The sequence below is a fragment of the Electrophorus electricus genome, chromosome 24, assembly GCF_013358815.1.
Source record: "Electrophorus electricus isolate fEleEle1 chromosome 24, fEleEle1.pri, whole genome shotgun sequence".
Lineage (NCBI taxonomy): Eukaryota > Metazoa > Chordata > Actinopteri > Gymnotiformes > Gymnotidae > Electrophorus > Electrophorus electricus.
In genome coordinates this window covers 2,423,728-2,667,520 of record NC_049558.1, presented here as the reverse complement: position 1 = coordinate 2,667,520, position 243,793 = coordinate 2,423,728, and the positions used below count along the sequence as shown (strand labels likewise).

The following is a 243,793-nucleotide window of genomic DNA, read 5'->3' as shown; positions in this document are numbered from 1 at the left end:
CACTCTCTGGGGCTCCATCAACATACTGATTTGATTTGTCATCACCCCTGTCTGTTGAAGAATCTAAGCAAACAATTAACATAAAATACAAAGAGTTCATCACCGCAATACCAAGTAGTGAAGTCTGACAAGTTTGTAAACTAACAAAAGATGGGATATGCATTAAACAACTGTTTCTACTTTTTTTCCCCCAAATGTTTTGTTTTGACATTTGACAAATGGTGAGTGAACTAAGTGAACTAAGGTGAGCTAAGGTGTACACACACACACACACACACACACACACACACACACACACACACACACACACACACACACACACACACACACACACACACACACCTTTTAAAGGAAATGCTTTTATGTTTAAGAGCTGCTTAAGCACTGCTAGTTCAGTGATACACCATCTAGTCTCCCCTCTCTGCTTGTTATTAATGCTTTGCATAGAGCAAGACCTGCTCCTCATAGCTATGACAGTCCTGTTATCATAACTGCAGATGGGTCTGTAAACACCGCTGTTAGAAATGAAGCATGCAGCATGAATAGCATGCTATGGTAGACGCCACTAACATTTAGGTAAATCTCAGTACAAAACGAGGGGGGTGTTTTGTGACCTGACGTTTGCTGCTGGAAGCAATTTCTTTAGTGATTCCTTTTCGTGTCCTGTTTAATGTGATGCCTAGCATTGTTGAAAGCGTGAAATTAGCCTGACTGTTCATAACCATGTGATTATGTTAATACAAAGTCAAACCAGGCGACCGCGTTAACGCTATTTTCCATGTTGTCTCTCTTACTCTCTTTCTGTTTTCTTTACGGAATACATATGATATAATGATGATATAATGTAGGAAGAGGGGCCCACACACACACACACACACACAGAGACCCCCCCCACACACACACACACACTCACACACTCACACATACAAGAACCAAAATAACCTGCCTATTTTGAAGTCTGTTGCTGCAAGCCTGAGAGAAAAAAACCCTGCATGGCTTAGGGAAGGTGAGGCTCAGCGGAATTAGGGGAACAGAAGCGAAGCTTTACTGAGTCTTGCTTTCTTTCTAAGAACATGACAAACCCAAATCCTTCTGCCCCTTAAAGAAGGAAAGGGGGACTTCAGGTTCTCCCACACACAGTCAAATATAAAAAGGTGAGTGATCTCAGCAGTAGAAACAGCTCTTTGGAGTCTGTTGTTCTGGAATGCCTGGTGAAGTTACCTTTACACCTCTATTTGAGGTGCTATTTTTAAAATGTGAGGGATTCACTGGAAAACCGGAGAAGATACAAAACTGTAACGAACAGGAGAGACCTTACTTTATACAAATTCTCAAGTGCTCTCCTTCAGCAAATAGGCAGGCAAACCAGGAGTGGAGCCAAGCTCCATTCATACCCAGGAAGAACATTCTGTCTATATCAGAGTTAAGAGGATGGACGCCTTCTGGAAACACCTCTATTAAAAAAATGCTCTTCCCTCAAACATTGGCTTTTCCGTCCAGAGCATCCACAATAACTTCACTATTCCACAGAGTAACAAACTATAGGGGTGGTGCTGGTGGGGTCTTCCACTTTTCTGAGCCAGTTTGTGTATCACCACAGAGAAACAAATGCTCTTTGTATCGCATTCCAGGAAGTGACCAAAGGCGTCCTTAGTTCATAGAGCCATCCATTTATAGTAGATAGCAGTTTATCGGTCTGTCTGTTTGGTTAATGAATAATACAAAGACAGGCCTTGCATTAATGTTAGGGATTTTATTATGAATTATCCCTAATAATTAATTATGAAATTATTTAATTCATTTTTTGTCACACACATTTGCTACTGATGCGGTTGTCTCAGTGGGAACAGTGCCAGAAATGGTCAGACTAGAACAATGAACTGTAATATTCATGGCTATTTCCCCATTGCCTCATCTTGCATTGATGAGTGTATTCAGAAATGGCCTGGGGAGCTATATTCATTCATGCACTGCTCTTTAAAAAAAAACATGTATTCAATTAACCGAATAACAATATCATGTTAATGAGTGCATCATTTGGAAAGTAACTACACACATACTATTAAAATGATCTAGATGTCTGTGCCACACAGAACAAGTAATGATGGGCCATTGTAAGAACCATTACAGGGACAAGTTTAGGTGCCAAGATCATGGATGGAGAATGCTTAATGTGGAACAGCTAAAGCGAAACGGCAGCCACAAGCATTGATCCTAGGTGAATAAGTACAGTGGGGCCAGGACAAGACAGCCAGAGCCATAAACTATCCAGTAAACAAGATATACCCTCTGTTTTGGTCAGTAGTAAATATTCACCACACATATTAGTTGTGTAAAATATCAGGTTTAGCATATTTATAGTATGCATGTATGAAATTAAAACCACTAAACAAACTATCAGGTCAATAAATAAATCAAATGCCAGTGATTTCTAAGCGGAGGAAATGACTCACTTTACAGAGAGTTTAAAAGGCACGACCACGCCCACGTTTATTTATGGTTGCTTACGACATCACGGCCAAAGTTAATTATTTTTAAAGTCGTGGATGTGCAGGCATATCTGCAATAAGACACTGTAAATTCAATAATAGTAATATTGCTAGAATACAATAAATACACAAACAAACAAATAGAAACAAATAAAAAGAATAATCAACTCACTGCCATTGTTACACAATTTAACATTTGTCAGTATTCTCAGTAATAAATTGGTCCACGATTGACCCTGTGGTCACTGTGCAGTCTTATAAATAAACCACGATCACCATGTTGTCTTAAGTAAAGGCGATTATAAAATATTTTTATTCCAGCAGATCGCATCCCCCATCCCTCCCCAGATCTATGTTTAGTTGTATATCAGCCTGCACTCTTACAATAACAGCCCTGACGTCACCCAGGCGTAGCTCCCGTTGGATACAGCTGCAAAACTGCTAGAGAGAGAGAGAGAGAGAGCGAGAGAGAGAGAGACAGAGAGAGAGAGAGGGGGGATCGAACGGTGGCGGCTCCGGCAGCCATTTTAGAGCTATCTCGCTAACCAATATACATCTTCTGGATATTTCTTCATAAAGTGAATAATATTGCACGGCGTGAAAGGGGAGCAGTAACACCGATTCAGCCCTTTCGTTCTTTAAAACAAAGACGGGATGCAAATCCGTAGGTATAAACCCCTCGTTTGTGCAATCGGACTGGTCCTTGGACTGTTATGCGTGGCGGAGGCATCCAAAGGTGAGCTTTAAAACCACGCACGCATCAGTCGATGTGTTTCCTGTGCTTTCCACTAACCGAACCGCGTCCTCGCGAAAAGGAATGTCAAGGATCTTTAGGATCCCTTGAAGGATGCGGCGTCGGCGTTCCTGACAGCGGGATCGGTGGGATAACTCGAATCTGGGACGCATGGATGTTGCGACCCCCGCGCGTCCGTGTAATTTCGCGTGACACAGTGTTTTCCTTTTGAACGCGACAACATTGCTGCAGCGTTGTGCACGCTTTGATTTGACAGCCTGTGTGAAACACGTCGTCTGAATGTGATTCTGATGTTCGTAGCTGTGCTCTTTCTCCGGACAGCTATCGCTAGCCCATTTAAAGCGTCTTCGCCGGCAACACCCTGTAGCCACGCATGGGGTAACCCTAAGCAAGCTAGGTTAGCTGTGTGTGTGTGTGTGTGTGTGTGTGTGTGTGTGTGTGTATAAGGGGGATTTTTGTACAAGGGAGGTTTTTGTAGTTCGTCCAATTTCTTGTTGTGTGCGATCACAAATCACGACTCAGAGATGCCTGTATAAGGTAGGAGCAGATAGCAAGCCATCTGTATAAGGTACCATATTTGGTGGCGGAGAGGTGGGGTCGTCGTAATAAAAAAAGTCAAATGGCACAGTGTTAAAGAAAAGCAATTACGCATTGCAGATCCTGCGAACAGACTCCTTGTATAACCATTTAAAAATGCGTGTCCGTAATGCGCGGAAGGGCATCGCTGCAGGTGCACAAGCAGGCGCTACGACAGTGTCGGAGAAGCGTGGACTGCCCTCTCCAAGCCAGGGCCAGCGTGCTTAGGCTTCTGCTTCCCATCGCCATGTCCCGGGAAAACGCCTATGAGACGTTTCCCCATAGACCTGCCGTGTAAAGGCAGGCGCTGCTCAGCGGAGAATATTAGACAACCTTTCGCTTGCGCTCGCTTTTCTTTCCGCGCGCCTGTTCCTGCAGCGTGTGAAACGATACGTGTAACGTTAAAGCAGTGTGTCGGCTGCACATGCCATTTCACATTAGGCCACGTCGAGGAAAGAAACAAACATCTCAGATGGGATCTGCTTTGACATACGAGGACAATAATGGGCTGAAAGGGTGGCAGTAATTGTCAAGCATAATGAAGTTGCCATGCGATGCAGCTGAGAATGCATGAGCAGAAGCCACCAGTGAAAACACTGGATAATTAAGTAATTGTGCAGAACAGTCATGATGGGCTGGCTGCTCAATTCCCTGGTATCATATCAGCTTACAGAAGAAGACTTTCATTGCTTTTTATATAGAGAGCAGAGAATATGTTTTGTATATGCAATTTATTGTTTGTTTGTTGTTGGAAGAGGAGACCAGTGTCTAAGCTTTGCTAGATATTTTGGCAAAGCATGCGTTTAACGCAGGAAATGATGAGAAGTAGACTTGTGTGTGAGTTATGATATTATCCCAAGTATTAAGGATCTGTCACTTGTTGATTAGTTGCTAACCATACAAATCATGAGCTGCACCAAATCACTGTTCCACGGTCCCTGTGCTATAACCCAACTTCCATGATTTATTGCCATTTGTGTTATTGGGTAAAGTGAGCAGTTTACTACCTTTGATGGTTTTGACAAAGGCTCTGTGTTTGACTACATCAGCACACCTGTTCACGTCCCTTTTGCTATCAGCTGAAGAGCACGTGTGAAGCCCAGCAGAGACCAGGTCAGGTCACACGTGCGGTGTTTTTTTTTTTCTCTTTTGTGCATGCCTTATTTTTCACTTGGTCCATGCAGATATAACAATGAAAAGGGCTTCAGGACCCACAAAGAGCTGCTCATTTTGCGTGTCTGATTCATGCTCCTCTCGGGCTTCAAGGAAGGACTCTTTCAGATGGTATACTTTTTCACTCTCTATTCAGACATTTCTAAAAAGACCATTGTTCCTCTTTCGCACACCTCAGAGCAAACAACAGAACGTATGCTATTGAAGAATGGCAAAATTTTAAGTGTACACCACCCAGACAAAAAACAAAAAAAACCTATTCATATAACCATGATGTCATTAACATCTCTAAATGTGTTTAAAGAGTAATACTCCAGTGTAATAGGGGCTTATGCATAGCTATATTATTGCTTATTGAGCTTGTTGAGTCACTGTGACATGATTTGCTTTTACACAGGTTTTACACAAATTTACACAGGTTTGCTTTTAGGCTGCTGCTTCCCAATATAAGCTTAACACCCCTGTTCTCAAAAAAACCCAAAAAACCTACAGATAAAATGCTGCAAATTGGCCTAGATGGCTTATTCATGGTTGCTACGTGTGAATTTCTTGGCTTCTGTCACGGCCCTTTAGAATATTTCGAATTAGAGTGGGTTAAGTGTAAACAGCTGCATGCTCATTGCTGAAGGACTCCGGCCTGCCTTGGCGGAGCAAGCTCAACTAGAAACTTGGCGTGAGGCATTTTCTGTCTTAAAGGCAGCCTGATGGGTAATCTCGAAGCATCCTCTGTCCCGGAGCCCACAGTCTGGCCGGTAACCGAGCTTGCTCCGTGTGGTTGCGTGGATCACTGAGCACATCCTCAATGGCACCTTTCTGCTCTATCAGACATGGAGGAAATGTAGGCTGAGGGCTAGGCCTCGGCGAAACAATGCCAGGCAGAACGAACTCTGCCTGGATGCTGGATTGAAATAGCTAACCATGCATGCCCTCGGGATAAAGACATTGCTTTCGTAGTTCTCCTTGATGAGCCGAGGAGAGTGAAATTGCATGCCTTAAATTTATATCCATGAAATTCAATTAGCAGCTATGGAGAATGCAGTGCACAGGGTGGAGTTAGCAAGACATAGTAAATTATGACTGCCATATAGAACTTGGACAAGGATGTAAGATTTTTTTTTTTTCCTGAAAATAATCTTTGAAGGGTCACAGAGTTGTTAGTATGTATTTCAGTGCCAAGTAAACTTACATTTGGGATAATATTTTAGTGAAATTAATTGGCTGATGGATAATATTTACAGAGACGCTTAGTGTGTTATTTATCAGGATGTATAACCTTTTGGCATGCAGAGTGCTAGTTTTGTTTTCTTCTGTTTCTTCATCCTCCATAAATGTTTAAATGCTGAATTTTGTCTCTCCGTATTGCAGATGCATTATATCACTTGTTGCTCTATGTTTGTCACAGGATCTAGACCCTGTGGAACAAAGGGCGTCTTGGCCTGAAGTTCAGGGCTGCACACTGGAATGAGCATGCCACAATGCATCCACTGTTACTAGCATATTAACTCAAGCTCTCTGCATGCATTCTAAACCAGATTCTGAACATGATCGTGCAGTATGGTTGATCTTTTACAGCCAAAAGTTATTATTACGACTCAAGAATTTTGACAGTTAGCTTGTCCTGTAATGATTTTTGCTTTTTTTTTCTTCTTCTCTTTTGTTAGGATTTGAACTAAGTCCAATTTTAAAACATCGAAAAAGATGTAATTGCAAGTATGTCCAGTGTAGGAGTAGGAGCTTTTTCCATTAATGTATGCAGGGTTAACTGAAATAAATGTGACATTTCTTTGTATGTTGCCCATATAATATGACTAAATATGAGTGGAAATGATGAAAATGTAATAGCATTCCATTTGATGAAGGGCAATACAATCACAGTATTACCTTTCAAATGAAATCAGTATATTCTCAGAGCTCATCTGAGTAGTCTTTGTCTGTGGTGGAAATGTGGCCCTTTGCCAGTTTGCGCCCGTCTGCGTCAGAACAGCTGACTCCATGGGAACAGGTAACCAGAGAGCACGTTACCTGCAGGTAAGGGTGCTCTGCGTCTGAGCCACAGGTCGGGCTGAAAGCCAACCTTGTGCTGTGTGGCAAGATTTCACTCTCACTGGCTCTTTGTGCAGCCCACAGAGGCTGGACTGAGCTCTGTTCACACCCACCCTGCCCCCACCCTCTGTGAACCGGCACTGCCTTGTGGTGTGTGTTGGGATTGCTTTGGTGGACAAACAGACGTTTCCTTGAGTACATAAGGACCCCCTGCCCTGCTGCCTGTCGCCAGCACTCCCTTTGGGGCGACAGGGGCCCCAGGCCCGGATTTGCCTACATGAGGTTAAGGTTCGGAGCAGCCATTGCCTGAGAATCACTTCCACACTATCTCTTTATTCAAATGCAAACGCTTAACTTTCTTGGCTATCATTAAGTCGGCTTATTGAAGGGGAATCTATGCTTGCCTGGAAAACCAGTAGAAGACCTAATTGAACTGATTAGCAATTATTTATGTTGTCAGAAAACCACTGGGTCATGGCCGTTATACGGGCTTAATTGAAAATCCTTGAGTGAGAGTGTTGCACCATACCAGCGCTTGCTGATCTGATGTGATGTAACATTCTGCAGCACGATTTGAGTAGGAAGGACATCTTCTGCACGAGAAAGTCGGAGTGTTATCAGCCGCCGTCTGCTGCTGGAGCGAGAGTAGGAGTGTGGGCTGACGCACGTTTTCGTGGCGCTCCGGCCCACTCTCGTGCATAAGGTGTGGTGTGACTGAGTTACCCTGGGAGCTTTCTGTGGAAGGAGCCCATTGTAATGGCGGACCAGAGTACACCATTGTCCTTGGCTTATTCTCATCGGAGAATTTCACACCGCCACAGTAACAAATTTTACAATTATACTTTGAATAGAGGGGCTTCTTTGTCAAACCTTTTAACATCTACCTGCACAATCCATCAAAGTGCAAATGCAGGTAGTTTGAGAAGGAAGCTGCGGTCTGGATCACAAAGTGCTTCGCTTTTTTGTTTCACTGTGAACAGAATTGTAGCTGCGACTGCAGACTGCATGCTTTGTGAGATCTCGCGGCTCTCTTACACTTGAGGTGTGAAGGGAGGGGGGTCAAGGGCGTTAATTGGCAACGGCTGTCGTAGCTTACGCTATAGTTGTCTTAACTTTCACTGTGGGTGGTACCGCTTGTACCATACTGATCTCAAACAGCAGCCTTAAACCAGGCCATTGGAAGGTGCAAGACACTGGGCCGTCATGTCCAATACACAGGATACACTAATTGCTGCCCCTTGAACTTTCGTTTTCTGCACTTTTTAAAGAAATAGCATATAATTAACAAAATAACATGGCTTTCCATTAGTATCCCTACAATATGTGGGTTTGTGCAGGCCAATCACACGCAAGAGCGGCGAGCTATTTTTCTAGAGAAGGGTAGCTCTATAAGTATTGTTTCACCAGCCGGGTTAACATTGTAACCTCTAACTTTGACTGATGAAGGAAGAGGCACACACACGCACACGCACACGCACACACACACACACACACACACACACACACACACACACACACACACACACACACACACACACACACACACTATGTTGCATTCAGTGCTCCTCTGAATACATATGATAATGTAGCATTGACATAGGAAGAGGGGCCCTGTGTACATGCCAGCACTGGACAGGTTCAACAAAGGAACTTGCTAAATTGTTACATGCTTGGTTGCAGCAGATAAGATGTCTCTTGGGCTCTGTGTCCATGTCCCTTTAATTGTGCATATTTCCTATTGTGGATGGCTACTGATAACTTGAGCTAGTTCTCTCCTAATTACAGGAAAATGACTTCCATTATTCAAAAAAAGGATAATTTATGTTTCCCTCCTAAATGCTGTTGACTTTTCACAAAATCCGAGTGACATACATACTGAATACAACATATTTTATGAATTCTCCCTCCAAACGTTCTTTTGCTCCCAGTATTTCACAAGCAACCTTATTATTAGCAAGTGTGTGTGCTCCAGCACAGCTGGTGCACTCTGTTCCTTGAGGCATGCATGTATATCTTGACTAACGGGACCTGAGCCGGTAGACGCCTGCCTTAGGCTCGTGTCGTGACACAACCTGTGTGACACACTCCTGTATTCCCAGACACTTCCCAGACCTTAGCCATGAACATAACAGGCTCATCCCATTAAAGGATTAGGTGTCAGTGGGTCTACATGAGGGGAAGAGGATCACATTTCTCGTCTCCCCCAGGCACTCCCTTTGCACATGCTTCCTGTACTGCGATGACGTCGCTCATTGATTTGCTAAGTGCTAATGCCAGAGCGAGTGGCAGTGGTGGGTAAGGCCCCAGAGCAGGCCAGGCTGCCTCCAATATCTCACCTACATCAGCAGCATCCAGCCTTGACTGCTGAGGTTAGCAGTCAGAGACCGTTAGGCAGTCGTGTTCCGGATGCCTCCACTTCCCTGGGATAGATGGGGCTTATTTACCCCCGATGTCTCCCTCTCTCTCACACACACACACACACACACACACACACACACACACACACACACACACAATCCCCTGACTTTGCTCGCGGTTTCCACTGCACAGGGGCCCCACACAGCTTCAAATTGAGCATGTCTCCGTTCTCTCTGTCATTAACTGTTAATTTGAGTATACAGACTCCCATAAGGGTTTGATCACGAGTAAGTGGTGTGATTGTGCAATTTTGTAGATTTCACATGTATTAAGGAAGTCTGGAATTATGACTAACCATTCTCATTAATCATAACGGGCGAGAAGAACAGCACTAATCAGACTGATATCTCTTCCACCAGTTTTGGAAAGGAAACATTTTTAAATATGGTCTGTGTGATTTAAAGCATGTATCAACATTTTTCATTGTCAAAGTTTGGTACGTTCATTCCCGTGATGATTTTAAACTTTTTGAATCCTTTATGTCACGGTGCACAGTGTCATAAACTGAATGATATCAGGCTACCATCGAAGATGATAAATAATATAATAATATGACATTTTAATCATAATAGTATGATAATAATATGGTAAGACTATAAAACTGCATACATTGCTTGGGAACAGTATTAATGTCACAAAATATCTTGACTGACATTAACAGTTTACTGTACAAGGCTGTCTCTTAATATAACATTGAACTATATTGCCCATATGTGCGGATTGCAGTATGGGTAGGCTGCTATAATGTCCACTCTATTTGCAGCATAGGAGCATAGGACATAGGAGCTTTACTAGGCTAATAATAACACAATGCAGTGCTTTCAGAATTCCACGTGTGTGCTACTGTATTTCAGTGAATTGGGAGATGTGAAATGCACTAATGTTTTCATGTTGTTTTCATGTTGACCTTAGTATTCAAAAATAGCTTGAGTATTCAAAAACGGTTCCCTAAGCAGACCTTTAAATCAGTAATATTTGTGTGTATTTAGCGTCGATGAAATGAGAGGCTGCTGCTAATTTGTCTGTCTTTAGCAAACAGCTGTGTCTCCTGATGCAGTTTTATTTATTCTTGTGTGTGCGGTGCAGTCCTCTTGCCTGGGGGGATGGGGGGGGGGGGGGTCCGTGCATTTTAGGTTAATGGTGCGGCACATCGCGTTAAGCGGTTCTGCGTATTGTGGGACTGAGGGGAGCCGGCTGGCCGCCGGCCCTGCCACGCTGCAGGCATGGGCCCGAGCGGCAGAACTCTGACAAATTATTGGCCACACCAGCGTTTCCTCTGTAATCTAATTTCCCCACAGCCCAGAAGCGAGCCCTCTCCCAGAGACTCCTTAGGACTCTGCTGTGCAGCTGGCACTGTTGCCCAGAGTCACTTAAAGAAGCTAATTTACTACAACGTCTGGGGCAACTTGTGGGTTTGGTGCCTTGGCAAAGTATACAATGGCAAGATGTCGTTTGGAGCCGGAACCATGGCCTTTTTTGGTTCCTGGTTGTGTTTTTCCACTTGACTTGTTGCACCGTAACCGCTCCTATAATAACCGGGCCCTGGTGGCATTTCAGATGCGTTCAAATGTGTTTCTAATTCCAGATGGGTCCCTAATAGGCCAATGCTATGGCTGTTCAGGCTGGGAGCGAATACATGCAGGAACTGGAAGGGCTCTGAACGTGAGTGAGGAACAGTTTTCCCCAAGGTCCCACCCAGACCACGAGCACTGCCTGATCTCATAAACTGAATATAGGAAAGCTTTATAGGACATGATGGTATGTAGAAACAAGTGTCCCTGTGTGATGCTAATGCAAAAGAGTTGTAATAAACCAGCATTTAAGAAGTTCATTTGATATGTTATAGGAAGTATATTTTATATGTTATAGGAAGTGTATTTGATATCTTATAGGAAGTATATTTGATATATTATAGGAAGCAAAACCATTAGCGCATGCAAACGCTGACGTAACGTGCAATCTAAGATACTTGCTGTATCTAGCTAGAAGGATCATCACATTCCAGTAAAATTGTTCAGGAAAATGAAAATTATGACCTGCTTGATTTACATGGCTATTTTGCAGGAAGAGCCATAAGAGTTACAAAGTGAGGCTGTTGTGCACAGGAATAATCTAAGACGGTTTAGCCTCAAGGGTTTGCCTGCAAGGCTGTGTCACATATATCGTACCACTGCAGTTAACTAAGCAGGGCACACCATTAAATGTCCATCATGAATAACTGAATGAATAATTTACCAAATACTAATTGTTATGTTCCTCCTTTGTAATTTCTTACTGTGTTCTGGAGTCATTAAAAAACTTAACAGAGGCATTTTATTGTCCCCCAAAAAAACCAAAGACTTGTAAATGCTCTAATTAAAGGTAGCGTTGTATCCTAGTCTGCCCTTGGGAGACATGTGGCTTAACTGTGTGCAGGCTCTTAAAGTTTTACGAACCCTGGACTCTAAAGGGGATTATGTGTGTAGTCTGGGCTGACAACCTGTTCAGAGACAACCAGCTGCAGCAGTCCGTGGGTCACATGAGCTTTGCTGTTATGACGATTTATGAGGCAGAACCACAAATGACTTATAGACGGTAACTACCGCACCATTTTGCTACGTACTGTTGTTGAAATTCAAAGGAGAACTCAAGGAAATCAAAGAGAACGAGATGATTGTGAGAAGTACAGTACATGGTGATGTAACATATCATAGCACACACACACACACACACACACACACATATATATATATAAAATGAGAGAGAGAGAGAGAGAGAGAGAGAGAGAGAGAGAGATAGAGAGAGAGAGAGAGAGAGAGAGAGAGAGAGAGAGAGAGAGAGAGAGAGAGAGATCATATGCATATATACACAGTACCAGGTTTGGACACACCTAATCTGTTTATTTATTTATTACTATCTTCTTCATTTTACAAAAAGAGAATATGAAATAACACATTTGTTATCATGCTCTGGTAGACAAATTTTGTTATTGTCTAAACAAATATCTAAGTATATATATAGTACGTGCTATACATTAGGAAAAATATTTGTAAAAGAACATATAATAAGATGCAGTAATTACAACATTACAAGAATGCATTCATTTAATACTGTGTTTGCCATATGAAATTGAATATGGAAGCGCCTACAGGGGTGATATCTGATCTGTTATGATTTCTGAAGAGCCTCCCCATGCATGCTCAGGTCCTGTCAGATCCCAGGAAGGAGGGCACAGCCCATCAGTCACCCCAGGCTGTTCACATATGTTAGACATAGCAGCTGCGCAAAGTGTTCCCTGCTTGCCATGCCTGTGTTCCCTGTGGAAATATACAGGTGCGTGAATCAAGGTATGTCTGGCGCGTGTGATTGTAACTGGTTATTGCTATTTTCACACACAAGCTGTGAGTTCATTCTCAGCCATGGAATTTGAAAGGGCTGTCCAGGAATTGCTGATGAAGTCTTTATTCATGGAAATTACACACGTTTCCTTGTTGACAAAGTTAAAATGGAGCTGTACATGCTCCAAAGGTCAAGATGTTTTCTCATGCTAATGTTTCAGACAGGAGGAAATGTAGCAGTTGAGCAGTAGGTGGCATGTTGGAATGGTTAGGGAAACTGATAATGCACTCGTACAAGTGCCAGTCGGTAGATGGACACGATGCATCATTATCTTCTTGGAGGCTGACAAGCCATTTATGAGCGTGCAGTACAGGTGCATGGTGGGACGTGGCAGAAAGGGATGTGAGACGTGAAGTCGCGCTGTCGACTAATCAGAAGGCCTGTCAGTCTCTCGTTTGTTGTTTTATGCCTCTGTACGGCTTGTTCCTGTTGGTATACAAGAGGAACAGGGTGATGTGCACCAAATTGTCTGCAGGAGAACTCTTTCTGATGGGGGGACCCTTTCGTAGCAATGCTGTGAAAAGAAACCATTGCCACATGGCCTTGGTTGTGTCTATGAACCCCCCTACCAAAAAATCTTTTCTAGAACTGTACAAGAATTTTTCCATAAGAGTGTTTGACAGCCCTGTTGCTATCCATTTTATGTGATTCTGTAGCGCTGGCAGTCGTGTTCGGCAGCGTGACGGCCTGCCATGCCGACGGCTCCCGTGCTTCCTGCTTCCTGCCCCCTGGCTGCTTCCTGCCCCCGTCCGGCTGTCAGCGTGGTCCGCGTGCAAAGACCTGGAGCGTGGCTGGGGTGACGGAAGCAGGTTTTGGTGCTTATGGCCTCCCGTTAGCCGTGGAAGCGGGCGTGGACCAGCGCTCTGCGTGGCGTTGCGTTCCAGCCTGAGCAAAGCCTGACTGCCTGCAGAGGCACAGCTCTCATGCCCTGCTGAGCAGAGGGCTCCCTGTCAGCATTAATGAGCCGCCTCCATGCTGGGCGAAAGGCTCATTGCCGGCTCTCCCTATGAGTACCTGTACGCCACTGCTGCTGAGAAGCGAGACAGACTGGGGAGCCATTAGTGTTCAAGGCCGAGGGTGTCCTGCGCATTTAAAATGCCATATCGCTATTTAACTGTCACATTGTGTCTTGATAAGCGCAAAAGGGTACACGGAATTAATTTGAGCCTTTGTCTAGGAGAAAGATTTCATACCTGTTTTTTTTGGTGTGTGTTTTTGTTTTTTTTTACAGTAAATAAACATAAGCCATGGATTGAGACCACATATCACGGCATTGTCACGGAAAATGATGACAAAGTTCTCCTGGATCCTCCACTCATAGCCCTGGATAAGGATGCCCCGTTGCGCTATGCAGGTAACAGGAACCTTCTTCTTACCTTCTCATCCTCTCTCAACCTTCAGTTGTCATTTCATAGCAGTGTTGATACTGTTGTACAAATATATAAAATATGTGGCTGCATGCAACTGCTTTAATCCTGTATGTGATCTCAAAGTTTTAAATTGGAACAAATTACACCAAAAAACTTCACAACCTTGTGAGTTTGTTGGGTAATATGACAATCAAGCGTATCAAGCGTGTCAGTCATTCAACCAGAAACCATATTCAGGGCAGGGTAGTTGAGGAGAGGTTATTCACGATCATGTTTCTTTGCTCCGCACTTGCAAACACTTTCAGTGACCTCTAGTTGAATAGGACCTTAATGATGTGATTGAACCTTTTCTTAGAGAGATTTCTCTGTGCATCTGTGCAATCCCAAAATGCCTCATGGCTTCAAAGCTTAATCACATTGCTTCTTCTCTAATGTCATTATACTGCAGTCAGACCTGCAGTTTTAAATCCTAATCAGTATCGTCAGCTCTTGCTGGTTGGTTATTAGTTTGGCAGACATACTTTTGGGCTGCGCTCTCCCAGGTTAAATGAGGCTATTTGCTTTGGTGAAGTATTCAAGTTGTAGTGTTGGGTGCTGTAATGCAGAAGGTTGTTGTATGTTGTACATCCTCTAGCATGTTCCAAATTTACACCATCCTGTTAATACCTTCATATTCATTATTTTTAGATGTACGTGATTTTATGGTTAGTTTGTTTGTTTTGGTGTTATGAAATGCACACGGTTTATTAATAATGGTATTGGTGTAATTTATTGCATAAATCTGTCACATGCCCCTCCCTCATCTTCCACTGGCTGTTTCATCTCAAGATCAATGAACTTTGCTTATGGATTGTTGCCTCTTATATATGAGAGACAAAAGCGAGCTGCTTTGAGCTGCGGCCTCTTCTAATCTCTGAGATTTACTTTGGCCTCATTTCAAAGCCTTTATGGGGGCCGTCAGGAATGCCGCGTCTCCGTTCCCAGCGCTGGGGCCCGGCATCCACGCTCGCCCAGGCTGCCTTACACCTGGCCAATGCTGGAACGTCGGAACGCCAGAGCAGTTCAGCTACTGGGGAATCCTGTACATCTGCTGCACTCTACAGTCTAACCTCCTTTAATTATTGCACTGCATTAAAGGTTTTAGTGCATTGCTCATGAAGTGTGTGTGTTACTTTTATTTTTAGGGTTTAATGTTTAATGTAGATGCTGATTAGATGTTGTTGGACTTGATGATCACTTTAAGGAAGCCTCTCAAGGCTGTGTGGGTGATTCAAGCCAGGTTAGCCAGAGGCGGGGAGCATGCACACAGACTCTTACCCTGCTGTTGAACTACTGGGCCCCCAGTAATGCAGGTCTACTGTCCTAATAATTCATGACTGTCCACTGCACTTGTTTTTTACACACACACACACACACACACACACACACACACACACACACACACACACACACACACACAGAGACAGAGAGAGAGAGAGAGAGAGAGAGAAATATGTGCCACACTAGCCTTAGCTTTGGAACCTTAGCTGGAACCTAACCTTAGCGTTCTTAGCTGGATGGCAAATGGCTTTCCATTTTGAAATTATGACACTGTAATAATCCTTTCTCAGTGGAGTCATGAAACAAATGTTTATACATCTTACAGACTACAGCACTGTGGGAATTTATTTATTTCTAATTTGATCTAATTCTTAAATTTTCCATTGTAGCAAAAATTCAGAAATTCAGCCTGGGTGATTTGCCTCTCAAAATCAATAAGCGCACATAACCTGTCATGCTGGTTTCCAAAATAACATCCATATTTGGCAAAGACTTGTAAGGTGGTAGTTTGATCACAGGGGTGAAATAGCATATCTTAGATATGATTCTCTTTTTTTTTTTTTTTTTTTCCCCCCAATTTTATGTACAAACGAAGGTGGTATGGGCTGGTTTTCCAAATGCATATCGTCTCAAGTTTGGGTTACTTATTGGAAATCAATTTTTAGCCTTTGACTATGTTTAACAATGTCCCGAAAAGCTTTGTCCATATAGATGCCTTTTCATGGCTTAAATATGAACATGTACATTCTTATGTCATCACAGAAATATGTGGTATCATGAATTCTATTTTTTTTTTTTTTTGACTGAGCTTTTTGAATAAGAATCCAGGGGCATTTTAAAGGGGCGTATAGAGGCGTTTTAAACAGGCCAGCATGACCGCTGCTCAGATGAGCTGGCATAAACAAGCTCCAAGTATTGAATTATGCTGCAGACACAATGCAATACAGTCTGGGCTTTTTGCCTGCAGTCACTTGTGAGACTGCTGTATGGCGCTATTTCAGTGCCAAGTGTCTGTCGGTTTCCAGTACTGTTTGTGACTCATAAAGATCAAGTCCTTAACAACTTTTAAGGCCACCGGAGTCATCCTGCAAAAAATGAAAGCAAAGTAAACAATGAAAGTGTATAAACAAGTGGCCTAACACTTTGCCAGTCTCATCTTTCTCATATCTCATATAGGCATGATAACTGACATAACTATTGTTATGTGCTGACTAAACAACATCTCCAGTATGGATGACCGTGGGGCAGGGGGCAATACTCATTGTTCATTTGGTGTGCTGGGAAATGGAGTCTTTGGCAGTGGGTGTGTGAGACGCAGCATTGGGTTGTTGCTGGGGAAAATTGCCAGAGGTGGTCTCGGGAGGTGTGGAGTCCACTGAAGAGGTTCAAAACCTCTCTCCCACTTGACCCACTCAATAACAATGGCCAAAGGCAGCTACCCTACCCAGGACTTGAACCCAGGTCCGGTAGGATGTAAAGATGAGCGCTGAACACCGGATCAAACAGCCAGCACGCCAGCTCGTCCTTCCTAAGTGAAAGTCTCCGTCACGCAGCGCCTTATAAAAAATCCATCTCTAATTGGTGGAATGAATATGCAGATGACTAGAGGCTGGTGATCGACAGGCAGCCATGGAAAACTAACCCAAAGAAAATGACCACTAACGTCTGTGGACTGTGTCCAGCATTATGTCAGTGTAGAACCAATGAATGACCACCTATAAAGTAGAACTTGCCTGCAGTTTAGAGCATTCCCCACCTGTGAAGAGGATCATTGCTCTGGTCTGACTGAGGTTTTATTGTCTGGTTCTGGTAATGTGACTATGCTTTTCCTAACACTTGTTGGATCATTTAGCGGTAAGTTATTCTGTGAGTATGAAGAAATTGCTGATATTTTCAATCACAATACACAGTGCTTTTTAGTAGGTGGCTTAAATCTTACTAAAACTCCTTTTCCCCCCTTTTCTGCTAAACATAATTGGCTGTTTGTTGGTTCTGTGAATGTGCATCTGAGACATAAATAACTAATGATGTAAACTTGGTACATTCCATGAACAAACATATCAGGGCTTGAAATAAGCAGTGAATCTCCACCATCTGCATCATAGAGCAAATGGCAGACGCACCTGGCCCTGCTGAATACCTGGTACTGAAGTTGGTTAGAATAGATACCAACCAGAACTACATAACACATACACCCCAGATATATTTCTAGCCCTGTATATCCATAGGAATGTGATCATATCTTTGTCTCTCTTCCTGATCTCGCCTGAAGCGCCTCCATTCTCTGACTGACCCGGGTTTATCTTCTCTCCCTTCTTGTAGACAGTTTTGAGGTGACCTTCACCAAAGAAGGTGATGATGGCCTCTTTCTTCTGCCTTGTGAATTGTTTTATTAACCCACTAATGCAAAATGGCCTTGGCACTTCACATTGAAACTCCTGTCATTGTCTTTAATTTCCACCTTCCTCTTTATGGTTTGGATTATTTTGCTTATACGGACACCCCCCTCCCCCCCGCATTTATATTTCACCAAATAAATATAACTGGATGAAAAGTTTGATGTGGGGTTAATTGAAACTAGAAATATCTGTGCATGAGACATCCATTGTAGTTTGAATGTCCTAAAAGTACCAGGAGCAAACAAATTGGACACAGGCATCTGCACTAAATGACAACATAAAACACTGAAACAGTCTGTGATAGGTGGAATCAGTTCTATTCTTGAAACCATACAGTATTGATCATAGTCACATTTTGGAGCTATTTACTGGAAATAAAAGGCATCTCGTGTGATGTAAATAATGCTATTTCTAGTAACAAACATTCCCTTAAAATACAGTGTATTCATGTGCACATTAGATCTATTGCTATTCAACTCTTGACCGATTTGACCTGCTAAACGAAGAATTTTGACTATGGTGTGGTCACACAAGAAATCTGTTTCTACTCGATGCCTAAGTAACATTTCTGAGCGTTGTAGCTGTGGCGTACTCTCTCTGCTCAAGTGCGGGGCGCTGCACCCACTGGTAGTGCAATCTTTTCTTCTTTATCTGCACGTGTAGTCCGGGTGTTGGCATGACTGCTGCTGCTTTGATGTGGATATTTCTAACCCCAGCACTCATCCAGTGGTCTAGCTCCACCTCTTCTATTCTCTCCTTTACTATTGTTTCACTCTTTTTCGTTCCCTAAAGGCTGAGAGAGACGACATTACACAGGATGACTTCCCTACCACCAAAAGTTAGCTGTGACAGATTTTTTTATTTTTTAAATCTGGGTTCTTTTTATTTGTTTATTTGTCTTTGTTATTTGTTTGAAGGTTTTGAACCGGTGCAGGACCTCTGTCGTAACTCATCACGCGCACTGTTAATGTAACATTTTAACTTTGCTTTCTTTTCTGTTTACTCTCACTAAATCCATCGAGCAGGTCCCTGTAACGCACATACTTGATATTCCTAAACGGACCGCTCAAATGGAAGATATGCAACAGATATTGGCTAGCCATTCCCTGCCTTTATTTTAGCTCCTTTCCTTTATCCTTCTCTGGCAAGTATTCCTGTGAAATGCCTGTCCACATTCTGGGTTTCTCACTGCATGACTGGATGCAATGCGAGCAAGCGGCTTGGACAACATGCTGAGCCCCTCCCTAATCCTCCCCCACCCCAACCCTTGTAAATACTCACCCATTCGACAATGCTTCTGGCTTCCTCCACAGACCCTAAAGTACCAACCCCTTTTGGCTGCCAAAACAACGTTGGCTGTTCTTATTTTAGTGTGGTGTGCTGTTTAAATTATTTCTTTTTGTTGTTGTTGTTGTTGTTGTTGTTGTTGTTGTTGTTGTGGGTTTCTTTTATGTTGCGAGCAGTGGTCACTATCCATCTTGGAGGCAGCTTTGGGCTGATCCGGTGTGGGTTGTTTTTTGTTTTTTTTCCTTCTCTCGCCGTGTCTAGGGGAGATTTGTGGCTTCCGGATTCACGGCCAAAACGTGCCATTCGAGGCGGTGATGCTGGACAAGTCGACGGGAGAGGGAGTGATCCGGACCAAGGAGAAACTGGACTGTGAGCTTCAGAAGGAGCACACGTTCACCATCCAGGCCCATGACTGCGGGGAGGGGCCTGATGGAAGCAACATGAAGAAATCCCACAAGTGTGTAACTGATGTTATCCAGCGTCACCTCCATTTACATCCTGATCTTTTAAAATCCCAGATTTTAAATATTAACACTATATTATCTAAACAGCCTTTATGCATGCTTCTGTGACTGACTGGTGATATATTAACTTATTAAGGCTGTTCTAAAACCCTGGAACACATTCTAGATCTTCAGATCCCTGAAGTACATGCAGTATAATTTTTTTAGCTGAGCCACACAATTATTTCTTTTTTTAAAGATTTGTGAGATTCATTACTGCCCTAGCATTGCTGTGAATGTCATGTGGAGATGGATGGTTATATTCCAGTGCTGGCCCAGTGCTGCACAGGTGGCGTGGTCAGGACCGTTTCCTCTGCTGCTCTGCGCCCTCTGCTGACTCTCCTCTTGTCTCTGCAGGGCCACCGTCCACATCCAGGTGAACGACGTGAATGAGTACTCGCCCGTGTTCAAGGAGAAGACTTACAAGGCCACAGTCATCGAGGGAAAGAAGTACGACAACATCCTGAAGGTGGAGGCGGTGGATGCTGACTGCTCCTTCCAGTTCAGTCAGATCTGCAACTACGAGATCGTCACTCCCGACGTGCCCTTCACCATCGACAAGGATGGTGAGGCGCAGAGATGTGGCATACACACACAAAACACAAAAGCACTTATTTATAGAACACACACAGTCTCAAATTGCATTTTTATTTATTTTGCTGAAGCTGAAGCTGAACCTGAAGCACCAGAAACGGACACACTGCTTTTTGTGGGCCTCTTTTGGCTGGGACATTTGTAACAAGGTTCGATTGATATGTTAATGTTGAAAAATTAAGCTTTATCTTATGTTTGTCTTTGGTGAAGTCAGACAGTGAGAGCATATTTTCCCAGGTCTCAGGACTCCTGACCCTGCGAGATGCTAAAACAACTTCTCGGTTAGACTTTGAAATGGTTTCTCTGAGTTATTAACACAAACTAAGAGGCGCGTGCAGCTTGAAACACTGCAGCAGACCTAGTGCTGACGTGAGCGCCGAAGAAAGGGCGCATTACACCTGTTTGAATATACCAGCAGACATTTCAACATCCTACATTCTTCTTAAAGGACTCCAGATCTGGCAGTGATATAGTTTTACCGTTGTTATTTATGTTCTTTTTAAACATACTTCGGTTTCATGCCATGCAGGAGAAGTGCTATTTAAATGAAGAGTTTGTTTGTTTGTTTGTTTGTTACTGAAACTGCTGCTTTTCTGCCATATGCAGGCAACATCAAGAACACAGAGAAGCTGAACTACAGCAAGGAGCGCATGTACAAGCTGACGGTGACAGCCTACGACTGTGGCAAAAACCGCGCGTCGGAGGACGTCCTCGTCAAGATCAACATCAAACCCACCTGCAAACCAGGCTGGCAAGGTAACGTGGGACACTTTTAAGCACTGAGTGCTCCAACAGCAGCTAGTTCCACCATGAGTCCTGACGTACACTTTGTTAGATATGGTTCATTTTTTTTGTTTGCAATCAGTCCAATTTAAAGAAATCAAACTGCTATGTGAGGCTTCATGATGCCACAGTCTACTGTTAGCCTGCTTGTTGAACTTCATTGTACAGCTGGTTTCTGCACTATGGAGGGTCACATGACCACTCATATTTACTGCCTTAACTGATCTGCAGTTTGCTTTATTATTTCCAGAAAAGATCAGGCATCAGGTTTCAAAGAGCTGAATGTGCCGTGTGTGTGTATGTGTGCGTGTGTTCCTGTGTGTGCGCATGTGTGTGCGTGCGTGACCACGGCAGGCTTTAATAAACGTGTGGAGTACGAGCCAGGCACAGGCAGCTTGGCACTCTTCCCAAGCATTCAGCTGGAGACCTGTGAGGAGCCCATCACCTCCATCCAGGCCAGCATCGAGCTGGAAACCAACCACATCGGCAAGGGCTGTGACCGGGACACCTACTCAGAGAAGTCCCTGCACCGGCTGTGCGGTGAGTCAGAAAGCATGGGGCAGCGGATGGGGCTCAGGTGACATCCCTGCTGATTTCTTTCTGATTTCAGCTAATTTTAATGTGACTGATTTGATTTGATTTCATTTGATTTTGTGTTTACCCTCATTCATCATCAGGGCTGTCATTAAATTTACCCCTGCCTTTTGAAATCTGTTCCTTTTATTGTTATTGCCTTCCTCTTCTGGCAGTATTATCTTTATATAATATCTTTCCTCAACACAGTGTGATCATGGTAGTGCCTTGGCCCACCGCTGGGTCACTGATGGATAACTTGTGTTTATCTGCTGGGTCACCGCTGAGTCACTGCTATTTAACTGCTGTTTATCCAGTCGCACACTCCTGTGTAACCGTTGCGTAACAGCTGTGTAACTGCAGTCCGTGTGTTGTTCAGGTGCCAGCTCAGGCACCGTAGAGCTGCTGCCTGCTCCGAGCAGCACTGCCAACTGGACTTCCGGCGTGCCCACCGACAACGGGCACGACAGCGACCTGGTGTTCGAGTTTAACGGCACCCAGGCCATCAGGGTCCCCGAGAGCATGGTGAGCACCAGCCTGAGGGAGCCGTTCACCCTCTCTGTGTGGATCCGACATGGCCCCAGCAGCAGGGAGAAGGAGACCATCCTCTGCAACTCCGACAAGACAGGTGAGAGCAGCCGCTCCATAACGCTGAAATGTACCGGGATTATATTCCACGGGATCATGATATGTTACATGTTACTCAGCGTTGCAATCCGTGCATAGTGCTCATATGAAATGTTCAAGATCACTCAAAGGTGTAACGACACCACTCACCAGTGATGTTAGGGAAGGACGCAGAGCGTTTAAAGGGCTGAGTGTTGGAGAAAAGGGTTAAAGCCGAAGGCTTGTGTAAGAGGAGCTCCATCATGCGGACGGCCTTGTGTGCTTCACGGAGAGCAGGCACGTCCGTGCAGCCTCGGGCAGTGTGCCCAGGCACCTGTTTAGATTAGTGTGAGTGTAGCTGGAGCACGTGCACTGACCCAGACGCCGGACGTGTTCGCACACCACCGATGTTCCGCAGTGCACCGCCCGATCCTTCCTCGTGGCTTCGGCGAGCGGCACAAACCGCTGCAAAGCTGGTAACGAGGGTTTTGTCAACGCAGCGGTTGTCGGAGGCTCAGACCACACGACCTGTCCGCAGATGGTTAAACGTAGGTGTTGCATGTGTCTGTGTCTCCTGTAGAGATGAACAGGCATCACTATTCGCTGTACGTGCACAACTGCCGCCTCGTGTTTCTCCTGCGCCAGGAACCCAGCGAGTCCGAGAGCTACAAACCAGCAGAGTTCCACTGGAAACTGGACCAGGTGAGTGAGCAGGTTTCTAAGGCCCGTGTGTTTGCGTGCAGACGCATGAGCAGCTCTCCGTGTGTCCGGTGACTGAGCTACTTTGCGCAGTATATGAGCTTCGACACAAGCAAGGCTTAGGATTGCCACCACCTCGTCCTTAAAGTTGCACGTATGAGATAAAAAGCTAAAGAGAGTGCCCAAATATTCAGCCTGAATGAAGTATTGTAGGATGGCTGACCGGGAAACCGCTCTGAATGTAATGTTATTTATATGAAGAAATTTGGGAGAGTAAATGTTAATTTTTTACATACATTGGGGCTTTTCATAATTATTTCTGCGTAGTGAGACAAACAGGTTTTTTTTTTTTCTGCTGCTGGAACCCTGAAACGTCAGCCCTTGTCTGCAGCCTGTATGGTTTTGGTGTGGTGCTGCCTTTCTCACATACAATCCTGAAGCCCTTTGAGAAAGCCGAGCTGGGGGTAGCGAGCTGTCCTCGTAGGCGGGCGGTGAATGTGCACTGCACGGCCGTCCCTAACAGTGTGTGCAAGCGCACATGCTGAGCTGTTGCCTCTGCTCAGGTGTGTGATAAAGAGTGGCACCACTACGTGCTGAACGTCGAGTTCCCCGCCGTGGCTCTGTTTGTCGACGGTGCCTCCTTTGAGCCGTTCCTGGTCACAGAGGACTACCCTCTCCACACCTCCAAGATCGAAACGCAGCTCACTATCGGCGCCTGCTGGCAAGGTACACCTTTCAGTGAAGCGTTTTATTCCATCTTCAGAAATGATCTTTTTGCTAGAGCTGAAAACTGTTTTCTGCCTCTAATGTTCTATTGCAAATGGAAGCATGAAGAATATTGGCGAGGTGGCTTATAGATTATAAAGTAATCTGTAATTTACCTCACCGATATGCCTCGTGCTGTACTAGTAGATGTGATTTGTACAGTCACAGACTGTGGTAATAGTAGTCATACTGTCAACAGCGTGCGACTGAAATGTAATGTAATGCATGGCATCAGATCAAAACCAAGCTTACCTTTTTTTCTCCTGACTAAAGCAAATGCTTTCCTGTCCCGACTCTTCTGTCTCACCTCCCCAGACCTATCAGGACACGACAATGACAGCGTCTCAGAGCCTTTCACAGGTTGCCTAAATCTTTCCCAGTGTGTTCGTGAATTAACATGGCGCTCGCGCGGCTGACGGCAGCCCCGCCTCAGCTGGCTGAGCGCCGCGCGCCCTCAGCGTCTGTTCGCGTAACATTCCCAGCATGCAACGGTCCTGGCCAGATGCTCCGCCGCCCATCCCACCTGCTCCTACGCACCGCTTTATCTGTTGTTTGTTTTTATGTACACCAACTGCTTACGCTTTGAGTTTTGCGTGCAAATCCGGAGACATATTGCCGATAGCACAGCAGAAAGTGCTATGGAGTCAGACCAACGGCGGCAGACGTGTTGTGTGTGATGTGCTGTGGCGTGTGGTTTACCGCTGCTTGGGCGGCACTCTGGCGCACCTACCTGCTTCGTGACCCCGAGGTCGCACAGCTGTGTAGGTCACAGTGCAGCGGATCTGTCTCCAGGACAGAGGGGCACAGTTTCTTTGCACAGTGCACACTTGTATTCACATACAGGAGCTGCAAACACGTCAAATATAGCAGCCGATCATTTCTAACGGGCTGAGAGATAATGCGCAGGCGTTACTAAGATGTATTTGCTTTGCGGAACGGGAAACATAACTTGAAGGCTACCCTCCCCCTTTTCACTTATCCCTGCTCATATTAATTTCCATTCATCTTCCATTGTTTGACCTCCATGTTTCACAGTAATTACGCTCCCTGCCTGGGGGAGCTGCATGAGGCTGTCCATCCGTCACAGCTGTCTCTGGGTCCGTGGCCATGGCCCCACCTGGCCCAAGCAGAGCGGCCGTACTAACTTGCATGGGCAACAGTCACGTTTGCTTGTGCACGTGGAGACGCGGGGCATGCTCGAGACCCTGGCCCTGCCGATGCTCACCCCTCCCCCCCCTCTGGGTCTGTACAGGAGGCAGTGCCCACATGACCCAGTACTTCCAAGGCAGCTTGGCCGGCCTCATGATCCGCTCCGGCAAGCTGGAGGACAAGAAGGTGATCGACTGCCTGTACACCTGTAAGGAGGGCCTGGACGTGCAGCTGCCCGAGGAGGTGGCTTCTGCCGTGAAGGTGAAGGAAACATCGAAAAGGAGAAACTTTCTGGGTTGATCTAACATCAAAGGCTAAATGGCAGGGAGCTGCTATTTGAGATGAAAGGCTACGGGATTAAACTATATTTAGATGCAGAGCTGAGAAGGCAGTGGACTGAGGGTGTTCTGCTGCAGTGACTCAGCAAGTCTGATTCTGTACTCCCCGCTGTGTGCCTGCGCAGGTGGAGTTTAACCCCAACCAGGCCTCGTTGACCCTGGAGGGGGATGACATCGAGAGCGTCGAGAAGGTCATGCAGCACATTTCTTACCTGAACTCCAGGCAGTTCCCCACGCCAGGGATACGGCACCTCCGCATCACCACCACTGTCAAGTTAGTGTCCTGCTGCGCACTCTCCTTCAGAACACACTCACGCTGACAGTAACATCAGGCTTCTGGGGAACGTCTTCTGTCTTTCTTGTCTCCGAGTGCGTAGAGAGGAGGGTCTGCGTATAGCGGCAGGTTAAGCTCATGCTTGTGCCCTTTAGGTGCTTCAACGAGGAGACGTGCATCTCCATGCCCGACGACGAGGGCTACGTCATGGTCCTCCAGCCCGAGGAGCCGAAGATCAGCCTGCGCGGCATTGACCACTTTGCCCGCAGCGCCGTCGAGTTCGAGAGTGTCGAGGGCGTCACGCTGTTCCCGGAGCTGCGTGTCATCAGCACGATCACGCGCGAGGCCGAGGCCGAGGCCGAGGGGGAGGACGAGCCCACAGGTAGCGCCCCCCGGTGGCCATCTGCCTCACTGCTGGTGAGGGAGGATGAGGGACAATAGAGAGGGAGAATGAGAGAACCATGGAGGAGGCCAAAAGGCTTTATTGCCTTATAAGAGCTGGTGGTTGGGTGGGTGGCGCAATGACCTCTGTCTCCTGTGTTTCTGTTGAGAGGAGGAGAGGAAAGATTTTCAGGCTAGACACGTTATGCAATACTGATGCTTATGAAATTCGATAGAGGTGAAATGCAAACTTTATATATAGAATGAATATCTCTTGACTTAAGATTTTAAAAAGTATTCATTTGCAATGCTAATATTGGAGTTAGACTCCTTGGAGAAAATATGACCAATGTAATATGTACCAATGTAAAATGTGTCTTTGGCAGTGCAAGAGACTGTGGTTTCTGAGGAGATCATGCACAACCTGGATACGTGTGAAGTAACGGTAGTGGGGGACGACCTTGACGGAGAGCACGAGAGTCTCGAGGTGGACCTGGCACAGGTGCAGCAGAGAGGCCTGGAGGTCAGCTCCACCAACGTGGGCGTGGTCATCACTGGTATGTTTCTCTCTTTTCCTTGGGTCCTCGACCAGAGCCCTCGGGACTTGAGGGTCCTGCGTAGTACCTTAACTGTTCCCAGGACAGCTCCGTGCACACTTTTTGAGAGAGATCTCGGATGTTGTTCCTGGGATCTGGAACCACTGTTGCCTTCGCACCTTACTTACACACACACACACACACACACACACACACACACACACATATATGTGTGTGTGTGTGTGTGTGTGTGTGTGTGTGTGTGTGTGTGTGTGTGTGTGTGTGTGTGTGTGTGTTTAATACATATGTATTATATTACATCAAATCAGTATTGACTAAGGCTGACCAAAAGCTGAATTTGTCATTTTTTGTCTGATAATGTTAAAAATGTGAATAAAGGCAGAACTTCTATTCTCTTTTCCAAATCGCAGTCCAATGAGCAAGGACGTAAAACAGTTCTGTGTCTAATTTCAGATGGAATCTGTCCTTTGAACTGTGTTTGAGTTTCACTCTAGTGTGGCCCTGAGATGGCTGTTACTTCTGCGGTTCTGATGGTGTGTTTCGGTGGTTCTGGTGGTGTGTTCTGGTGGTTCTGATGGTTCTGATGGTGTGTCCTGGTGTTTGGTCAGGTGTGAACACCATGGCAAACTACGAGCAGGTGCTGCACCTGATCCGCTACAGGAACTGGCACACGGAGACGCTGTTTGACAGGAAGTTCAAGCTGGTCTGCTCCGAGCTCAACGGCCGCTACATCAGCAATGACTTCAAGGTCGAGGTATTGCTGAGCGTGCAGTCTCGCACTGATTACAGCTTTCACGTCGTGTTTTCTAAACGAATGCATTGCAGTGAATTGCATTTTTATGTAAGCGCATATATTCAAAAACACTTACATTTTCAAGCACAGAAAACTAAGCGTATTTATGCAGTTTTTCTTCCATGACCATGTCAGTATCCAGTATCCTCAACATTTAAAAATAGCTCCCAGGATTCAATTTACCCCGAGTGAAATGTGTGTTGCTGTGGGTGTGCTCCCTCAGGTCAGCATCATCCACACAGCCAACCCCATGGAGCATGCTAACAATGCCATGTGGCAGCCTCAGTTCATCAACCAAGTCAAGCACGCGTCCGTGGACCTGTCCGGACACAACCTGGCCAACACACATCAGGCTTCAGGTGCCCCAGCATCCATCTGGGCTGCTCTCCTACGAGCACCCGTCCGTTCAAGCATGCCGCAGTTCCCGCAAGCATTCCGACTATCTATGGGTTGCTCCAGTTCTCAGTTTACAACTCATAATCCAGCTAAGAAGGATTCGTAATCAAAGCAATAATCTGCTTAATTTCAAATTTATCTTTCCTAGAGCCAAATCAGTTAAAATCTGGGGTAGATAAAGATTTTTTTATGGTGCATATTTGCACACCACTTGTGACATCTGGATGGCCAATCTCCATGTCACTCTGTCCAGCTGTCCACAGTGTCTGAGTGGTGATACCTGAAGTTTGTCTATATTATGATCTCCTTTGCTCTCTCTTTTCTCCGGTCTCCTTACTCTTCTTTCCCTTGTCCTCTCTCCTCTCTCTGGTCTCCGCTCTCATATCTCTCCGGTCTCCTCTCTCTGGTCTCCGCTCTCATATCTCTCCGGTCTCCTCTCTCCTCTCTCTGGTCTCCGCTCTCATATCTCTCCGGTCTCCCCTCTCCTCTCTCTGGTCTCCTCTCTCCTCTCTCTGGTCTCCACTCTCATATCTCTCTGGTCTCCTCTCTCCTCTCTCTGGTCTCCGCTCTCATATCTCTCCGGTCTCCTCTCTCTGGTCTCTGCTCTCATATCTCTCCGGTCTCCTCTCTCTGGTCTCCGCTCTCATATCTCTCCGGTCTCCTCTCTCCTCTCTCTGGTCTTCTCTCTCCTCTCTCCGGTCTCCTCTCTCCTCTTTCTGGTCTCCACTCTCATATCTCTCCGGTCTCCTCTCTCCTCTCTCTGGTCTCCTCTCTCATATCTCTCCGGTCTCCGCTCTCATATCTCTCCGGTCTCCTCTCTCCTCTCTCCGGTCTCCTCTCTCCTCTCTCCGGTCTCCTCTCTCCTCTCTCTGGTCTCCGCTCTCATATCTCTCCGGTCTCCTCTCTCCGGTCTCCTCTCTCCTCTCTCTGGTCCCCGCTCTCATATCTCTCTGGTCTCCTCTCTCCGGTCTCCGCTCTCATATCTCTCCGGTCTCCTCTCTCCTCTCTCTGTTCTCCGCTCTCATATCTCTCCTCTCTCTGGTCTCCTCTCTCCTCTCTCCGGTCTCCTCTCTCCGGTCTCCGCTCTCATATCTCTCCGGTCTCCTCTCTCCTCTCTCTGGTCTCCGCTCTCATATCTCTCTGGTCTCCTCTCTCCTCTCTCCGGTCTCCTCTCTCCGGTCTCCGCTCTCATATCTCTCCGGTCTCCTCTCTCCGGTCTCCTCTCTCCTCTCTCCGGTCTCCGCTCTCATATCTCTCCGGTCTCCTCTCTCCTCTCTCCGGTCTCTGCTCTCATATCTCTCCGGTCTCCTCTCTCCTCTCTCTGGTCTCCGCTCTCATATCTCTCCTCTCTCCTCTCTCTGGTCTCCTATCTCCTCTCTCCGCTCTCATATCTCTCCGGTCTCCTCTCTCCTCTCTCTGGTCTCCTCCCTGTCCTTTCCACCCGTCACAGTCGTGCCCAGTGCTGCCACCATCGTCATCGTGGTGTGTGTGAGCTTCCTGGTGTTCATGATTATCCTGGGTGTATTTCGGATCCGGGCCGCACACCAGCGCACCATGAGAGACCAGGAGAGCGGCAAAGAGAATGAGATGGACTGGGACGATTCAGCCCTCACCATCACAGTCAACCCTATGGAGGTAGCAGACAGCAGATACAATTTACCTTGTGGCTAAACTCTGTGTCCCACTCTCCTTGGAAAACAAAATATAAACAAAAAATGAACACCGCGATCAGCTAAACCACATTCCAGACAGCTCTAGAAAAGCATCAGTCTGAATGTATTCATGTATTCGAACTGTGATTACAAAACTACCAGCTTTTCAAAACCAATGGAGCCCTTAAAGGCATTTAAGACCTCAGGGAGCCAAACTGTCAGCACCTTCGCAGTCGCAACTAATTAGCATGAACAGCGTGAAGCTGTGATTGTGATGGCAGGCTGCTATGAAGGAAGTGAGTTTTTTCTTGCAACAGTAACAATTTGTTACATCATCTCCAAGCAAAACTAGAATCAGAATGACAGGTTAGAGGAAAGGCAGTGCTCTGGACTGGCAAGGGTTTCTGCAGGATTCTATCATCCCAGAAGACTGCAGAGGAATCCTTAAATGGACACACTGAAGCCAGTGGGCTCCTGAATTATGTAACGGAAATGAAAAAAAAAATCATATTCCATCCTCATCACTCCTTTTTTTTTACTCTTTCTTTCCCTCACTCATTCTCTCCCTCTTATCCTTTCTCTCTCTCTCTTACTGTCTGTCTCTCTTTCTCCCTGTGTCTGCTCCTCGGCAGACTTATGAGGACCAACACAGCAGCGAGGAAGAGGAGGAAGAGGAAGAGGAGAGCGAGGACGGCGAGGAGGAAGACGACATCACCAGCGCCGAGTCAGAGAGCAGCGAGGATGAAGAGGGGGTGGAGCAGGAGGACCAGCAGGGCACCAGCCGACAGCAACAGCTGGAGTGGGACGACTCCACCCTCACCTACTGACACACATGACCTCCATCACACGCACACCTGTACACACACCTCCACCTGCTTATTCACTGTCTCACCTCTCCACCTGCGGGGAGTCCCCTTGCCTACCTACAGAGCCATGAGTTCAAAACAACAAAAATGTTCTTCAGGCTGAGAACATGAATACATATATATTTAGTGTCTGTGGTGACAGATGTTGCAGAGTCAACTTCATTTCCATTGGCCAGGGCTTCTCTGGTATCAGCTTAGTGGTGATATTCAGTGTAGTATAGTTATCACATAATAGCTGAATGCAAGTTTTTAAATTATTTCTTGTTTTTTAACCAAGGGAAACCTGGCCTAGATTTGTTTTTTTTATTTCTTATTTGTATTACTAGCTATGTAAGGATACAGCCTTGCACTTTTTCCTTTTACATGTTAAGTCTTTCAAATTGAGAATGATTTTATGTATATTGCACATGAATTTGTAATTGGTTTGCTACAGGTCCTTTCGAGAAGCTTCGGCGTGCTGTTTTTCCCTGCGTGTGCTCTGTCCTGGAGACAGGAAGGCCAAGACGCTTCTTGCTCACCGTTGACCTTTTTCTTCTGTTTTTTTTTTTGGTCCTTCTCTCTATAGTGCATGAGAAAATTTGCAAAGTCCTGCATAGAGAAAAAGAAGATTGCTTTTTGATATTTTGTAAATACAATGAAACCATGTAATTAGTTGTGTGTCAGTGCGAAGCCTAACCGATGGTGTCCAGTATCCAAAGCGCCACAGCACCCGCTGTATGATTAGCGTCACAGAGCCCACGGCATGTTTCGGACAATTTAGCAGAGCTCTTCCATCATGCTTGTGTGACATGTCTTCTTGACAGAGAGAAACCCATGACAGAGGCTGAGGTTTCTGTGGCAAAATGTTGCTCATTTGGTCTTGTTTCTTGGAGGTGGGTATCTATTGCTTTGTTTTATGTTTTTATTTAAATGGAGTGGGTGAGCGTGGACTCGGTTCAGTGTTTTGGTTATACTTTAAACAGTACAAATACTATGACTGAGACTCTGATGATTCTAGTTCTCATGAAGGTCCGTTGTTGGACAGAGGTTTCTGTTTTGGAGACGCTGAATAGTCACGTTCAGGTGATGACTATACATTTGTTTTATGAGTGGTACTGTGTGTTGTATAGTTCAGGCACACTGCAGGCGTTTAAGCCAGTGGTAGCAAGAATTTTTCCTATAATGCTGTCTGCTCGGTCACGATCCATTCGGACCGCACCGATCTTACTCAAGTTTGGACAAAAGGAGCTTCCATAGTTTGCCAATTCTGTTAGCTTTAATTCTGCTTTCTGTAAACAAAATTCCTGCTGAAAAATAATCAGTTAATTGAACTGCTAAAATTTCATGGACGCTTGTTCTTTAAAGTCTGTTTAAGCTTGTTTTAAACCTTTATTGGCATTCTGTCCTTCCTTGGCCTCAGAGGAATCGTCCTTTGGAACATACATTAATATGAATACTTGAGAAAACATACAGGTATTCAGCAACAGGTAATCTTAAAACACCAAACTTTCTTTGCAGTACTTTACTAAGTTTTGCTGTACTTGGAGCTCTACTGTACATGTTTGTTTACGTTTGGTATATTTTTTATCCTCCTGGTGTCGGTTTGAATCTCTGCAGGCTGTGTGCAGGTCATTTCCACATAGATCCTTCTAAAGTATCACTTTTGTTCTTGTTACCTGCAGTGTACAGCCAGGCCCTTGGAATTATGTCCGCACAATTATAGGCAGTCTGAAGAAAATTAAGCTTTGAAGATAATGTTGGCTTGCAGCATCTTCATACATGGTACTTAATTCAGACAACTAGTTTCTTGATTCCTTGGAATCTTTGGACATTCTCAATTTATTGCAAAACAAACAAACCGTAAACATATATACTTGTCACAGATTAGTAAGAAAAGGTCTATTTTATGACCCGGTGAAAAGGCAAGTATACTGATGTCAAAAATTATTTCCTTTATTCATGTTTCTTTCTTCCTTTTTTTTTTTTTTGGTTACATTCACAACCAATAATTCCCCTTCAGAAAAAACCCCAATAACCCCCCCCCCCCCCCCCCCCCCCCGAAAAAAAACTAAATAAATAAACAGGGCCTGCGGGCTCTAGATTTTAGCTGGCGGAGTTGGGAGTGCCTTTTGCCTATCACTGCGCATTACTAACATAACTAACTAAACACTCATCCACACTATTCGAGCTGTGGCCATCTCCTTCTTTTGTAATTATTTAATATTAGATTTTACAGTTGTAGGGGAATGATTTTTGTTCAAATAGGGGGCTGCAGCTAGTTTTATCATAAGTGGTTGTTTTAATTGTCCTACATAGGTGTCCTGTGTTCATGTTGATGTGTAGAGAAAGTAGGTCCATATTGTATCATCAATAAATATTGTACTAAATCATGTTTGAGTAAATCCACTTCTAAAGAGATGTATATTATTGAAGTTCTTTAGGCGGCATATGTGGATATGAATTTAACAACCTGTATAGTGAAAGCTCATTCTGAAGTGTAAAATCTGACTTCTTGACCAAGACTCAGAGGGAAGCATAAGCTTTATAACTGGTAAAATGACCTTTTCCCCTCCACACACATTTCTTGCGCAAACTATGTAGCGAGCTCTGAGATCTCTCACATGGTTTTCATAGGGTATTTTGTACATGTAACTTTTTGTGCAACTTTGAAACATTCTTTCTTAAAACCATCAGATGATACCAGACCATTCCATGAAACCAGGTTTGAGTTAAAGGAAAACTGCAGTTAATTCTCTTCCCAGTACAGTTGGTCATATGGGGGTAGGTGAGCCATGACCCTCTCATAAGATTTCCTGAGCAAGTTTGCCCATTTCATGCCCATCAAATATTCACATCATTCTGTTTTATATGCTAAAGCGTCCATACCTGATCTAGAAATCTAAACACAAGTGTGTGAATATGTGGGTATGTAATGGGCCATTGACTTTGCATGAATAATTCAGATACATTTCTCATGCATTATACACAGAACTGTGGACTTCAGAGGGTAATACAGAGACTATACTACTGAATCAAAGCTCGCCCATTTCACAGATTCACACCTTTCAAATGTCATTGTCTTTCAGATTGCTTTTATTTTTTGCTCTTAAAACATAAGGTGGGGAGTGGTCTTGAAATGTTGGATGCTGCCCTCGTGCTCATTCACTTTTCTACCGTTCAAAGGCAAACTGTAGTGAAGTTGATGCTTGCTCATGAACAAAATAAAGGATGAGGAGATGGGATTAAGTGTGACGCTGCAATTTTTTTGTTGTGCATTTCTTTCCAAAAATAAATAACTGGAGATACTAGAGGCCATGACTGGTACTTATCTGTAGCCAAACTGCTTTAACTTGGGAGTCTAAAAATGTCTGTTTTCAGAGTTTAAATGTTCAATTAGTTTAAATGAGAAAGCATATAGTTTATAAACACTAATTCATTATGGGGCATTCATTATTTAGTAGTGTTGATCTTTCCTCAGGCACACCCATCTTCCGCGATGATTGTAGACTGTCATCTACAAATATTTGTTGAACATCGCCCTCTAGTGGGAGACTGAAGTATGAAGTGGAATAGAAATATCTGCAATCTCATTCTGCATTGGTCCTAGTGATGCAGGGATGTGGTTATACAGTGGGTCTAAATTAATCATTTATTTTTATTCTGGAAACTTGGTATTGCTAAAGGTTCTTCCTTTAAAAATAATGAATTTGCATTATGTTAGCACCCGAACAAGGCAACCAGATTTAAGAACTGCAGTACTCATCTTCATTCTCTGGAAATATGTCACATATGATGTATAGAGCACGAGATATTTAAATCACTTGAATGCACCCATGTTGTTCATATCGAAAGACTTCCTGTTTTAGGTACGTTTCCCCCCCTCCCCAAATACCATTTCACAATTAGAGAACATACCAATGATAAATGCACATTTTATGTATTTTTACAAATGGTAAAACAAAGAAAAAGAAATGACTGCAACTTTCCAGATGCTGCCATTTCTGAGCAACTTTTGTACTATCATACAAAACATTATTATTCAACATTAGTTGAACCACTTCTATACAGAATACATAGAAGATACAATTATTACTCATTTTATAACCACGCAACCATAACTTACATGGCCAGAGCCCAATACATTCCTAATAGAAGCAAAGCAAAAGCATGCAGTTTTGAACACTCAAAACTGTTGAAATCTGTCGACCGTTAGCTGAAAAATGTGAAGGGTGTTGCAAATGTACATACTATACATTTCATCTGACATTCTGAGGATTCCTGATCGCAGCTATCGTACCGAATATGTATACAAGCATACATTAGTTAAAAGAGATTATCTTGAGTAAGATTATTCAGGTTGACTGTCCAAATAAGTACATGATTTAAAAACATATTTCGTTGAATGGCACCTAAAAATTGTGATCTGATCTGTAGGACTACATATCACATTAAAACACCTTTAAGAATTAACAGCATTTATATAACATCAGCATCCCTAGGCTGAGGTCTTTTCAACTCCAGAACTTGCTAAGGCCATTATTTTATCTTCTGATCCTATAGGAAATTTAGGGGGAAAAGGATTTGTTACAGTACATTTACACCATCACCTGGAAACAAAAAGGTGCTAAAGGTAGTGTTTTCCAAACACATCAGTCTGTTTTCATCCGGGGACTCAAATCAATACGGACAGGACAAGGTGGTATTTACTGAATTTGTATGTGGAACACGCAACTAGTTACTGTGCAATTGATACCACAGGAACATAATTCCACATCCTGATGTTAATGCAAAAGGTATCACAGCTCAACTCGGCAACTGTTTGCCTACTGTTTGTGCTTCTCAAATTTTCTGGGAAAATCCCCACGACTGCAATTAAATTGACCTGAATATAGCGAGACAGAATGACCCTTCAGCACTCACCCAGGTTAGCAGAAATCTTCTCAAATTGGCTGAGAGTTGCACTAGCATTTGCTGCAAGAAAAGCATCATCCTCAGTTGTAAGCTGCGATTTTAAGAGAAACGTGATGGTGAGGCAGGATAACAGTTCAAAGCTAGGAATGACAAACAAATCAATTGTTTATTTGAAAAACATCATCAAATCATGCCAGCAGTATGCCTGTCCAACTATCTAAAATTCTGCCTTGTCTTGAAACTTGTTTTTGAAGGCAAGAGAAAAAAGGGGGATTTCCTGCCACTCTGTCCCCAACATTAACAAATGGATCAGAGTGGAAGAACCCAGGCACACACAACTCACCTTCTCTCCCAGTTTTCTCAGAGCTGATAGGATCTCTACTTTCTGCTCAGTGTACTGGTCTCTAGGAAGTTTCCCCACCATCATATCACGGTCCATCTGAAGACAAAGCACAGTAATGGCAACCTGCATCAGGAACATTAGGCTAGCCACACTTAAGATCATATTAACACCTACACCCGCATGCATTACCTCTGCTAGCCGTGTCCTTAACTGTCCGGGCTGCTTCTTAGCAAACAGTCGAATAACTTCAGGGGTCTTAAACGCCTGGCTAATGGCAGCTTGGATAGCCTGACAGAAAACAAAATGTGAAATTAAGTGTGCGCTCTGCTTTACCAAGCTACAGACCAGTTAACATCAGAACTCAAAATCTTACCAGTTGCATCCCTCCTAGTTCATCAACAAGGGTCATGTTCCCCGACATGAGCTTCATTAATGACTCATTGAACTCACTCAACTGCTCCAATGTCTCTTTTTTTGTTTCCTCGTATTCCTCATTGTCAAGCTCTTCTCTAGAATATAAACATAAGTGAAGCAAGGTGCCAGTCTTCCACTAAAGTCTTCCACAGTATTCCACTAGTTTGTTAAAACAAGCCCTGAAAACCAGTCCCATTTCTGAAAAGCACAACTGTTCAAATTAGCCTTACAAGTTATATTCTACTACATCCGTGTCAGTATGCTCTAGGTAAAAACCAGCACTCAGTGCTAGTAGAAATGTTTATTACCTGCATTCCTCTAAATCTTGAAGTTGTTGCATTAGCCTATCCAGTTGCTCCTCCATGTTCTGCTTTAGCTTACCCGTTTCTGATTTGCCTCTAGAAGCCATCCTGTGTCCCTTTATTGCAGATATACAACAAACACCATTAGCTAGCCTTGTCACTACAACTCTATTAGCGTTGCCTATTCACACAGCCAGAGAGCCAAAACTCATGCAGGACTATAAACCCCAGGATGGGTCCATCAAGGGACGAACTTGTTCAATGTGGGACCTGTTTCAATTGGCAGTAAAATGCGTTCAGATAGCTAACCCTATCTAGGTTAAATGACCACCTAGCAAGACAGCTACAACTGTCAGACTGTAACTTCGTCGAGTTATCATTTTAAAGAGCAATTAAACAGAGATCTCACCGATTCGCTTTTCCAAAGCACTTCTGCTTTATATGCTTTAGACGTACCAGATTAGGTAGCGTTAGGCTAGATTAGCTAACCGCTAGCTAGAGAAACAAGGATTTCTGGCTAAATTACACTTTACCAGCCTTCATAAAGTAAAACAATTTGCACAATTACTGCGCCACACTGAGGTTTTAAAAAAAACAAATGGACAGCCTTGGATTGTTTCTCGACACTTTTTATCTAAAAAAAATCTGTCTGATACATGGTCTTGTTATGTACAATAAAGCAACGTGAGGTAAAGCCAAGACATTAAATCCTCTCACAGCTTCCTGTGGCGTTGTTGGGCGCGCCTAGAAACCAGTCAAAGGAAACGTTACTTAGAACCAATCACAACATCGCTTACTTACACAGGAAGCTGAGGAGTGACGTGATCTGTTTTGGTAAGTAATGGGGAAAGTATGCGTGTTTGTTTTATATGTCTAATCTAACAGCACGCAAATTACTTAACTAAGGTCAGCTATTTGAATCCACCGAGATATATTTCTTATACATAAATGTCAACATCTTAAAATATTTTTTATTATAGTTTTACTTTTTTTTTTGTTTTATGCAGCATGGCTTGACTAAGAAATGAAACTAAATACCTCACTATCTAGCTAGAAATCGTATTCGCATCTAGGTGTTTCTTATGATATAGATTATAATCTAGTCATTAATTAAGAAGTGTGTTCAATAACGTTCCCCCGGTTCTGGCTTTACCAGACATGATTCTACACGATTCAAAATCTCTGGTGACATTCGAGCTGCTGAGCTAAGACTTTCTGCTAGTACTTCACACATTAGACGTGTGGCTGCTTGGAAAAGACCCCACTAGACAAAAAGAAAGTTGTGTCCGTATAGAGAACAGTGTACATGCGTCATCAAAGGAGAGTCGTCCCCATCCCTTCCCCTCCCAGTTGTCCCAGTATTAGCATAGAAACTGCGGTACTGGTGCCCTTCTATTAAGCAGTGTCCGAGTCAGAGGAACTGTCTGATAAGGACAAGACACCGATCTGGGAGGCGGATTTATTGCTACAGTCTACAGCATCTTTTGAGATGCTGATTTTTGTTGTTGTTATTGATCTTTTCAGATAGAAACGATTGTGATTGGCCGAGGTGTTGGCTGTAGTACGAGTCATAACCAGATGTTCTTTAGTAAAACTAATGTAATTAAAAAGTATCCAGACTTTAAAAATATTGCCACTTAAACAGTGTATTAGTTTGTGTTTAGTAAATTGTTTTAACTTGATTAACTTCTCCAACTATTGACAATTGATGAAATATTTTCTCAGGTCCAGAATTAGTTCTCTCATAAGATCTCTGGCATCACCAATGGCACTGCAGGAGAGAATCAAAGTGGTTCTGTTAGCCTGTGGCTCTTTTAACCCCATCACAAACATGCACCTACGTATGTTTGAGCTCGCACGGGATTACCTGGAGGACACTGGTACGTGGAAAGTGCACAGACAAATACTGGTTCTTTTGTATGTAAATGATATACATCTAACTGCATAGATAGAGATTTAGTTTTGTGCAAGATTGTTTTAATATACTACAAATTAGATTTGGATCAAGTGGAAAGCCACCTTATAAAGTTCATATTTCTTTGGTATACAGCAAATTCAAAGTTTTTGGGGGGATTTATGTGTGTGGTTTTTTAAATTCACTTATCTATATACATTTATTTAATTTTATCTTTTCATTTTATTTACTTTTACAATTATTATTATTATTATTATTATTATTATTATTATTATTATTATTATTATTATATAGGAAGGTACCAGGTGGTAAAAGGCATCATCTCACCTGTCGGTGATGCCTATAAGAAGAAGGGTCTGATTGAGGCTCTCCATCGGGTGGAGATGGCCAGACTGGCTACGGAGACCTCCAACTGGATTACTGTGGATGACTGGGAGAGTCAGCAGGCCGAGTGGGTGGAGACAGCCAAGGTCGTCAGGTGAGGGCCTCTTTCACATACTTGTGATTTTGGTGTCAATCGTAAGATGGGCAAGAATGTGTGTGAGTTTCTGGGGCACCCTAATGCAGTGGGCATCGGTGGGCCTTGCTTTATGTATTTCATATTCCTATATAATCAGGGACATGCATCACGTCGGAGGGTTTTATGTTTAGTCCCTGATTCTGTGGCTGTTCTTAGGACAGAAGCACCTATTAAAGTAATATAGTAATCTTAGGATTATGTCTCTCTAATTTAGATTCTACTAATTTCTTATTGTATGTTTTATCATTTTATACGCAGACAATTAGTTTTTTTTTTAATTGTGTCATGGCGCATTAATTTTACTTGTTTGGATGAAGAAATCCTGTTTTTTCAATTCTTCTTTCCATTGTGTCTTCAAAAGGCACCATCACGCTGAACTGTTTGCAGACAAGAATCAAGCTGAGGTGGACACCGTGAGGTTTGGGAAGAGAAGCAGGCTGGAGGAGAATGATGATATATGCCAAAGTTCCTCTATAGATCCCAGCAGAACAGGTACTGTGCGAAAGCAGGAATGCTCTCTCCAATGGCAGTGTGCTTTAAGACTCAGAGGACCCTACTGCAAAGCAACAAGAGGGAGTTTGCTTTCTGTCACTCACTCATATCTTCTAGGCACATGTAAACCCACAATTGCCCTAGAGATTTGTTCGAATATTTAAAATAAATGTAAAAGATTTCATAACATAATTTAGTATCAGTGTTATGCAGTTGTGTTCTTAGAGTAGAACTCAATTATGTACTATGAACTGCCGTCAACTGAACAGCGGTGTAACACTGTATCTAACAGCTCACACTACAAAACAATATAATACTAACTGCAAGCACATGTCATTGTTTATACTGTTGCAAGAGCAGAAGCCCGGAGAAGAAACCTACAGATCATGTTTGTTTTTTTTGTATGGGGGAGGTTTCTTCTTTTATCATGTAGTTGGCATAATACTAATTGTTAGTTATAAGCTTCAGTTACTTGTTAGCTAGGCTAGCCTCATAGCTCCATTACAAAACTAAAGTTAAGTTTTGACACTAAAGAGGTTTTGGCTTTTCACCTTAACTTTGAGGCTACCTGTTTGTTTGTTTTTTTTCAGTAGTTCTTGGCGTGAAAAACTGATGCAGGTTTGCTTTTTCAGCTGCTCCTGAGCTGAAGCTGCTGTGTGGAGCTGATGTGCTCGAGTCTTTCAGCGTGCCCCACCTGTGGAAGCACGACGATATCGCCGAGATTGTCGGCCGCTACGGCCTGGTGTGCATCACCAGGAGCGGCTGCGATGCCGAGAAGTTCGTCTACCAATCAGACGTGCTGCACAAGCATCGCAGGAACATCCACATCGTGAGGGAGTGGGTGACCAACGAAATCTCAGCCACCCACGTGAGACGCGCTCTGTGTAGAGGCCAGAGTGTGCGGTACCTGTTGCCAGACCATGTGCTGGACTACATCCACCACCTGGGCCTGTACAGTGATGAGAGTGAGAAGAAGAACGCCAATGTTATCCTAGCTCCTCTCCAGAGGTATACTGGCACTGCTGACTGAGTTGGAACTGTAGAACTGGCATCACTCGCTGTGTGTGAGTGTGTGTGTGAGTGTGTGTGTGAGTGTGTGTGTGAGTGTGTGTGTGAGTGTGTGTGTGAGTGTGTGTGTGAGTGTGTGAGTGTGTGTGTGAGTGTGTGAGTGTGTGAGTGTGTGAGTGTGAGTGTGTGAGTGTGAGTGTGAGTGTGAGTGTGAGTGTGTGAGTGTGAGTGTGTGAGTGTGAGTGTGTGTGTGTGAGTGTGTGTGTGTGAGTGTGTGTGTGTGAGTGTGTGTGTGTGAGTGTGTGAGTGTGTGTGTGTGAGTGTGTGAGTGTGTGTGTGAGTGTGTGTGAGAGTGTGTGCGTGAACTGCCAAATACTATCCTCCCGCTGCTGTCCTTGCAACTCAGAGCCAGCACATGTTCTTCAGGCCAGATCAAAAAAATGTTTGTCTCCATTTATACACAAATGCTTTGTTTGTATTTGTTTTGACAGCACATTTTAGAGCAATCATGTACACTGTCTTTTAAAATTGCAACTTTTGCAACTGAAATGTACCTTGAATTGTAATTAATGTTACTTTTTTTTTTTTTTTTTTTACAGTTTTTTGTTCTTTGAAATCCACTGAGGCACGTTTTTGATGTAGAGTTACAGTATTTTTGATAGTGGTATTATTGGAGTATCTTGAGATGTTGGGCAGTACACATTTATTTGGACTGCTTTGTTTTTTAAAATTTCAATAAAAATGTTTGTATTGCATCAGTCATGATCTTTGTGGCCTCTTTATCTTTAATGTTGTCTTACTTAATTTGCATACACAGAAATGTGCCAGTGTTTTCTGAAAGCATTGTTTTGGACAGAGTTGTAAGACAAGTTGATGGAACCACAGATTTGCTTCAACATGCTGAAGTAACCAGACATTTGGGTGAGTCAGTCTTACAGGCTCCACATGTCTAAATGTGATTTAATAGATGATCAAAAATACACCTTGCCTCACTGGATGTTAAATGTTCTGCTATATTGCTGGACCTATATTGTTTTATTGCCTCCTTGTAGTCATGTAAAAAAAACAAAAACATTCTTTATACCTACGGTTCACACTTTTAGGATTTAACATTTTATACAGCACTCCACTCCAAAGGTGAAAGAATCATATCACCTGTTGTGAAAGTTAACAATGCAAGTTATGTAAAAGGGATAGTCTTTGTTTTTTTATGTGTGTGGGAAGAACCTAATACAATCATGATTTCCTCATGCATACAGAGGAAACTTTAAGTGTATTGCTATGATTGGATGACAATGTAATACAAGGAAAAATCCAATAGTGTGGACCTCTTTACAGCTTGGAAGAGTGAAATTTGATTTTATAATGAAACTATTCTAAAGACCTGAGAATTTGAGTGTATTTTTTCTGTAACATCTGTTCCACTTATTTTAGCTGCACATTTCAAAACATACTTTCTCTGCTGGGTCAATGACTTGTTAAAAAGAAATATTTGGTTTATATATCAAATCTTTAATTCAGATAATTTATTTTAGCTACATTATCAATTTATACAGCACCCAATAATTTATGAAAAAGTGCATAAGAAAAAAATTCAGACTGATTTGTCAATAAACCTACATTATGCTCATATAAGATAATTAATTTATTTCAAAGCCTTCATTTTTGATGCTGTATCCTGCGGAATGTCATTATTGCCTGAGTAATTGCTTTGTAATCACTAATCATTTAAAACCTGAGTAAGTACACCAGGATTAATTTTGTGTTATAATGTGTGTTCTGTCCTACCTGTTTGCATACAATTCCTCGTCTATCGTGCGTGTGTGTCAGAGATATGCCAGACCACTGCCTATTCACAAAAGCTTGTCACAGCACCACCCACTTAGTGCATCTCTTTTTAAAGCCTGATATCTCTACCTATTTCTTACACTCACATTAGTCTTGTTTTTCTTTCTTAGCAGTTAATTGACAAATTGCCGGCCAGCCTTTGTTGTACATGGGATCTGCTTAGCAACACCAACTTTGAGGGATACATGATAGCTTTGGGTGAGGCTGTATTTACTGCTAAATTAGTTTGTGAATATTTTCTCTAAGATTATATGCTATGCAAACCATTCTTTGAAGATAACTGATGGTGACTTCAACTTATTATGTGTTTTCTCATATGCCTAATAGGTAAAATAAAAGGCAGGTTTCCCAGACTAAGATTAATGAGTCTTTGACAGTAAATCACCACAGACGTTTTACTGTAGTTCAAGAACATGCTTAATCCATGTCCAAGAAATTGGCCCAAAATATTGAACATAAGCCATAGCTGACTGAAACTGTTTGCTTTTTAAAATGTGCAGTGAAATCAGTGCTCATTTAATCTTGCGCTCCCCAAGGGGTTAGCCTGTACACTCGTAAAATTGCTCTGAAGTTAAAGCAATGTAAGGTGACTGAGCAGGGCGCTGATGTCTATGTAATCAAAACTCTCAGTGCTTTAAGAAATTATGTCCTCTCCTTCAAAGTGGATGAGGAGTTTGATGAATTCACCAAAGGCTTGGATAAGAGGCACTGCAGGGTAAACCATTAATTTCACTCTTTAAGATAAAATGACTCAGTGATGTATTGGAACTTTGAAGGTTACAGTTTTCATTTATAACATCTGTTCATAAAGTCATTTGAAAGAATTTTGATTATTACCAGTGGTCATAACTAACAGCATAATGGGGTTTCTCTGGAATTAAATCAATGGATTATTTTTTAGCTCAGTGACAATTTTGTACATTCAATTTAAATCACTGTGCCAGAACAAATCCACTTTTCCTCCTATAAAGTGACAGATACATGAATTATCTTATATTTCAGAAAAAAGGGATAAAGTGCATATATGTTCTTTTAACACACACACGCACACACACACACACACAACATTCAAATATTTGACATGAAATAAACTGTAGAAAAACAGTAGGATCATGGACTGTTTGAAATCCTATCATGAATGATTTCCAAATTTATTAATTGTAACAAATTATATTCACTTGTAGTTTTTCACTTTCCATAATTACTCAGTTTGTCAACTTAATAAATTTTATCATGAAGTTCAATTTCAGATTTTAATGAAGTCACAGTTTTTTATTTACATAGCAATTTTGTGTGGAGTGTTAATTTTTTATGACGCCTCTTGAGTGTTCATTTTAGTTTGTAATGTTGAGGAAAGCAGAAGATATATGCATAAACATATTGCCATAATTAAAACTTTATATCTGAAAATCAAACATCAGCTTGTGTACCTCAAACAAAAAATAAAATAAATAAAGCCAGTGCTTAAAAAAAAGAAATGATGAAACCTGTTTCGTTACAGTCTCTGGTCACCTGGAAAGGGAAGAAACAGGTGTGCACACAGAATGGGGAAAGAAGAACAGAGCCTGGGCACACTGGATCGCGGACGACAAATTACACCTGGTATGAATATGACCTACAATTTATTTTTTAATACAGCAAACAACCTAAAAACCACAAAGAGTTCTAAAAGCACCATGGCACAAATTGTGGTTGTGTTTCCTCTTAAAATCAATTTTCCTCAAACCCCAGTAAAACTGAGCTTCTGTTCATCCCAGGTACTCCCAACCCTTACCATGACCTCACTGTTTCCTTTGAGAACTCCCTGGTATCACCATCCAAAGCTGCCCGTAGCCTGGGCGTAACTTTGGACAACCAGTTGTCGTACTCAGCTCATGTTTCTAATCTAACCCAGGCTTGCAGATTCCTCCTTTGTAACATACGAAGGATTCGACCCTTTCTTTCGCAGGAAACTACCCAGGTGCTTGTGCAGTCTCTTGTGATCTCAAAGCTAGACTACTGCAACTCATTACTTGCTGGTCTTCCTCTAAGAGCAATCAAACCTCTACAACTTGTCCAGAATGCAGCAGCACGACTGGTCTTCAATCTTCCGAAGTTCACACGTTACTCCACTGCTGCGCTCCCTTCATTGGCTCTCTGTAGCTGCATGCATCAGATTCAAAACCTTGATGCTTGCCTACAAATCCAAAAATGGACCAGTCCCTTCATACATGAGGTCAATGGTCAAAGCCCGATCTGTACCTCAAGTGGACGACAAGCATCGAGACTATTTTCTGTCCTGGCTCCAAGATGGTGGAATGAACTCTCACTTGCTGTCCGGACAGCAGAGTCCCTTGCAGTCTTCAAACGCAGACTGAAGACCCATCTATTTGCAGAATATTTAAAGAACAACTGACACTGCTCCCTTATTGACTGACTAATTTAGTACTTATTGTAGGGCATTATTTATGCTTTTTAACAAACTCTAGCACTTACTGTTTAAAGCATTTATCATTGTTTAAGATAGACCTTATGTATTTTGCACTTCTAGGTATCAGCATTCATCCCTGTATTCTACAGTATTCTAGTTCATTGGTATTTTTTAATTCTAACCTACTATACTGTACTTGGATATATTCTATGAGTAAATGACAAAGCACTTTTGTAAGTCGCCCTGGATAAGAGCGTCTGCTAAATGCTGTAAATGTAAATGTAAACTTAAATCACTTGAGTCTACCTATTAATTTTCGATACTCTGTCTTACATGGAGTTGTATTGTGAGGACCAAATCTGCAAACAAGTTTTCAAACGGACGCGAGAGTTTGAATCTCGATGAGGAAGAAGTGAAGCACTAAGCTTTAATAATGGAGAAAGTGAGTGATGTTCTTGAAAAGAACTAAACTGAAAGAGGCACAGGCTTCCTAGTAGTTGAGCCTTTTCTAAGCTTATCCAATGTTATGTCATAAGAACACACCTCAGATTTATTTTGCACATCATATTCAGATCATTTGATAGTTATCAAGCATTTCAAGAGTTGGGAGTGGGCCAGAGCAAAGAAAACCCAAAACCGTGCAGAGACTTGCTTTATATGGGCTGCTGGAAATCCATTTTCTGATCATTATGCCACCACGAGAGGGCGACGTATGGGCCCGTATTAGTAAAATCGTGCTATTTTGCTAGTATTTGTTCTTTTCTTGGTTAGTTATTCGTACAACCTTATTCATCTGACCTTTTTGAACGTTGGTAGTGGTTTAAAGTTTCACGAAAACACCGTTTTTAGAAAAGGGGCCCGATTATTTGGGGAAAACAGTAAGCCTACATGGAGTACATAGACTGGATGTGAACTGGACAAAAGCGTTATAATAAAACATGCAACAGGTTGTGTGCTTTCTGATACTCTTTGCTGTGACAGTAAGTAGGCTTCCAATTTTCACAGCCAATTTTCTAAGCCATTGTTTGAGTGGTGAAATTTTGTGGAAGTTTACAGTGCAACAGAATTTGGAATATGATATAATGGTTGATCCAAGGGACATTTAAGCCTAAATGATAGATCACATTGGCAGGGAGAAAGAAAACAAACCAAGTGAATAGTGTATAAAACTGGCACCTGTTGATTAGAAAAACACGCTGGTTAAATATATTATCTAGATATAATAAAGGCATTAATCTCTCTTAGGTCTGAACACTGAAAGATATTTTATATTTTGATATATTTACACCACATATAGAGGGCCTGCAATTTGCGCTGTTAAAACCTCTTGGAAAAGAGAGGAGCGGTAATTCCCTCTTGGGAAGAAAGGAGAGGTTATTCCCTCTTGGAAAAAAGAGGAGAGGTAGCTTGAAGCTTGAAGCCGCAGCTTGAAATGTGTCGTGGCTGTGTCACGTGACCACAGAGCCAAAATGGCCGCGCTGGTGTTTTGACGAATAATACTTTTGTGTTTGTTTCATTCTTTAAAGAAATCGAATAGAAAACATATCAACTGCTGGAAAACACCCATATACTCAATGTTTTAATTTAAAAGCGTCACATAGACAATCACGGCTTATTGTTACTTGTTGTACTGTTTAGACTATGCACTTTTGGTTTTTATAAGATAGCTATAGCTAGCTGACTGGCTAGCAAGATTATTTAGCTTAAAAATAAAAAGAAAAGCGATGGAAGAGCTCAGCGCCGACGAGGTGAGACTTTTAAATCGTGTGTATACACTTATGTACGCCTCCTATTTACACGAGTAACGTAACGCTAGCGATGGTTGTATGCGTTTGGGTCGGTGTGTGTCACCCTTTCAGTCGAAGCGATGACTTGCTTGGTTAGCCTGCGAGCTAAGATGAAGAGACGACTCGCTGCGGGCTGCCCGCAAGTGTGTGTGTGTGTATGTGTATGTATGTATGTATATATATATATATATATATATATATATATATATATATATATATATATAAAATCAGTGTGTGTTTTTATTTCCATCTTCGAGTAATCTTATGTGGTGTGTGTGTGTGCCTCTCGTTTGGGAGAATTACACCTGGCCAAGCCTCAGCGAAACGATGGCTAGTGATGCTAACTAGCGTAGCTGGATCGTTAGCCTGCCACATTAGCCACTATATCTGATCGGGAGCGGGTAATATTTCCCTCAGACAGTCTTTTAAGGGGCAACTAATCGGTCGGCTTTACCCCTCTGCCCCATTGTCGTGACGTTACTGGAACGAAGCGTGGGTTAAAGAGCCCGAAACGACCGTGTGTTAATGGCGATGCGTTGTGAACAACGTGCCGTACCACTTGGTGTTTAAAACCAAAGCCGTGCTCCACAAGCTTTGGTCGATATGTGGCCAAGGCAACTTTGAATATTCTCTCCGGTGTTATGCTTTTGAGAAATTGATATATAGTTTTATTTAGTGGTATCGCGTTAAATGATTCTGTCGACAGAAATGATTCTGTCGACAGAAATGATTCTGTCCCCGTTACTGATGAATAAAGCTTAAATAAAAACATGCTTTAACCTGGCTACGTCGTACTGGTGCAATGTCTGCCCACATTTCTCTGGTTACTGCCTCAAAGTGGAAACGCAGATTTAAACAAATCCTGTTGCAGGTTTTTACTCAATACCATTACACTACTTCAGCATCTACTAGACCGTTAGGCCAGATATGTAAGGACAGAATTTACATACTTCTAATATCATCTTCTATATGAAAGCATAGTCACCATCACAGGGTAGCTACAAAGTTGGTGAAGAAAGAAAAGCAGCGCTTGCAGTTGTTACAGTTTGGGTAAACACATTTTAGGTGATGTGTCGATTTTGCCAGATTTATTAAACTAGCTTTGTAGGTGACCAGCTGACCACTTTGTCTACATCTTTGTGCTATGCTTTCAGCATCAGACACAAGCATTATGCCTCATCTCTGCTTTCAGAATTGTTTTAAAATGTATAAATAGATGCTGCTTGTAGATAATATAGTAATCTGGCCTACCGTACATGTTTATTTACATGTATAGCATTTAGCAGATGTTTAACAGACATTCTTGTCCACAGTGACTTACAGAAGTGCTTTGTTTATTCTTGTCGAAGTACCACTAGGCCCAAGTATAAGCATACCATCAGGCTAAAATATACATACATATAAAACAAAGGAATTTCTAAGATGATTACTAAATGCAGGATTAGGGATCATCTAAGTGCCTTTTGAAGAAAATGGTCTTTAGTCTACATTTGAAAACAGCAAGGACCTCTGCTGTATGGACAGGCAGTTCATTCCTCAACTGCTCTCTAATACAGACCATGGTTTGCTTTCTTTGTGGTTATCTGTGAAGAAATGAGTATTCAGATCTGCAATGACAGTATACATTCCTATAATTAAACTGCTAAAGTTCTGCTAACTGCTTGTTACAGATTTTTGGATGCACAGTAGACTGAACGAGGATGAGGCTAAATGATTCCAACATGCATTCATCTCTTAGCATATTGCTGTCAACCATTAGCTTATTGTTATATGTTCTCCAGCTCCTCTGAGTCACTGGAATGTGCAGTGATCACCCTAGCCTCCTGCACTATTTTGTTGTTGGCCAAAACATAACAATGATGGTGCTGAAGACTGAGGAAAAACTGTGCTTTGCGCCCCCCCCCCCCCCCCCCAGCCTTGGGCTTTTGTCAGTGTGTACCCTGTGTTTATGTGCTTTCACTGTGACTGGGTATTTCAATATTTAAGTTGATTTAATCTGAGTCATGAAAGGGGAACTGATTTAGCCACAAGGTATGAAACAGATTTAACCGACTGTTGTCTGATGCAGATCCGGAGAAGGCGACTGGCCCGGTTAGGCGGAGGCCAGACATCCCAGCCCACCACCCCTCTGAGCACCCCCCTGACGTCACCACAGAGAGAGACCCCCCCAGGTCCACTGCCAGGGCCCTCGGGGGCCTCGCCGCAACCTCTGCCACCAGCACCATCCCACACTCTGGGCCTCAATGCCCAAAATGTCACCCCTGCCACTTCTCCGATGGGGGCTTCAGGTAATGAGGATCTGGCTCGCCACCACTCACCACAACCTCCTCCGCCTAGCAGTGTGCAAAGATTTCTGCTTTTCAGAAAGTGGCTTTTATGTTTGGTTTTTGTATTGTGTTAGAAATCTGTTCTGGGCACATCCTGCCTGCTTGCAGCTTCTTCGGATTACTCCTCTTTAAACCGAAAGCAAGCGAACTGATATATTTCTTTACATGCTGCCTGTTGTTGCAGGAGAATGAGGGCTGCCCTGACAGCAATTGTAAATGGTGTGTTCAGGCCCACATTCATCAGGAACAGATTCAGTTAAATGCCACTGCACACTGCTTGGGCAGTATCTAGCGAGTCCGGTTTAGTCAGGCTAGCTCATGTAATGTAGGGGCAGACTAGCGTACCCTTTAGAGTCTCCTCTTGGTATTGTACGGATTCCTGTGTAACTGTCTTCTTTCTGCAACTCATGGAAGGAATCATTGGAGAGCATTTTAGTATCCAAGCAAGTAAAGTGTACCTGCCGTGTCCTGCTTAACATTAAAGGTAGTGGTCACCTTAAAAGTCTGCAGTTGTACTAGCAGGTCTCAGTTTACATTTACATTTATGGCATTTAGCTGACACTTTTATCCAAAGCGACTTAGTTATGTTTGAATACAGCCTGAGTAATTGAGGGTTAAGGGTCCTGACTGACTTATTACAACTGAAGAAACAGGGGTAGACTGAGATATTAAATCGTCAAATCCATTTTAAATTCAGGATGATGAGGCCTATTCTATAGTTTCAGTTAGTATATCAACATATCAGGCTGGTGACCCAAACTAGCTGAGCCTGTTAGGAGATTTTTTTAAACATTATTTTCTGCTTTGATTCAGATCCTTCCTCTGATGACACACAGCCTCTGTTATCTTATATTTCTGGGTACTAGGCATTTGGGGTGCATCCCAGCTTGTGCAAAATTTAATTTGAGTTGTCTTCAAATAGAGCAGTGTGCTATTGAGGCTGCCATTCAGTACAGCTGAGCTCGGAGCTCAGCAACACATGAAAGTGCAGGTTTAGCAAAGGCAAAATTGCTGCAGGGTTGTGCAGCTTTTCTCTACAACCAGGGGCAGCAGCAGCTAGGTGCATTCCAAAGCTCCCCCTCGTTGAGCTGTTTCTCTGTGACACTGTTTCTGGCATGTGAGAGCTTTCTAGACAGTTCTATGACTGGCTATTACAGGTCACGGCTGTCCAGTTGTATCATCAAGGCAGCTTGGATTTGCTAATGTCATGGGGCAGGGAGCTGTTTTAATAGGGTCGCTACCTTTTTAATGCAGGCAAGAAGGACTACCAAGCTCTACCCAAAATGCATATGGGTGACAATTGGCTGTTTTTATTGAGTATTAACTCCTGCATGCATTAGTTTTAAGTATTTCACGTTGCCAAAAACATGTTTCCACGAGGGACTGGCAGCCATAGACTTAGTGCTTCTGCTTCTGCTCTTTGCTGTAGGGGTGGCTTACCGTAGCCAGAGCAGCGAGGGGGTCAGCTCCCTCTCCAGCTCCCCGTCCAACAGCCTGGAGACCCAGTCTCAATCCCTGTCCCGCTCTCAAAGCATGGACATCGACACAGCGTCCTGTGAAAAGAGGTGAGGCTCCTTTTAGGCTCCAGGCTCCTGCTAATGGCTCCTAAAAAGTGAGCTAAGGCAAATGGGGGTGGGTGGGGGGGGGAGAGAATGAGACCAGTTTCAAATGAAAGTGCTTCATCCCCAGAACCAGGTTTCCAGAGTTGGGCCACTCTTGCTGGCAGCTCTTTCCACACTTGGCATTTCAGACTTCATTTGTCCTTCAGCCTGATAATGTGTGGAGACATGTGGAGGTGTCACTCACAAGACATCTAGATGTGCACCTGGCTCAAATCTTTGCACCTTTAACTCTGCAGTGGTTTAACTCGGTGCTGTTTTATATATCACTTGACTCAAAATTCTCCCTTGATGGTTGTCATGTGATTTACCTACTGTCATTTCCTAGAGCCATTACTTAAATCCGTGTACGTGTGTACGTGTGTACGTGTGTACGTGTGTGTGTGTGTGTGTGTGTGTGTGTGTGTGTGTGTGTGTGTGTGTGTGTGTGTGTGTGTACGTGTGTGTACAACCCTGTCCTGTGTTCCTCAGCATGTCCCAGGTGGATGTGGACTCAGGAATAGAGAACATGGAAGTTGAAGACAGCGACCGCAGGGAGAAGCGGAACCTGGCTGAGAAGGTGCTCTCAGACGGCACAGTGCCATCTGTCTCTTCATTACAACAGTAGTTGAGTTTTTGTAAATGCCTTGTTCAAAAGATTACTTACTAACTCTAAGAGGCTGAAGTGTTCAAACATTTGCTTCCCGAACCCATCAGTGCTGGTAAATGTGCAAGCAGCTTTGTTCATGCTCTTACCATTGTGCAGGACTCTTCATCTAACCCTGATGTGTCTGAGGAGCAGGCCTTGCAGCTCGTCTGCAAGATCCTTCGTGTCTCGTGGAAGGAGCAGGACCGCGATGTCATCTTTCTGCGCTCGCTTGCTGCTGAGTTCCAGCAGAACCCAAAAGATGGTGAGAGAGCACAAGCGCAGGGAAAGAAGGGAAGAGCTACTAACTGATGGATGCATGTCCTTGCTGTTATGGCCATAATAATGATTTGTTTGCCTGTGTTTTCCTATTTTTCTTCCTCCACTAGTCTATTCTGACTTCAAAGACCTGATTGGGCAGATCCTGATGGAAGTTCTTATGATGTCTACTCAGTCACGTGACTGCAACCCTTTTGCCAGCCTGACCGCCACATCACAGCCAATTGCTGCTGCCAAATCCCCAGACCACCACCTGACGCTTGTCCCGCCTTCTAGCCAGGGGAGCAGTCCCATGATGCCCTGTGGAGGCTCATTTGGTGCCAGCTCTCTGTCCAGGCAAGTGTAGGCAAACAATGAAGCCCATTCATGACATTTGTGCATGTGTCAATTTTTTTCTTTTTAAAAAATGTGCTTTGCAGCAAGTGAAGCCCAGTGTGTCTTGTATTTTTGATGTATCCAAGTCTTTTACGCCACATCTGACCTGCTCAAACATATTTGTTCAATCACCCATATTTCTGAGCACTCTAAATCTTCATTACCATTCACTTGACCTATTTTAATAGCGTCTTCCGATGTCTTCTCGTTTGTCATTTCCTATACTTTTCTATGTTTTATGCTCTGTGATTCTTGTTTTGTTTTCAGTCTGTATGGATGTAGTCCACACCCTCTTGCTCAAAGCTCTGCCAGGATGCGCGCTCCGCCTACACCCACACCCTCAGCCCCAGTTGTAGAGCCTCCGCCTGCAGCAGCCCTGCCCGCAGTTGGCTCGCAAGCGTTGCCTCGTGTTTCTCCCGGTCCACCAGCTCCACGCCTTCCCCCGAGCGCGCCCTCTGCTCCCTTGCCCATCTCTCAGAGATACAGACCCTACTCACTCAGCCCCTCCCAGGGCTTCTCCATACCCACGAGCTCCAGCCCCAGGTCTGGCCATGCAGGGCCCTCATCCGGGCTGCTCACTCCTACCCAACCCCCGGCTGTGCCCCCAAGCCCACAGCCTGCTCCGCTGACGTCCCCCCGACCCCGTACTCGCCAGCCAGCTGTCCCCTTCCCCATGTTGCCTGCCTCTCCCACCACTATGGCCAGACGGACTGCCGTGGCCGCCCGGATGCCCACTAGGTATCTTATTGTTGCGTTAGATGTGAAGCTTTGCCCGCTAAACCAATAATAACCCAACGCCGCACTCTGATAAAAGGGAAAATGTGCGTTGTTCTTTTTAACGAATCTGAGATATTCATGCATCAACCCGTTCTTTCGATAAGCTTACTGCCGTGAGCCACATTCCAGCAGCAGCTAACCTGCATGCGGTAAATTTTTAGGTGTTGGTTGAAAACCTCTAGGTTTTAGGATGTAGGACTTGGAATCAGTAGGCGTTTGTAAACCTCCACCCTCAGCCAGCTTCTCTGAAGTTTCCTTTATGTCATTCGCTCCTGCTCTGAAGTGCTTGATAAAAAGCTCACGCGCATACTTCAGCCTTCATCCTGCACGGTGGCCTTTGCAGTCAGTAAACGTTAAACCCAACGTGCCTTTGATAGCAGTCCGTTTGTGCGTTCTGATCGTGTTGAGAAGTGCCATTAAAGCCTCTCCTCTTGTCCGTCTCCTCTCCTCCTGCCCTGCGCTCTGCCACTACGCCAGCCCGTTTTCTCTCCTCTTCTTTGCCCTGTCTGACGTGTCTCAGGACAGCAGTGATGAAGAGCTGGAGGAAGAGGAGGAGGAGGAGGAGGAGGATTTTTCTGGGGTTCAGTTTGGGTCAAGGTACCAGTGCCAGTGTGTGTTGCATGCTTCAGCGTGCTGCCTGGCCACTAACAGAAGCACATTGTGCCCTGTGCTGGCAAAAAACAGAGCTGGGCGTAAAGACAGCGTTAAGACAGCCCCGCGGCTTCAGTGAACCGGTATTTGATGTAGGTGGTATGTGTTTTGTTTTTTTTGTTTGTTTTTTCTTCCCCATTTTCATCATGCATTGCATTTTTATGCTGAGGTGAGCAGAGAGAAAAAAGATGCATATTTTTGCCTTCCGCAACAGTGTTGTGGCAGATGGTTGCTGAGGCCTTTGTTTTCAGACAATGTCAACAGCGTCACCAGGATTTGGAACTAATGTCAGCTTGCGGCATAAAAATGATGCAGCTGAACTTAACACCTTAGAACACCTGTTTGTGTCTGTCATTCCCTGTCTGTGCCCTTGACTTTAGAGCTGCCCTGGCCTTTGGGTAGCGGCTTGTAATACGCAGTTTATGAGCTTAATCCGTGCGGAATGGATGAATAACATGACTAATGAGAGAGGCAGAGGTGTGCTGTGGAGTGTGTCCTCTCACCTGGGAATCCGCCACTAATGCATGCTGCATCAGGCAGGAGGCGTGTTCACTTCTTGCAGGCTGCTGTTTTCACTGCCATGGTGTGAGGTGCTTTGCTTTGATTGGGTCGTGCTTCTTTGGTGCTGATCAAAGAGAATTTGGTCCTTTTTGTGTCAGGCTCTTCTTTGTGAAAGCTGTTAGCTACCTTGAGAAAAAATAGAAGCAATGAAAAAAGCTATTTAAGGTGTTTTTTTTATTGACCAAGTTTTTTTGGGGGTGGGGTTGTTCAACCTAATAAAAAAGGAATTTTGTGCTTTTGCACACTGCATCTACCCAGGACCTTGGCTAAAATGTTGCTTTTAAACAAAGCTTCTCAAACTTTTTCCCTACAGGATAGCCTGCGATTGCATTATATATAATTTCTCCGAGCAGGTCTGTGTTCTGTCCCTGGGTTGTGATGGAATGCCTCCATCTCTCTGCGTCTGTCTCCGTCTCTCCTCCTCCAGCCTGGGTGCTTCCACTGGGGCGATGACCTGTGACTCTGGCGGAGACCGTTTCACCATCGAAGCGTGCAAAGAGACGGAGATGCTGAACTACCTCATCGAGCGCTTCGACAGTGTGGGCATGGAGGAGAGGAAGGCTCCCAAGGTAGCAGCTCTTCACATGTAGCCTGTGTGTAAAACCTGACTCCTGAGACTATGCAAAAATAAGACCATGGCCAATAACAAGAGAGAACACAACTACAGCAAAAATAAGAACAGCAACAATAAAGGGATTGAATATGCAATACAGCTAATATGAGTGGACTTCAGTGCAAACAGGATTAATAGGCAATAGTGCTTTCAGTGTATGTTTACTGTTGTTTCACCATGTCACTACACTTCTTGGATCAAAAGAGAATTTCCCTCCCCCAAGTTATGTGCACTCTTGTAGTGAAAGAAAAACTCGTCTCACCACTGAGCCTCAGGGTACTCCGCTCCTCAGGATGGGGGTTGTAGCCAACTGCTGCGTTTCCTTATTATGGATGACATTTTGTGATGTTGCAGATGTGCAGTCAGCCAGTGGCGAGTCAGCTGCTCAGCAACATACGTTCCCAGTGTATTTCCCATGCTGCTCTTGTGCTCCAGGGTGCCCTCACCCAGCCCAGGTCAGTGCGTGCAGGCAGCCTTTGACCCTTGCTACTCCTTTGGTACCGCAGTCTGTGTAGGATGGCCTAAACAATCGTTTTTAACTCTCAGTATCAGCAAAGTCATGAGTCATCTTAATCCTTTCATTTTTTTCCTCATTTTTTCCCTCTTTTTAAAACAGTATGGCATCTTACTTTACTTTTACTTTGATGTATTTAGACATGTGGGGAGTTTGAGCTGGGTGTGACTTTCATGGCCAATTTCTCCCAGGGCCCCTCTGCAGCCTTCCCTGCTGGTACCGTACATGCTGTGCCGGAACCTTCCGTACGGCTTCATCCAGGAGCTGGTGCGCATGACTCACCAGGAGGACGAGATGTTTAAACAGGTCGGTGGTGCAGCGCACGCCACATGCTGATTTGGTTTCGTGTTTGAAGCTGAGGGAGAGCAGGATATAATTGATGTGGCATTCTTAGTGGCATTAAATTCGCTTTTGAAGACAGCCAGACTTGTTTTCATGGGGGAGGAGAAAAAAACAACCAGAAAGTGTCATGGTCAAAGCCTGATAATCCTCACCTTTTGAAAGCATAACTTTACTTAACCAAGGTCATATCCAATGTCACTTTCTGTGATACGTTCTTACTGCGTCATAATGCAGCAAGGTTGTGCAGATTTACAACTTGCTAAAGTGCGTCCGTAGTTGTTCCCGTCATGCATGGGATTGTTTTTTGGTAGCGGTGGCTCCATGTTCTCCTGCTTCCAGCACGGCGGACTGTGACTCTCCTTTCCTCTTCCAGATCTTCGTCCCCATTCTCCAAGGGCTTGGATTAGCTGTGAAAGAGTGCTCCTTTGACAGCGACAACTTTAAGTACCCTCTGATGGTAAGAGAAGGATGGCCATCCAAAGCTTAATGTGCCGCGCGTTATGTAGTCCAGTAGCAGCGTGTCCTCAGGAAGAATGAATGCAGACTATTGATTTATCTCTAATTGCTTGTTTTTCCTCCCATAGCCTAGACTGACCTGCTGCGTTGAATAAAGTTGCAGACTAGATTACATCGCAAACCATGTCTAGAACAGATTGAGTCCAAAAAAAAAGGGTGGTAGATTTCATCTTGCAGAATTTTGGCATCTATAAAAATGAGACACGCTTTCATGCAAGGCCACTCAACAGGCACTTTCATACAGCATATAGCCATTTATTGTTTTGGTGTTGTTTTGTTTGTGAAACAGGCTTTAGCTGAGCTTTGTGAAATCAAGTTTGGAAAGACTCACCCTATGTGCAATTTGGTAAGTCAGACCAAATTCATAACTGGCAAGTTTTAGACTGGCTAGAGTGAATATGAATGGTTTTGGAAAATTGTGTGTGTGTGTGTGTGTGTGTTTCTCTAGATCACATCTCTGCCACTGTGGTGCCCTGATTCTTTGAGTCCTGGTGCAGGCAGAGAGATACAGAGGCTCTCTTTTCTAGGAGCCTTCTTTAGTCTTTCTGTCTTCGCAGAGGACGATGTGAGTCCCTTTTTTAAATATAACGTCCAAAGTTAACACAGTCAACATGCTGTGCTGCTCAGAAGTGGTCCCTAACGCAATGCATGCTGCTTTGTTAGACCAAGGTTGGAGACAAGTACTTCTCAGGCCCTGCTATCACCATGGAGAACACACGCGTGGTCAGTCAGTCTCTGCAGCATTATCTGGAGTCAGCCAGGGTGAGTGCTCCAGCTTGGCACTCATGCATTTTTAATCAACCGCTCCAATCAATCAGGGGGAACATTGGCTAGAATAGTCTTTTTATAGTGCAGAGGTGCTGGTGGGTGTTTTTGTGGGGTGGGGGGTGGGGGGTCTTTTTGCCCTGTGAGGAAGAACTAGTCTGATAAATTAAAGTATGCCTCTCGCACATTTTGTCTGTGGCTTTGTGATCTTCAGGGCGACTTGTTTAAAGTCCTCCACAACCTCCTGCTGAATGGAGAGACGAGGGAGGCGGCTCTGAGCTACATGGCAGCTGTGGTGAATCGTAATGTGAAGAAGGCTCAGATGCAGGTATGACTCATTTATGACGAGGACACTTGCCAAAAGCAAACGTGAGCTACTCTTGCCAGATAAGAGAGAGATCCATACATGTTTTGACACTTCTGATATGCCTGCACAAGATATCGTTTGTTCGTCTTCATCAGTACCATGGCCTTTGCAATACTAATGTCTCAGAATATGCAAATGTCCCTTCCCACAAATCCCATGTGTGTCCCCCCTCTGTGCACTGTGAGCATCTTGACTGATATGAGATATTCCAGATAAATGCTCCATGGGTGTTTTTGATGAATCATGGTATTCATCCAACACATGTAATTATCCAACATATAATCCAACACGTAATTACTTTTGGTTAAAATAATGCAGGGTAATCTTTAACCAAATTTAAAAGACTTGCCATTGTGTTCTAACATAGTTCACGGAACATCACAACGTAATTGTTTCATGGTGCCGGAGTAACTTCAGAAGTTCCACAGGCGGACAGTTCCAGCGCATGCTGATGTGTGTTTGATTCTCGCCTGGTGGACTTGACTGCAGACGGATGACAAGCTGGTGTCCACGGACGGCTTCATGATGAACTTCCTGTGGGTGCTGCAGCAGCTGAGTATGAAGATTAAGCTGGAGACGGTGGACCCCCTCTACATCTTCCACCCCAAGTGTCGACTGAATGTGAGCCTCGAAGAGACACGTGTCAAAGCCACCATAGAGGAGCTGAAGAGCTGGCTCACAGATATGCGTGAGTGCGATGACCCAGGGCCCACTGTGTCAGCCTTTGATTAGCCGCTCTATAACCGTCACTCAGCTGGGTGGAAAATATCCTCAGTGCCAGGCAAGGTTTTAGGTCTCTTCGGCTGCTAACACACCATAGCTAGTCTCATCAAAAGCTCTGCAGTTCCCTGGTTCGGGTGTATGGCAAGCTTGGACATGGCAAAAACCTGAACTGGACTGGGTTGAGATCACGAAGATTGTCAGGTTCTTTCTTTGGACAGCTACTCTGTATTTGTGACCCGTCTTTCTGTCATCCACCCCTGTCCATTCCGCAGATGAAGACCCTTCCAAGTTTTGTGAGCCCAAATTCCCTACAGAGTGTTTTTTCCTGACACTCCATGCACACCACCTGTCCATCTTACCTGGGTGCCGCCGCTATATACGCAGACTAAGGGCCATCAGAGACCTAAACAGGTACATGTGCAGCTACCCAGATAAAAACATCCATGTTCAGAGCTTCAGAAATGGAAAAATGTTTTTGTCTGTAGGATCTTGTATTACACTTTTAAAACGATGTTTTAAGTGTTTGAAGTTTCTGAAGTGTTTGAGAGCTATACTGCTGTGCTGACTACACAGCTCATCTGATTTGCTCCAAAAGCCTTTCTTGTTTAAGCCAACGATGAGCTGTCATTTTTGTACTTTTCAGGTGGTTTAAAATTTGTTTGTTTTCAAATAATACCTGTAATTACACCTTCTGTGGACTAATGCAGCATTAGACAGCCAATCAATCCTCTTATATTAGAACTAAAAGGAGATTGCAGTCATTGTTGGTTAAGTTGTTTTTCCTGATGCTAGTCTCTTCTGTGTGGCTACTTCCCCCTACTGTTGGTCCCCATAATGACCCTCCCTTGATTCTTCAGGATTGTATTTATTTAGAGTTGGGACTAATGAAGGGGTGTGTGTGTGTGTGTGTGTGTGTGTGTGTGTGTGCATGTGCATGTGCGTGTGTGTGTGTGTGTGTGTGTGTGTGTGTGTGTGTGCGTGCATGTGCGTGCATGTGCGTGTGTGCGTGCGTGCGTGTGTGCGTGCGTGCGTGTGTGTGTGTGTGTGTGTGTGTGTGTGTGTGTGTGTGTGTGTGTGTGTGTGTGTGTGTGTGTGTTACAGGACTGTAGAAGAACTGAAGAACAGTGAGAGCCAGTGGAAGGACTCCCCGCTGGCCAGTCGGCACAGAGAGATGCTGAAGAGATGCAAAACCCAGCTCAAGGTTTCTCTTCCAAGTGAAAAACTAATAATCCGCAATTGAGATCCACATATCTAATGAAAGCAAACTCTTAACGCACACTGTATAATCTCGTCTAAAAATGCTTGTGGTTGGGGTTTAGTCCATCGGTCATAATGATGCTGTGCATCTCTTGCTGCGCTTGTAGAAACTTGTGCGCTCGAAAGCCTGTTCTGATGCCGGCCTGCTGGACGAGAGCCTGCTGCGTAGATGCCTCCAGTTCTATGGCATGCTCATTCAGCTCCTCCTACGCATGGCAGACCCCGCCTACCCAAAGTCAGTTGCTGCCCACTTTACCTCTAGAACCTCCCCTTCTCTGGGTCTGCTTCGCATATCTCCCTCACACTCTGCTCCTGTTACAGCGTCGCCCTGCCCCTCAGTCCTGACATCCCCAAGAGCTTTGCCGCCCTGCCTGAGTTTTACATTGAAGACGTTGCCGAGTTCCTGCTTTTCATTGTGCAGTAAGTTGACCACATTACAGCTGGGCATATGATGAATGAATACATTATTAATGTCTCCAGGTGGGGGGAGGCGAGCGTTTCAAAAACTAAATTGAAATTAGCCACTTTTACTTTTGCGGTGAATTTGGGAGCTGCCGGTGTTAAGTGGCTAGTATTCCACTCTCTTCTCTAGGTATTCTCCTCAGGTTCTGTATGAGCCCTGCACTCAGGACATCGGAACCTTCCTGGTGGTGTTCATCTGCAGTCAGAACTACATCAGGAACCCCTACCTGATCGCTAAGCTGGTGGAAGTATTGTTTGTTACTAACCCGGCAGTGCAGCCCCGCACCCAGCGCTTCTCTGAGATGATCGAGAACCACCCCCTGTCTGTCAATCAGCTTGTCCCCGCCCTCATGAAGTTCTACACGGGTTAGTGGGCTGGCTGCACTTGTAAACCTTTTGGTTGACTTTCAGTCTTTCTCAGTGTTCATATAAGCTTTTTGTAGGATGCACTCTTTTTGTCATGCAAACAGCTGTCTTTACACATCCTTGTAATCTGTTTTTTTTCTAGTAGTTCTAAGTATTAATTTTAAATAGTAATGGAAATATGAAAAACAAACATTTGGTTTTCCCTCTTGAACTTTAGAGGAAACCTTGGCACTGAATGTTGTGTGTTTTCTTTAACAATTACATTTTTCTCTCTAGATGTGGAACACACCGGAGCTACAAGTGAATTCTATGACAAGTTCACCATCCGTTACCACATAAGCACCATCTTTAAGAGCCTTTGGCAAAACATTGGCCATCATGGCACCTTCCTTGAGGAGTTCAAGTGAGATTATTTTCTGTAGCTTTGTTTCATTTGTTAAGATACAAATGCACGTGCAATTAAATCGGCCACTACAATCGAACTATTTTTTAAAGTAGTAGTAGTATATAACTCTCTCTCGCTATAGTTCGGGGAAGCAGTTTGTGCGCTACATCAACATGCTGATAAATGACACCACTTTCCTGCTGGACGAGAGCCTGGAGTCGCTCAAACGCATTCATGAGATCCAGGAGGAGATGAAGAACAAAGAACAATGGGACCAGCTGCCTAGGGTGAGCACCCAGCGAGGCCCTCACCCTGGCCTTCACCCATCACTGAGTGGCGATTTCTGTTAAAAGGCATTTTTATTCTGTGATGAAGTCTGAACTGTGACCAGAAAGCCAGCTCTTAATTTCATGCTGGCCCATGCCCTTGCCATTAAGCTCTGTCCTTCCCATGCATTGATTTGATTGGTCGTGCTCTCTCCAGGAGCAGCAGCACAGCCGCCAGTCCCAACTGACTCAGGATGAGAGGGTGTCTCGCTCCTACCTGGCCTTAGCCACAGAGACCGTGGACATGTTTCACATTCTCACCAAGCAGGTCCAGAAGCCCTTCCTGCGCCCTGTGAGTCCTCGCCCAGTGCCCTCATGCTGCCTTAAATGCATCCTGTAACTGATCAGTGTCAGCCAAATCTGAAAAGAGCGCCCTATATTATAGTGGTTTCTGTGCAATCCAGCAGGAGAGGGGCGTTGTCAGTGACAACATGGCTCCATATCTGGGTCACGAGAGTGGATAGCATGTGAAAATGAAATGAAATGAAGTTCTAATGGTCAGTTTTGGTAAATGGGTAACAGCAGAGGCTTAGTCTGCACCTGTTCTCATGTAAATGAAGCTTCTGCTCTCTGATCACTGCAGGTATTTATAGGCTCATATGAAAGTTGAGCTGCTGCCAGCTATCGCCTGAAGTTTATTTAGAGAGGGTGTGAAAGGACGCCTGCTCACTCTTAATAAGTGAATACTGTGTGCACGGACTAATTATACGCTGTGATTCAAATTACTGAATGCCTTGTTGCGATTGCCGAGATATTTTCTGCTGTACCGGACAGGAGCTGGGCCCACGGCTGGCTGCAATGCTGAACTATAACCTTCAGCAGCTGTGTGGGCCCAAGTGCCGTGACCTGAAGGTGGAGAACCCAGAAAAATACGGTTTCGAACCCAAGAAGCTGTTGGACCAGCTCACTGATATCTACCTGCAGCTGGACTGTGCTCGCTTTGCTAAAGCCATTGCTGATGATCAGGTGTGCTCCAGGTTGCTCATGGCCTGAGCAACAGCTTTAAAATTACCCTCTGGGATTTGGTGTAAATGTTCAGTTGTACAGAATCAATAGGGAGAAATCAATGGTTTGTCCCTTGAGACAACAAAGTAAAATGTTTTTTTTCCTCCTCTTTTTTCCCCCTCCTCTTTGCTCTTTCTTTGTGTTTTTTTTTTTGTTTCTTCACCTACCATAAGAGATCATACAGCAGGGAACTCTTTGAGGAAGTGATTTCCAAAATGAGGAAGGCGGGCATTAAGTCCAGCATTGCAATCGAGAAGTTTAAGCTGCTCTCGGAGAAGGTAGAGGAGATAGTGGCTCGCAACTCCCAGTCCGAGATGGACTACAGCGACGCTCCTGATGAGTTTAAAGGTGAGGGAATGAACTTCGCCGTGCTCTGTTACAGTCCAGGCAGAGTGGCAACGCTCACTGAAAGATATGGGCCGGAACCTTGAACCACAAACTGTACATAATCTACTAGTATCGACTAGTATCCACCTGTGTTCCAGACAGCGGATCGCTGATAATTATTGTGCTGTGCGCTGCTTTAGCTTGCGCAGACTGGCCCACAGACTCCAAAGATCATGTGTAAAACTCAACTCCAGCAAGAGGCTTTAACATGTTCTCATACTCCAAATAAGGAGTTATTTTATAGTTTGTAAAAGTTAACTAGTTGACTGTTTTTTGCTTACTAATGAGAATGGCCTCTTTTAAACAGTTGTTTTGGAATATCCTGCATTAAAAAAAGTCAATTTTTTTTCCTATAAAAAGAAAATTGTAAAAATGTCACAGTTGGTGTAGTAGCATCAGTTTAACTTTTTTTTTCTTTGTTTTATTTTGTTTTTTTTTGGTTTTTTCTTTGTGCCATGTAGTGTGGCTGACGACTCTCTTTCAAAAGGGTAGCTTGGCTATAGCTTCTCTGCTTTAAATCATAAGTAGCTTGTAGCTGCAATTTGAAAGCAGTTCTAGTTTCTAAGTAACAGTAGGGTCGGATGCTACTGGATCTTGTCAGAAGTGACAAATAACCCTGGGCTTTCCCCCCTCACATGACAGACCCTCTGATGGACACCTTGATGACTGACCCTGTGCAGCTCCCTTCTGGGAACATTATGGACCGAGCCATCATCCTGCGTCACCTCCTCAACTCGCCCACTGACCCCTTTAACAGGCAGCCTCTCACAGAAAGCATGCTGGAGTCAGGTACACTGTGGTTCCCCATTGTGCACTGCCCCTTGTTTCAGGTCTCTAAGGTGGGGTGTGGGTGAGTGTGTGGGGGTGGGGGTAGGTGTGGGGGTGGGGGTGGGGGGGTTTGGGGGGTTGTGGGTGTGCATGCTAAACTGTGTGTTTCTGGTCCAGTTCCAGAGCTGAAGGAACGCATCCAGGCCTGGATGAGGGAGAAGCAGGGTGGACGCTTTTCCCAGTGAGCCACTCTGCCTGCTGTTTAGGGACATTTGCACCACACCACAATTTGACAGTGAGCAGATTGAGGGGGAGGGGGGGATGCAAAGAAGAAAAAGAAGAAGAAGAAGAGGAGAGAAACTGTCATGAAAACTAAATAGATTTTTCTCCCCTGGTCCTTTTTTTGTTTTCTTGGGCCGTTATCTTAAAGTCTCTAGGCTCTAAATTGAAGCAGCATAATAAAGTTTAGACTTTTAAAAGGTTTTGCTTATGACTTTGTATATATTACCTATATACATATATTTAATTGTGTGAATGCATACAAAGGTGTAGCAAGACTAGGTTTCACAAACTAGACCTATGAGGAGAAAAAAAATTAAGATGTATTTAAAAAAAAAAATCCTAAAGTCAGATTGGTATACATCCTGTTTTCTTTTGAGTTTAAGATATTGTATTTGGCTTGAAGAGTGAATTGAAAGTAAGGGAAAATGTTTAGGATGGGAGACAAAAGCATTTAATGCATTTTGAAGCCCTTTTGAATTTTGTTAATCCAAAACCATTAAACCTAAGTGCTTTGGATAAAATACATTAATTCTAAGTACTGGTCATAGTCATAACGTTTACAAACCCTGGCTTCAGATGTGCCCTTAACATATGGAAAAAATTAAAGCAAAAATCTTGGAAAATGGGGGAAACTTTTTTTTTTAATTTATTTTTATTATTATTTTTTTTTTTTGCTTGAAATGAACATGTGGTTGTCTTGTAGGAAATGCAAGTATAGATGTTGATGTCATTTGTGGATGACAGAATCTATAGTGAGAGTGTCATTTCCCTTGTTGCTCTCTCCGATCATGTCTGCATGGCCTGAAGTACAAGGCCCACTCGAGCGCCTCATCTTATATTTCCATAGTGTTAAAACCTGACCAGGAGAGAGAATGTGAAAAGTTTGCTTATAGCATGATGGTTGTGAAAAAAGATGCCAGTGCACCAAATGTATTTTCTTTGAACTTTCACAGTTTTATACATTGAAAGATTCATCAAATCTCGCTGCTTATATTAACCTTGGCTGTTGAACGCCGGCGTGGGTTATGAATGAGTCATTTTCCATTGACATCAAGGTTTATGTACAGGAATTTGCTTTCTTTGCTAGAAACTTTTTTGGACCCAGGACTTCAAACTGTAATAAATGGTAATCCACGCACATTAAGAACTGTTTGTAATTGCTTTTGTATGCAGTAGCGAATGCACAAAACCTTTGGCTCGGCTCTTATTATATAAGTAACTAGCGGGTTGACGGAACTGCATTAATGGACCAGATATAACAAAATTGATCTGTAGCATCGCAATAAACAACTGGAGTCTTTAACAGAATACTGGGGTAATAACATATGACGATAGAAACCAACGTCAGCGGGGCTTTTTTAAAATCCAGGCTTTCTGCTGTATATGACCATTTGATCTGCTAGGCGGCGTCCTTCGCTTTTTCTGCAGGACAAATGCGCGTCCCAGTAGAACTGCAAGACATCCTGCAGTGTGGCGTCACACGCGTCCAAACCCACCCGTGCGGGCTTCTTGATGCTCATTGGTTCAATGACGCATTCCGCCAACGTTGGTCAATTGCTATTTGTTGCCCGATGTTGTCAGTCACGATGGTGACGGGGCAGTTGACGTAATCGTTCGGGTAAATCCAGGCGTTCAGCCATATCATAAACTCGGCACAGGACCGATTTTTCCCCGACACCAGCATCCACCGTAGAAGACAGCCCTTAAACATAACCTTAGAGTGTAAGCCCAAGTGGAGGAAGGTGAAGTGCGGCTATAATGGGTGTATATAGCAAAAGCGGAATGGTTGAGTGTTTTTCTGTCGGTTTTCACTGATCGTTGCTGATTCTGGTAGAAATCAACGCATTTCTTCGCATCTCGGGGCTTTTCTATGGTGTTCTTCGTCCTCTAGAGTTTAGTCTGGATTTTCAGAGGTGAGTTATGCATTCAGTACTGGTTTACTGAGCTGGTCTACGGGTCGCACAAATAGATTTACGGATTTATTTATTTATTTATTTATCTATTTATTTATTTATTTATTTATTAGTCTTGATTACTGTTAAAAGATATTTTGCTTTGTTTGTTTGTTTTTCTTCTCTAACGCTGCTTTATTTATTTTGCGTCGTGAAAGTATAAACTGGAAATTAAAATGTGAATGGAGCGAGGTCGGCAACAGCAAGTCTGCGCAAATGCTCGCTGCTGGTTAACAGCGCTAGTCTCGTCAGACGGTGCCCCATTATAAGGTCACTTTGTTACAGGTGACTTTTTTTTATCGGTTTGTATCGGCTTGTCTAATTTTGCCTCTTCAACATTAGTTTATTTGACCCGTAATCTAATGAAGTTGCTACAGTGATACTACAGTAGGTGACAGTGCGTGTGTAGTGCTATGGTAGTATATGCAGAAGTTGCTTTTTTTAGGTCGGTTTTATCTAATGAAAAGTCCGTTGTTTGCTGCTCTTGTTGCAGGGTTTAGTGTTTTGGGTTGGTGTGGGGAGAGGGTATAAACTCACAGACTCCCTGCCTTTGCAGCAGATCGGGATACTTTTGTTGTCTACGGCCCGGTCGACAGATTTTATGGGCGTATGCCTCTATCTGCAAGGACAATCGTGAAAGCCTCCACTTTTTGATTCCCAAGTGACTGATATGACTACATGGCTCTGCTCTGATGCGAAATGCATGATTTTATATAGAGCCAAAGGTAGCAGTGGAAATAACAGGCCAGTGTTTTACATTTGGTCACATTTTACAACTAGTCTGACTAAAGGCATCGCAGTTGATCTGTGGCGACTAGGTCTCCAGCATCCGATGTGTGTTTTTTGACTTCCAGACATCCAAGTATGCGCCATGTCTTTGCGTCAGTGTAACATATGTAGGATTTAATCGTAATGACTTGATTTATAGCTAATCTGGAGACGGCGCCCATCCCTGCTGCAGTTTACTGGCAGCCATGTTCGGCTCATGAGGGAATCGTCTAATGGATTTTAGCTCTAGCACGCAATTGTAAGCCCTGTATCACTTATGGGATATTTTAAAGAATCGTCTGCCTTTTCCCCTATATAAATATATCTTTTAAAATTAGCAGTTCTTTCCACAATACAATAATTACCACATGTCATTATTTTTAAATTGGGGTGTTTTATGTAAGCAATTTGCGTCTCTCTAAGAGAATACTAGCGAAACGTATTATTGTGGATGCTACTGTTACGTTAGCTTTACTAATAAACTGTGGGCACTATTTTTTTTTGTATGTGATGAAGTTTAATGATGACAAAATAAATTTGAAATAAAACACTGTTCTAAAACAATGTCTTAAGTTAACCTAATCTTTTTTCTTTAGTGTCTTTAGATTTATCTGTGACCCTATCAACTTTCAGTTAAAACTAATGATATCAGGCAGAGATATGTACTTGAATAAAAAAAAAAAAAACGTGTATATATACATACATACATACATACATACATGCATGCATGCATACATACCTACCTGGTCATATCAGTTTAACAATTGAAAGAATATGAATTTCTTTCCATGTAGGAGCCAATTCAGTGGGATCACGTTGTGACAAACCAGAGCTCCGACAATGTCCGGGGCCTCAGTGAAAGTTGCTGTCAGGGTTCGCCCCTTCAACTCAAGGGAGACCAGCAAAGAATCAAAATGCATTATTCAAATGCAAGGAAACTCCACCAGTAAGTATCTGGGTTCTTCTGAGATTCTTTGAATGTGTTGCTCTTGGTGTGTGCTGTGTAGACTGTTTTTCATTTCACATTCCTGCAGGCATGTGACATAATAGTTGTCTGAGCTGGCTATACTCTTAATGCTAGGCTTTGAGGTGAAAGGCTGATCAGAAAATGGCACAGATTTCTATTAACTGTTCAGTAACACGAGTCTCTCTGAAGATGCCAGTTTGAAGAGCAAAATTTAAAGGAATCAATTTAACTTTCTTTGAGAAGCAGACTGAAGGGTTAGACTCTTGGTCTGAGAAGGGTAGCATAACTGCTAAACTCATCCACTATGATGTGTTCTCTAGTTGTTGGTACAGGCAAAGAGAGAGCATTAGTGGACTGCTTTGCTTATCATGACATGCAGTGAACTGGTGAAAGGAAATGAGTAGATCTTCTGGCTTGTAAGGCTGTTATCAGAAGGTGTTTGTCAATGATAGGACTTGTTTGAAGAATTATGAAGTCTATCCCTCACACATCACTATAGTTAAGAACCTTGAATTCCAGGATACTTCACATTGGACCACAGTGGAAGATAGCCTTGTATGATCTACTAACTCTAAGATTTGCAGTGGGGTGCAGTAAACCCGAAGGTTAAAGAGATAATGACCTTAGGTGGTGGGCCTATTTGGTGCAGCTCTCTGGTGAAGGATGGCTTATCAATAATATATCTGATGGAAATACATTATTATATATGCCAGTGAATGCTGAGTGGTGTACAGGAAAGGACATAAAGGTTGCTTATCAAGAAGCTGTTTTAATTGGTCCAGCAATGAAGTGACTGACCTGCCTAAAGACACTTAATTCAACACATCAGTTAATTGCCAGATTTACTTGGTATGTTTATAATTATGTGGAATGTAATGGATTATTTTAGTGTAATGGATCGTCAAGTCAGTGAATGAATGGCTACATTATTAACCATTGTTCATACAACCTTATTACATCTATAATATTACAGCCTTAGTACATCTATAATACCACTGTGAATTCAGTGCAGATAACATGTCTAGGTAGTGTCCTTCAGTACTAACCATGTACTAAGTAATTGGACAGGATAACAGTAATAATTAAATAAAATGATCATGTTTAGTGCTTGGTTGCAAATCCTTTGTAATCAATAGCTGCGTGGAGTCATTGACCCGTGACCATGGCCAGCTGCTCTGTATCTGCTTTGGTGCAGCTCTGCCAGGTCTGCAGTGCAGACTTTGCTGAAACGCAACATGCACTCGTTCCACTTCTTTCCAGCGCTTTATGCATCTTCAAGCCTCCTGCTTTGTCATCCATAAGTGAAGTGCAAGCTCAGGAGCGTTCTGGCTGGCCAGTCAAGGCCATTGTGCTCTGCCACCTTCTAAAAGCCCATATGTGCTTTGGCCGTGTGTTGGAGGTCACGGCGTCTAGGTGAAGTGCCGTCCAGCGAGTTTTGAAACATCTGGTTGGTTCTCAGCAGTTGGGATCCTTCTGTTCACCCCGTAGTTCTCCTTCCTGCTGCTTTCAGCTGTGGCCTTGTAGACATGATAAAGATATCAGAGTGAAGCGGCTACACATGCAGTCAGGCAAACTTGTGTTGCCGTGTTTCAGAGATGAATTGGAGTGTGCTCGTTCTTTCCACATAAACGTACATCCCCTCGAAAAGCACACAGTCTGTATTTGAACTTCATGCTTATGGTTTAATTTCACATACAGTGTGCTAAAGTGCAGAACATTAAAAATTACATAACTGTCCAGTTAATAGAATTTTGCAGTTTTAGGTTTTATCCATCTGGAATTTATCAAATGTTATGAAGTGTTATGTAATATGTACAAGACCCACCCAGTTTTGTTTTAAATGGTTATATTTCTTGCTTGTTGATCGTTTATACTAATGGGTACTGTAAGAATGCTTTTGACTGTGAGTTATTAGTAATTAGTGATTTGTCATGCATGTTCTTGGATCTGATTCACAAGCTAGTCACACACATTGTTTCTGTTTACCACATAATAATCTTTGACCATCTAATGTGTTGCCGCGTCGAGATGAGCAGTGGCCTCTTCAAAAATATGCATAAAGTGATTTTATGAGTTCATAATTGTTGTGAGGAGCCATTTTTGTAAATTGTGAGGTGAAAAGATCTTGTGACCAAATAATCCACTCAAATAGAAATAACCAGCAGCTTTGATTTAAGGGAAGCCATTAGGTTTAAAGATTTCTGCAGTTCAAGGCATTTTTGACAAACGTAACCGCTGCTGGTTGTAAGTTTAGAAACAAAGCTGTAAAGCAAGTCACAGTCTGCGCTCTTGCTTGTAGCCACGTGCTCAACCTTTGCTTTCTGAGCTCAGCGTCTGAAAGCGAGGGAGCAGCTATGTGCCCCAGAGGTGCTCAGCTCCGGCGTCCACCTCAGCTTTTGTTCGGAAGAGGAAGTGGAGCCGAGAATGAACCGGCCTTGCGTGCATGCGCACTCAGGAAACACGCCCCCAGGATACTGTATGGCTGGCGGCTGGCCCGTCGCTCCTGATTAGGAGTCTCCAGCAGATGGTATGCTGGGAATGTTATCCTTTTACAAGGCTGGACCGTGCAGGCCTGCTTGTGTGGGTGGGACTCTTAACGGGGTGTTGGAAGTCCCCCGTGGTGTGGGGAATGTGAGGAGATGGTGTTTAAACATCTCACCTGACCCTCCGCTTGCTGCTTGGTGCTGGCTGAGCGAGTCACTGGTCATTTGTTTTACATAGAACCGAAAACCTATTTCTAGCGTAAACCTGAGGCAGGGTTTCCATTGTGTTAGAAATCAAGCATCCTACAGCATTAAACACAGTACACCCTGTGCAACCTGTTTCATATTGATGTGAAAGGTCGTGGGTGGATTTGGACCAAGGACAAGGCTTTTTCTCTGGTTGGTGACTGATATTGGCAGATTGGTATTGTATTGCAGTCAGATGGCAGTGCACTTCAGAGGAACTGCTCTGGTATTTCCCACTTCCTCATAAAAGCTCACCAGCTGCTCAGCACTGTTTCTTTTTTCTTTCTTTTTTGATGCGCCAGAACAGAGAGAAAGTGTTTTGAAGATAAGTTGTGAATTAAATGGGATGCGCCTGGTTTATTGCTGCTTTTATGTTTTCCTCCCTGCAGTGTCGGGTCAGTGCAGAATGAGGCATTTTTCTGGAGCTGGTAGATAGCATTGCCAAGGCTTTCACCTCACTTCTGCTGAATCTCTCATCTCTGAACATCAGGCAGGGAAAATGGGCCAGATTTCTATCTAAGCAGGAGCGAGTGTCAGTGAAAATATTTATGACTTGATGTGTATTATGCTCTCCCCCTGCAACGTGCCGGGTTAATCCGTGGTTTTCAGTTATGGGTTTGGGTAAGATGGTTGTTTTGACTGGGCTACAAACTGCCGTCTTTTCCCTTGACTGTTTTCTATGAGGGCAGGAATAGGGTAGGAGGTTGGAGGAAGCAGGAGCAGGCAGGAATGTTCTGCGCATTCTCAGCCTTTCCTTTCATTACCACAGGGTGCTGGAGAAACCATGAGCAAGGGGTGGGGGGATTTGGAGGTGCAGCGAATAGCTGGGGCTCTGTGGGGGATTGTGTTCATGCAAAGCAGCACAATGGCAGGCCACCCTGTCCTTCCCCATGAGCTCTGCAGCAGCAGACCTTTGCTAGTCCTCCCAAAACAAACTGAATTAGTGGGACTAGAGTAGAGGGGATGCTCTACATGGGTACGATGGCACAACGTAAAGATACGAAGCTAAGGCCTGACCTCAGTGTGAAAGTCTTCTATAACCTCCCCATTGCTTATTTAAGATGTTGTTTCACTCTCTTCAGCTGTATAGATTATTGTCCTCAGAAATGTATCCTACTGGAAGGTTGGTTTCCTTTACTAGATAAAAGTAAATTCGGTCCCACAATACTTGGCAGTAAGCAAGATTTGGCTTATATCTCTAAATCCAAGTAGAATGCGTTGCTTTAGGGCACGGTGGAAGCACTGCTATTTGCTTCTTACAATTGGAAAGCTCCTGGCAATGTCTCTGCAAGGATGGCTGCTGCTGAAAGAGACAGAGAAACACTTGAGTCAGTAAATGCCTTTCACGCTGATTTGAGAAACAGAGAGAGAAGTGGGGGGGGTAAGAGAGCGACCGAGCGAGTGTGAGAGCAGGCAGCAGAATGAGTGTGACTGAGGAAGGGTTGGGACTGTTTGGTTCAGTTTACCCTGGCTGAGTGGCTCTGGCACCAGAAAGGGCTTGCGCGTGAGCCTTAATTGTAGAGCCAAGCCACTGACCCAAATAGGGGTATAATCCTCACCTGAGGTCACTGAGCTGCAGCCCTAATCCTCTCAGTCTGTTGCAGGTGCATACCTGACCACTCCATGTACCACTCCTCCTCCCACAGTGCCCCTTAACCGCAGGCCAAGGAGAACGGCGGTCGCTCAGGGTCATGCTGCAATCTTACTGCAGAACGGCCAGAAGAACTGTTGGCGGCGTGATCCTTGCTCCAGAGTGAGCTGTGTCTTCACGTGGTGCTGCGTTGTTAGCATGGTCACATTAGCCAACCCCGGCCATTGTATGTTGTAAAATATTACGGTATATCACTTTATGAATTATATGTTTTAAACATCCTTCCGTTCTGCTGAAATGTCCATCCCTTCACCAGAAGATTACTGGAGGATGAAGTTTAAAACTGTCCAAGGTTAATTAGCTAGATGATGATGATGATGCACCTCTGGCTTCACAGAAACGTACACTCACTCAGTGGCAGTTAATTTTGAAAATGTTGACAGGAATGTTTTGATGTGCCAGGCCAGAGTTGCTCTAGTCCAGTGGACATCACTAGCTGTCCTTGTTTTGATTCTGTGCATGAGGTACTGCTGCTCCTACCAGACGTATTCCCAGAGCATCACGCTGCCTTGCATCATGTGCACTAACTAGTTGCGGTGTCCATGACAATCGATACCAATATGCCTCGCGATGGCTGCTGGAGGCCATTACAGATGAGCTCGTCTTACATGCCGTCTTCATGTGCATGTGGACAATGCACTTGTGTGCTATCGCGCACGCCTGTTTTCTCCACCCATCTTCTGGAATCCTGCTTATCTGCTTACAGGCTGTCCCTGAATATGCTTTTATATAGAAATGTGTCATAAATATGTAAACATGTAAGACTCTCCACTCGTTGCCTGTCAGTGGTGCTACTGAGTGATGATATTCCACTGTTTCATTAGTCTAGGTTGCCAGCTGTTTTAAACCTCCTCGTAGGCTCCATTTCCAACGCTTCTCATTTTATTCTGCCTTTGTCATACTCTCATACTCACCTTGCATTTGTATAATGAACACAAATATTTTGTTCACAGTGAGTTGAGGCTAAAGGCTTTAGTATCTGCTCATGTATGGGCGGAAGTCAGACGAAGGCCACTCTCAGACTGGAATCAGTTGTTTTGTGGTGGCCTGGGAGGTGCTTTGGTTAACCATGGCATGTCTTTGCCAAAGGATCTTTTTTACTCTTGATTCAGTATCGCTGTGAATTTAAAATGTGGCATTTGTGGACATGACTGTGGCCAAACCCTCGAGCCGGCTGGGAAAGCAACAGGGTTTTCGCTGGATTGCTAATTAGTGGTTTTCTGATGTGATTTATGTGAGAACTCTGGTACACAAACAACAGATTAACAGTAATAAGATGATATTAAACTTGATTTATATATTCCAATAGCCATTCTCATCTCATTTTTTATACGCTGAGCTTGGCTTATCTGATCCTATCTGCTTTAGATATTTTTGAAAAGTTGTCATATACTAAAAAGTAGTCATATTCCACTTTATTCCTTCATATATGGAAATTGTTTGTGTTTTTTTTCCTCTCCTAAAAGTTGTTTTTATGCTAAGATGTTTATAATTAGGAACATCATGGAAGCAGGCTGACCTCAGGCCTGTGATCTCCAATGTATGGTAATCTCTAATTAGGAATGCAGTGACAATGGGCTAATCTCAGGCCTGTGATCTCAACTATGTGTTGTAATTTGTAATTAGGAGTACAGTGAAAGTAGGCTGATTTCTGGCCTGTGATCTCCGTTGTGTGTCGTGATCTAGGTGGGAGTGTTGTGACATTGGGTTGGACTGAGGCTTCTGTTTCTTGTTTGGAGAGTGTAAGGGGGGGGGCTCCACCATGTGTGCAAGGGTGGGATTCCTGGCCCCAAGCACTGGAATTGTGGGGCTTTTCTGCTGTAGCAATGTCTGCATAGAGAGCAGCTCCTGCTAAGTTAGGGCTTGGAGGGGTCACAGATTAGCTCTCTTCCTGACTTCTGTCCCTTCTCTCTGGCATAGGAGCAAGTATTTTGGAAGTGTCTTGAAGTGGGTGTGGAGTTATTTTGGCTTGGCCCCATACTCTGGTCAAGTCTGTACCGGTTAATGCAGAGATTGGGGCCAGTTCAGTCTGGGTAAAAGCACTGTTCTGCTGGACGTCCATGAGCTGAAGATACCAGTGCAGCGTCGGATCTTCTGGCCCAGTGTTCACGAAACCACAAAATAACGGCCTAGTTAGAAAGCCAGTGTGCTTTAAAAAAATCGGACAATAGCTTGTACTTCCACGCACTCGCGTGCACCTGAATGGCACTTCTTAAATTGCAAAAGTGTGCAAGGTGCTGGAGAGGCTTTGTTTGTATGCTTTTAAGCTCTTTATGCATTTCTGTTTATTCTTCAGAAAACTAAAATGTATTTTGTGTATTCCAAAATGGTTGTGTAAACCTAGGCTGGGCTCACTGTTTGGTCCTTGACTGTTCTTTGAGAGAATTTTTTCCTGCTTAACGTGTCCAAAATTGAGTGGCTCAGGTCTGTTAGAGGTGAAATGCCTATTTTGAATTCAGTGCCCCATGTCATTCTGTTCAGTAATGTGCATGTGCAGGGAAATGGGGAACAGTTCAGTGTTCCAGCATTGCACAGAGCATCTTGTGAAATGGTTGAATTGCATGTGTCCCTCATTCATTTCACTCTGACTGGCAGCAGCGCATCATGTAAGCCTGAAAGTGCTCTGTGTGACGCTACGTTAGCCAGCATAGAAGGCTGCTTCGGAGCTCCACACTTGGGTGTGCCGTCCATGAAGTGGCATTTAAGCACTAAGGCTTGGTGTCACCTGACTAGTGCGAGGTTAGCCTAAATGGATCTGCATTCTCCAGTAAAAATCCAGCCATGTGTCACCGTGACATGTTGGTACCTCTGTGGCCTACATTTCTCATCAGCTTGTATCTCCCTGATAGCACAAGCTGCTTAATGCACATAATGAATCGTCTGTCTGTCTTCACATGGTCCTAAGGAGGCTGGTTACCTAACAGCTGGGACTCTCTCTCTCTCTCTCTCTCTCTCTCTCTCTCTCTCTTTCTCTTTGATTTGATTTGATTTGAGACTCAGATTGTGCAAGGAGATGAATGGCAAAAAATCTCTATTTATAGTCCAGGCATGGCCAGTACTCTTATTCATGCAGTTTTAATCCCAAGAAAGCAAAGCAGACGTTGTTGTTGTTGTTGTTGTTTTGTTTTTGTGCATTACAAAAACTTGGAAATCCTGCAGTGGAGCCCTGGCTCCTACAGGAAGTATGGCGCGATGAACTTGCTGATGGTGAAGAAGAAAGCTTCTTCACTTTTGTTGCTTCTAGCGTCTTCTGCATGCACTCTCTCGGTCGGTCCCTCCTTTGGTCTCTCCTTTTCGCCCTCCTGGAGGCCATCAGCTATCTCAAATGTCAGTGCCTTTTGATCTAGAGTTCAAGACATTTGCAGCAGTCAGGCATTCAGAGAGGTATTGGATATGGTGTCGTTTTTTGTATTACACCAGCAAGGTAGCCATTGCAGTTCATTGGAAGGGCACAAAAAGTTTTCCCAATGCAACTATATGCGGATGGATGTTCCGTTTGTGGGGTTGTTTTTTTTTTTTTTAATGTTTGTCCATCTTTCTTCATTTAGTTTCTAATCAGCAGGTAATCTGGATATAAAATAGCTGCTGATGTACTTTTCTTCTCCACTCACCCTATTGGGTATGTGGAGTGGAATGTGCCGAAGGTCTTTCTCACACCACACACGTTGTTGCTCGTTCTCATGCCGTCTCCGTTTCTGCATACGTTAAACGTGCACCTGCAGGGGGGTTGGGCCATCTGTTCAGTGGCCACTTCTGTTTCCTGTTGGGTAGTTCTCGTGTGCAGAGCAGGAAAAAGCAAAGCAGCTTTCCTCACGTCTCCTCTGGTGAGGAGTAAACTCTAGGTCAGGCTCTGGGTCCTGCTTTACCAGGGTGAGGAGGGTTCAAGCTGGCTTTGGTGCAGAAATAACCTGCTGCACAATGCGACTCATGGAAATAGCTGATGTGATACCCAATCCTGCACCTTCTATCATCTTTAGAACCCAGAAGTCCTTCATCAGCAACCGTCTCCAAACATCAGCATCGCTGTCTGGTTTAAACGTCTTCCCAGCCCTCTATGGCCTGTCTGGTGCTTGAGCTGTGTGTGTCTCTGCGTCTTTTGCGTTTGTCTGTGTGTGTCTGTGCGTGCGTGCGTGCTTTCTTGCTGAGTGGAGTGTGTCAGGAAAACGTGCCCATTCCTTCCTGTCACTGCGGATCTGTCAGCATATTGAGGAGAACCTGCCATCTGCTGCCGTATAAATAGCAGGAGTGGAGCAGGCCTCTCCAGCAGCTGGGCCGCTCTGTACGGGCCCAGGGGTTCCCCTCTACGCCCTCCCTGCCCCACCTTCGTTTAGCTCAAGTTTTTACCCCTGCGTATCACTTCTTTTTTTTATACGTCGTGCTCTCATTAGGTGATGTCTGTTTAAAGCACCTCCATTAGACTCATAATGCAGATTATTCAAGGACAGATTTTAAAGCATGTGAGTGCTTTGGCTTGTTTGAGTGAATATTTATCACCGTTATTTGAATATACTTTGGTCTGCTGCCTCTGAGGGTCCTTGACCTGAGCATTCCCTGTGTCAGACATTGTTAGATGGAACCGGACTATGTGGGGAAAAGTCATTGTGCTCTAAAAAAGGGCACAGGCTTGTCATAACCGATGACCTCACGCGCTGTGCAGGACTCGGCCGTGGACGGGACTACCCGGCCGCTTGCCACTGCTGCATTGTTCTCCAGCCGTCTCCTTCCCCTCTGACCTCTCTCTCTCTCTCTCTCTCTCTCTCACTGGGCTAGGAGACAGAGAGAGAGAGAGAAAGTGGCGTGGACAGTGAGAGGCCGGTGGGGTGGGGGGTGACCTGGATTACTGGAACACAATAGCAAAGTTGAAACCCTGTTGCGGTAAACACGCCCGGATGTGTCTGCGTGGACGGAGGAAGAGAATCCCCACTGTTCTCGCCAGCTGCCTGCTCTCTCTGTCCACATTTGTACGCCTTTTTCATTGATCTTGCAAAAGCCCACCGCCTTCCTGTTGTGCAGTTTGATTTGTGTCTCTCTGACAGCTGTTTGCATTGTCTCCGTGCTGTGCGGTCGTGCCTTGTTATCACCTGGGCATGCTTCCGTAACGCTTCCTGTTAAACTTCCGTCACGTGTCTACTCCACGGCGTGCTCCCAGTCAGGGGTATGTGTCAGGATGACGGCGTCTGTGTGATGCTGTGAAGAGGCTATCTGTTATCACTCTTAATTTGTTCATGTTGTAATTGTTGATGTGTTCTGTCACCTGGGTTTGAGTCTCTGCTAAGTTCAGGTTTCATGGTCTTGTATCCTATACCTGACCTCTGTTAGACCATGTGATCAGCAGCACTGTATGTTCTGCGCAGATGTTAGTGTTAGTTTACCTGTGAATAAATTGGTGTGTGTGTGTGAAGCCAGACAGACTTCATATGCTAGAGCGACAGACTTCCTTGAGCTTCCGTCTTTAGGATCCGGCCCACTGGAATGGGGGGAAAGTGTGAATTTATTCCTGGTATTCCTTTCTTTTCTGACCCGTGTTAAACATCTGCCCCCTGCTTTTACCAGCCTCTTGGGGGCCTGTTTTGAACCTGGGTATTTTTAGCTGGCTTTGGAAACGCATTGTGACAGATGTTGGATTCTAGTCAGCTCTTTGTGATGCACCACTGTTGCAATTTTCTGTTTTGGGGACTAGTTGTTACCTTAAGAGTTGCTGAACACTGCTAATTGTGAGTATAGAATTGGCTTTGGGCCAGATCCACATCAGATGCCTGGAGAAGAGAGGGGAGGGGAAGTCTGGGACCATGGCCCTCCATCAGACGGAGCACGGCTGCTCCTCCTCTGGGCCAGGTGGACCTAGACAACGGAGTTCAAAGTTCTACAGGCCCAGAAGCCAGATGTTGGTGGATTCTTGCTCTCCTCTTGGATGTAAACTCTTTGCAGGCTGGTTAAAAACAGCCTGGTCCTTGTTAAGAGTCCCTTCTGCCTTTCTTTCGCACTGCGATGAAGGGATGTGAGCTCATTATTGTGGGCCTGTGTGCATCTGACCCCTGCCTGGGCCACCCAGCACGGTGTGGGCTGTATTTCTGCACCTGAGTGTGGACTGAGTGAGTGTGTGTTTGCATGCACAATTATGTGCATGTGAGGAGCAGAGCCAGTAATATCAGAGACTGCATGGTCACATGACTACGGAATATGGCAGGAAAAAGAACAGAAGAATGGGGGGAAAAACCCCCAAGTTGAATTAAAAGGCAGAGTTGGAACCGGGAAGCTGCTTCCAGGAAACGGGCGACACTTTCAGCGTGACGTTTGCATAATGATCAACTTCCTACTTGTCGCTGGAGAGGTGGAGCGCTAATTACCTCCACTTGGACGGTACTTGTCCTCTTTGTTTAATATTGTGCTTTCACACGGATCATTGAAGGTGTTGGCTTCACGTTGATTGCACAGGGGCTGGGTGGGGCAGTCCTGCCTAATCGGAGGACTCCGCTAATGGCCGGGTTCGTGTTCCAAGGCTGGCGCACGTGTGTCTTTGCACAGGGCCGTTTCACAGTCTCCTCCTGTCTTCTGCAGCGTTCATGCGTGGTGCTACCACAAAGCTGTGCTCTCTGCAGACTTAAGCAGCTTGATGTCTGGCCTACGAGTCTAAATGTGTTCATTATGAGTCTTTTTTATGCATCCCGGCGGGTTTGAGGATCGGTCGACTTTAGCGTAGGCTAATTGTTTAATGATATATATACACACACACGGTTAAAATGTTCAGTGGATGCAGAGTGTGACGGCAGCAGTGGAACAGTGAATTATGGCACACGTAAGAAGTGATTCCTGCTGAGCAGTGTGCCGGTTGTCACGGTGACGGGCATGCAAGGTCCTACCTGTTGCCAAATTGGTCAGATGATCAATATAGTCATTGTACAAAGTGTGTGTGTGCGTGCGCGTGAGGTGTTGTGTACGTTAAGTACGTGCAGGACCCGTGATATGGAGATTCCGTGTGGGATAGACAGTCAGGTAAACGGAGGGAGGGACACGGACCACAGACAGATGGAGAGAACAAGCCGGATGAGTTGTCGTGATCGTGCATCACGTTCACCGTTGGGAAAAACTCTTCCCTCCTCAGAAGGTCTGGATGAGACATGGTTGCCTTAGTGATTTAGCCATGAACGGAGGCTGCGGGATCGTGCGTGTGCGTGGTACCAGCACATGTCTCAGTAAGGGGAAGTCCCGGAGGAAGGGGGCGGGGCTCCAGCGCCCCAGCCATGGCTATGCCTAAGGAGCACGGCCGATGGGGCCAGAGTGGGCGCAGGCATTTATAGCCTCTCTGGGCTTTTTGTTCCAGGAAAAGAGTGCAGATCAAAGCTGGACTCACTCGTAAATTAGCTTTGCCCCTTCTCAGACCCCTCCTATGAATCGATGCCCAATAAGGCAGGCTGGTCCTGGCACGTCTTGAGGGGCTTGCGAGGCGAGGTGGTGTCTCCTGTTCTCACCTGTGTGACCTCAGCGATCAGACAAACTCTGCTGTCGTGCTCCGAAAGGAAAAACAGTGACTCCTGTCCTGAATACCCTGGAGAACCTACTGAGTTCACTCTCCTCTGTTGATCTTTCTCATTAGACTGTAACCTGCAGGAGAGAAGAGTATTGTGCTCACCCCCCAACCCCATACTCACACACACATACACACACACATTATTATACGGCATTATTGATGAATGCCCTGAGATTGGGGTGTCAGGTTCTCTGCATGAGCACTGTGCTTCTGTTTGTAATTGGACTGCCCCATTCTTCCTTTATTTTTGACATATAGGGTGATCTGCCTGAAAACGCGCGCGCATGCGCGCACACACACACACGTTGTGCTATGCGCACCTCTCTGTGGCCGGAGGAACTGCGCGTGTTGCCGTTCTGTTTGGGTGGTTGCTAGGTCGGCAGCATGCACAACATATTCACCGGTCGCCCCCTCAGCTTTTTCCAGGCCCCCACCCGTCGTCCCTGCTGGCATGGTCCGCTCGCGGGCACAAACCGGGGATCTCGCCAGCCTCGGCTCCAACACGCTCACTCGGGAGGGTTTTTAAGCAGCAGCTGGCCCCCATGAGGACTATAAATATCCCACTGTGCGTTCCAGCCGCGGGGGGGGGGGGGGGGGGGGGAGACTCGTGCCAGTCGCGGCTGCAGATTACTGTTGATTAAGACGGCACGGCTGGTTGGCCCCACGAGGAGAAGGAGTGGTGGGCACAGCCTGGTGGGAAGGAGGGCGAGATGGGGGGGGGGGGGGGGGGGGGGGGGGGGGGTTGTATGTGCACAGGCATGTGGGGAAGAGGTGGTCCGAGAAGCTGGGATGGTTTCATGGAGAGAAGAGGAGAGTGAGAGTGGGTCAGGACTGAAGTAGCCAAGTGGAGCAGCACGCAAAGGGTCAAACGCGTGACCTCTGCTCCTACTGGGTTTGGGGCGGTTGGCTCTCGTCTGTGCATCGCGCTCAAAAGGCCCCTCTATTCTGCGCACGCCGTTTTTCGCGGACTGGGACATGCTTAATCAAGGGGTTTGTGCTTGTGAGCTGTGAAGTCATGTGCCACCCTGGTTCTCACTTCCTGTTCTGCTAGTGTTTGGCTGTGGGGAAACCTTACAGCATGTTAAAAGGAAAATAAGTGAATTAAGTGTTTTCGTAAGGAGGGCAGTTATGTTGCATGGATGAGCTTGTTCAATTTGAAGTCTTGGGACATACCCCAGAGATATCTTTTGAGGTGACTTTTGAGTCCAAAAGGTCAACAGAGGCAGCCAGACCCTGAGGCCATGGCATTTGATCAGATGTTCAATTCAGAAATCAAGATACAGCTGTGTGAAAAGTTCACTCTGTAAGATCCCAGAGACTTCTTTTATGCTACCCATTTTTCTGGAGGGCATCACTAACATGACTGTTTTATAGATTTTAAAGGATAGTTGAACATTAGAGGTCTGCATACCACCAATAACCTTTAATATTACAAAGGAATGCTTTTCTTTTTTTTTCCCTCCCAGATCAGGTCTCTTGTCCTCAGTAGAGCAGGGACCCAATAAACACCTCACCACAAAGAGATCAGGCTTCCTTTATGTTGCACTCATGTCTGTCCTGTCCTCTCTTCCAGCTATTTTGAATCCCAAAAACCCAAAAGAAGCACCAAAGTCCTTCAGCTTCGATTACTCTTACTGGTCACATACTACGGTAATTCCTGTTTCTCTTTTATTTCTGCCTTCTTTGTCTGTCCTTTTTTCTCTTCATCTCTCTCTCTCTTCCTCTGTGATCCTGTACTGTTTTTTCTGTTGTGCTTGCTCTGTATAAAATGCCCATTTGTGATGATTGAGAGTAATTAATCATCAGCTGATGTCGTGCGTGCGTGCACTCTCCACCCATTTCCCCTGTCCTCCCCTAGCTGGACGACCCAAGCTTCGCGTCCCAGAGCCGCGTGTACAACGACATCGGCAAGGAGATGCTACAGCATGCATTCGAGGGCTACAACGTTTGCATCTTTGCCTACGGCCAGACTGGTGCTGGCAAGTCCTACACCATGATGGGCAAACAGGAGGAAGGGCAGGAAGGCATCATCCCTCAGGTGTGTCTCAGAGCGCCATATGGGACAGGGAGGCATCTCGCTGTCAAGGAATGTCAGCGGAAAGAACCAACAGCAGGCATGAATGAGTCAGGTTTAGCTCCAGAGTCTCTAATCCCAGAGAACTCTTGCCAGAAGACATTAAGGAATTGGCTCTTTTTCTGGCCTTTCCTGCAGCAGCTTGAGTTATTTGTGTGCTTTATCGATCCGTCTCTCCTCACCGCCTAATGCGCCATTTTCACTTCCCTGCTCAGCTCTGCGAAGAACTCTTTGAGAAAATCAACGACAGCACCGACGAAGATCTCTCGTACTCTGTGGAGGTGAGTGGCCTACGTGCGCCCCTTCTCTCCGGATCCTCCCGGTCGCGCGAGGAGGCGCAGGACCGGCCGGGGCACCCACGCTCTGCGGGGTCGGCCTTCCTCGGACGGTCCTGCATGGCTCCGCCCTGCCCTCAGCTGACCCCTCATCTCTCACACGCCTATCATTCAGCAACTACAGAATAATCCGATTTTGTCCGAATGTGTTGCCATGACCTTTAAACCTAAACATACGTGTGCGCGTGTAGGTCGCGTACATGGAGATTTACTGCGAGCGGGTGCGGGACCTGCTCAACCCCAAGAACAAGGGGAACCTGCGTGTGAGGGAGCACCCCTTGCTTGGGCCGTACGTCGAGGATCTGTCCAAGCTGGCCGTGACCTCGTACACGGACATCGCTGACCTCATGGACGCCGGTAACAAGGCCAGGTGAGGGGACTGACGTGGAGGACGCAGAAGCGCCGGCCTGAAAATGACCTCCCTTCAGTTAGGCGCCGCCTTTTGTCCATTTCCCAAACGACATGTGTGGAGGTCCCCTGCAGGGTAGCTGGTACCTTCCGTCTTTGAGAGACCATGTTGATTCCCTCACAGTCACTAAAAGTGAAAGGTGATGTGAGCACTTGGCTGATGGGAGCCATTCGTTTTGTGGCTGGATTGCCAGAGATCCGGAAATTGCATTAGCGGACTGAAAAGGTACTACAGGGGATGCCTTTATACTCAGTAAATATAGCTCTTCTGCAGAGGAAGGTCATGAGTGGTCATGGGACAGCTTAGTTTTGTGTGTGTGTGTGTGTGTGTGTGTGTGTGTGTGTGTGTGTGTGTGCGCGCGTGTGTCTTTTGAAGGAGTGGTACCCACTGCCTGCTCTCAGGGTTTCCTGCTGTAGAGCACCACATAATGCCAATTTCTCCACTGTCTTTCCCCACACTTTGAGAGTCTGGTCGCCCTCCTGCACTCTCTAGTACTTTCCAGGATTACGGTCGGTGACGGTGACCATAATCCTGAATATGCGGCCTGTACGCATCCCCGCTGTGAGCGGGACTGGCCTGTGACTCACACGTGGCCCTCAGAGATTAGCTGCTTTCACTCCTCCAGAAAGCGAGTCCTAGTGATAGGTCAGGAAAGCTCCTCAGCAGGGTACTAGTGTGCAAATGAGTCTGCACAGTGTTCTAGGAAGTGTTCTAGGAACAGCCCATCACGCATGCTTTCTTATTCCATGTTTTACCCACAATTCCTGTCTGCAGGACTGTTGCCGCCACCAACATGAACGAGACCAGTAGCCGCTCCCACGCCGTCTTCACCATCGTCTTCACCCAGAAGAAGCACGACAGCGAGACAGACCTGTCCACGGAGAAGGTCAGAGCAGGGGCCCGTCCCCCTGCGGGGAGAGAGGGTGGGGTCCTCTGCTCTCGTGTGTAGGGCTCATTGTCTGACGGTTTTACGCACAAAAGCATCTCTGTGGCGCCGGCGTGGACAATAGCCTTTGTGCAGCGCGAACGCATTCGATTTTCCTCCCTGGGCTGAACTTGCCGCTCTGTACGGCTGCTCTCAACCCACTGTCCCCTGGGCAGCCAGTGTGAGGCTGAGTGAGCAGAAACTGTGTTCCTGACCCAGATTGCTTGGTCCAGGGATCTGTAGTTCAAGTGCGTCACCGGTACACTCGAACGAGTTCACCGCTCCAGCTGGTGAACCAGTTTAAGCTTTTTAACTACGATGAATGGAAAGATGAACCGTGAATGGGTGGGAGAAACCGAATGAGAAGTTGAGGTCTTTGAGTGGCCAGTTGAGATTTTCTCTGTCCTGTTGGTTCCTGTCTCTGTGCCTCGGGTGTGATGGGGCCTGTGTTGCATCGTGTTGCAGGTCAGCAAAATCAGCCTGGTGGACCTGGCAGGCAGCGAGCGTGCCGACTCGACCGGCGCCAAGGGCACGCGGCTGAAGGTACACACTTGTCCCGCTGCCCTTTACCATGGCAACGCCGCTGCTGGCTGCGCACACACACACACACACACACACACACACACACACACGCACACACAACTGCACATGTAAAAGTGCCTCTAGTCACATTGTGTACTCTGATGCAAAGTGCTACAGCAAAAAAAATCCCTTAGAAACATAATGGCCTCTTCACTTTAGGGGCATTTAGGCCACAGAGCGCAGCTTAGGAATCAAGACGCATTATTTTGCTCCACAGGAGGGTGCGAACATCAACAAGTCCTTGACTACCCTGGGAAAGGTGATCTCTGCGCTGGCTGAGGTGGTGAGTATTACTGCAAAGTCTTGGTACTCTGCTGTGGCCTTCCTGTCTGTCTCTCCTGCCTGTCTTACTGCAGTGCTGTAACACTGAGTGCTGTGTGTGTCTCTCTCTTGCCAATGCTTGCCAACCCAGGATAACTGTACCAGCAAGGTAAAACCCGTGTTCACTGATCCCTTTAGTGAAAGCAAAGACTAGCGATCTGTGCTCTCATTGTTTTAGCTTTTGTTCTCCCCTCCAGCGTATAACCTGTGCCCCACCTCACATTAATGTCCCTTTCATTTTTCAAAACTAACCATTTCCTGACATGATATTGTGGTCATTTCTTCTGTGAGTGTTGATGGATGATCATGTTTTGAAAACAGAGCAAGAAGAAAAAGAAGACAGACTTCATTCCTTACAGGGACTCTGTGTTGACGTGGCTTCTGAGAGAGAATTTAGGTATGTGTAGCCCATTATAGGCCTCAGTCAGATGTTATAATAGTGGTGTTGGCTGTTGTATTGATTTCTACATTTCTTTAACTAGGTGGAAACTCGCGCACAGCTATGGTGGCTGCCCTGAGTCCTGCTGACATTAACTATGATGAGACCCTGAGCACCCTGAGGTTAAAGCTCCACCACCCCTCTGACCACAGACACCCCCCGACCCCATGACCCTGGCCACGCAACTGAAACTCAAATGGTTTTTTAATTATCTTTGTGTGTCTCTCTCTTATAATGTGCGACCTTCATGTGGTCTCTCTCTCTCTCTCCCTCCCTCCCCTACAGGTACGCAGACCGAGCCAAGCAGATCAAGTGCAACGCCGTGATCAACGAGGACCCCAACGCCAAGCTGGTGCGTGAGCTGAAGGACGAGGTGTCTCGTCTAAAGGAGCTGCTCCGAGCCCAGGGCCTCGGTGACATCCTGGACAGTAAGTCGGCGGTGTGGTGTCCACAGGAGACCCCTGCTACGCTAACCCGCCAGCACCACACACCACCGTTCACAATATCCCCAATATCCTCCTCAGGTGTGATCTAGCTCTCGTCCTGCTGTCTTCATACCATTTGCATCTGTGTCTCTAGATCCGAACTCCTTTTATTAAACTGCTTAACAAGGAATGAAACTGTGTAATACACAGACACATACATAGCCAGATATCTGTTGTCTTATATACAGGCAAGATTAATAGTATTTCCAATTTTTGTAGGCCATAAAGCTTTGCAGTACATCCAATCAGATGTGGATTCCTAATAATGAAGTGCGCTAAACGATAACGTGATTTCACGTTTGTGATGTTGGTATCCTGCTTATTTATGAATCAGATCATATATAGACAAATGTCATAGGAATTCAGTAGGGTTGAAATACATTGGATTGAATAACTGGATATGGCCAGGGTCAATTAGAGTGAATTCTGCATGCTAAGGTTTGTCTGGTCCATCACATTCGTATCTTTGGTGTATATTTCTACCTATTGGGTCCAAATTCTCCAACTTCCTTCCTTTTTAAACGTTGACCTCTCACCCTGTCCTGTTCTTCCTGCTTCCCTTCAGTCGAGCCAATGGGGGATGATTACCCTGGAAGTGAAAGCAAATGTGTGTATATGTATAGCCTTCCGTGTGTCCTCCCCCTCCCTCTAGTGCACTCTACCCTCCCTCCTCACTGCTGATGGCTTAAACATCGCTTCTGGCTCTCTGGAAGTGAACCCACTGGCTTTGCATGCCTCTGTTTCTCTTCCTGCCAGAGCTTGAGACCCAAGGAGTTCCAGACAAATTCCGCCTGCCGGGTTTAGGAGGTGGGGCCGGGCGCGGGGCATCTAGCGTGCGGGCTGAACCCTTTGCCCTTGCACTTCTATGGGCTGGGACCCATCTGCACTTAGCCCCCTCACTGACTAGCAACAGGCCCCATTTATTTGTCTCAATGTTTAGCTCATCCCTACCTTCTATGCTGTCCTTTTACGTTGCTCTTTGTTTTTTGTCATTGAAAAGGTTTTTGTGATGTCCTGTACCTGTCCATTACAGGTGACAGTATTCAGATTGCTCCTCAGGTTGCAGCTAGGCACTGCCGGAGGAAAGGTGCATGCTTACTTTCACCTTTGCAGACGTAGAGGTGGAACTGAATGGGTGACCGTGAAGTATTGGCCGTGCTAGCTTACTGTAGCTTTTATCGATCTAGCTGCTCCCTGTCCAGTCGTATTTCCCTCTCCCCTCCAAATGACTCCCCTTCTCGGCTTCCCTGTCCTAGTCTTGGATCCTCTTGCGCACCCTGTGTTCCTCTTTTTAAACAGCTTCAAGAGCATTAAGGGCTACTGATACAGAACTGTGTTATTTTGACATCTGTCTGGGAGTTCTTGATCTGTAGAAAAAGACAGCTACTGCCCCAGCAGTCAAGATGGAGGTTTTAATGCAGCGGAACCGCTCAGTGTACTGCGCGCTTGCTGTTTGGATTGCATGAGTTATTTGCATGGAGCAGACGGAAGCATAACTCTCAGCTGCGCTGTAGCAGCGGGGTCCCAGACGTTTCAGGAGGCTGTCGTTCCTCACACAGTAGAGCCAGCAGAAAGAACAGGCAGCTGAAACCTCTCCTATCCTGAGGCCGAGCTCACTGGTAGAGGTTTCGTCCGGTCATTCTCGGTCACCCCGGGTGCTCTCATGGCTAATTTGTGGAGCTCTGTGGCTTTGCTTTCCAGCAATAAGAGCAAGATGTGTGTGGGTGTGAGACGGAGCCCACAGCGTCCCAGCCTGGAACTACAGCATGTGTATTCGTACAGTCCCTGCCCTGCTCTGACCTCTGGCTCCGAGGCTCCTGTGTAGCCCTTCACCATAAACCCCTCGCTCTCCTGAAATGAAAATGGTTTTCACCCAGGTCTCCAACTTTTTTAATCAAATAAAGATTACAAAATTGAATATCCAATTTGCTTTCAGATACTTGCGCTGGCGTGTGACATCACAGATCTTCAACAATAATTTGATGTAATAAAAGACAAATATAGTCTAGCCTGAAGCAAATGACAAAATCAAACAATTAGTCACACTAATTCAAATTAAATGACATCCTAACAGGTTTTGGCACCCCTGGTGTGAAAACCAACACCTTGTGTATCTGACCATTTGATTGGGTTGTGTTTTGTTTTTATTTTTTAATGTGTATCGTGTGTCTTGCTAGTCTTTCGTCCTCATTGTCCTTTCTCTCTCTCTCTCTCTCTCTCTCTCTCTCTCTCTCTCTCTCTCTCCCCCCCCCTCCCTCTCCCCGTTACCCGTCTCCGTTGTTTTCATGCCCCTTTCCCCTCTTCCCATCTGTCCTCTGTGGGCCCCAGACCTGAAAGACATTCACAACAGTAAACATAGATACTTGCTAGCCTCAGAGAACCAACGGCCTGGCCATCTCTCCACAGCGCCGATGGGCTGCCTGACGGCGTCTCCGTCCTCCAGCTCCCTGTGCAGCCAGGCTGGCCTGCAGTCTGTCTCCAGCATCCAGGAGCGTATCATGTCCACGCCCGGCGGAGAGGAGGCCATCGAGAGGCTCAAGGTACGTTCCCGCACGCTTCTCTCCTGGTCAGAGAGGCATCTGTGCTGACCTCGAAACTCATGTGAGCGACACAAACAGAAGTGCTCAGCCCAGCACCTTGAATCCAAAATCTAGCCCTGGATTTTGTAATAACTGGAAATTATTTTATGTCAAAGTTCTCATCCTAGGAGACTGAAAAGACACTTCTATAACGGATGCCCCTTGTGCAGTGATCTGAAAGTTGTGTGATGATTTTTTTTTTTTTTTTTTTTCCATGACTAGGGTTAGGGTCGGAGAAAGGGTGAGCTTCACTCCCTGGCCTCTGATTTACCCAGCACGCATCCAAAGCTGATCACTGAAATCACCATCTGTCTACTTCATTCTCACAGCCTGTGCCCAAGGGACTGTCGTTCTCCCAATGTTCTGCAACTAATAAATTGCACTTGTTAAGTATGCAAGCTGTGATCTGGTTCACCATGGTAACCTCCCAAATGTTCCCAGGCATTTGTGCTTGCTCGTGTTGTTGATGCAGTGGTGCCAGTTCCGTTCAGGAACAAAGCTCTCCTTAAGCTGTTGTCTAGTGGGGAGCAGCGGCGTTTGGGGGATGACTTATTACAGTTACGTGTTGATAATAGTCATTTAGTGCAATGTACTGGACATGGATATGGCTTCATCCTTTCTCCATTACCAGCAGGTCTTTCTTGGATTTCTCCCTCGCTCACACACACACACACACGGAACTCAAGCTTATCAGGAGCATCTTGCCGTCAGGAGCTATAGTTTCCATGGTTACAGCAGTGGCCAACACTCTTGTTTGTCATCCAGTGACGTCAGCCTCCAATGCACTTCAGAAATCGGATGAAAATAGACCTGCTCTTTGTGACCATTAGGCATTAAAGGCAGGCGTAACACGCTGTTATTTTCTCCCCTTGTTTTATTCTGGGCATATGGACGTGTGTCAGTCCAGCGTCAGTCATGTGGGAGTACGCACGTGAATTGGAAAGATTACAGAAGTGAACTTATCTAACGGTTACTAGTATTTCTGTCCAAAATGACTTATTGTATTGCTGGAGTAGGACTTCTATGTAACCTTCCCATCTTGTGCTGAGCTACTGAGTGTGTTATTTAAATTATTTCATTTACTGCGTTAATAATATTGTTAAAAGCCAAGTAGCATGGTTATTTCACAGTCACCAGAGGTCAAAGGATATTAACCCTTTAGGAAGGATCTAAGGAGGTGTAGTCTGCAGACTTCCTATATTTTTATGCCCGATAATTGATTCTCCTCTCCCTTTCAGCTTGTATCAGTGAGTTACATACAAAGTAGAGAAGCCAGAGAACAGCTGCCTCTGTGCTCCTTAGCTCAGTTTTCTTCTCCTTAGACCAGTGATGCTTCGGTCACGTTGCCGTCACCTTCAGGTAGTGTCCTGGCCGTAGAGTCGTAAAGTACATATGCTGCTCTCGCCATGGTATGGCTGTGAGACTTTAACATGCGGTGGCTGGGCTTTTCTGCAGGGTTAGGGTTACGAACGCAAGCTGCCACAAACATGTGAGCTGACACGCCATTGCACAAACATGAGAAAAATGGATGAAGTGAATCGGTCAGTGGCCTTGTCCATTTAATAAAAGCTGTTTTTATTTTAAAATATGCCTGAAATGCCTGATGCGTGAATGTGCCTTGTTTAAGTTGGAATCAAGTCTGCAGAGTTTCTGGAGTTTTCTCTTTTCTTGGGTTTAATGAGCATATTCTGTTGCAGTCGCTAACTTTCCAGTATTGCAAAGTCTGTTCAGCAGGGCCGTCTGTCTCCAGCCTCTAGCTAAGACTGTTTGCTTCTCACCTGTTTTTGCAGGCTAGTTGAATAATCGCAGGTAGTTTAATTGTGGTGTTTGACCTTTCATCTCTGTCGCTATAGCATCATTCCGCTACGTGTAAAACCTTTTATGATGGAATGTATTCTTTCGCCATAACGGCTCACGATGGCGTGACTAGTGTGACTCTGTCCCCCACTGCAGGAGTCGGAGAAGATCATAGCCGAGCTGAACGAGACCTGGGAAGAGAAGCTGAGGAAGACTGAGGCCATCCGCATGGAGCGGTCAGTACCAGCGTGCCTGGCATGCTAAAACACTTCCTGCCCCTCCCACAGTTCCCGTAAAGACTGTCAATCATGGCTGTGGCGTGCACTCTCTGGTGGCATATGATGCACTAGTCTCTCGCTCTGTTTGATGGGCCTGTTCTGCAGGTTTGATTTTTGGCAGAAATGTGTCTGTTATGCATCGTAGTGTTGTTCTGGGCGGCCGTTCCTGCCTGTTTCCTGTCGCAGGCTGCGTTCCTGACTCATTTGGACTGGTCTGCGTTTTTATGCACGTCTCTCTGTCTCCACAGGGAGGCTCTGCTGGCAGAGATGGGCGTAGCCATTCGCGAGGACGGTGGAACCCTGGGCGTCTTCTCTCCTAAAAAGGTACGTCTGTGACAATCAAGAGGCTGTCGTCGCCGTCTGGCGCAGACGCTCGCTCCAAGCGTGCAGGAATGAGCTCGCTCTTGTTTACTTGCATGTGTGTGAGGTCTATTTTCAAAGGCCTTCCCTTTTTTTCTCTGATTCTTCCAGGTTGTAAAGGTGTTCCCTATATGAATTAACGGTGCATTTTGTCCTAGTCCACGTTAAGCAGTAAAGCTCAATAGAAGGAAAAAGTAGGAATGTTTTTTAAATCGTTTACTTTTTTCTCCTTATTTTTATCTGTATTGACTTGGGTCAAAATAGTTTGACTTAATTTAGAGTAAAAAAAAAAAAGTTCTATAGATACAGGCAGCATTGGTTGTTTGTTTGTTTGTCCCCCCCCTTTATTTTTATTTATTATTTTTTTCAAAAATAATTTCCCTCTGTGTCTGTGTGCATTGTGTGTTTTGTGATGGCATAGTAATCAGTAATTGTGAGAAATCCCATCAGTATAACTATAAAACAGTTCACAGACATCTTTAAGTACACTAACCATGTTGATGGGGTCTAATGTAATCTGAAGGTTCAGTTTTAACACTGCATTGTTGGATCTTAGCTGAATGGGAACATACCCTGGCCTCAGTCGTGATTAGCGTCACCGGATGTTTGCGTGTCGCTGTCATGGCAACCCTTTTAATGCCGTCTCGCTCTACATTCGCTAAAAGCCGCCCAGCTGCGTTTTGCTCACAGGATCTGACTCAGTGAGCACCACTGAACAGAAGATCTGACTGGGAGAAGGTTGGAGGTGCAGGGGGAGGGTGCGCGAGAGTGGTGGATCTGTGTGGTGGCAGATGGGGGTGGCCGAGGTCTCCCTCGGGAAGGCTCTGTCCCTCCTGCAGAAACAGTACAGGCTACACTCACCATTTACACTCGTGTCATTAATTGGCTAATTATCCTTCTTCCCCCTCCTCTATGCATCTCATCCAAACCCGTCTGCTCTTTGGGACTTTGCGTTTCCTTTTTGCTTCGCTTCAGTTTTCATTTCCTCACCATTTCAATTCTTTGTCTGTTTGCTGTCGTTTGAATGCTTGTACTCTCTTTCCCGGTGCCTTTCTTCACTGAGCTGCTGTCTGTCAAACAGCTGTTCGATGACAGGCCTTGCGATCTCTATGCGGACTTTAATGGGGTGTTTTCTCCGAAAAAGGTTGGTGCTGTTGATGTAGACTGGAGATCTGTTGCCATAGATGCTCACAACACAGTGGCTTTGACGTAGCGCCCAGATGCGAGAACCCCCCTTTTCAAGTGTCTCAGTTTGGAAGGATGTTTAGTGAAGCTTTGTTGGAAGCTGTGGCTTGTTTTGGGCAGCTCTGCACATACTGTGGAATCTTCACTGGTCACTGGCAGACTAAACAAACTTTTCTGGACTCATTTGACCTCTGCTTCCCTTATCTCAGACTCCTCACCTTGTTAACCTGAATGAGGATCCTCTCATGTCGGAATGTCTGCTGTACTACATCAAAGACGGACTCACAAGGTAGGAAAGCGTTCCCCCGTGCCCTGTGGCTGTCTCCTAACGCGTTGCGTTCCCACAGCTGTTTTTTGGGGGGGTTTTTTGACGACAGACTGTCAGGCCGGAGGCCAGGTAGCTTTGCCCAGGCTGCCGGGAGCCGGTAACCCGGTGGGGGCCGTTATCCCTGTAGCAGTGTATGATGTGTGCCGTTGCCTCGACAGGGTGGGCCAGGCGGAGGCGGGAAGGAGGCAGGACATCGTCCTGAGTGGAGCGCACATCAGAGAGGAGCACTGCATCTTCTGCAGCGAGAGAAACGAGAACAGAGACGGTGAGGGCGACAACCGCGCTGTTTTGGGGTTTTTTTTTTTCCCCACGCAGAAGATGAGTGACTTGGCATATTAAACGTAGTTATAATATTTAAGATGCTTAAGACCATAATATGATCTTGATGATGGCTATTTCATCAGGATGTCGTCCATGTAATCGCCCCAGACACACAAAGCCTGTTTTAGTTACGTAAGATACTTGAGCAAAGAAAGCAAACAGTGAGGAGGGGTGAGTGGAGAGGTGAGGGGCGTGTGCACGTGCACGTGCGTGACCATCGCACTGCTGTGCCTGCAGTAATCGTTACACTGGTGCCGTGCGAGGGATCGGAGACCTACGTGAACGGCAAGCGTGTGACTGCTGCTGTTCAGCTGCGCTCAGGTGAGCCTCCACTTTCAGTGTTACACTGAACCTGGCGATTCAGAACTGTGATTGAAATGTGACTGAAACATGTTTTTCATTAGACCACTAAGATATGACCTTTTGGTTATGCAAACTTTCTGTTCACAAGCGCTTGTGTAGTGGTAATTAAGCTTAACTGTGCGTGCGTGTGTGCATCTCTCTCTGTGTGTGTCTCTGTGTGCGTGCTTGTGTCTCTCTCTCTCTCTCTGTGTGTGTGTGTGTGTGTGTGTGTGTGTGTGTGTGTGTGTGTGTGTGTGTGTGTGTGTGTGTGTGTGTGTGTGTGTGTGTGTGTGTGTGTGCGCGCGCGTGTTCCCCCTTGCTCATTCTTCAGGCAACCGCATCATCATGGGAAAGAACCACGTGTTCCGTTTTAACCACCCCGAGCAGGCCCGCGCTGAGCGCGAGAAGACCCCGTCGGCCGAGACCCCCGTGGAACCCGTAGACTGGACGTTTGCCCAGCGGGAACTGCTGGAGAAGCAGGGCATCGACATGAAACAGGAGATGGAGAAGAGGTTAGCGCAAGACTGCACGGCGTTAGGCTTATGTGCAGACACCCATGGAACAGACTTCTTATCAATCTGGTCTGTAGAAAGCTAAGCCACCGCATCCGCGTGTCCATAAAACGGGCTGGCAGTCCCTCGAGGGCAAAGTCTGTGGGGTGTAGTGCCTGCTCTGGATTGTTGTCCGAGGGATTATGCAGCGAACAGCGGAAATGAGCTCAGATTCAAGCTGCGATCTCACGAGTGTGTCCTGCACTGTATTATCTTCAGGCTTACTGAGATGGAAATCCTTTATAAGAAGGAGAAAGAAGAAGCTGATCAGCTACTGGAGCAACAGAGACTGGTAAGACCTGCTCTATTTGTCTCTAGAGTTTTGGTGTTATTTCTAGTGAGCTTTTTGGGGGCGGGGGTGTCGTTTTAAACTGCGTCAGGGTGGCTTTGTGAAGGTTGCCTTTGTTTTCCTGTTTTGAGGGCCTTCACTGACGTAAGCGTGCTCCGGGGAGATGTGCTGATCTTTACTGGCCATCAAGTGCACCTTTTTATGTTGTTGGCTAATTGGGAACGTGAACAATATTATGCCCTGGTTTTCCTTGTGCTCTGTCAAGGTCCAGCCAGCACTGATTCTGCACTCTTAGCCCTGATGCCTTGAAACGTGTGTGTGTGTGTGTGTGTGTGTGTGTGTGTGTGTGTGTGTGTGTGTGAGTGAGTGAAACACACTTCTCCCAGTGCATGGCTAAACATCTTTGCATGGAAATGAAATCTTTTGTCTTTGGACTGAAATAGGGAGAGCTGGGGAGGTAAATGAAATTGACCCCCTTCGCTCCAGCCAGGGACCGAAACACAATACCCTCTGATACAGCAAAAATAAGATTTCCGTTAGAGTTCTTTTGCTCATATGATTTCTCGCTTAGATTTGAGAAACGGAATCTTGCAAAACAGCATCATCAGAAGAAAAATGATTTGAATTTTAATAAATAAACAGAATTCGGCTCGATCAAATCAGAACCAAGCTTTTATTTGTCCCTGAATTAGCCGCAGCGGTTTTGTAAAATGACAAAGCACGGCTTTTTAGTTTTGCTTAAATTAACAAAATTGTTTATAAATATCTCTCTCTGTATATTGTATGCTTTAACTCTGTTGCTGCCTTTGCACGGTCTGTGTGTTTTTTGTTTTTTTTTGTTTTTTGTTTTTTTTCCCCCCTTTTTCTAGCATGTTCTGCTAACAGTTTCATTTCCCAGACGTGCCTAGAGCCTGGTGTTCGAGCCCTTAGCCGAGCGGCATGGTTAGCAGGTCAACCTTGAGTCGGCCTTTGATTTGCGGCCATAGATTTCTGTTCATTTGAGTTTGACTTTGTTGGCTCCTCAATGCAGTTGCTGATCTCTCCAATGCATTGTGACAATAACCCAAGATTTCTGCTGTAGTTGATGAAGCCTAGTGACAATGTGGTTTCTCATTGATGTCTGTAACCGATTTGCATTACACATGTCTGAGGGGAGACAGAGGGCATGCTTGAAAAGTTTTCTGTGCAGGGGTCTTAATCAATGATGACAAGTGCTCCAATGCTCTGGTGGTCTCATCAAAACAATTCACATCCACGGGACATGACACCAAGACACGACACACTGCGCTCATAACTCAGATTGCAATTACGTGCTCACCACCTGTCTCTTGTTAGTGCCTTTGCTATCTGGCTACGGTTTTGCACTGCACTCTGCATACCTGACCTGGAAAACAAATGAGAAACTGCATTTTCTCTCGACTAACTTCTTAACTGTAGCGGATGAAATCGATGCTTTTAACTTCCTTCCAGTCTGTCCTTTCTTCTTCTTTTTAAAAATATTTAGTTTTTCTCTTCCTTGACTGACCCTTTTAATTAAAACACACAAGAGTCTTCTAACCCACTACTAGAGCTGTGTCCACCTCAAAATCAACCCTCCACCCAGGACTTCAGTTGGGAGGGATTGGGGGCGGTGTTGGGGATGGCCAAAGCTCCACTGGCTTTTCCTGCATGATTTCTGAAGCATGTTTATCGGGTGCAGCTTTGAAGTGCACAAAAGTGAAGAGGAGACGAGCAGAATGAAACGGCCAACCAGAGCAAGATCCATCTCCCCCCCTCCCCCGCTTTTTTTGTTGACATTTTGATCATGTCATATGATTTTTAATATTGATATGCAACTTGGGAACTCTGTTTACCATTTGTAGTTGCATGAACATTGCAGTGCTGTGTTCAGCGAGTGGGTCTTCGTTCAACTGAACAGACATCTAGAAAATAGTCTGTGTTGGATGTTCCTCTGTGCACTAATTAGTTAATAGCTTCACTATTTATAGTTTGGAAAAACTACACAAATGTTTGTAATCCACAATGTTCATATACATTAGACAAAGTGTCTTTTTTTGTTGTTGTTTTTGTTTTTTTGTATTGTCAAAATATCGAGGCTTTAGTCACTCTGTTTACATAGAATAAACTTCTGTTGAGTGATCTCTGCTTTAATACTGAGCTCATTAACTCACAGCTCATAGCAGTTTCCCATTTTGCATATCATAACTCGTGTCCATTCTTTACAGAAAACATTCCTTTTGATTTGAATCTCTCATTTTAATTTTCCCATTTTGTTCCGCACTTTTTTTCCCCGTTCTTTTTTTTTTTGTTGTTGTTATTTTTGTTCTTTCAAGGATGGAGACTCTGATAGTGGCGATGACTCTGATAAAAGGTCATGCGAGGAGAGCTGGAGACTCATCACCTCCTTGCGGGAGAAGCTTCCTCCCGGCAAACTCCAAACCATAGTCAAAAAGTGTGGCTTACCCAGCAGCGGCAAGCACAGGGAGCCTGTGAAAATGTACCAGATCCCTCAGCGGCGCCGCCTCACCAAAGACTCCAAGTGGGTGACCATCTCTGATCTGAAGATTCAGGCCGTGAAGGAGATCTGCTATGAGGTGGCGCTGAACGACTTCCGCCACACGCGGCAGGAGATCGAGGCCCTGGCCATCGTCAAGATGAAGGAGCTCTGCGCCACGTATGCCAAGAAAGACCCCAATGAGCGCGACTCGTGGCGGGCCGTTGCCCGGGACGTCTGGGACACGGTGGGGGTCGGGGACGAGCGGATCGAGGACGTGATCGGCAACGGGCGGGGCGCGAGCGACATGGACGAGCTTAAGGTGCACATCGACAAGCTGGAGGACATCCTGCAAGAGGTGAAGAAGCAGAACAACACGAAGGACGAGGAGATCCGCGCCCTCCGCAACAAGATGCTGAAGATGGAGCGGGTGCTGCCCATGATCTCCGCCGAGGGCCAGGACAGGGCCGACCCAGGCGGAGCTGCGAGGGAGCGGAGCTCCGACGAGAACAAGGCTCCGCCTGTGAAGCTGGCCGAGGGCGAGCCGGGCGATGGCGACCAGGTGTCCCAGCTGTCAGGCGAGGACGCGTCACTCAGGCGTGGGCACGTGCGCTGGATGCGGCAGGAGCAGGTGCGCCTGAAGAACCTCCAGCAGCAGGAGATCTCCCGGCAGCTCCGCCGGCAGAGCGGGCCGCATCGCTTCATCCCGCCCGAGGACCGCAAGCTGCGCTTCCCGTTCAAGAGCAACCCCAAGCACCGCAACTCCTGGAGCCCGGGCACGCACATCATCATCACCGACGAGCAGGTGATCGAGCTGAAGGTCCCCAAGGAGGCGGTGCAAGAGGAGGGGGGTGCCGAGGAAGAACCCCAGCCCCGGGAGCGACCGGTGGCCCCCGTCCAGGCCGCCGACCCCCTGCAGCCCAGCCCATCGGGGCAGCGCAGGAGCAAAGACCTGGAGCAGGGCCTGAGCCACAGACATAACCAGGGCTGCAGGAGCCAGCCGGCCTACGAGAGAGGCCGCCGCCACTCCTTCAACAGCAGCCAGCAGCCCTCTGGCTCCATGGAGTCCCTGCACTCCTGGGATGGGAAGCAGCCACTGCAGCCGCAGGCCTTTTACCAGCCACGCTACAACCAAAACCAGCCTCATCCTCATCACCATCTTCATCTCCACCCACATCAGCAGCAGCAGCAGCAGCTGATCCCTTCCCAGTCATACCACTACAACACCAATGGCAGCTACAGCTATAACCAGCAGTACAAGCTCAGCCAGCAGCCGAGCCAAAGGGGCAGCTTTCAGACCCCACCCCGCATGCGCAGGCAAATGTCGGCCCCCAATTTGAAATCCGGACGGGAAACTGCAGTGTGAACGGGACGAGATGGGACAGGAGGGGGGGGGAGTGAGGCTTTGTCCTGTGTACTGAAGTATATAGCAGCACCCTTGAGGCACCACAGACTTGCAGAGAAAAATCACAGCATTGGACAGCTTGTCCTCATTGAGTCGGACTGCTGGTCTTTGCAGTATGTAGTTTTGTCCGGTGTTTGCGCAGCATATTTTGATCTCTTTTTATTTTTATTGATATTTGATCCCCTGATGATATCAGCTGAGCTGTACTGGTTGTAACTCTAGCACCAGGACGGCTTTTCTAAAGTTTCCGAGCTACACTGGATCTAAAATGTCTGTTGTACCTCAAGCATTTTATTGGTTTGGTCAGTTTGAGCATCAGGAATCCTTTCTTTCTTGGCTGAGGTGGTGTTTTCTGGAAAAGCTAAATGGTCACCGGGGCTTCGCTCTGTTTAATCAACATCACATCCTCGACACCTCTCAAGTACCTCTAGGGCAATAGTATCTCACTTAACATTGTTCTGCTGAACGTTGAATTCTGAATGACCACTTTCCCAGAGGGCCATTGCATCCAACATATGATAGTGGTTGGACTAAACATCAGCTCAGTAGCTCTATATCTGCAGTACATCTTCTAAACATGACCCATAACATTTCACGAAATGCAGGAATTACTAGGGGTTAGCAGTAAATATTTTAACCTACCTGAGTATGTCCTAGGAACTAGAAGTTCGGAAATGCAGCCAATGATTATCTGGTTTCCCAATTCCAAGGAATTTTGTGATCAGCTACACATGATGAATTCCATTCATTTCATATTTGAGCTAAAGGAAGTTTGAATGTGATGAAGATTTAAAAACAAACAAACCAACCAACCAAAAAAAAACCCCTTGATGTTTTGTGACCTGAAAAGGGGTGACACATTGTGTGTGTTATGAAAAATGCTTCTAAGTGCCTTACTGGGTCAACAGTATGTCATTAACTTTTGTTATTTCTACCTTGCTCTGTTAGCCTTTATGAAAGCTCTGTCACAGAGTCATGAAGCAGTGATTTGTTGATCACAAACAAATGAGGGCATGTGTTTCCCTCTGTTTACTTTTAAAACTGAAAGTGTTTTATTGTGCATCAGCAAGTTAGTCCTTGATGAAGCCTGTCTCCTTTCCTGTAAGGAGTCAACTGTCCAAACGGCCCATTTTAGCAGCACACTCGGAAAAGCTGCGGTGTGGCGGCTCTGAGCCTGCGTCACCTGCGCCCGGCTCCCGCCCTTCCTCTCAGCTGCCAGCCACTCCCCGCACCTCTGGGGGCGGAGGTAATGTTTTAGAATGCTCCGCTGCCCTGTATGCGTAGGCTGCTGGTGCTCCAGAGACCTTAACTGAGCTCTTTGCTGTAGTTCCATCCTCAAACGATGTACGATTTTAGGATCCTGTTTAGTTTTTCGTGTCCTGAAAGTGTGCATAGTTGAGCCCAGAAAGGAACCCCCCCCACACACACACACACCATCACCCCAAACACAGGAGTCACATGTTAACCTGGGACTCATTTTAAACCTCCCAAGGAAGGATGGAGCAATAACTAGGAATTTTTACAAGATTTATAAGATGGGTATATCTTTATCTTCATTTGTCACAAATTTCTCTATATAAGGCGTTTTAAAAGCACAACCCATTTTATCAACTCGTCACTGTTATTACAGAGCCTACAATTCCAGCTTCAATGAGAAGAATCTCATTTTAAAGTTATACGCCAGTGTTTATCCAGACTGCCAAGCCAGTGGGATTTTCTGCCCTAATGCCACCATTGTAATGGCACGTTTGTTCATTCGTGCAGTCCCAGCGTGCGTGTCCAGCCTGGTGGTGTCGCTCGTTCAGCGTTCTGCATCAGCTTGAGTGGCGCTGTGTGTGATGGAGGAAAGGTCCTCCACTTCAGCAGTGTAAGAGTTTAGCGTCGACCGCTTATACTCCAGCTACAGAGTGGGAGAAAAAGGATGGAACTCGCTTGTGCTGTTACTCTTCCTTTTCAGTGTTTTAAACAAACAAGAACCTGCATTTCAGATCCATTAGAAGGGAGGGTTGGATCATTTTTTGCTGTAATACGTGACCATCAGTTGCATGGTTCACCTGTTTGAGGAATGTTCTATGGAGTGTGTATGGTGCTGGCAGCAGCTCCAGCTTGTCCTGAGCAGAGCTGATGAAATTTGTACAAAATTATATGGGCAATGTGTATTATTCTTGTTAAGTATATAAACGTGTGTGGGTGTGTGTGGGTGTGTGTGTTCAAATGCAACAGTGATCTCGAGTGCCTCCAAATGGCCATGTAATGTGTTGCTTTTCAAAGCCTATAACAGCATATGTGCAAACTGTGAACTTTTGTGTTCACTTGATTTATGCTGGTTTTGTTCAGAATAGTTGTGTTAATATTGAATTTCAAACAATGAATGCAATAAAGTTGTGACTGAGTTCAGTGAGCCTTTCTGAAACCCATTCTTCAGCGTTCTTTATTATTGCCGTGCTCTGTGTCTGCATTTGTTTGCTTGCATATTGACATGTCAGTGAATTCCAGATAATGCATAATGTAACTAGTAGTCTGGTGGTGCAAAATAACACCCCTTCCCTACTGGACATTAAAGCAGCCATACAGGTACCTGGTGGTGGTGATGATGATGATTATTATTATTATTTTGTGATAGTATGGTGATGCCTTGATTTAGTGTGTTTCAACTCAGCAGTCATGTTTTGGCCCTGTGAAAAGACCATGTGCTGTTTTGATCCAGTTGGGTGAGCAAGGTGTGTATGTAGTTTCAAAACTGTTTGTTTAAATTTGATCTGTTATCATCCATAATTATGCCTAATGCATGAGATGAAAATATCACTATCAGCAGTTATAGAAATATTGATTATTATGCTTGAGTCACTGGTTTTCATCCGTTTAGTTTCACATATGCAGACACCTGGAATGTCATATTAAGTCCCTGGTTTTGAGACGGAGAGACTAAAGAACCTTCTAAGAGTGGACCACATCACCTTTTTCTCAAATGCTTTGACCCATCACTTTTATATTATAACTATATACATATATATTGATCATTAGTAAAATTAAATCTGCTTGTCTAATATGGTGCCGCTTAAACTCGTCGAGGCATTGACTACACAAAACCTCTGAAGATGTTCTGTGCATCTGGCACCAAGACGCTGGCAGCAGATCCTGTAAGTTGCAGGGTTGGGGCCTCCATTGACTGGTCTTGTTGCTTCAGCACATCCTACAGATGCTCGTTTGGATTGAGGTGGGGAATCTGGAGGCCGAGTCAACACTTTGACTCTTTTGTCTTATATCTCAAACCATTCCTGAACAGTTTTTGCAGTGTGGTAGGGTGCATTATCCTGCTGAAAGAGGCCGATGCCATGAAGGAGCATACTTGGTCTGCAACAATGTTCAGGCAGGTGGTACGTGTACTTGGTACATCCACAATGCCAGGACCCAAGATTTCCCAGCAGAACACTGCCCAAAAGCATCATACTGCCTCCACCAGCTTGCCTTCTTTCCATAATGCATCCTGATACCACCAGGCCACCTTCATCTATTGCTCCATGGTGCAGTTTTGATGTTTGCGAGCCTGTTGTAGATGCTTTTGGCAGTGGTTGTGCGGTCAGTATGGGCACTCTGACCGATCTGCAGCTACGCAGCCCCATCCATACACAGCAAGCTGCAGTGCATTGTGTACTTACACCTTCCTATCAGTGGCAGCATAAACTATTACAGCAGTTTGTGCTCCAGTAGATCTTCTGTGGGATCAAACCACATGGGTCAGCCTTTGCTTTGTAAGCCTGACCATCCATCCATCCATCCATCCATCCATCACAATATGGCCCTTGTCAAAATTGCTCAGATCATCACACTTGCCCATTTTTGCTTCCAACTTTAGGAGCTGACCGTTCATTTGCTGCCTAATATAATCCCCGCCCCCTTTTGACAAGTGCCATTGAGATTATCAGTGTTATTAATTTATCTTGTCAGAAGATTTAATGTTGTGGATGTTCAGTGTATGTGCATTTTATAGTCTGTTATTAAAATTACCCTGTGTTGTTTTGACTGAAATTATTTCTTTTGTTGGGACATGTGCATACCATAATTTATTAAACACACTGGACACACTCTCAGAACACTCCTCTGCAATGTCTGAGATGTTGCTGCCTTTTATGACCAGCAAGAATGATTAACAAGCCATATATTGTGCTGCCCTGATATTATTTTCCTGAAAGTTTGGAAACCAGCCCCACTGGCTCCTGGAAGCTTTTTTTTTTTTTTTTTTTTTGGCATAGGTCTCCTGAAGTAGGAGAAAGTACTACTGAAGAGAAGCTGGTGCAAAAGAACGGAGGTGTCTGTGTGACTATATGCATGAGCTGTGTGTGTGTGTGAGAGAGAGGGAGAGAGAGGGAGAGAGGGAGAGAGGGAGAGAGAGGGAGAGGGAGGGAGAGAGAGGGGGAGAGGGAGGGAGAGAGAGGGAGAGAGAGGGAGAGAGGGAGAAAGTGTCTGTGTGGGAGAGTGATGGGGAAAGAGAGTGTTAGAGAACAGAGCAGCCCTTCAGCTCTGAGTAGAGAAATGAATGTGCTGAGCTCATTGGCTGTTGCCTCATGTGGGATGAGTCCCAAGCAGCAGAGCATCTGTGGACCTCCTCTCCTGGGCCTCCTCCTCATCCAGCATTTGCAACTAGTAAAGGAATGTGGTCAGATCTGTATGCGCAACAGGAAGTCAAGCCCTTTCTCCTCCACATTTGTTGTTGAAGAAAATGCTGTTTCTTTCCTTGTAAAGACCATTGAGTGATCATTAGAGTTTAGTACAGTACACCTCTCTTTCACCTTGCTGTATCTAGTACATCTCTGTTAAGAGCTGGTGTTCAGGGTCTTACTGAGTGGCTCCTTGTAAGAGTGCAGAATTGGTGATGTGATGAGCTTAACTGTGTACATTACTGTACACACTCTGTCTCATATTTTCAGTATGTGAAAACAGAACTTTAGAATTGTTAAGGGTTTTAAAAATCATTTTCGTATTCAGCTGGGTGTTAAGTTCTGCATAACTCTCACTGTGGCGGGTAGGGGCGTGTGTGCGTGCGTGTGCGTGCATGTGTGTGCGTGTGTGTGGGGGCGTGTGTGTGGGGGTGGTAGTGGGGGGCCTCTCCCTCCTGCACACAGGCAGTGTGCTGATGCATTGGCTCTGCTGTCCCCCTGTCCCACTGCTCTGCTGTGCAGGTGTATGAGACCAAGCTCCAGGAGTTGCAGAAACAGGTAGAGACTCGCTCCCTGATCGCAGAAACTCCAGATGAAGAGGAAGAAGAAGAGGAAGTAGATGAAGGTAACATGACCGTCCTCGGTATCGCGGTCGGGAGTGATCTAGTAAGGGCCACCTTGCAGTTAATGGCGTTAGTAGGAGCTCTTGCACCTTCAGCATTTCTAGATAGAGTTAAGTTAAACTAAAATGTACCTAAAATCTCAGTCTCTCTCGTTATCCCTATAAGTCTCTGTCTGTGTGCATGTGTCTCTTGTCCCTATCCCGGCAGTGCCGTGGACGCAGCATGAGTTTGAGCTGGCTCAGTGGGCGTTCAGAAAATGGAGGTACCATCAGTTCACCTCGTTAAGAGACCAGCTGTGGGGAAATGCTGTGTACCTGAAGGAGGCCAACGCCATCAGCGTGGAGCTCAAGAAAAAGGTACATCACTGGCACTGTCGCCTTGTTGACTCGTACCGTGAAAACAGGTGAATGCGTGCCTTTGATCCAGTCGGAAGTAAGTAGTCTGTAAACTTGATTTATCGAGCTACACGGGGCTACGTCCAGACTGGTTCATAAACCCTAGCACTCGATGCCAGGTCCAGTCAGGCGTGGCTCACCCATCCGCAGCCACACCCCTGCTGAGTTACGATCCTGTTACCCGAGTGTCCGTTTCCTGCGGGTGGCTTTGGAAAACTAGGGAGAAGGGCACACTTCTGCCTTCGCTCCTGCGTCCTTTCTCTCGCGCTTTTATTTGCTGTTATTTACATGCGTTCTTTTCCTCAGACCTTTTGAAGTACAGCCTCAAAGCACTTGCTGTGAGGCCCTGAAGTTAAAGCACTTGCAGTCAAGATTTATAACGGTTCTCGTGTCTGCCTTTAGCGGAGAGATTTAAAGTCTCTGCCGACCTCATTGAGGTGCAGTGATTGAGCGTTGCGTTAGTGCCAGGCAACCACAAGAAGCCCGACAGATGTGTGCTGGTTTCATTTTTCCTTCTTGTCCCACCATCGCTCAATGCCTGTTTTCTCTCTCCCTCACACACACACACACACACACACACACACACTCACAAACAGTCACACACTCTCTCTTGCATCCTTTAAGGTCCAGTTCCAGTTCGTGCTTCTGACGGACACGTTGTACTCCCCACTCCCCCCGGAGCTGCTCCCTCCCGAGCCGGAGAAGGAGCGCGAGCCACGGCCTTTTCCCCGGACCGTGGTGGCCGTGGAGGTCCAGGACCTGAAGAATGGAGCCACTCACTACTGGTCCCTGGAGAAGCTCAAGTAAGCACCAGAGCACGGTGCACATGCCTTTTCCGCTCCGGTTTTCGTCTCTGTAATTCCCTGCATTTTAAGTGAACATCCGAAAAATTCAAGCTTATCCCAGTAACGGTCTTTTCGGCCAGCAAGAAGCCTGCAGAAAAATCCCTGGTGGTGTGTGCATGTCCTGTCCTCATTGTGTCCTCACTGGACTGTATGTCTCTGCTCTTTCAGGCAGAGGCTGGAACAGATGCGTGAGATGTATGACCGTGCTGGTGAAATGGCCTCCTCCAATCCAGAGGGCAGCGAGGGGTCCCTGACTGGCAGTGACCCCTTCTATGACCGTTTCCACTGGTTCAAACTGGTTGGGAGGTATGTCGGTCACTCGTGATGTAGGATGTTTTCAGCCCTAAAATGTATTAATGTATTGGTAGGTCCACAACAAAGAACAGTGGGAAGTGTATGACATTAAACTTACCTATTGGGTATTTACAGAGAATAAATTACATTACATTGAACACAATTTTTAGGCACATTTGCTTAGGCTTATAGCTACTGTAGTCCATGTGTTGCAATGAAGTGTGCATGGGCTTGACATTGTAACTGTGCGCATACAAGGTTTTTCTTATAAATAAATGTTTCTAATAAAGTGGGCAGTCAGTACACAGCAAGCGATGTGTTGTTTGCTGTTTGCAAGCGGAAAGTGCAAGGTGAGACGTGATGGGAATTGTGTATCTGTTCACGTGTTGTGGCATGAGACGCGTTAGGCCGATCAAAGGAATGTGTTAGAAAAGGGGGAGGTGCTTTCATGAATTATTCATGTTTTATTCATTTAGCTCACACTTCTGAGGCATTCCACACCCAATTACCATAACTCGTTTTAATACACTTTTGGTCTGAGACCTTTCTTCCTGTCTGATTAAATCATCTTGTTTGTGTTTGCATTTGCCATTCTAGTTTGTGTAGTTTCTTTGATTGTTATTACCAAAATGAATCACTTTGGCTTTCCTTTGTTTATTTTTACTTTACACAATGTTTTATGTAAAGTTGTTTTTCATCCTTCCATTTGTTTATCATTTAGTTTTAATGTTTTCATTTTTCATTTTGTGTTTTATCTGTCAAATTTCTTAGTTTGGTCATTCACATCAACAATTACTCATCTAGACCATTTGATTCTGAATTTTTTTTTTTTTCGTTTTTATTTTTAGCTGACACTTCTTCAGTTATGTGTCTTGCACCATTACCCTTGACTGTATTTCATCTCCTGGTTTTGAAAGACAGTTACTGTTTGATTTCTTAATGGCATACTAGTCACTGAAGAATGTTCTAATGAGCATTTATTCATTACTGTAGACCTGTGTAATTACAGTTTCAGTGAATTACTTGGCACCACTCCCACGGAGTTGAGATGGGCCCTGGGCTTTAGATGGTCTGGTGTGTCTGGGGCCATCCCACTAACCCTCCGGCTGCCCGCCCTTAAACCCCACCCCTAGCTCGCCCATCTTCCAAGGCTGCGTGAACGAGCACCTGGCCGACCGCACGCCTTCGCCCACCTTCTCCACGGCCGATTCGGACGTCACCGAGTTGGCCGATGAGAGGCAGAGTGAGATGGAGGACCTTGTGGATGACGAGGCCTTTGTGGACGACACCAGCTCAGACGCCGGCACCGAAGAGGGCTCGGACATCTTTGGTGATGGCCACGACCCCTTCTACGACCGCTCACCCTGGTTCACGCTCGTGGGAAGGTTGGTGCTTGGGGGAGACATGGATGGACGGAGAGACGGAGAGAGAGTGGGGCATTTTAGGGTGTTCCTTCAGAAACGTGCCGTTTAATCTGGCGTCACCCGCTGCTCTGCTTACAGCTCCGACTCATTGTAGCACACGGGTATTTTGCAGCTGTTTTGTTGTTCGTGGCGAAGAGGCCTTTTTTTTGCCGTGCGTGCTTTACAGGCAGCACGTCTGGGGAGGCTGTCGTCTCCTCTCCCTCTCTCTGTGCAGACAGCCTGTCTCCACTTACCCTCGCAGCACAATTGGCATTAACAACCGGCACTAAACAGCCATCCACCTGTTTTTGCTGTTTATCATTTTAGTTCTTGTTGAGTATTTGTTTTGTCTGTGTTAAACATTTTGTTTATTTATTTTTATTTTTTTTTATTTTGTTTGTTTTTTTTGGTGCTTTGCCTGGATTGTGTCCTTCCGTGTCATTTTGTGGCTGTATCAAAATCTGCCTCATTCTGCTGGGAGAGGGATTTAGAGCACTGTCATGGGGAAGGTTTGGGGGAGTGAAGAGAGTGCGTCGTCCTGTCGTGAATGACCGTGCGTAACTGTGACCTCACCGATGCCCTGCAGTGACCGCTCCACACGATTTCAGCCTTGAGGCTTTCAGGGGTGGGGGTATGAGTATAGTGGCTACAAATCAACATTGCACAAAGCAATGGCGCGTGTGTGTGTAAGCAAGCATGAAATATTCCCGTGCTCTGATGTTTTAAATGTTTTTCTTTAATTCAGACTGCAGCTTTTGTCTTGTTTTGTAAACACTGATTTTTATTTTGTCCTTTTTTGCCTTGGTTGTCATTTCATTTTCAGCTATGGTTGGTCCAGTAGTACAAATCACTGAGTTGTTTCTGATCAACCTTCAAAAGATAAACCTAGGGACTGTCAGTGTGTAGAAACGGCATATGAACAGCATATTGTAACTATTATGGTGAGCGTGCCTCAGTATTTCTAATGTCGTCGTGTTACTTGTTCTGTCATTTGGGTAAATGGAGAGAGCGTGTGTTTGGCCGCTGCCATTAACGCTGATGTTTAAATCAACACCTGTACATTTCATCCTACTACATCAATGCATCGTGGCCTAAATAGGCGTGTGTGTCTGTGTGCGCATGTGAATGCTTGTCTTTCTGCAGAGCTTTCGTGTACCTGAGTAACCTGCTGTTCTCGGTGCCCTTGGTGCATCGTGTTGCCATAGTGACGGAGAAGGGCGAGGTGCGCGGGTTCCTCCGTGTGGGGGTCCAGGCCATTGCAGGTGAGCCGTGTTGCATCTCTCCCTCCTGCTCGGTTCTCTTGTGTCACGTCTACTGTTTCCTGCCCAGGCGTCCGAATCACCAGTAACGTAGAGGTACCCGTCTTTGTAGACTTCTGTTCTCTCGTGTTTATCTTTTTTTTTTTTTTTTTTTATATATGTTTAAAATTTTAAAAGTGATCACAAGAAAGGCTATTATGCAGTGCTACAGTGTATCTTGGTGACCTTGGACTGTGTGTTTTGGTCATTTTAATGCTCTTAATTAGGTCATTCCTATAGCAGGTGCAAATAAATCCCATGCAGCAGTTGCATTGGGGCATGCAACACTGACCTTGTTAATCATGGTTATCACTCACTTGCACCAGATGGATGTGTTTGCTAAGAAGCTTACTTTCCTGTGTACGTCCGCAGCCTTTTTAATCAGACGCTGAATGAAATGAGTCATAACTGTCCCCTTCATCCTTCCTGATCTCTACATGCGTGGTGTAAGCGAGGTGTAATGTTACACTACTCCCATCCACACACATACTTCACACTACCTTCAGAGCTGTGCGATAGGATGTAAGACACAGTTGTGCTGTTTTCCTGATGCTCAGTTGAGCTTGTTGATGCTGTTCAAAAGAAAGGACTCCGACATGATTGGCTAAACAAACAAACAAACCCAAAACAGTAATGAAACACCGGCTTCTATTTATACTCCAGCCAGCCTTGTTTCACATAACATATATGGATCTGTAAACGTGGATGAACCTTTGGATGTGACCATGCCACGTTTCACAGGTCATTGCGCAAGACCATATTCCATTGTCCATAGTCTCTGTTGACTGACACTGATGTTGAAGTGCTGACTAATTAATATCGGATGGCGATCAACTGCACTGGTCAAATATGACAATGCACCTGAAAGCCTCAACTGTATTGGTAATTATTTCTAAGGCTGCCTTCACTAAGGTTTGTGTCATGGCTGCCTCATTCTAAGAAGAGTGTAACTCTGAAGCTTTGTTTGTGAATGCTCGGGCCCGTTAGCGGTCCCATTTTTGTCTTACCTGATATTTGTGATTTACTTTAGCCGATGAAGAAGCACCAGATTATGGCTCCGGTGTCCGGCAGTCTGGCACTGCCAAGATATCCTTTGACGACGAGTATTTCAAAAAGGTACGAGTGTTGAGCGTGCCTCTTTGTGTGCTACACTCAGCCCATCCACTCAGAGCCATGGTTTCGCTATCCGAGTTCTTCCCGTCTCCTACAGTTGCGTAATTGGGAAGAATAGTGTACTTTTAAATTTATGGAAGTCATACGTTCTCTTTAAATACCATAGAAGCTGTTTGCCTTTGGAAGGCAAAACTGATTTATCCAGATGCATTGGGGTTAAAAAATAAGCCCTTCAATGTGAGAAGGGTTAATTACTGGCTGTTTTATTATTTGTTTATTATGGGCCATCTTAGTTGATAACTGTATTGAATTCTTTCCTCTCTTCTCCTGTCCTGTCCTCTCCTCGATATCTAGAGTGATTTCACTTCAGTGGCCATGACCCGTTCTGGCCTCTCTTTGGAGGAGTTGCGTATTGTGGAAGGCCAAGGTCAAAGTTCAGAGGTCATCACCCCCTCAGAGGAAATTAACAGAATAAACAACATGGGTAAGAAGGGATGGCGGGCACAGCTGGTGTCCCTGGGTCAGCCTGCAGCATCTCTGTAATGGCACTCTCACATTGTCACCAGAAATGTATACAGACGTTCTTGCAGATGTTTGGCCACCAATGTGTTTTTATTAAAGTGTGGACTGCATCGTGAGTGTCCGACTGTTGATGATTAAGCTGCATTGGCTCTAGCAAAGATCTCAGAAATTCCCGTGGCAAAAACCTCAGATATGAACCTTGTAAGCCTCTTAGGTGTGTACATGGTGTGTGATGATGATGTGTGTCTCAGACGTGACCCTGGGTGGAGTGGAGTCTAAGCTGGACATCAGCGATGGTCTGCCCAGCCAGCTGGAGGTGGGCAGCGTCTTCACCTTCCGCGTCACTGTGCTGCAGGCTTCCGGAGTGTCGCCCGAGTATGCCGACATCTTCTGCCAATTCAAGTGAGTCAGCACATCTCCATGGAAACCCCTTTTTCTCGGTCACGGTGTCCTGTACTTGGAGAGAGAGCTCTTGCGTGGATCCAGCTGCCCTGTAATCCTGTAATCTTGTCGTCGACAGCTTCCTCCACCGCCACGATGAGGCGTTCAGCACGGAGCCGCTGAAGAACTCTGGGAAAGGTGCACCACTGGGTTTCTACCACGTGCAGAACGTGAGCGCTCCCGGCGTCCCACCCTGACAAAACACCACCCACTAAAAACAATTACATTCCCCTTCATAAATTGAGAAATCTAAGATCAGAGGACTCCCCACCAGCGGTCAGAGACATCGCTCTAATGATGTCTTCTCTGTGATCTCTGATAAATACCAAAGTATGAGAGATGACCCAGACTGATGAGAGTAGGACCTTCTCTAGCCTGCATGACTGGCACCCACACATTGGCACCTGTAACTGTACTGATCTACTTCCATACGTATTACCACTCCACAGCCATTCCACCCTGACCTTCTCTCACTACCCTCCACACTCCTCTAACTGCAACAGTAGTCAAATCTTCTTTCTTTGCGACAGTGATTTTTGCACTGATAGTTTAGGCCTTCTTTAGGAATGGAACCCCTTTTGTTGCCATGTCACAGCTTCTGGTGCACAGATGAACACACTGACATGACACGTCCACTACACTCTCAGCCTGTAACCTGATGTTGGGCTTCCTGTGCAGATTTCCGTGGAGGTGACGGAGTCCTTTATCGAGTATATTAAGGCCAAGCCCATTGTGTTTGAAGTGTTCGGTCATTACCAGTTCCATCCTCTATACCATCATGTAGAGAATCTGCCAAGGTAATGGCCTTCCTCCTGCTCTCTCTTTCTCTCTCACACACACACACACACACACACACACACACACACACACACACAGACAGCTGCACAGCTGGACATATTCACAGCAATTTCTGAGTCTGTTCCTTGCCAGTCATTTCATCTGGAGCAGATTATTAAATCCATGTATATTTGAATGAATTTATTTTATACGTATTATTTGTAATGCTTCTGCTGATGTAGTAACTGAAAGTAAGTCATGAATATGTAGTAATCTTTTCTACCCCACCCCCTTGTCTTTCAGCCTCCCCCAATCTTCTAGGAAATACTACCCCCCCGCTATGCCTTTGTCTAAACCAGGTACGGCAAGTCCTGTTTCCATGTCTTTTATGGAAGTGCGTATATATTTAATAAACCTTTAGGCAATCTTTAGGAAAATGCTTAATTTGTGATTATAATTCATTATAAGAAGTCACTTAGACCAGCCCTTGGCTCAGAGCATCCTGAGAGTACAAAGTGTGACCACTATCATACATCTTATTACACGAGCCATTAATCAGCAAAACAAAGCTGTATAAACCCCCTTCAGACAACCCCGCGGGGCTTTTAGCTGCTAAGCTCTCTTGGGAATGTTCTTTTGATTTTTGATTTACTTTGTGACGGGTACGTTGGAAAGATGCTGCTGTCTGCTACGCTGTCTCGGTTGCTGCCGTTGGGAGGGGAACAAATCTTGTTTTTTGCGACTAAAAATAACCCAGGAGCTGCAGCCTCGTTGTGTGTGCAGTGTCTCGGTCTGTAGCCATGAGCTGGCACTGTCCTGGGCCCAAATGTGTCAGTAGCTTGGTGTGACTAGGAAGAACTGAAAAAGCTTTATGGCTGTTGGTGATCTAGACTGGGCTGTGTAGGATATGCGTCATGCATAAGTGGCTTGTGTGTGTAATTCCCAGAGAAAGCAGCGCTGTCAACACAGTGCGGTGATTTATTTATTTTTATTTACTTGCACATCATACTCTCCTTTTGGTCTCTTCTGCAGTCATTTGCAAGCTTCCTTATTGTGTGTTTATTTTTCTCTGTTCTCATTTGCCATTTGTGTCCCATTCAAACTTGGCCCCTCCTCCACTCTTCCACCACCTGCGCGGCCCTGTGGCAGACCACGCACGTAAGATCCAGTTGATCAGGCACCTGATGAGCGGCTATGTGCACGGTCAGGTGCTGGACGCACTGTCGGCGCACGCCAACGCGCTGGCCTCCGCGGCCGTGGCCACGCTGGAGGGCGGGGCCGACTGCCCCATCCACTTCCCCATGCTGCCCGTACCAAACGACTCCACCCTCTCTGTGCCCAAACATCACGGTTGGTACACGGCCTCACCCGGGCCGTGGAGACGAGATCTGCGTGGTATAGGGAGCTGGTGTAGGCCCCCAGCTCTAGGTTCTGTGTGCTGACGTGTATTGTGGCCGTAGCGCTGCCTTTAGTGTTGTATGGAAGAGAGTCGTGTGACATAGACTTGCTTCTCCTAGTTTCTCCTAGCTCCTCCCATCTTTCTTGCATGCCCCACCCCATCACGCCACAATCGTTCGTTGGGATCGCCAGAATGATTGAATGAATGGCATGCAGCAGCTCTAAATTGGCTTTCCCATTCTGATCATCAGGCTTGCCTTAGAAGTGAGATGAGGATGAAAGCTGGCACATGTCATCCTGAGGGGGGCGCTCTCTAGCTGGGTGTGAACAACTCTCTCAGTTCTGTGGGGGATTTGTGTGTTGTGTTATTCCCTCTGTCCCTGCCCAGCTGCCAGTCCCCTGTAGCGGTGCCAAGCGGTCTGTGCTGCCCTGGCATCATAGTACCAGTCTTTCCACTGGTTTAGGCTTGAATTCCTTTCCTTACTGGCCAAGCTTTTCCCTCCAGTCACGTGCACCCCAGTTCACATCAGTCTTTTTCCTGCGGGTCATGTGCTTCATAAGGCGGGTCTGTCTCCATTCCGTCAGCACCCGTCAGCCCAGGAAATGAGGAGGGCTCTGTCTCCACCAATCAAGTCCGACCCGATCACGGAGACCATACTGATCAGGGCTGACCCGATCACGGAGACCATACTGATCAGGGCTGACCCGATCACGGAGACCATACTGATCAGGGCTGACCCGATCACGGAGACCATACTGATCAGGGCTGACCCGATCACGGAGACCATACTGATCAGGGCTGACCCGATCACGGACACCATACTGATCTTGTTGAGTAGCTATTGAAATGCTGAGCAGAGCATCTTCACTGTGTACATCCACACTAATAACATCCCGAACATGTAGCGCAACGTGCTTGTTCTGCTTGTCATTGAACATTTTGACATGGGCTCAAACATGGTCTCCTACTGCCACAGGTGGAGTAAGAGGCATTGGCTACACACACACACACACACACACACACACACACACACACACACACACACACACACACACACACGTGTGCGCGTGCAGAGATGTGTATCTATAACTTTAGTACAGTGAACTTCAGTAAGGTCTTGTTTGTGAAGTCCAGTGACTCAGCATTACCTGTAGACGTTCCACTATACACATCTGCTTGTATCGCAGCTAGCCGATTCACTTTTATGACCGGGACTGCCACACCCACTTGTTCTCATAAAGCAGCAGTCGTAGAGTTAATTTATCCATGTAATTTAATATCACCTTATTTGGTATTTTTGCTTTATTATCCTGGGTGCTGTACCCTTTCCGGTCCCCAGCTCTGTTTTAATGTTGTCCTCCCATCTTTTGTAGTGCCAGCCACCAAACTGAACGCCATTAGCAAGTCTAACCTGGGCCAATGTGTGAGCAAGTACGACCTCCTGGCCTGGTTTGAGATCAGTGAGCTGGAGCCAACCGGAGAGTGAGTATAGCTCATCTGTTAGCAATGCCCCAAACCCTAAACCAGCTGGTTTAGTGCCTGTAAGCATTCCTTTTGTGTTCTGCTCAAATAATGGTTTGCTTGGGTTTGGCAGGTATATCCCAGCAGTAGTGGACCACACAGGAGGCATGCCGTGCCAGGGTACTTACCTGCTGCACCAGGTAACAACCAGCCTCCCTGTACTGCCACTACACGGAGTGAAGTTCCTTTCAGATTTGACATTCATTTCAGTTTAAAACCTAAAGATTGTTCCTGTAAGACTGATTCAGGTCTTTGTCATGGGTACGGTATCCTGGTCACTGGATGCCAGGACATGCCTACAAGTGTGCAGTATGATTGATGCCAATGTTTTTCCCTCTCAGGGCATCCAGCGTCGGATCACCGTCACACTCATCCACGAGAAGGGCAGCGAACTCCACTGGAAGGACGTCAGGGAGCTGGTGGTCGGTGAGTCCTTCCTGGCTGCCTGCGTGGGGGGTGGGGGGGACCAGGGGAGTGGTCTCATGTGTTGGACGGGTGGACTAACGGTTGTGGCGATTTTACCCCAGGGCGTGTCAGGAGCAAGCTGGAGGCGGACGAAATCGCCGCCGATGCCGTGCTGTCTCTCAACATCATCTCAGCCAAGAACATGAAGTCCTCCCACAACTCCAACAGGTACACTGCATGGGTCCACACAGGCTGTCTGCGTTAAACAGAAAACCCCAGTGACGCCATATAAAATATTGGAACAGGCTTTGAGTAACTACCTTGATTCTGCCATGTTGATTTGTCTTGTGCTGATGCTGGAACATGATGTCCAGAGCTTATACAACCTTCCTTCCTTGTGTGTAAAAATGAGTCATGAGTCAGTGGTGTTGAAATGGTACAAGTGAGACCCCTGCTGGACAAAGATGGAAATAACCAGAATTTCATGTTTATTTTGTCTCTGTATGAGGCTTTTTGTGTGTTTTGTTGCATTTTCGCATGAGTTTCCTTTGGCCTGTGTCATTTTATTGTCATTTCTCACTCTCTGCTTTTGTCTCTTTTGTTTTCCTGCTGCTGCCGCCGGACTTTTGGTTTCACACAGTCTTTGTGTTGATAACGATATTGCTAGGTATCAAACACACATAAACATAAAGCTCTTTCCCTTATAACCCCAAATAGCCCAAATAGCCACCTTAGTGAGGTTAGACATTAGCTGCAAATAGCCATGCGTTGTCTGTCTTAAGATGTGTAGTATCCCACTGACTACCTGTTGTCTGAAACTGAATTATTGAAATAAGAACAAACATCTACCTGAAAGGAACAAGTCCTTCTTAATATTACTACTTAAGCATGTACCCAGTCCTTCTAAAAATGTTGCATTACCCAGCTGAACGGAGACATAAGGAGCTGGTCACTTTGCTGTGAGATGAAAATCTCCATAACTCCAGCCTGCCCTCTAGTGGTTAAAGGACTATGGTTCCTCTCCAGTCTGCCCTCAAGTGGTTAGAGGACTGAACAGTCTGTGGCTCCTAAATACCCCCCCATATGCCTCTACAATAATTTCTAGTTCATTCAAAAATAAAGATGCAGACTTGAGAATTACTTTAAGAGAACAGCTGATCCTGTTCTTTATTGCCAGTTAATGTTAACAAGCATTGTTGAAGCACCCTTCAGAGAATGTCTCACTAGTACACAAAGAACCAGTTTGCAATGAATACAGTTTCCAGGGGCTGTTATGTAATCACCCCACCTTCTTTTACATATTAGGGTATGAAATCTCCACCATTATATTCAAACCATACATTATTTATCATCACACAAATTGAAATCCAGCAATATGCAAGTTACCTATCATTATGCAAATTGGGATCCAGTACTATGTATGCGAAGTGACCTTAACTCACACCACCAAGCACCTGCAAGATGGTTATTTTTATGTACTCTGTCCTTGTCGAAGAGACAATTAACCTTTTACTGAGGCCTACTGAGACTCTCAAAGAGACTTTCAGTTCTTTTCAAATATGATCTTACGCAGTACTCATAGTTATTTCTTATGACTGCTATGGGAATAATACAGAATGATCCACTTTATATTTGTACAGAGGCATTGTAGTCTGCACCAGGGATTGCAGGGGCCTTTGGAAAGGTCTGCAGAGACCTCCACTCCATACACACATCACGTCATAAGGAACACACAGTCTGTTTTTATATTATTCATATTTCTAGTTCAGTGTTTAAACCTGTCTGCCTCTTCTTATTACCTCCTTAGTACCTTTTTAATCCTTTTTTAATCCCTGTGTTTAAGATAGCTAGGCTTAAGATAGTAAACTGATCAGTAATGTCTGTGATCATCAAACAAACACTGTCACAGCCAAATTCTGTCACTGAGAACATAAACAATTTCTTGTGATGGACATACCTTATTTTCCTGATAAATATCAAAGCAGCAGTGAATGATATACATATAATAGCCTGTACATTCAGGCTAGAAGCATGGTGCTTGTTTTTACTCACTGTGTCCTTAATTTATCTTGCACTTTTTTGCTAATAAGTAGTCAAGCCTCTACCTGGGACGTTTGAGCCCTCCAGCTAGAAGAAGGTTATGCGTGGGTGTGCTTATCTGCACACACACACACACATGCACACGCTCGCTCGCTCGCTCACTCACTCTCTCTTACTCTCTCTCTCTCACACACACACACTCTCTCTCTCACTCACACACACACACTCAACTCACACACACACACACACTCAACTCTCACTCTCACCCTCTGGCCACCTGTCTCATGATGGCACACCATGAGTTTTGTAATGGCAGTGTCATGGTTGAGCACAGAAGACGCTCCTTGTTTCTCAGCCTTGTATAAGGCTGATGTATAACGGGCTTGTGCAATAACAGTACAGTCTGAACGTTGGCAAAGAGATGGCAGTGGCATGTTGTCCTGGCATTGTGAGACCAAGTGTTCTTAATGTGCCCCATGTAAACCCTCAGAATGCTAATGTTGTCTTTAGATCACTGGAGACGACTTGCTAGCAAAATACCACAAGTCGACTTGTGAAATTGATGTTGCAGATCAAATATGGGCACCACTACCACTGCAATAACTGGGCCACAAATGTTGGAATATTCTTGAATATTACAAAGGATGAGCATTCTTCCTTTTTCTCATCACGTACCCCCTTTTGTCAAAATCTCACATTTATCTGTGGATTTCTGCAGCTGCTTGACAATTTATTTCCTTAAATTATGACACATTGTAGCAAAACAGGTTTAAGGCGTTTCTACAGAGCACAGAGTCTGACCATTCTTACTGTGCTGTGCAGGACGTTCTATCGCTTTGAGGCCGTCTGGGACAGCTCTCTGCACAATTCTCTTCTGCTCAACCGCGTCACACCTTACGGAGAGAAGATTTACATGACCTTGTCTGCATACCTGGAGGTCAGCTTGGTCTACTCACCATGGGCACTGGTTTACACTACTGATCACAATTCTATTACACGCTGCATAAACTTCTTTTTTACTCTCAAAGTAGTGGTTAAATATTAATGAATTGTAAGCATAGGTCATTGAATGCTAAGACCAAATGAATAATCATTATTGGGTTTTACTTGAACGTGTGTGTGTGTGTGTGTGTGTGTGTGTGTGTGTGTGTGTGTGTGTGTGTGTGTGTGTGTGTGTGTGTTCTGCTTAAAGCTTGACCACTGCATCCAGCCCGCCATCATCACCAAAGACATCTGCATGGTGTTCTACTCCAGAGATGCTAAAATCTCCCCACCACGCTCCCTGCGGAACCTGTTTGGTACTGGCTATTCAAAGACCCCTGACTGGTGAGCCCTACGTCTGTGTGTCGTCAATCTTGTGCATAGAATCTCTTTTTAAAAATTTTTTTTTTGTCTAATGGTATGTGTCGTCATGCGAGAGCTCTAGCAGTTAGTGTTGTATGTGCAAGTGTGCAAGTATGTTGAAGTGTCCTCAGAACTCCAGTGCTCTATTCTGTTCACAGCAACAGAGTGACCGGCATCTACGAGCTCAGCTTGTGCAAGATGGCTGACACAGGAAGCCCTGGTGAGTTCTCTTCTGTCCGTGCCTCATGCCTTTTGTGGTGAAGGATTGGTATGTGTATAAATATCGGCGTATGAGTTCGAATGCGTCCTGTGTGACCCAGGAATGCAGAGACGGAGACGGAAGGTTCTGGACACATCGGTTGCGTACGTGCGTGGAGAAGAGAACCTGGCCGGCTGGAGGCCCCGGGGAGACAGCCTTATTCTGGAGCACCAGTGCGAGTTGGAGAAGCTGGAACAGCTGCATGAGGTTGCGGACCCCATGCCATGCTTATGGCTTATGGATTGTCCTGTACATTTTATTGAAAATGAATTCTGGTGTAAGCCCTGCTACCTTCAGCCTCATAAAAGCTCTCAACGTCGCTTCCTGTGCGACAGGTGGAGAAGACCCGACACCTCCTGCTACTCCGAGAGAAGCTGGGCGAGTCCGTTCCTCTGAAGTCCCTGAGCGACCCTCTCTCACCCAGCCTGAGCAGCGGCACCCTCAGCACGTCCACCAGTATCTCCTCGCAGATCTCCTCCACCACGTTCGAGAGCGCCGTCACGCCAAGCGAGAGCAGTGGCTATGACTCCACCGACATCGAGAGCCTGGTGGACCGCGAAAAGGAACTGGCCACCAAGGTACTACAGCCAGCATGGCATAAATAAAATGCCACGCCTACCATCATTAAATAGCTTGACGGGGCTCTGGGGTCAATTTTAACGACCTTCTCCCTTGTAGTGCCTGAGACTCCTGACCCACACCTTCAACAGCGACTACAGCCAGCTGTGCAACAGCATCAGTGACTGCAAGGTAACGCACTCACCCTCCCTGTGCACTTCAGAAAATATTTTGAGATGAAAGGCACGAGCTGCATCTCAGGATGCACCTTCTTGTTCGCGCTGTTCTCCCACAGCTGTCCGATATTTCGCCCATGGGCCGCGATCCGTCCGTCACCAGCCTCAGCAGTGCCACCCTCACGCCCTCCTCCACCTGCCCCTCACTGGTGGACCAGAAGTAAGAGCTCCGCCTCCTCCGGGGTCGATATGACTCCTTAATACTCGTATTTGAATAATGTTTGGGGGGGGGGGGAAACCTGCAAGCTCCTCATCGGTACCCTCTGTGCAGGACTCCTGAGGCCAACTCCTGCGCCTCCAGCCCCTTGTGTTCTGAGTACGAGAACTTCCCCATTGTGCCCCCCTTGGAGATGTCCTACCTGGCACGTGCTGGCAAGCACGAGTTCCTCAACCTGGTACCCGACATCGAGGAGATGAGGTCTGGGTGAGTGCAGAGAGAGAGAACAGCAACAGCTCAAGAGCTAGTGGTGGTGTGACCCAGGCTGGTTTGCCTCCCACAGAAGCACCAAGTCCATGACCTCAGCCTCCATGACCTCAGCTTCTTCAGCAGTGTTATTGTAGTTTATTCAGAATATAGTGTTGTGGTATATTTTATGCCATATTTAAACATGAGTGAACCTTGCCTGCTGTCCTCTTCTCCAGGTCTGTGGTTTCTAAGAAGGGATTCCTCAGCTTCATGGAGCCCCGCTCCAACTCCTGGGTGAAACACTTTGTGGTGGTGCGCCGGCCGTACGTCTTCATCTACAACAGCGACAAGGACCCGGTGGAGAGGGGTGTGCTGAACCTGTCCACTGCACAGGTGGAGTACAGTGAGGATCAGCAGGCCATGCTCAAGGTAACCCTTGAACTCTTGCCGAGAGCATGAATTCAGCTTAACAGAGTGTACTGTACAGTGTTGCTAAAAGATAATGGCCATTCTTTTTCTGTTTAGACTCCCAACACGTTTGCTGTGTGCACCAAGCACAGAGGCATCCTGCTCCAGGCCAACAACGACAAAGACCTGAACGACTGGCTGTATGCCTTCAATCCGCTGCTTGCAGGAACAATAAGGTAATCTATAAGAGTCCTGCAAAAACAGAGGGACAAAAAACATAGCCAGTCCGAAGTACGTGCACATACTCAGATGAACATCGTCATTAGTATTATTGAATCAAAGGTTTTCAGAATAGCAGTAAGTGAGCAGTTAAGCTCTGCTTCCCCACACAGCTGTTCACCCTGTTTCCTGGCCTGCTTGCTTCCACAGGTCGAAGCTGGCGAGAAGACGCTCTGGCTTGCTGAAGAACTGATCAAGCCTAGCGGTGTGAAGACACAGTGCTCCCTTTTCTTCTGCCTAGCCCTTGAACATGCCATGTGTTAAAACTTATTAATCTTCGTGATTCTTGATGGTTTTCCCTTGTATGTAGACCTGTGGCTTAAGTCTCTTCTCCAGCAAATTTACTTTTGAGTTCCTGAACACACACGCCCCCCCGACGCCCGTTTTTCTCTCTGAGCCTTTTGCTGTTTCATTGGGATCCGTCTTTGCTTTTCATTCTTTGTCATAATGGAACCTTCTAGTAGCATGTCGTAATGGTCTATTTCTGTGTGCACGATTCTTCAGAACAGTTTCTCTCCTTCCCTGAGTTCCTACTCGTCGTTAAAAGATGTCTTCTTCAGTGTTATCTGTTGAGTTTGGACGCGTTCTCCTGCATGACCACAGCTGCAGTCCTCAGGATATGACCAGTTTGCTTACAAAGCTACACCAAGTACACAAGTGAACTTAGATTAAAGACAACGGCATACGACTCAGTAAAAGAATATGTATTTCTCTCATAGAAAAAGAAGGTTAGCTCAATAGTTTTTATGCTAGTAAGTAGATCTCCTAACACCGGAAAATAATGAGACTTAGAAGGGCCAAAGCATATTCCTGAAATAAAATGTTACTCACTGTAACTAAAAGCTGGGTGAGGTTTCTCCTCCATTTTGTGTATTACCTTTGTACTGGACGAGTGAGTTGTTGGAGGAGGAGGATGTATGTTTGAGGTTGCTCCCGCGTTTCCCAGGACCTGGCACCAATACACCCATCAGGCTGTGCTTTAGGACAGTGTATCTGCTTAGCATAAACAAACTCTATTTAGTAAAGGAGTAAAACGTGCACAATTGTAAAGAATAATTACCATGTAGCACTTGGGGAAGATGTCCGGGATAAAAGACAACATTACTTTTCCTTCGTGGTGAGCTCAGCCGCTCCGTGTTCTTCAGAAAATGTAACATTAGAAAAGAGGAAAGGGGGAAGGGAAAAAAGACCAGACGCAGAATCCCACAAAAAGAGACGGAGGCGAAGGCATGTACTTTTCAGGATGAAGGTGCTTGATGCTTAAGAAACAAAGCATTCCTTTTGCGCTGTGCCCACGTAACGTGTTACTTACTGCAAGACTACAGCTTTTATTTCAGTTTAAGGGATTCGACGGCCACAGGCTGACTGCTAGGCAGCCGGCTGTAGGAAAGGGTGAATGGCGCTGACCTTGCAGACAGCTTTGTTAAGTAATGATCCACATCTTCCAGTGATCTGTCGGCCGTAGAACCCTTGAGTGTCGTGCTGTAAAGGTTGTCAGGTCTTGGCTCTCTCTCAGAAAACTGCTGCAAGACTGGGAACAAATATGAATTCATGAATTTAATGTTGAAAGCGATTATTGTTTTTGTATTGTATTCCCGTTGTCTTAACTTTATTTCTAAAGAACCTCATTTGATAACGCTCATTCCGTAACTTATCTTTGCTAAAGACAAGGTTGTGTAAGAAGGGCTTTTTTTTTTCCTTTTTATCCAGCTAATAGTTTTGCACATTAACATGTCACAGATACAGCTAAACCACTGAAGGAGATTTTGGTCTCAGCACTGTCACTAAAAAAGTACTTTGTTTTAAAGGCTTGAGTGCAGTGATGTTTCTTTTGTATTTTGCAGTGTAAAGTGTAGGAAAGGGACAATATTCTGTTTCTTAATTTATTGTTAGGAAAATATTTGCTCTGTATGTTTGATTTGAAACCAGTAGCCAGGACTGGGGATACGCAGGACTCCAGTGGCTCAGTCTCTGTCTTGCATAGAACGGATTTGTGTGAGAATTTCGTGAACCTCTGGCCAACCAACCAGCAGGTTCTGTGCTCCACATATTGCCAAAATATACTCCACATATAGCCTGGATTGTAAGGTTTGGTGCTTTAGATGCATTCCCAGTGCAGCAAAGTCAAAATAGTGAGCACTCAAAGCATTAGATAGTCTCCCGTGTCTCAATATCCATCTGATGTCTTTTTCGCAGATAACAAATGAAAATGGCCACAGTGGTCTCATTCTCCGGTCAGCCAGCCTGAGCGACTTAAATGGGATTCTTTCTTTGGGCTATTTGATTGTTATTGAATCTGTTGAAAATGAACATGTATGTAGCCTAAGATTACATGTACTGAAGGAGGAAAAATGTATATTTTTTTCCCTGCACTTATTCCACCATAATTAAGCATAAATGAGCTTGAAGCTAAAATAGCAAATAACCTGGTTTTCAAAATCATAACAGAGCAAAGGTTTTCAGTTTTGAGTTACATCACTAATGTATAGACATATGCATCGATGATAAATTGTCTGTTATTTTGCAATGTATATATTAATTTGCAGCTCTTTGCACATTACAAATGGTTACGATGACTAACAGATCAAATAAAGACTGGAGTGGATATCTGTTCTTTACTCAAACACCAACCAAATGATGGGGTAAAATCTGATGTCACGGTGTGTTGCAGGTTGAAGTGGACTTTGAATGTACCTCTGGGATTTCACTGACAAATGCATTCACTTATGGGAAGGGTTTTAAAAATCATTTTCAATATAATATTTTTGAATCATGGTAGTGCTTCCCTTTTGCTTTTATTTGCTTGATAGTTCAACAACACTACTTCAAACGGTTTGGTCCAGGTCTGTAATTAAGAGTTATTATGCAGGGAGGGCTACTGCTTAGATTTCTTTTCTAATATCAGGGAATAGTTGTTTTTTTAAGAGATATTCCAAAATTAGTCATTGCGTATGCATTTTTTGTTTGTTAGACTTTATAGCTCAGCGTGTTTGCCCCCCCCCCCCCCCCCCCCCCCCCCCCCCCCCCCCCCCGCCTTCACAAGTAAAACGATATTTACTCCCTCTTTGAGACCTCCTTTATTAAACTTGCATTCCCACACATTTTGTTGAGACACCCAGTTAAACCAGGCATTAACACTGTACATTATTTGTCAGATTGGCTTCATTTTCATACTTATTTTGTAAATATTACATGTTGTATGGAGCTTGAATTAAAATGTAAATATGTCTTCTGTATTTGTAATAATTATAATCCATTCGCTGTATAGCCTAGATGTGTAATGCAGATATGTTAATTCTGTGTATGGTAATCTTGCACCATTGAACTGTTTAGTGAATGAGGTGACAATAAAAGTCCAACCCACGCATTACCAGTATAAATGTAACTTGGTTTTTCTTTCATTGTTTTTAAACAACTTTAAAAAGACCCGTCATTTCTGTGAAGGAAAAAATTAAACATAAGACTTGAACTTAGTACAAGTTTAAATTAGGTATATCTCTTTTTTTCGTGCCATCAGGTCTATGGTCGGGGTGTCCGGTTTAAATGATTGATCTACGTTACTGGGCGGACAGCACCTTGAGAGGCGTGTTTATACTACTGAGCCAATCAGCGCCTTACCTGTCTGGCCTCAGGGCTTTTTCACCAATGGGGTTGGAGGGAGGTTAAAGTGACGTCAGGAGCTGAGCGTGTCAGTTGGAAGCAGATACCGGACGGGTAGCGAAGGAGGAAGTTTGTGACAGCGCAGTGGATTTGACAAAAATCGGTGCATTTGCTAAAATAATCTCGTTCCAGTCATGGCACAGTAAGTATTGTTTTACAGAGTCTCATATTTTGGCCACGCTCGGTCAGTATTGTTGCTTTGGTGGTGTGGTTGCCCCTGGCTGGGTTAGGCTAGCTATCCTTGCTAGCATCTTTTGACGTTACGCTACCCGAGGAAACAACTAAACTCAAAATGTTGGAATGAGTTTGAAACGGAAAAACACCTGAATTCACCTACTTGAGAGAATTAAACTCATGCGTTTAAGGCCATTTCGCTAGCTAGCTAGCTAGTTTTGTTAAAAATTCCATAGGTAATACTGGATAGGAGTATTAATTGGTTACGAGTTCTGTGGTTTGTCATGTGCGTGTCGCTACTCTTGTTTCCTAATTTTTCTGATTGCTCAGAGCGGATATTGCTCTCATCGGCTTGGCCGTGATGGGTCAGAATCTGATCCTGAATATGAATGACCATGGCTTTGTTGTAAGTCACTAATTCACAGTTCTCCTTTTTAGACTATCAGCTTTTCAATTGGTCAGAGTTGCGAATGTCTGTAAATGTCCTTTTTTTTTTTTTTTGTCTTCTGGATTTCTTTCTGTCGTTCAGGTCTGTGCCTACAACAGGACCGTATCCAAAGTGCATGACTTCTTACGAAATGAAGCAAAAAGCACAAAAGTGATAGGTGCGGAGTCTCTCGAGGACATGGTCTCTAAGCTGAAGAGTCCTCGTCGTGTCATACTCCTTGTGAAGGCCGGCCAGGCTGTCGACGACTTCATAGACAAATTGGTTAATGTCCACTTAGATGTGTCATCATTCCTGTGTCATTATATAATCCTCTATTAGAGAAGTTACCATCAGTCTCTGTTGGTAGGTTCCTCTTCTTCAACCTGGAGACATCATCATCGATGGGGGCAATTCTGAATACAGAGACACAACAGTAAGTCATGAGAAATGCTTGGAGTCGCGTGTGGGTGTGTGTACAGTGCGTATCAGTGTGTGTAAATGCTGTTTACGGGGGGTGTACATCAGAGCATATAAATACTGTTTGTGTGTGTGCGCAGCGACGGTGTCAGAGCTTGAAGGCCAAAGGCCTGCTGTTTGTGGGCAGTGGAGTTAGTGGAGGAGAGGAGGGGGCACGCCACGGCCCGTCTCTTATGCCAGGCGGACACAAGGAAGCATGGTAGATAGACCCTTAAAGATCTCAGTCTGACCAAGCTCAGCACCTGTCATGCAATAACTGGTTACCTTATGAAGTTGACTTTCATTTAATAGGCCTCACATAAAAGACATCTTTCAGAGCATCGCTGCCAAGGTTGGCACAGGGGAGTCTTGTTGTGACTGGGTGAGTCCTGTGAAACAGTGATCCATTTGTAATCTGAATGCATTCAGTATTTATATGGTTTATAACAAGCTGACTGTGACTTGATGCACAGGTTGGAGATGAGGGAGCGGGGCACTTTGTAAAGATGGTCCATAATGGCATTGAGTATGGAGACATGCAGCTGATCTGTGAGGCCTACCACCTGATGAAGGATGTCCTGGGCATGGATCATGACGAGATGGCCCAGGTAAGTCCGATCTCACTTCCTTCTTTACTCTGTGACCTCACGCAGGCTTTGTTTCCTCGTTGCTCAATTTGTCGTCTCATCAAAGAACCGGTTCCAATTTAAAGCGATGAATTTCCTCCTTTGAGATGTTATTTTTGCTCAGGTTCCTGCTGTGTGTCTGAGTCTCTGGGGCTGGGTTCTTCTCAGGTTTTTGACCGGTGGAATAAAACAGAGCTGGATTCTTTCCTCATTGAGATCACAGCAAACATCCTCAAGTACAGGGACACTGATGGCACTCACCTGCTGCCGAAAATCCGAGACAGTGCAGGGCAGAAGGGAACGGGCAAATGGACGGCCATCTCCGCCTTGGAATATGGCATTCCTGTCACACTTATCGGTACGTCCTGCTACACCTTTGGCTTCATGCTATATGTTGTTTGGTGAGACATTAAGGGAAGATGTGGCTCTTACTAGGTGGAAAATCAAGAGTTTGGTTTCAGGAAGGATGATGAATGAAGTAGTCGCTACCTGAGCAGATGAAAGGCATTGCTAGTCTTCAGCTGATATGTGGGATTTTGGGGTCTTGTTTGCTTTGCCGTTGAATGGGGTCTGGTTTCATAAAGAGTCTGACTCTGGCCTTGTGACATACTGTACCAGGGAACTGATAATACTCTCACAGGGGAATCTTTACATACATAAGTCATACATTCATATTTGAGATGAAAATTTACATACGTTCATGCATATTTATGTGGCAGAGGGGGAAGCGTTCTCAGACACTCGAGGTCTGAGATGCTGTTAAATCTCATGATCAGATTAACATTCCTTCCCCCTGTGAAGGGAACACACAGCTGTGTATTGTCTTTGAGAGTGAGGGCTGGAATTTGTGCTTGAGTGTGCAGGTTTGCTAGCGCTGAGGTGTTTAGTTCACAATGACATTTTTGTTCCCTTTCTCAACCTCACTTCATGGATATTTCATTGGGAGGGCCTGCTAAAACTACAAAGTCATGATTACTCAAGTCTTTGACCCTGTGGTGAACGCTGTAGTTGGTGTATGTGGCAAGCGTTGTTTTTACAAAAGCTGATTTAATCGTTGGTTATCTTATGTATATCGACAAAATGTTGGTTAGAAAACAGCAAGAAAAATTACAAGGGGTTTTCTGAATCTTGATTTCTGCATGAATAGCTCCTTAAATGTGACATGATTGCTTAAACCATTTGTTTAAGAAATACATGGCACAACTAATTTATTGTGTGTATTTTGTTAAATGTCTTTATTTATTATTATGATGTCTGATCTTGTTTTCATTTATATTGGGAGCCATTTATGGAGAAATCCAACTAATTCTGAGTGGTTCACAAACACTTTTTTTCTGATTTTACTGTGGCTGGTATTTCTGGTGCTCTGTCATCAGTTGCACTGATACATTTGGGTCCATATAACTTTCTGGTTAATGTTCAGCAGAGTCGGCACTGTCTGTCTGAACCAGTGTTAAGTTTTAAAACAGTTCAAATGCAGCCTTTTGTTTTGCCACATCTTTCTTATTTCTTAGTTTTACTGAATTTAGTTAGTCAAAAATCTAGAGTTGAAAAACCCTGGCCTAGCTAGCTTTCCTGTCTGGAAATGACACTCCTCTGCACTGGTGTTTTCCTGCAGGAGAGGCTGTCTTTGCCAGATGTCTCTCCTCTCTGAAGGATGAGAGGGTGTTGGCCAGCAAGAGCCTGAAAGGGCCTCAGGGGGCTAAGTTTACTGGGGACAAGGATCAGTTTCTCGAAGACATTAGAAAGGTTGGTACAGTTGTATTGGGCACATTGCCCAGATTTAATTTGCTTTTTATTTCTTAGTGGTTTGTACAGAATCTGAACACTTTCAGAACTAAAATGTTTACACAAACCGTATTTAGGATTGGCGTAACAAGTCTGGACGTTCTGTAGCTTTCAGCGTTTTTTGTGTATTAATGCTCTCTCTGTTTCCCACTCAGGCTCTGTATGCCTCCAAGATCATCTCCTACGCTCAGGGCTTCATGCTTCTGAGGCAGGCGGCCAAGGAATTTGGCTGGTCCCTCAACTACGGTGCCATCGCCCTGATGTGGCGGGGTGGCTGCATCATCCGGAGGTAAGCGCCACGCTGGACCACAGGGTTCAGGGTGAAAAGGTTAGTGGGAACAGGTCATTCTGAGCACGGAGGCTTTGTTTGCTGAGACGGAGTACAATGTAATGATGCATGATGTCATTCACTGTCTGCTCAATGTTGTAACACTGGAACAGCACATGAGGAAACAGAGCTTCTGTTTTAGTTCCTGGTAAAATGTCATTTGTACTGGAATACTAAAATGTTGTTTTGTTTTTTTTTCCTGCTGAAATGATGAGACTTTGACTGTGTTAGGAACGGCTGTTGTTTGGAATCACTATGAGCTTATATTTGGATGGTCTACTTTTAGTGTTTTTTTGGGAAAGATCAAGGAGGCCTTTGATCGGGACTCTGAGTTGCAGAATCTGCTGTTGGATGGCTTCTTCACAAACGCTGTACAAGACTGCCAGGTACAGGAGCTGGGGAAGACATGACCCCACACGACCTTGTAGCTAACTAGAAGTGAAGCTAAATAAACTCCAGTCATGCCCATCACTATCGGCTATGCTTTTAATGATGTATAGGGATACACAGAGGTATGGGCGCACTTAATCTATAGATGCAATTACATATACATACACAAGATATCTACATATACAAAACATCACCTGATCCCTTTTTTAAATGGATCATTCAGGGTCGACTGGAGGCATGGTGGTGGTCGTTGTTGTTGTTATTATTAATATTATTTATCAACAACAGTCATTAAGTGATCTCTGTGTATTCACAGTATTCCCACCATCAGCTGTGTATGTCAGGGGTGCTTTGCAGTTTCTCCATTCAAATTCAACCAATCCGCCGTCTTATGATGTTGGTGTAATTAGATCTGTAGTGTAGACCGAGTTTCCATCTTTGTCCCATGCTGTAGGCATCATGGCGACGTGTCGTAAGCACGGGAGTTGAGCTGGGCATCCCTATGCCATCCTTCACCACAGCGCTGTCCTTCTACGATGGCTACAGGCATGCCATGCTGCCAGCCAACCTGCTGCAGGTAAACTCTCTCCATCCAGCCAAGCTCTGGAGCCCCTCACTGCACTGCTCCATTGGCTGTGTAGCCCAGCACTCTGGCCATTTCTGGGGGTGGGGGGGTTGTGGTCATGGGTCAGGTGTCTACACTAAAGAAAAGGCTTTTATCTTCAAACAGCTGTTAAATCATCAGTGTTCTTGTTTTTACGCTCAAAGGACCCACCAAAACGTGAACTATGTATCAATGTTTTGTACTACAGGCGCAGAGAGACTACTTTGGCGCCCACACATACGAGTTGCTGTCAAATCCTGGTCACTTCATCCACACTAACTGGACAGGCCATGGAGGAAATGTGTCCTCCACTTCCTACAATGCCTAAGGCTAAGGAATCTCATTCCAGCAGAGAGCGCTGTTGTTCAAGAACATGGGACTAGGGCACCTGAACAAGACAATGCCTCCAACTTAGAACCTGAAGTACAGCCCTATCTAACCATTAGTCAAGGGTTTTATGACGTCCTGAAATAATGCAGAGTTCTGTATGTAATGGGACACAGTCATGTGTAAACATTTTGCAAATTCTTCCTCTTTTCTGAAAGTAGTACAACGCATAAGGCCCTATGCCACAGACAATGAGGACTAGTGTAGTACTAGTTATTTTCCCCCAAAGTCGAAAGCACTGACCGTGGATTACGGTTCATTATTGCACTGTCTTGGCCTAAATAGAGTTGAATCCATTTTTAATTAGCTTTGGTCCACTTCACTTGACTTTTTGTTTTTGTATATGCAAAATTAACCGTCAACAGCAGAGAGAATTTTCGTATTAAAAGGGAGAGTTGTGTTTTTCGATGCTTCCCTGACTTGGAGAATATATAATTTGGTGTTTTGTACAGTTACTATGAACCACATAGCAGCAGACACTAGTAAGTGTCTTGTTGGTAAGGAAGTTGTTTCCATGAGGATATTGTGTTGTGTAATCTATATTACCTTTCTCAGTTGCATCACATGATGGGGAAACATTTATGATACAGTAATAATATACTTACACCAGAAGATATTAGGCATCGGAGAGGAGACTGGGAAAACTCAGAAGACTCGGAATCAGATAGGGAAGCAAACGCCTGCACTTCAGCTCTTTCCACTAGCCATTTGGAATGTTTTCCCTGTTGTGTTACTTGAAAGCAGCTTTTCATGGAAAAGGAAGTTGTACTTAATAGTTTTTGCTCATTGTGTAAATGTATATTAAAAACCAAGACAACCTGGCAATCTTTGTTTCAGCAGACAATCCAGTGTTTATATGTGTCAACAGTCTGAAATATGAATCTCTAACAGAAACAGAATTTGAGTGGTAGTCTAAGTGTCACTATCTTACAAACTAATCTGTGTAGAGTATTAAAATATTAATCCATTTGTACTTTGTGATTGTTAGTTTCAGCCTGTGCTAATGCATGTTCGACACAAAGTCCTTTAGATTTCTTGTTCACGCACATTTCAGCAACGGGGTAGTAGTGGCTCATAAAAAAAAAAATTGTTACGCTTGAGAAAAGATATTAGATCATTATAATAAAACAACAACAAAGACACCCCACTTGTGTAGTCAAAAACAGGTAATTCATTACATTACAGAGATGCAGTCAGCTGACTTCTGAGTGGGGTCAAAGTAGTGGTCTGACAATTCAAAACAGATCAGGCACAATGCCTGTGGGAATCTCTGTTGGCTTGGAGTACCTCCCGCAGGTGTGCTAACTCACTAAACACAAAGATATAAAATATTACAGGTATTGCTGTTTACTGCTGGTGTTGTTTCTGCAGCAAGCTAACAGTATCTAACAAATCTCGATTAAAAACTCAGAATGGTTGTGTTAATAATTTAATAGTGTTTTGGTACAATGTAGTTCCATAAATGTTAAACCTAACCGACTCTGAGTCCTGCGAAGAAGATATGAGTTATGAGATATGAGAAGATAAACTGCTGAAAATACTGCCAGAGACAATGTCTTTGTGAGGTATAAACCCCATGCCAAACATTTCCACGTTTTCTGGACATGCCATTGACTCCGACTTTTGATCTGAGATGTTTGATATTCTTAAGCAAGCCCTAGTTTGTGACCTTGACCCTAACCCTCTAACTACCCTGTTTGGAATTCATCCACAACCCCACATCCATTAAAAAGCAACATGTTATTCCCTTTACTACATTGTTAGGCTATTCTCCTTATATGGAAGTGTACCAGCCCTCCAACAGATGAAAGGTTTTAGCTTTATTAAACTTGAAAAGCTAAGGGGCTGCCTGAGGCAATCCCTTAACTCTCTCTATGAAACCTGGGACCCTTTCCATTCATTTATTAATGACAGCATTGTTTTGATTGAACGGAGCAGTGGTACCTGATGGACTATCTGGTCTACTGAAAGAGTTACACTGTGAGGGGAAGTCAAATGGAGCAAATAATGTTTTGGGTATGTAGCTGAAATTCGATCCTTTTATACTACACTGTAGTCTTCATTGTGTATACAAACACTGTATAGTGAATATAAAAAAGATGATGAATTTATAATGCAAATTTGCAACCCTAAAGTCTTTTGTTTGGATGAAACAACAGTCTGAACCATGTACCTGAGACAGTTAACTGAGAGGTGGCAGGCGAATCTTTCTGTTTGTCTTTAAAAGTAGCACAGGTGTGAGGTGGAGAACCTGTTAATACAGTAAAACCTCCCTGGCTGCATATCTAAGACACTTTGACAAACACAAGTGCATACTACATGAATAATAATAAATTTAAAAAAACCTTACTTGTGTATAACATTGACCAGAATTTGTAATTGTTGAGTTTTAGAGTACCGTAATCCCTTTTCCCCTGAAACCATGTGCAAGTGAGCTACAGAAAGGAGAATAGCAAGAGAATCTCAACCAAAGGTTACACGTATGTGTGAGCACTAAATCAGCACTCCCGCTCCATGGGATGTCCTTCCTTGGCCAGGTGCCACAGTCAGCGCCAATCTTATTTGTGGCTTTCAGCTTCAAAGCATCGACCACTACTGTCTTCCAGGACCTGTATATTGTCCTTCCAACACAGCAGCAGTTGAGAGAACTTAGGCTCGCTTAGCACTGTCTGCAGCTTGCCATTTAATCCTGGAATAAGATGCCTCCCTCTGTTCACATGAAAAGTTGGTCCGGTTCACTGATCATGGTCATGCCCACGACCCAATTACTCTGTTGGAAAAAGAACATCTCTGTAATTACAGCCCACTTCAGAAAGAGGAACATGGTATATTCCTTATAAGAGCTTATGCCACAGAGAGGATGCGGCAGAACCTGGCAGCTTTACAATAGCGATTGGCTGAGAGCACGTGGGGGTGATGCTGAATCATCACGCATCGCTCCAGTGCGCGGACCACCGTGTGCAGTAAGTGGACACCCTCTCCAGTGCCCTGCCCATCAATTATGCATGGACTGCACTGAGAGGGAGAGGCAGTCTGGCGAACAATGAGGTCTGATGCGCTTTGAGTTGCAGCAGTTTCCTCTGTGATATGACTAAGAGCTTCTGGTGTGTGTATGTATATTATTATCTTAAAAGCATGTTTTTTTAATCACTGTGCATGCCTTCTTGCATTCAGTTTGGAAAGTGACACCATCATTGTTAGAATGCAGGTCAAATATTTGACTAAAGGCTTTCATCGTTTCTTTATTAGTTAATAATTAAATTGTTTTGAGTGTTGAAATATAAACCCAGTTAAAAACAATGGAAAATTGGAATACAGCAACATTCCTAATCTACATATTAGTACACATCAAAACATATCGGCAACGATTACAAACATTAATTTATTCTATTTCACACTGAAAGACTGTAAAAAGCTTCTAATGTTACACGTATGAATAGCCAAACAGAAATGCCATTTTTACAGGAGTACATGTAACTAAGTCTGCTTTGACTTGATTAGCATTAAATCTGTTAATTTACTTTGTTTCCTGTGGGCTGTGTCAGTGGCCCTTGTGACTACATTATAAAGCATGCGTCTGGGTGGCAGAGCAGATCCCCGTGGAGCAGAAGAAAGCGTAACGTTCATCATGAGAGTGTTGCTAAGCATGGTCCCTGTGCTGCTGATCGCATGGTGCACCGTTGGAACTGATGCTCTGCCTGTACAGGGCAAGCTACCGCACAGCAATGATGTGAGTCTACACCTCCACCACTTTAAACTGTATAGACTTATCAATAACATCCTTCTTTCATTTAGGTTTTGTGGTTTATAGATGCTTAGGTTATCAACTATTAAAATTTAAATTACAAATAGAAAATGTAACTATTGCTCAGGTTTTGACAAAAGAGCAGAAGGACTTGCTGTTGAAGATTCTGTCAGAGCTGGCTGAATTGAACATGACTGCTAAAGACCTAGGCGCACTGGACCTCGAGCAGCTGTTGAGTGGTAAACTGGGAGAGCGGGTGGTGCTGGGCCTGCCACCGGTCCGGGAGAAGTCTCCGTGCAAAAACTTCTTCTGGAAGACCTTCTCTTCATGCTAACACATACAGAGTGAACAATGTCTCCTTGAATCTGGTCTTCTATACCTTACATAACTAACAATAGCTGAATCCCCAAACCTTGAGTATTAATAAACATTCGAATGCCTGACTTTCTGAGGTGATTTGAGTATACACTTCTAAAACTTGTATATTCCACTGTTTGCTTAGTGGTGACATTTTGCATGATTTTCAAAACAATTTGACCCCCCTGGAAATTAAGTGTTAGATACTATAAAAAGTTTGCAAATGGCTTATTACAATGCTTATGACTTTGGCACACTTCCACAATACTAACTGAACTTTCAGCTTTCTTTTTTAGCAACATTAGTATTGGTAAGGTTACTGAAGACAAACAAAACCTGCCTGAACTTCTAGATTAAAACCTTTCCAAGCAGTCCTTTGCTGAAGTTTGTGATGCCTTAAATTAAGCATGTTATCTTAATTTAAAATAACCTAAGAGAATCAGAGAACACTGCTTTGAAAATGTGCTGATCGTCATGCAGGTTAACGTCAAAAACAAAAGCATGCCTCATAATGTAAAGCCATTGTGAATACTCAGACCAAATCCGTTATATCAGCACACGTTATCCTAGTATCTTCAGTTGCCTTCATGTCTCCAGTTTCTCACCTGCCTAACCTGATGCACAACCAAACATAAACCTACAACCCAACAGCTGATAGCAAAATTAACTGTTTATTTTACACTTTAAGTGACTAAAATTGAATTTATGGATAGGATTTAAAACACAGTGATATGATTCCTATGGGCCTGTTTATTGGGTATTACCAGAGATGAAAGTCATTTACTACTTTGCCCCAGTAGAGCCCAAACATTTCACAAAACCCTTATGTTCTATACATTTCACCTATGACAGAAATGAATAAGCTACTGTTTATAAAAAAGGCCTTTCATTTTCGGTGAAAACTGACCACTTAATTACAATCGCTAGGCCTGCAATTTGACAACTTACAAAACAAACAAACAAACAAAAAGCCCCAAAACAAAAAAAAGACAAAAAAAAAAAAGAAAAAAAAAAGGAATAGCAAGAAAAATTAGTCTGGCATTAAACAATACTAACAAAGTGAATAGCATAGATGAGTTTTTAAACCAGATAATCATTTGAAATGGGACTGAGGGGTTCAGGCATTCTTCCATGAAAAGAAAAGAAAGAAGAAGAAAAAAAAAATTATATTGCCCTTAATTTTGGATTGGGTTTCTTTAGACGTGTGCTCCAGCCAATTTGGAATTGTCCGTTTAAATTTCAATAGGGATTCCAGGGATCCTGTTACAGAGAAGTGAAGAAGTCCCTTTTCAGGTCTAAGGCATTCAGCAGCAGCTCCACAGTTGAACTGTGTTGGGGCCGCCAACACTACAACTCCAGTCTTCAGCTTCCCCAAAACTGACTTCACTCTGGGTTCTGATGTAAACCTGGGCCAGCCGAGTCCAAGGTCCCTATACATGCGAATTAAATAAGTTTTTGCAATTCAATTAATTTTTGTAGCAATCAAAAATACACCACTATCAAATACCTAGTCAAATTAGCTTTATTTGAGTTCCCTTTGATTCACAAAACATATAAAATGCATTCAAAAACACTTAACAAACGCAAAGTTTCTATAGGGATTCTTCCAACTCCCACCGCCACAACAGCCCTCGAGTCACTCAGAGCTCACGATCACCGCCACACACCCCCACTCCCCATGTTCACACTTGGAGGTCAGTAACAGGGTGAAGATAAAACACACACACCATACAAGCATTCACAACAGATAGTATAGCATGTATACAAATATTTAGATTTTTATCTAGACATTCCACTACATACATACACACAGATATATATATATATATATCTATCTATATCACACAGTGTGTGTGTATATATATATATATATATATGTATATATATATATATATATAATATATCTCAGCTATAGAATTTTTTTGCAGTAACTAAACTTGATTTAACGAGAAAAAGGATGAAAGGTGTCAGATCAAAAGGAGGATGCAACCAATGTCCATTTGATGGCGCTATAGAAAACACGGGGCTCCTGCTCACACTCGCTCACACAGGTTCTTCTCACATCTTGCAGTCATCTTGTTTTCATCGCACAACCAGCTTTTTCACACTTGCGTTCACGTTCTCTCAGTCCGTTCGCTCATTCAGTCTCGCACTCGAGGCTCACCATCAATCGATCACCTCACTCGTTCTCAAAGCCATACACATTGGACAGATTCATCCACGAAAAAAGGGGAGAAAAAGACAACACCCACCGTCTAACACAGTAAATGCAGAGTGAAGCTGTGTTCTTTGATGGCAAAGCATTTACACATGGGAAGAAGGGTACTGATACTGAGATCGCTCGAACATTGCGGCCAACGAGGGGCTTCTTCCCGGGAAATTGGAAAAGAGGTGGTGAACTGTAGAAGAAATTTATGAAGGCTTGACCATAAACTTCAAAAAAAACAATTCAACAAGTCCACACACTGCAACTCAAAATCAGGTTCAAAACAAAGCATCTCTAAACACGACTGAGAGGGCACTGAAACAATATGACGCTTGACATTTCAGTTTAGTACCCATAACATAAAATCACATTTTAGCTAATCAATGAAAACAAAAGCAACTTTCTTATTCTTCATACCACTCATGATTTCCCCCACTCAAATTTTACAGAGCTAGTTTAATGTATAACAACCTTCAGAACATTTCCCCCTTTAAAACAAAAATGAAACAAGATTGGCTACAAACTTCTCAAAATACTTACCACACAAGCGAAACAAAAGCAACCCTCTACATCCCCCAACTGGATTTGGTCTCCATACTGGAGCCAAAGCCTGAGCTGAACCCACTGCCGGAGGCCGAATTGGTGCCTGCCCCCCACCCGAGACTGGCTGAGCTGGTGGCACCGTAGTTGTTCCCACTTGTGCTATAGCTCTGATTCTGATCTCTACTGCCGCTGGTCTGGCCCGCTGAGGTGGTGCCAGAGGCAGCCGTCTGACCCTGCTGACTAGCCAGCATGCCCATCATTCCCCAGCTGCTCTGGAGGGCAGCCTGTGCAGCTGCCATCATAGCTGGGTTGAGGCTAAGAGCGCCAAAATTCACACTGCTACTACCACTGCGACTACTACCAAAGCCCTGCCCGAACCCCCCAAAACGACCACGATCCATCATTTGCCTACTATTATTGTGCTTAGGCTCTGCGTTGGAGATGTGCACGCTGGTGCCCTTAATGATCAGGTCCTCACCACACAGCGACTGTGCAACCTGGGGGACAACAACAATTTCCCAATTACAACAAATCAACCAGGCTGACGGTGAACAAATTCCTGGTCAAACTGCTTAGTAACAAACCTGGTCATCTGCAAAAGTGACAAAGGCAAAAGCCCGAAAAGGTTTGGGTATGAAGACATCGGTGACTTCACCATACTGCATAAAGAACTGCCTGAGGTCATCAACAGTCATGTCCTCTGTACAGCGGCCCACAAACACTTTCCTGCTGCGCATAGGCTCATCCAGTCCAGCCTGTTCCAGGAAATACTAGATCAATTAATAGAAAATAGGGTCTACTCATGCAATGCTCACAACACTGTCACTGCACAAAATGTACAATCACTTATTTCCATACATCTTGGCAACTAAATATGATCGATTATATCTACTTGCAAACGCTACATATTTTGGGCTACATTATACTGTGGAAACTATAGCTGTTATTTGAAATGTGTGTGTTTATATTTAGCATAAATATTTACTTCAGTGGTTACACTGATGGGTTATACCTTTGAGTTGGGGAGCTTGCAGTCACACCACCGCCCATCAATCATGTGCCGCTGGGACATGACTTTAATTTGTGTCTCGTAATCTGTAAATCTCACAAAGCCAAATCCTTTGGAGTTTCCAGTTTTTACATCTCTCTTAACCTGGTGAGGAAAGAGGCAACATTTAGCACAAACCCTAGCATATGTATACTTTATGCAGGATGGACAGGGCACTCTAAAGTTCAGTGTCTTTGGTGGTCCAACACACCCAAATCAAGGTGTGTTTAGATAAACTAGGTGGGTTTAATGAGGAAACACCAAACCCTACTGTGCCCCCAAGACTGGAATCTGAGTAGCACTGACCTGCACCATTATCACTTCTCCAAAAGTGCTGAAATAGTCTTTCAGGTCTTGCTCTGTTGTTTTCCAAGGTAACCCAAGAACAATCAAATCTGAGGTTTTTTGGATACCTCTCTTAATCTTCACAGCAGAGGCAGCATCCATTTCATCCATCTTCCTTTTGTTATCTGAAAATATATTACGTTTCAAATGCAATGCGCCTCATAGCAGCTTCGATAGCAATCAATTACTTACACAGCACAAGTCATTATCGTCGTCATCATTCAAACTACAATGCCAATGCACTCAGATTTAACAGCCATTCTCTGCAAATTTATTATGCAATGAAATATTTACCTTTTGGATAATTGACGACGTAAACCAGATTGCCCCAGTCTGCGTCTGGTGCGTGCAGCACGCCCTCGACCAGGCGGACGCCTCGCATGCACTGCGAGACCGGGCTCCGATAGCGTAGGCCGCACGCGCCTGGAAACTGTGCGGCTACGCTCGACAGCAGCACGGTGCCGTCTTCCTCTGACGGAATCTCCATCGGCTCCTCGTTTTCATCCTCAGCCACACGAATGTAACACGTTTCCATGTTTCGCTAATTATAAGATTCGCCAGCCGGTACTTAAACGCGCCAAGATCGGTCGCCTCGTGCTAGCTCCCGTTAGCCACCACACTCGCTAAATAATTCAGTTAACTAACTACCGCAGCCAGCTTTGTGAAAAATATCTAGCAAATCCGCGCGTATTTGAACTGAAAACACTAACGTTGCACAGATTAATACTTTATCCACCTATATATCAACTGTTCGTGATCACGATTCTCACTTGATGTGGGCTTATACTTCATAAAAGTGTTTTACTAGCGCCCATGAACAGAGCAGGCCCTCGCGCTCCGCCAGCTAGTTAGCTCTCCTGCTAACAACGAACACGCTTGAGAAAAAAAAATGAATGGCAGGGAGGTTTCCGCGCTTTCCGACGCGTCTAAACTTTGCTTTCAGCGTGTCCACGTCCGGGAAACTATCACACAGTGACTTTCTGAAACAACATTTAATGCTAAAAACAAACTAAAAAACAAACGCACCCGAGTGTTTATCTCACCTCAAACCGCCATCAAAATGGCCGTTAAGGTCTCGCCGAACTAATTACATCATCATTTGGGAGGTCTTATTGTATATCAGACTGCAGGGGTGGAATGTATTTATTTTTTGCTTTAAAATGTCACAAAGGTAAACCTATGCAAGCACCTGTTTATGTTTATATATATATATATATATATATATATTTGTCGAAAGACGCGAATGGCTTTTCAGTTCTTAAGGTGCCGTAGACGTGATGAAACGGATCCCCGGTCTAACGGACAGTGGTGCGGGCGAGGCTCTGTGGTCCTATCGTACGCAGGCACGGATCTACGCTGCGTTTCAATCGGCGATGTTGGTGCGTTTGTGTATTTTTATCTGCAAACTGCACACTTAAGTTCAATAAACACAACTATTCTCCTTTTAATGGGTTGCCAAAAAAAGCAGACGTTCTTTTTTTTTTGCTTTATTAGCAATAATACACAATATAATAACTGCACCCAGCAGCTTTGAGTTGGCTGAATTTAAGGCAGGCCTTCGCTTTTTTTAATCGTTACAATATAGGTCAGTCTTACTTTTCAGTCTCGTTTGCACCACTATCCAGTCACGTATAGGCATGGAAGTAAACAGTGTAACGTTTAATCTGTCGAGGTATTGGGACAATAGCTTTCAACATGAAAGACCTCAAACTAAACGAACGCCATAGGATGTGTGAAAAAACCCCTAACAAACACAACCCTTTCTTACTACTGAGCTCTTTGTAGCACAACCTGTGATGTACATTTTATATTGTCCCCTTCACCAAGCTGCGATTTTTAGTAGGCAAACACAGATGATGCTTCAGTTTATAAATGCTGCAAGCTCAGCTACGAGTATTACCGACTTGGCAATCATGGTCTCTGGGCTGTGTGGATTTTTCCTGTTTTCCTTGTAAGTATGCTGTTCTTTTGCAGTATTTCCACAAAGTAAAAAGCCGAACAAACCTTTGTCAGTGTGTTATAAAGTAAACGATGCGTGCCAAATGATAGGTGTATGCGTTTCTAACGTTGGCCACTGCCTCTGTTTCTTTTCCATGTAGGTATTTATTCTTACCCATATGTGGAGATGTTTTACCAGTTCAGAAGCGAGATTGGATTGACAGCCCACCTGAAAGCACCATGGGTAATTCTCCAAGAAGTGTCTATAAAAGAAATTACATTAATTTAACTGGAGGGGGCATTTGCTATAGACATTCATGAGCATTGTAGAGGTCTGTCTCAACATGGGGGTGTCAGGGTCCCTCTTTACACCTGTTGTTGTCTGAAATACATTGGAGTGCTTGGCAATGCAATGTAACCAGCATTTGGAAAGATGTATGGTGGGATGTTTCATACAATTTAGGAATTGTATATGGGCTCTCACCTACTACAGTGGCATGCAGATGGAACTAAACTGGAAGTGGATGTGAATGAATGAAAAGTGTTCAGTAAAAAGCAGCTGTACACAACATTCTTTATTTTTTGTTTCAGAAGGCGATGTGGGGTGCTTCTCTGAATACATGGAACTGTGGATCCACAGAATGAGAATTGAGGGCTTGAGGCTCTGGCTTTCAGCAATGCTGAGGATTCAAGGTGAGCTGTGGCATACAGAAATGTTCCTAAAAAATAAACACACTCTTGGATTAAGTACATTCAGATAGTTTACTTGCAACAAACCTCACACATCCAACCCCTCTGGTCTAGTTGCCCTTGCGTCTCTAGATAGCTTAAACCATCAGCTGTCTGCATGTGGGTTTGGCCTGCATAAGGATCCTGACCGGAACTACATCTTCCGAGTCATGTATAGTGGATGCTTTGTGCAGTTGGAGGTGAGAATAAAATATTCCTGTACTGTATTCTTTAACATTACAGCACATGTCGTGTTTAGGAGCTTGTTCCGGCCTGTTCAGGCGCTGCTATCATGACAGTCGTTTTACAACAGCATCTGGTCTGCTTCCTTTCAGCATGGCCATTATGTGATGCCGCTGAACTTGCTGAAGAGAATAAGCCGTTTTGGGGGCAGGATGCGCAGTTACGTAATGAAGTGTCCTGTATTGGCAGCACCACTCAGCAGTGAACACATTCAGTGTGACCCCGACTTCATTCAGGTAGAGCGCCAGTGATCTAAATACAAAACCCAGGGCAGGTTTGTCTCTTTCTGCCATACCTTTCTCACTTTTAAGCATGTGATGTTGGATTTTCAAAGGTTACCAGACTGATACCAGTGGACAGCTGGAACAATGAGGTAACATTCCTCAAAAATTCGATCACAAACTGTGTGTGTAATCAATTACGCCTATATTTAATATTTAGATATTTATGATGATGTAAAATACTGAGGAAGTTGAACTTGGTATTTTTTATGAGAGTTCTTCATTAAAGCAGTAAGGTTGGTATCATAATGGTGTTATTTCCCCTGCTAGCTCAGCTGGTCTCTTGCTTTGGGAGGCAGTCTGGTGGTGGCGTTAGAAGATGCCAGTCTCATTCAAGTATACGTCGACATTCATAAACCATACATTACTGTTCAAGGCAGAAGGAACACGATCCTTAGCCCTGTGCAGGTGAGTTAAAATAGAATAGTTTACCTTTTATTTGAATATTTTATGCAGCTCTCAAACTGGTTTTTAATGAATGATGCTTGAGGGTGCTTTCCTTTAATAGAGCTTGTATGGACTGCCATCTTGTGGACATTATGCTATATAGCATATTTTCAACTTCAGCTCTATCAGTAAAGATTGTAAAAGATAGTAAAGGCACCGATTTTACATGTTTTAAAATTCAGATTGGCCTTTTTTTAAGCACAGACAATGCCATGTTTTTTAGGTTCTTCAGACTGAGGGGCAATTCTTACCTCTCAAGCTGGTCAGTGGAAATTATGCTTATAGCATGGAGGCTACCTGTCCAACAGGTGGGTACTGGTTTTCTCATTGAACTTTCCCTCTGTGTTACGTCATTCCTAAATCCCCAATCAGCTAGTCTTACAGTTAAACATACAAATATAAAATATAGATGCAGACTTCAGAATTAGTAGAAGAGAATAGCTGGTCCTGTATTATATTGCAGGTTAACGTTAACAAGCCTTATTGAGGCACTCTCCGGAGAATGTCTACACACATTTTTATACATTTGTCAGAAGTGATCATGTACTCACCCCAGCATTTTTACATACTAGTGTTTGCATTTGCCACTATTACATCCAAACCATACATTAGTCAACATATGCAAACTGATATTCAACATCCACACCAGTTGGAACCTGTTACCACCATATTCCAAGAGAAGACTTCTCTTGACCTTATCCTAAAGAAGATTGTTTTTACATACGGTCCTGAGCCTTGTAGAGAGGTCATATATCTTACCCTGAGATCCACTAAAGCCTACCCAGGATCCTTTACAGAACCTCTACAGAGGCCTCTGCCCTGTACACAAATCATTCTGAAAGGACACGGAATCTCTATACTCCCTTATGTTTTATGTCATTATTTTTTATGCAATGTTAGGCCTCTCTTTCCTGTAAACACTCTTTTTATTAACTCGGTTACTCTGTTTTTCTACATCTAAAGCATGTTTACGTGTTTATCTGATTTAGTAACTATGTATTCATCCGAGAACACAGTACTGCACATCTACAAACGTCGCATGGGTTTGACCAAGCGGGGAGGATATGACAGTGAGACTCTGTCTGTCAGTAGTGTGTCTGTAAACCAGACGAGCGCCTTCACCTGGTCTGAGAACAGTGGCTTTGTGAAACTCATCATTCCAACTGCCCTTATTCAAAAGATGAAGGTGAAGAAGCATGCCATTCATCAAACAGGCTTTCAATTCCTTCTTTCTTGCGTGTTTTAGAACTACTATCCTTGTGGTTTCTCTTTCAGAAATGCACTGAAAAAGAGGGTCGTGACCTGCAGCAGGCTTTCCTCAGAATTGACGTTGTGCTCACTTTTAAAGAGACAAACAACAAAATGGTCTGGACTATGGAGAACATGTCGCCCTGTTTAGGTTAGTATCTGTAACAGTACGTCAATGTACTTAATGATGCTGCAAAGTCTGACGACGCTGTCGGATATGAGCACGATCTGTGTTTGTTTCAGGGACTTCCATTCCTTCATTGGTGACTGAAACTTATACTTGAGTGACGCCTAAACCTTGTGTGACATTTGCAGAGGAACGCATGACTTCAGTTACCGCACCCCCATATGCTGAGGGCACGGGTCGCCCGCTGCTCTCCGCTGAGGCTTCTGGCAAGAACCCTCAGCTGTTATCTCAGACAACAGAAGGATTTAGCAAGACATTTAAACTCGCGCAAGTGTTTCCACCTACTGAGGGGCTCAGAGTGGCATCGGTGTCTCCATGGAGCACCAGTTCACTGGAAACTGACACCCTTCGAGCGCTAAACAGTATCAACTCCTTGTTAGCAAACGGGGGAAAGTCAAATGTGCAGGCTGCAGAAGTGATGAGTACACGTTCCTGGGAGTGGACAGCCTCCAGACCAGGAGGTCTCTCCCGCTTTGTTCCAACTACGCCCTCATACGTTACCCACGAAGCAAACCTGGATTCAGACGACGCATCATCGCTTGGTTTACATGGTTCTTCGCTGAGCACTGGAGAAACCTCGTCAGCCATAACAACTGAACCATCTAATTTGACCGCAGATATCAGCACAGCCACAGATGGGAGCATTAGCAAAGCTGCACGTTCCGGTGTGGCTCCTCCTCACCACGGTGAAGTCAATACCATGGTCAAGTGGACCCCTGTGACGTCACCATTGCCTTTAGAGAGCACCAGTTTATCACTGTTGGATCTGAAGGAGGTTATAATTCCGAAGACTGTCTCTGATGTTCCTTTAAACACTCGTTCTGCCTCCCAGAAGCTCCTCCAACTCCATCGAGGACACACTCAACTCTCCCTGACTCCTCCTTCACCTGATATTGTGATGCACTCAACAGGGACTAATCAGACAGAACCAATTCACACACCAGATGAGCAAGTTGCAGGCAAGTATGCCCCCCCCCGATGACTGTAATGCCAGTGTACACATAGCTGCTAAGAGGCTTGGTGAGAGAACTGGTGCTGAACAAACTACCCCAGCTATGGGTCACCAGGTCCACATGCTTCTACTGAACTAGACAAGAGCTATCTCCCCCCCCAAATTAAAACCAGCCTAATAAAGGGAACTTGCAAATCCAAACTGCTCATCTGTCATGACTGTAACTATGGAACTATCTATATGTGTAACAGTGTGATTGGAGGCCTTGTCTAGGTGAATGCGTGCTGTGTGTCTTATCTGTGCCGTGAGTTTATCTGCGCTGCTAAAGAGAAATGTGTGGCTGAGATTGCCACTGCATATCAATCGTCATGCAGTGTCATGGCAACTGCTGTGTGGAGTCATGCTATTCCTGCCACAGAGCCCTTTTGAAGTGGTGCGGCTTTTTAGTTTTCAATGACCACCAAAGAACGCGAGAAGCACATGCTATATGTCGATGCAGCTTTTGCTAATTACAGAAGTAGTGCAAACCTGAAGTGTTACTCAGGTTTCCATGGCAAATTTGAATAATACACACATGCAAAGTCGTGCACACATGTCCCTGATGACACAGCCAGTGGAAAGGGTTGTGGTTGCATTTCTGTCTGTCTGCATCAGAGTCGGAGGTTTTTCTCAGCTGTGTGAAGTGTTCTTTCAAATCATGTGTTTCATCCTGTTTTCTCCCACATGCTTATATCCTTTACCTTTCGTGAATATACTCGGTTGGCTCATTAATCTACATACTACTACTGCTACTAATAATTCATTTATCAGGGATAATAACAAAAGAAGCAACACTTCGGTTACAAAATTTGAACGATCAAAGTGAAAAGCACACCATTACCCTGCAGGGTTCATATGAAGATATGTATTCAGGCAGGAAAGCATGTCACTTGCACAAATATCTGCACGCATATATGATATTTGCCTAAACAAATTTAGTTTTGTCACAGTCCTTGCAGGTCAAACACATCACAAAGAGCAAGGTTAAAGCCATGGAAGGACATGGTTTTGTTTGAAAGTGAGGAAACGTACCGCCTAGTCGATGAATATGTATATATTTTTACTTTAGGTTTGGTATACGCTATAGAAACAATCGCCTTTTTATTTGAGCTTAGATACTATTTGTGGGACAGTAGATGGTGCCATTGCTCACACTTTGACACCCCCCCCCCCCCCAGTACACGTTTCAGCCTCTATTGATAGTCCATGCTATTAAACTAACAAAGTGAACTGTAACTTATCTGTATGTTTTGGTCATGCTTGATTATACTAAGAGAGCGTTTTTTATTCTGAGCATGAAAGCATAAATACTACTCACTAATGTACACGTATGCACTAAGATTCTGTTGCGAAGCAACTTAACTTGAAGCTCAGATGGGTGGTTGGCTAATTTGGCTTTACTGCGCAATTTTCCATGCTTGACTGCATTCAATTAGATTGTTGAAAGGGCAGCCTGTTTTAACGTAACACAGTCAAGATATTCTTTTAAAATTCTGAATGTTTGGGTGAACAATACCGTACATACAATTGAATTTCATAGTAAATAGACTTTCATTTTGTTGGTGACAAATTGACTACACTTGTTCATCCTAATTTAGTGTTTATAACCCAAACTCGGTTTGCACAAGGATTATGTTAATTGTTGTAAATAATAAAATATGTACATTTAGCATATTTGTCAAACCCAGGCCTGGTTATAAATAATTGACAATAAGACACTGCATAATAAATCTAACCCAGAGAGATGAAGGGAGGACAGCCTTGTGCTTTTGTGTGGCATCTGGTACATGAACTTGTGAACAGGAAACACAATAGCACCACAAAGTATAGCAATATCACAAGCCTCTCATGTGGCTTCTGCGAGCCATTATATTTTCTGTGTAGGCTATTAACTGTCACTATCTGTTACGTTTAAAAAAGCCTTTCATGTTTTTCTTCTCTTTCTTCATCATATGGTTTGCACATATGGGAAGTATTCAATGCGCTACAAAGACTCTGTGGCTGATTTTGATAACGTGGTGCTGTTTCTCTTGCTATTTGATCATCCCTGCATACTTCATGAAGGATCATCCAGGTTAATCGGCATACGGACCGTTGCATCGGCTGTAAAGTCATTCGTGCCTTGTGAACACAACCGTAACTTTTAAGAGACTCGCACATCACTTTCCATTGCTTTTTTAATTCATTTCTCTGAAGGGCTGATAAAGCTTGATAAACCTAGATAACCGTAGATAAAACCCAGCAGTTCCACTTGACTCACAAGCCTGCAAAGTCAAAGGGCAAGTCAGCGAGTTTCATTTCACTTCTCCGGTGTTCAGTGGCCACGGCGTTGGGCTGTGGGGGTTTGAGCCTGCCGAGAGCACCCGGCGCTGAGGGGACGGAGGCAGCCAGGAGATGGAAGGCACACCGGCCCTTGGTGGTTACACTCTGCCTCTTCATCTCACTTGCCGGGTAATTACAGAATCACGGGTCAACCATGCATGTAACCACGGTTACGTTGCACAGTAGCAGATGTGCTTGTGGCATTATCGGGAAGGAGCGTGAAGGTAAACAAAAACAGATGCTGCTGGTTGCTAGGGTCCCTCGCCAAAACTCGTGCGCGCTAATCGTTCCCATGTGTGCGAGCACGGCTGGAACAGTGGGGTGCAGGCAGGAAAATGGCATGTTAGAGCAGTGCCCAAAGTCTTCGCTGAGAAATCTGTGAATGAGCTTCATTCTTTTTTTTTTCTTTTTTTTTTGGCATTTTGCCTTTCTTGGTGAAGGAGGGCTGACGAAGCCTTTTTTGCACATGCTCAATGCAGTAGCACATGGCACATGTTTAACAAGGGGCTGATGGTTTGGATAGAAACAATGAGGTAACTTAACACATGTCTCTTCTGCTTTCAAGCTTGGCCTCTCATTCATACCTCCACGATAAGCCATTTTTATGATTGTATTATTTGTATACTCTCCAGTGCAGTGTTTCCTCCTGAGCTATACAGCATTCGGCACACCTGTCTGCGACGACGGTCACGTCATTCTCCCACACGGCTGTGGAGTGATTGGCATGCTCGGAGAAGAATGCTAGTTGGTCTCATACTATGCAGAATAGACAGTATATTGTTGAGCTGCTTACTGTAACTTTACCACAAGACACATTTGCTGACAGGGAGCAGATTTTGAGTTCATTGTTTTAATGTGTCATTGTACATCAGCTTCAGTTTATAATTTTCAGCATTACTCTGTATAACAGTTACTGTATGTATTTATTTAAAACTATTTAAATATATATGTTTGGTGATTTCCCCATTTACAAGTTTGGGAAAAGGTCCGTTATGTAGGACCTCCGACATAATACTGAATCATAATTAGAAACTAATAAAGTTTTTATAAAATATTTTGAATGCTATGCAAACATGTCCACATCAGACTTGGACTTCAACTGTAAAAAGCACTGGTGAAGTACAATATCCTAATAATCTGTAGATTAAAGATCGCTTGGGTGACTCACATTTGCCCTTTGAGATATGTAAGATATTTCTGTGGTTAGGGGTTTCGGTGCCCTGCAGGGCTGACGCACACTTGTGCTCCCTTTGCCCTGCTCATGGGAAGCAAACTTCAGTTTTCTTAACTGATGTAGCAGTTGCTCTTTATATGTGGTATGTTTGTACTTCTGCCTTATTTGAGGCCTGGTCCTTGTGTAGTTTGAATTGTGCCTATTGTGTGCGTGACATTGTACAATGTCTGGGAGGTCCCTTCTTGGACGATCTCCAAGCCTGCAGTCCAGATGAGAGATTAGGGAAGGGGGTCAGTTTCTGTGATATCCTGTGTGTGTTTGCCATCTGATTACACCCAGAGCTTGATTCCTTTGTGTGTGTGTGTGTTTGTGTGTACGCGCATGCATGCATTTATGTACTTCTGGGTGTGTATATAATGGCATCTAAGATACAAAAATGCATGAAGATTTCCATGAAGATACTTTTCTATTAGGCTTTTCTGTCTAATATTCTGATTAGCAGAGAAGTGGGCTTACAGTTGCATCTTATGTCAAACAGGAATGTACTGGCTCTCAACACCCCCCACCCCCACCTCACCCCACCTCACCCACTTCTTTGCTGTGAAGCTTTCTGCCAGGAGCATGTGCCTCTTCTCTCTCTCATTAACCACAACTGTCAGATCCTCCAGATGACGAGCAATTAAAGCAGATAATAAACGCTTGCCATCAGTTCCTGTTTGTTTGTTGTTGTTGTTGTTGTTGTTGGCGGCGGCGGCAGGGGCTCCTCTCCTGCCACCTTGGTGCTAACTAGTAGTTCTGTAGTGCACCGGTAGCAGGATTAATCTCTTGCAGCTCTTCACCAGCGCTGGCGAGGCTTGAGCTGCTCTGCGTTAGGCACCAGGCTGATAACAAGGCCAAATGTGAACAATTAGATGTTAATCAGAGCCAGCGTGCGCCCGTGATGCTCTTTTATCCCAGGGCTTGAGAGAAATGCAAACAAAGCCGCGCAGACTGCCAAGATAAAATACTACTTCTGAATGATCATGTCTTGGCTTCCAAAAGCCACGTAAGCCGCATGGGGTTAACTGGCGGTGGGGGATGGCACGCCGCCGAGTCTCCGCCGTGGGCTCGTGCGTTAGACGATCAACTCTCCTGACCTTGGATCAGTTATCACTTGCATCTGTATGCCGAACTTGTAGGAGCACAGTGCACTGGAAGCTCGCGATTTAACCCACGTGTCAACCTGTGTGCCACAGACCATTACTCTGATCATCGGCGCTGCAGAGACAGTGAGAAGCGGGGCCTGAATGGGTGTAAAAGCCTTGAAAGGTGACACACACAAAGCCCTGAGACAGTGGAACAGTAGGATTGCCAGGAAAATACACATGGTCAAAAGGGTCAGTTAAAAAAAAAAAAAAGACCCTGAAAAACACTGAAATATCTGATTTCCCACAGACCATGGAAACATGTACATTGCCTTTTGTTTTGAAACCAAATTTCCCACAAAAACACTTTGAAAACTAAACACATTTGACAATCATTAGATTAATTGTCTTTTCATCCTTTGTTTTCAGCAGGGTGTGTTTATGATTTTGCCATGGAAACGCAGAATTATTTACTTTTGTGTGGGTTCACAATAACCTCCCTTCCCTGGCTAACAACAAAGGAAATATTGGGTCAAGCGTCTTCCCGCTTACATTATCTGGTCAGTTTTGTGTGTTTCAGAGTTTATATACAAGGGATCACAGTGATGCGTTTAAGCGTCTATTTTTGAGCTCTGAATGCTGAAACTCTTGAACTCCTCCAAACGGCCATCCTGTTTTTGCCCACCTTGTGCATGTCGGTGTTTTGTTTTTTTTTCCCCAAAGTGCTCAAAAAAAAAAAAGGAAGTTCACATCTATGTCTTTTATCTGAAAACACACGCGACATCCTTGACATCATAGTCGGCTGTCAGAATGCCAGACAGAAAACTTTGCGGATTTCTTCCATATGGAACTGAGGGATGTCCAAGGATCTTGAGTGGCAAAAAGCCATGTTCCTTTCGCGTCTCAGGCACGGGGATCTGATTTGAATGGATGTGGCATGGTGGCTGAGAGGCAGACTACTTGTTTGCGGCTTTAAGGGGGAGGGGCGCACTGTTCCAGGCGACAGTATCTGCTGATAAAATCTAATATCTGGCGATGCCCCTCAGTGGCATCAGACAAGGGCCTGGGTGGGGCCATGTGGACATGCTGTCTGACAGCTAACTAGAAGCCCTTAGTATAAAGAGATGAGATTCACAGCATACACTGAAATTATTCTTTTTTTTCCTCTCTGTCTGGACAGCTTATTGCCTGATGTACAGTAAGAATGCTGGTTAAGGCACTAGGTGGAGACAGTGAGGTTTACAGTGAGCACTGCCTAGTCTGGTATCCAGAAGTCTGTGAAGGTGATAGGGGTTGTTTGTATACATTAAAGCAATAATCAGTTTAAAAAAAAAAAAATTACATTTTGAGAGTTTTCCACTTGTGGCTTCAGAGTGCCTTCATTATTTTTGGGAGGTGATGTTGCTCTCAAACCATTTCACTGCGAATTATACCGTGTATGACTATATACGTGACAAATAAACCGAACTTGAACTTGAACTATAGTATTCCTGTTCAAAGCCTCCTGTTCAGGTACCCTGCCATAACATTTAATTTGGACTAATAATAGTATTCTTTTAATCTAGGACCATAAGAAATGACTTTATTTCTTAATCCTCACCATATACATGCATCTATTGTGTATGCAGTGTGGTAGCATATTATCCTTTTAGTCTTGGAACTTTTAAGATTTAGCATAAAATAGACTTGGCTCTTCCTGGCCTCTGAACATGCTATGCAAATGAGTATGGTACCTGAGGGCTCCAGCGTGCCTGAGCTGTCTTGTACTGCCCCTCATGCTATGAGGAAGATAGTTATTTCTTACAGTAAAATGTTCCCATTAATATTGTTTAAGTAATGCATACTTTGCCTCAATCCCACAAAAGTGCTTTAAATAAGAAAAGCATGAAAGCACAAGCTGAGTAGAAAGAGCATGTCACAGTTACGCTGGTTAAGGGGTGGACGTCTCCAGAAAGATCACACACAATCTACATCAAGAGTCGCTCTAATAAAGACTTAACATTGAAATTGAATTAGAATGTTGAATACATAACCAAAGTGGTGAAAATTGAACTCACGAGGGTGTCGGGGAAGGGGGACTTTTCTAGTTTTACCCTGAGGCAAAAGGACCCGTTAATTTAATATATTCCATGTTTTTTCCTAGCAGCTTGTCTAAGGTACATGTGCATTTTCCTACTAATGTTCCTAATACAGCATCAGAGTCTGACAAAGGTAAAAAAAAAAAAAAAACCACTGTTGTTATTGTAAGAAAGTACTATATGAAGCTAGACCACTTTCAATCAGTCAAGCAAGAGGAATGACCCAGCTGAAAAACTAAAAAGTATGAAATGGATTTATTGATTTCACTTTGAAATATATATATATATTTATATGGGCAACTGTTCATGGGGTCGTTTCAATAAATTGCTTTACTGCCACCTTAATTAGGAGCTTTGTTAGTGTTTTTCCTCTCCTTTCCCATACCAGTGGATGAGAAGCACTTATTCAGCTACAGAGCATAATAAAGGTCTTGGATCTCCGTCTCAGAAGAGAAGAGCTAATCAAAGCATTAGTCATTAACAGCAACTTAGTAAATACAAGTTTAGATGAAGGTCGATCCACTTCACATCATGTAATGAATTATACAGCAATTACAGTGAAAGAAAAAATAGTTGTTTGCCTGTCCTTGTGTGGCTGATAGTGATAGGTCACGGAGAGCAGAGCGGTGAAGTCTCCTCTTCCGTTTTCTATGCTCAGCTAACGGTCTGAAGTGTGTTTGGTGAGCCTCTGTGAAGAGGAAGTTTGACCGAGAACAAACTGCTCACACTTCTTTTTTTTTGGTACTTTCTAATTCAATATATTTGAATTATTTGCCCATTTCTAAGTGCTGCTCCTTTTTAAAAAAATAGTGTCTTTGATTTTTAACCTTGCATGCTTCATTCAGCATGCTGTTCTTGCTCTTTCAAATGTGCTTATTTGGACTGAAATAAACATGATTGTATGGAGAGAGAAGTCCATGTGTGTAATTCAGTGCTGGGGATGTGTCAGCCATGAGGAGTTTGGCTCTGAGTGGTCTGGCACGCAAACACTGGTCACCGTAGTTAATTACATTAATATCAGCAGAGGTACATTAATATCAAAAGTACATTAATATCAACAGCAGCTCCCTTAAAATGAAAGCACATGGGCTAAGGAATGGCACGAATTATAAAAAACTAATTATAAATGAACAAAACATGGATGTAGTGCTACATTTACTTGTTTCAGCATTCATTTGTCTTTCATTGCTAAATTTTTAATTTTCCCCTGTAAGATCGATGCTACTTATAATCACCAACTTTACACCAGAATAATTTCTAACAAGACTTGATTTCTGATGAGCATTTTTTGAGAGGGAACAGTCACCTAAGCATTGAAAGAGCAAATGTGATTTAAATATTACGTGCACTGCTTTGGAAAACTGACAAAATCATTTGAATTAACAGAAAAGATGTGACGCCCTAATTGAGAAAGTTTTGATTTATTCATAGATGTTTAGAGAGCACCCCTCATTTCCCACAACTAGCCAGCCCATCCGCAAACGCGTGCCTTTTCTGTCTCCAGCAAAAAAAAAAGCAGAGAGATTTCAGAGTGCCTGTTTTATTTATTCATTTTAAAACAGACGCTTTCTTCCAGCTTAATCCAGAGTTTGCCATTCGGAGGAGTAATAATGGATGTAGTGGGAATTTAGATTTAATGGCTACGTTGGAGGTAAATGTGACGTTTGAGATGTTCTCTTTCTCTTCCCATGCTACTGAGCTGTAAAGCCCCAGCGAACAGAGCAGTACTGGAGAAAGCTGACTTTCTTTAAGGTCGTGATCTGTGCCCAGTGGATGTCTGCTTTATCTACATGTGTTACTACTACTTGGGGAAGTTGCCTCTGTGTCATAATTACTCACTGTTGCCTTATTTGCCTCCTCGTGTTCATCACTTCCCAGAGACTGTCATAAGGCACAAATAAATAAGTGTTTTTACTGCCTCCACCTACTTCCCTGGCGCTTCGGGTTTACCTGCTTCAAGGAGTCTGCAATGAGAACATCTTCTGGTTGGACTTAAAGTAGTTAAAGTAATTCACATGCAATATGGTGCGCTAATTTTGACCACAGAGACTAACTACAGTCCTACTAATAATGTGTTTGGGCCCATTTTTAATAAGTCATCATAATTACGCTGAGAATTTGATTGGGCATCTGTGCCCAGGAAGATGAAATATGTTGTGTGGGCTTGATGGTAAAGGATATTGCTTGCTGTTCATACATAATTGAGAGATCTTGAATGTCAGACCCGTGGGAGCAAATGCTGGAAACAGCATCGGTGCCCCCACCATTAGGTACACAACAGCACCCGCACCCTGCACGACTGTGGGGAAGGATGTGTGTCACTGCATGCCTGACCGAATACAGCTTAAAATGTCTAAATTTGGCATTTCACATCTCTTGCTCATTAGTCAAATGACAGAGGGGCTTGTGTGGTGTGGTGTTAGCTATTACCTAGGTTGTTTTGTTACATCTACTTTGTTTCATCTTTCATGACCAGAAGACACCAAACGTAAAGGACTTGTTAGAGAGCACGACTGTTTATAAATATAAAAAATGCCCTTAAACAGAACGGATTGCCTAGCGGCTCATGGCTAACAGCAGACCACTCTCCGTGTTTTCGGGGAGAGTCGGGGAATATTGAAATTCAGCTGTCATGTTTGTATGAACTTTTACACCCTTTCACTGCCATTTGATCTCAGTGTCTGAGTTATTTTCCCCTTCTGTGAAAAGTACTCCATTTACTCAGCCTCGGAGCCATTTTTCACCCCCCCCCCCCCCCCCCCCCCCCCACAGGCCTCTTACACTGATGTGCCTTCTCAGGAGGTCTGGATATGAGCATCGTCTATAAAGCGAAAACCTGACTCTGTAACTCAATGAAATGCAGGAGGAGACAGGCTGCTATTTATTTCCCTTTGAGCTCCAGTCTCAGACGAGATAAATGGGAAGGGGGGGGCACAAGCCAAGAGCCAGCTTCATATTTTTGACATTTTCGTGTTTAATGTGTTATATATTTTATAAGGCCCATCTTTATGCTCTCCCCTTTTGCATTTTCTGTTTAAGCTTAAATGCAGTTATTGATGCGCTGGCCAGAATGCATTATGCATTATTTGTTAGTAAGCACCATTTTTGCATATTGACGGTAACAAGAAAATGCATGTATGGAAATTCTAATATAAATTGACTTATGTTTAGGGGTTTGGTTTCTGCGCAGTAAGCGCTTCTACAAGTAATATATATTCTTTATATTGCTAATCCAAGCATACAGCTTTTAAGAGTTCGAGTTGATAAAAGAAATGCACAGAGACCTTTGGCTTTTAAAGACTTTTATCTTATGTTACTGCTTTGAAAGATAGCTTCTCTTCTTATGGCATCTAAAGCAGCAAGAAAACAGCGTTGTTTGATGAAAAAGGAGCTGGTCATGTTGCTAAGTGCAGGGCTGGGCTAGGCCATCCTCCTGCAAGCGAACCACTCACAGCGTTACAGTGCCTGAGGTTTCATTTGACTTCCATGATATTTCTACATTTGCAAAAGAAACGTGGCAGAAACTGTCACTGAGATCAGTAATGTCGCTAAGCTGCCTTTAAAAATGTGTGTCATTACGATCACAGTTTATTTACCCTCAACAGGAGCATGGAAATGTCCTTTTCACTGTTGTGCCTCTGAGCGGCAGATACTTGTCTGGATAGACATGCTCCACAATGCTCATCCCATTAATTCTACCCATGATCCTTCACTGTCTTAGGTCAGCTAAATTAATAGCTGCAGGTGACCTTGAGCAGGACAGACACGAGCGGAGTCGCATTGTTTTTGTTTCGATCTGCCACTTGGACTTTTTGGGTTTGCTGTGAACTGGCCTGCTGTTGTTCACCTCACTTTGAGCTTCAGAGTCGTGGATGACAGTGATGCTCGTGTCTCCGGACAGACGGGGTGCAGTCAGGAGCCAACGTTGAAAAGGCCTGTGAGGCCATTCATTGGCATCAAGATTGAAGGTCTAAAAGCTAATAAATGTATGTTCTATACTGATATGTGTATGTAGGCAGTATATACGGATAGTCTTACTTGAGATTAATTAGGCGCTGCTTATTTTTTCATCACTTAATTGCTTTGCGCAGACTACGAAATGACAACAAAAGTGGATAGAATCAACGTATAAGTGAGGCTAGCGATGTCTTTCCATTCTGAAAGCTTTGAATGTGTTTGTTTTTCTCTTGTACTCCTTGTGTTTCTTATGCGTAAAGCTTTCACGAGAGGTGCTTACAGACAGCCTCAAACAAAATCAGGCTCTTAGAATCGGTTTAGATGATTTTAAAGGGGGAGGCTGTGACCCTCTGATTTATGGCAGCTCGCTCTTTGCTTGGATTGATGCTATGCTTTCCTCAGCCCTTGCAGGTTTTACTGTGTCATCTTGTATCCAGAGACATGGCTTCAGCCCAACCCCCCCACCAGTCGCGAGGCTTTCTATAAACAAAAGGATATAAAAACATATTAAAAGAACTAATGCAAAATGACTTTGACTCCGGCCTGGTTAAAGGGCATTGGGTCTACTGTACACACACTTCAGTCTTTGTGAGGGTAGTAGTTTGTAGCCCTGAATCGAGCCTCCTTATATTCCGGGAAGCGTCACTGGAATGAGAATGAAGGTTAAAAGCAAAACAAGCGGAGTTACCCGGACAGGTGGAGCAACGGAGAGACATCCGTTTTAATCACCAGCTACCTTGCGCAGCATTACGGCCCTAATACGAACCGGCTGAAAGTGAGCTCGCGAGCTGAACGACCGAGACAACTGTATCTTTCCCTAACTATCACATACCGCTAGGCAGTGGTGTCTGATGCAGGACTGTGCAATGAGTGATGTTTGTGAAAAGAGACAGTTCTGCCCAGTAAGCACTTTCATGTCGATGCGCTAGCATTTTTATGTAGCGTTTCACCTAATGCACCCTGACACTCTGTTTTGATATCATTACTGCATTATACTTGCAATTTTTGAGTGAAAAAATACACTACTTAGAAAGTCGAAATTCATAAATACATTTATGTCAAACTGCACTTAATATTGATTTTGTTAGTGTTCAGATTCAATAATAAGGTACAGGGTGCATGAATATTTAAATATAATCTTCATTTCTGCATCTCCTAATGGCCTCAGCTCCTCCACACTCAATTTAAACACAATTTAGAAACTATAATGTATTGAAAAATATAGGGATTTGGCAATAAATCATGGGGAGAATATCCTGGGCCTATTATAAGATAGTTCAATATTAGCCCCCAGAGGGGCCTGCACAATTAGATTCCTGTTTTTAAGCTACTCAATTATCCTCCTGCTCTCATTTCATAGGACTTTTACCTTTATACCTCTCAAAGCAGTTTGCTTATAGAAACAAACAAATGCTGAGATACAGACTGGGCGGTTGGGGGTGGTGGAACATTTCTGGAATGAGAACGATGCCTTCGCTGTTGGGTATTTAAGGACTGAAACGTGGTTATGAGCTTATTATCAGTGATCTTCAAACTATTCAGTTCTGAACATGAACAATTTAATGAAAGTCACTTCAATGTATTATTTAGAATTACATAAATGTTTCTATAGTGTGCAAAATCTTATGTATTTAAATAAATGCATAAGTCCAGCCAATTCCACTGGTCCACACAATGTCTTGTTCCTGAAAGTCCCTCAATGACTTTTGTCCAGTGTAGTCTGAAGATGTAAGGATTAGTGTGGAGAACCCTGGCCCATACACAGACATACCAGAAGGTATAGTCTCCAGTGTTGTTCCTAAACATCAAGCATTACATCATTTTTGTTTGGAACAACACTGTGCCATCTTGGCTTGATTTGGTATTCCATTAGTGATTTCCTGTCAGTCAGCACAGTTGAAAATAATTTCCCATCTAAAAGAGGTGCAGCCTCACATTTGTAGGCCCACAAGATTCTAAAAAGAATATTTGAGTGTTGGCAAGTGAAATGGCATCATTTATCACCATTCATATCTGGGACACAGGCACTGTGGCACACATTAACACTTTCCCAAACTGTAAACAGATTGGAGGCGTACTGCCTGCATTCATACTTCTGAAGGAGGTTTCCAGCTTTTGTTGATTCTATGACATAGACCAACTGTTTCACATCCGCATCAGAGCAGCAGCGGATTCTAGCTAGGACAGGAGAGAGTCTCAGTGCACATCCATAAGCCATGTGCTTCCTGTTAATCAAATCAGACTTTCTTTATATTCCCTTGTTGTCCAATGTCTGGCGGCACCTTTAATGAGTGCCATCCCAAAGACAAATTCATGTTTCAGTTTTCACAAATAGCCTATTGGTCAAAAAGTGCAGCAGGATTTGCTTATTGTTTGAATTTTAACAACTTTATAAGTGTCGTATTAGTCCCTAGGTGTCCAGACTTCATCCTAGTGATTGTAGCAGGGTCATAGGTCTCTCCTCTTGTGCATGACAGTGCCACCTGTCTCAGGGGTCAAAAGCTACTATAGGACACACATGGCTCTACTCAGATTTGAACTGTAGTCCCACTGGCATGACTATCAACTTGTATTTATAGCACAACTGATAGGGTCTAGGAATATTCTGATTCAGTAATTTACCATTTCTGCCTATAATTTCCATTTAACTTGATATTAAGGCTTCATGCAAGAAAATTTGTTTACACAAATTGAATCTAGAATTTTAATTCTGTTCTGTTTTAAAATGTTGCCATTCTGAAGCTAAAAAAACCCAACCCCTTTTCTATTGTAAAAACAATAGATAGTGCTATTTTGATTTTAAAAATGTCCTGCTAAGTTATGATGTATAATCTGTGTAACTCTGGTTTCCAGTGATTAGTAAAGAGTGTATTATGTAAAGGTGGCCTAGCCATGTTGGCTAATGGCTTGGCTGTCCATGTAAGTTATGGATGTAGCCTTTTGTGCAGAAGGGTCACCCATAAAGGCCCACCTTTTTAATTCACAGTCACCCCGGTCATGCTAAATGGGTGATAGTGGAATTGGAAGGCTCGTTTATACCAGTACACATGCTCTTTGTTCCAAATATAGCCATTAACTTTGATGAGTGAACAGAGGAACATTCCCCCTCCCTCTTTGTTTTCACAAGGTTAAACATTTCTTATATCAGCTCCAGGCTACGGCTTACGCACATATCCCTCAAATATATCTTGTATATAAAGCTATTTCTGTTTGGGGAAAAAAAGTGAGGACTAGCATTAATTTTGCAATTCAATGTATGAGTCATTATAAATATTGCTTGACATTTGTGACCATAACCAGAAATTGCTGAATTTTGGAATGAATCGTGTAAAAATTTTATGACACTGCATTTCACTGCTTGTTCTTTTAGGCAGTCAATATCACTTCTCGTTCCTGTTCCAACATGTGAATGCACTCTGTGAAAGACCCTTTCATGTTAATTGCGTCTGTGTTGCAGAAAAGAGCCTTCCGACGCTGTTGCCTGGGTCCTCATCTGCTGCCAAAACACTTATTGTAAATGTAGCAAAATCCTGATTGCTGAATTTCTGAGCAGCTCCTTTGTGTATGCCACTTCATTTTCCCTTTCTTGAGTAGATTATTAAAAATTGATATTTCTTTGTAATGGCCTCATTTCTGTCAGTTTTCATATTTTAATCCTGTTTTAAGGAAAACAAGATACATTAATCAAATATGACAGAGCACTCTCTTAATGTAATGATGCAAGGGAATATGAATTGCAAATGCCCACCCCCTCGGCCCCTCCCAAGTGTACTTCCATTAATGTTACAAAATAAAATAATCATGACCATTTTGAATAGAATTCGACTACATGCAATGCAATATTTACAGTTTGGTTTGTTGCAGTTGGACAAAAGCCATTGCTTTGCATCAACAGCTGGGAGCAGGATGTGTTCAGGTGAAGCCCGAGTCTTGGAATGTTGGGAAACCCGTGACAGATGACGTATGCCTTTGGTCTGACCGTTTCCCCTGCCGCTGGAGAGGAAACACTGGGGTTTTTATGTTACATGCAAAGCTGGGCCTTTGCTTGAATGATTCATCTCATACTACATCTCTTCACTTCCCTGAGCTGGGCCTTGTTTGCCAGCAGGCAGCTGTAGGGATTCAAACATAGACTGCGGCTTAAGTGGTGCAGCTGTGGTTTGGCGCAAGCTTGCAGTAACTAAAGTGTTTTCTTTTTTTTTTGCTTTTCTTTTAGGGCTATCTATTAATAGCACGCTTTGTTACTTTAATAAGGAGTGAATATTTCACACAGAGAACGGAGCAAAAATGAGAAGCGCTCGCAATTAAGATCAGTGTTTTTTCAGAGTAATAGAGTTAGAGTACAGAGGAGAGCATTTCAAAAAATAAGTATGTGTTTTCCAAAAAGAAAAAAAGGCATATCCCCAAATAGCGCTCGTAAACAGAAATCTGCATGCAAAAAAAAAAAAAAAATGGAATGAATATTTAAAGAGGTTTGAGAGAAAATGGCTATAACGAAGAAAGGGGGTTCTGAAAGGCTGACCCTGGCCTCTGGAGTGAAGGAATTCTTCCCAGGACACCTTAGCCACACTTAGAGAAAAGTAGATAATTCGTTAATGTCACGCACTTGTTGGAAATGGCAGACAAATGGATTCCAGCCGTTATTTGCCAGCCTAAGTGAAGTGAAGGAGGCATCATTGTGGAGAGGGCAAACCCAGTTATGAGTGATAAGTGTCTGAAAGCTAATGAAGGCTGAGAGGCCAAGGTCAGCGCCTGCCAGTGTGGTGTCTGTGCTGCTCTGCTGTCCCCCTGCTTAAATATAGTGGAAATATACATTGAGCTTTTAACACCTTGAAACATGGGAGAGGATGGAATTTGAAATATGGGCTTGTAATGGCTTTTTAATGATGTCCCCCCCAACCCCCCACCCTGGCCTGAGATTGGAAATCAGAGGTGAACCTTGATATCGCTGCACTAAGTGCTTGTAATGCACCGTAACTTTTTTTCTGCCCTCAGTGTGGATGAGGCTATTTTACACAGGTGACGGATGCCTTGCCGACGTATTGTACCGGAGGATGATACTGTTCCACATGTACTTAAAGAGACAATATCGCCAGCTTTTTTTTTTCTTTAGAGGTTATTGTGATAATGTGAAGGTGAATTGCCCTTTTTTTTTTTTGCATAAATTAACAAGACAAAGTTAAATGTACACATATAATATTTTATACAATGTAAAGTAAAAATACAATGTATTTTATACAATGCACATATATAAATGGTGATTTATAAGCCAATTTAAGACATATATGTTGTTATTTCTTAATTTTATCAAGACAAACGCAGTTATTTAAAGTTGTTTATTGTGTCTGAAATGTTGAGACAGTGTAATATTATCTCCTAATTTAATTCTGAAAAATAAGACAACGATCCCACCTTGTGTTTTTTTTTTTCTTTTTCTTTTTCTTTTTTTAAATCAGGTACATTGTCCTACTGGTTAAAACCTCAAAGAGAGATGGCCTGTCAGTCTGAGGGTCTGTCAGTTCCCTTCTCTTGAGTGCTTAATGTCCTCTAAAGACCTATATTACACCCCAATTAGATGCCACTCTTGTTTCCTTACATCAAGGGCTTGACTCTACTGGCTTGTCACCCTCCCTGGGTCCAATCAATTTCATTACTCCAGTTACAGCCTAGCTCGGGCAAAGCTGTGCCCTTAAACTTCCACTTCCCTCCGGGATCGATCTGAAGCCCACGTTCTTGCCAAGGTTCCATTTAAAGTTCATTTATTTCAAGCCATCATATAAAACAAGACAGAGCATCAATGTGGCCCCACTTTGTTTTATTTGTCTGAGGATCTCCCGCATGACACTGTGTCTGGTGTGTTGGGAGGACAGCCTGCGAAAACGGCGTGGTGTGGTCCTGAACACACATACACACCGCATACACACTGAGGTCACATACACACCACATACTCACTGAGGTCACATACACACCACATACTCACTGAGGTCACATACACACCGCATACACACTGAGGTCACATACACACTGTGGTCACATACACACCACATACTCACTGGTAACATACACACCGCATACTCACTGAGGTCACCTACACACCGCATACACACTGAGGTCACATACACACCGCATACACACTGAGGTCACATACACACCGCATACATACTGAGGTCACATACACACCGCATACACACTGAGGTCACATACACACCGTATACATACTGAGGTCACATACACACCGCATACTCACTAGTCACATACACACCGCATACACACTGCGGTCACATACACACCACATACTCACTGGTAACATACACACCGCATACACACTGAGGTCACATACACACCACATACACACTGAGGTCACCTACACACCGCATACACACTGAGGTCACATACACACCGTATACATACTGAGGTCACATACACACCGCATACTCACTAGTCACATACACACCGCATACACACTGCGGTCACATACACACCACATACTCACTGGTAACATACACACCGCATACACACTGAGGTCACATACACACCACATACACACTGAGGTCACCTACACACCGCATACACACTGCGGTCACATACACACCACATACTCACTGGTAACATACACACCGCATACACACTGAGGTCACATACACACCACATACACACTGAGGTCACCTACACACTGCATACACACTGAGGTCACATACACACTGCATACACACTGAGGTCACATACACACCACATACTCACTGGTCACATACACACCGCATACACACTGAGGTCACATACACACCACATACTCACTGGTCACATACACACCGCATACACACTGAGGTCACATACACACTGCATACTCACTGAGGTCACGTACACACTGCATACTCACTGAGGTCACATACACACCGCATACTCACTGGTCACATACACACCGAGGTCACCTACACACCGCATACACACTGAGGTCACATACACAGTGCATACACACTGAGGTCACATACACACCACATACACACTGAGGTCACATACACACCGCATACTCACTGGTCACATACACACCGAGGTCACCTACACACCGCATACACACTGAGGTCACATACACAGTGCATACACACTGAGGTCACATACACACCACATACACACTGAGGTCACATACACACTGTGGTCACATACACACCACATACTCCCTGGTCACATACACACCGCATACTCACTGGTCACATACACACCGCATACACACTGAGGTCACATACACATCACATACTCACTGAGGTCACATACACACCACATACTCACTGAGGTCACATACACACCGCATACTCACTGAGGTCACATACACACCGCATACACACTGAGGTCACACACACCACATACTCACTGGTCACATACACACCACATACACACTGAGGTCACATACACACCGCATACTCACTGAGGTCACATACACACTGAGGTCACACACACACTGAGGTCACACACACACTGAGGTCACACACAGACTGAGGCCACACACACACTGCATACACACTGAGGTCACACACACACTGAGGTCACACACACACTGAGGCCACACACACACTGAGGCCACACACACACTGAGGTCACACACACACCACACACACACTGAGGTTTAGTGAGTGGCTGCATCCTATGCCACCCGAGCTGTGCTATGAACACATTGTTTCTATACATTTTTTCACTGTCAATGACACTACCAGTTCTGTGGTTTATTATTCTAAGAACTTTTCTGCAGTTTAATAACATTTGCATATATAATATTTATCACACATTTGCATATATAATATTTATCAGACAGAATGCTTGTAATAGGTAACTGAAAACTACTGAAACTTCACTGATTTGAACTGACACTAGTTAATTCAGAGCAGGACTCTGTGTTGTTACTGTCCAATAAACCACACCTTGACAGCTTAATGAGTAAAACAATATCCACAAAGTTTATAGGAACTAGGTCATATCAATGTAATTGGATTTTAATTTCATTACTATTATTATTGTGTTTATGTGTGAGCATTACAGTTTGGTACAATTTATTGACAAGAGCTCTCACAGTTGCTTGCAGTCAATATTATGGCTTTAACAAGAGACTGTCCATAGCCTCTGAGGGTGGGGTGTGGGTGGGGGGCCGGGGTTTGTGAAGGCTATGATGGTGCACATGATATTCCATATTATAGGTGTGCTGTCTATAACTTGGAATATCATACATACATATTCTTTTGGGTAAAGGCTCTTTATATTGTGGAAAATCAGTGACTAATTTGCTGCTGATTTAACAATATGTACTATAATAAAACAAATGTTTTCAGTTGATGTATACATACTGCCTGTTGTTATGCACACAGTGAGTGGACGGGGTCATGGTAATTCTATGAACTTGTGGCCTGCTTTCACAGTGCTCTTCCCTGTCTAGAAGTGTAAAGCCAATACACAGGAAGTGTCATTCTCAGAGACCACAATAAGAGCATTAGAGAGAACACTATCTTTAGGTTGTTTAGAGTACTTAGCTACAGTGTTCCAGCATTGAGGACTCTGGAATAATCTGAAGTGAACTCCACTTTCAGAAAATTCAGTTTTAATTATTTTAATTTATTATTGCCCTATCGTGGCCACATGGACAGATCTGTCTTTGAAATCTGGACAACGGCTCTGGTCTATGGTTAGTCAGATTTAACATTTGCCTGCTTTTCATTTACAAATATGGCTTTAGAGCCCCAGATTCCTAGATGTCCCCTGTATCTGGATATTGAGTATCAGTGTCAAGCAGTGGCAGGGTGTTTGTGAGAGGAGTTAATTGAATGAGAAGGGGAGGGGGGAGAGAGAAACAGACACCTTTAGTGTTTTTATTATGTGGTGTGCCGGTGCTGCTTACAGCTTATCTCTCAGCAGTGGACTTGGCAGTGTGTGACAATTCTCTTGAAGTGATTTCTTGCAAAGCTGGACCAAACGTAGCCATCTCATTTGAATCACGGGCCCTGGCTGGTGTACCAGTGGCATGAGCTAGAAGCCCTGGCAGCGAACGCATCGCAGTTCCGTGGCACACGTACAAAATACACAAATATTTCCGCTGTAATTATGTGACAAACTAAACAAGCTATGAAAGGTGGACCCCGTCGTGCCAGGGAGAGTCTGGACATGCTGTGGCTGGATGTCCAGCATTGAGACTGACCCCCAACACGACAAATTAGACCTTCAGCTATTGATAGGTTTTGAATTGGGTTCCAGCAGTGTAATGAGAGGCAGTATAATTGTGACTGCTCAGTGGATTGAGTTACATGTGGTCTTGGCTCTCTTCTGATGAAGTGGTGGAGGCCTCCACCAGTTACCCTACCAGATATGCTTCAAAGGCTGGGTGGATGGCCAAGGGGCCATGTAACTGTGAGATCACTGTCTTGCCTTTTCAGTGGTTCCTTCCTTTTAAAGACCCTTCTGCATAAATAAAAAAAAGCATCAGAAATGAAATATGACCAGAGTTGTATGTACTTGTCTCTTCACTTCTGACTGAAGCCTTGCAGCGCAGATTGTGTGAAGAGACAAGTAATCAACTTTACTGGGTAGCCTTAGAGAGCTGTGATGATGATGATGATGATGATGATGGTGACGACGATGACAAAATAGGGTAATTAGCACTGGCAACAAACAAACAAATAATGGAATAACTAAATTTATTAGCTAATTTAAAATAAGATGGTTAGTGGTAAGGGCCGGGTGCTGTCCTGGGCTCCTACAATTAATGGCAGCATGGTATTTTAAACGTCTCGTCAGCTACTTTATGTCCTCTTAAAATCTAAGCCTTGCGAGAAAAGAGTGTGTCACATATGGCACTGTCTATCTCCCTGCTGCGTTATAACTGCCCTTTGCAGATCTCTTCATTCTTCAGCACTCTCTAGCACTTACGAATATTTTCCGTGCCTTGCAGATTCGCAAGCTTTTATATTTGTGTATTACTATATGTGTGAGTGCAACAGACACCAAGAAGCCAAAGATATTTGTTTAATTTTGCCTCGTGCATATGGGATATGACGCGCAGAATTATATGCAGAGCCCATTCGCCAAGTTTCTCGACCCAGGTGGTAATGGAGCAATGAAGAAACCGTAGCATGTCACTGAGCCTCCTTGAGTCTATTGTTAAGGGTTTCCTTTATAAGATTTCCTTAAGTTCTATCTTCCTTCAAATAAGACTATAAGGAAGTTTTGTTGAACCTTCCTCTAAAGTAGAGGATTTGCTTCAGTATCCCGAAATATTGTTTTCGTGTGTTTTAAGAAAGATAGATTATATCAGTTACGTACATGTAGTTTGTCACTGACATGCCGCCACCTTGCCATAATTTGAAAAATAAAACCTTCGTCTTGTCTATAGCCTGATTGTATAATGTTATTTACCTTTTTATATTAAAAAGTAACAGTAACGATTACGCATTTTGGATAAGCATACATTGCACAGCAAACAAACGAAATGTCGTCAATCGTTAATTTGTCGTTGAGAGAGTCATGCAAAAGTACACTTTATTCTAACAATGTTCTCATAGTGTGTATGCAAAGAGCGAATGCTTCGAGCCAGTAGGGGGCGCTTTAGCTATACATAATTCATATCCGCTGAGCTGCGACGAGAACGTCCCGCTTCCAAAAAGGAAACTTGTCTTGTATCGACGCATTATTTTTGCAGACCCGCGCATTGGGTAGTGAGTTTATCTTTTGTAACTTGTACCACGTGAAAGATAATCATTTAGGAAAAGTGGCCCATACTTTTGTCATGTTGGCACCGCGCAGGCATGCCGGGGCTGTGGTGTCAGTGTGTGTGGTGCCAGTGTCAATCTAATGAGGCTTTTCATACGCGCGTCCTCACTCCCCAGATCGCTAAAGAATGTTTTTGAACAGAGATTAAAGTTAGTTTTTTTTTAAATTACGCAAACAGAGCTGTAACGTTTCTTAAACGTCTGAAAAACCCGATGCGTGAATTAGAAGTCCACGAGTGCCTTGTAAAAGTGTCCATGTGAGTGAATGCCTGGCCTGCGGTAGCCATGGCACACTAGTTAACTCGCCCAAGATGAACCGGGCGAAACCGTGTGAAATCGAGCCATCTCCCGGCGTTTGGCGTGTAATGTTTTAAAACCCCGGCCATCTTTTACACAGAGGTGCTATGGTCCAAGCTTTGGGTCAAGGTCAAGGTGTGACTCAGATTTCGTGTCATTTGCACTAAGGCAGACAGACGCCCTTCCCTGATGAGAGTCAATATCAGGATCCTTTTAGGACGAAGACGCACTCAAACTTGTCCGGTTGCGCTTAAACTTGCAGAAGGGACCTCGAGTGTATTTCCAACAGTACGCACGGAGATCGGCAACAGAAGAGCGCTGTCAATACACAAAAGGTGAAGCCTCAAGGACTCCTTAATCAGACCGGTTTAATCGTTTAAAGCGACGCATCTTCGCGGAGATATTTTCCCAATGAGGTGAAAGCGACTCTAAGAATTTCTCTTTTGTCGCTTGTACACACTCGACCGAAAACGAAGCCTTAAAGAAAGAGACGTACGCTCTCTGTATTAAGCCATTCACATAAAAACAATGTCGAGGTGATACATTTAAATCCAAGTCCTATTATTTTTATTGTTATTTTGCATTTTCTCATTCCCTGCCTCGCATCTTTGGCTACCAGATGTGTCCCACACAGAAGAATTATTTCTCATCCCCAGAGTCAAATAAATGCAATCAATATGAGTATTGCTCTCAGGCCTTGAAATATTACATTAATGTTCCATGTGGTGACATTTTAGCTGGAAATTTCGAATACATCATGAAGGCTCAAATTAATATTTATCAGCGAGAGTTTTTTATGCTTTGCAAAACAGTATTAGCTTGAACTCGAATTATACTGTCCTCTAAGCACACGAGCAAATGCCACTCACAGTTATTGTAGTTTATGTTTAGATGAAATACGTTTATTGGGGATATTTTTAATCTCTTCTCTCCTAACCCAATTGTGAATGTACGCCTTGTATACGAATGATGAAATTTATTTACACATTTTGTATATAAATTCAACGTAAAGTGAATCATTTGCAAAATTCTAGAAAAACGCGCACAAAATATATTCTTACTGAATTTCAGACTTCTCGTCTAGATGATTACTTTTCATGAATAAAACCAAGATACTAAACGGGGGTGTTTGAAAGCACTCAGAGCATTTAATGTGATCAGATGAAGACACGACGGTGGTTGACCTGAGGAGGAGGAGGAGGGAGGGGTCATTTGAGGAAGGTTAGTCATCCGCTGCAGAGGTTGTGTATTGTGGTATGTGTTAAATGCATTATCATGCAGTAGGCAAAATGGGTAGAGCGTCGAAGTTGCTGTCAAAGTGCTTGAGAGAAAGAAAAAAGAAAGAAAGAAAAGAACGTCGAAACCTTCAGATTATTATTATTTTCGGTGAACAAATATGCACCGTTTCCTTCCAAGGTTGCTCAGAAATAGCCTAATCCCGTCCGTCAGAGGAAGCAGCCTGTGCATGCACCTCTTCTGGGAATTGCATACTATCATTTATAGATCTGTTTTAAATTATTCTTGTCATTGGATCCAAATTTATGCCGCCATTGATCTCAAAGGAAAAATATTAAACGATTTGGGCTTGGTCTTTGGTGACCCGTAGGTCAAGGAGAATTTAACATTGGTGTTATTGAGCGTCGCCTCGCTCACCTGCCGCGCCTCGCGCGCCCCCTTTGTTTCACCTGATTTGCATTTTGCGTGCGTGCACGACGAACAGATTACCGGTGTGCAGTAATCTCAGTCTGCGCCCCCTAAACACTTATCAAGTCGATGTTTAAGAGGAAACTATCACATTGTGCATTAGTTACCATCTGAACATATTCGATATTCTCCAGTTTGATACGGAAAGAACGAATTCACGCTCGTCCTTAGTTATACTCCATTTACGAATTTTCAGTGGGGGGGTCCTGGAAGAAATTAATGATGGCAGTCAGCGTTCATCGGTGCAACTATTTTGTTTCCAATGTTTATGAGTTTGGTTAGAGACGTAACCAAACTAAAGACATCTGGTAGAATAACTTGCAGAATATTAGCCGACCGCCATACGGAGTACGTTTCTAACATATTTCAAACATTATGATTTAATGATATAAAACGTTTTGGAAATGAAGCCATTTTTTTTATTTGGTGAAAATATGGGCAGTGCATAGTGTAATAAGTAATGAAAAAGGATGAGGCCTACAGTGTCCTAATGAAAATGTTGTAGTTTACACACCCTTTATCCCCCACTCCTACATTACTGCATTATCCTGAACACCTCTTAAGAAAGATGCTCCTGCCATCGTGTAAACCTGAATACCTGTTTATAATGACTGGATATAAAGTGGCTGAGTATCGCGTTATGACGTTAGTGCAGAGACAATGCTCTGAAATGGGCTTTTCTTGTTCTTTGGTGAGGTGCTGTAGTTACTGGCTGGGTCACAGTGGCTCATGAAGTAGCAGCTTGGCGTACCTCTCCCCTGCTGAAGTGGAACAGCTGGAAAGCCTCTGTTCTGGCCCTTCTGTCCTGTCCGCGATATGACCAGGCGATGTAGCGAGCAGTGAGCTGCGTGTCGACACATGGTGTCTGGGTCCTGCCGCGCAGCGTCCTGTACCTCCCGCGCCCAGACCTGCGCTGGTTCCTCCTGTGGCATTCGGCCATGTTGAGGTTATGTGGGATACTAAAGAGGTGGGAACTGATGTGTGTTGAGTGGTGTGCTCCCGGCTCAAGATCAGAGCTTACCTCAGACAGTCTGGGCAAGGAGCAGTTTTTAAAGTGGCAATTGTACTTAGTTTGGACAGTTGAACAGGACCTTTGAAGATAATTTCGCACTCAAATAACTAAAGGGCTTGCATGTGAGTGAGAAAAAAATTAAATCTGTTGGTTATTGGCATATTTTTTTCTTATAGTTTCATTTGCTTTCCTTATTGAAAGAGCAGCCAGTGAATTCAGCATATTGAGATGGCACTTAACCTTCTGCTGTACAGTAGATGGTAGAGCACTGGGGGTTTTCCCTGCGGTGATATCCTTCATGCCCAAAACACTTCCAGGTGTGCTTAACGAAGCTGTGGAGCTTGTCACGCTGAATTTAACCAATGTCACTAAAATCGGCACCATTTGAAGGTGAAAGGAAGGTACTGGTCGATGGAAGTCTAATTAAGTTTCACAAAGGAAAGATAGCACTTTTCTTCAAGGTGAAACGGCCCTTCAGGTGACTGGGCTCTTTTTAGTGCATGAAGTGTACCAATGCACACGCACCATTATCTAATAACACCCCTACCTGCTTTGGCTTTTTTAAGCTATCCCTGCCAATTGTCAGTGAGATTGCACATTGATAGGAGAGAAACATTAATATCTTGGGAGAACTCATTTTGAGTTCCATTGCAGATAGTGTGCATGTGTTCCAGCATACGTGACACAAAGGGAGTTGAATATGCTGGAAGTTTGCCCTGCAGCTCAATTGAGAGGCAGCCACTTTGTTATCAACAGCCCCTGCAGAAATAAAAAACAATATATAGGAATGTGTGATGCTGAGATTTAATTTTCCCACTACTCTCCATTTATATAATATATGAAATGAACCCCAAATTAATTTGCAGCGAAGCTCTAAAGTAACAATGTAATCTCAGTGTTAGACCGCAGTTGCAAATGGATTTCTGTCTCTTGTAATTTTATAAGAAACACTCTGGGGGTCACCTTAAAAGATGTCACCATTTTTTAAAAGCCAAAACTATCCTGCAGCCTGTCAGCAAAGAAACCTTTGCAATGCAATCTGTTGTGTTCCATCGATTTGTCCAGTGTCACGTCCTGTCATACAGCATGCCTGTTATGTTGGGTGGGATTGGCACAGATGACTAATTTTATACCCAGATGTCTGTAATAAAGTCGAAGTATCTGCTTGCTTGTATGCTATCTAGTGCTTAGAACTTCCTGACTTGTGCTGAATGATTTGAAGGCTTCTAAATGTTAAAGGAACAGCATGGCACCGCATGGCACTGCATGGAGGTGGATAAAACACTGCTGTCTATTTGAACCATGTTTCTCAGCTTTCCTCTTGTGTTTAATTACATGAAAATAAGGTGAACTCAAACTGTGACCAGTCCATATTTGTTTAACATCTATTAATTAAAATACTACATTTACATTTTACATTTACATTTTATAATTTTAGTATTTTACAATGTAAATGTAAAATACTAAACCTTAAAACATGGAGACTGCTCAACTTTGTTAATAAATCCCTGGTCTCTTTTTTCTAGAATGTCTTTTCTAACATACATTTACCTCTGTTTTTTTTTCCCTCTGAAATCTCTCTTTAAAAAAACAACAACCCATGAATTTATCACTCCTGCCCTTTCCTCTGGTTCTGATGACATACTGGAAGGCAATTAGACACAAATCCACTAAAGTCAAGCAAGCATGTTAAAAATGAGCTGCACAGGTGCAATCAGATCAGATCAGATCGAATTGTGCGTCATAACCGAGTTGGACGTATCAGTGTCACTGTAACGTTTGTTGTGCCTTTATAGGAGGAAAAAGAAAGTTTCTGTCAAAGTATCACGCACAAGCAAGCAAATGAGGAAGAAGAGGTCAAGTACAGACATTTCGAACCATGCTAGACCTTATATGCACCAAAAGTGTTACTTGAGTATTAAAAAAGTCAGCAACTTTCAGATTTCTAAATGAGAGGTTCATTTGACACTGTGCCCCTCTCTAACACCTGTCAAGCTATTAGTCACGGGCGGAGATCTCCTCCACTGACACAACATTACCCCTTATACGGCAAATGCACTCAGCATTACTAGATCTTTTCAAACGTCACTGGAGCCTCCACAAATGTCCTGCGCACCATAGCTTAGATCCTAAATTTAGACATTTTTAAGATACTCCCTCACTACCTCTGTTAAATGTGCCTTCTGTCTGTAACAGAGGCACCTTTTGGAAATGATGTGACCGATAAGTAGACAATTTATTGTCCCTCAGATAGATTATAATATAATGAGTTTCTGGAAGCACCTTGAATTGTGTTTCACCCTGAGAGTTTAGTCATTTGAAGCAATGCTTTTTGCAAATTAGAGATGTTATTATTATCGTCAGACATTTGCTGCTGATATGTTTTCTTGCTTTTCCTGTATTTTAAAAAACTTGAAAACATGCGGCACAAACAATGCTCACACATGTTTTGTGGAAAAAGGAATGTGGCCATTTATGTTTGTGACATTTCAATGACCTTTCAATGATAGAAGAGAAAAAAAAAAAGGAATAAGTGTTGGGTCATTCTATTCTTAACACACAAGCTGTGTACTTAACACGCAAGCTCTGTTTCCCTAGTATGGAACCAAAAAGCTTCTCCGTCTCCTGTTAGAAACCTGATCAGATGGCTTGTTAATTTTATCATTTCAGGACTTTATGGATTTTCCAGTTGCTGCACTTTTCGGCGGCGCCCCTCCTCTGTCCCCCATGTATGTCAGCGTTTTCTCTGAAGGAAGAGACTGGAGGCCTGAAAGTTTATAAATAAGCCTTCTATCAAGTTCCACAACAGGTGTGACCTCTCTGTGTCCTAAAACTGAACACTTTCAGTGGCTCATATCTGAAAAAGGGGTGGGGGGGGAAGAGCGAAGGGGATTTACTGCCATCTAAAATAGAGACATTTATCCTGCACTCTAGGTTACCTTTCCCTGTACTGCATTGCTCATATTTTTGTTTTGTACTGTAAACAGATAATTACTCACAGCTTTCCAGATACGCGTACTGTATGTGCAGCACAGTTAACCCACTAAACTACAGAGTGGAATTAAACATAAATGCCTTGCCAGCGTATCTGTAGCATGGACTCTGGGGCACAGCTTGGAGGTTCTGCCAGAGAAGCTTCCTGGATAAATGGAGAGCTTGTCTTTTGCCAGGGGAGTGCTTTAAACCTAACTAGACTCCCAAGGACTCTCACCTTCCCTGTGCTTAAACCACATGCACAAAGAAGACACTAATTTCCTGGCATTTCCCATGCATAGTGTATTGGAGAGAAAAAGGTCCACTTTGCTTACCAGACCTCTGCTTTAAGTCATCGTGAGTCCATTGTTAGATGGACAATAAGTGCATTGCCTTTTCCCTTAAAACCTTACCACTGACCACATTACATCATTTTCTCAAGAGTGTACTGTATGTGCCTTTCTGTGGTGGAGACTCGGAGCACATGATCTCTAATTAGAGAGGACATTGTTCCTTTTTCTCATTTGTTCAGCAATGTTTTGTGTTCACATGGAAGGCCCTCACCATTTTCAGTGAAAGTCCAGTTGTCCACACTGACATTGTATCAGATGAATTAACGCAATGTAATTGTTCCAACATTTTTTTTTCTTTTTTTTTTTTTTTTTTTTTTTACTGTTACTTAATATTCAAATTAAAATTTAAATTCAAATTCAAGCTGCTTAAAGTGAAATTTGGTCTTTGGATGTGTTTTAGGAGATGATTCAGGTTCTCGCATCATCAGTCCAATGTGAAGGATGTCTCCTTTAATCCGTGTACCAGAGCTGCCGTCTGCACTGCGCAGTCCAACCGTGGCAAACAGGTGGGAGAGAGAGCGAGAGGACGCTTGCTGGATTACTTTACATTATTTTGATTAATTATTCAGGCGTCTCCATTTTACCCACGATAGCTTGACATAGTATGCCATAATGTGATCCAGTGAGATGTCATAAACTGCCTCACCTGGAAGAGAAGTACCAACACCTGAAGCCAACATAAGATGAAGTCCTTACATTTACAGTAAGGGAAGTAAATAGATTAGTCACGCTCTGTCTAAGCGGAGTATTATAAGTAGGCTTCATATGCCGAGGCATTAATTACTTAATACATTTTCATTTGGGGCCACTTTAACATTTTTAACTTACATTCATTTGTATCTGATTCATGGAATCCTCAGCTAGAGTTGGAGCAAAACCATAAATGTGGCAAATGATTAAAGAAAAAGACAAATAGCTGAGATTGTTCTATGTCAAATGAGAGATTAGCGTGGGAGAGTCAGTGTGGGGGGGGGGCACGTAGTACCCTTTGTCATACCCCCTATTGGAGTGGGTCAAATGCATATAAATATTTCAGAATGTGCTGTGTGCACAGACACAGGGGATCCTATTAGGCATCTGGTCTGCTGGGCTTTTGGACCAACACAGGTATGGACAGATGAAAGAGGATTTTATTTACAAAACACCATTTAACTCCTTTTCCCCCTCCTTCTACAGATCCCTTTTCCTGCTTCTGGAGATCCCTATCTGGGAGAAATTTTCATGTGATCAGACACAAGCCCTGTAAATTAGTAACAGTGATCCTCTGGTCCATATGATGGCTAAATCACAGGGTGGGAGAAAACAGTAGCATAGGACATGTCTGGGGAGATTACTAGATAGACAGTTAAGGAAAACAAAAAACAAAAACAAAAAACAAAAAACAAAAACAAATCTGTACATCTAAATCACAGTGAACATACTGGAAAATACATAGTTTGGAAGAACCAGACTTCCTTCATCTGTTCTCATGCGTGTGTATTTTACATCCATTATCTTTTGTTGTTGTGCCAGTTGACACAAAAGTTATGCTCAGTGGCTTGTCTCCCGAACTGAACACGGCTCCCTGCACCTTGGTTCAAAGATTTAATTGTGTTTTGCAAAGGATGTGCTAGACGAAATGGCAAAGTTACAAGGTCTCTTACGCTGTTAAGCATCATGAAGAGAATATTAAAACTAATATCTTTGACATTGTCTTGTGATGCTTGTGTTTAAAGAGCTGTTTATTTTCGTCATTAGAGGAGTGTGTTGTCTCCTGAACATGCAGGTCAAGCTTGCACTCCGCACCAGCCTCTGTCTGTCTTTTTTCCTCTCCTATTCCAGTCATCAAATGCTGCTTACAACATAATGAGAGATGTGGCAATTAATTTTCTTTTAATCAAGGTCGAAATGAAGTAAATTGGTACAGCTCTGCAAGCCCTCATTTTCTATTTTTGCAGTGATGCAAAACAAATACGATAAAATGATGGCCCTCCTCACCTTCAGTAATTAGAAACCGTGAACGATCAGACGTGGATGATATGTGATATACAGCGCTACTGACTCCCTTTCTCCTCATGAGATTGCATTCCTTCTCTTTTCAAATAGATGACCATGCTTCCTGCCTGCTACCTCCTCCACTCCTCTCCCCTCATCTTAACCCTGCCACACACACACACACACACACACACACACACACACACACACACACATATTTGGCCTACGGACAGAGGGAACAGCTTAACTTGACATTGACTGCTGTGTTGTTGTAATGCCTCTCAAATCTTATTAAAGACCACAACTGCAAAGGACCTTGCTGACTCCACATATTTCCATTAACTGCGTTGTTTCAGTATCCTACAAGCTGATTAAGAATTTATTAAAATTAGATTTTAAACTCTGCACCCAGATACCTTATCAACACCATATGGCCACATGGTTGGTAGGCCGCATTATTAAACACTTTGAATTAGCTTACCTCCAATAAGAGAAGAGCTGTCTGACAGTCATTCCTATGAAATGGTGATGCAGATTATGTTGTCTGACTGTGAAACCTCTTTTCAGTTCTTGGATCAGTTCCAGATTTATTTTCATTCGTTGCAGAGATTCATTCATCTATGTGCACACAGATGTATGTGTTAATATCTTGAAATCGCCGTCTCTGTTCTCCTGTGGGTGCATGGCTGCGTTTTTGTTTTGTTCGTATTAGGTGATATTCTAATGTGTAAACAATGCCCCACACCTTCATTTCCTGTGTAAGTGATTGAGGAAATGACCATCTACCTGTTATTGTGCACAAATTAGGCATGTACATAAATGGAAAAAACACATTGTTATACTCAAGGGCTTCCCAAACCTCCCTCAGAACTATGGGAACCTCTTGGCACTTGACTCTTGCTTAAAAGGCTGCATTTTTAGCTCTGTACATGTCTCCGTTTTCTCAGCCACCTTCATCTGCTTTTCACATCTGGAATGCATAACGTGATGAATCAAATTCTTTTACACAAAATATATGCAGTGATAATAATGAAATAATGCGAAGTATGGAGAAAGCATTAACTCCCAAGTCTACACTGAATGAATAAAATAGCAACAGCTGCCCGATCTGTTAAACTTTCCTCTGCTCAGCTGAATTGCTCTCCTTCAACGAGCTGCTCCTTATTCACTGATCACAGGCAGCTGCCACAACCCCTAACATCCGGTGTGCAGTCTGATGCAGGCTTCTGCAGGACCTGTGGTGGGTTTTTTTTTGTACAGGTCTTCATCTAATCTAAGGTGATTGCCAGTCTCATGCCCTTCGATACTATGCAGCGGAGTACTGCCGTCCACCTTGATTAAAGTCTGCCCAGGTTATTTGGGCACCTCTGCAGGCGTTTACGTGGAACAAAATCGTGCTTTTTTAAATTCAGAGCAAAACTTCGCTACCACAGCATGCAGAAAGAAACGAAGCCTGTTCAGCCTGTGAATCCAACCTGGCGTTAGGTGACTGGTGGCAGTTCACGATCTTAAGACTTTCTTTCTTTTGTTCTTTTTGTGATTTTGTAAGTCGAGCTGTTCCATTAGTGCAACGGACATGCTGCGATGCTGAGGGGTCAAAATGTCCTTGCTCAGGTGGTCAGAGGTGTTAATATCCCAGTAAATCCAGTGTCAGGGTTTTCTGTCTGTGCAGAGTGCAGGTGTCTTTATGGTAGAAACGCTTACTCATTAGCTTTGCCATATGGACAGTGCTTTATCACATAGTCAATGTGGATGCTGAAGGTGGTATTCATCAGTGATGTCAATTCCTATCGTTCACGTGTAGTACTGTCAGTATGTTTAAGCACAGTTTATTAAAGATGGATCATTTTCTGTTTGCTCAGTTCAGAGGATGGACTAGTCTGTGGGAGAACAGAGACATGTTCTCACTGTTGAGTAAAGCTTGAATGAGCAACCATTATCACACTACTTCATTATTCTGTGATAAATGGTCATACCGCTAGTAAAGCCATGACATTTGATCACTGAGCTTCTAACATTTTTCATTGTTTTCTATCACACATTTGAGATGAATATGAGACTAAAATAAGAGGCCAGATAGGCAAAAAAAGGGAAAATAATTGCATTAAGTGGTTTAATGCAGTAGTGTGGCTCTTCTAACCTTGTCCCTCCTTGATATTAGCTCTTAATGTTTCAGAATTGGAGATGGCACTGGTAGAGGCTTGGGGTTTGTTGGGTCTACCCTTGAGACTGGCCCTAATGAATCAATGGATGGCAATAATTGTGCTGGTCATTACTGAATCAAGTGATCTGCAGAATAATGTATTGATTTTTGGCCTTTCTTACTACATTATTATTCTGTATCACCGTATTGCAACATCAGGGGAATTGATTGATGGGTATGTGGAACCAGTGGCTTGATCAGAGTTTGACATCCGCATTCCGTCATTCACCAAGTTACGCAGGCCTGCTTAAATAAAGTAGAAACACTTTTTTAAAGTTCCATGGACGGTGTTTTCTCTCTCGTTATATGTCTAGCATGACAAAATGCAGCAGTTTATTTACAGGTGTATACTTGGAGACTTCTTGTACTGCTTCAGAGAAGCACTTTCTTGTGGTGTTAAACCTGACTGTTTAAAAGTGTTGAACCCAACCATTTGAACCACAGAACATGAGCAATGCTTCTGAACACAGTGGACTATCTCAACATTAAATATGTACGATTTGTAACAGTATCCCACTGACAATAACACGATGGGGATTTGAACTATGAATGTGTCTTGTAATATTTATCAACTAGTAGATTTGAAATATTATTCTATTCAGCTTTAATAGCGAAAAGTGTGAAAGTTTAAGGGTAAATTGTTTCTAAATAAGCATTAAGCAATAATACTTCTCATGAAGTAATAAGATTATTCATAAATCAGAATGATTTAAAGAATTTAACATAAAACTGTTCATCATTATTGTATCCCAAAGTATATATAGTGTATATAATACTCCTGGCAATCACCCTGAGACAACGTGATGCTTGTTTTAATTTGGAATTAATTTTGATTTTGGAATTAATTCTGACCAAGTGATATGTGGCTTTATGCTGCTCTTAGTGAATGATGTACACTCTGACACTGGGTGACATGGAGACATCAGTACCTCACCTTGTTAGTTGACTGTGCAATTGATCACTTCTGATTCTTTATTATGTAGAGCAGGGCACATCACAAAACTGCTAATTGGCAATAATCTGTTTGTCAATAGTTCACAAGACTGCAGAATTTAGATAAGGCAAAGTTCAGGTTTAAAACACATTATCACTTCTTCAGTTCCTATGGGCTCACTTCTGCAACAACACCACTGAAACTGCATTTTTTGTATTAAAAAAATGTATATATATAAAAAGATTTGCCACTCATCCTCCTCTGGGCAGTCTCTTTATCCTTCAAGCTTGGGTCCAGAGGCCTTGGAGTTTGAGGTTCCTGCATAGAATCTTAACTGTTCCCAGGACTGCACTCTTCTGGACAGAAATCTCGGATGTTTTTTTTTTTCCCGGGATCTGTTGTAGCCACTCTTACAGTTTCGGGGTCACTGCCCCTAGTGCTCAGATGATCACGGGAATCACAGGAACCACTGTTGCCTTCCACATCTTTTCCAGTTCTTCTCTCAGCCCTTTTGGTATTTCAAGCTTTTTGTGTTCTTTGGTCCTGATGTTGCCATCATTTGAGATTTGCCACATCTGTCACTATGGCCCTCTTCTCTTTGTCTCCCACTTTGACCTTGGAATATATATATTTGACCTTGGAATATATATATATATATATATATATATATATATATATATATATATATATATATATATATATATATAGCAATATTTTGTATTTTTATAGACTACTATTAATGTTATTACCACCCATGTTGTATGTATATTAATAGTCTACACATTCCGAACATAGCATTGCATTGTGCCATTTCACATTTAAAGTCAGAAGTAGCAGTAATCTCTGAAATCTTTCACTTCCTTCTTTTGTTTCATGGATAATCACATGTAAAAGGTGAAAGGTTGCTCTTACAGAAACTGCTACCTTTAAAAACTACTTTTAGAGTCCACACGGGAAGTGTGAATGGTGAAGCTGTGCTCTATGATGCTGAACACTCATATTTAGCCCATTTGTAGCCTTTTTCGCCCGTCCAGAGCCGGACACTATTACTGGCAGAGCTCTTTGTTTCTCTTCTTTCCTTAGAGTCAAATCCCCTGCATTAGTTTGCACTTCTCAGTAGATAATGACATGGTAGACTTTGTAGCTTGGTTTTATTTGAAAATGGAAAAAATTAAATCAGAAACAACATCATCTAGAGAGAGAGAGAGAGAGAGAGAGAGAGAGATAGATAGATAGATAGATAGATAGATAGATAGATAGATAGATAGATAGATAGATAGATAGATAGATATAATAGGGAATACACAGTGTTAACCTCCAGCTCTTAAACTCATCATGATTTTTCTTTAAGATAAAAATAATAATTCCTTTTCTCTCTTATTCAAGCTAAGCTAACTGGCTCTACTCACAGATACAAAAACACATGTTTACTTGTTAATAGACTATGTTGAATCATCCCATGAAAATATTACATTTGAAATAAGCACTGTATGGTTGGGTGGTCTGTAATACCCGACCTCGAAGTTAGGCCTTTGTCTTGTACGATTCGTTGTCTTAACAGGCCTAAAATGACTGCAGGTTAAGTACCAGCCTGCAGTTAACCTGACAGGTCAGAAAAGCAAAATCCGTTCCAGCTTTTGCGCCTCACAGCTGCTCGCCGAGAAATTCAATTAAGGATTCCTCTTCCCACTGCGGTCTCCAGGGCAGATCTTCCGGGCGACTCGCCCTGTGTTAGAAATAGGAAAATGCAATAATAACACAAGAAAAAAATGAAAAAAAAAAAAGAGACAACTTTGATCACGCATGCTCCCTTGGCATCCACCTTTTGCACAACATTTCTCTTAAGTTGGAAAGTCAACGAAAACCGACGAAGTAGTTCACAGGTAAGACTTTATTTCGACTATCGACTACTATTCATATCACTTCTGTCGGTGTGTCAAAATAAAGAATTTGCCTACGGCTCTATTGACTTTAATATGATCAGGTGTTCACGGTCAGTGAAGGAGATGCAGACTATTTAGAGCGCAGGGCTTGACACACTTGACCGGCTGGACAGTGCAGACTACTCAACTCTGCCTATCTGAACACAGACGCAGAGCACGCTGACCGCTCCGGAGACCCGCACTTACGCGAAACATAAAGTAGTTCAGAATCTTTCGTCTTTGTAGAATGTGTCTAGAAGTTGAGACGAGGACTTGATGCAGTACTTAACATCGCCACGAACATTCAGACAGTCTGAAAAGGGGCTAGCTGTCAACTTTCTTTCGATAGCCTGCCGCATCTTTAAAGCGCAGTGACTTTGGGCTCCTTGAGTCCCTGCGCCGCTGACCCAGTACGCCTTATTCGCGTCCAGGTTGGATTTGTAAATAGGGTATAGTAACCTTTCTTTAACACGTGTCATCTACTGCAATTAAAAGTTGTAGACTTCCTTAGTATGGTATAACGTGTTCTCTCCAATTTGTAATGCTGGAATATTCTACAGTTTATGTATCCGATCTTTTTTCTTGTTTTTTTTTTTTTTTTTTGATGCAAGTATGTTCTAATGTTACTCCTGTGCTGTGGCATGTTATAGTTATATTATCAGCCGACATTACGCGTCTGAAATCCTAGCAGTTTCATACCTTGCCCACTCATTTCACGCAACACTGGTTGATGTGACGCGAAATGAAACTAAATGGGGGAAAAGAAGTTTTTGCATTGGGTAAATACGCCGTGCAGTTAAGCTACACTAAAGCAAGTTCTCACGACGCACACTTTACGCTAGTATTGTGGACATTAGGTGAAAACCACCTTACTTGACGCGGAAGTTATCTGAGCATTCATACATAGCGACCTCAACATCAGTATAAGATAGCTGGCCGGTTAATGCTCAGTAAGTGTCTGTGATCTGAATAAACAGCATTCGAAGTTGGCTAGTCGGGTCTTTTGCCCTGGGCTACTGAAATAGTGCCTGATGACATGGGAGGACTATAGGTGATTGGGACAAAGCACGGATTTGGAAACGTGTTCTCCAGCAGGCTCGCCTTAGCCTGCCGACCTGTACCCAGCCGCGTTTGGCTGTGGTTTCTGTTCCGATAGTCCCGTCTCTGTAGCCGCTGTAGCTTTGTGAAACTTTCCACAGCCCCACGTTTGTGTCTTCTATTATTTTGATAATTGCAAAATAGATTACCTGTGATTTCTGGTTGAACCAGAGCCTCTAAACACTGACTCTCGGTAATGACTTATTGTGCCTCTGTTGCGCTCTAACAGACTAATTTAGTCCATGGTAAAGAAGTATACGAGGGATTGTAGATTGATTAAATTGAATGCAAGACGTCTCACAAATTCCACCTTATGTTTATTTCCCTCCCATGTGTTCAGTTGCTCAGGTGCCTATCTTAACATAAAATAAACTGTATTTAGAAAGATAAAGACAGAGAATTAAGTTAAGGGCTTGGTTATTCATTATATCACAATTAACACGAATAAACATTGTTTACTGTGTCATGCAACTTCATATAACCTTTTAAAAAGCATTTCTATTGTAAGGGACTGGTAAATATGAGCAACGTGTATATGTTTGTGCATAATTTGTGAACATAAGCTGAACACAAGAGAGAGTCAAAAAAGATCACTGGCTCTTTAAACCCCTGGGTATGCGTATTCTCGCTGGATCTTTCTTCTTTGCTAATTATTGTGTTGTTTTCAGAGCAAATATGTCATATCCATGGCGACCAGGCAGGTTTATTGTCTTTCTCATGCAGTGGCTCACATAAGTAATTAATTACACCCCCACTCCCAGTTAAACCAATCATTCAGGGAAAGCCATCTTCTATTTAAAATGCCTGTGGTATCAGGGTGAACATAAACACTTAAAAAAAACTTATTTTTAGTCATGATTTTTTCCCCCCTTTGCTTTGTAAATGTTTTCTCTTAAATGCCTGTTGTATATTCTTGAGGCTTATTTCACTTAGCTTTGGTCAATGTCAGAACCTTCTAGCCGTTGACAGCATTTTAAGAAATGACAGCGCTGCGTGTCGCGCACGCTTCTGTCTTGTTGCATTTTTGCGTTTTACACGTGCGTCTGCCGTCACCTTTATTTCCCGATGCCGTGACCCCGCTGCCGCGTGAGGGAGAACGGCAGAGGCAGTTGCTCGTGTTTCGACATCGGACAGCATCAAGTCCTGTCGGGGAAATCCGTCTCGTGAGCGGGCCCAGCTTCGCTTCCGCGGGTCGATTAGTGACAGGCCGTATGTAATGGCTGATGAACGCGTGCGCGAGCTGCGGGCGTCTGTGCGTCCCAGTGCCCCCGGGGCTCTGGCCACGCGCGGGGCTGCGCGTGGCCCGGGGCAGAAGGCACGCTCCCATCTGGACAGCCAGCCACCTCATACTGGCCGCGTGCTTTTGCAGGTGCTCCGCCGCCTCAGTGTTGATGAAGCACGGCAATGTCCATCTGTCACTTATTTTCTTCTCCTCCTCTTCCTCCTCTTCGTCTGTTTGTGCTTCAGCTTCAACTCCTTGCCCGGGGAAGGAAGGCCCACACTGAATTTGCAGTGACCTTATGTGCTTGTGATTAAAATTGGTGGTATGTATACAGAGAGATCAATATATTAGGGAAACGGCTTCCATTTAAATAAGAATGCAGACTGATAAAGTGTGTGTCAGATCCACTCTGACACACGCATAACACCACACTGCTTTAGTCTATAGAAACATGACATAACTTACCATGTGAATGTCTGTCTATCTAAATGCAAAAATGTGCACATCTGAGTGATGAGAGCCCGTTTGAAATGGGTTACAGAGTGTGAGGAATTAGCATTCGTTTATCTAGGTTATATGTTTGCTAAAGCAGCTTTTTAAAAACCCAAGTACAGATTTTATGTTTAAACATAGTTGAATAGTTGGGGATATAAAAACCCCCCTAAACATCTTAATAATGGCTTCACTCAAGTTTGACAATCTCTCATCAGATATAAATTAAATGCATTTTTACTTTTCAGTGCGGACTATATGTCTATGGTAGTTTTTTTGTCTCACCCACAAGGGATGTGATATTTTTGTTTTGCCCTCTGACCAGCAACTTTCATGGCTTAAGGGATGTTTTTGTTTTCTTTTTTTATCTGACCTTGGCTTTGAACCTGGAGCCCGTGCTGTGCAAACGTACATTCATAATTCCACACCACGCCTGACAGAACTCAAGATGTAGTGTAATTGCTTTTTCACACCTCCACTTTGTAAATTGCACAATGTAATGATTTGGTATCTATATTCGCACTACTGTAGACCTTGTAAAATCTACTGCTCCCACCACAGAAGCATGCACAGCCTCATGTTTGTTTAATCATCATTATTATTTTTATTTTAGTGCAGGGGAAATGTCTTCTTTGCATGCTTGATCAACCAGTGGAGAAATCCAATATAATTGAGGTTCAAGGTGAATTGCGTCCCGAGCGTTTCCCCTTGACCGAAGGAGCACGCAAATTCTTGAGCAAAATAAACAAATCACAGCGACAACAGTAATATAGGCTTGATTTTGAAGGCATGAAATAAGTATCGATTTAAACCTTCACTTCATAGATGAAAATGGCCTTTTTGGTAATTTGTCCAGGGCCCTTTCAATACAGGAGGAAGAGCGAGTGAGCGAGTGAGAGGAGAGAGAGAGAGAGAGAGAAGGAGAGAAAGGTATGGAGTGACAGAGGGAGAAAGACATAAGAGGAGGGAGGAGAGGAAAGCAACTAACAAGACAGAGGAAGGGACATGCTGCCCCTTCCTGAGCTCATTATCATTCTTAATAAGTCTTAAGGAAAGAAGGAGCATTGAGTGTAAATGCAAGCTAATCGCAGCATCGGCCAAGGTTAGCGGGGACGTGAGCACGTGCTCTGGCCGGCCAGCTGGCTGCCCGGGTGCTGCCAGTGCCGAGTCCGACCCGTGTGCTAGCCCCGGTGCCGGGGCCCGGGTGTCCGCCATAGGGGTCGTGTGCCCACTTTTCCAGCAGACCTGCTGTAGCGGAGGAAACGAAACAGGGTTTAAAGTGATGACATGTTTACTCCAGTGCGCGTACTCGGGCGCGAAACCTTCCTCTGATGATTTCTCAAATTCCGACTGTCCGACCAGCCATAATTAATTCAGAATTTGAATGTTTGTTTGAATCAGATGGGTTTTGCCCTGTTGCAGTATGGCATATTCTTTTTGGTAATAAATAAAGAAAGACAGACACAAACAAACAAACAAAAAACCCCCAAGTTATTTCACTGATATGTTGCACGGTAAACAGGTACTGATGAGTGCAGTTGTGTAGGTGTTTGCTGCCAGGTATTTAATACAGTTGCGAGAAGATTAAGTGATTGCATAGACAAAGCTGCATTTAGCTTACAAGTGAGTTTAGTGAATTATCACAGAGGCAACTGGTTGAGTAGTTGAGAGGGACTTGGAGCATGTAAACATGTACAAAGTGACAAATCATTTGCAGTGCTTGCATTTATATTACTGAGGTTTGTGCTTACGTGATCTTTTTTCCTCATGAGAAAAGTTTATTTTCAGCACATGCACTAAATTACTCTTACTCTGTGTCATTTTATACTTCAGATGCCCTGTTGGGTACCTTTTTCAGTCCATATTTAGAGGCTGTGTTTATTTACGGTTCTAAAGCAGGCTTATGATAAGTGTGCAGTGATGCACTTTGCTGCATGTGCGATGCGTGACGTGTGCTCTACTGCATCGGCCCAGATCTGAATAAAAACACAATTATGCATTGCGGTAAACGAATGGGCCCTTCCAGCCTGATCAGTTCTTCTCCCAGAGAAAGCGCTGCCCCTGTGCCTCCGTCCGGCATGTAAAGACGATATACCTTCAAACAGACGTTCGGGGCCTTCCGCTCGGACCGTTTGTTTTGTTTCCGGCCCTTTCTGAATAAAGCGCAGCACGTTCGCCACGTCAGCGGTGCCCGGTAATTGGTCGTGTTTTGCGGTGCTGTTTTCTGACTCGGCGATGGAAAGTATCGAGGCAGGCTTGGAGATGAGCCTCTGGGATTGGAACGGCTTCGTGCTGGCTGGCGATGTTACATCAGCGCGGAGCACCAGTAGGAGCAGCTTTCCCATAGCGGAGCATGCGATGCTCTCTCTCTCTCTCTCCCCTCGTGTCTCTCTCCTCCCTCCTCCCAGTCTCTCCCTTTCTTTCCTCGTTGACGGCAACCTGTGCCCATGGCCCCCAGGGGCGACCTGGGTGGCAGAGAGTCATCGCCATGGTGATCAGAGCCCAGAACCTCCACAAAGCAGTCCATTGTGACTGGTGTGCGTTGAGGTGAGAGGAACAAAATGTCACAGCAACGGGTCTTTTTTTTTTTTCTTTTTTTTTTTTTTTTCCTTTTTGTTGTTTTTGTCTTAAAGGCCCGGTGGGGTTTGTTTAGCCTTTGATTCATCTGTGCTGCTGTCTGCTAAACGAGCTGTTTGTGATAACGCTTAATTGCCTCTTTTAAGGCATCCATTTTGGTTTGCTGTACATGCTTTGGCTGTGGCATAAAAAAAATTAAAAATTGGTGAGAGCAGGTGGAACCTTAGCCGTCAGTCCTGCTAGAACTGACATATGGGCATGGAGTATGATGTCAGTAATTCCAAAAATGCATTTTGTTTAAAGGAAAATCCTTTTTATAAAAAGAGGAATTGTGAGAATCCTGCAATAATTTGGCACTGACATTCTGAACCCAGTGTGGGACGACTGGAAATAATGCCACCACATAATTACAAACATCGCACAAACACAAATCTAATACTTAATACATCAGAGAGCTGTTCTTCTATAATGAATAAACATAGGTAACATTTAAGAGAAACAAATCCCGCAGTGATACCCGGTATTTCACTGCTCTTCGTCTGCGTTTGTGTTATTAGGTCTATCACTGTCTGAGTACAGGAGGAAGTTCCTCTCCACTAGGGGCAGCAAGAACAAGTTAAAGTGAACTGCAGCGAGCAAAGGAGAGCCCCCTCACAGGGAGACAAACCCGGCAACAGTTGCGACAGCGTTGCTTTATACATCTGCAACCTGTGTCCTGTTCCAGTGGAGGATGAGTGTAAAACTAACTCCTCTGTGCCTTCGTTCTCAGTTATCACATGGCCCTCGCTAATGTACTGACCACACAGTGAAAACTGTTCAGTGGGCAGCTGTTAGTGCGAGCACTCCTGAGGAGGGGGAATATTCCATGCTCCAATTGTGGGCTGCGTACCGCTGGCTGCACTGGGAATCCGCGAGACGGCAGGATCTTTTAGTTTATGGTAATTGATGCTCGCGTGGTAGGTGACATACGGTGGGGTGTGACAGCCGGGGCAGGAGGGCACGTGGCTGTGGGGCAAGGCCGTGAAAGGGGTCTGCAGTCGGCACGTCTGACCGGGAGGGAGGCGGCGGCTTCTCCTCCTAACCTCTGGGAGGACGCGGGGCCGCGCGGGCTGACAGGCTCAGTGTTGAGCTTGGCCTCTGGCGTAGCACGGGGCTGTTGTTCCGGCTCAGGGTGGAGGAGTGCCATCAAACACCCAGCCCCAGTGTGCCACCACTGTGCCCTCTGCTGAACAGAGATGCAGACAGTCTTACTGCTCTCCTCAAACTGCTCTCTCTCTCTCTCTCTCTCTCTCTCTCTCCCTCTTTTAATTTTACCTTCCTTTTCTTTCTTTCTCTCCTCTTTCACATTTTTATCCTCCCTTGTTTTACATCCTTGGTTTAGAAATGTTCGCTTGTTGATATGGCTGTTATGAGAGCTCATCTTTATGGGGGCAGTATCAGTGCTTTTATGTGTCCCTGTCTTAAGAGCAGGCGCCGTGTTGTGTTCTGAGGCGCCTGTGTATCCTCCCGACGCCGGGTTTGTTTCGCCCCCTCTCTCTCTCTCTCTCTCTCTCTCGACGAAGACCACAGCCACTGCATAGCCTCTCTCAATCAGCCCCCTGCGCTAATTCCACTTCAGAATTCTACTTGGCGCACAGAGTAAATAAATTTTTCAGCGTTTATTAGGATCCAGCTCTGCCAGAAGGGATTCCTCTCTTCTTCTAGAGCCGCTTCAGTAATTAGCAAATTGATTAGGAGAACTTCAGCACACCTCCTTGGCTCTTATCTCCTCGTTCTAGGACAATATTGTTGTGCCACGGGACGACGTAAATATTTTAAGGGGAAACCCTCAGCGAATCTCATTAATGACTGTGGGGTGTTGCAGCTGTCTCCTGCTGTTGGGCCCAGCCAATTTTCTTAACTGTGATTAAAGAAAAGTCCTGGATTGTTTAAACATGGCAAGTCTTGTGGGGCCGTTCTGTTCAGCCCAATCCGGAGGTCTTTTTTTTTCTGTTACATGTTCTTTCGTCAACTCCCCTCAGATCGATTAGTACGAACTCACTGGAGCAAAGAAGCTTTGAGCGCTCCGGTCATTCGGCAATGCATCGTGCAAAATACGACAAAGACCCTCTTTTATGTACAAATGCTAATTAAATTTTTACCCCTTTCCTGTGCAGCAGTGACGATGACTTCGTAGCAATTTGGCAGCTAATCAAATTGCATTTTAAATGGAGCCGTTTAAAGATGACTGTAGACTGCTCTCAGGAAGACACACTGGTGCAAATTAAGTCAGAATAGGATGCTGTTTGGAGAGAGGAACAATAAAACAGAATCCACATTTCAATTGTCTTATGGGCTTAAGTAAACAGGCAACTTACAGTATTTGATTTGCTGTTTTAATTAGTTAAAAGGAACACAGGTATACAATCAGCCACATTTGAAGAGAGAGACAAGAAAACTGTTTTTCTTTTAATTATACTGCCTCTGTCGTGCATGTCACCACAATTTAACTAACTGAAGGAAAATGCACAATCAAACAAACAGGAGGCTGTTAGATTGGTAAAAGGAGGTGGCACCCTGGAAATGATTCATCAGCCCTAATTTGAGATTACGCCTGCTTAAAATGACAAACCCTTTTAGAAAATCTTGTCAACAAGTATGTTTTCTCACCGAAAAGAAGCTATTCTCAGAGGCACCTAAGATGCTGTCCTCATACATTTGGCATACATCATTAAGTTCCTTGTAGCCAATCAAATTGTCCATTCACCCAACATTCCAGAACATATTAGTGACATCTCGTTAGCAGAAAACAGATAACGGAGGGGAAAGATTAGGGAGCTGGCTGGAACTGTTTGTCATGCAGAATGACTAGAAAGAGTGATTCTTCTGAAATGAGGTTTGTGTGTGTGTTTTCTGAGGTGCAGTCCTCCTCCCACTGCACTGCCAGACTGGCTTCTCCTGCTCGGTTTTCATACAGGACTCTGAACGAGATGTTTGCCCTTCCCTCAACTTTCCTAAATTCACATTTATATTATGTTTTAACATGTCATGACATGAAGACCATGACTGAACTGCACAGAATCCAGTAATGATTGTATGAGCTAAATCAGCAAATCCCCTTTTGTAACTGACAATAGATAATTTACTTTGAAGGAACTCTTATCCGTCCAGTCTTAGCTGTTGATCCTGCACTAATAGCTCTGTTTGATGAACCTTACATTAGAAACAGTTTTTCAGAGGACCTTGATAAGTCCTGAATCAAATTTTAGCCTCGACCTGCATTAACATGAACTGCACTGGATTCTGTCAGTACCTGGACGCATTAGGGGTTCATTATTTTCAATAGTCCATGCAAACAAATACACCCCCCTAATGTTTTGAAATGTGATGAGTGGCTAATTAATTCTCTTGCTCATAATTTAGATTTTGTGATGTTGTGGAAATGAAGCGTCAGTAATGTTGGAGACTGAGGCCTTCTGGTAAGGGCGTCTCTTTAGCAGACAGGGCCTGAGTTGCATCTGCTCTGCCATGCCAGCCACAATTAGACACTGCCATGTGATCACTCCATTATGGGAAAATGGAAAAAAAGAATGTACAAATACATTTTTGGTGTTTATTTTGCAACCACACCCCAACAGTCTACAGTATTTAACTTGGGTGGAGAGTAATATGGGTGGGGAAGTTCTTTTTGTCAACATAACCTGTCCTTTTAGTTACAGAAAGAGTAACGTGACAAAAACCTTTTAAAAAATCCCCTCAAAATGTGCGTTCGACAGGCCGAGTAAGGTGTGGGAGGACTTGGGGCACAGAGGTTACACTAAAATATTGGTTTTCATTTGAGAATGCCTCGGTACATTTACACACCAGAAAAAAATAAGTCTCTGGTTTTATTGGGGGTTAGAAACCCAGAACTCAGAAACAGCCTTTACTGTCAGTCTTGTCTGAATCCACATTCCAAACACTCCATGGGTCAGCCTGCATGTCTATTTTGGGTCGTGTGATAGTGTTATTCAGCGTGTATGGAGACAGACAGGGAAAAACACGTGCTTGGTTTGGCCTGAAAATGTGTGGCTTGTTTTGTGCAGGCTGCACCTATCAGTGGATTGATTGGCTGGGAGTTGGTGGACACTGCCTGACATGCACCTTCTTTTTCAACAGGCATTCTGCTCCACACCCTTAATTCTACAAGTGAGAGGCTAGATAGCAAAGGTCCCTGGGACAGGGAGCGACAGCTTATTTGCAAATTAATGTCACATGACATATTCTCCTCAGGCTGATAAATGAATGGCGCAGTGTAAATGAACGGATCGATGCAGTGGATGCCTGATCCTGCCAGGCCGGTGTCCACAGCACATCCAGCTGTAACCACGCTGGCCGCCAACACTCCGTTTCAGGTCCACAATGCATTTCACAAATGCAAATCAGTCTTAGACTATGTAAATTTGGTTAATCTGTATAATTTACATATTTTAATTAAAGTCATCTTTTGTACAAAGTCAGTGTTTTCAGCTATGTGTTTGTTAATAATTAGGAGATAATAGGTCGTCACCTCTTTTAATATGTGAAAATTATTTATTTATTTATTTTTTGCTTTCTTAGTAGCGAAAAGCTGCTTTTAAGGGTGCTATCTTTAGAAAAATGTCACTTGGTGAAAGTTTAATTAATAAAAGAGGGCTAAAGCACTATAGCTATGGGAAGAGGAGGTGCACTGCTTAGTTCTACATCTGGGCTATCCTGCACAAAAAAAAAACAACTAGTCAATTAGTGTCTTAATCTGCAGAAACAAAAACCTTATAAGATCTAGCAAAAAGATTTTAGGGTTTAAAAGGTTTTGCACGAAAGGTAGCAGGCTTGGGCCAGAATGGAATCCTGGACTGTCTAAATTTTTAACTTTTCCATGACCTCTAATAAAGGGAAGTTAAGAAAGAAGGTTTGAAATGGAAAGAGAATAAAGGTTTACCAGTGGATGTTCAAGTAGTTGTATATTAATCTTGTATTAGAATGTGCCAGCTTTGGAACGTGTGAATTTTCAACCTTGAGAAACACAGAGTAACCACTGAGTCTTTCCAGGGATATCCTGAAAGATGTGCTTGGTTTGAAGGCTTCATGTTTTTATTATCTTTTCTTGAATGACTTGGCTAGCCGCCAGCATGCTGTGACTTCTTGAGATCCTGGTAACATGGATATTATGGGATATAATTCCAAAATAATCATCCCCTCTGCATACAGCCTCGCCCTCTGCTGTGTCTTCAGGATATTTGACATAGACACAGAAATGGCCCTGCTATTAGACACAAGGTGATCCTGTTGGCACCGCACCTGGCGCTGTTAAGTCACATCCTCACAGAAGGCGGGCAAAGAAAAAGAACACTTCCTCTGTCGCTGCACTCAGAACCATCACGGACGTGACGGCAATCTCATCAGAGCTGTTTATTTTGAAGCATCTTAATGGACACTTTCAAGCACTGTTCTTCTTGAAGGAGCCTCCTCATGGAAGAGCTACGATTGCAAATAAAAATGTGGTCATCATTCAGGTGGACTATTAAGTCCATCTAATGAAAAGCTGATTGGAGAGGATCAGTGAGGAGAGGCATGGCGGCGTCTTCACCTGCGAATGTCCTGAGCGATGGTTTAGTTGTGCTTGAGGTGGGAGTCAGGTGAAGACGGGGTTTGGCCGGGTCTGCACGAAAAACACTCTAGCCAAAAACAAGGCCGTCCAAGTGCCTCCGACATCTCTGGGCCCTTAGCAAATTCAGGCAAGCGATTGGCTGCGGAGGATCATCAAATAAATTAATTGTTTCCCCTCCATGGTAAGAAGGTGCTGCTCTTCCAAATCGAGTGCCTGCACTTGGTTATTGCACTTTAATAGCTTGCTCGCCAAACTAACCATATATTACTGCGTGTGCAGGCTCAGATCAGTGAAGATGAATAGGCTATTAATTAGAGTTGCGCTGAGAGGGCACAAGGGAGAGACTACTCATAGCCCTGCAATCAGCGTCAACGGGGCCCTGCTCCCCGCACGCCAGCCAGGCCACCACTGGGTCAAAAACCTCCACTTTCCACTCGCCGACCTAAGAGGACAAACGAGTCAGGCTGGGCCGATCCGAGATGGACACAGCATCTCGGACTGCGGAAAGGTGCTTTGTTGCTGTACGGTCTCCACTGCTCTGGTTTTTCTTAATTAGTAATAAGGTTTTAGTAGCTCTAGCCTATGAGAGACTTTGGAAAGCCTAGTCAACAACTGGCTCACGTACTGTTGACTGTAAATTAGGAAGTTATGGAGGAAATATTTGACAGCCGAGGGTGATTTGCGACAAAAAAGTATCCCTCGGCTTCCTTGAGCTGAGCTTCTGAATTAGCTTTTTATCACAATTAATTAAACTACTCTATAGGAGATGTTCCATCTTGCGCTCATCCGTGCAGGATAAATAAGCCATGTTGGCGGATATATGTTCCTTTATTAGCTGACATGATCTCGCCGGCATCTGTAGCTAGGAAGCTGTCTGGCTTGGCGCGACTTTGCAGGGGAGTTGCATGCCATCATTCATGCCGTGCACCAGCTTTATGGCTCGTTTTGTTAAAAACCTCGTTTTTTTAATGCAAGGTGTCCGAGTTATAGCCCGTCTATGCAAATGAGGCAATTCTGACAGTTTGTTATTCATGTCATCGCCTTTTTAAACACTTAAAGGAAATAAATCCGTCGCTGACAGGCAACTCTGAAATTGCCACTAAATATTATTAAATATTTTAACAAGTTCCTTGTAAATATGACTTAAATGTTTGAACGATGGGCAGCAAGAAGAATGGCCTTGCATCAACTTATTAGAGGCAATAAACAGGACATGATTTATAGCTTATTGTGGAAGGACTTTGGACACGGTTTTAATTTTTTCTTTTTGCCTATCCTGTTTGCCTCCTCTGTCTTGATGTGCTCGGTAAACAGATAAGCATTCTTTAAAACCCGGCGCTTTTTATAAGCCATGGGACGTTGGCAGAGAAACGGTACAGCCATGGCATCAGTGACACGGTCACTCTGATGGCATACTGTACATCACGGCGCGCTTTTGACATCTTTTAAAGTGCCCCTTATCTCTTTATTGTTCCATGCTTTAAATTTTGTGCTGCTGCCAGCCATGAGGGAGGAGAAAGTTAGATGATGTATTTGTATGTTCATGGTAAGTATGGTGGTCCCATAATGAGGGCTAGTATGAAATCACTTTAATTGAACTGGGCCCTCTCTGAGATCAGGGAGGGAGTGGTTTAGCTTCCTACTGTATTAAAAGTCTTAGCCTTGGCATGGAATATTTGTAGCTTTCACATAAATACTGCATTTTTTTTTTGTAGTTTTTTCAGAATAGTTTCTATGGCACATAATGTTTACTGTACGTAACGAAGGTCATAAATGACAGGTAGCTTAGCAGAGGACGGCTGTGTCTGTTTTGGGAAAACGAGGCAAAGAATAGTCGTCTTAGCCTACAGACAGCGTTGTAGCTCTTGTTGCAGATGGAGCTACTCTGTACTCCCCAGATGTTTCAGAAGAGCCTCACTCTCCACCAATGGCAAATTTATTTTGTTAAAAAGTCAAACGAACTGCACTTTTTAAAAATAGGAATCATTACACAGTATTAAAACCAAGCGGCTGATTTGTGGTGTATTATCTCTTGTTAAAGGCCATAGTTTTGAAAGGGGGGATTAGTGCAAATGAGCCTATGTCCACCAGAACATTTAAGTGGCCTCCAGTTGTAAAATCAGATGGAGGTCACTTTTTTATTTTAAAATGGTTTTGATTGTACTTGTTTCTAGTTTGACCCAAAAAAAAAAAAAAAATTGGCGGGTGCTTCAAATAATCAGTTAAAAAGTTTCTTTTTGTGACAATTGATCAGTATCTACATGATTAAATTATTTAAAAAAGCAAAATAAGATAAAAATGAAAAACGATTACTTGTAGTTTATACTATGATGATGTATTTAAAATGTATTTAATGTCATCTCACACGTTCAGGAGCCTGGTTTAGCCCACGTGGGCATGGATGAGCGAGCCTGCTGTGAAGTGCGTGTTCACTGTGACACTGCCGATGGGCGTAGCTGGAGGTGGGTGGAGGCCGCGTCCTCTGATCAGCCCGCTGGCCTCGGCCACGCTGTCCGAGCGCGGTATTCTTTCCGGCTGCGGTGAGGTGACGCTGCCCTGTCAGCAGCGGACGCCTCCACCCTTGCTCCACCCGTGCTCCACTCGCGCTCCCCTCCGCTTACTCTCCTCTCTCCCAGCCTTTTGCAATCCTTTTGGGTTTTTTTTTTTTTTTTTGTCAGGATAGGAGCATCTTGTCCGCCGGGCTGTAACTTTGCCACCAGCTCATGGGTGTCCCCCTCCACACCCTCAACCCTTCAGTATCGAAATGATGACTCAAGCCACACATAGGGGCTCTTGAGGGGAGAAAACAAGACTCTGGGCGTAGAGGCGGAGGGAGACTTACCAGGGTGTGAGGTGCTCCTGGGCTAAAAGCTCAGGCAGATCTCCTTCCGGCTTATTCGATTAGGCTGTCTGCTCCACAGGAAGTGCTGAAAGACACGGCCGATTGTATCACTGCGAGGTTCGCCGCACGCAAGCCTGAGACGCTTGCCAGTCCTCCTCTTTTGAATGCCAAAGTGGTCTTCAATCTCGTTACAGTGGGGCTGGCGGATCTTGCTCTCCCCGAGACCCCCACTCCCATTCCCCCCAGGTCCTGATTAGCGGGGTTAAATATAGAGAGCGCTGTGTTGGTATTTCTGCGGTCGCTCGCATGCTCTGCGCATTAAATATTTGTGATTATTTTTTTCCCGAACACCACGTGTCCCGATGATGTTTGCACCCTCAGCTGCAGAACACTTCAGAAAACCTGCACCGTAACTGCATTTCTGCTGTTTGTCTGCCTGATGTGTTTGGAATTTTTGACAGGTTCTTCTGTTTTGGCGCGTTGAGACACTTTATTTGCTGTCTTTATTTTTATGTAATATTCTAAAACGTAACCATCTGTGTAAAATACTATTGCATGGAGCACTGACTGAAGATGTGGTAGACTTTTGCACCAAAGAAGATCCCCTGTTTGGTAGAAAGGGAGGCCAGCCCACGGAGTGGCTGGGAAAAGGCCTGGAAAAATGGGGTCCTGATCTTCTTGGAAATGCCACAATAAATCGCAGCACCTCCCCAATGCACGGATGATTAAATGTGCTCCTAAACTGCCCTGATTTGTGGGGGCACCTTGCCGATTTTATTTGCCACTGTTAACATTTTCATTCCTGCATTATGCATGCCGCTCTGGGGCAAGAAGTGCCACAAACAAATGGCCTGCGGGATGAGTGTAAACACAAGCTGCCTCCAGACCTGAGAGAGAGACAGACAGACAGAAAGAGAGAGAGAGAGAGAGAGAGTGTGAATGAGTGAGACAACTGACAGAGAGACTAAGAGAGAGAAGCAGGAGCAAGAGAGGGAAGAAGCGATGGGGGGGAGAGAGAGAGAGAGAGAGAGAGAGAGTGTGAATGAGTGAGACAACTGACAGAGAGACTAAGAGAGAAGCAGGAGCAAGAGAGGGAAGAAGCGATGGGGGGGAGAGAGAGAGAGAGAGAGAGAGAGAGAGAGAGAGAGAGAGAGAGAGAGAGAGAGAGAGGGAGCGCAGCTAAAAGGAAGATTGAGCGAGAGGGAGTGAGAGCGAGAGCGTTGGCGCGAGCGGCATCACTCACTCACTCCACTCCTCCTCCATCCAGTGGCGGGCTACTGTACACCCACTGTCAGAGGCCCCTCCTCTAGGGCCTCTGTGTTCCTGTGTGCATGAGGCTACGCAGACAGCTGCAGAGGCCGCAAGGTCCCCTCACTCATGTACTGCAGTTTAATGACACATCTGAATTAAAGACGATAATGTATGGAAAATGGTAAATGTATCAATGGCAATGGTATGCATTGTTCAAAATAACTAAATCACCAAACTAACAAAAAATGTTTTTATAATGGGACAAAGAAGTAATGCTTGTTGTCCGATCATTTGTATTTTATGATTTTATTGGCATGGCTCTCTTGTAAATGTAGTTGATAATTAACTAGCATTTTCACAGCCTGTGGAAACTCTTTTCCTTTCTCATACCTCTTGTAGACATCTGTTTAGTCACATAAAATGTACAGTGTTTTTGGAGTAACTGGCTGACACATTTTCCACTTACTGGGCCCAGCTATCTCTCTGTATGTCTGCGTGTGTGTGTGTGTGTGTGTGTGTGTGTGTGTGTGTGTGTGTGTGTGTGTGTGTGTGTGTGTGTGTGTGTGTGTGTGTGAGTGTATTTTTGATTGTGCGGTAAGCGTACCTCTTTGCGTGTGCGTGTGTGTGTCATTGATGTCTGAGAGAGCGTGTCACAGTGCAGTTTGAGGCTCATCCTTGCCTCCTCCCTCACTGCAATCTGACCGCGCAAATCTATATAAATATCAATTCATTGCTGCACAGTTCACCACAAGGCTGCACTGTAGAAATAACTTTCCCAGCTCCGAAAGAAAGTTCCAAACAATACTTTTGATTTGCACGAAGAAAGTGACTAAAACATATTTTGCAGAACCTCTAATTGATTTAAGAGACATCATAAATTAGGGGAGAAAGCAGAGCTCTGATTGAGAAAATGAAACATATTTGTCATATAGGCAAAATAGAGCAGTCTGTCCCCTGAGTGTTTGTGGCAGTGCTGGCGAGACACAACAGCAGACCCGTCTGCTAGCCATGCTCCGTGATTTCAGCTCTGGCTGTTAGAGTTCTCTTTTGCTTGACATAATGCGACTCATGCACAGCGCGTCAGAGGGAAGGCCGATATTGTCTTTTTACGACTTGACCTTTGAGTTATTAGTTTCCTCTTTGATGAATAACTGTTGTCGTCGTGCCTCTGAATGAAACGAGTGCGCTTTTTGTGTGGAGACTTTCAGTTTTCTGACAGTGGTGTTACCACTCCTGCCGTCCGCTGTGGCAGGAGAGACGGGTGACGTATTATGAAAAGTTATGGTTTGCTTAATTGAGTGGAAAGTTGGGAGAAGGTCAAGAGCAGTTTGTTGGAAATGACTTTTGGTTCAAGGAAAATGACCTTTCTCTGCATAATTCTCGAGGGTTGTCACATCTATTGGAGTATGGAATGGAACTGGAAACCATTAGCATGACAATCTCCTCATATGTCACTCATTCCGTCCCAGTGAACTTAAACGTTCTACCGATCTGCTCTGCACTGATCCAGGCAAATACATGGCGTGCGTTACCCTTTTGTGGTGATGTTTTTGATGATTATACAAATTTTGATGGAGGATATGAGTCAGATATTTTTTTGGAACTGCAGTGGGTCGTAAATATTGTGCTGTCGTGGCGCACGCTTGCTTTCTGGGGGAGAAATAGCTGTACGTCCTTATGTTTTGTAAAATGTAAAAACAAACCTTTGTGAGGCCAGTCAAGATGATGAACCAGGTGGAATATATTATGGAGTGGAAGTCATAACTTATTCGGCAATCCTATCTCTCCCATATGAAGCCGTTAGGCAGAGGGGGTAAAGACGCAACTGAAATGATGAAATATAGATGCACTTTTATCTGGGATTGACTTTTTTTTGATTGCTCTCTCTCCACTGGAGATGTGATGGTGCGTCACTGGCATGTTGGTGAGCCAGTTCTCGTGGAAGGGAACGAATACTTAAGGTGTCTTTGAGTGTGATGCGCATCTGCGTCCCAGCTCAGGGGCCAAATCCAGCACCCAACAAGGCAACAAATGCTGAGTGCGACCTTCTCTGCGGCAAAATAAAATACGGCTCAAGTTTTCATTAAGGTGCTATTGATTAGCTTTTCCTGGCAATGAGTTATGGATGACATTAAATAAAAAGGGGAAAATATTTTTACGGCTTTTCCCGGGCCTTGCCAGAATCCGCACTCTACACGTTCGCTAGCCTCGACAAGCATTTTGTTTTCACTCAAATTCTTGTGGTTCTCATAAAGCCGGAGTGATGCTATGTGTATTTTTTTCCCTTTCCTCTGTCTCTCTCTTTTTTAAAGCTACGGAAGCCGACGTTGCGCGTTCTCATGATGAACCGTGTCATCCTCTGTGGGAGCGAAGAATCCCCCAAACAAACAAGCAAACAATAAAAAGGTGAGGGTAGTGGAGTGGTGAGAAGGATCTTGGGAGATTGTGCAGGCCGCTTGTTTGAGCCGGCTGCAGCAGGAAGTGCACGCGCGCGCGTGCTTGGCTGGCCCGCGCGCTCGCAGAGGCGCCGTGAGCGTCCGAGAAGGCTGTCGGCGGAGCCGTTCGGAAGACGCCAACGACGAGTCCTGAAGTGGCGGGATGGCTCCGATCCGTGTTCAGCCCTCTTTCACAACGTCTCCCGGAGTATTCTGTTTTTATCCCAACATCAAAGACGGTCGATCCTCCTCTCCTTTTAAAGTTTAGCCTGGAGTTCCTTATTCTCCGGGACCTCCTCCTCCATGCCTGGATCAGATTGCGTATCATGTTGGGGAGATGGACAGGGGCACGTTTAGGAAATAAAAGCCTAGGTGAGGCAGAGCAGAGATTTGTGAAAAGATGAAAGGCATGTGGTTAATAAGAATTCTTATCCTTCCTGTCTGTTGAAATGAGCCTGACAAACAATTGTGCTCTAGAATTACACGATGATATATGACGGTAGATTGATTTCCCTCAGTTTTCAGGTGAGTTACAACGATGGAGAGATTTTCCCGTGTTTAATGTTTGTTAGAAATTAGTCCCCAGTTTTGAGTTCTTGATTGACCTGTTTTCCATTTCTGAAACCACTTACTTTCCTGTCTTTGCATGTATGTTGCATCTCCCAAAACATGCCTGTTCCTGATCTAGGGAATGCCATCTTCCAATCTGTATACACAATAGCTCTCAATTTCAGCTTGTGTGTATGTTTATAAAAGACTAATGAGTATGGTGTTTCTGGGTGTAGAAATTGTCAACCCCATCATATTTCATAGTTTCATGTAACACGTTAGAAAAACAGCGGAAAACAGAAAGAAAAGCAGAAGGCGGTTAAACCCTGGTGAGGATGGGGTAGTCTGGAGACAAGTTGTCAGCTTTGCTGACTTCACTGCTGTGGACCTGGAGAGTTTGTGGAAGCTTGTCTTGCGAGCCCCTTCATTCTAATAATGACATGTTTCATATTGTCCACCAGCTAGTTTGACTTGTTTTGTGTTCCAAAAGACATCTTGTTTACTCCAACGGAAAAAACCCATCAACCCCCACCCACCCTGCCATGGACTTCCTGGGCCATTCTGTGCGTGACCTGAACCAAGTTCATTTATTTCATTTTCTCCTCGGGGGTTGATTGGCCTCAGCGCACACATACACGTGAGGACATTTGTGAAATTCTCAGACATGGAGCATTTCTTGCGTGCTCACATGCGGGGCGAGGGGTTGTGGGCCGTGCGGTCTTTGAAACATGAGGCTCCACAGGTAACATTTCACACCTGCCAGCGTAGCCCAACTGTGTATGCCTCATCAATTAGGCCCCCGGCTGCTGTTTCAGCTTTACGTTTTCGCCATTTCGTGCTGACGGGCGTGCCGTCGTGTCGTGTGCTGGGGAACCGACTTGAAGCACGCCCCCTCGTGAGTGCATCTGAAAGGACCCACACTGGTCCCGTTATGGCTGTCTGCCAAGGGGCCACACAGCGGAGGATCCTTTCACAACAAACGCTTTACAGGAGTCTCACCGTACCACTAGTATACCTTGATTCCTAATGTCGTTCTCCCTTACACACATTTGAGAAGCACATTACGTTTTGAACTTGCAACCCCTGAACATCCTTGAATGAGGAACTCAAACTTGTTTTTCTAGCTAATACACAAGCTGGAAAAAAAAAACCCAAACATGTGAATAATTGTTGTCAGCATGAATATTGTGTAAGGCAAAATCTCCCTTAATAGGCAAAATGGTTGTGGTCTTTGTTGACACAACTCTCATGACTTTGCTGCCTGAGTCTTATTGCAAAAATATCTAGAAATGTCAGTAGCAGAAAACGTGGAATAAAGTGGTAAGATTTTGTTAAGTTACTTCCTCTGATGAACTTAACAAGGTTGATTTTACAGACCTTGATTATTTGTGGTTTAATAAAAGTGTACATCATCACACACATCGTCTGCGTTTAGGTTGTGTAGATCCACTTTTGGATATCTCCACACTGTCTTGTGGATGACACCCTAAGCTCCTGGGCTGCCATTTCTGGTCTGTAACCTGAAGCCTGAGGTGTGTACCAGGTGTTTTACTTTAGATTTATTTTTCCACGAGCCAAATGGAAAAGTGCCATATAATTCAACAGCAATATTAATATGTCTCATGCAGCTTCGCAAGATCGACCCTCAAAACACAGTTTTATTGCAGAATCTTGTTATTGTGAGACATAGCTCCCCGTTTACGTTTTCAGATAATAACAGCTTTGTGCACACAGAGTGTCACAAATTAGCACTTTGGGCAAAAGATCAGTTGGCTGAATTCCCAAAAGCACCAGTGTATCGCCAGGACATGAGAGGGAGATAATGCACGTGTTCACACACATGCACACAGTCATACACACACATTCCCTTGCTCTCTCTCTCTCTCTCTCTCTCAGGCGCACATCATATATATATATATATATATATATATATATATATAATATAAAATACACACACACACACTCACTCTCGCTCTCGCTCTCGCTCTCACACACTCTCTTTCTCTCTTTTAGGCGCACACCCATACTCACTCACTCACTCACACTCACTCTCTCTCTCATATATACACAAACACACACACACACACTCACTCTCTCTCTCTCTCTCTCTCTCTCTCTCGCTCTCTCTTTCTCTTTTAGGCACACACACACATACTCTCATTCTCTCTCTCTGTCTCTCTCTCACTCACACACACACACACACACACACACACACACACACACACGCACTCACACACACTCATGCACTCATACACACTGTCTCTCCCCCCTTTCTCTGCCTAGTCAAACATACTAAACATACACACCACGCATACCGTTGAGGTTGGACTCTTGTGTGTCTGAGGCTGAAGTACAGAGGTCTTGTTGGGACTGGCACTAGGGTGGGTGAAGTAGGTGCGAGGGGGTGTTGCTCTGTGCTCATTTCCTACGGAGCTCCGAAACGCACCAATGAGGCAAGGAGAAGAGAGCGCGCCTCTTTCATCTGGGTCGCAACCGCTACCATTCCCACGGGGCCACGCATAAGGCCCCAATTAGGCAGACGGCCCCACGCCAGGAGCGCTTTGCTCACAGATTTGTTCGGAGGGAGAAATAGATGTTGTAAGTGGGCACGTGGAAGCCTGGGCCTGCGGCCACCGCCACCGCCGTGCGCCGGCACGGAGCGCGCCGATCCAAACCAGTTCCTTCTTATTACAAGTGGAATTTCCTCCACGCTGATTGAAGTTACAGCATATTGCTGCCACATTCACTGCTCCCACAAAAAGATGCGAGAGTTTTAAATATTTCGTAGAAAAGGAGGGGAGGCCCGGGTGAAACAGAGGGGAGCGGGAGCAGGGAGGAGTTCAAAGTGAGACTTTTTTCTTCTTCGCTGATATCGGGCCATCTGTGACCAAAATTTCAAAGTGCCATGATTTAGTGGAAGCTCCAGTTTCTGGCATGATTTGACTCCACTCCGAAATTTTTTTCTTCCCGAAGTGGCTTCCAGTGACTGAGTGATTTATACGATCAGCTCATTTAGCAGCAGTTGTGTGTACAGCCAGATGAATTCAGACATGCCTTGATGTGAGATCTAAGCAGTGTGAATTCACATCAGAAATTGATATTGATATTCCTTCTTTAATCAAAAAAAAAGCAAGAAAGAAATGCAACAATAATAAAACTCATGCCATTTAGCGCTCCTCTGTGCTAAGTTAATGGAATCCCCTAATGTTTAGTGTGAAGCATCAATCATGCAAAAATCTATTGTTGCATTAGCCTTGAAAGAACAATAATAATAAAAATACTATAATGGCTTTAGCTTCCTTTCCATAAATCATGTTGCAGGGGGTACAGTGGTGTGTGAAAGAGTGTGTGTCTGAGTGTGTGTGTATCTGTGTGTGTTTGTTTGCGTGTGTGTATCTGTGTGTGTTTGTGTTTGTGTGAGACTTTGTAGAATAAGCAATTTCAGCCATCTCAGGTTGTTGAGGACATTGAATATTGATGTGACGGTAAACAATAATCAAAGTTTTTTTCACCCCTTGTGTCTCCTGCCTGAATACAGTAGGTGACAGCGTGTATTTCCATGTCACTGTGCTGTGTCTGGCACCAGTGGCCGTGACTCGTGCGCCACAGGCTGGGTAGCTACTCACCGTTCAGCTGTAAATCATCAGCTCATGCATAAAAATGGTGTCGGATGGGAGATTTACTGTAACAGTGGAAAACCTTTTAAACAAATATTAAAATAAGGTAAAAAGGCGTCTGAAAGTCGTTTAAGAGGGCATCGCACTTCAGCAGAGAAGTGAGCAGTGAAAGTTGACAGGCCGTCAGAATTTACATTGGTATTAGCATGTGATTGATGACATGCCGCACACACGCTCACGTTGCGTGAAGCTGGAGGATGTGGTTTTGGGGGGAGGTTGGCGTAAGACAAAGTATCAGTGCATCAGTCTCGTTCTGCCAGATGTGTGTGTGTGTGTGTCTGCGTGTGTGTGTGTGTGTGTGTGTGTGCATGCGCGTGTGTAGTCGGGGCTGTGGAAGAGTGATGCAAAGACAGGACATAAAGAAGACCGTTCTGAAGTGTGCGTTCGTTCAGGTCTGAACATTGGCACGTGCTGTACTCAACAGCGGCAGACGCGGGGTTAAGGGTAGGGGGCGTCAGGCGAGGGGCGTGCTGGCCTCGCTGAACAGGGTTTCCCACCCACAGGGAGTTTTTCGAGTGGCCCACAGACCTCTCCACAGTGGGGCCAGCCAGAAAAGAACACTCCATTACCCAGTCCTGCACATACCACTCCACGTACCACTGGTTCCTGTCAGCAGGGCAGGCAGATGCGCTCCAGCACAGAGGCAAGGGAAAAACAAAGAAGTTTGACATTAATAAAGCTTTTTAGCTGGCATAATCAGTCATTTTGAACTTGACTGAAGAGAGCAACAAAACAAATAAATTTTGGGGAAAGAATACATGTATTTTAATGCCTTCAAGCAAAACTAATTAAAGACGACACCTTATTTGCATAAATAAGCATTATAATTTGCATGGAGGCACCGGGGAATATGTCGAAAAAAAGAAAGCAATATTTTGCAGTCTGCTAATTTCATTTTATTTAGGATTTAAGCCTAATAAAGATTCATTTTGGAGGGGAGGAGAATAATCAGTGGGGGAAATTGGGAAATTTCTCCAAAGATGCAGTGGCTTCTGTTGAAAGGGCCTTTTCAGAGTCAGGAGAAACCCCCTAATCAGGAGTGGCGCGTCCTGGCCTGGCTCCAGCGCCAGCTCCTCGAAAGGTAAAAAATTTTAGAGCCCAATTTATTAGTATGCAGTTCTGGCATCAGCGGGTGAATTAATGGCGGTGACTGATAATGACTGTAATCGTGGCACAAATGGGGTGTTGAAATAGCAAACAACGGGCACCGGGCATGTAATGGAGGTTTTATTAATTACCCGAGCTGGGGCAAGAGCGAGCGGGAGGATTTACAGTGGTAGTGGCAGTCGGTGGTCTGGGGGACAGCCTGCTGTGATCCCGCGGCGGAGAGGTCAGCGGGTCGGCGGGGTGAGGTGGGCGAGAGACCACTCCCGCACTCACATTAAAAACGCTTTAGAATGTTGCCACAAGGCACTGGTTAGAACCCACAAGCATGAGGGCACCAGAGCCGAGCTTTAGGCACACGTGATGTGTGTTAGTGTGTGTGTGCACGCGCGCGCGTGTGTGTGTGTGTGTGTGCACGCGCGCGCGTGTGTGTGTGTGTGTGTGTGTGTGTGTGTCTGTCTGTCTGTCTCAGGAATACAGAAGTGGATTGCATTGTATTTTATTTGGGGTTCATGATGGTGCACTTGGTTAACAGTCAGATTCAGTATCCACAAACAGTTCTCATAAAGTATAAGTTATACTGTCATTCTTTGGCCTAGTCTAGAGGACTTTCATTTCATTTCAATTTTAATTAGTCACTCTTATGTGCTGTCACGCTAGGTGTGGTCTGATCTGGGCAACGTGAACCTTTTCTTTCACTGAAATGTCCTTAAGCCAATATGCCCTATAGAAAAAAAATATATAAAAGGCAGACATACAAGTTAGTCACACGTATCTTCGTGATAATTGGACCAGCTGTTCCAAACAGCGTCCATTTTGTACAATATTTGCACACTTTATTAGAGTGTGACCTCAGTAGAGATTTTACAGATTATAGGAGACTGACCTTCATTGCAGGGACATATGTTTAGGTGCTTGTGGGATTGTTTTTTTTGTTGTTGTTGTTGTTTTTTTGGAATTTGCGTGAAGAGGTGTGCAAAAACCAGGCAGGTGAAGCAAAGCCCAGTTGCGCCGCGTGGCAGTGGGCGGGGCTACTTGGACATCAGCAGGACAGGGCTGATTAAATATGCCCTTTATCGCCTGCCGATTTCTTAACGGACAATGGACCTTAAAAATGAAAGAAAGAATCAGAGTTTTACTGCTTGGTGGGCACGGCTGATGTATAGAAATCACACCAAGGCTGTAAATTCTCCAGTCAAAGACACTCCTCTCATGCATAATCAACAGGTTCAGGAAGCCAATTTGAGCTCAGTTTCAGACTTCTTTGTTGTCCACAGTCTAACACTCCCCCAGCTTATGGAGTTTATAGCAGTTCCGTTTAACTGAAACTTGAGAAGTACTGCATTTACCTTCATTTACTTGAAGTTTTACTCGAATTACTTGATTTACTCGAAGTACAAGATTTTCCTCCCTTAAATATATAAACAATATATTATAATAAGTTCCACTTGGATTTTGAAATGTATTGAAAATGTGTTGCAATATATTATATTTTCTTATGAATTCACAAAGAGTAGTTTGGATATGTTTTTATAACCAAAAAAAAAAAATCAGGAAGTCAAATCAAAAGAACTTGATTGTCCTTTATTTCTTCAACCAGTGCCAACCCCCCCCCCCCCCCGCGTCAGTATCAGAAGCACATAGAGAACACCCACACAGACACACAACAAAGCAAGCAGCTGGGTTTTATTTCACTGAATAAAAGCAATCCTGGTTGGAGGCCTTTGAAATCATTAATAGATAAAAAGAATGAAAGATCACATTACATCTGGAGAGAGAGAGAGAGAGAGAGAGAGAGAGAGAGAGAGAGAGAGTGTGTGTGTGTGTGTGTGTGTGTGTGTGTGTGTGTGTGTGTGTCCGCGCGCGTGTTTCTACACGAGAGCATGTGTGTGCGTGCGTGAGTGAGAGAGAGAAAGAGAGAGAGATCGAAGTCTGATCATTCATCTCTCAGATGTACTATTCAGAAAATAATTGGTTCAGGTCACCATGTTTGTGATGGATACAAAATGGCTTAACTCTCTGCAATCTGCAGACATTTGTGGACGTTACAGGATGTCAATGCCATGAAGGGTGCAGTGCTGCTTTCTGTGGCTCCTGGTGTTTGGTGGAGAAAACCTGATGAGTTGCAATAAATCTGGGTGTCAGCTGACACGGCAGGTGCATTTGGAAGGGGATTTATACAGACCTGGAACTGAGACGGACGCTATGTGTGTGTGTGTGTGTGTGTGTGTGTGTGTGTGTGTGTGTGTGTGTGTGTGTGTGTATGTGTGTGTGTATGTGTGTGTGTATGTGTGTGTGTATGTGTGTGTGTATGTGTGTGTGTGTGTGTGTGTGTGTGTGTGTGTGTGTATGTGTGTGTGTATGTGTGTGTGTGTGTGTGTGTGTGTGTGTGTGTGTGTGTGTATGTGTGTGTGTGTGTGTGTGTACGTGTGTGTGTGTGTGTATGTGTGTGTGTATGTATGTGTGTGTGTGTGAGACGTGGCTGTCATCGTCTGCCTGAGGTAGGCCACTGTACGGGACGTAAAGTGTGAAGCAAAAAGAAAGAACGTGAGCGAAGAAAGGAGAGTGTTTCAGTAATGCTTGTACACTGACCTCCTCGATGTCCCTCTGTTTCATCACATCTCATCACTTTACTTTTGGCTGTAATGCTCACATGGTTTTATGATATTAAAACAACACTGAGAATCGTTTTCTTATAGGGATCATGACTGTGGTTAGGAGTGAGGCCTGTTTGTTTGTTTGTAAACGCATTCCAATCATGACAGCTTATGTCTGTAACCTTGGTCTTTTGATCTATTAAGGGCCTGTTAGTGCTTTCTTAACTCAGACCATAATCTCTCAGGTTGAATCCTGAGGATTATAACCTACTCAAAAAAAAAAAAAACCCAAAAAAACTGTTGATATTATTACATTGAACAGCCGCTGAAAGTTCAGATAAGGTTTCCTAATATGACCAGTGAACACGGATCTAAAAACTGTAGTTACCTGGCGTGGAAGGCACTGCAAACATACACCCTTTAAGTTTTGATATGGCATTGTTTTTAGGCAAATAACACGTCAGCCACAAAATGAAGGTTGAATCAGAATCTAAAAACAGTCACCTTTTCCCTGCTAAACCAGCCTTCTTTTGTAATTTACCCTCAGGGAGCTCAAACTTCAGAATATCTCACTGCTGTAAACTGAAATAAAACATTCATAAACATGTTCAGCAATATAATGTCTAGAAAATGTATACATATATAGACTATGTATGAGTGCATGCGTGCGTGTGTGAATGTGTGTGTGTGTGTGTGTGTGTGTGTGTGTGTGTGTGTATTTATTTTGGAATTCTGTGAGTAAAATGATGGGCAGCCCCCATCGTGGGAGTGAATAGTGATTATGATATGAACAGTTATGTATGCCCTTACTGTAACCCATAACTCATCTTTTCATGACTTCTGACAAACTGCCCATGTGTGCGTGTGTGTGGTTGTGTTTTCAGACTGCCTTATCTTTGAAGGTTTCTGTCATAGCTCACTTCCTGTTCTTTTTTTTTAAAGGGTTTTCAGCAAAAAAACAAAACCAGATCATGTTATTGTTATTGTTGTTGTTGTTTTTTCTTCAATAGTTTTGGGTGTGTTCTTTTTTGCAGTTCTGAGATCATCCTTAAAAAATGCAGTGAAAAACATTTCATGTTCTGACACATCAACCCTTGACTCTACACAATCATCTGTTTTTTTTTTTGTTTTTTTTTAAATTTTATTTTAGAAGTGAGCGTGCAGTCACTAAAACAGCGCTGAGTGGTCCATTCCTCTGTTCTGCTTTAGTTTGTTTGGCTTTTTGAGGGGTTGGCTGTGGTGAATTCAGCTCAGCAACATTCGTTCTAGGTGATGTTCTCTCACTAAAGTATATTGCACTTTATGTTGTGTTTAAAAGTTCTGGAGAGACATTGTATCACAGTTTATAGACAAATATTTCTTTCCCACAAAAACTATAAATACCAAAACTAAATAAAAACATACAAACATAACAAATATTTTACATTTTAACCAAAAGAAATGGAGACATCATCCACTCTGGGTATATAGAAGAGTGTGTGTGTATGTGTGCGTATAGAATAGTGTATGTGTATGTGGGCGTATAGAAGAGTGTGTGTGTGTGTGTGTATGTAGGCATATAGAAGAGTGTGTGCGGATGTGGGCATATAGAAGAGTGTGTGTGGATGTGGGCGTATAGAAGACTGGGAATGGATGTGGGCGTATAGAAGAGTGTGTGTGGATCTGCTGAGGGTGTATAGAAGAGTGTGTGTGGATGTGGGCGTATAGAAGAGTGTGTGTGGATGTGCTGAGGGTGTATAGAAGAGTGGGAGTGGATGTGAGTGCATACAAAGTTAGTGTGAACGGGAGGGTGTAAATTGTGTGTGTGTGTACATGTGAATACTTACATCAGTTTTCAAGGCAGCTGTTTGAAGTTACTGTAATCTATCCTGACACCTGCATACTTTCTGTAAATGTGACAGGATCTACATTCCAATCAGGGTCAGTTTCCTATAAAACATTCCATAGATGTCAGAGGTGCTCCAAGGCCATGGAAAGTACTTCCAGCCTGAGAAGAAATGAAAATGACTAAAACGAACCCGATTCACATTTTGCCACTTAGAACAGTTTTCACTAAGCCCCACAGTTCCATTTCATATAGTGTCAAACAATTAAAATATTTGACCATTAAAACATATATATATATATATATATATATATATATATATATATATATATATATATATATATATATATATATATATATATATATATATATATATATATAGTGGATAGTGAATAATGTCGGATGTATTTCAAAAGAAATACTACATCCAAAAAATAAAACTAGAAGCAAATCCTACTGCCTTGAGATATGAATATAATTACATCAGGTAACGATATTGCCAAAAATGTATTTTGAAACCATGTGAGTGGATTCCCGACTCTTAGACTTTGACTTTTTTTCTTACCCCTCCTGTACGAACTGTAGCACAGCAGAACTTGTATGTGCTGCATACATTATAGTGACTTAATTAGCAATCCAATTAGCATTGTAATTAGCAACTATAATAATTACTTTTATTTATTATGATTTTAGTTTATTTAACTGGTATAAAGTGGCAGTGTAACGTCATTCGTTGGCCCTTTCATTTCGTTGTTTTTGGTTTTCCAGTGACTTCGGGAAATTATTTGCAAATGAGCCTATAGCTCTCAGTGTGGTAGTGTGTGGGGATATGTGTGTGAGGGAGGCTGGGCTGGTGTTTTCCTGACAGTGTAATGACTGTGAGTGGTGAATGAGGGGTCCCTGTTTCTCTTCCCTCTGACAGATAACATGGCCAGGAGTTTCTGGCCTTTGCGTGGTACATGGCAAATGGATTCCCTGGGAACAACAGCTTGCTAGTCTCAAAGAAAAGACTCCAGTAATGTTCTTGTTTTTTTTTTCTCAGGGAACACTTCAATTCACCAATGAAGAGCTTTGTAAGATGTTCAGTAAGGTATTTCACACATAGAAAGAAGCATTCCTGCTCACGAAAAAAGAGAAACTGTTTTGCCGTGACAGGCTCTGGAAGGCCGCGTACTCCTTCATATCAGTCTGACTGCCTTTGTCTGTGTTTCCAGACTCTAAATGTTCTCCCATGTCTTTTTTTTATAAAGCCAGAAGCCTCTATTTTCCTTTGAAAGGGTAGCATGCAGAAATGCACAATCTAATAAGAGCACAAGATGGACGATAATGTATTTTATTAACTTACTGAGTGGTTTGTTTTGCCAAATTGAAAGTCGTATTTTTCTCTCTAAATATCTAATTGGGCTTTTGGCGGATTTTACAATGAAATGAAAGCAGTTGTTTTGGCCGTGAAACACGAGGCTTTGTAAAATCCTTTAAAAACAGGCCACTGACAGAAGTAATGTAGAATGTGTAAATGCTCACATGGACTGAATACTGATTTGTTTATATGGTACTCAATTGAAAACTGAAAAAAATCAAGTGTAACAACAAGTGTGTGAAGGTTCTGTTGTGTGTGATGTTTGTCTAGGGGATCGACATTCAGAGATGCGTCCACACAGCGGCAACTGAGAAAGAGTGAAGAACGAGATCCCACCTGAACGGTGAGTCCTGCCACACACCCCAATCCTGCTACACGTCTCTCATCAACATACGGTTCCTATGCGCAAGACATTTAGGAGTCTGTATTGCCAAATGAATATCAATTAAATTGATAATGAAATGTAATAATAATTTTTTAAAAAATAATTAAATAATACAATTAGTATTGAGAGAAGATAGCAATCTTGAAAATTCTTTTTTGTAGTCTGTATTTGGTTTTGATATTTTTCTGAACACTGTCTATAAGTCCCAAGGTAAGTTTTGCTTCCATCATCATAACAAAGCGTTTTTGGTACTGAGAAAATATTCCATTTAATACGTTACCACAGTAGCACAATACCAGTGAAGCAGATGAAGATATGAGTGTACCGACGACCGTGCCGCTTTTTCACACAATGCAAAATCCGACCGGGTGCGTGCACAATAGCGGAGGACCCGGGCAATATTGAAGTCGCACCTCCGGTTCACAGCAGAGCTTAATTGAGTCACACGTGCGGAGGAGCAGCCCAGCCACATCATGATACCCAGAGGCCTGGATTAATTAAGGGCTGAACACCCAGGAGTCCGCTGCGCTCGGCAGGTGTCGGCAGGGCTGCTTCTGTCTTTGCATTAGTCTCCTGAACGAGACGGACAGCGCAGCGCCTCTTTAGAAGTCTGCAGTGAAACGGCAGCTTGTATTTGCTCTGGAAACATGTGCTGTGGACTGCCCTTGTGTGCAGAGGTTTAAAAAACAAAACAAAAAATGAGTTAATGTGGACTGATATTTATGGAGTTGAATTATTTTGAAATGATGAAAATGACATGGAGATTTTTAAATAAAAATGTTATTTCGATATTGGGTCGTTTCCTCTTATGGGACATTTTGTTCATTTGACAGGGTCTTCACCGCCTACAGGTGCTTTATGTTAATACTGTTACTGAGGAGTCTCCCAGTAAAGCATTGCTTACACATGACCGATTGTCTCTAATCCAAAACAAGCTGATTTAGTGAGCTCAACTCGCCTCTCAGCACAAAATAAACATGCTAACCCCCTGCCACCTACCCCCCTCCTCGTCCCCGCCCCCTGCTGCCTACTGAATAGACCCCCTGCTACCCCACCGGTCCAGCCATCCTGCTCCGCTCGCTGTTAGCTCTGCTAAGTGAATGAGGAGAGGCAGGTCTCCGTGGGTAACGGCTGCCATGGCGGCACCTGGCTGGAGAGCAGGAGAGAGACTGAGAGAGCAGCAGGCGTTGGGGGGATGTGCATGGAGATTTTGCGGGGCTTTATCCCCCCCCCGTCACCCCGTTGTCCTGCTGTGCAGCAGTGGTCAAGGCTTGAGAGGCTCCTGCCGCACAGAGGACGTGTCCACCCTGCGCTGGAGGAAGGCAGGCCTGTCGCTGGGAATGGGCAGAAAATTGAGGTTAACAAGCATGGCGCATGCTAAGTGGCAGCGGGAGTCCCCCAGCTCTTGGTGAGGCCCATTCCAGCCTCTACCTCCTCCGATTCCTCCACCTACTCCCAGAGCACCTCCCGACATCCGTCGGCCCAGGCTGCTGACTGCAGACCGCCAGCGCTGCCTGTCTCTCCTCCAACAAAAGGGTTAGTTTGACCCGGATCGAAGAAAGGGAGCATTGGTGGTAGCAAAGGCTCACATGGGAGGGTCTTGGCTCTATCATGACCTTGGGAGAGCATGGTTGTGGTCAAGACATGCACTCTCAGCCAAGGCTTGTCTTCCCCAGGCCAAAAAGCCTCAACTTCCCATTCTCTCCCCCTTCTGAAAGTCCAAACCCTGAGGAATGCCTGTTTTTTTTTTTTGTTGTTGTTTTTTTTTTACGTGGTGTAATAAGGCTACCTGATATAGTGAAGGTCATTGTAATCAGAGTTAACATGGCAGGGAGTCAAGGCACTCATGCTTTATTTGAGGGTTAGGCCCAGCATGGTGGGCCTAGGGGGAGCCGGCTGATAGTGTTATCAGTGCTAACCTGCCTCTAATACAGGCCCTCTGCGCTGACAGTGTCAGCACCGCGCTGCACCTTCGCCGCCGATAGCAACGGCGGGAAGGGAGCTGCTCAGGACCGAGGCCGTGAACACACCACATCCTGCATAAATCCCCCCCAGCTGTCCCGAGGCCCCTGAGCTCCGCGCTCCCACCTACCCTAAGACGCCGTTTCCAGATGGTGGGGGAGGCTTACACACCGCACTTTCAGGCGGGTTTGTTACGCTCGGAGAGACAGAGAGAGAGAGAGGCTGAGGTGCACGGTTTTCTTAAGACACCAGCTCAGGAGAGGTCTTTCAGATTTAATCCTCTTCTCCTGAATCCAAGGGCACACACATCTCCCTCGTTAATGCTGGGCTGCGCTTGTCAGAGGGCAATATGAAGTTGTTCCAGTGAAAAGTGGGGAAGTTGAGACAGCCTTTGAGTGTTCTCTGCCGTTCCTACGAGACGCGACATGAAGCAGACTGTTTCTCTTCTTCCCTTTTTTAGTTGCTGATAACCTGAGTTTGTGTTATTTTAGGAAGTTGTCAGTAAACTGACTTACTCCAGCCGTGGTCTGCCACACCTAATGTTCTAATCCTAATGCATACTGTGGTGAATAATTTATGGAATATTTATGGCCTTATTTCTCCTTCACTTCTTTGCATTACGCAACATTGTCAAGAAGACTGTTTGCCATTCACTTTACAATGTGAAGAAAGGAAGTTTGAAAACTTTTTCAGATGATTTTCAAATCTCACCCTTTATGACAGAAAAACGCAACATATTATTTTTAAAATTATTATTATTATTGTTATTATTTCTCCTAGTCAGTAGTCATGGCGATAGTAATGTGTATGTGTTCCCACCTTCCGTTGCATCTCTTTATATTCTTATTTGATTGACTAACTGTAGTTTCCCCAGGAGCACCTACAGTGTGTTTTCAGTAAACTCCCTGCTGACAGGCCTCATGGAAAAGGATGAAACAAAGCAGAAAAGGCGGTCTCGGCAGTCTCGGGTCCCCACGTTTGATTTTTTTCCACCCCTTTTAAAAAGTGGCGGGCTGATTGTGTGAGGCACATGAAAGCAGCGAGGAAGGACCAGGGAGCCTCTATTCAGGGCGGCACCTCGAGAAGCCGTGCCCATGTCTAACCCCTGGCGACTGGCTGGCCCTATCACTCAAACGTCCCCGTGCTCTTTGTGGCTTTCTCAGGACCACAGTGAAATGATCTCTTTTGTTGCGCATCATTAATTCCATCTGCTGTGTGAGCCTGGCTGTCTGTTGCAGGGCCAGGCTGCCGTGATGGTGGCCAGGGGCAAAGTGAAAGACCCATGTCCCTGTGCTTGTGTTCTGACCTCCTCCCGGTTCCACCAATCACGATGCCTCTCTCGCTCCCTCTCGCTTTCCTTCCTTTCTCTTTCTTTGTCTCTTTCCTTCTTTTCCCCCCTCTCTTTGCCGCCATCTCGCTCTCTCCCGCCATCTCTCCTCACAGATGACTCTTTGGGCCTGTGTCTGTTTACTTATTTATTTATGGGTCCGGGAGAAGGCAGAGCAACTCATGCACATTTTACTGGGTAGATGGTGTTACGTGAGGGGAGAGTGGTTTTCCGAGAACATCATCTCTGTTGGTACTGTGAGGTGCGAAGGGCTAGTGTGATTAGCATTGCTTTCTGTTTTCACACAGAGGTTTAACTGAAAAATTGTACTCCAGTGCTCACAAGTTGAATATGTCCATTATTTAGTACATAACTAAATACTTGTGCAAATTAATTCACAGTAATGTCTATATAGCATCAGCATAATCTAATTTCATGCTCTGAATAAAGACAGACCAAAGTTAGTTTGCCTGCTAAACTTTGTCTGCTTAGTTAGTTAGTATTTGTTTATATGGTCACTGAAGTTCACTCATGCTGATTTTCTTGCATCACAGTATCTGTGATGCACCAAACAGATGTAACGTTTTCTCTCGGCAAGGAAATATTTTATTCATGATTTACATGAATGATAAATCTTCAGAAAGTCTTAGTGCTGATGGGCATACACAATTTAACATCTGTCTTCCTCAGAATAATGAATAGCGCATCAGAGCACTGGGGACCCAAACGTCAGGCCTTCTCCTCCTCTTCTCTTTCTGTAATTATTGTCAAAAACAAAGCAGGCCTGGTTTTGCATCTCGCAGTGTTTGTCTGTTGCTTTCTGGGCTTGAAAAAACAAAGTAAAAGTCCTGATTAGCGGAGTAACTTTGCACGGAACGTTTGTATACGTGAATTTTTTGATGCCTCGGAACAGCTGCTCCTGCTGTGTCTTTGAAAATGGAATCCCTGTATGACGTGAGGTTTTACTGATATATGTTCATGGTCTGTTTTAGCAGTCTGTAGCCTACGGCATTTGAAGTAGTGTGGTTTCTTTTGACTGGTGCCACACCCTTACTGTCTCAACATGGCACATCGTGTTCGAATGTGATTGGCTGGACTTGATTTGGCTGCAAGTCTCTTCCGACCTCTTTATGATGATGATGATACTGCAGATTGTGTGTGTGTGTGTGTGTGTGTGTGTTGTGTGTCTGAGCGTTGATCCTTGCTGGATCCTCTTGGTGTTGAGTTTTCTGGCCCCAGAGGTTATCCGATATGACCCGACCTCTTACGCAACACTGTAGACTAGAAGTGGCGCTGCTGTAATGTGTCAAAGCGCAGCGGCCGAGTGAAAGCGAGCGTGGAGCCCTTCCTGATCTGCACGTTGACCGCAAGGCCAGATGCTATTGGATAAATGGCTGTATTGCCATCACCCCGAGTGACACCCTGTTGCCCAAAATCCAGAGTGCTGTATTTGTTGGAGCCGTTATGAAATAAAAACCTTCAGAAAAAGGCCACTATTCAGTTTGAATTGATTCCCTGGAAAACTCCTGCAGTCAATGTGCTTTCATTCTGATGGTATTACGATGGACAGAATGGTTTGTGTCAGCTTCACCTCTCCATTACTTTGTCCATTAGGGCGAAACTGGCCGATTTTATTTCTCACACTCTATTTTCTGTGATAAAATGGAAATTCTAATGTTTATTAAGTCTGAGTGACATCCACGTCCGGGAGCCAGAAGCGAAGTAAGTCAACTATATCTCGTTTCAGTTCATTTTTGTTCAATTTTCCTCTCGTGATCAAATATTTCACTTTCCAGTAGGGCCCTAATGGGAGTGTTGGTTTGGAGAGGCCCTTCCCCACTCCTCTGCTGCCATTATCGGCTCTCTGTGGCTGTTTCAAATTTCTACCTGTCAACAATAAAAGCACAGGTCTCAATTTTAACCAATTTCCAGCCCACTGTGAGGCCTTTAGCGCAGACTGGAAGTGTTTTCAGCACACTGCGCATGATTGAACCACTTCCCCTGGACCAAAGGGGTCTACGTTGGCCAAAGCCGGACCTGCTAGCACGGGTGTTGACTTTTCTCTGCCGTTTGCTTTTTATAAAGGATTTCATCGTACTTCGCAGCACGACCCAATGATACGTTGTTCAGCTTGCACTCGTTTATTTTTAACTAACTGTTCCTCTGTCTCATTTTTTATTATCTGTATTTGAAACCAGGACGTAATCAGTCTGCGCTTAACACACCCAGGTTTGAACATTCTGCTTTCTTACGGTATTTATAGTGCCATAAAGAACATTAATACACGAGAAGCTCAAACTTTAGAATAGCAGATGACTAGATCTCCAAACAGTGTACTACACGGGTCTAAACTGCACAGCAAACCCTCTGCCCCCGACGGATTGTATATTTAGTTGGTATTTTTTGAAGTGAGCTTTTAAAGCACCGTCACTTTAAGAAGAACAAACACAATGCTTGAGAGGCCTTCAAATGTATTTTAAATTAAACAAACATGGCTGTGACATCTACAGGAATGCAGGGCAGCCCCCCCATACAAAAGCTGTTCTCCTTTGCGTCCCCCTTGGGGAGTCTGCATTATTCTCAGGACGTTCTTGCTTTTTTTAATATACACACATCTTTTGCAAGTCCTAGAAAAAGTTTATTGCAACTTCAGTCATCAGGGTAACATAATCGGCACTTTTTTAATGGCAGAGTGCATCCTTACATGTAGCATTTGGAAGGATATTATGTCCTACCTCTGCTTCTCAGTGGGAAAGCTGGTGACAGTATTGACTGACATGGCCATGTGGCTTGGCGGGACAGAGAATCTCCGCTTTCCACCGTGTATACTGCCACATGGCACGCATAAGATTCAAACCCCAATCTCCGCTACTGGGCTCACCTCTGCGCTGCTCTCGTCCCAGAGAGGGCTAAGCTTTGGAGAGAAGCGCTCCAGGCCATGAAATGTTCTACAAATGCTGGGAGCCACTTCTCTGTGCTGCATGAAGAGCGCGTGTACAGAGGTGTGGAGGGGAGGATGCAGTCAGCACTGTGCGGAGATGTTCACCCACTGGCTTCCACTCAAGATCATGTCTTAGTCAAGCACATTTTTAAAATCAGCACCAACTGTTTTCTTTACTCTTTTCTTCTAATAGCATGGAAGGCTCTTTTGAGAATTCGCTTGGTAAATTTCTGCACGAGATTTATAGACTGTACTCTCCATCTTGCACTAAACATGTCTAATGCTTTCTTTTTTCCTTGATCAACTGCAGTTTGTTTGTGCAAAGAGTAATAACCGTTGTGTTAATCTTTCTTTTTCATTTAAATGATTTATTTACTCATAAAAACCAAATGTTTCTGTGTACTCTGACATTCGGCTGAACTCACTTTTCCCTTAAAGCATGTGACCCCTCCCCCCTCCTCCTGGTTTTTTTTTTTTTTTTTTTTTTTTTTTTTTTGCACCATCATAGGAGGATAATTGTAGTTGGGCCAAGAGCGTATTGGACCATTAAACCACTGCCTCTCCCAGTAAAGCTATTCTCCTTTGTGTAAATGCATTGGAATTACTTTCAGGGGGCGTTGCAGAGAGAATATGTGAAAGGCTACTTATTCTCCTAATGATTCTTTGTCCTTTTAAAAGTCATCAGGCTCATTTATAAGTGGATATGTGCAGGGGAAGAGTTGCCCCCGGAGACTGAGGTCATCTCCATCTCCTTGTCCAAGGCCAGGAAGTAAGTTTGCGTGAATGGACCCCTGCCAGTTGAGGTTGGTCATGTCAGTAATGTAGGTTATCCATCGGTAGCACAGCTCAGGAGCGAAGCAGCGGATGTTAGCGCAGCACTCTGTAGGCTGCAGTGGAAGGCCGCTGCGTTTTGTACATTAAGCTGCGAGGTTTGGTGTGTACGGGGATGTATATTTCACAAGAATGTCAGGCAAAATATTTTTCATGGGTGTTTCCTATGAAACTATAGTCCTGCCACAGTACATTGTTAACACCTACCTTCTGTGGTTTTCTGTTTCAAAAGTGTTGCAAAATGGCATTGCCAAAGAAAAGGTGCAGTATGCCTGAAACAGGCTCAGATCAGCGCAGTTCAGACAGATTCCTCACCGTTCAAAACACATTAGTCTGTATAATCTCACCTATACTAATCGCCACCACCTGAGCAATATTTATTTATTTATTTATTTATTACCATTTGCTGGAGGGGATGGTTCTAAGTGAAGTAGGATCGTATTGCACCTATTTGTGATTCACACTCAAGGCTGTTGTCAAACAGGTATTCTTAATGTGAAATGATCCAGATCTGCCCGTGCCTTTGAGCTGCACTTGGGTTATCGGAGTTCATAGAGGGGTGCATGTGTCACACGGATAATCCATGTGCGCTGTGACTTCCCAGACCTCAGTGTTTTTCTGGGCTTTGCATAAAATGGAAAAAAAAATAATTCTGTTCTCCAAGCTATGGCTGGTTCCAATTATGTGTTTTGTCGCATTTTTCACTCCTTTCGTGTTCATGACTCGACTCGGCAGGCAGGCCAAAACACAGCTCTCAAAGCACGGTCGCTCCGACCAGCACGCCGATCAGCATGCCGACCTGCGTGCCGTCAGGCCTCTCACACAAGCACTTCTAGAAGGGGCAAAAAAGCCCCTGTAGGGTATGAATGAGACTTGGAAAGACTGGATGTGCTGTTCTGAAGGAATACTCAGCTTCTCATTCTTAATGGGACTAACCAGCAAGTCACAAAACAAGAAAGCTGTCATTATAATTCCTTATAGTTTATCATTCATACTACTATATCATTCAGTGTGTTTTATGCTGCATTAAGTAAATATTTTTAAAGTTTGTGACAGAGTAGTGTGGAAGGAATATTTTAAATAAACTCAATGTAACTTCAGAAAAATGTGCTTTCCAAGGCCTGCTGATGAGACACATGGACCTTATTGGATTTTGCTCACATTTTAGCAGCTGTAAGATAGTCGCTGTCCCTTGGGCTGTTTGATTGTTCAAATCCTTCTGCCAAGGTCAGCCTCCAACCATGCCTTCGCCTTAACTAGATGGAGAAGGGGGGTGGCCTGGGAGACAGGAATTATCAAGGGGACAGTGTGGGAGCTGGGAATCAGCAGTGGGGAAGGAGATGGAGAAGGTAGGTGCTTAGGTAGGGTGCCTTCGGAAGACCACCCCTACACTCCGCTCTATCATTAGTGCTTTAGTTTAGTTTTTTTACCCGGCTGTGTCTGGGCATGACGGCACGAGCCCATCTGCGGCTTGGATGATGTCGGCGAATGCCACTGAAAGCCACCGGTGAGTAGGTTTGTCTGAGTTTAAAATTCAAGAGGGATGGAATCCATCTGGAGGATGAATAATTTAGATGGCTCAAGTTGGTTCCTGTTGTCACTGTTTGTGCTGCCCTCCTCGTCAATCGTCTACCTCCACCGCGCGAGCAGACACGGCTCCCTGGGCTTGTTCTGAACGCCCCGAGGTTAGATATGCCACTGTACATGACATTTCCCAAAACAAGTCTCTACACCTTTATCACAAGTTTAAATGTTTTGTAATAGCTGCACATAACCATGAATTCTGGGAAATAACTATTAAAGTGTGCTAGCCTGGATGCCTGTGTGTGTGTGTGTGTGTGTGTGTGTGTGTGTGTGTGTGTTTGATGTGTTTCTGGATGTTTCTGTCCTTGGGAAGCAGCATTCTTAATATTCTTAAGCCTTGAACAAACACAGGTATTGTTATTGATATTTTCCTGCCATGGATATGGGGTGGAGTTTCAGACATATTGATGCTGGCAGTCACCTTGTACCTAACAGAAGGGGATTAATACATACATTCAGGTGTTCAGGCGTAATATCTGAAACAGAACCTATGAGGGAACTGGACAGCCTTGCTTTATTCATTGGCACATGCTTTGTTTTTGACTGGTTCAAACAGCTGAGACGGCCAACAGAGAAACTAGCACAGGAGAGCCTCTGAGACAGAGGAGCGGATGAAATCAGGGAAAATGACCAACACTAACCACTCCTCTGTTCCCACTTTTCTGTATTCTTTCCATTTTTACCTCTCTCTCTTCCTCCCTCCCTCTCTCTCCCCCCCTCTCTCTTTTGCTCTCTCTCTCTCTCTCTCTCTCTTGCTCTCTCTCTTTCTCTCTCCCTCTCTCTCTCTCTTTTGCTTGCTCTCTCTTTTGCACTCTCTCTCTCTCTCCCTCCATCTCTCACTGTCTCAGACTCCAAATAAACCCACACCCACCCACCCACCCACCCACCCACACACACTCACACACACACAACACAACACATTGCACACAAGCATGTGCTATAGTGTGTGGTTGTGAGGTGTAAGGCGGCGTGTCTCTCTTTAAGAGGAGCTGAGAAGATGGGGGTGTTTGGGGGGTTGATGTGACAGGCCTTTGGAATCCCAACCTCTCTCTCCTGGTGCTCGCACTAATCAACCTCTGTAATTTATGCAGAAAATATGATTTATATTTAATTTCACTACACTTGCATTGTTAATTTGAGATGTAATTAACGCGTCGCCACGGCAACTAATTTCTCAATGCCGTAAATTATCGCCGCCTTTTCATCAAAATTCAGTTACTTTGGCTCCTGTGTGCAATGTACTGATGCAATTAGGTTACCAGGGCAACCTGAAAGTGTTCATTTTCTTTTGTGAAATTGCAGTGAGGCAGAAGTTTTATAACAAGAAGTAATGTTCACTTTTTGTTAAACAAAGGGAGGGCCCACATCTTGGCACCCCTGTAGAGCGGCGGAAGCAGAGTTTTGGTGCGATAAATACACCTGAGCATTCTGCCTGATAAACGTGCCTCCATACTCCTCCCTTCTGACCTTATTTCGTTTTGCCAGCTTTTCTTTCTCATACACAAGAATCTCATGATTTTTAAAATGTATTCCTCTATCTGATATGGGTTCATCTCTGAGGCTCCTTCTGTCCACCTCTTGTGTCCCTTCAATCTTCTTTCATGTTTTTTACTCCTCATCCACCACCTGCATTTCAGTGGCGAGGATGTGATTGGCTGATTCCAAGGTCACCAGTGGGGGTGTTTGGTCCTTTGGTCTGCCCTGAACCCATCCGTTGTTAGGCACTGAAAGGGCACAAGCTTCCTGTCTGGCTCACCAGTCTGCGTTGCCTACTCATTGGGCCATGCCGTCCCTTTACACCCCTCCCATCACTGGCTTGCAGTGCAAATAGCCGGTCATTGGCTCCTAAGCTGTGGTTTACTGAAAAGGTAATTAAATTTATAGGCAGGCTTTTTGAGTCTTTTGAGCTAGCCCAGTAATATGAGTGGGGATTACAGCCATCCTAATGCACTACAGTAGTTTGACTCCTTGGCAGGGAAGACAGAGGCCCTCACGCCAGGCCTCGCCTGCAGCTCTGGGCCTGTGATTGGTCTACACATCCCTGTCGTGGTCTTGACTCACCGGCTTGGTGCTCCGCAGTGACATGGAGAACAACCCTGCCCTCAAAACAAGGGAAAACCCATGAAAGAAGACGAAAAAGAAAACAAACCAGCTTGAATATAGTCAAATACTAGCAGGACGGGGAATCTTCTGGAACAGTTGAATCTCTCCCTGTTTTCGGCTCCAACTGGCATGCTCTTTCACCTCTTATGATATTTGAACTGATGTTCCGTTATTCATCCAATAGCCCTTTCTCCTCAAACATTTGTCGGTGTATTTATAGCTGCGTTTCATCATCCTAAAAGATTTTTTTTTTGTTCCGCTCCAAACGTCCCAGTGCGTCTCGCGCAGCTGTCCGCGGTAACCTCGGCGTGTTCTCGCTACTTTGATATCTCCGTTCTGTTTGATTCTCTGTGATTTTACCAGGGGATTGGCTTGCTGTATCTATTTCTCAAAGAGACGGCGGGAATTCTGGGAGGGGGTGGGGGCCTGCTCTCCTGTCCCTGCTGACAGAAAACAACAGATTACCATCATTTATAGAGACAGTGTAATGCATGGGGCAGGACTCCCGGCCTCTTTAGACGGGCGCCTCAGGGGCCCAGCTGAAGAAAAGAAAAAACAAAAAAACAAAAACTCTCATCCTTTTTATAAGCGTGCCCATCACCACACTGGTGACACATTAGATTTGCACTATAACTACTCCGGTGATAGCCGAAGCGTAGCTATGGGTGACGACCAGCCTCTTTAGATGAAGTGGCTGTAGTGTATTTAGGGATGCTCTCTCTCACCCCTTTGATCAAACGTTGTTGTTTTTTGTGTCTGATATTCTCCCCATCCTTGTCAGGAGTTGCGTGGAGCTGCTCCGTGTTTATCTGGGATGCGTGTTTCTCTGTGACGTAGGTGCTTTGGACTGGACGCTCGAGCTGGCTGTTACTGTAACACATTACAAGTGTTTTGCTCTAAGCCATTTTGAATACAACTAAAAGTACTAAGGGAACCAGCCATGTTTTCTGACCTCTTCCCGTGCTAAACCTGGGACGGTCTTTGGCATATTGCTAAGAAGACCGGACTTAACTCAAGCCTCTTAGAAGTTTGTAAAAGATCGTGTCTACTACATTCCATGCAAGCTTTGCTCATATTTTGAGAGGAGTGTTTTTGAAACGTAAAGCCCCCACATAAGACTGTTGCGAAAGGCTAATGCGGTTCTCTTCACAAACGATTTTGAGCATCTTTCGGTTCACCCTGCTGTAAGACGCAGGCTTGTTGCGTGGGTTTCCGAAGGCGCCTTGTAATTATTCTGCAGTCAGGCTTCCTATCTGGTGCTCAGGGTTCAGACATCTCTGTTTTTGTTCGCTTCATTTGAAGCTCCATCCTGATCCACACTGACATCGTCATAACGACGTGGCCTTGTTTCCACCAGCTGCTGAATCTTTTTGTACTGCTTTGCAGGGAAGAATCAAACAAAATGTTTAATTCCAGTCACATGATGACAAAGAGTGAATGAAACAAATATGATAAACCTTCGACTTTACCTTTTCTTAGAATGAGGAAAGTTTCTGAAGCATATTTACTTTTGTCACATTTATTCCCATTTTACCCGTGTGAGAGCCCCTGGAAGACGAGTTACCAAGGAACACAAAATTTTAATTAGTGTATTTTAATCATTCAGGCTTTTCGAGCTAATCCACAGACCCCTGAGAATTCCTAAGATGCAGCTCTGTGCTGCTTTACCATTTATTGTTGAGTCTATTATAATTACTGTTAGCAGGTGGGGGCTGGGAGGCGCTTATTATGTTTTTTCGTCTTTATTATAATTACTGGGGAAAAATTAAAGGATGCTGTTTCATTACGTTTAGAGATGATGCCATTTTAGCTTTCTGTCCTTCCATCTCACTGTTTTGGTTTGTTTTCGCCATTACATTCACTTTCATTTCCAGATATTTATATGTTATAGATCCATATAACAATGACAAACAATGAAAAGAAAGGGACCCCTGTGAAAGTGGAATAGAAGAAAATACAGATTTTCCTAATGAGGTGCTTTTCTCAGCCTGCTTTCCACAATCCGTCTAAAGCTCCAAAAACTCGGCGTGGGTGTGTGTGTTTCTCTCTGTGTGTATACTGTGTGAAATCCAAATGTTTCAGATGGACTAACTAGAGCTGAATCAGAACTCATAAACAAACAGGAGAATGTGCTTTCCTAATTTTTTTTCCACTCCTCAGTAAATGAAGACAAAGAGAAGCTCTGAGTAAATCTTTAAGCCTCCAGCTCTGGAGGGATTTCAGAGAATCTCCGTGAATTGTCTTATTTAATGTGAATGTCTGTCTGTTTTTCGTAATCATTTGCTGTGTAATTTGCTGCTATTTCAAAGTGTGTTTCAAAAGGGAGGGATTTTTTTTTCTTCTTCTGCCGCTGTTCTAATAAGTGTTGTCCTTGTAGATGTGTCCTGGACATGACGTGTATGAATATCTGGGAATATTTGGGAATGCCACTTCCTGAAGTGTCTGCTTTTATCCCATTCCTTTTTCTTAATTGAAGCATCAAAATGTAAATCCATTTTAGCCCTGCCGCATTATGTACCAACAGGTACATCTTCAAAACATCCTCCAATATCACTGCTGCTGAATACTCTTGTAACGTTTCACTGTAAAGGTAAGCTACTCGAAAAGTAAGTGTAGAGAGGTTTGTTGTGTTTGATATTTAGAGCAGTTCGGGATAATGTCACAGTGGCACATGACTGAGCTGTGATTGGCTGTGCTTTGCTCCTGCTACCACAGAATTCTAGAGTTCTTGCACGTGTGATGTGTATTCAGCACCAAATACCGGGACTATACCTGGGGCCCCGTGTGAGACGGCTGCGGAAGGAGTTGGCAGTGCAGGGAGACAGCGCACGGCTCCCTGCAATGTATTTTCGTGTTTTCCTGGAAAATTCCACACATCCTTATGAGCTGTGTTTCATGAGAAAGCAGAAATGTATTTCCAGACAGATCCCGGGAAAAAAAATTAATTAATGGAACACTGCAGCAAGTGAAAGGCCAGCACAAGGCAATTATAGTGTCTTTGTGAACTGGCGGGATTCTGGAATTATAGAATCAGCCCAGATTGCCAGCAGTAATTATGGTGGAAGGAAGAAATCTCCTCTCACCTTCGCTCATATTTATTTTGGTCTCTTGTGCTCGGATCCCTGTAGTCGTTGCCGAGGCCGGTAGTGATTTTTTAAGAGTTTCAGTTGATTCAGGTCTTTAGATCATTTTTCTTTAAACTTCACAAGCATAATATCATAACTGCTGCATTGCCTGAACAAGATAAAAACATGAGAGGAAAGAGGCTTCTGTGGAATGGACTGTCCTGACAGCTCTATAATATATAGTCACTGTGCTTTGGAGTGATGCTAACAGAGGATAAGGGATATTCATTCACCCAATAGAAGGCACTAAACCACAACAGAGTTTCCCGATATTACATGACCGTGGAGGGTCTCCTCCGTTGAAAAATCCACCTGTCTCTTGTGTCCCATGATGCCCAGTGCTGTAATCCACAGATGGCTTAAACAAGGGCCTTTTTGGGGGCTGGGTTGCCATGAAGATCATCTGCTGTACACCATGTGCTGTGATGTGGATTTAACTGTGTTTTCACAGATTAGGACCAAAGAGATTGCTCTGGAGACTGCAGTCTGCACGGTGACTTTGTAGAGACTCTTAAGGGTTAGTTGGGCCATTTGTTATGTCTGCGGTGAGCTTGTGTTATTGAGGCTCACACAGACCGAGCAACACCTTCTTAGACCGCACACTGTCATTTCCACCTTTTAAAATCCTTGTTTTATTTAAAACATTTTGGGGAAAAAGCTCAGTTGTGATGTGATTTTGTCTAATTGTGGTATTCATTTTAATTCAAGCTTATCATTTCTGCGCTGAAATAATTTTTTTCTTTCATATTTTGACATTTCCTAGGATTGTGTTATTAGATATCAAGGAGCATGCCACAGTGTACACTCAGATCTCTTTTAAATTGACAAAGTTAAACTGCAGCATTTTACCTTGGCCTCAGTGCATGTGCTATTGATTAATTGATTGCCAGCCTCAAAAAAAAAAAAAAGAAAAAAAGAAGAAGAACTAAAAGTGTCTGAGGAAATCATGAAAATCCGCCTCGGACCGCAGGCTAGCTAACCTGAAGTTATGCTCTAGCAGACGAGAGCAGGTACATCATCTTGTGTGTGCGTGTGTGTCAGGGAGCAGTCCTGCTCATCTCTCTGTGTGTAAACCTGTCCTCTGTAGTGTGTCATTGACGAGGAATATGGCACATCCATTAATACATGAGTACCAACTCACAGGCAGAATGGAGCAATTTGTGATGTTGATGTTTTTGTTCGGCTCTTCAGGGAAGCGAAGACAAACATGCAATTAGTATCCATGCAGGCTCGGGAGGGGCTCGGGGGCGTGGCAATGCAGAGAGTGGAGTAGCACCGACAGGAACCGAAATCTCAGGTGAGACTCAGGCGAGTCACCTGACACATATATTCCACTTCAAACAATTCCATCCCCAGTGTAGATTACAGGCTTTGGGTATCCCTGAGCTGGGGATGTCAAATGCTGTTCTTGGCTTCCTAATCCACCATCGTGTTTGTTAGCTACTGACATCTGATTTTTCTGTCTTGTGCTGGGGACATGTGTATATCTCATGAAGGGGCCGTGTGCATGTCTCAGAAAAATGACTGTGTGTATGTCTCGTGAAGGTGCTGTGCGTATGTCTCGTGAAGGTGCTGTGTGTATGTCTCGTGAAGGTACTGTGTGTATGTCTCACGAACTCCTTACAAGCCTGAGCTGCCACATTTGTCCCAACAGGTTAGAAGAAGAAAATCCCCTTTGAATATCTTGTGTTTACTACGGCTTCAACTCCTTTTCAGTTGCCCTCTGAGGTCTGTTTAAAAGGTTAATGTCCAAATCTGGAGGAAATTATCCTAGAATTACTTATAACACTGTTACCCCCCTGCCACCAAATATGCTTCTGTTGTGGCACTAAATTAATTGACGCAGGGGGTATGCAGGAGCCCTTAAAGAAGACAAGGCCAAAAAAGGAGCAAAAATCTGCAAACAGAAGGGCTGTGCGATGCTTCTGGCGAAGGGAACGTGTGGTTTAAATGAAGAGAAAAAAAGAAATTGGGCTTAACTGAAACCATATGGTGTTGCGCTGGAGAAGAGGTCTGCTTAAGAGGATCATGGCAGGGTAATAAAGAGGGACCGGAAAAGGGCACGTGTGCTTCTCTGGGTGCACGATGGGTATTTTTTTCCCATTCGGAGCGGCTCTTTTAAAGGGCCAGTAGTGCAAGACCGAACCCTATTAATCAGAGTGCTCCATGCTTAAGTGGAATCTGGACACCTCCTGACACACACACGCGCACACACACGCGCACACACGCACGGTCATGGGAGTCTTAAGCCAGTGCTCTCAGAATGCTATATTTCCTATTAGTACTTTGTGTGTGTAATTATTACCATTAAACCAGGCACCCTTCTTGTACCCTATGTAATTTTGTAATTATAATTAGGATTTCTTGATCTTGTCTCTTCTCTTGTTCGTCTCGATATGACGGCGAAATTGAAATATGTGTCTAAGTTTAATCATAACAGCCCTCCGAATGAAGAGGCATACCACACCAATTACTTTCTTTTTCTCCCCACAGATACGTTTTCTGAGCCTTTGTTGTGACATTGTCAGCATCGCTTCCTATTTGGGAAGTGATGCTGGAATCTTAAATATACTTCTCCTAATTCCCTTTAATCTGGATATATAAAAACAAGTTTTTAGCTTTTTTTTTTTTCATTGTTGTCCTGAAAAAAAAACTAATTGAAAAGATAATTTTTATTGTTTATCATTTGTGTTTAATTGGTGAAATTGTTTTTTTCCCAGATTACGCTGTTTATTTAATCCATTTCATTTGGAACACTTGTAGTGAACAACAGACAGACATTTCTTACTGTCATGCAGTGTTCATATCATCTGACAAATGACAAATTTCCGTTGCACATGGAATTAGGTCCCCCCTCGCTCCCCTGTGCTCTGAAGCTGATGAACCCCTGTAGACTTGTGTAACCCCATTTCCAGTAAATCTGAGGACCCTGGGTCTCCTCATACTAGCTGCTACTAGTATGACTCTGGCTCCGACCTGCCTTACACCCGTTAAGTACAGAGGCCGTGTCTTGCAGTGTGGATAAGAAACCCTGTTCTGTTAGATTTGCCTCTCTGCTTGACTGCCCGCTTCTCCCACGGTGCTGCTCAGAGGCAACATGTCCGCTTAAATTGGCTGCAGTGTTGACCCTGATTATCGGGACCTCGGTGAGATCTGCTGGCTAAGTAACCGTGTCCCATACTACGTCAGAGAAAATCCAGCAAAAGGCTCTGAAAGACTTATCTGAGTGACTGAAGAACGAGGGGAACAATTGATAAAATGTTTATAATTTTAATGCCAAAAGCCTAGAGTTTTACTTAACCCATACCGATATTCTAGACACCGTCCTCAGTACCTTTTATTTTTTTTAATCTTTATGTATATTTGAAAAGGATGTTATGCATTTCAGCTTGTCGTAGTGGCTTAGGTGCTTGCTGTTCTCAAACATAATTGTTCTTAATGTAATTAGCTCTCTGTCCGTTTTTAATGGCAGGGCATTCTATCCATTCATCACTTCATATATTATGCCAGACAGTCTGTTTCGCTTATCACACCACGCCTCATGTACTGTCGATACGGCAACGGTGCGGTTCAGAAGACACAGGCCTGTTTTCCCTCTTCCCTTTAATGTATTCGTTGATATGATTGCAGAGGCCTGCGTGTCACCTCCTTTTTAGCCTGAATTTCCTCAGCAGTAAATGTAAGCTGCTATAGGACCCAGAGGGGCTCTGTGCTCGCTCTCTCTCTCTTTTTTTTCCAATGATGTTGTCAGACATGTGGTTGCCACCCCCCCACAACCCCCCCCCCCCTCCTGCCGCCCAACTCTGGAGAGAGGAGGAGTAATCAGCCTTCTCATCTCCAGAGGAGGAGAGCCAGGTTAGGGCTGACTCTGTCACTTCCACTGGCCTTGCTCAGCCTCACTCATCTGGGCTCGTGCCTCCTGCAGCTACCCCTCCTCTCGGCCGCACCCCCCCCCCCCCCCCCCCAAAAAAAAACAGCCCTAGCCTCTCTGCTGCTGCCAGGGTGCACGACAGCTCGGAAATCATCTCTGAGTTTTGCCGCAGTGTTTGTTTTCTGGGTTGTTCTTTTGTGACATGTGGATCAAATTAAAGGGCAAGTTTGTGTGATTTACACCACATTAAAGTCATTTGTATGTTTTTGTAGATAAGCGCTGGAACGTGAGGAGTCAGGTCAGGCCCGTTCTGCTGCAAGCGCAGCTGCGTTCGGAACTGATCCGTTTCTTGTGTTGGATAATGCGGTAAGCATGCTGCATGGAAGCCATTCATACGTGCAGCAGCTTGTATGCTGTTATGGTCCCATAATCTCGCACTCAGCTTCAGAAAGATGTCCAGGCACTGTTGAAAATACCATGTTTGCACTACTTTATATATGTAGTGATCCCAGCTGATGAAAACATCCCTCAACTGCATTTGATTTCATGTTACAAATTAATTCTTTCTTTTTGAGAGACAAATAATGTAATAAAAAACAGGGCACTTTTCCACAGGACTGTATTCTTTTGATTAATGCGCACCCAAATGCCAGTTTAGCAGAAGATCAAAACGAAGACTTGTTTCATTAAGGAGCAAATTGCTTTTGTGCTCTTAAATAACTTTTTTTTTTCTCCCTTCAAATGGTGGATCCACAGTGCCTTTTCTCTATGTAGGTGTAAGTATTGTTCTGTTCCGTGCACCTCCCTAAAATAGCAAACGTACCAGGCTTGTAAGAAAATTAGTGAATTTAATTTCCTTGAGTAATGAAAATGTCATGCACCATTTAATAAAAGTCCGTGAAAAAAGCCAACATTCCTCAGTGTGCAGATAGCGGTACCCTGCGGATTTGAAAGTTAGCGCGCTGCTTCTTTTGATGTTTTCACTCAGTTTTTGTTTCTGTTGTTTCTTGATGTGATTTCAAATTAATCTGAACAGCTTCTCTGTAAATACGGAAATGAAAAAGTTGTTTGGTGTCTGCTGCAACTCGCAGCACAGCAGTTTGAGCCAACAGATAACTCTCTCCTTTAAACTGTGAATTATTTTACGTTTATGAGTTTGTCTCATCTTCAAGGTCAGAAATGTAATTTTTGCTCTTTCAAAGGGTTATAACCTTAAAAGGGAGCCTCTATCCCGGGTGATTAATGAGAGAGCCCCGCATTTGATGTTTCAGCGTTGACATTTTAAACTTTAAATATTTTATATGCACACCTAGGAAAAAAAAAATGAAGATACGCATTCATGTGGAATAAACGGTATTGCGCAGAAGAAAGACCAGGCCGGGTATCATTTTAATAGAACAGTTAGAGTGCGATGGTTTTTCTTGGTGATTTTTATTTGAGGTTTTTATGTGTGCGCAAGCTGATTTAAAGGCACACTAAATCATTGGGGATGGGGAGTAGTGGATTATGCATTTAATCAAGCAGCAGGCCTTGGGAAGTGGCGGGCCCAGGCGCAGGGGCATCGGCGGGCGGCCCCATAACGCCACGCCTGTCCTTTGGGTCCGCCTGGAAAGACCAAAGCCATTTGCAACCCTGTATGAGGCGGAATAAAAGCTGGCTCGGACTGTAAGCCTGATTGCGCCTTCCAGAACAGTGTTTCCAAGACATATAGTATGGGACTTTTCAGTGGTTTTTTGTGAGTATGCACGATTCTATTAGTGCATTGAGAATGAGACTCAGAAGATCTCCTGGCTGATGAAGTCTCTTAAACGGGCATGCGTGTTTCAGAGGAGAGTGCACGCGGAGCCTTTTGCTCTCACTGCATGTAAAGCACTTTTATACGTGTGGTAATAAAGGCTGGCAGATGGAAAACTGACACCTCACACAGGAATGCTGCAGGTAACCATAAAGGCTGCGTAGCCGTGGTGCAGCCACGCCCACGGCCGCCCCGTCGGCCAGTCGCTCGGCACGGCTGCTCACCGGCCACGCCTCCGGCTGCACTAACGCAGATGGATGCCCTGGGCTCGGTCGGGTGCGGTGGGGGTTGGGGGGGAGGTGGAGGTGTTTGCAGACAGAGGCAGCTTGCAGGGACTTGCACGCAGACGCTGTTGGGAAAGCAAGGTGGTGAGTGCACAAGCAGAACAGGGGCGGGCAGCCTTCCCAAAACACCTCATCCCCTCAACCTTTTATCCCGTTTCCGTCGCCCGGAGATGCCTGCGGGACAGGAGGAGGCGTGGTGTACGCGGGCTGAATGTTCGGGATCGGGGTGAACGACCCACGACGGCACCACGTCAGATGTCGGACGCGACCGCGGCGCTTTCCTGTTCATAAAACATTCCCATTATTGCTGGTCCATTGAAAATTAATATGTGCTTAATGCTTGATGACTTGCATTTTCCTGCAGGACAGTGAGGCTTTTAGCTCACTGGTTAATTTATATGTGACAATACTCTGCCTGACAGAGCTGTAAAAGGCCATGAGGTCTTTACGGGAGTGAGTGTTTACATATTGGCAGGAAAACAACAGAAAGTTTGATGCACTATTTTGCTCATAGAAAAGAAACATCTTTTTCTCATCTTTGACGCTTATTAAGGTGTCATATGCAGTAGTACAGTTTCCCTTGAGATGACTTAGGCATTTAACAATAATGGTTTTACTTTTTTTTATTTATTTGCTCTTTTGACCAGAACAACTTGCATGTATTACAGAGGCTTACAATTCTTCTTAGAATTACAGTGTCCTGTGAATTAAATACTCTTGATACCACAGTCTGTGTGAGGCAGGCAACCTTCGAGTGCTGATTACTGCTGGTGTTGGAAGCAACATTCCAACAGTTATTGGTTAAATCCTTTTAATTACTGTGCCATTGCCACATCTTTATTGTTTTGTTACTGAGTACTTATGCTTATTTATATTCTCAGAAAAATGAATTTCAATGTTGTTTGTGAGCCCGAAAAACAAAGTAAAGTATACGTCACTGCTCCCTACAAGACAACCAAAATGGTGGAGGTAAATATTATCCATTTAATAGGATTTAAAAACAAACATTGTACATCGGGGCAGGGTTTGTCTTCTCCTCCTATTTGCTCCTGTGGGGGGATTAGAGCTGTCAGTCAAGCTGAGTGACAGCTCTCAAATCACATGTTTGCAGCCAAGTGGCTGATTTTAGTCTGGCCTTGTCAGAGGGACAAAACGGTGTTATCGGGAGCACCTTGTTTGGAGACGCGCAAAACCGCTAAAGCCGCAATTCATGGGAGATCTGTTTACAATCTGCTGAAGGGGCTGACTGCTAAGCAGGTCACGCTGAGGAGAGGAGCTGAGGGTATCCCACAGCCAAGGCTGCTGGGTAGAGCCCAAACACACTGACCGGACAGTGCATAACGGACTTAGACAAACGTATAGATATATATGTGAGAGAGAGAGTGAGAGACAGAGAGAGAGAGAGATATGAACCTATCTACTTAATTCAGCCAGTCCTTAACAGGTTTTTATGACTTGGTCTTTGTGTTTGTGATGGAACTTTCTCTTTGGTCACTTCTCTTGGTAGTGTGGGGCAGGAGAATCTCCTGTTGGTGCGAGACTGCCACTGGCACTTTAATCAGCAGATTGCACCATCGTTTTTACCGTGGCTTTCACTGGTACTCGTGAGAGCTTGGTAAATACTGGAGGCTTGTTAAAGCATCCTTTAAGGATCATTATTTCCAATCTTTCAATTATTTGCTTGTTAGTTTTGCCGGCATGTCTCACTCTCACAAAGAAGAATAAATAAATAAATAAAATAAAATGAAAAAACCCCTAATTTATCGTGCTGAAATAATTTAGCTGTCGCTTTTTTCATGACTCAGTGTGCTCCCTGTGTGGCAGCTTCAAGTGTACAGCGCTGTATCAATAACATTATCATACTAACCTTTCCCATGAGCTCGGAGTTAACCCCATAATGCCTGGCTCACAGAACTGTGGTGTTTGATGCACCTTCAATTCCAGATGTGTTCCAAAGGATGCACAGGCTCTGTCACTTTAAATAGTTAGCGTCTGTTTTCTTCAGCTAGTTTTATGAGGATACCACATCTTAAGTTTTCAAGTCAACCACGCCGCTTCTGGTACAGGCCATCATGTATGGTCTTGGGTATTAAAGACCCAGGATGACGTAAAGTGCGGCACATATCGGGCTCTCCATTAAACGGCTTTAATACAAGAGCTGCATTAGTAATTTGTATTTTTTCAGTAATAAATGTATGCTTGAATGAAGCCTGCTCCTAGCTGAGGGAAAGAATGGCCAGAGGTGAGTGATCAGGAAAGTGTGGAGCATTGAAAACAACAAGAAATGAGGATGCTGGATGTCCCCGATGGAAGGAAAATGATCAAGTGGCCTTCCAAAGCTGCGCAGCTAGTGAAACACTGATGAACACTGATGAACACTGCTCCCCTCAAAGGGAAAGCGAGTCTACAAATGTTCAGTTCATTTCATTTTGAACATAAGGTGTTCTATTCAAGTGCTGAGAGAGAGAGAGAGAGAGAGAGAGAGAGAGAGAGAGAGAGAGAGAGGTGTGCCTCTGCCTAAATTCTTGTTATGCAAAGAGAAGTCTGTGCACTGCATCTGACACTTTGATATATATTACCCCTTTGTAAATAAATCCACACAAAGTGTGCAAGAGAATTTTATCTGAAATGTGGTATTTAGGAGATTCGGCGTGAATGATGATATGTGACAATCAGTCACAGCAATTAGTGTTGCTGTTAAGAGGCCTTTTTGTTTTCTCTCACCCACACAGAATGTCACAAATAAATCCTCACTTGCATTTGCATATTAATTGGATCGGAGACGTCAAGCATCTTTCATTAAGCAAAATGATCTGCATATTTGGAGACATAAAATAGTTTATTTCGACGTGGGAAAAGAAGTCATTGAAAATTGACCGCACACTGGATGTAAACTTTGCGCTGAAGGAGCCCGTCATGTTAACCCTATCAGCGCTGGCGGTGTCTGTGGTGCCGCGTTAAATACAGACGCCGTCTAACAGGTTTCTCAGGGAGTGGGGCATTGTGGGTCGAACCCGTGTTGAGTGCTAAAGTAGACGCGGTTTGGACTGAGTGCTTACAAATCGTGCGTGTGTGATTAAGTATGTGTGGTAGATAATGCTTGCACAAGCACCAGTCTGCCTTCTTAATGTCTGAAGAGGTGCAGAAGAAAATGTATGGGGTCAGTCATCTGTTGAAGGGGTGTGGGGATCATTTCTGTCGTGTTTCTGTTATGCAGCCATGTAACTACTGTAGGCTGTGTCAGGGAGCAGGTCTTATATGTAGTCAATCCATGGCTTACAGTAAAGAATGTTGTTCGGAATCACAGAATTATGAGGAATTTATGGCTTTATAATGGAATGCTACCCAATCTATTTGCTCGGTGGTTTTATATATATATATATATATATATATATATATATATATATATATATATATATATATATATATATATATATATATTTTTTTTTTTTTTTTTCCAACTGAACCGCAGTCCTACGTGAGCTAATGTTCCCCTTACAAATGTGTCCGTCACATGAAAAGCAAACATAACCGAGGACTAATTTGAGATGGCGATCCGAACGGTCCTAGAGGGAGAGGAATGCGTCGTGTGCCGCTGGAGCCGTCGTATGTCAGACAGAGCTGGGCTTTGTTGGCTTTGCCAGCCTCCAGTTCTGAAGGGAAAATTGACATTGGTTTGGTTCAATATGATTAAGGCAGGGGGAGGGCATTAATGGGAGGGCTGTGTATTGCGAGGTCTACATGGTTAGGGGCTAGACTTGTGAATAATTTGATTAGGTTGCAGGGGAATATATCTGAAGGATTATGTAAATGGGCTTGCCCCCATGCAGAATTCTTTTTGAACTCCTCAGAACTCACATCTGCTGGGGTCGGCCCATAGACAGGGCGGCAGCGTTCGGGTGCGCTGATCCCTCTGCGTTTCTGCCGAGTGTTTAAAGGTCATATTGAGAACAAACAAAATTGCCCCTGATAGAGCTAAAAGGGCCTCCGTCACAAATGGCTCAAATTTATCTTTTGTTGATTAAAAATGAATGATAATTGCGAATGCATAAACATTTGCTTGCAAAGATTGAGGTTTAATGTGTTTATTATCCTATCGTAATTAGTCTGCCGAAGCCGGGCACATTTGTACCAGTAACATGTCGCCGAAGACGCAGCCTGTGTGTTGCACTGCCATTTCCCATGCTGCGTTCCCACCCTTTTGGTTATGAGAGATTTTTTTCCTCACCTCAGCCTTATTTGGTGTATTTCTGGGTGGAGATATGTTTGTGTGGAGCGCTATGGCAACCAAAGTCAAGGTGACCAAGACCAATGTTGAACACATTAGATTAGCAGAACACAGACACAGAGACAATGCAGCCTGCACAAAACACGATTTATCCGCCGCCTGATTGGAGGCCTTTCAGAAAGCAGCCGGTGTCTGCCTGCCTGCTTGCCAGGGGATTTATAGCTGGGTGAGTCTGACGTCTGACCACTGCTCTTCCTGCTGCTCCTGTTCCGCCTCTGGCTGTGCGCTGGCGGACGAGCCCCAGTTGAGCAGGCCAGCTGAGCACATCTGACTGAACCCGGGGGGGTGGGGGGTGGGGGGGTGGGGGGGGGGGGTTGGATGGACTGTAACCTGAGTTACTCTGGCTTGTTGCTTGTGAGTGAGATTATTTTGTTCACTAGTAGCACTTTCAGAACATGCTGGTTTCTGAATAGGCTTGGATATCATGGTATAAAAATGGATATTGATTCTGTTTTGAAGAGATTCGCTGTTTGTTTTGAAGGAAAAGTTGTAGATGATTTGATTTCAGTGTATTTACCATCTCAGGCTGTGGTGTAATATTTAGATTCTGGAAAAGTTATAAAAATTATAAAATTATAAAGTTATAAAATCTTTCTGGGCCTTAATTTAAATATTCTTATATAAAAAAAATTGTAACATTCAGTTTGTTACTGCCTAACAAGCACTTAGGCCAAACTCAATCAATTTGCAAAAGAACTAAATGCCACTAATTTAGCAGCTGGGCTTAAATCGGCTTGGTCCCTGGCAGCCCCCGTTAAATAACAGTGTTAATTTATGCTTCCCTTCGTGCAGGGCTGGAGCTGTGCTCTGTGTTCGAGCCCCATGCTTTTCCGAGGGGAAGTGTTAAAGAATGCTTCACAGAAACTGCAGTCCGCCTGCCAATGCTGTAAAAGTAATGATATTGGCAGATGCTATATCTGAAGTCGGAGCAACACGTGTTGCTTCACGTTGGCTGGAAAGGCCCTGAAGGCTCGGTCTGTTGTGCGGCCATGCACACTCGTCTGTGTTTGTCTCTCCATCAGTGCCACGTGAGAGTTGGAGAGGCTGAACTGGGCGAATGTGGTTCTGTCCTATGGTTCTGGGCTACGGTTCTGGACTACTCGGATTCCATTTCTCTCTCGCTGTCTGCCTGTCTCTCTCTCTCTCTCGCTCTCCCTCCCTCTCGCTCTCTCTCTCTCTCTCTCTCTCTCTCGCTCTCCCTCCCTCTCGCTCTCCCTCTCTCTCTCTCTCTCTCTCCCTCTCCCTCTCTCTCTCTCTCCCTCTCTCTCTCCCTCTCTCTCTCTCTCTCCCTCTCTCTCTCTCTCTCTCTCACTCTTGTCACTGGCCTTGTGCTTACTATGGAATGTGTAGCACAGGCCATGGCCCTGACAGGAAGAGGCTAACAGCAAATGCAGTGGGCTAAAACAGGCACATTCTGCATTAGAAATACCTCATCCAAAGATCTTAATGCATGTCACTGTTAAAGGCCAGAGCCCCACACCCCCAGCTGCAACGCTGCAGTCGCTGTTGGCTCACAACCACTTGTCGCAACGGCTGTAAGTGATTTAAGCGTGACAGCTGGATAAGAGAGATTTTATTTAGAGATATTCAGCTTGCTTCTTCTGTTGGATGAGCTCATTGTGCAGTTGTTGTTGTTTTGCCTTTTCATTTGGCGTCATTTTCTAAGCAAGGGGTGCGTTAAGGTGGGAGCCGCTGTCCAGGGCTACTGTGGAAAAATGAGGGGAAAAACTGGAGAAGCCGGAAGTCTTAACCGGAGGGCAATCTGGATCTGCAAGGTATCTACTTCCTCTTCAAAAATCCCAAGGAAAAAAAAGAAAGGAAAACACAATTTTTTTTCAGGAAGTGTCAGGGACGGGCCCACTCGGCATTCGTTCACATTCCGTCTGATGGGAGAAAAACAGGAATCTTTGGGGGGGTTGATAGAGAATTCAGATGTTCATTTTGAACCCAGTCTTTGAAGTTTATTGTACTCGGCAACACCCATCAGCTACTCACCTTAGCTGCGATTATTTCAATTTGGCCTCCATCGTGTGTGCGTGTGTGTGTGTAATAGAAAGTTAGCCTACCTCAGACTCACCTGGCTATTTGATCATGCTGTGCGGCAATGTGCCTGCGTGCGGGCGGGAAACACAGAGGCTTTATTACCCTCGAGAGGTCAGAGGTCAAGCATTAAGCAAACTGCCTGCTTTAAGATTTGCACAGGAGATCTCACTCCTCTGGCCCTGGAAATACTCTGGTGTCTTATCACCATGATCACAGAGTCCTTCAGCATAGATAGTGCCACTGATAAATAAACAGCAGAGATAAGGACCACACTGGATGTTATGGCAGGCTTTGACACAATGCCTGAAACTGTCAGGATTTTTTTCTCTTTGTGTGTTCCCTGATTTATCTGTGAGGGCTTTAATTGTTTCTTTTTGGCCGTCTGGTTTGGGTGGGGAGGTGGGGTAGGGTGGGGTCTGCTTCTGTTTTACCTTTGATCCGCATTTTTTTTTCTGTCGTGATGTGTTTTTTGACCTTCTAAAAAGGAACAGTTAGTTTCGACCTTATTCCTTAAAAAGGAGGAGAAACAATAGTATGGCCAGAGAGAAGGAAGTCGCATCATATCAAAACGAGATTAGAAACTAAAGAAAGGGCGTTAAATACTCCCTGGGTAAACACAGGCTAAACAACCCACTTTGTTGAAAAGAGAGCATTAGGCATAGGATTTGATATCTTATAGCATATATTTCTTGCATGTTGTTTTTTTTTTTTACAAGTTCTTCTTCTGCCTTCTATAGGTTGGTTGTTGTTTGTGAGCCTGTGAGTAAGTGCTGTATTCCTGCTGGCAGGGTTGTTTATTACACACGACACATGAGTTCAGCTGCAGCCTTTTTTTGACTTCTCACTGTCATGTAGCTGACAAATATGTGGCATTCATAGCCTAGCTGGCAGAGAGGGAGAGAGAGAGGGAGAGAGAGAGAGAGAGGGAGAGGGAGAGAGAGAGAGACAGACAGACAGGCAGGCAGAGGGAGAGAAACAGACAGGCCATGGAGAAAGAGATATAGACAGAGACAGAGAGAGCACATTATCACACACTCAAAATAACCCAGAATGCTGGCGGTGCCTTATTAGGTAATGCAGCTCGACCAGAAAGGAAGTGAATGAGAAATTTATTGACAAGCCAGTGTTACTGTGGGTGTGCAGTAGGAACAGTGTGACCCTCGCCCGGGCCAGAGCAGCACTGTCCTTTAAGCTGCTGCACAGTGTGCTAACCAAGCGTGGACACCAGACATGTGCACATGAGCACCCCTATGGTGATTTAGTGTTAGGGTTATCTCTTAGCAGTTATCTTAGCAGTTAAGGAAGGAGACAAAACCACGGCTTTAACTCTGTGCTGGAAAAAAAAAAATCACTGATTAGATTTACTCTAACATTTGTTCCACATGAATCGCTTGTTTTAATTGTACCCTATTGTTTTGTTGTTTTTGTTGTTGTTTCAACAACTCTCAGTTCAAATAGTCAAATATACAACTGGAAATATGGAAACTTCTTTATCTTATTCTGGAAACTCCTACTTACGGGGAGCAGGTTTTCCAACGTTGGGTATTCTAGTGGAATTTTGGCTTCGCGGACCAATATTGTGCTCAGATCTGACCTATTAAAAATATTTAGTAGCTTGTTCAGTGGTTTGTGTGTATGTTCAGGTCAGTTGTGTGTGTTGGGCACCGCCACAGGAGAGATAGCCAGCTGCTTCCTAATGGGCCTCACTCGAATTTTGTTCTATTTTGGTCACGATTTTTCTCCTTGAAAAGGGTGCAAAGGCAGCAGGGAGGTGTTGGGGGGGGCTGGGGCGCCTCCTCTTTAGGGAGAGTGACACTCTGCCTTTAAGGCCTCTTCAGAGCAGGGAGATAAGGAATTTAGTGGCTTTATCAGAAATGCCACTGTTTAATTTAAAAGGGCGAGGCACTTAGGATCTGGCACCGGCCTTTCAGTCTAGTGATAAATTTGCAAGAAAGTGGAAAAGATTGGAACTGGGAGAGCAGATTAGTAGGATACAAATATAGAAGTGACACAGCGGGTATTAGTCAGGTGCTCGCCTGAGCAAGTGGCCGGCCGTGATAGGCTGTGGAGCGCATGGTGGAGCTGCCATCTCCGGCCTCCCTGCTGATGTCTCTGCCGTTGTTTCTGCTGCCGCTGGTCTGATGGCAGCAGTGAGGCATGAGCCCTTCAGGCTTTCTCTTTCCCTCTCTTTTTTTTTCATCTATTTCTCTCTCTTTCTCTCTCTACCCCCCATCTCTTGCCCGGCAGCAGTTGGTGGATGTTCGCTTTGGCTGCTGTCCATGGCCTGTTAGATGTGGTTTCCAGCAGGCCTGAACTGCAGTGCCTGGACAGCCTCTCTGTCATCGCTAGAGTCTCTGACTTCGTCCTTCCTCTTAGCTGCTGGCCACCCTGCTCATCACTGCAGGTGATGACGTGGTTATGGTATAATCCCGTCAAGATCTGATTCAGAGTTTTGCTGTGACATTCAGGTTTTCACAGGTTATTCAGGCTCTGATGCTCAGATCTTTGAATGAGATTTCACACAAAGTATGTACTCCATGTCGTGGCGTAAACTGTGCTTTCAGGGAGGTTCTGCCTTTTGCGATCACTGTCATTTTGCATTTAAAATGTCTACAAACTTCCTTATAAACGTCCATGAGATGATTTCTCACGTTTACCAAACACACGGCCATATAATGCAAAAGGCCTGGGCCCAGGCAAATCAGCAGGCGGATTTCAAAGTGTTGCTGAAAAGCTCAAGTCAGGCTGTTTTTGAAACATACAGCACACAGGGTTACATTCCGATTTGAAGAGCGTTCCATATTTTCGAGAGAGAGAGAGAGAGAGAGATAGAGAGAGAGAGAGGGAAAAGTCTGCAGAGACAAACAGCCCTGCACAAGCCAATGTTGATTCAGGGGCCCCTGCGAAGGAGAGACAGTGACCCTACATGGGCTCCTTTCCTGCATATACCAGCACGTATAAGGTAAACCGATAGGCAGGCGAAATATCTGCCACTTACGTTAAAGAAGGCAGGCGGGAAGACAGCACGCAGGACAGATATGGATTTGCTCACAAAGCTGATAGGGTCTCACTTTGGGAATAAATAGACTTTGCCAAGCACATGTGGTACGCACTGATTGTCAGTGAAGGAGAAACCTCCCTTGGCAGTGCCCATGCTGTGGTCTACCTACAACCACTTTATGCCAATTTGCAGTAAAGCAATAGTTTCGAAATCCAGCACTGTGCTGCGATTGCTTGGTCCTGGACTGTTTTTTCTCCCCCCCCCCCCAAGTATGCTTCAGGGGTCTTTTGGCTAATGATAACATCCTAGCAAGCGGCTTCCATCAGCAGTGAACAGCACTGGTGATGTGATATTGTACGTGAGACGTACGGTCACACAGGTGCTCACCAGGACAAACGCTCCCATATACCTGTCGAACCCGTGTAGCATGGTGCAGGCCGAGCGAGAAGTGCTGCCCATCTCCCACGGGGCCGTCCGGTAGTGCGGCTGCTCCCGCTCAGGGCCACAGCAGTGCGTACAGGGGGCAGAAGCTGCTGATTCACCCCCCCATCTGCCCCACCCGCAACTACACCTACCACTGCCGCCATCCCTGCACAAACACTCACAAACTCACTCTCTCACACACGCCTCCACTCACACACTCTGAGCACATGACCGAGCCACTCTGTCTCCCCTTCTTGCTCTCTCTGTCACACATAAACTCACGTCGTCTCCAGAGACTTTTAAATCGACTCGTCGATAGCTTTAAAAAGTGCAGCCCCCAGCTCTGACGGTTTATAAACAGCTGACATAGACGTGCTCCTGTACACCTGCCTGCTCGCTGATCCAGTGGGAACGTGCCGCGGTTCCGTGGGCTGTCTTTTCCGCTGCTGCTCCCGCACGCGCTGGACCGAAAGCCACCGTTGGCGGCCCTGCTGGACAGAGGAACACTGCTGAAAGGTGGAGAGCATGTACAAGTACAGAGCTCGTGTGTCAGATGGACCCATTCAGTCATCTCACTGCAGCTGCTAAAACAGTTTTGTGTGAAATATGGCGTCGGGAATATGATGATAGTAACACGGTTTTCCTCCCTGAAAGATTACTGTACCAGTACATGGAACTGTAGCGAAACAGGTGCATCACCCTCGCGCTTTTCTCTCCTGTGTTATAAGCTATATTTAGTTCCTAGCCAGGAGAAGCCAAGAGAAGTGGCTTAGCTTTAGAATTTATTTTTAAACAAGGCCAACAGGGATGAGGCATTTAAACCTGATTACCTATTACACTAACGCTCCTTATTGGATGTTGCAATTTTGCAAATTTATTTAAATGTGTATGGCCTGATAAATGAACAGTGGCACCAGTGATTAATTAATTGAATAATTAATGAGATGTATGCATATTAATAATGTGGCTCTGTATTATTTTTTTCAAATAAGTGTGTTTCTTGGCCCTTTTGAATGGATGTGGTTAAAAATATCTTCTTAATAGATTTAGAAAATCCAAGTCGCTTTAGATTATGCTTTTTGTAAGCAATTAGCGTTTATTAATTTAATGTTTAGAATTTCATTACTAATGAAGAGGAGGGTGGGGCCAGAAGTAGCCATGTTCCCCCCGCAGGCTGGGCGTGGCTGTGTGAGGGGCTGCCCTCACTACCAGCGCTCGGCACTAGCCCAGGTCCCTTGAACTGGCCTGATGCTTGTCCGTTACGATTAGCGTGAGTGTGTGTTGCAGCGAGTCAGGCCTAGCCAAGCAAGGGCTGATAATCTAATAAATCAAGATAAAAAACACTGAGATTGGTTTACCGAGGAGGCGGATTTAGGGCCAGCCGTGTCGGAGCGACACGGGGATTAGGCGATCTTTTGATGCTGCTCGCTGCAGGAAGCCAGACGCAGGGACGGGCCAGGGAGGGAAGTGTGAGAGGCCTGAGCCAGGCTTTATAACGCTAAATAGACAGGAAGTTTAACCGGCAGTGACAAGGTCAGGGTAGACCTTGTTCAAAAGGGCTTTGTTCCATAGGCAGATTAGATGGTTCTCTCCCTGGTTTTTTTATACTTTGGGATCTTGTCAGACATGTTGCAAGTTAATCCAGATGGCAGGGGAAGCACTATGGCAAGAGAGAGCACTTCGCTACACACACACACACACACACACACAAATACCATGGAGAGGAGTAGAGGCAGAAAGGTGTTACTGAATCAAAAGAAAATAACCATCCTTGCAAACAACAGCAACATTACAGTTACTGTACATTTATCTTAAGAGGGTGTCTGAAGATGTTTTTGGCTCATCCCAGTTAGTTAGAAGGGTTTGAAAGTGCTTTCATTTGCTCTTCTCTGACTTTTGTTAACAGCACACATTTTGTCTGTTGCCTTTGTGTAGCCGTGGCAACCAGCCAGGCCTGGGCATGTCAGAGGGCTCTATTTAACCTGCGTCTGCATTGTGCCTGATGTTTAGAGTATTTGTCATAGGAATTGTCAGGGTGTTAGAAACTGAAGTTGCTGGTTAGTGTGCTGTTCAGTGTCAGCATGCCTTAAAAACTCTTGGTCCTTTTGAAGCAAAGACTTTAGTCATGTCCGAGAGTTTTCTCTGTCCTACTTCTTCAGTTGCGCCTTTGCTAAATGATCAATATTTGCAAGCGAACCTGTGCCAAAATTGTTCAAATGGAGAACGCACTGACCTTCCCCAATATCTCTACAGTGGACCATCTAAAGCTACTTTATGCCACTGAAGCACACCATCTGTTTGTCGGTCTTTGTAAGCTCAATTTTTATAAGTCATTTTAATACCTTTTTATGTTTTGTCAAAGAAATGCTTTTTTAAACAGCTTTAGCCACTGTTAAGTTTCATTTTTGTCACTTTCAAAACTAGAAAAGCAACTAAATAGTAAAACTGAAGTAAAAATTCAAAAGTAAGTTGAAAAAAAGCAGCATAAAAGGTTTTAAAAGGTGGGGTGGCATTGCTCCACCAAAACACTTCCACACAATCTTTTGGAGATTTGGCAATATCACTGCACAATTAACGAGAAAACGAGATAGAAATAGAAAAGCCAATTAGCTCTCTGAGTTAGCTAAAGGCCATTTTAAACTGTGTGCCCATGACATAATAATGTTTATGGTAAATATTATAGTCAGAGGCAGACAGAGCCTGTCGTGAGAGGGAGGGGGAAAGGCATCAATCTGAGAGAGAGAATAATTTATTAAGATCTGAGATGCGCCAATTATGTGGAAAGGACTAAAAAGAAAAAAAAAATCAAACTCTCCAGGAACCGCATACATGATTGCAATCTTGATTAAATCCCCCTGGATCTAATGAGTTGATTTTCTGCTGTTAATATTGCATTGGCTGATGATGGATTCGTTAAGATAATGGAACGAAGCTAAAATATAAATGACTCCCTGTCAAGGAGCAGATTTTCGTCATTTTGCGTCTGACACCTCCGCCGTGGGGATTTGCTTGGGCCTTTTTGAGCTGCGATTGGCCAGCTCCAGAATACTGATTTTCTCCTGCTGAGGCGTGCGTTGTCGGAGAGCAACCACGCCTGTACGTGCGGTAAATATGCCCTTTTCCTCCCAGAACAGGAAGAAGGGAGTAAAGAAGAATAGAATCCGACATCCACTCTGTCCGTGTCGCATCCTGCGTACGGCTGAAATATGAACGAAGATCAGCGAGGGCGAGGGCTGTTGGGTGTCTTCCTGTTTCCGTCCTCTCTGCCGAAGCCCTCGCGCCTTCTCGCGGTCGTTGGGTAATTTCGCCCAGGCCTCGAGGATCTCTCCCCGAGCTGGAAGACGCGGTGAATGGTCAGCTGAAGGCCACGCCTGACAATGAACTGTTTGTATTGACTTGTTTTTAGAGATGAATAAATGATGAGCGTCTGTCCTGTGCAGATCTGGCCTGCTACATCTGCCTTGCTCCTCTTTTAAATGGCCTGTCACTTAGATCAACAAGACGGCTGAAATTTGCACTATGTAGCATATTGATCACTTTTCATACATGAGTAACACGAGTGGTTTGCACAGCAGCGCAGAGGAAACATAATGCAAAAAGCATTAATAATCATACAGGATACTAGACTGGGGATTAGTGGAGATTACATACACACAGGCACCAGGAGCTGTTAGCCAGAGATCATGCATCATAAGAAGGCTGGGTGGTTATGGTAACAACGCTAATCAAACATGCCTGTCAGGACCCATCTGGTTAACAGGAAGTTCAATAACTGGGTGAAATAATGGTCTTTTTTAAAAAGGATCCTAAAAATATACCACCGCCATGCAATCAAAGGTTATTAGCCTGTTCAGTGTTTCCTTAAGATCTCGGAAACGGGTCCTTTACCACCTATAATCATGAGTAAAGTTTGGATTTTATGGGATTTCCAGATTGGTGCTGTTGGATGTCATAAGAAGTCCTTCCTGAATTTTCCCCTTTTCTCTAATCATCTTAATCGCTATTGTGGCTCATTTTCACGCTCACTCCCCCCCCCCCCCCACTCTCTCTGTTATTACCAGGGAAACGGTGTGATCTTGCCTCACCCACAGTCCTTTATTCCATGTGTCACTTTTTTTTTGTCTCGTAACATGGTTTTGCTCAAAAGTTTTTTCATCAATCAAGCATAAGGCAGAAAAGCGGTTTTGTCACGCCCGGGCCCAGGGTCGTGTGATGCTTGCTTCGCATTAGTGACAGGTCCTCAAAGGGGCCAAAAGGAATATTTTGGGGGGAAAATGGTGGTTTCCATGGAGCCGGCGCTTGTTGTGCGTCGCGCCCCATTCTTCGCCCCCCCACGTGAGCACGGCGTTTCAAAGAGACGGACAACAAAAATTTGGGGTGGGAGGGCAACACAGGGGCATGGAGGTAGCTGCCCTGATCCTGGGCCGGGCCTCTCCAGCAGACAGTGGAGAATAGCACTCAGTGAGAGCAAAAAAGGAGGCCTACCCTGCTCTGTCAGGCTCGGCCTAAGAAGCGCTATTAAGTAAATGTTCGATTTTTCATTGTGCCATGGTGGTTGAATGGAGGCCCAGAGGGGAACACGCAGCGTGTAAAAAAAGGTGGAAGGCCGGGCACCTCCACAGCTCCTGTACTGTGTCATCACGAGCATGTCGTTATTGATGGTCTCTGTGGACTGTGGAAACACAGTTTCTAATTTTGTGTCAGTTAAAAAAAACACAAAACAAAACAAAACAGTCAGGGCATGGTAACAGTGGATTCACCATACATCCAGCGAGAGGGTTGCTATCCCAAAATATAGTGCATCCTTGTTTGAATGGGTTCCTATTTTAGGCTCTATAGTTGCTGGCCCAGTCTGAACAGTATGTGTCATAATGTTGGTGTTTGACAATGAAGTTCATTTAAACGTTTATTTAATCACTGGGAGGTCCTGTTCTGTGCAGTTCACCGATATATCTGCTTTCTCACAACCTACCTTGCTTGTCCTTGTGGTACAGTTCCTAGCTGAACTCGTTTCAGTTGCGCATCTCAAGTGTGCAAGAACGGATGCGGACCCTTTTTACCCCAACTCCCGTTCTTCCTGCAGTCATGTATTCTCCTCTGTTTTGGGATTGGATTGATAAGGGCCAAAGTGCCTCGAGTGTCGCGGCTCCGTTAAACAATTTGCAATCATTTCCATTGCATCACCACAATATCAAAGAAGGTTAATGGCGCCGTTCGGCACTCCGCGCCATGGAAATGACGGATTATTGTGTTTTTTAGTGATGAAAAGACTCGGTGTGTTCATTTCTCTGCCTTCCTTCCAGTGTAGCAGTGCCACAATGCCCCTCTGGCTTCATTAAAAGCTACAGTGTGCTCTTGATTGAGTTACTTAACCAATAAGCCTAACCAATAAGGAATAATAATAATAATAATAACCAATAAACCTTCCCTGCCAGGAATGGAAGGCTAGCCTCTAAATGTCAGTTTTTCATGTCTGCAGTCCACTGCTTAATTTCCTTGCCAAAGGGAGTCCAGCCGTACGTGTCAATAATTGGTGAGCTGGTTTGTCTTTCAGATCCTCCACAATCTGCTGCCAGTCTGTGAGTAAAGGTTAAGGGAGGGTTGGGGTATCTTCCTTGATGGCATTTTATCATGCAAGGCATGCCCTGTTTCCTGATGAATATATTAAAATTATTACTGTGCAAACAGACTTTCTAATTACTGACCTGCTTGCCATTGTACTCCGCGCTCTCTGTTCATGTGTTTTTCCTCTCTCTCTCTCTCTCTCTCTCTCTCTCTCTCTCTCTCTCTCTCTCTCTCTCTCTCTCCACGCCTTGTTTATTTATCTGCACCAGTGAATACCGAATAGTCAGAGCAATGTCATTTCCATCCACATGAAAATGATTTTGAAAATGCCAATCTTTCCTATTATACACTGTAATTACCGACCTTTTTTTTTTATCATATCTTTAACTGATGGGGAGATCCTCGAGAGGGTAAATATCTCATCGAGCCTTCAGGCGTTGCTTAACTTGAGAAAGGGCTTTTCTGATATGAAGACATTTTAATTTTACAAATGCCCAATAGTTGCAAAACAATGCCTACTGGTTATACTATACATATATGGGATTTCAGCTTTCAGTGAAACTCTATCAAAATGAAACCTGAGCAAACGCGTTATAGGTGTGTCTGCTATGCACTTGAAATATTTGTGAGAATGAGAAATGCCACACTTTCTCATGACTGAAAACTTGGCAAAAGCACCCAACCGATGACCATAAATCTCAGATATGCATTTCGTTAGCCTCCCAATTATGTGTGTGTTCTTGTTACTTTGGGGAAGTATGAGAAATATGAGGTGGCTGCAAACGCTCTCGCATTCCTCGCTATTTTTGATGGCCTTTTGTTTGTCACCTCTCCTGCTGCCCAGCTGGTTCCTCCAGTTAGAAAGCCAAAAAACGTAACAGTTCTACTGAGTCTGTTTTCACGCTCAACACATCTTTGTGGCGTGCTCACAGGCGTGCGCCGAGCGTATTATTAAATTCACCTATTTGCCAGCACATTCCGCCCGCGCGGCGTCACGTGAAGGGGCAGGTCGGTTGTTTACGTTGCGGCGGAGATGTTGCGTGGTGGTTTGATCAGGGGACTCCAGAGTGGCTGCAATTTAGAAAGAGGACACTGCAGCCCCCAACAAAAACAATTAAAGCAAAATGGAAGACAGCCCCCAAGGCTTAAAAATAGAAAATTAGCAGCACATGCTGGAATGCATGGCTCGCCCCAAACTTACTGGGCCTGCATTGTTATGTGTGATCAGATCTGCCAGTTCTTCCTCTAAGCTCCTTGTCACATTTTGACTTAATGAAGTGCAACTTAGAAGGGAATTGGGTTCATCCCGCTAAGTCTCACGATGCTCCCTTGTTGTAGCAAACAGGAGCAGCATGGGACCAAAGCGTTACAGCGCGAGTCGTTATCATTCCGGTCAGTCTGTTTAACACAAAATTAAACAAAGAACTAATTAGTGCCTCATGAATTAATAACTGCACTGTTGCTGAGTAGAAGTTAGGTTGCTGAGGGGAGATATAAAATAAGTAGGGAGAGAAGGTTCGAATTATTATTGCTTTTTTTTTTTTCAATCGCTTGTGCTCTCAAGGTTAGGAAACTTTGTGAGCTGTCACACTCATTCAAGTGCATGTAATGGGAGGTGAGAAAAGGAGAGGCAGGGGGTCAGAATAATACTTCTCTGAGCTCAGGAATACCCAGAAGACAGGGCTGTTCAATAAGGAAGGCATTTCTACATACTGGTTAAAAAAACAAAAAAACAAAACATCTGCATTTAAAAAAAGCCATTTAGTCACACGATGGCATGGTGTGCTTATATGACCCTTTCCTAAGACAGGCAGAGAGGAGCTCCATGAAAGAAAAGCTGATATTTTTAGGCATTTAAACATGTCATTAGATCATATATTTTAAACAAACAAACAAAACAACAACTATGCACCTTAGACCACGTAGTGAAGTGATGTGTAGAAGAGATAAGACTGAACCTGACTGAATATGAACACATCCGAAACGCAGGAAAACGAACAGCTCTGATGGCAAGGGCTTGCATGCCTCCATCGTGGGGTCGCTCTCCTCTCCAGAGCATGCTCAGTTGTGCCCTGCTCTTTCCAAGTGCTCGTATATATCACCAGACGTCCTGGCATGGATGTTTGCTTACGGAGAAATCAGAAGAAAGTGGTCACAGTTGACTTGGCTTTACTGCCTGGTGTAATATGAGTGTCGCACTGGCCTCGGCTAATGCATGCCGCCCAAGGTCATAGCGGCTAATAAAACCCTCCCCTCAATCAGATTTTAGGATTACTGATTCTAAGTAAATTATCATCGGCGAGCTGCAGCAAAATATTTTGCAAAACTGGTTAAGCGGATGGCGCACCTGCTCTCAGGGTCTGGGGTGGGGTGCGAGCCTGCGGAGGGTCGCAGTAGGAGTTACTGGAGAGTCCCGCACGTACAGCCCCCAACACCCCAAGACCCCCCCCCCCCCCCACACACACACCTTACCTCGCTTGGCTGCTTTATGGCTTCTTTGCTGAGGGACACTCAAATCGCTGCACCTTCGTTGCTGTTTGGCCATTGCCTGCTGAACGTGGGCCCATATGTGGGGTTAATAGTGTGTTTTATGTGGTCACCTATGAATAGATGTTTGCCTTGTAACTAATATGTCTTTTTGTTCTTGCTCTTCTCTCTGTGTTTTGCAGATGAAGTAAGCCTGTGAAGGAGTTACTTGCGCTGTCAGAGAGAGAACAAGGTAGGACAAACAGGACCTCTGAGTAATGACTGTCCTCCCTCACCCCTCATATCCTGTCCACCTCTTCACCTCTCACATCCCCCCACAGGAAAATCAAGTGTCCTCGCTCACCATGCCCGGATCAATGCGGCCAGGGCTGTAAAAATTGACAAATTACTTATTAGTTTCACAACATTTTTTTCCTCTCTTCTGCCTGATTAACTTGCGGGGTGGTGCTAGAATGCTTCCCTTTCCTCTCCATGTGGGCTCCGAGTGAGCTGTGTTTGTCTAGGCGCTGTGCATAGCACCGCGATCCTCTGCATACAACGACATACAGTCCAAGTGTGTAGTGTAAAGAATGGACAGCTTTGTAAGAAGAGCTCAGGCTTGTCTTTAAAAAAAATCTGCCTTAAGTAGTGAAATATCTTGCTTGTTGAATAAGATCAAAGACCCAGATGTGTTCTGTTTGAGTTGCACGTGATGGGGATCAGATAACAATTCCACTGAAGCGGATGCTGCTTCCACTGTTCTCTGGGCGCATCTACGCTGCTGCCACTGGTCTCTGGGCGGAGCTACGCTGCTGGCTCACTGGTCAGGAAAGATCAGGGTGGGGAGTGGTGCCCCGTACTGTCGCATGTCTTAATGGGAGTCTGGGAGTCCAGGAGAGGTGCAGGGATGGGCTGACCACGACTCATGACTCACAGGGCCCGTGTGAGCCTCGGTGCCAGTCTTGTGTGCTGCCAACGTCGGGCAGCTCAGAGGAGCATGTGCACCCCTGGCACTGGTCATGGCCAAAGCACTTCTAAACATCAGCTGATGACACTCGCGTTCGCTGCCCTTGCATGGCTGGAGCGACCCTAGGCGTCTTATGGGGACTCCCCCTGCTTTTGGCCTCTGTCTGGCTGAAGTGATGTTTCTTGGCCTAATAAACAGGACGCTTTAGGAGTCCCTGTTTGCCTTCGCTAAAGAGAGCGTGCCAAGCTAGGCAGTTTGTGCAACCTGACCCAATTCTCCCCTCGCTGCAACCTGAATGGCTGGAGTATAGTTAGCTTAATTGGGTTTTGATATATTTAATTCGGCTAATCAGAAAGCCCAACTGGCTCCAACATGGGGCCTGCATGCCTTTCTCCTTTTTCCACAAAGCTTCCCGGGGACGGGCGGCTACAGAGCGGGAGCCTCCCAGAATGGATTCCCTCTCAAACAGTGGGAAGAAAATTAAACTGCCAAATTTGTTTTCATTGGTTGAGGGCTTCTGTGGGGAGTTGGAAGCTTTTAATTGCACTAGCTGTGAAGAATTGGTCGGGCTGTTTTTAAAACAACAACAACAACAAAAAAAGCAGACAACTCCCTCGCTCAAATGCTCAAAAAAAAGAGAAGAAACAAAAAAGAGACCAGAAGGTCAGATGCAGCGCAGACATCTCGTGGCACATTTTAGAATTGATAACTTCCTTACTTCTTTAGTAATTATATAGACACATCCTAAACCATCAATTAAATCCCATAAAAGAGCTTATTTCCTGTTTCTCAATATGTCATCATTGTAAATCATGACCAGGCGTTAATTTGTCTGTCTATTGTCCCAATAAAGGGAACCGTATTCTGTTATTATATTTCGTTTTTTTATTAAAAGTTTTTGCAAGCTTAGAATAAAACTCTCTCATCCGCTGCTTTGTTTGCTCAGCTCCTATTTTTTCTTTTAGCTTTTTTTTTTCCTTTTTCTTTCTGTTTTTTGGCCTTTGAATTTTTTTTTTTCCAGTGTGTCAGAACAAGCAGAGGCTACATGGGAGCGATGGCCCGTGTGTAAATATTTATGATGTAACATCTCCATGTGAATAGACTTTCCTGCGAGACCATCCATCATGGCCGCCACGTCCTGAAAGACACCCCCCAGCCCCCCGCCTCGTCCTTCGAGCCGGTGTTCGGCAGGAGCTAAGCACGGCGCGCGAGAGCAAAACGCTTGCTTTTCTTTTGAGCGAGGGTCCCCGAGCCGGCGGGACGCTGGAGACGGTGTCCCCTTGCCTTTTCATGGGGCCTTTGCAGACTTCAAAGCCCCATCGGGATCTTTGTCTTGCTGCTGGCCCTGCCAGGTGCCGTGACAGAGACATGTGATGTAGATCAAATTACGGCGGTTGCGCTCGTGAAAAGTGGAATTCTCGGTCCTCACAATGGAAGAGCCCTGCCCGTCACCATGTGCTAACTAGGTGTTTCAGCCTGTTTTCCTGGTGAAAGGATCTAGGTCCAGCTCGCAGAAAGCGTCAGAACTGATTTTCTGTGCATTGACTGGACTGCCACACAGCCCTGTTCTGCTTTAGGGTGTCATTGTGGACGTGTGTTGTAT

The 243,793-nt window shown here is 44.2% G+C and overlaps 10 protein-coding genes across 37 annotated transcripts in view; 8 read left to right on the top strand and 2 right to left on the bottom strand.

The window, feature by feature from the left end:
• Window positions 1-2,952: 2,952 nt before the first annotated feature.
• clstn1 (calsyntenin 1) lies at window positions 2,953-33,375 on the top strand. Of its 2 annotated transcripts, XM_027016341.2 has the most exons (19): window positions 2,953-3,225; window positions 14,063-14,185; window positions 17,844-17,873; window positions 19,469-19,664; window positions 20,068-20,276; window positions 20,911-21,060; window positions 21,442-21,627; window positions 22,040-22,288; window positions 22,847-22,968; window positions 23,529-23,691; window positions 24,046-24,090; window positions 24,983-25,140; window positions 25,343-25,491; window positions 25,647-25,873; window positions 26,259-26,429; window positions 27,038-27,183; window positions 27,446-27,581; window positions 29,069-29,253; window positions 29,903-33,375. In XM_027016341.2, the coding sequence occupies exons 1-19, from the start codon at window positions 3,144-3,146 to the stop codon at window positions 30,095-30,097; spliced, it is 2,922 nt and encodes a 973-aa protein (XP_026872142.2). In that variant the 5' UTR covers window positions 2,953-3,143; the 3' UTR covers window positions 30,098-33,375. The 2 variants fall into 2 exon arrangements, with proteins under 2 accessions (XP_026872142.2, XP_026872143.2); XM_027016342.2 differs by lacking the exon at window positions 17,844-17,873.
• A 656-nt stretch (window positions 33,376-34,031) lies between these two features.
• lzic (leucine zipper and CTNNBIP1 domain containing) lies at window positions 34,032-36,824 on the bottom strand. Its single transcript, XM_027016343.2, has 7 exons — window positions 36,495-36,824; window positions 36,092-36,201; window positions 35,743-35,878; window positions 35,559-35,657; window positions 35,370-35,465; window positions 35,036-35,117; window positions 34,032-34,669 (listed from the first exon to the last, which is right to left on the bottom strand). Exons 2-7 carry the CDS (start codon window positions 36,190-36,192, stop codon window positions 34,611-34,613), a joined length of 573 nt encoding a protein of 190 aa, XP_026872144.2. The 5' UTR covers window positions 36,193-36,201; window positions 36,495-36,824; the 3' UTR covers window positions 34,032-34,610.
• Window positions 36,825-36,856: 32 nt separating this feature from the next.
• LOC113581275 (nicotinamide/nicotinic acid mononucleotide adenylyltransferase 1) lies at window positions 36,857-40,783 on the top strand. 2 transcript variants are annotated; one of them, XM_027016295.2, is made up of 6 exons: window positions 36,857-36,919; window positions 37,811-37,965; window positions 38,295-38,478; window positions 38,882-39,012; window positions 39,645-40,020; window positions 40,620-40,783. In XM_027016295.2, the coding sequence occupies exons 2-6, from the start codon at window positions 37,851-37,853 to the stop codon at window positions 40,642-40,644; spliced, it is 831 nt and encodes a 276-aa protein (XP_026872096.1). In that variant the 5' UTR covers window positions 36,857-36,919; window positions 37,811-37,850; the 3' UTR covers window positions 40,645-40,783. The 2 variants fall into 2 exon arrangements, with proteins under 2 accessions (XP_026872096.1, XP_026872097.1); XM_027016296.2 differs by lacking the exon at window positions 36,857-36,919 and adding an exon at window positions 36,933-36,991.
• Window positions 40,784-45,741: 4,958 nt separating this feature from the next.
• On the top strand, window positions 45,742-62,556 carry ube4b (ubiquitination factor E4B, UFD2 homolog (S. cerevisiae)). Of its 3 annotated transcripts, XM_027016328.2 has the most exons (29): window positions 45,742-46,026; window positions 48,134-48,353; window positions 49,822-49,957; window positions 50,483-50,570; window positions 50,757-50,901; window positions 51,026-51,251; window positions 51,558-52,028; window positions 52,545-52,664; window positions 53,707-53,848; window positions 54,247-54,347; window positions 54,598-54,712; window positions 55,122-55,205; window positions 55,554-55,610; window positions 55,713-55,829; window positions 55,928-56,026; window positions 56,244-56,357; window positions 56,886-57,084; window positions 57,392-57,530; window positions 58,221-58,320; window positions 58,484-58,611; window positions 58,698-58,796; window positions 58,969-59,204; window positions 59,481-59,607; window positions 59,732-59,876; window positions 60,073-60,207; window positions 60,690-60,881; window positions 61,094-61,268; window positions 61,950-62,096; window positions 62,253-62,556. In XM_027016328.2, the coding sequence occupies exons 1-29, from the start codon at window positions 46,003-46,005 to the stop codon at window positions 62,318-62,320; spliced, it is 4,149 nt and encodes a 1,382-aa protein (XP_026872129.2). In that variant the 5' UTR covers window positions 45,742-46,002; the 3' UTR covers window positions 62,321-62,556. The 3 variants fall into 3 exon arrangements, with proteins under 3 accessions (XP_026872129.2, XP_026872130.2, XP_026872131.1); XM_027016329.2 differs by lacking the exon at window positions 51,558-52,028; XM_027016330.2 differs by lacking the exons at window positions 51,558-52,028; window positions 52,545-52,664.
• A 1,407-nt stretch (window positions 62,557-63,963) lies between these two features.
• On the top strand, window positions 63,964-119,679 carry kif1b (kinesin family member 1B). Of its 12 annotated transcripts, none has more exons than XM_027016301.2 (49): window positions 63,965-64,270; window positions 65,872-66,023; window positions 79,526-79,602; window positions 79,811-79,990; window positions 80,242-80,307; window positions 80,553-80,731; window positions 81,545-81,656; window positions 82,161-82,238; window positions 82,495-82,560; window positions 82,690-82,707; window positions 82,920-82,995; window positions 83,081-83,159; window positions 83,323-83,465; window positions 84,088-84,129; window positions 85,929-86,062; window positions 88,055-88,134; window positions 88,425-88,500; window positions 89,931-90,010; window positions 90,208-90,314; window positions 90,608-90,691; window positions 91,044-91,224; window positions 91,483-91,555; window positions 100,632-100,734; window positions 100,940-101,088; window positions 101,752-101,930; window positions 102,141-102,278; window positions 103,400-103,651; window positions 104,813-104,931; window positions 105,998-106,083; window positions 106,435-106,564; window positions 106,854-107,004; window positions 107,123-107,213; window positions 107,722-107,840; window positions 108,124-108,179; window positions 110,593-110,701; window positions 110,814-110,880; window positions 111,082-111,166; window positions 111,268-111,373; window positions 114,008-114,122; window positions 114,378-114,511; window positions 114,688-114,749; window positions 114,850-114,995; window positions 115,124-115,366; window positions 115,467-115,538; window positions 115,642-115,742; window positions 115,854-116,006; window positions 116,225-116,417; window positions 116,514-116,632; window positions 116,826-119,679. In XM_027016301.2, the coding sequence occupies exons 2-49, from the start codon at window positions 65,918-65,920 to the stop codon at window positions 116,866-116,868; spliced, it is 5,358 nt and encodes a 1,785-aa protein (XP_026872102.2). In that variant the 5' UTR covers window positions 63,965-64,270; window positions 65,872-65,917; the 3' UTR covers window positions 116,869-119,679. The 12 variants fall into 12 exon arrangements, with proteins under 12 accessions (XP_035378233.1, XP_035378234.1, XP_026872102.2 ...); XM_027016297.2 differs by having other exon boundaries at window positions 85,851-86,062; XM_027016298.2 differs by lacking the exon at window positions 82,690-82,707 and having other exon boundaries at window positions 85,851-86,062.
• A 682-nt stretch (window positions 119,680-120,361) lies between these two features.
• On the top strand, window positions 120,362-126,340 carry pgd (phosphogluconate dehydrogenase). The gene is made up of 13 exons (XM_027016309.2): window positions 120,362-120,477; window positions 120,840-120,915; window positions 121,039-121,218; window positions 121,304-121,369; window positions 121,494-121,612; window positions 121,705-121,774; window positions 121,866-122,000; window positions 122,187-122,376; window positions 123,637-123,767; window positions 123,962-124,095; window positions 124,421-124,520; window positions 124,979-125,101; window positions 125,337-126,340. The coding sequence occupies exons 1-13, from the start codon at window positions 120,470-120,472 to the stop codon at window positions 125,454-125,456; spliced, it is 1,452 nt and encodes a 483-aa protein (XP_026872110.1). The 5' UTR covers window positions 120,362-120,469; the 3' UTR covers window positions 125,457-126,340.
• A 2,127-nt stretch (window positions 126,341-128,467) lies between these two features.
• On the top strand, window positions 128,468-130,605 carry sst6 (somatostatin 6). Of its 2 annotated transcripts, none has more exons than XM_027016315.2 (3): window positions 128,468-128,619; window positions 129,061-129,245; window positions 129,388-130,605. In XM_027016315.2, the coding sequence occupies exons 2-3, from the start codon at window positions 129,087-129,089 to the stop codon at window positions 129,592-129,594; spliced, it is 366 nt and encodes a 121-aa protein (XP_026872116.2). In that variant the 5' UTR covers window positions 128,468-128,619; window positions 129,061-129,086; the 3' UTR covers window positions 129,595-130,605. The 2 variants fall into 2 exon arrangements, with proteins under 2 accessions (XP_026872116.2, XP_026872115.2); XM_027016314.2 differs by having other exon boundaries at window positions 128,468-128,625.
• On the bottom strand, window positions 130,348-134,844 carry tardbpl (TAR DNA binding protein, like). Of its 5 annotated transcripts, XR_003411053.2 has the most exons (7): window positions 134,054-134,843; window positions 133,721-133,884; window positions 133,379-133,519; window positions 132,951-133,136; window positions 132,779-132,863; window positions 131,870-132,016; window positions 130,348-131,047 (listed from the first exon to the last, which is right to left on the bottom strand). XR_003411053.2 is itself a non-coding variant. In XM_027016312.2 (6 exons), exons 1-6 carry the CDS (start codon window positions 134,292-134,294, stop codon window positions 131,922-131,924), a joined length of 912 nt encoding a protein of 303 aa, XP_026872113.1. In that variant the 5' UTR covers window positions 134,295-134,843; the 3' UTR covers window positions 131,472-131,921. The 5 variants fall into 5 exon arrangements, 4 of the variants coding, with proteins under 4 accessions (XP_026872113.1, XP_026872114.1, XP_026872111.1 ...); XM_027016312.2 differs by lacking the exon at window positions 130,348-131,047 and having other exon boundaries at window positions 131,472-132,016; XM_027016313.2 differs by lacking the exon at window positions 130,348-131,047 and having other exon boundaries at window positions 131,472-132,016; window positions 132,951-133,121.
• A 175-nt stretch (window positions 134,845-135,019) lies between these two features.
• c24h1orf127 (chromosome 24 C1orf127 homolog) lies at window positions 135,020-139,985 on the top strand. 3 transcript variants are annotated; one of them, XM_027016335.2, is made up of 12 exons: window positions 135,020-135,138; window positions 135,600-135,710; window positions 135,859-135,941; window positions 136,289-136,390; window positions 136,502-136,626; window positions 136,762-136,905; window positions 137,004-137,042; window positions 137,221-137,358; window positions 137,621-137,705; window positions 138,387-138,583; window positions 138,673-138,796; window positions 138,961-139,985. In XM_027016335.2, the coding sequence occupies exons 2-12, from the start codon at window positions 135,613-135,615 to the stop codon at window positions 139,812-139,814; spliced, it is 1,989 nt and encodes a 662-aa protein (XP_026872136.2). In that variant the 5' UTR covers window positions 135,020-135,138; window positions 135,600-135,612; the 3' UTR covers window positions 139,815-139,985. The 3 variants fall into 3 exon arrangements, with proteins under 3 accessions (XP_026872136.2, XP_026872135.2, XP_026872137.2); XM_027016334.2 differs by having other exon boundaries at window positions 135,020-135,710; XM_027016336.2 differs by having other exon boundaries at window positions 135,020-135,710; window positions 138,889-139,040.
• Window positions 139,986-174,342: 34,357 nt separating this feature from the next.
• The window catches only part of casz1 (castor zinc finger 1), a 153,158-nt gene continuing 83,707 nt past the window's right edge, over window positions 174,343-243,793 (top strand). Inside the window, exons 1-4 of one of the 6 annotated variants that reach the window (XM_035522417.1) lie at window positions 174,343-174,553; window positions 203,500-203,572; window positions 238,747-238,771; window positions 241,427-241,476. The gene's annotated coding sequence lies outside the window, so the exon portion shown is untranslated. The other 5 variants (XM_035522418.1, XM_035522419.1, XM_035522415.1 and 2 more) reach the window with 5 other exon arrangements.

Coding starts and splice junctions, on each gene's coding strand:
- clstn1 (XM_027016341.2), top strand. CDS start 3,144: ATGCAAATCCGTAGGTATAAACCCCTCGTTTGTGCAATCGGACTGGTC. Junction 22,969..23,528: donor TCCACTGGAAACTGGACCAG/GTGAGTGAGCAG, acceptor GCCTCTGCTCAG/GTGTGTGATAAAGAGTGGCA. Junction 27,184..27,445: donor GCAATGACTTCAAGGTCGAG/GTATTGCTGAGC, acceptor GTGCTCCCTCAG/GTCAGCATCATCCACACAGC.
- lzic (XM_027016343.2), bottom strand. CDS start 36,192: ATGGCTTCTAGAGGCAAATCAGAAACGGGTAAGCTAAAGCAGAACATG. Junction 35,658..35,742: donor AACTAGGAGGGATGCAACTG/GTAAGATTTTGA, acceptor GTTTTCTGTCAG/GCTATCCAAGCTGCCATTAG. Junction 35,466..35,558: donor TAAGGACACGGCTAGCAGAG/GTAATGCATGCG, acceptor CTTTGTCTTCAG/ATGGACCGTGATATGATGGT.
- LOC113581275 (XM_027016295.2), top strand. CDS start 37,851: ATGGCACTGCAGGAGAGAATCAAAGTGGTTCTGTTAGCCTGTGGCTCT. Junction 37,966..38,294: donor GGATTACCTGGAGGACACTG/GTACGTGGAAAG, acceptor ATTATTATATAG/GAAGGTACCAGGTGGTAAAA. Junction 38,479..38,881: donor GAGACAGCCAAGGTCGTCAG/GTGAGGGCCTCT, acceptor TGTCTTCAAAAG/GCACCATCACGCTGAACTGT.
- ube4b (XM_027016328.2), top strand. CDS start 46,003: ATGGAAGAGCTCAGCGCCGACGAG. Junction 57,531..58,220: donor GCCATCAGAGACCTAAACAG/GTACATGTGCAG, acceptor TGTGTGTTACAG/GACTGTAGAAGAACTGAAGA. Junction 61,269..61,949: donor CGCTCCTGATGAGTTTAAAG/GTGAGGGAATGA, acceptor CTCACATGACAG/ACCCTCTGATGGACACCTTG.
- kif1b (XM_027016297.2), top strand. CDS start 65,918: ATGTCCGGGGCCTCAGTGAAAGTTGCTGTCAGGGTTCGCCCCTTCAAC. Junction 101,931..102,140: donor TGGTCCCTGGAGAAGCTCAA/GTAAGCACCAGA, acceptor CTGCTCTTTCAG/GCAGAGGCTGGAACAGATGC. Junction 114,512..114,687: donor TATTCAAAGACCCCTGACTG/GTGAGCCCTACG, acceptor TTCTGTTCACAG/CAACAGAGTGACCGGCATCT.
- pgd (XM_027016309.2), top strand. Junction 122,001..122,186: donor ATCATGACGAGATGGCCCAG/GTAAGTCCGATC, acceptor GGTTCTTCTCAG/GTTTTTGACCGGTGGAATAA. Junction 122,377..123,636: donor CATTCCTGTCACACTTATCG/GTACGTCCTGCT, acceptor GTTTTCCTGCAG/GAGAGGCTGTCTTTGCCAGA.
- sst6 (XM_027016315.2), top strand. CDS start 129,087: ATGCGTCTGGGTGGCAGAGCAGATCCCCGTGGAGCAGAAGAAAGCGTA. Junction 129,246..129,387: donor AGCTACCGCACAGCAATGAT/GTGAGTCTACAC, acceptor ACTATTGCTCAG/GTTTTGACAAAAGAGCAGAA.
- tardbpl (XM_027016310.2), bottom strand. CDS start 134,294: ATGGAAACGTGTTACATTCGTGTGGCTGAGGATGAAAACGAGGAGCCG. Junction 133,885..134,053: donor CGTCGTCAATTATCCAAAAG/GTAAATATTTCA, acceptor ATATATTTTCAG/ATAACAAAAGGAAGATGGAT. Junction 133,137..133,378: donor GCAAGCTCCCCAACTCAAAG/GTATAACCCATC, acceptor TAATTGATCTAG/TATTTCCTGGAACAGGCTGG.
- c24h1orf127 (XM_027016334.2), top strand. CDS start 135,556: ATGTACATTTTATATTGTCCCCTTCACCAAGCTGCGATTTTTAGTAGG. Junction 137,043..137,220: donor TGGACAGCTGGAACAATGAG/GTAACATTCCTC, acceptor TTCCCCTGCTAG/CTCAGCTGGTCTCTTGCTTT. Junction 138,584..138,672: donor CCCTTATTCAAAAGATGAAG/GTGAAGAAGCAT, acceptor TTTCTCTTTCAG/AAATGCACTGAAAAAGAGGG.